Here is a 276,999-nt window from a genome sequence, read left to right as displayed (position 1 = left end):
CAGAGAGGAAGGGAGAGTTAGAAACATCAATGAGGTTAGCTGCCTCCTGCACACTCCCTACTGGGGATGTGCCCGCAATCAAGGTACATGCCCTTGACCAGAATTGAACCTGGGACTCTTTAGTCTGCAGGCCAACGCTCTATCCACTGAGCCAAACCCGTTAGGGCTGCACCCACTTTCTCTGGCTCTACAAGACTGTGTGTGTGTGGTTTGTAAAGTGGTCCTGCCTCAGGGCCTTTGCACCTGCTGTGGCCACTCCCAGGATGCCTCTCCTTCAGCTCTGTCAAAGCCCTCCCAGCCTGGCCTACCCCAAGCACATCCCTGATTCTCCCCCAGTTTAAATAAGTCCTCCCACCTGAGACCCCCGAGTCCTGATGCACAACCACTACTCACCCCCTGCCTCGGACACATCTGGAAGCTTCCATAGGAACCGCTTCTCCTCCAAGTTCCTGGCGTCAAGAGAAGCTCGGTCAGGTCAGCCCCAGGGTCCCAGCTCAGCTTCTCAGCGATGTGATGGGAGCGAGCCAGGTCCCCGCCCCTGCCTCCACTTCCCCATCTGTGAGGCAGGGGTGGGGTGTGGAGCAGCTGGTCCCGAGGTCCCCACAGCCTTGCAGCATTTTTAGAGGATGCATTTGGTCCCGTAAGTCTGGCTTCTTCGTGACGGGTTCTATACTTTATACAACACCAAGGCAGCATGGGAGCTGGATTCAAATCCTGGTGTGATCTTAGATAAGCAACATAGCCTCCCTTTGCCTCAGGTTCCCCATCCATAAATAGGGATGACGGCAGGCTACACCCAGAGGGATTGCTAAGAGCCTTAAGCCAACTGGTGCATGCTGCGGCCACGGAACACGCCTGACATGGAGGAAGCTCTCCTGTCAGGTATCATCCCTGTTTGATAACAGCACCCCCGCTGTAGGCGATTCGAGCTCACAACTCTGGAACTCACATGGAACTCACAACCCTGTGTCTCTCTGCCTGGGGTGTCCACCCCCATCTTGCAAACTCCTACTCATACCTCAAAGCCCTATTTAGAATACCTCCTCCTTAGGAAGTCTTTCTGACACCCCCCCCCCCTTCTAGTCTGTGTTCCTCTCCTCCTCATTCCTTCCACCAGCCCAGCTCTGAGTTTCCCCACCCATAAATAGGGATGATGAAGCAACTAAAGGGTCCACCCTGGACCTGATTGGTCAGCGTACTGACTGGTCAGCGTACAGTCAGATCCAGTCTGGGTCCTTTAGTTGCTTCCTCAAGGGGAAAGTTGGGGGGTTTAGGGGCACTGCTGAGCCTCCCTCGGCCTTCCACACGCCCTCACCACGTGGCCGCTGGCTGCAGGCAGACATTGGTCACGGGCTCCCCCACAGGCAGCAGGATCTGGACGTTGGTGAGCGGCGTGGGCACAGCCGTGGCGCCGGGCCGGTAGCTGTACTCCACCGAGACCTGAGTGAGGGTCGCCTCACACCGCCAGTGGGCGCTCAGCTGCAGAGGCACCGACTGGGGGCCCGGGCGGGAGAACTAGGAAGAGAGAGAGGACCGAGCGTGGGCCATCCTGTCCCATCAACCTGGGCACTACCACCAGCTTCGGTCCGGATTGCACACACCACCCGGAGAGAGACCCTTTGCTGGAGACTTCGCAGATAGGAGTCTGCATTACACCACACGTCCAGCAGAGGGCGGGAGAGGGCCTCATTCTAATGAAGTCTGGAGCAGGGGCCTGGGGAGGGCACTTCTAATTCGCAGAATGATACCGAATGCGCTGTGGGGGCTGGCTCCCTACAGTGCCCATCTGGCCACCATGTACCCTCTGCCCTCCCTATGCTCCCACCATCCCCCCTCCTGCTCCCTCGGCCCTCCCAACCCCCTCCGGATCCCCGTCCCCGCCCTCCCCCCTGCCCGCCCCGCCCTGTCCACCCAGCCCACCTGGTACCGCAGCAGCACCAGGTTGTAGTAGGAGGCGGCTGGGTTCTGCTCCGCCTGGCGCTGCAGGGCCTCGGTCAGGGCCGCCATGTTGAGCCAGAAGTCTTTGGTCTCAGGGTCGCTCTGGGAGGGGTCACTGCAGAGACCGGGGACAATCACGCCCACCCTCGGAGGAAGCCTTCTCAGGGTTCCCAGCTCCCCATCACCCCAGGGGCTTCCTAAGGGTGCTGATTTCCCAGGTCACCTTGGCCCAGCAAAGTGGGGTGTGGGGGTGGAGGTGAGGGGGTGGGGGTGAGAGGGTGGGAGTGGGGTGGGGAGGAGGCAGGAAAATGAGGTCCAGAGAGAGGGGGGGACTTGCCCAGGGACACACAGCAGATCCTGGGGGCAGAGGAGGGGTTTGCGGCTGGGGCGCTCCTGGCCCCTGGCCTCCGGGGCCCCTGTTCCTGCCCCCCCTCCCAGCCGCACCTGAAGAGCAGGTCGGCGTTGGGCTGGAAGTGCTCGATGGGGGCTGTGTGCACGAGGCGGAAGCTGAGGACGGGCGGGGGCGGGGTCCCGCTGAACACCCGCACAATGCCAGCCGGGAAGGTCATGGTCAGCTCCCCAGTCACTCGCGCCAGGCAGCTGGGTGAGAGGTGAAGGGACGGGGCGTTGGCTCCAGCTCTGCCGGCCCCTCCGCCTCCCCTCTCTCCGGGGCTGGCTCCCTGGGTCTGCAGAGGCAGCCAGGCCCCGAGCACACCCAGCATCCTTACCCCCGACCTCCTCCCGTGTGTCCCTGTCTGCACAGCAACAACCCAGGCTCCAGGAAGCAGGCACATGGGTTTGAGGAGGCGGGAACACCTCTCCCTCATTCCCTTTTCCCCCAGGCCACCAGGAAGCTCACAGCAGAAACCCCGTTTTATAATTGTCTGCATGTGGGTTTTGGGTCTAATGCTGTCTTCCTCTCTGGTTCTTTTCTTCTGGGCACCTCCCCACCCCCGCTTTCCGACGATCCCTGGTCCCTCAATCCACCCTGTACCCACCTCCTCCCCAGGCCTGGCCTCGGGGGATCCTCCCTCAGGCTGGGTCCCACAGCAGCTCAGAGGAGGTCCCCTGCACAGCGGCAGCAATACTGCCTCGCCCTGATCCAACCCCCTCCGCCGCTCCCACTGCCCTTAAGGAGGGGCCTGGCGGCTCACCACCGTGGGTAAGGCCCCTCCGTGGTAAAGCGGATCCCGAAACACACCTGGCGCTCTATCCACTGAGCCACACGGGCTAGAACCCAGACACACAGCCCCCGGGAGCCCTGTCTGCCCCTCACTGTCCACACGCTCCCCGGCACGGCATACCTGGGGCTGTGGCCGCGGAAGTAGGCATGGACATACTCGGTGAAGACGGTGGCCACGGGCAGGGCATCCTGGGAGCCCAGGACCACAGGGCTGGGGCCCCGGGAGATTCCTGGGGGTTGCGGGGAGAATGAAGGGCAGACAGAGAGCGTGAGGACAGACAGGCTCAGGCTCCAGAACCTGCCCTCTGCCAACAGGGTCTCTGCGGGATCGCAGCCCCCGCCCCCCTCCAGGCCGAGCAGGGGAAGCCCACGGTACCTACCGTGTCCCGTCTGGGTCTGGGCGGAGACGCTGGAGCGCTCTGGGGCGGCGCCGGGGACGGAGCAGCCCAGCGGGGAGGAGCTCAGAGGATGGGACTGGAAGGAAGGAGACAGGCTGGGCTGTGGGCGCGCCTGGAGCGTGTCCCGATGCTGACCCGGGCGGCGCCCCCGCCCGGCGCTGGCCACGCCCCCTCGGCCTACCAGGTCCCCGTTGCTGCTCACGAGGGGGCAGGACACCTTCCGGGAGCGGGGCCGCCGGGGCGGGGCCGCCAGGCCCTCCGTGGCCGGGAGGTCCGCAGGTCCGGGCACCGGGTCTGGGAGCGAGCGTGAGAGGGGCGTGGCTGAGAGGCTGCCCCGGGCCTCCCGGGCCGCCCCAGGGGAGGGGCTCGGTCAAACCCGGGGAGCCAGACTGATGGTGGGGAGCCCCCTGGATGGCCGGAAGCCCTGGGGGTGCCGGATAGGCCTGCAGACGCCGTGCACAGCCCTGACCCCCAATGGTGGCCTAATGAGAGAGGCGCTCCCTGCCACGGGGCCGGGCGCTCCGGAGGCAGGTCCGCTCCCGGGGGGGTTTGGAAGAGGGTTTTCCTTTAACTTCCAGCAACTCCATGGCTGTCACCCTCTGAGAGGACAGCAGGGGCCTCCTCCCCTAGCCCGCGTCTGAGCCTCACCTTCTAAGGGAATTAGTCATGGTGTCCCACCCAGGGTCCCCTTGCTCTCCTGCCTCCCAGCAGCCCCTGCTCGGCTCCAGCTGCAAACGCTTGGCCACCCCCCCCCCCCCCCGCCCAGCCCCCGCCCCGGCCTGTGCCTCTCCCTCCAGGCTCCTCAGCAGCTCGCGGACACCACGGGAGGTGTCTGAGGTCGGGCATCCTCTGTGCTGCAGGTGCTGGACAGCACCCCTGTCCCCCGTCCCCCAGCGGCGACAGTCACCAGCGGTGGTGACGGTGCTGAGTGCCCTGGGCCGCACAGCTGGCCGGGAACCCCCTTCCACAGTGCGGCTCTGACAACTCAGCCCGTCTGCACTCACTCCCCAGGCCCTCCCTTGGCGCGGCTGCCATCAGGGTCTTTCTTTGACCGTGGCCTCTGCCTGGCACCCCGTTACCACTGCTGGGGACCTCACCTGGTCACAGCCGTTTCTCTAAACGCCAAGGGGACCCCACTCTCCGCGTGTGACCTGCCAGCACCCACTCCAGCCTGCTCTCCTCCTCCCGCCCCCAGCCCCGCCTCCGCTCAGCCTCCGCCCCCGGCCCCGCCTCCGCTCAGCCTCGGACCCTCCCGTTCCTCTCCTGCCCGGGCGCCTCCCCGTGCCTGGGCCCATCTCCTTGCTGACATCTTCCCTCTCCCCGCCTCCCTGCCATCACTCTGTTCTGGCCACACCAGCCTCCCCACTGGGCCTCAAGGGGCCTAGCCCGCTCCCACCCCTATAACCCTCTGCTGGGAACCCCTTCCCCTCATCCCTATGGCTACACCTCGCCTCCATCATGTCACAGCTCAGCTGTCCCTCCTCAGAGAGGCCCCTGCCCCTGGGAGCCCTCACCGGCCACCTCCTGCCTCGTTAACCCATCTCGTTGCTGCCCTTGCCAGGGTGAGGTCTCCGCCACCTCCCCCTCAGCTCTGCCCCAGCACAGATGGCAGGTGCTCCCTCCTCCCACAGCTGCCATCACGGCTCCCGCTGCGGGACTCACCGCCTCCAGCCACGGCCTCCAGCCCCCAGGGGCCCGGGGACGCCGCCAGGGGCAGCGGCGAGTCGGAGGGCAGCAGGGTCAGTGCTCCCCGGGACTCGGGCGGCTGCGGCCGGCAGGCGGGCGGGCTCTGCGGGGTGCCCGGGCGGAGGACCCAGGAATCGGGGAAGGGGCCGGGTGCTGCGTGGGACGGCGAGTCCAGGCCGGAGTCTTCCACGTTCTCCGGAGACGAGGAGGAGAACGGCGAGGGGCTGGAGGTGAAGCCGAGACTGCTGGAGCCTGGGGAGACACGGGGCGACCAGCTCCAGGCCCTGCCCACGCCCAGGTGCCCCCACCCCACCCAGGCCATGCCGAGGGTCACTTCCCTCTCCACTGACGCCTCACCCCCCTCCCACAGGCACCCACCTCCCCCAAGAGGCTTCCCTTCTCTCTGCTCTCCCTGCCATGCTGTGGGCCCGCCCCCTCACACTGGCCCCGCCCCCAGGACTTCCCCTTGGCCCACAAAGGACCCCAGCACCCGCCCTCCTGCCCAGCGAGCCACCACGCTTGCAATGGCTCCAGCCACCCACCCGCTGGCCCATCCACGCTCCCGGGAGGGAGCCCTCACCCCCGTTACCTGTAAAATCTTCGTGGTCAAAGGCTGACTCCAGGGGCGGCCCGAAGAGGTTCTTGGGACCCGGCTCCTCGGAGTGCAGCTTCTCTGTGCAGCTGGGGACCGAGCGGGCAAGAGGGGCTGCTCTGCTGTTCCCGCACCTCCGCTCACCCCAGGGCCTTTGCACGTGCTGCTCAGTGTGGCCTCCATCCTCCCGGGCCTCCCCGGGGCCACTCCCGCTTCTCCTCAGGGCTCCGCTCAAGGCGGTCCTCCCTGCAGCCCCAGAGGCCCTCCCCTGCCAGCCCGGCTGAAGCCGCTGGCTTTGGTTTCGTCAGAACACGCGGAAGCGGTGGCTGCGCTCTAACTTGTTCATTATTCCTGAAACCGGGGCCGCCAGGGTGTGACGCTGAGAAGGAGGGCCTGTCTCGCTCCGATATCCTCAGAACCCAGACTGGGCATGAGTACACAGTAGGCGCTCAACACATGTTTACCCACTGAGTCACCGAGTGGTCTCTCAAAAAACAGCACAGCCTCAACGCCCTGCCCGAGTGAGAGAAGGGGCCACAGAGACACAGGGAGGAAGCCGGGGGGAGGGGGGGATGGAGAGACACGATGGGGTGGCCCCACCCGCCCACTGTGCCGATGTGATGCCCCACCCCGTGGGACGCACCTGCTGGCCCTCGGGGCCGATCGGGGCCTCTGCGGCTTCCCAGCAGCATCCCCTGCAAGAGAGGGGCCTCTCCCTCTGAGCCTGCCTGCCCCCTGCCTGCAGCGCCCTCCTCCGCAGCCGGGGCACCAAAGCTCAGAGGGGCGTGGACCTGAGCCATGCCGTCTCAGGTTCTGGCTCCTTTCCCAGAAACCCCTTTTGGGTCTCAGCTAATCCTCACAATGACCCCATCTGGCAGGAGGGGAGACTGAGTGCCAGAGCGGGTAAGCAGCCTGCCCGAGTGACCGGGCAGAGCGCGATGCGAACCCACCCAACACTTCAGGCCTAGTCTGCGCTCCGGGCTCTCCCTGTCTCCCCGCCCCCCCCAAACCAAAGGCCCCTGAACACCGGCCGGCGTGGCTCAGAGGTCTTTGGTCTGATTCCTGGTCAGGGCACATGCCCGGCTTACAGGCTCCATCCCCCGTACGGGGCATGCAGGAGGCAGCCGATCAATGATTCCCTGTCATCGCTGATGCTTCTCTCTCTCCCCCCCTCTAAACAATCAATGAAAAAAACAAACTTAAAGAAGAACAGAAACCGGTTTGGCTCAGTGGACAGAGCGTCGGTCTGCAGACTGAAAGGTCCCGGGTTTGATTCCGGTCAGGGGCATGTACCTTGGTTGCGGGCACATCCCCTGTATGAGGTGTGCAGGAGGCAGCTGGTCGATGTTTCTCTCTCATTGATGTTTCTAGCTCTCTATCCCTCTCTCCTCCTCTCTGTAATAAATCAATACAATATATTTTTAAAAAGAGAGAGCGGGCGACTCACGTGAGGAATGGCGTTTCATGGTGCCCTGTGGACAGAGGGGTGGTGTCAGGCCGGGAGCCCCTGCCGGCCCCCAGGCCCCGCCCCGAGCACCGCTCCCACCAGGAGCACCTCCCCCACCTGGAGCACCGCTCCCGCCCGGAGCACCTCCCCCACCGGAGCACCGCTCCCGCCCGGAGCACCTCTCCCACCCGGAGCACCTCCCCCACCGGAGCACCGCTCCCGCCAGGAGCACCTCCCCCGCCAGGAGCACTGCTCCCGCCCGGAGCACCTCTCCCAGGAGCACCTCTCCTGGGAGCACCTCCCCCGCCCGGAGCACCGCTCCCCCGCCCGGAGCACCTCTCCCACCCGGAGCACCTCCCCCGCCAGGAGCACCTTCCCCGCCCGGAGCACCTCCCCCGCCCGGAGCGCCTCTCCCGGGCCTCACCCCCGGGCCGGGCGGGAGGATGAGGCTGCCGGCCGTGGCCCTGAGCTGCGCGGCGGCGGCCTCGGTGCTGCAGGCGGGGGCCCGGGCCGCGGCGGGCTTGATGTGCACATAGAACTTGCGGGGCTCCTCGTCGTCGAAGTCCGAGTCGCTGGAGGAGAAGCGGGCGGGCTCCGCTGTGCGTGGCCTCGGTCAAGGAGCCAAGCAGATCCAGGGCAGGGCGTCCACCCGGTCAGCCCTCAACTGACCACAGCCCTTCCCACTCACGCCCTGCAGCACCCCCTCACCCTCCACCCTGGCCCTGACACCACACTCCACCTCCTGCCCTGACCCCGTCCCAGCCTTGGCACAGCGTGACCTGCCCTAACTAGTGAAATCCTAGTCTATTCAACTGTTAAGCCCAACACCGGTACCCCCTCTTCCAGGAAGCCCTCTCGGATTCTCCTCTATTGTCACCCAGCCCCTCCTGTCTCCCTCTTGACCACCCCCGAGCCCACAGGGCAGGTGTCTTTGCTGGGTCCTCCCTAGAGGATCCCCCACAGGGCATGCACCAAGAAGGCTGCTCAGGGCAGCGAAGTCACTGTGGGCGGAGCTTTCCCATTGCTATGCCCACAGCTGCCCCCAGAGGGCGCCAGGAGGATATTGTTCTGGGTCACATCAGGCCGGACAGTGAAACCTTCTTCATCCACTTCTGCACATGCCTGGAAGACAGGCGGCGAGTCAGACACTTCCCTTCTAAACTCTCGACTTTCTCCCTGCCTCCCTTCGCGCCCCCCGCCCCGCCCTAAAAACACCAATGACTCACCCGTGGGTCAGGCTCCAGAGAATCTCTGCGGGTAAGAAAAGAGACATTGGTATCAGCCCCCGCCTCCCCCATCTGCCCTGCCCTTGGCCCCCAGCACTGGAAAAGGCAGCCGAGGGGGGTGGGCCCAGATTGCTATAACACCCTGAGCTGGTCCTGCAGGTGTGGGAATCGCCTGGGGGTGGCAAAGCGAGGGGTGTCCTCCGACAGCTGGAAGGGGAGGAACCCTGGAGCTAGGGCTTGCTGGACACATGGAGCGCGGGGGCTGGTCTTGGAAAAGAAAGGATCCTGGCCGGCCGGGCAGGGCAGACCAGGGCTCGTCAGGGGAGCCACGGCCCAGAGAAGGGAGGAGTGGGTGCCCGTGTGGGCAGGCGACTCCCAGCTCACCTTGGCAGAGGAGGAACGGCTGGGAGAGGCCAGGTGAGGAAACAGCAGGACTAACCTAGACGGAGGGGGGAATCCTGGGCCTCCGAGCAGGGCTCATCCTGGGAGTGTCTGGGCAGGCAGCCCTGGTCCAGCCTTGGCAGAAGGAAGCCTTCTGGACCGGGCAGACCAGGTGACACTGAGCCAGCCTGGCCAGAGGTACTCGGTGCCTGGCCTGGGGTCGGAACGCTCCTGGGCTGCCCCAAGCAGGGGCTTCTGGGACAGCCTGGCGGGAGGAGGTGTCTGGGCCGGGGGTGGGGGTGGGGGTGGGAGTGGGGGTGGGGGTGCTTCCTCACACAGCTGCAGGCGGCTCCCGCTCCCGCCGGCTCAGTCCCGGGAGGCGAAAGGCCTTGGCTCCCCGCAGGCGTTTCATGGCTGAGGACGGAGAGGGGTGCCGCTGAGCCCCGGGGTGCCCCCTTCCCGTCCAGCTCTGCCCCCCTTTTCCCTGCGGTCCAGCCTGGGCGTCCAGGCCCAGACGTACTTGCCTTCCTGCAGGGCGGCTGCGCTGTACGCCTCGAAGTCCAGAGGCCCTGAGACAGAAGGGAGGGAGGCCCTCAGCAGGGAGGGAGCCCGGGCCTGGGGAGGGGAGCCGGACACCCCCGGCCGCATGCGAACCGGCCCCGGAGCCGGTCCCGGTGGGACGGCCGAGGGCTCTGCTCCCCCCGTGGGACGGGCTGGCGGGGGGCGGGGGGTGACGCCTGAGTCGTTTCTGCTCTCAGCTTTTCTGGGTGGGACGTGGGAGGGTCAGGGATGGAACGCAAGTCCATGCCATGGGCTGGGCGGCCAGTGCCAGGCAGAGGAGCTGGGATGCCCCTAAGGGAGATGGGGAGCCAGGGAGGGTGTGTGAGCAGGAGCAGGCCAGTGAAGGGCCAGAGTGAGGGCCTCCACCAGGAGGGGTGGGCTGAGCTGGGGAGCTCGAGGGAGAAAGGACGGTCCTTAGTGCTCGACTAGACTCAGGGACAGACTGTGCACCAGCCTGATTGAATTCTCCCGTGTGCCTGGCTTATCCTTCACCTGCCACACTGAGCATTCACACACCATCGGCTGGGGGTCAGTATCACCCTCACTTTACAGATGAGGAAACTGAGGCTTAGAGACTCCAAGGCCCATATCCAGGTTCTCACAGCCAGCAGGAAAGAAAAGACTCGAACCCAGGCCCGACCCCACACTCGTGCTCTCCATTCCCCCGGCCCTGCCTCCGGGCGGCTTCAGATTGGACTTTTGCTCACAAAGGCTCTGTTGGGGTCAAGTTTGAACATGGGGGGTCTGGCCTTCATGGCCCCTCGGGTACCTGGCTGTGTTAGATCGACACATGAGATCAGGCCCCAAGCCTCGCCGTCTGTGGGCTGCGGAGTGAGACCTGTCACCAGCCCGTTTTTCTGACGAGGAAACGGAGAGCCAGGGACGCCTCCCGCCACCTGAACCCCGTTCTTTCCCTGCAGCGGCCCCCCGGCCCCGCTCACCGGGCTTCTCCCGGCCTGTGCCCTTGCTCTCCGCGAACTTCCTCAGCAGCATCTCCACGCTGATGTTCTCGATGTTTTGCTTAAACTCCTCGTGCACCTGGGTGGAGTGGGCGGGGTGTGTGACGGGGCAAGGCCAGGGACCTCTCGTTGGGCACCTCCCCCTCCTCCCTGCCCCCGGGGCCCCGCTCACCTGCCCGATCTGCACGTGCGTGTCCTCCACCGAGTGGGCGTAGGCGCCCAGCAGGGCCTTCATGTGCCGCAGGTGGGTCTCCTCCAGGGTTTGGAAGTGCTGAGGGCAGGGCGGGGACGGGGCGGGGGGGGGGGGGCACCAGGATTGCCGTGAGGCTCAGCCTGGTCAGCCAGGTGTTTCAACCCCCCGGGCTCAGGGACTGGTTTGGGGCAGAGCCAGGGAGCGCCTGCCCTAGGTCTTTGGCTGGAACTACAGGAAAAGGGCATTTTCACATCCTGAGTCAACAAATTGGTGCGATGCACGTGGAAGCTGCTGGGGGCACCTTTGCTGGACACACACACACACACACACACACACACCACACTTACAGTACACACACAACACACACACCAACACACACATATCCACATACAACACACACATACACACACACACACACCAACACACACATCCACCCACAACACACACACACACACACACGCACACCACACTTACAGTACACACACAACACACACACCAACACACACATATCCACATACAACACACACATACACACACACACACACCAACACACACATCCACCCACAACACACACACACACACACACACACGCACACCACACTTACAGTACACACACAACACACACACCAACACACACATATCCACACACAACACACACACATACACACACATACACACCAACACACACATCCACCCACAACACACACACACACACACCACACTTACAGTACACACACAACACACACACACATCCACCCACAACACACACACACACAACACACACATATACACATACATCTACACACCACACACATACACACACATACACACACATATCACACACACCAACACACACAACACACATATACACATACATCTACACACCACACACATACACACACATACACACACATATCACACACACCAACACACACAACACACATATACACATACATCTACACACCACACACATACACACACACACACATCACACACACACACCAACACACACACAACACACACATATACACATACATCTGCACACCACACACATACACACACATACACATCACACACACAACACACACACACACACACACAACACACACACACACACACACACACGGGCGTGTTTGCTTGAGAATGAAGCCCCAGAGAGAAAAACAGGCTTGAAAAGGGCAGAGGCACGACTTCCTGCCAGCACCCTTGGAGCACTGGGTCCAGCCGAGCCTGGAGCCCTCCCTCCAGCTTTCCCTCCTGTGAGCCGACAAACTTCCTTTGTCAGATCGAATGCAGGTCTCTATCCTTTGTAATTCTCTGTCACTTGCAAAATCGAGGGGGGGGCGGGAATCTGATTCCTAATCCTGAGATTCCAATCTGCTTCTCATGCATTTGGGTGGACAGAGACCCAGAGAGGTGCAGTAGCTTGTAAACAGTGATGTATCTGGTGAGAAATGGAGGCTGGACTAGAACCGGGGCCTTTCAGACACTATGAAATGTCAGGAGACTTTTAGAGTCTAAATCACATGTGTCAAACACAAGGCCCGCGGGCCAAATCCGTCCCGCCAGGCCTTGCAATGTGGCCCGCACCGCGCTGTCATCACTGCACTCCGCTGCGTTTCCATCACAATGACAGTTTATGACTGTTCAGTAAACCATTCGGCCCGCGATTTAGGCTGGATTTTAGATTTTGGCCCCTTCTCTGATTGAGTTCGACACCCCTAGTCTAAATCCTGCCCTATCTTGTTTAAAAACAACAACAACAACAACAACACACACATACACACACACACACACACTTATCCTATATAATAAAAGGGTAATATGCAAATTGACCCTAACTGAGGAATGACCGGGTGCTATGCAGCGCGCTGACCACCAGAGGGCAGACCCTCAATGAGGAGCGGCTCCTGGTGGTCAGTGAGCTCCCACCGGGGAGCTCTGCTCAGCCACAGGCCAGGCTGGCGCGAGGGCAGCGGCGGTGGAGGGAGCCGCCCCGCCCCCTCGGCAGCGCTAAGGATGTCCCACTGCAGCTTAGGCCCGCCGTTCACGCCCCTCTGCCGGCTGCACGCACTCTATCCCTGAGATTACCATTTGCCTCCCATCTGTGAGGACAATGGACCAGCCGGACATCTGGCCCACCTCCCTTCGTGTGAGGGTTATAAACATGGCCTCCAGGCAGGTGGCACCTGGCTAGTGAGCCGGCAGGGACAGGTCGCATCATGACCACCCAGGTGGTGGGGACGCAGGGCCAGGCCTAAGCCGTCGGGTGGACATCGCCCGGGGCGTCCTGGACTGCCAGAGGGCACAGGCCAGGTTGAGGGAGCCCTCCAGGGTGTGAATTTTCATGCACCGGGCCTCTAGTCAACAATAATATAAACAAAGATGACACCTCATCGAGTGGTTTCTATGCACCTGGTACTGCTCTGGAAACTGCACATATAGCGACTCATTTAATCTTCACAACAGCTCTATGAGGCCGGTACTATTCCTGTTCCTGTTTTACAGGCAGGGAAACCAAGGCACAAAAATGATTTGGGCCCAAGCCGGTTTGGCTCAGCGGATAGACCATCAGCCCTTGCACGGAAGGGTCCTGGGTTCTTGTCAAGGGCACCTCCTTCGGTTGCAGACTCGATCCCCGGCCCTTGTCGGGGCACACATAGGGGCAACCATCGACGTGTAGCTTTCATATCTATGTCTCTCTCTCTCTCTCTGCCCCTCCCCTCCGCTCTCCCTAAAAATCGATGAAAAACATCCTCGGGTGAGGATTCACAAATAGAATAAAAAGTGTTTGACTTTTGAAATGATACTAACGTCAGCAACGATAATAACAGCTAACTGGCTGCAGAATTTGATGGCCTCTCCCTGTACCCGGGCTCCTGGGAGATGAGGGTGCGGGAGGTTCTGGTCCGAGGCCCAGGGCGGGGGTGGGTCTCTGAGGTACAGACCTCCGGTTCTTACCAGAGCCGAGTCCAGCATCTTCTGCTCGAAGTCCGCGCGGGCCGAGTTGTACTTCTCCACGGAGCGACGCAGGCTCTCGGCCGCCTTCTTGGTCTTGGTCTCCGCCTGGGAGGCCCAGAGCAGGGACGGGGCTGGGTGAGGTCCCTCAGGGAGCCTGCCCACCGCTCCCCCTGCAGGTAGACTTCTCGGGGTGCCCGGGGTCTGGTGAGCACCCCCAGGTTCAGTAACTACAGCTCTGTGACGTGTTCTCGCTCCCCCCCCCCCCCCCCCCCGGCCTGGGCAGACGCCTGGCCCCGCGGACGGGCGTGGGCCGGTGTGGCTCACCTTGTCCATCTCCTTCTGGCTGGTGCTCTCCCGCCGCAGCCGCTCCTGGTCCATGCACCGGCTCAGGTAGTGCTCCCGGGCCTTGGGCAGGAGCTGGCTGACGCCTGCGAGGACCTGCACAGCGTCCAGCGTGCCCCCTGCTTCCTCTTTCAGCTGCGAGGGAGGGGAAGGGGGAGCATGGGTGCCACCCGACACCCGTGGGTGCAGGACCCGAGCAGACCTCAGCTGTAGCCCGTGAAGCTCCCAGCTTCCCAAACATGGTGGGGTTCTCTGAGTATTATTTTAATATAAAAAATTTTAACGTTTAGAATAGGTAATATTTACACATCATTCAAAAAGTTTTTAAGGGGTGAGCTCCCTAAAATCTCCTATACCCTGCCCTGGCTGAATAGCTCAGTTGGTGATACAGCAAGGTTGTGGGTTTGACCACACAATATATAAATCAGTGGAAAACAAAACGATCTTGATCTCTCTCTTTCTCTCCTCCTCCTCCTCCTCCTCCTCCTCCTCCTCCTCCTCCTCCTCCTCTTCCTCCTCCTCTTCCTCCTCCTTCTTCTTCTTCTTCTTCTTCTTCTTCTTCTTCTTCTTCTTCTTCTTCTTCTTCTTCTTCTTCTCCCTCTCTCCTTTCTACTCTGTCACTAAAAAAATCAATAATATCCTGACTCGTGTGGCTCAGTGGTTGAGCATTGACCTATGAACCAGGAGGTCAGGGTTCAATTCCGGGTCAGGGACACACCCGGGTTACAGGCTCCATCCCCAATGTGGGGCCTCCAGGAGGCAGCGGGAGAGATCTATAATTCTCTCTCATCACTGATGCTCCTGTCTCAAACTCCCTCTTCCTTCCTCTCTGAAATCAATCAAATAAAATATATATTTTAAAAAAATAAAAATCAACAATAAAACAAAAGACCTTCCATTTCCTGATGGCCAGCCTCCCAGGCCTCTGCCAGGGGTTCCCCATTATTGAGACCATAGATCTCTAGAATTCATCAGCACGTGGACAGGTAAGTATGCTTGTTTCCACCCATTTTTAAAAAAAAATATATATATATATTATTGATTTTTTACAGAGTGAAAGGAAGAGGGGTAGAGAGCTAGAAACATCAATGAGAGAGTCATTGATCAGCTGCCTCCTGTACAACCTCCACTGGGGATGAGCCCGCAACCAATGTACATGCCCTTGACCAGAATCGAACCCAGGATTTTTCAGTCCACAGACCGACGCTCTATCCACTGAGCCAAACTGGTTTCGGCTCCACCCATTTTTTAATGACAGATTGCAGCAGTCTGTGTGCTGTGTATCCCACTGATGGTTCCACATCATAGTCCATTCCCAAATGTCCCACACCAGCCCATAGGGAACTTCCTTGTCCCCATTTGTAAGAAATTGTGGTAAAATACACATAACGTAAAATTTACTGTATTAACCATTTATAAGTACACAGCATTGAGTACCACTGCCACCTCCCCTTTTAACAGAGTTAAAGACGCAGATGTGGGCCAGTCAATGCCAAGCACCTAGGGATTATCAGATGCTACTATTTTGGGATCCTGAGAGTCTAAGGCTTGACGCTTCCAAGATTCTAGGTTTGAAAGCGTCTAGACACGTCGGATAATAACCTCTGTGGGTTCTGGCCGCCTGGATGAGAGGTTAGCAATCTCTCTGAGTGAAGGGACAGGCAGTTCAGGGGTTTGTCTGTCATGGACTCTCAGCTCAGAAAAAGTCACAGACTGTTGTACACACGCGGGCCTGGGTGTGTTCTGGCACTGACACTCAGTGTCATTTCATGTTCAAGTTTCAAAGTATTCTTCCTCTCCGGCTCCCACCACCACCTTTTAAAGATGTGATAACCGTTCTGAGCTGGTGGGCGGGACAGAACCAGGGGCGGCTGGACCGGGCCCCCAGGCTGCAGAGCGCAGACTCTGCTCGAGGATTTTGAGTCTGAAATGTCTGACCGTTCCCTGGCCTGCAGGGTTCTGGGTTCGAAATTTCAGAATTACCAGAATCCTCCGAGGCACACTTGGAGGCTGGAGGCTTGTAGACCTCAGAAGGCCTGGGCTCCTTTCAGCCGTGCCCCTCCCTGCCCAGCCCAATCCCCCGGGCAGTGCCCCCGGGCACACACCTTCTTGTGCATCTTGAGCTGCTCCTCGCTGTAGCGGAGCACGTCCTTGATGAGGTCCTGCAGCTTCCGGGTCAGCTCCAGGTGGCAGAGCGCCAGCTTGTCCGAGGAGACGCGGAACACTTCCCAGAGAGGGGCAAAGGTCCTGGGACGGCAGGACCGGTCACACCAGGGCCCGGCAAGCCCTGCACCCCTGGGCCCCTCAGACCTCCTGTGTGCCAGGCCCTGCTAAGCATCAACACATACTGACTCATTTAATCCCCACTGCAACCCTATAAGGCAGGCTCGTGACAGATGGGGAAACTGAGGCATGGGAGGCTCAGCGAATGACCATCAGAGCTGGAATTGAAATTCAGGTCCGGAGGCCCAGAGTCCTCACTCGAGGCCCCGCCCGATATCCAAAGGCAGCTAAGACCCAACCGGCCCCAACCAAGTTCACGGGGCCTCCCTACCTCACAGAACCCCGCCGCCTCCCCTCCCCCCCAACCCAGCTCCCCCTGCCTTCCCTCCCTCCGCCGCCATGTCTGCCCCTGGCAGAACTTTTGCCCCACAGCAGCCACAGGGAACTTTGCAAACCACCTCGCATCCTTGTTTAAAAGCCACCTGTGTGTCTAACCCGCCATCTCCTCCCCCGCCCCCCCAGGCCCTGCAGCACACCCGCCTCCTTGCTCCTCCTCAGACAGACAGTGTGGCTGCATCAGCGCCTCCACCCTGGCCGAGTGCCAGCCGGGGTCTCTGTCCCCCCCACCCTCCCAGGGCTGACTCCTCCCCGTGACTAAGGTCTCAGCTCACAGAACCGGAGGCCACCCCGGAGGAGGTGCCCAACCTCTCCCACGATTATGTCACGGCCTCCCCAGCCCTCTCAGCGCCGGGGAAGGACCTGCTCGTGTCTGTAGCTAACGTGTGACTCATCACACATCCTGGATGTGCCTGGCATGAATTTAGCCTGAAGGTAACTGAGGGTTTTATCCATCTCGGTGGCCGAGGGGTGGCTAGAGCCTGGAACAGCGCCTGGCACACAGAAGGTGCACAGCAAGTATGTGTTAAATGAGTGAATGAGATACTGAATGAATGGATGGCACTCCTTCCTCTGTCTATCGGTGGGGGAGGACTCCCTGTCCCACACAGCACACCTGTGAGAAGATGTGCACCCAAGGGGAGGCTCCCCCAGGACCCCACAACCTTGGGGACCCCTCCCCCGCCACGGCCCACTCACCCCACGGGGGTCCCGTTGCTGGCCAGCTTGGAAAGTTTCGCCATGGCTTTTGAGTAAGTCTCCTCGATCGTGGCCCTGGATGGGAGGACAGGAAAAGGCTGGGGGAGGTTCTGGGCACTTCCGGGAGATACCCCGCCCCCCTGAGACTCCGTTTTCCCACCCCAAACATCGGAGCGGTGGCTCTCAGTGAGGACAGAACCAGGAAATTCATGGGAGAGGTTTTTTTCCTTAAATAATACATTTTACAACAATAGTAGTAGTAGCAGTAGCAACAGTAGGTCAAAAATCTTTGAGCACTTACTGCAAATGCTTTATAATATAAATGAGAAAAACCATTAAAGTTTAGATTGTTTTTCTCATTTAACTGCAGCAGGCAAACTCAAATCTCTTCCTTTCCTTTGGACAGACACCTCATCTCCACGCTCATTTTCATCTGGACGAATAGAGCCTTCACTTTGTTTGGGGCAGCAACGAGCCCAGTTAAAACCAATTGCCTGCTGAATCCGGTTTTGCTCAGTGGATAGAGCGTCAGCCTGCGGACTGAAAGGTCCCAGGTTCGATTCCGGTCAAGGACATGTTGCGGGCACATCCCCAGTGTGGTGTGCAGGAGGCAGCTGATCGATGATTCTCTCTCATCGATGTTTCTAACTCTCTATTCCTCTCTCTTCCTCTCTGTAAAAAAATGAATAAAATATATATTTAAAAAAACAAAACAAAACAAAGAACAATTGCCCACGGGGGCATCTTCTTGGAGAGGCACCCTCGGAGCACCACACGGGGGAAGACCCACAAAAGAAGGAGTAGCCTCTGAACTGCATGGCAAGTGCCACTTGCCAGCCATAAAGAGAAATACTCAGTTCTCATCCTTTGAACTCTCTCCCGGACGTCACAGGCCCTCACTACTGAGGGACCAGGGAGCTGCTTTGCAATCTGATTTTACTGTGTTTTCTGGGATAGGAACAGCTGAACACTTACATGCTGAAGTGTGGACTATTTTATCACACGCGTTTTCTTTTATCATGCTTAGGGCACAAGATTGGGTTTTCAAATTCCCCTTGAGGTAGGTCAGTGGTCGGCAAACTCATTAGTCAACAGAGCCAAATATCAACAGTACAACCATTGAAATTTCTTTTGAGAGCCGAAAACCGACGCCTGGGAAGTTTCAATCGCGCTGAACGTGCACGCCTGCACGTGGTATTCTGTGGAAGAGCCACACACAAGGGGCCACCGTGCATGTGGCTCGAGAGCCACAGTTTGCTGACCACTGAGGTAGGTCATATGTCTTCAGGAGGCGTGAGAGACCTGGGGAAGGATGTTTACTGGAGATCGTGGGGCTGAGGGCGTTGAGAAGACTAGTCTCGAGGGTCTTCCAGCACATGTGGACCCTGGAGCCCACGGGGTCTGGACCTGAGGGGGCGGGGAGGGGCGGGGCTGTGAGACCGGATGGTAGGCGAGGCTGGGCTGACGTGGGGCACTGCCGTGTAGCAGGGGGGTGGGCGTGGGAAGCTCACCTCTCCCGGATGAATTCCGCCAGCTCCTTGGTGGAGATGGGCCCCTGCTTCATGCTGTGGTACAGAACCTCGAAGCCGTGGTTCTTCTCGCCCTGCAAGAGAACGGAAGTGGAGACTGAGGAAAGGATGCAGAAAAAAGTCAGTGCTGTCCAGCCACTGGGGCTTCAACAGAGAACCCAACCCGCAGAAGCCCATCCCCTTGGCTCCAGGGATTGGTTCATCCCCCTAACGCGCCCCGCCCCCCCCCCCCCCCCCCCCACGCATTGGTGCATGGGCCTTAAATTGGCCTAAACAGAGAGAAGCTGGGGACTTGTGTCCTATAGTTGAAAAAGATACATTCACTAGTTGTCTCTCTCTATTTCTACTAGAGGCCTGGTGCACAGAATTCGTGCACTGGAGGGGGGCGTCCCTCAGTTTGGCCTGCGCCCTCTTGTGGTCCATGAACCCTCCTGGGATGTCTGCCTGCCAGGGTAGGCCTTCCCCACTCCCAGGGAGCAGGCCTAACCCGGCAGGGCACTGGGGTTTGTTAAATAAGTGAACAAATGAGCAACATGAAAGCAAACCATCCAATGCCCCGAATTAGCAGAACCTAGAGCTATTCCTCAGTCACCGGGTGCTGGTGGGAACAGAGCGCCCCCCCCCCCCCAGGTGCCTGCGTTGAACAAAACCCCTTTCACCCAAGTCCTGGGGTCACCACAACGGGGATGGCCAGGGCTGGGCTGGGCGGCCCGGAAAATCACTGTCCCTCTGCAGGGAACCCGCAGTAAGATGGGGGCAGGGAGTCATCACCTCTCATTGAGGACGATAAACACCAAGACGACAGGGTCCCCAGCACCCAAGAAGCCCCAGGTTTTGCTAATTGGAGGCATTCGTTCATGCTTGATTTAATTTTGCTCATGTTTCTTCTTTAAAAAATATATATATATATATATATATATATATATATATATATATATATATATTTTTTTTTTTTTTATTGATTTTTTACAGAGAGGAAGAGAGATGGATAGAGTTAGAAACATCGATGAGAAAGAATCATCCATCAGCTGCCTCCTGCACAACCCCTACTGGGGATGTGCCTACAACCAAGGTACATGCCCTAGACCGGAATCGAACCTGGTACCTTTCAGTCCGCAGGCTGACGCTCTGTCCACTGAGCCAAACCAGTTCCAGCTTGCTCATGTTTTTTTTTCTTCTTTTTTTTTTTTCCCCCAAACACATTTTTATTTAAAAGGGCAACTTCTACCACTATTCTTAATTTAAAAAAAATAAAATATATTTTTTTGATTTTTTTTTTACAGAGAAGAAGAGAGGGGGATAGAGAGCTAGAAACATCGATGAGAGAGAAAAACATCTACCATCTGCCTCTTGCACACCCCCTACCGGGGATGTGCCCGCATCCAAGGTACATGCCCTTGAGCGGAATCGAACCCGGGACCTTTCAGTCCGCAGGCCGACGCTCTATCCACTGAGCCAAATCGGTTTCAGCATTTTACCACTATTTTAAGTGGACAACCAGGACCCCATGCCATCAGGAAGGGAACGGGGGAGAGAATAAGGCAGCAGCTATGTTTTTATGCACATGTAGGTGCATCGTGTCTGAACATGGAGCCGTTCGTAAACATGGGAGGTCAGCGGGGTCCAAGGGAACTGGAGACACGTTAGCACCAAATGGGCCTTTTTATCCCGATGGAGAGAGGAGACTCCTGGAGGGACCCGCTGCCAACGCCGATCCCCAAGCAACCCCTTTGGTGGCATTTGCCCCTCCCTCCTCCTCCAGTTTGTGGGGTTCACCTTCCTCGTTACCTGGACCCCTGAAGGCCAGAAGCCACCATCCGAGGATCCCTCTTGGGCACAAATGGAGACACTAAAGCCAAGCCTGGGGCAGAACCAGGACAGGCTCGAGCCCAAATCTCAGTCGCTGCTCATTCTAGACTCAGTGGGGGCCCCCTGTGACCCCCTAGCTGCTGTGTCCAAAGCCCGTGGCCTGGACCTGCCTTTCCAGACTCACCTCTCAGCTCGCTCTCAGCCTCGCCCTCAGCTCCACCGCCCGCGACCAGCCTACATATCTTCCTTCCCACCCAATACTTCCCCCTCTCCAGGGTCCCTGCCAGACCTCCCACCTTCCAGAACCTTCTCAGACCCCCCTCAAACTCTCGCTTCCCTGGGGTTCATGGTGGATCCCTCCAGCTCCCCAGGAATCCGTTTCTTCTCCTTCCACATCTATGGTTATCCTTTCAAGGTTCAAGAGTCCAATCCTCCTTTTAGGCACTGACCCACGTTGGGCCAGTGACTTCCCCTCCCTGGGCCTCAGTTTCCTCATCTGACAAATGGGGACAATGACAGCACCTACCCGCGAGAGCTTCGGTGACCTGAGGCTGGTCTGGAGCTGACACAGGGCTCCCTGCACGGGAGGGGTGCTCAGCAAACAGCCCAGACAGCCCCCCCAGCACTGGCCAGGGGATCCTCGGGTGAGGCTGCACCAGGCACCGCTGGCCAGGCCAGCATCTGGGGCTGACGCGGAGCCAACTGCTGGCCCCTTTCCCAGGCCTGGCAAAGCCCCCAGCAGTGTCCGCCTCCCTCGGGCTGGGCTGGCAGCCGAGGGTCCGAGGAGGGGCTGTCTCAGAGGGTATTCCTAACACAGCTTACTCGTGTCCCTCTCCTGCTCACACTCCCTCCATGGCTCCCGAGTGCTCTCTAGGCCTCCAGTCCTGCTCTGGCCCAGTAGGGCTAGAGCAGCCCTGTCTGGATCCATCTCCCCCTGGACTGGCACCTCCTTCAGGCCAGCCAGGGCCCCAGTGTCATCCAGCAAAGAGCCCCCAACACAAACAATTAAATTAAACAAAACAGACATCTCAGAAGCATGTCCTGCGCCCCAGGGAAGGGGGGGATTTTATCCCCCTTCCTAAGTTTGGGAAACTGAAGCTTCGAGAGGCCAAGTCACCTCTCCAAGAACTCCCAGCCGCGCCCAGTTCCAATCTCAGACCCGAAGTCTCATTCCCTGTGCACTGGACTGTCTTCTGGTGTCTGGGGAGGGGACGGAGGTGGCTTCTATTTTCTCTTTGCTGATCTGGATGCTCTCCAGTGAGCCTGTGTGCCTCGTGCAATTAAAAATAAATTTTAAATAAATGTAGGTGCCGTTGTCAGGATTCCAAAGCGTGGGCAGCATGACTGATCCTCAACCGGGCAATACCCTGACACAGAGTCTCAGAGAGAGAGGCAGCCTCTGGGGGGGTCACACAGCTATTCTATTCAGAGGCAAATCTGGAGCCTGACCTTTGGGAAGGGGCATAGGTCAGGTCCCCACAGGTGGCCAGGGGGTGTGGCCCCTTTAAGAAAGCAAGGCCAGTAAGAAGAGCCCCAACCCAGGAGGGAGAAAGGAAGGGAGCAGGGCCAGTTGCTAGGGGCAACCAGTTGCCTAGCAACAGACTTCCTCTCTGCTGGCTCAGGGCTAGCAACTGGGGAAGGGGCTTTGGGCCCTGGTCCTTCCTAGACTCTCCTGTTCATGCATCCTCTGTGGCTCCCCACTAGCCTGGCCCTGCAGGAGGAGCCCCGTGCCCTCTCCTCACCAGCCAGTGTCACACCTCTGGGCTCCTGTCCAGGCTGTTCCCGTGCCTGGAGTGCCTGGACAATCTCAGCCTTCACACAGCAACCATGGCTCTGTGTCCTGGCTCCTCCTCTGGCTGCCTCCGAGGTACGCTAGGGCTGGGAGAGTCAGGCTCACTCCCTACCCTCCAGGCTGGGGGCTCCTTGGGGTCAGAGCTGGGGTGGAGTCTCTTGGGGGAAGCATTGCCCCGAATTGGCTGGGTGTGCAGTGTTGGTGGCTGGGATGGAGAGTGTGAACGAATGAATAAATGAAAACAAGCCCATCTCAGGTGGCCCCCTTGGGGCACAGTCCCTGGCTTGGAGGGCAAACGAGTGAGGCGGCCCCTAGGGGTCAAGCCATGAACTGCCCTCCCCCCAACTCCCAGTTCTCCAGGATGGGAAAGAGGGAAATCCTCTCGCTGGAATAATGCTGGATCCTGGGAGTTCTGCTGGCCCTGGGTTTGAGCCCTGACCCTGCACTTTCTCACTGGGCACCCTCAGGTGAAAGAGCCCTACTCTGAGCCCCAGTTTGTTGTTCACGCTGCGCTGGTCCAAGGTCACAAGGCCCATCTGGGCTGGGGTGTAGACGGAAGCCCAGCCTGCCTGTCCCTTTAACTTCCATTCCTTACAGACCCTCCACTTGCCCACATTCTGCCCACAAGCTGCCAGGTCCCCCCCACCCCCATAAAAGCCCTTTTTGGAGCACCCACCAAACCAAGAGTGGGTCTTACTTACCCAGAAATGCTCCCCAAAATACGACATCCTGGTGCCTTCTGTGGAGACCCCTGCAGACTCCTGCCTAGTGCCTGTCTGAGGAGAGAGGCAAGTGTGAGGTGCAACGTCATGGCTGTCTTGGGCCCAAGGAGGGGACTGTTTGCCCTCTCTGCGGACGAGAGAGAGAGAGAGAGAGAGAGAGAGAGAGAGAGAGAGAGAGAGAGAGAGAAGACAGCGGAGGCACCCAAAGCTGGGAGCGTGCAGGGCTCCTGAGATGACTCAGTCCTGGGCCAAGGAGCCCCAGTCTGGAGGACAAAGTGGATGCAGATGCCCCACGTTCTGTGGGGTTAGACAGAGGGCTAGGGGCTAGGAGAGCCTAGACTAAAGGAAGGGGCAAGGTAACTGGGGTTCTTGAGCACAAATAGGAGTTCACTGCTGAGAAGGTTATTGGATGAGCCCTAGACTGGGGAGAAAAGTTCTTGGCCATTTTACTTATTTTTTATTTTTATTTATGTATTATTTTTTAAAGTATATTTTATTGATCTTTTTTTTTTTTTTTTTTTTTTTTTTTTTTTTTTTTTTTTTTTTTTTTTACAGAGAGGAAGGGAGAGTGATATAGAGCTAGAAACATCGATGAGAGAGAACCATCGACCAGCTGCCTCCTGCACACCCTCCACCGGGGATGTGCCTGCAACCAAGGTACATGGCCTTGCCCGGAATCGAACCTGGGAACTTTCAGACCGCAGACCAATGCTCTCTCCACTGAGCCAAACCGGTTTCGGCTTATTTTTTATTTTTAAATAGATTTTAGAGAGAAAGAGAAATCTCGATCAGAGGAACACCATTGATCAGCTGCCTCCTGCATGCACCCCTACCGGAGATGGAGTCCACAACCTGGACCTGTGGCCTGACTTGGAATTGAACCAGTGAACTCTTGGTTCCTGGGTCTATGCTCAACCACTGGGCCACACTGGCTGGGCTTTTGGTCACTGTATAGATGGGAAAGCGGGGCCCCATCCCTGAGGGGAAACCACTTGCCCAGGTCGCACACTCAGGAACGGACGGCAGGTTTGCACTCTGAGCCAGCTGAGTCCGGGCCCGAGTACTCCAATCCACCCCCGGCAGCTCCTGGCGGAAAAGGGTTTGGTGAGAAAGGGACACGGGGGCTGCGACTAGCCACATGGGTGTGTGGGCCCCTTGGGGGCCTCCTGTACCCCCTCCACAACAGTCCCCCCGTCATGCACGCTCCTGGATCGGGGAGCTCGCCCCTCACCCAGGTGCTACTGGTGCCTCCATGGGTCCTCACCCTGCCCCCGGGGGCTGGTGTTCACCTGGTATCTGAGTCACTGTCCGGCTCTGTGCCTCAGTTTCCCCATCTGCAGAACAAGAGAGAATGCCTAGATGGAGTCCTGCTGGGGTGGGGGCAGGACTCCCCGAAGAGGGAGTGGTGGGTCAGGCCACCTGGCGACGGAGGGACACTGGGTGTCCTTGGCATGTTCTCGAGGCCGGGCTTGTCACTGGAGCCGCGGGCCCCATTCATCATTCATGACTCCGAAGGCAGCTCGGCGGCAGCTGGAGGCCGGGACGCACCGTGGCAGCGGGCAGGGCTGGCGGCCGCGCTCAGACCCCCAGGCCTCACCAGGAAGGGACCGAGTGAGGACCTCAGGCAGGGCTGCCCATGGCTGACCCCCCGCTTACCTAATCTGGGAAGTGAGTCTAACTAGATCCATTCTAATCCAGCCCCAGTCCCTGCCTTCACCCAGCGCCCACCGTGTGCCCACAGGGCCAGGACGACACCAGGATCGGGGAGGTGATTCAGCCCTGGGCCGGCACCCTGAGGAGCCCCCGGGGCTAGGGGACCAGACCTGGATACAGACACCCTGGTCCTGCAGGGCCCGGGCTGGGCCAAAGGGAGGAACCAGAACTGGGAAAGCCTGCACTGAACGAGGGAGGCATGGCTGTCGGGTTTTCTAAAACATATGTATTTTTATTTATTTCAGAGAGGAAGGGAGAGGGAGAGAGAGAGAGAAACGATGATGAGCGAGCATCGTTCGTTGACTGCCTCCTGCGCCCCTTCCTGGGGACCAAGCCGGCCACCAGGGCAGAGGCCCTTGACCAGAATCCAACTATGACCTCCTGATTTATAGGTCAATGCGCAACCACTGAGTCACATCAGCCGGGCACGTGCTGGGTTTTAAAGCATGAATAGGAGTCTGGGCACACCCACCCACACACACACACCCACACCCACACACACACGTTGATTCAACAAATATTCCCAGCATTCACCCTGGTGGTGCTGGGGCTCGTGAGAAACTTCCGCGGCCAGTGCAGCCCCTGAGGAGCCCAGCCTGCCACACGAGCCTGACATCCCCAAAAGGAAACGCCTTGTCTCATTTCTTCGTTTCCGGCCATGAGCCAGACTCTGAGCATCTCTGAATCCCTTAGAGCTAGGCTGACCGGCATAGGAACCACTAGCTCGCGCGGCAGCTTTTTATTTTTTGTTTTTAATCCTTACCAGAGGGTGTGTTTTTCATTGATTCTAGAGAGAGAGAGGAATGGAGAGGGGAGAGAGCGAAACACCGATGTGAGAGAGAAACATCGACCCGTTGCCTCCCGTGCATTATGTGCCCTGACCGGGAATCAAACTTACGACCCTTTGGTCTAACCCCGTGGTCGGCAGACTGCGGCTCGAGAGCCCCAGGTGGCCCTTTGGCCCCTTGAGTGTGGCTCTTCCACAAAAGACCACAGCCTGGGCGAGTCTATTTTGAAGAAGTGGCATTAGAAGAAGTTTAAGTTTTAAAAATTTGGCTCTCAAAAGAAATCGTTGTGCTGTTGGTATTTGGCTCTGTTGACTAGAGTTTGCCGACCACTGCCTTAAGCAACTGAGCCATACCTGCCAGGGCTGTAGCCACTTACTTTTACTTTCGTTGTTGTTGTTGTTGTTGTTGTTAATCCTTACCCGAGGAATTGGTTGCCTCTAGCAGGTGCCCCAATGGGGGCTGGGACAGAACCTACAACCCAGGTCTATGCTCTTGACCAGGATCAAACCCAAGGCCCTTGGGTGTGCAGGCCTCCGCTCTAACCACTGAGCACACTGGCCAGGGCTGGTCACTTAACTTTACACTAAGTAACATTTAGATGAATCCCCTCATCTGTGCCAGCCTTGCTTCCCGGGCTCAGCTGGCAGCTGCCATGCAGGACGGCACGGACAGAGACTCCGGTGAGTGCCGTGTCAGAGGATCCCGGGAGCCACCAGGCCCACGTTCCACCGAAACCAAACATCGCGATCCTGTCTCCACAGCCCGGACCAGATTCCTCCCCCGCCGCCCCTGGGCAACGATGCCCGTGTGCGTGGGCGCGGTGCTCAGCTCCTCACAGGGTCCCGGTCACTGAACCGTCACAGCCACACCAGGGAGCAGCCCCAACGGGACAGCCGAGGACACGGACGCCCAGAGCGGTCACTGTCCCCGGCCCGCGGCCTGGCTGCCGACGGACTCCGCTCAGAGCCGTCCTGGTGGCTCCGGGCCTCCACGGCCGCTCCACGGCCTGGCGACCCGCCACACGGCTCAGCACGGCCATAGGAGGCAGCCCGCGGGCTTGGCCAGGCCCAGGAAGTGACACCTGCTGTTTCTGGAACCCAGGGGCAGGGGGTGCGCTTCCTGCTCCCGAGGGGGGCAGAGCGGGGCCATGGGGCCCCCCCAGCAGGGCCCCAACTCACCAAACGGCGCAGTAAGCGGGGCTGGGCTCCGTCCGGCGGGGCAGGCACAGACACACGCAGCCCCTGCCACTTCCGCCAGCCGAGGCCGCGGTGTGGGCGACAGGAAGCACACCCGCCCCGCCACCGCCCAACGGCCGCCTCACCCTCCCCTCCCGGCGCGGCACCCTGGGACCTCTGCGCTGGAGCAGGCCACAGCCGGGTACACTGAGGCCCCGGGACCCGCAGCCCTACCACCCACCAAATCGTCGTCTCGACAACCGTGAAATAATGGAACCCACAAACCGAGTGCCAACCCTGGGCTCAGCACGCCGAAGCTCGCCATCCCGAGGGGGCCAAGGATGCCCGCTCGTAGGCGGAGAAACTGAGGCTCAGAGCGGGGGGGCCATGTCCAAACAAACGTGCACAGCTAATGGATGGCTGTGCTGAGTGAGACTCCGCCCAGGGTCTCATCAGGACGTTCACTGGCTTGAGGCTATTTTGCCTTCCAGGGCCCCATGCTCCATTCAGAAAACAACTTAGCCCAGTCAGCGTGGCTCCGTGGGTGAGCATCCACCTAGGAACCAGGCGATCATGGTTCGATTCCCGGTCAGGGCACACACAGGAGGCGGCCGATCAATGATGATCACTCATCATTGATGTTTCTATCTCTCTCTCCCTTTCCCTTCCTCTCTGAAATTAAAAAAAAAAAAAAAAAAAAAAAAAAAAAAATTTAAGCAAGAAAATAATGTATACTATAGTTTACAGCTACACTGGCATAAAGACAAATATATTAATATCATGTATTTCAACGTTTTCTTTGATTCCACAACTCATCTTTCCCCCTTCTGAGTTTTAAAAAATATATATATTTTATTGTTTTTTTACAGAGAGGAAGGGAGACAGATAGAGAGCCAGAAAGATCGATGAAGGAGAATGATCGACCAGCTGCCTCCTGCACCCTCCCCACCAGGGATGGGCACCCACCAATGTATATGCCCTTGACCGGAATCGAACCCGGGACCCTTCAGTCTGCAGCCCGATGCTCTATCCACTGAGCAAAACCGGTCTTGGCTCCCTTCTGATTTTAAGAGAAGTTAAAACATCTTCAGGGATCCCTAAAAGAATTACACCAGAGACACGGTGGTCACTGCACCGGATGGCGTAGCCGGACCTGCTGCGACCCCGGTCTCCCGGCCTCTGTAAGGCCCGTGCGGAGCCCAGAGACAGACAGGGACTCACCCAAGGTCAAACAGCGGGCTGTCAGCTGACCAGGATGCCCCCCATCACCTGGCTGCCAGAAGCCGGGAGCAGAGTCCTCCCTGGGGACGTCTGACAGGAGCCCTGGCACCTCCTGGAGCTGAACCTGCCTCCCCAGCACCAGCTCCCCCAAACCCGAGGCTCTGCGCCTGCCAGGGTGAGCCCAGCCCCGGCCAGGAGCCCGGTCAGCAAAGAAGGTCAGACGCCGGCTCCTGGCCTCCGGCGGGGCGACCTTGGGACGCCCCTGACCGCGCTGGGTTCCCCGGGCTTTGTGACACAGGATGTGGCATTTCGCTCCTCCTCCATTCGTCTGCGCACAGGAGGGCGGGCCAGGCGAGGGGCTTTCTCTCCTTTTCGGTGTCCAGCCTCTCGGCCACGCTATGTCGGTGGCCAGCTGTCCCGGGCTCCCCCCCTGCAGGCTCAGCACCAGAGTGGCCATGAACACGCTCCGGCTTGATGCCCACAATCGCACTCAGAGACAGTGTCTCACCTGGGCCATCACCCAGCGTGGGGAAACTGAGGCACGGGCCCCACATTAACAGCGATTGGGCCATTGAGCACCTGAGCACACAGAGGACTTTTTCAGTCCTCCCCATGGATGCCCTACCCCCCATCAATCACCTTTTGGGGCAAACACTACTGAGCACCCAGCTCTACGGGAGCCCAGGCTGGAGACATAGCAGGCGACACCCTTCTCTTCTCCCCACGCCCGGTCCTCTGTGACCCATTTATGAGCAGCGATATTGCAATTAGCATTATAATGACCGTGTCTATATTTACAGCACTCCCATCCTCCCACAGGCTCCTTTGATCTCCCGAGAGGGATTCGGCCCATTTCACAGAAACACACACCAAGGTGCAGGGGGCCAACGCCATGTTCGGAAGAACTGGATGTGAACCTGGGGCCATCAGACTCCCGGCCCAGTGCTCACCCCTACGTCCGCTCCCGAGACAGAGCTTCCAGGGAAAGGGGACGGGCAGGCCCGGCACTGCCTCCTGCCCAGGATCCTGCCCGGGCACTGCCTTGCCCCTGGTGTGGGTGACGGTATGTGGGTCAGGGTGTGCCCTGGGCGGTCCTGCCGGTGAAATCTGGGTGTTGGAGCTCCGGTGCCAGTGATTGGGGCCTGGTGATACAATGGACTGTGTGGCAGAGAGGCCCTTCCAGCAATGCCACAGTGTGGCCATCAACCCATTTTGCAGTGCGGTAAACTGAGGCTCAGAGGCCAGCAAGGCATGCCAGGGGCGGGGCTATGTGTGTCTTCAAACCCATTGCTCTCTCACTCCCAAATCACAGCTTAAGGGAAAGGGTGGGATCAAGATCTGGCAAGAGATGGGGGGCGGGGTGCTTCAGAATTTGCAGAATACAGGCTCCGAAGCCCCCAGTCCCTCCCCAAAGGAGAAAACTGGGGCTCAGGGAAGGGCTGCCACTTGGCCAAGGTCACCAGAGACAGGTCCGTCCACAGCCGCCTCCTGGTCCCCACTGCGTGCGACTCGGGCAGACGACTCCTGAGATCCGAGGCAGATGGAGGGGCCACCCACCCCTCCTCCACACCCCACTCACAGCCAGCCTCTAGCAAGATCCCAATTTACCTCGATTTATTTTAACACCAGGAACAGATGCTCGCTGCCCAGCCCCCACCGAGGCAGGGACCACTCCCACGTCTACTCCCCGCCCTTCCCGGCCTGGCCTGCCCGCCCAGGCCAGGCCCCCACACTAACCCCCGCCCCAGAATTCCAACCTTGGGGTCCATGGGGAGGATGCCGATGAAAGGTCCCCACCCCGCCCTTGGGATAGGGGGCTGCTCCAGCACAGGCCACACGAGGGGCCGGGAGGACCCCCAGTTCCACTAGGACTGGATCGAGAATTCCCAGAGGAGAAAAAGGGAAGGAGGTTTCTTATCTCGGTCCCCAGAGGGTCTGCAGGTCCCAGCTGGGGAGAGGGAAATTGGGGGTGGCTTCCACTTCATCTACCCTGGGTCCCAGGCTGGAGGGGGAGCGGGGGGGCGGTGCCCCCATCTTTGCAGCCCCAGGACCTAGACCCAGACGCAGGCTTAGAATAAAGGGATTGAGGAGGGGTCTCGCATCATAGGTGCTCCCCTGTGCGCCCCGCTTCTCAGCCAGGAGACAGGGCATTAGGATAGGGGTCTATGCCTCCCTCCGCGGACCCCTGATTAACCCCTGGGGGAGGCAGGGGCGCCCCCCGCTGCAGCCCCCACCCCCCCATCCCTGTTCGCCATCCCTCCACGTCCCGCTGCACCTTTGCCCCCACCCGGTTCCCGCGTGGCCCCCAGCACTGCGGGGCGCGATGCGAGCACTCCGGGGCCGCACGGGCCGGGGCATCGGTGGGAATCCACTCACCTCCCCTCCGAGCTCGGGCTGAGCCTCGCGCCCGCCGCCACCTGCGGCTCCGTCTCTGACACCCGAGCCGCCCCGCCCCTCCCTCCGCGCCGCAGCAGCCGGGTCGCGGGTGGCTCCGCCCCCGGGGCGTGGCCAGGAGAGCACCCCGAGGCCGCGGCAGCGCCCGGAGGCAGAGCGGGCTCTCATTGGGCCATGTGGGCACCCAACCCGGCCAGCCAGCGCGCTGATTGGATGAGTCCGGCTCCTCTTACTCCCTCCCACCTCCCTCCACCTGCAGGTCATCTGCATAATTTAAAGCCACAGGCGTCGTCGTCGCTGCATCCGAGACCCGGTGGGAGGGGGAAGGGACGACCCATTTGCTTGAGCGCCCACTGTGTGCCAGGCACTGAGCAGGGCTCATGTGACGCCCCCCACCAGCCTGTGAGGGGGGCATTGTTGATCCTCATGAGGAGGGATGGCCCTGGATGGGCCCCAGGGGTGGGGAAAACTATCCCCAAGAATGCTGTCATCATGTCACAGATCTGAAAGGCTCCTGCCCTCCGAAAATGAGACTGAGTGCCTCCTGTGCCCCACTCAGCCCTCCACTCCAATACCCTACTGGTCTGGGTAGGATGCTCATGGATGGGCATCCGCCCCACCCCGCCGCCTCACCACAACCTGGTACCAATCCAGCCTGGTCCTCCACCAGCCCCAGGGGCCTGGGAGTCCCTGAGAGTCTTCTCCCTTCGTCATCCATATTGGTCCCGCCGGCCTGTGTCTCTGAAACACTGGATTTGCCCCTTTTCCTGTACCCCGAAGTGGTCCTGGTCCAGGCCCAGTATTCTCCAGGCTGGATGCTGCCTCTGTTTCTTTCTTTCTTTCTTTCTTTCTTTCTTTCTTTCTTTCTTTCTTTCTTTCTTTCTTTCTTTCTTTCTTTCTTTCTTTTTTAAAATATATTTTATTGATATTTTACAGAGGAAGGGAGAAGGAGAGAGAGTTAGAAACATCGATGAGAGAGAAACATCCATCAGCTGCCTCCTGCACACTCCCTACTGGGGATGTGCCCCCAACCAAGGTACATGCCCTTGACCGGAATCGAACCTGGGACCTTTCAGTCCATAGACCATCTCTATCCACTGAGCCAAACCGGTTAGGGTGACCGTTTCTACGTGGGCCTCTTGTTGCCTCCACCCCTGCCTCAGACAACCTCTGTTCCCCATAGCAACTATCTTTTTTTTTTTTTTAATTACATGTTTAGTTTTGAGCAGTTTTCAATTTACGGTATTATTGTGAAGATGGTATAGAAAGTTCCTGTGTATCCCACACCTGGTCCCTCTACCATTAGCATCTGACATTAATTTAGTACCTTTGCTACGCTCACTGAGCCAATGCTGAGATGTTAACTGAAGCCAATGGCTCATCCCGATCCCCTGTTCTCACTGATGTCCTTCTGCGTCCCAGGATCCTACGTGACGTTTAGTTGCCACGTCTCCTGAGGCTCCTCTGGGCTGAGACAGTGTCTCAGACTTTCTTGGCTTTGATGATCTTTACAGTTTTGAGAACTGGCCAGGAGTTTTGATTTTAAAACATATATAGTGGGTCCTGGCTGGTGTTCTCCGTGGTTAGCGCATAGGTCCAAAAATTGAAGGGTCACAGGCTTGATTCCTGGCCAAGGGCATGTGTCTGGGTTTCATGTTTAGTACCTGGACTGCAAGTTTAATCCCAGGAAACATAAGAGGGCGTGTGCGGGAGGCAACCAAATTAATGTCTCTCACATTGAAGTTTCTCTCTCTCTCTCTCTCTCTCTCTCTCTCTCTCTCTCTCTCTCTCTCCATCTCCCTTCCTCCTTCCCACTCTCTAAAAATTAATGGGGGGAAAGAAAAAATATATAAAATATATATATTTATATATATTTTTTATTTTATTTTTTATTAAATATATATAAAAATATATATTTCATGCATATATATATGCATGAAATTTGTGCATTGGGGGGGGGTCCCTCAGCCTGGCCTGCACCCTCTCACATCCTGGGACCCCTTGGGGAAGTCTGACTGCTGGCTTAGGCCCGACCCCCCTCTCACAGTCAGGGACCCCTCGCTCCTTACCACTCACCTGCTTGCTGCTCCTTAGCGCTGCTGCTGAGGTGGGTGAGGCTCCCACCACCACCACTGCACTCGCCAGCTGTGAGCCCGGCTTCTGGCTGAGCGACTCTCCTCCTGTGGGAGTGCACTGACCACCAGGGGACAGCTCCTGCACTGAGTGTTTGCCCCCTGGAGGTCAGTGTGCATCATATTGGCTGGTCATTCTGCTGTTTGGTCGATTTGCATATCAGGATTTTATTATATAGGATTGGCCCTGGCTGGTGTGGTTCAGTTGGTTGAGCATCATCCCATGTACCAACTGCTGGTTCAATTCCCAGTTAGGGCACATGTCCAGGCTGTGGGTTTGACCTCTGGTCAGGGTGCATACAAGAGGTAATTGTTCTCTTACATTGGTAAGAAGGATGTTGCTCTTACATTGATGTTTCTCTCTCCCCCCCTCCTTTCCTCCCTCTCTAAAATCAATAAAAACATATTAAAATATATATTGATATATACTTGACATATAATAGTGTGCAAATTTAAGGTGTACATGTTGATTTGATATTTATATGTATTACTATATGATTGCCACCATTGGGATTTGTGGTTTTTCATGGCTGGACTGGGGTGATGGGTTTGAAGAGAGGAAGTGCTTGTCTCATCACATGGAGACCAGGGCACATGCCATCAACGTGACTTCACTGTGATGCTGACCCTAACCACCTCGTGGAGGCGGGGCCTGGGAGGTGTCTCCTCTGCAAAGCTTCTCTCTCCTGCCTGGTAGGCGCTGCATGCTCTGGGAGGAAGTAATTATTCCAGCCCACACCTAAGGGTGCGGAGGCCTGCTGCCCCTGGAGGGCAGGGCATCCGCATACATCGTTTGGGGTTCCTCTGCTTGGGAAACATCTCGCCTCCCCCTTTAGTATCTCTTCAATTATTCAAGCAGTGTATCCATGGACTCGCGGGTATTTATCTTACACTCTGGGTTATAACCTAATGCAACTTTACTGATTTTCTGGCTCAAACCGTCCCAGCTTTGGCCACGGGAGCTTGTTCGGCTGGCGCTCACCTCCCTGTCGCATGTATCCTTGGTATTTTTCTCTCTGCCCTTCCTCACCCTGTCACTACAGGATGCGCCAAGCTCATCTGTTTCCCGCCCCAGGCGGAGAGTCAGCCTTTTCTCCGGGAGCAGCCTTGGTGACTCCCTGGAGATTGCTGTTAGAGCCAAGCCTGGGCAGCACCGTCTCACTGCTCCTGAGATCTCACTGCTTCTAGGCCCTCTCAGCTGACAGAGCAAGGACATATATGTGTGTATACTGACCCGTGTATGTACACATATCTGTAAATATTTCCATATGTAACTGCCGGTATCTATATAAACGTGAGTTCGTGTAGATGTCTCCAGTGAAAAACCCGCCTCCCGCATCCACCCTCCATTTGCTCCATCGTTCTCTTCCAGGGGCAGAGTGTGACTTCAGGAGGTTAACCCCAACACACGGGGTCTTGTTTCAAATATATTTTTATGGATTTCAGAGAGGAAGGGAGAGGGAGAGATAGAAACATCAATGATGAGAATCACTGGTTGCCTTCTGCACACACACACATACACACACACACCCCTCCCCCTGGAATCAAGCCTGCAACCCAGGCGTGCGCCCTTGACCAGAAATGAACCTGGAACCTTGCAGACTTGACGCTCTATCCACTGAGCCAAACCAGCTAGGACTTGTTTTTTAATAGAAACTCTTTACCTGCTTCTCCAGCCCCCAAAACTCCCCTGACTGCCCAGGACCCTCAATCAATCCAGCCCCGCCCCATAGCCCTGCCTGCCCATGCAGTCCAGCTCTGCCCCCTCTGTGCAGTCTGAACAAAAGCAGCCCCACCCCAGGACCTTTGCTCCTGCTGTTCCCTCTGTCTTCCTCCAGCTCCACATCTGGCTGGTACCTTAGCTCTCAAATCCTATCTGGGAGTGACAGCCCCTCCCACTCCAGGACCGACTGGGGTGTTGTGTCCGCCTCAGCCCTCTCCCCTCCGTCCATGGTGGGGCGCTCCTTGGGGGCCCTGGCACCACCCACACCAGTCAGGTGGGGTCTGAACCGCATTCTACTCCCCACACTCGCCTCCCTCAAGCCTGGGCCAGGGGCAAGGTAGGGAAGAGGAGGAGAGCTCTTGTTTTACAGGCAAGACCTTGTGGGCAAGAGGATACCCTCTGAAGTCACAGCGTGAAGACACGTCAGAAGCTTGACTCGGTCCAGGTGCACTAGAGGCAAAGCTCTTGCCCACCCTGATCCTGGATTCCAGAAGATTCTGGGGCGATGAGAAGGACAGGATGCAGAACAGGTCCAGTCAACACCCACACAGCCCAAGACCACCTCTGCCGGAGGCTCACAGGCCCATGTTTTTATTTCTGAGCTGGGGGCGGGGTGCCCAGAGAGGTTAAGTAACGTACACAAGGTCACCCAGCCGTGCTGCCAGGCTGGAAATAACCAGCACTTCCTGAGCACCTACGTGCCAGGCAGGTAAAGCTACATACTGTGTGTAGGCAGGCGCCTGTCCCAGCAGCAATCCAGGCTACCGACTAGAAGGAAACACAGAGGGTGGACAGGGTGGTGTTTAAAAAGGAGTAGGCGAGGTGGAGCCAGAGGAGTGCCTGGGCTGGGGGTGGAGGTGGAGGTGGGATGAGTGTGCAGAGAGGGCTTCCTGGAAGAAGGGCCCTAGCAGGTGGGGATTGGAAGATGAGAGGTTATTGTGCTGCTTTTCCCTGGAGAATCCTCTCCTCCCTTCTCCCTCACAGCCTCCCAAGAGCCCACATCTTCCCAGAAAAGTGCTTCAATCCCACCCCACCAGGGACCTGGGACCCCAGCCCCACGCCCTCGCCTCCTCAGAGCCTCCAAATCTGTGAGCCCCAGACCCGGTCTTCTCACTGCTCCCAGCGTGGCCCGCCCGCAGCCCAAGGGGAACTTGCACCTGCTCAGTGAGGCGTGCAGGCAGCTGCAGCCCACAGCAGCGGCCCCCGGTTCTGGGCCTTCAGCCTTACGTCTCCTCTCAGTTCCTCTGCCTCTGCGGGTCCCTCCCAGGCGTGCTTGTTTCCCCTAATGTGGCTTGATCCTTTGCATCCGTATCCGGGGGTGTCATGGGGCCCCCTCTGGGCACAGCATGCCACCCCTCCACCCAGCCCTGTGGGTTGTGGTCTCATGCCTGGCTCCCCCTCTCAGTACTGTTTGGCCTGTGAGGGCAGCATCTGCTGAAGAGGACTGGCGCATGGTGGCATTCCAAGCAGAGGACACGGGAAGTGCACAGAAGTGCACAGGCCTGGAGGCGGGTCTGGATGTTGAAGCAACATGAGAAATCCCCAGGAGGTGGTTTCGGCTCAGGCGGCTCAGGGGTAGGGTGTCAGGGAGGGGTTGCCGGTTCGCAGGCGGCGCAGTGGGTGCCCGGGGCCAAGAGCACACATCTGTTCCCGCGCAGGCCCAGCACCCTCAGGTGCTTCCGTGCTGCAGAGATATTTTTAGTGGCTCCTCCTCAGAGGCTGAGCCAGACAGCTGTCAGGAGACTGGGAGACAGGAGACAGAAGGGTGCAAGCTGTTCTAGCATGTAGACGGGAAAGGGTCAGTTATGCCCTGCACCTCTCAGCCTCAGCCTGGTGTAAATAAAGTTTTATTGGAATGCAGCCATTTCCATCTGTTCAGTTACATCAGCAGAGTTGGGTGGTGTGGACAGACTGTATGGCCCATGATGCCAAAAAATCTACCTGGCTTTTTTTTTTACAGAAAGTTAGCCAGGGCAAAACTCTCTTTGAGGGGGGCAGGGGCGACGTGGTAGTGGTTACTAAATGATTTTCACCACGATTTCTGATTCTCTTCCTTCCAGGTACAAGGGAGGAGCTAAGTGTCCCCCAGCTCCAGAATTAGGCAGTCATGTGACTTAGTCAATGAAATGGTCCTGGGCAAGCCTTTAGGAGATGGTCCCAACTCAACACCATGTGACCCTTCCGGTCTCGCCACCTGAAGTTGTCAAGTTGGGATGCCGAGTGAGGGTGATGAGAAACACAGCAACGTCAGAAATGTGGAAGGAGGGAAAGCCCCACCAAGTATCCAGGGCCAAAGCCTAAATGCCTCCTGCCCTGCAGCTTATTAAAATAAAAATAGAATCCAAGTAGATATTCAACACCTGCCATTCGCCCTGTGACTGATCCCTAATTGCTATACACTGAGTGGCCAGATTATGATGATCTCTGAATGCATAAATCTGGCCCCTCAGTGTATATCCTATATCAGTGGTCAGCAAACCGCGGCTAACGGGCCACATGCAGCTCTTTGGCCCCTTGAGTGTGGCTCTTCCACAAAATACCACCTGTGGCGCACATGTATAGTGCGGTTGAAACTTTGTGGCCCATGTATAGAAGTCGGTTTTCTGCCTGGGCAAGTCTATTTTGAAGAAGTGGTGTTCGAACACTCAAGGGACCAAAGAGCTGCATGTGGCTCACAAGCCACAGTTTGCCGACCACTGTCCTATATAATAAAAGGCTAATATGCAAATTGTCCCCTCGACCTGGCCAACTGCCCATGTCCCCTCCCCCTGGCCAGGCTGGCCAAACCCCGCCCGGTGCATGGATGGGACGGGAGTGGGGCTGTCCCTCAGCCCAGCCTGCACCCTCTCCAATCTGGGATCCCTCGAGGGACATCCCTCTCACAATCAAGTACTGCTGGCTCCCAACAGCTCACCTGCCTACCTACCTGACTGGCCCTAATCACTTCTGCCTGCCAGCCTGATCACCCCCTAACCACCCCCGTCAGCCTGATCAACACCTAACTGCCCTCTCCTGCTGGCCTGGTCAACCCTAACTGTCCTCCCCTGCTAGCCTGGTTGCCCCCACTGTCCTCCCCTGCAGACCTGGTCCCCCCAACTGCCCTCCACTGCAGGCCTGGTTGCCCCAACTGCCTTTCCCTGCCAGCCTTCTCACCCCAAACTGTCCTCCTCTGCTGGTCTGGTCCTCCCCAACTGCCCTCCCCTGCGGGCCTGGTCTCCCCCGCAATTGTCCTCCCCTGAAGGCCTGGTCGCTCCCAACTGCCCTCCTCTGCAAGGCCTGGTTGCTCCTAACTGCCCTCCTCTGCCAAATCAATCACCCAATTGGCCCTAATTGCCCTCACTTGCAGCCTGGTCACCCCCAACTGCCCTCCCCTGCTGGCCATCTTGTGTCCACATGGGGGTGGCTATCTTGTGTTGGAATGACAGTCAATTTGCATATCACCTCTTTATTATATAGGATACATTGAGTGGCCAGATTATTATGCATTCAGAGATCATAATAATATAGCCACTCAGTGTAGACTGATGTGCACCCTAAATTCCTATGGTGTCCCCCTAAATTCCTATCTTGAAGCCCAAATCCCCAATGACATGGTTGGGAGGGAGGGCCGTTGAGAGGGCACTATGGTCCGAGGAGGCCAGGAGGGTGGGGCCCTTGTGACAGGATTAGTGCCTCTATAAGGGACCCAGGAGCACGTGCTCTCTCCCCCACCACGTGAGGACACAGCAAGGCAGCTGTCTGCAAGCCAGGACCCCATTATGCTGGCACCTGATCTGACTTCCAGCCTCCGGATCATGAGAATTATGTGTCTGTTGTTTAAACTGCCCAATCCATGGTCTCTTATAGGAGCCTGAGCAAACTGAGACAGAGACAGCCCAAAGGAAGAAGCTGTACATGAGACACAACCACACACAGCGATTCAGGCAGAAGAGTGTGGGCTGCTGTGACAAACCATCACCAATGGGGCCTAAAGCAGATGTGGGAGGGTGGTTTCTTCAGGAGGTTCTAGGGGAGGAGTCTTTCTCCCTCTCCCAGCGTCTGGGGGCTGCCTCACTTCAGTCTCGGCTTCCATCTGCACTGTTTTCTCCTGTTTCTGGGTCTCCCCTCTGTCCTTTGTAAGGACACTTGTCATTGGCTGTAGAACTACCCTAATCTAGGATGACCTCATCTCAAGACCCTTAATTACATCTGCAAAGTCTGTTTTCCAAATCCAGTCACATTCACAAATATTAGGAGCCAGGATTCTGATGTGTGTTTTTTTGTCACCACTCAACCCATTATAAATGATGTCTCATCTAAAACTAGAGGCCAGTGCATAAATTCATGCACAGGTTGGGTCCAGCCGGCCCTGCCCTGATGGGGTGGTGGTGGGAGCAATCGGAGGCAGAAGGAGGATCTGTGGGCGGTTGGCCGGCTGGCCCTGCCCCCTGGTCAAACTCCTGGTCGAGGAGACAATTTGCTTATAAGCCTTTTATTATATAGAATTTTATTAGGAGCTTTTGCACATGCAGTGACAAGGACAGGGACTCAAGAAGCTGCTATTTGCACCTTTGGATTCAGATTATCCTTCAAGCACCGATTTTCTTCAGGAACAGAGGGCAGCTTTCTCATAGCTTTGGGGCCAAGACTGGGACACAAACCTCACCTCAGCCACTGATCGGTGTACATGGCAGGGCTCCAGCAGCTGCCTCCCTTGTCCGTAAAACGGGAACCTCACCAGGGCCAGCGTGGGCTGGAGGCTGCAGTTAACAGCGAGTCCACTGCCAGCAATCATTACTGGACAGGCGGGCCCTCTTCTGTGCCTGACCTGGGGACCCACATGGTAGTGATGACCGTCCCAGGTGCCTCCGAGTCTCCTGTCGGCAGAAGGAACCGAGGCCGCAGTGGAGTGGGGCACTTGGTTTATTTCTGATGCAGTGATTCTCAGGACGCTGGCAGACTTGGGCTGAGGGGTAGCTAGGTGTGGGGGCGAGGCTGGACTAGAACTCCACCTTGCAAGCAGGGAAGGCCTCGTCCTGCATGGACACTGTGCTGTTGCTGCCCAGCACCGTGATGCCCAGCGCCTGGTGCTGGGCATGCGTCTCCTCATACCACTCATGCATGGCCATGGAGTCGAAGGTGGGAATCAGGGTCACCTGTGGGCAGTAAAAACGGATGAGCAGTGAAGGCGAGAAGCTCTGCTCTGTGACCCAGCCCCGGGGCAGCTGAGGCCCCCTTCTCTGGCCACATGTGCCCCCTCCCCAGTGGCCAGCCTGTCCCTGAAGTCCCTCTGATCCCACAGCACCCAAAGGACCCTCTGACAACCCAGGAGACCGGGCCACGGCTCTGCGAACCCCTCTCTGTGTCTCCAATCGAGGCGCACCCGGGCCTCCCTGCAGCTCCTTGCACACGACAGGCTCACTCCCACCTCCAGGCCTTTGCCCATGTTGTGCCCTCCACCCAGACCCTCCCTCCTGGCTGCTTTGTGAGCTGTGTGCAGGGTCCGGGGTCTCACTCTCACATACGGAGTGGGCAGCCAGGTATCTAAGCTCTCCCTTCTCCCCAAACTTGCCCCACCCCTCAATGCTGTTTCCAGGCTTCCTTCAGGGATGGCCCCCGTCCGCTATCAGCTGTGTAGCTGCCACACCCCACTGCGCCTCCTGGCCGACTCTCCTGACAGGGGGGTGGCTAAGAAATGGGGGTCAGGAGAGGGGACCAAACCAGCCCTGCCCTGCGCCCCCAATCAGCTGGCTGCAGAGGAATGAGAAAATGGATGTGACAGGAACCGCAACTTGAGAGAGGGGAGGGCTCCTCCCTCCTTTCCTGGGGATCTCGGGGATGCAGTTGAATTTCCGAGCCCAGCCCCACCTCTGTGTGGGTTCAACAGGAGCATACTGGGAGCCACTGACGCCCGCCCCCCCCCAAGACTGCCCAAGGCTGCAGGGTGGTCACTCACCTGGAGGTCACGGTCCCACTGCTGCTTGCTGGCCAGCAGCGCGTCCAGGACGGCCCGCATGCCCTCCTCCTTGTGCTGGTCCTGGCCGCTGATGACATAGCAGAGCGCGCGCACCCGCCGGAAGAACTCCTCGTTGAGCAGGCACACGCTGCCCCCGCTGGGCAGGTAGGCCAGGTCAAGGTAGACAGGGGAGCCAGGGGACGCCTCCAGTCCGCCTGGCCGGCTGCTGGCTGAGCCTGCGGGCAGCAAGGATGGGGTCAGCCCTGAGCTTTGGGCCTGGGAAGGGGCTGAGTCTCAGGGCGTGGGACAAGGCTTCCAGCTCTGAGTGCACCTCTCTGAGCGCTTCTCCTCAATCGGCTGATCTCACTGTGTTAAGGTTTGTGGACGAGCCCTCCTGGCATGGACGGTTACTCCACGAACTCTGTAAACATCCCTGCCGCCTCCTCCCTTGCCAGTCCCCAGACACAGACATCCTTCAGGCCAGAAGGAGGGGGCAACTATAGAGGGCTTCCTGGAAGAGGGGGTTTTTGGGACGTGAGCCCTAAAAGCAGTTGATGCCTGGAAGGTTCGCTGCTACCGCAGCATCCATCTGTTCAGTTACTCAAGGGACATTTATCAAGCCCTCCTGGGCACCAGGTCCCGAAGACATGGTAGTGAGCAAGACAGATAAAAAACCTGCCCACAGGGGCATCAGAGAGCAAGAGCTGGTGGGGGAGGGATCGAGTTGCAAGAAGGAGACCCAGGTCAGGGAGGCCTGGATGGAACTGGGGCAGCTGTGCTTGGAGCCTCGTCCACGGACCTGAACCCAGAGCCTGTGGAGGGGGACAGGCTGCCACTTGGGGTGAGTGAATTCTAACACTTGGCTGAGGTCCTGGGCACAGGCAGCCCACCAGATGCTCGATGTCCTAGGAACATAAAGGTTGCACTGCTCAGGGTGCGGGCCCAAAGGGCTGCAGGGCAGTTGCAAATAAATGAAACTCCTGGCTCTGGGCAAATGGCATCTGTCTCTCGGAACTGGGGTTGTGGTGGTGAGGATGCTGCATGGAGCCTTAGGAAGAGGAAGCTACTGTGGCTATGGCAGGAGCAGGGCGAGAGGAGCAGGAGAAATGGAGGGCAAAGAGGAGAAGAGGGGCATCACAGGCAGGAGGATGGGGGTAGAGGAGGGACACATGACCTAAAGGCTAACTATGGCAACCGTCTGCTTTCATAAAGATGGTTTCACTGGGATATCTGTCCAGGTACTTACTGAAATGCTCTGCGTTTGAGACAGAGATGGTCTGGTCTGCAAAGCTGAAGTTTACCCTCTGGCTCTTTAAGACACATTTGCTGATATGGCATGCAGGGGCAGAACCCTGAGTGGCCAAGTCTGTGGCCTCAAATGCCCCGGCAGACAGAGCCTCAGATGACCCCTAGCCTCCAGGCGCCCACCAGGGGGCCATCCTCTCCCTGTGCTGGGAACCCCTGACCTGCCAAGGTCACAGGGGCCATCAGGTGCCTCCCGTGGACTCTGCCCAAAGACAAGAGATGATAGCTCAGGTGGGTGCTGAGGCTTGAAGAGACTCAAGAGAGCAGGGTGCCCAGCAGCCAAGGGCAGGCCCTGAGGGCCACCCCTCAGCTCCTGGAGGAAAGGACGGCCCCAGGTTCCTGAAATGGGGCCCAGCCCAGCAAGTGCTCGGTAAACACAAGCTACAGTTATCGCTGTTGTATCACTCTTTCCCGCCAGCCCCGCCCCGTGCTAGCCAGTGCAGTGGATACCGAGTACTGCAAAGCGGGGGGCGTGAGCCACACGAGTGCCAAATGTGAGCCAGGCTCCCAAAACTTAAGAGTAGAGCAGAGAAGAGAACTACCAAATGATCTATTTTGTTGCTTACATGTGGAAGCACCATCTTTACACAGTACTATGCAGGAAAGAGTTTTAACACAGTTGGAGGATTGGGGGGGAGGGGGAAGAAGAGGGTGGAATTCCTCTTTCCACCCAGAGGTCAACCGAATTGTAGCCTCAAGTTGAAGCGACTTCCATGGGATTTAAAGGACTGACTGCACATCCCCTCCACCCCCAGCTCTGGGAGCAGATCTTTAAGCGACTGCATACACAGGAGAACCCAGAAAGCCACCACACAAGCCCAGGGCAAGGCAGAGGCTGAGGAAATCCTGACAACACTCCATTGACACCTCAGACTGGTCCCCGTCGCAGAGAGCCCACAATAATGAAACACACAAAAAGCCACAGCAAACCCCAGGGAGGGAGAAAATGGGGACTTCTAGAGTTATCACATTATTACGTTTAAATGTCCAGTTTAAAAAAAAAAAAATCAAAGGGCACACAAAGAAAGAGGAAAGTATGAACCATTCAAAGGAAAAACAATAAAAAATAAAAAAAACCCAAAAAAACTACACTGACAAAGACCTTAAAACAACTGTGTGAAAGATCCTCAAAGAACTAAAGACAGAGAGAAAATCAAGAATGTCATGTATGAATAAAATAGAAAACAAAAAATAAACCAAAAAGAAATTCTGCAGCTGAACAAATAGTGTAATACCTTAAATGAAAATTTTAATAGAGGGATTCTGTTCAAGATTTGAACAGGCAAAAACAGCAACAACAAAAACAAAAAAACCAAAAAAACCCACATCAAAACAAAACAAAAACAAAAAAAACCCCAGTGATCTTGATGATAGAATAATGGAAATTACCAAATCTGAGGAACAGGAAGAAAAAAGATTCAAGAAAGTGAATAGAGTGTAAGAAACCTCTGGAATACCATCAAGAGGACCAACGTAGTCTGGCCGGCATGGTTCAGTGGTTGAGCATCGACCTATGAACCAGGAAGTCATGGTTTGATTCCCAGTGTGGGCAAATGCAAGGTTTTGGGCTCGATTCCCAGTGTGGGGTAGGCAGGAGGCAGCCAATCAATGATTCTCTCTCATCATTGATGTTTCTATCTCTCTTTCTCCCTCTTCCTTCCTCTCTAAAAATAAAAACAAACATTAAAAAAATAATTGTAAAGCCGAATCCGGTTTGGCTCAGTGGATAGAGCGTCAGTCTTCGGACTGAAAGGTCCCAGGTTCGATTCCGGTCAAGGGCATGTACCCGGGTTGTGGGCACATGCCTGGTCGAGGGCATGCAGGAGGCAGCTGATCAATGTTTCTCTCTCACCGATGTTTCTAGCTCTCTATCCCTCTCCCTTCCTCTCTGTGAAAAATTAATAAAATATATATTTAAAAAAAAATAATAGTAAAAAGAGGAACAACATATATATGATGGAATTCCCAGAAAGAGAAAGAAGAGAGAGCAGAAAGAATATATGGGGGAGGAGGGGAAAAACCCCTAAATTTCCCGTATTTGATGAAAGATACAAACAAAACATCCAAGAAGCTTAATGAACTCCAAGTACAATGAACTCAGAGATCCACACTGAGAAACATAAACTCCTGAAGACAAAGAGAGACAAAGAGAGAATCTGAGAGAAAATGGTGCTAAAAAGGAATTTTATAGCTATAATCTTACATTTCAAAAGTTTATACTGAAAAATAATATCTCGAAGCTTCCAAAATGGCAACAGAGTAAGTGGAAGCTATACTGACATGCTCCCAGGAGCAAAATGGAATAACAACTAGAACACAGAAAACCATCCTGAATAATGAACTGAAGACTCGCTGGAGAACCCTAATAACCACGGATGGAAAGTGGTGACCACACAGAGACTGGTAGGAAGTGCAGAAGTGCAAAGGGCTGGCTGAGCTACCACAGACAGCACCTGAAGTCCCAGAGTTATATCTCAGCTGTGGGTGATTCCCATTGAGAACTCTGGGATCCAAACACCAAGCTGGGCCCACTAGTCCAGAGGACAAGAACTGAGAAAGGTGCCTACACAACATCTGGCTGTGAAAAGCAGGATGGTTGTCTGCCTAGGAGAGATGGCTGGAAATGCAGGTACGTTCTTAAAGGGCCAACACAAAATTTTGTGCACAGCCACTCCCACTGGGCTCTGACAGAGAGAGGGCAGAGTGGACAGGAGCTGTGTGAGCAGAATCCAGGGTTGTGGGCTCTGGGATTTGAGCTCAGAAGGCAGCTGCCCCAGTTTCCTGTGCTGAGTCATTCCCTCACACTGCAACCTTTTCTCCAGCAGACCTTTATCATCCAGGTAGCTTTGCCCCTGTGGGGAGGGAGCAACTGCCCCATAATGTTGAAAAACCTCTCACCCTACCCTGTGGTTGATAGCCTGGGGCTAATCAAGATTGATAATAATCAGAATGCAGGCAGAGGTAGGTTTCTGGCAGCTTTGAGTCTTTGCCTAATCTAATTCTGGACCTGGGGCTAGGAAAAGCAGACCTTGGTGCATTATCTTAGTCCTTTCTAAAGGCACCCACCTCCAGCAGAGGGAGCCACAGACTGCGGGTACTTGGGGCCAGTCACAAAGAGCATCTGACATTGTCCTGCACTAGAGATTGGGAGTTGTCACAGATCTACCTAATACACAGACACAAACACAAACAGGCAGCCAAAATGGGAAGACAAAAAAAAACACACAAAAAAACAACCAAGTGAAAGAACAAGAGAATTCTCCAGAATAGGAACTAAATGAAATGGAGATAATAAATTTATCAGGCCGAAACCGGTTTGGCTCAATGGATAGAGCGTCGGTCTGCGGACTGAAAGGTCCCAGGTTCAATTCTGGTCAAGGGCATGTACATTGGTTGCGGGCACATCCCCAGAAGGGGGTGTGCAAGAGGCAGCTGGTCGATGATTCTCTCTCATCGATGTTTCTAGCTCTCTATCCCTCTCCCTTCCTCTCTGTAAAAAATCAATAAAATATGTTTTAAAAATAAATATTTATCAGATAGAGTTCAGAATAATGATGGCAGGGATACTTAACAGCATGAGAAAAGACATAGTAACTGAAAAAGAACCAGTTGGAAATTAAGTATGACATAGCATTAATAAATAACACCTTGGAAGTAATACACAGCAGATTAGGAGAAGCTAAGGATCAGATCAGTGAATAAGAAAACAGGGTAGAAAAAAAAAAATCAGAGAACCAAAAAGAAAAAAAAAATTAAAAAACAGGAGGACCACTTAAGGGAGCTGTGGGACAATATGAAATGTAACTATATTCACATCACAGGAGTACCAGAAGGTGAAGTGAGCAAGGGATAGAAACATATTTGAAGAAATAATGGCAAAAAACTTGCCTAACCTGATGAAGGAAAAAGTCACACAAGTCCCGGAGACACAGAGAGTCCCAAGCAAGAAGAACCCAAACAGCTCCACACCCAGACACATCATAATAAAAATATCAAATTAAAAACAAAAAAATAATCTTAGAGGCAGCAAGAGAAAAGCAATGTTACCTACAAAGGAACTCCTATAAGGCTATCAGCTGATTTTTTTCATCAGAAACTCTACAAGCCACAAGAAATGGCATGAAATATTCAAGGTAATAATAAGCAAGGGACTGAAACCAAGATTATGGGCCAGCACTCTAACCACTGAGCTCACCAGCCAGGACCAAAATTGACAAACCTTTAGATGGACTTAGAACAAAAGAAAGAAGTCTTAAGTGAGTAAGATAAGAAATAATCAATGGAGCCCTGGCCAGTGTGGCTCCGTTGGTTGGGTGTTGTCCCATGCACCAAAAAGTCACTGGTTTGAACATACCCAGGTTGTGGGTTCAATTCCCAGTTGGGGGTGCAAACAGAAAGCAACCAATTGACGTTTCTCTCTCATACTGTTTCATTCTCACTCTTCCCCTCCTCACTCACTCCCTCTTTTTCTCAAATCAATAAAAACAATATATATATATATATATATATATATTTTAAATCAGTGAACTAGAATAAAGAACCTAAAATGAACCCTCATGTGTATGGCCAAATGATTCTTTAAATATATATATACTTTTATTGATTTCAGAAAGGAAGGGAGAGGGAGATAGAAACATCAATGATGAGAGAGAATCATTAACCTGCTGCCCTCTGCATGACCCCTACTAGGGATCAAGCCTGCAACTGGGCATGTGCCCTGACTGGGAACCAAATAGCGACCTCTTGGTTCACAGGTTGACATTCAACTATTGAGTCACACCGGATGGGCATGATCAAATGATTTTTGATAAGGGTGCCAAGACTATTCAGTGGCGAACAGAATAGGCTTTTCAACAAATGGTGTTGGAAAACATGGATATCCACATGCAAAAGAATGAAGCTGAACCCATTTACAACATCCTATATAATAAAAGGCCAATATGCAAATCAACTGAACAGCTGAACAACCTATCACTATAACACATACTGCATGAGCTACTGCTGGCTGGCAGGCTCCAATCGCCAGATGGGGAATGGGGAACTGGGGGTGGGTCGCAGATGTGGCTGCAACCAGGCCAATGCCCCTGCCCCATCAGTCGCCCCACACACAGAAGGTGACCGGTGGGGGGGGGGGGGGGGGGGGAGAGGGAGGGCCAGTGAACAGGCAGGAACAACCAACCTCTGGGTCCCACCTCCCAGCCAGCAGGTTCCAATTGCCTGAAGGCAAACGAAACTGGGGGTGGGTGGGGTCAGCTGCCAGCAGCCAGGGAAGATGGCCCTGATTGCAGGCCAAGCCTATGGACTGTATCTGTGCACAAATTTCATGCTCCAGGCCTCTAGTTTTTAAAAATTAACTCAGTCCTAGCCAGGTAGCTCAGTGGTTTTATAATACAGCTGAACTACTGATGATGGATAAGACAAAGGGACCTTACCTCCTGGTGGGTAATTGTCCAGTCAGGCACATACAAGAATAAGAAATCGTGGTGAAAATCATCTAGTAACCACTACCAAGTCTCCCTTCAACAAGAAAAAATGTTGAAGATTAACCAAAAAAAGGAAAGGAAATTCTGACACATACAACAACATGGATGAGCCAAGAGGGCATTGTGCTAAGTGAAATAAGCCAGTCACCAAAAGGGTAAACACTGTGATTCCACTTCTGAGACCCCTAATGGAGTCAGATCCAGAGACAGAAAGGATGGTGGATGTCAGGGGCAGGGGAGGGGAGTGGGGAGTTTGTGTCTAATGGGGACAGTCTCAGTTTTGCAAGATGAAGTTCTAGAAAGGTATGGCGGGGCTGGCTGCACAGCAATGTGAAAGTACTTACTGCCACTGAACTGAACACTTCTAAATGGTTACGATGGTAAATTTCATGATCTGTATCTCATCACAATGGAAGAAAAGGGAAAAGGTTAGCACAGCAGGCTCGAGGCTACTATCCTTGGGAAGGCCTGGGCTGGCACCTGGGGACAGATTTCCGAGGAGCTCCAACATTCCGTAAACGAACACCGTTCAGATAGCAACGTGGCTTACGATGAGCACTGGCTTGGCCCTTGCTGAGGAGTCTGGACTATGGTACAAGCCAGACAAAGATACTGACGTGATGAGCCCCCAACTGACCCCTCACCAGGGAAGGTCCCTGAGGCCACCAAGGAAGACGTAGCAGCAAGGCCGGGCTGCGTCTCTACTGGGCCTTCCAGTGGCAGCCACATCTCCTGTCATCACAGCCTGCTTCTCAGGAGTTAAGCATACGGTACAGGACCCGACTGGGAGAGGACTCTAGAAAGCCTGTAGACAGTCACGGATGGAGCGGGGAGCGGGGAGTAGTCCCCAAACCATCCTTTCCCTCTGCAGCTCCTGCTGTGTGCTGTGCACTCTCATATATTGTAGCCTCCTAGCCCATCATCAACTTGGGCCTGGTCTTAAGAACCTCAACACAAATGGTTATGTAAAATACACGATTACCTTCACCCGTTTCTTTTCCCTCACTGTGTGTGGCGCTGTGGCTACTAGCAAATCCATGGCAGATGTGCTCACTGTATGTTCCCATTGAGCAACTGGGATCACCAGTGCGCCCCATTTTATAGAGGAAACAGGCTCAGAGAGGGTGGCCAGTATGACTAAGGCCACACAGCATTAGGAACAGAACTTGGGCTGGCAACCCAATGCAGGTTTCCAGCTCCTAGGTACTTACCAGATGGGCCCCGAAGGGTCATCTTGGGGACTGAGGGCTTTTTGGACAGGGGTGCCCGACCTCCCTTGTCACTGGGCTCGCTCCGGGCGCTGAGTGGCCGACTGGCCCGGTCCCTACTAGCCAGTCCCTTGGTCTTGGCAGAGATCGCTGGTGTGGATTTGGAGGTGGCAGTGCTGGAGGGGCGAGCCAGGGACTTCCGGGCGCGGCTGAGGCTCTCGGCCGGCCGGGCCTGTTCGGGGGGCAGCAGCTCTGGGTCCACCATGCAAATGTTGGGTGGGGTTGGCAGCGGTGGGGGAACCTTCAGGGGGTTGGGCAGCTGGTTCCGATGAGGGACCCCGAAGCCCTCCATGTCCTCATCTGAGTCCGCGGCGCCAGGGGCAGCAGGCAGGGGGTCTGAGTCGGACAGCGTGGGGAGGGACTCGCTGACAGACGTGGGCGGCGTTTCCTCAGCCCCCGGAGCACCTGCCCGCTCCTGGGACCGGGCGCTGCTGTCGTTGGAGCTGCCAGGGGATGTGGGCGCCACGGGCACCATCTTGCGATGCTCAAACTCGCAGGGCGACACTAAGCACAGGTCCACGTCATGTGGGGAGGCCGAGCGCCGCGCCTGGGGGCCTCGGAGCGGCAGGCTCAGCCCTGCCTCACCGCCGGGAACGGGGGGCGGCGGCAGCACCTGCTCGAAGGACACGGACAGGGACTCGTCCACCTCTGTGGAGTGCGGGGAGCCCACCTCGGCCGGCAGGGAAGGCGTGGTCACCGTGGGGGAGCCATCTGGCCCAGCCTCCCCACCCCGCAGTGGGCTCAGTGACAGCTGCCTGCTACCCTCAGCTGGGCCTTGGGGAGCTCCAACTGGTGAGGGGGTGCAGGGTGGGGGGGTGCAACTGGCTGCCAGCTGCTCCTGAGTCTTCAGGCTGCTACTGTCCTCCCCTGTGGGGCTCAGGCCCAGCTCCAGGCTGCTCCCTTGGCTGGGGGTGGCCACCAGCTGGGGGACAGGAGAGCTGCAGGCCGCTACGGAGGGACTGGCCTCTCCACACCGGAAACTGGGGGGGCTGGGGGGCCCATTCCCCGCCGATGGGACACCCGGGCGGTGATTGTTGGGTGCTCTTCGGGGCTTGGGGGCCGCCTGGGCACCTGCCTTCTTGCCACTGACCACGGTAGAGGATGCCCGGGACAACTCCCTGGGCTGGGTGCGAGGGGCACTTGGTTTGGGGTCCTTCTTCACCTCCCCGGGGTGTCTAGCTTCCTTCTCAGCCCTGCGAGAGGCCTCAGGGCGCGGTGGCTCCTTCCGGGCCACCCCAGAGCGCTCCTGGGCGGGCCTGGCGGGCCCCGGAGTCCGGCCCTCTCTCCTCGCGCTGTCCCGGGAGCCCACGCTCTCCTTGCTCTCGGCGCGCCTGGGCCCCGCCAGGTCTTGGGGGGTCACCACGGGCTCCCGCAGAAAGCCCAGGTGCTGCAGGCGGACCAGGCCGTCCAGGAGGCGGGCAGGTGGGGTGCAGCCCGGGAACAGCACGCGCACCACCTTCTCAGTGGGGCCCGAGGGGTGCCACACCAGCAGGGCGCACACGGAGGCCAGCGAGCGCTCCGCCCCGGCCGAGGGCGGGTGCAGCACGTACATGTCCAGGCGGCCCACGCCCATCTTCTGGAAGAGCACGGTGGGCTCGGTGGGCGCCGGCCCCCGGCTCAGGGGCAGGGGCTGTATGCCCAGCCGAGCCAGGAGGCTCCGGGCCAGCTCCGCCTCGTCCTCGCCGCGCACCAGGCGCGAGGCGGCCCCGCGGGCGTTGAGGAACACGACGCCCAGGCTGGGGGAGACGAGCCTGCGCAGCCTGTCGTCCCCAGAGCCCCCGCCGGCGGCCGCCTCCTCCTGCTCCGCCAGCTTGCGCCGCAGCAGGCTGTTGAGGCCCGGGAGGCTGTCGGCGCCCGCGTGCGTCACCAGCACGGCGTCCACCCGGTCCAGGTGCCGCACCAGCTTCCAGAAGCTCGACTTGGGGTTCGAGCCGCCGTTGACCAACATGGTGAAGCCATTGACGGCGAAGAAGGCAGCGTCCCCGAGGCCACCGGGGAAGATGTAGCAGCAAGGCCGGGCGAGCCTGAGGAAGCCCACGGAGGCCGGCGGCTCCAGCAGCTCGAAGGGGGACGGCAGCTCCAGCGACTCGGCCACATACTCCAGGAACTCGCGCAGGCCCTCGGAGGCCGGCCGCTGCACCGGGGGGTTCAGCCGCAGCCGCAGCCCGCCCTGGAGGCCGGGCACCTCCGGGGCCAGCTGGGCCCAGTCGCCAAAGGTCGGGCAGGTGATGGTGAGCTTGGGCGGGTCTGCAGATGGGGGTGCAGAAGCCAGGAGATCTCGGATCTGCAGAGGGGGAAATGGTTAAGGGCCGCCTGGAGCCAGGCAACGCCAGTCCCTTGGGAAAACTGAGCAAGGACAGTGGTGTCTATCCTGTCCCCCGGGGCTGCGAGGGTCACCTGTCACCCTCAAGACAAAGTCCAGGCCTCCCCCCATCCTTCTCACCCCTGGCCCCCTCCTTCCCTCCCGCCTCTCTCACTCTCCTTGCCTCAGGGCCTTTGCACTTGCTGTTCCCTCCAGGGAGGCCTTCCCTGCCCTCTCACTGGTTCTTCTCTTACCAGGGTTACATCACTCACTATAAATGTGAACATACAGTTTTCAGAGGTTTTTTTTCTCTTTTTTTTCTTTTTTCTTTTTTTTCTCATATGCCCCGCCCAGACTAAGGATTCCAGAAGGGAATCTGGGTGCCACGTGAGGCCTCCAGGGTGCCCATTCACTGTAGTGGGTGACACCCTGACAACAGGAGGGACACCTGTCACCATCATTCTTCCAGAGGAGGGGATGGGGCTCCAGACAGCAAGTCACGGGGGCCACACAGCCCAGCGCGAACAAGCCAGGATGCAGCGCTGGGGGAGGTACGATGGGGAGGAGACAGCTTACCTCTTTGTCCCTCAGAACCTGGAGGAAGTGGCGGGGTGAGAAGCCCCCAGTCTGAAGCAGCAGCTCCCCTGACTCCTCCAGGCAGGGCCCGGCCAGCACCAGGAGCTTGTGAGGGGCAGTGTCTAGGAGAAGGTTCCGGAGCTGAGGGAGGGGGAGACAGTTAAGGCCCTATTCTGCACAGTGACATAACCAGCACTCCCCTTGGGTGACCTCCAACCCTAAATCTATGTCCTCCTCACCCCTAGACCCCTGCTCATCCTACAAAGCCTGGCTCCGCCGCCACCTCCTCCTGAAAGCCCGCTATACCCTGTCAGGCTCCCTCAAGCCCACCTCTCCCTATGGGGAGCCCAGGGAGCATCCTGATGAGAGGAATCAACCTGTGCAGGGAGGGTGTCTACAGGAGTGCCCTGGGCTCTATTTCATAGACACTGGGGAGAAGAATACAGACATCCACGAGCTAGAAGTATTAAGAAATCAATTCAGCCGAAACCGGTTTGGCTCAATGGGTAGAGCGTCGGCTTGGGGACTGAAGGGACCCAGGTTCGATTCCGGCCAAGGGCATGTACCTTGGTTGCGGGCACATCCCCAGTAGGGGTGTGTGCAAGAGGCAGCTAATCGATGATTCTCTCTCATCGATGTTTCTAACTCTCTATCCTCTCTCTTCCTCTCTGTAAAAAAAATCAATAAAATATATATAAAAAAAGAAAAAAGAAAAAGAGAAATCAATTCAGACAACTACTAGGGCCCAGCCAGAGGGAACACAAAATGCAAACATCCATCAGGCCCTGCCTTCCCACTCCCCACCTCCAGACCTTCCCTATCCCATTCTGTCCTCCCTAACTCTAGACTTTGGGATCCCACCTGCTCCCATCATCCCCCAGGCGGAGAGAAAAATTATAGTGGGGCCATGGGGGTGGGGAAGGCTTCCGAGGGGCAAGGGCCCTGCCGCTGGCGCTGAGGAGAGGGTTTCAGGCAGCACGAAGGCAAGGACACGGGATCAGGATGAGCGATGGTGCCAGCCCCACAGCCCATGCCCCCAGGAGCTGGCTGGTCCTACCTCATCACACAGGGACTTGTCTGATGGGTTCAGGAGGACCAGGATATCCAGGGCGTCTCCTCGGAGGTGCAGGCTGCGCTGGCCTGTGTGGGAATTGGACCCTGTGAGTTGGGAGCTGGGCCACGTATGCAGAGTCAGGCTGTCCTGGGTCAAACCCTGCCTCCCTGCGTGACCCCAGGCGGCCAAAGTCCCTCCAGGATGTTTCTGGAATCCCAGCCCATGGTAGTGCCAGAGGTCAGGATGAGGCAAGAACAGGAAGCTACTCAGCAGGCCTCCCACTGGAAACAGCAGGGACAACAAGGCCACCGCTGCTTCTGAGGCCCAATTCACAGCTGTCAGCTCTGTGGGGGATGCCATCTTCACCCCCATTTTACAGACACAGAGCCGAGCCCCGGAGGGCCATGAGGGAACAACACGGACTATAGGAGGACTGGGAAGTGGCATGTGGGGCTGGAGGAGGGGCAGCAGGAGGGAGCTGAGGACAGGGAAGCCTCATGGGCCAAGAGAGAGGAGTGGGGTTGATTCTGGGATTCCAACCCTACCCTATCCCACGGAGTCCGGATGTGCTTCCAATATGGAGCATCAGGCCCGGAGGAGAGAGAGACAAGGACCCTCCAGGGTCACACACTTGGATACTGCCTCATTCAGGTGGGGAAACCAAGGCAGAGAGAGGGGAAGAGGCCCCCGAGGTCACACAGGGCCAACAGGATTTCCAGTACCCCCATCCCATGAGGGGTCAGGAAGCCACCACAACTGCCAGGACAATGAGACTACGAGTCACTTCCTTCCCCTCCCACAGCAGCCTGGGGTGACTCAAGGGGCTGGCTGCAGGGCAGGCTGAGCTGGAGAAGCTAAGGCAACACCAGGCCCGACCAGCAGCTGCTCCGATAACCTGGAATCAGCACCGGATGTCCAAGGAGCCTCCGGCTCTGTGGGGCTTGCTCAGGCATCTCAACTCCCTCCCAGGCCCTGCTCCGTTATCAGCTCTGCATCTACTGAGTACCTACTATGTCCCCGACCCTGTGCAGGGGTCACAGGCATGAACCAGACACGTTCTCTGCACGAAGCCCACAAACCATCCTGCAGGCCTGCCCAGCAGCCCCTCTCTCTCCAACTGTCAGGCCCTTCCCTCCCCCTGGCACAGCAGCCCCAGGTGCTTCCCCACGAAAGCCCCTTTGCCTGAGGCCTCCCTGCCCCCCACTCCTCAGCTGCTTCATCTGTCAACTGGGGACGAAAGCACGAGGACGGGCCTCATGGGCTGTTGATGATGAAGGTATAGAAACCTCTGGCTCAGGGCCCACCCCTGCTCCTCGCTCAGCAGAAGTCAGGAGCATTGTAACTGCGGTTGAGGTGTTCAGAGCACATTGGCCCAATGAACACAAAAGGGGAGCAGCGGGGCACACGGGGTCCCCAGCCTCACCTTTCACGATGCTGGAGAAGGTGGCCGAGTGCCGGGACACAAAGATCTTGAGCTGCTCATCCAGGCTGCAGATGCCAGGGTCAATGTCCCAAGACTGGAGGCCTGGGGGTGGGGGGGTGGGGGTGGATGGAGGTGAGAAGTCAGCTCCCTCCCCTCAGCTGCCCCTGCTTCTTGCTCAACTCAGTCATCTCCTCCCCTCCAGCATTTGCCCCACCCCCACCACCTGTCTCATGGCTCCTTCCCACTGCGGGCACATTTTCACCCCTGGGCCTTGGCACCAGCTGTTCCCATTGTCTGGTCACCACCCTCTTTCAGGTCCCCTGTGCTCACTGCATCCTTCTGCACCGTCCTGACTCCATGCAAGCTTAACACTGGTTCCACCTCCTCACTCACGTTGGGTCCATGCCCCCCTGCCCCCCAACACACACCCCGTTAACCCTGTTACAGCAGAGCCGAGCCTCCAGTGTCCCCCACCTTGTGCCTAAAGGGGAACATTCTCCAAGCGCGAGAGCCGCGCGTGCTGCCGCCCCATTTTACAGGCGCTGGAGCCCAGGGCCCTGAGGACTGGAGAGAGGAACGCCCTCCGTCTACAGGTGGGGTGCACCACGCCAGCCAGGGTGCCAAGCAGCTGCAGGTGAACTGAACCTTGCAGGTGCACCTATGACTCACCTCCCCCGGTGCCAAATCCCATTGGCAGCCGCAGCCACCCACACCCCAATTAGCTCCCCCTGGAGCTACGGAAAGCGGGCCCCGGCCCCGGCTCCCGGCTCCCCGGCCTCATCCAGGTCGCTCAGACCCGGGTTTCGAGGCGACACCGCCCTCCCCTCGGCAGGCCCGGCGGGCGGGAAGCGGAGCCGCCAGGGGGTTGCCCAATCGCGGTTACCACAGCCAGGCCACGTCCCCTCCACAGGCTGCACCGGGTCTGGGCGGAGCAGCCGCGCCGCCCGCCGAACCCCGAGGGGATCGGAGCCCCGGGCCCCTGGACCTCCCCGCACAGGCCGCCGGCCGCCCACCCACCGGGCCCCTGGGTCCCGCCGCCGCCCAGCCCGGGCTCCCGGCCCCGAATCGCTGGATGCAGCCCTTCTCCGCCCCAGCCGCCCCACCCCGAGGCCTCCCCCCGGCTGGCGCTCCCGCCCGCCACGCCGCCCGCCCACCTCGCTCCAGCTCCCCCAGCACGTAGCTGAGCAGCCCCGGGCAGCTGCACTCGCCGCCCACCACGAGCAGCAGCGAGCTCGGCGCCTCCGCCGCCCGGGGCTCGGCCTCCGCCGCCGCCGCCGCCGCCGCCGCCTCCGCCATCTTCGCACCGCCCTGGCGCTGAAAGCCCGCCCACCGCCCCGCCCCTTAAAGGGGCTTTCCCGGAAGTGCTGCCCACCCTCCCGGAAGTCCCCCCTCCGGGCCGCGGTCTGCCCCCTGCTGGCCCTTGGAAGTCATGGGAGGTGGTGCCGACTTGCGGGTCTGCATGGATCCATCAGTGTGTCCACCCGTGCCTCCTACCACGTGTCAACCAGAATCCCTGCCCTCCGGGAGGCCCATCACAGCAGGACCAATCGGAACCACGCCCAGATGTTCCCTCCCAGCCCCCCAGGTCAGGGTTTGGACAGAGAAAAGAAAGGTAATTTGAAAAAAGGGGGATATCTGTAATAGTGTTAACAATTGTTAAAATATATATTTTACTGATTTTATTCTATTTATTGATTTTTAAAATATATTTTTATTGACTTTTTACAGAGAGGAAGGGAGAGAGAGATAGAAACATCGATTGATCAGCTGCCTCTTGCACGCCCCTACTGGGGATGTGCCCGCAACCAAGGTACATGCCCTTGTCCGGATTTGAACCTGGGACCTTTCAGTCTGCAGGCCAATGCTCTATCCACTGAGCCAAAAACGGTTCCGGCTATATTTTACTGATTTTAGAGAGGAAGGGAGAGGGAGAGAGAGAGAGAAACATCAATAATGAGAGAGAATCATTGATTGGCTGCCTCTTGCACACCCCCTACTGGGGATCAAGCCTGCAACCCAGGCTTGTGCCCTTGGCTGGAATTGAACCTGGGACCTTTCAGTCCACAGACTGATGCTCTATCTATTGAGCCAAATCAGCAGGTTGTTAACAAGTTTTTAAAAAAGAAAGAAAGAAAGGTATCTTGTAGCTAGGGTTTTGAGGGATGTATCAGAGTTTGTCAGGTGTCGGTGGTGGGGCAAGAGCACATGCAGAAGTGAGAACGTGCAACGTTTTGGAGTTAGCAAAGCACAGTGTGTTTGGGATACATCCCCGAGCATTCTGGGCCTGAAGCAGAACAAAAAACACTTCTGCACCTACTGTGTGTCCTGCATTTTGTCCCATTAGCTCATTGAATACACATGCATGAATGCATGTGGTGGATGCTGTTATTAGGGTCATTTCAGAGAAAAAAGAAAACTGAGACTTGGAGAAATGAAGTCATCAGGCCAATAAGTGGCAGAGACTCGAACTCAGGTGGGTCTGATTCCAGATACAGCCTGTGGCAGGGACTGACTGCCCAGATCACAAGGGCATTCCCCTTACCCCCACCCCAAACAATCTCAATTCAGCCCTTTTGCCTATGGCAGTCACTACTTGAAAAGCCACATTGCATTAAACACTTGGCAGTGGTCCATGCCCATGCTATGTGCCTTGGGAGTGAGCTCCCATCTCCGGAGGTATACAAAAGAAATCAAGACAAGTGAGAAGGTCTGGGAAGCAGGATCAGCCAGCCTTTACTCTTCATTGTCTGAGTTTTCAGCCCAACTTCCTCCCTGATAACAGTCACTGGCCACATACCGTCTAACGGCCTGGCACTACTTCCTCTCTCTCCTTCTTTTTGGCCCTGGCATACTTCCTCTATTCTGATACCTCCCTCATGATTTCTTCTTCTTCTTCTTCTTCTTCTTATTCTTCTTCTTCTTCTTCTTATTACTCTGAGCAATCATGAGGAAAGTGGGGTTTTCTGTGTCAGGATCTGTCTTCGTCACCGGGATGAGAGCTTGCTGGAGGCCAGACTAGGCAGGGGCCTCTGTGGGGCCCTGGTCTTTTGCAGGACAGGGCTGGGCACCGAGGAAGTGTCTGAGAAAGGCTGTGGAATGGGGATGAAAAGCCCATTGGCCCACCTCTCATTCATTTATTCCTTCACGTGTAATTATGATTGGGTCAGGACACAAATGCAGAACTTTCTAACTGAAATCTCTATTCTTCCTTTTGCTCCAGGCTGTGAGTTAGACATGCTAGTTGGCCTTAAAGAACCCTGAGTTGTCAAGAAGTGTCTCCATCAGAGACTCTGATTGGGAGGGAAGAGTGCCCCCACAGACCTCTGATATTCTTCTTACTTTTAAGATATTTAATTTAATTTTTTGGTGTGTGTGTGTGTGTGAGAGAGAGAGAGAGAGAGAGAGGAAGAGAGAGAGAGAGAGGGGTCGAGCCCAAAATCCAAGCATGTGACATGACTGGGAATTGAATGGGAAACCTTTAGGTACCTGGGCTGATGCCCAACCAACTAAGCCACACCAGTCAGGGTGACCTCTGAAATCCTAAGAACCAGATGCAGGTCACTTCCCGCCTATCTTTGTCCATGCCCACCCAGCTCCTTGCCTGTTCCAAAGTCACTGGGGGTCAGGTGATGGCATTTGTGAAGAAATGGAACCCTGAGTCCTCATGACTGCTGACACTCTCATTCCTCCCCCCTCCCCCCGGTAATTTAAAAACAAACAAACATGGGCTTAGTCAAGGTCACCAGTGTCAGGAGTGGGGCTTGATGAGGGATGGCAGTTGCTTGGGCCCTGCAGTGGATTCTCTCCTTCCTCCAGGTGACCGCTGCCATGACCCCTGTCACTACAGGTGAGTTTTACCTGGTTTTGAACTTCACAGAAATGGGGTCACGCTCACTCCTCCTGTCGTGGTGAGGAACAGACGTTTGAACCTTTTCATGGTGATGTGATTGACAGGTGGGAAGGGCACGTAGTAAGAATAAGACCACAGTTGTTCAGTAATGACTCACCTCCCGAACTAAAGATGAGATGTTCTTACAGACCCTGGGAAACTGGAGATAAGGCGGCCCAAAGCCCGGGTCAAGGACAGAAGCCATCTGGAGGAGACAGTGTTCCAGGCTAATCTTTGCAGCTCTCTGGGGCTGGACTTTGCAACGACCATGACAGAGGCAGACCCTGGGAGCTCACTAACTTTAGATTTTCTGTGTAAAAGTTTGTTTAAAATGAAATGTCAGAGCAGAACTGCCAAGGTGACTGAGAATGCTCTCCACATACTGCTGGCCTTATTGGGATAAATGCTCAGACGTGATGTAACCCTGTCTCTGCTTCGTTTGACTCAAGTAGTGACAGGCAGCCTCACCGCTGTTGTGTCAAGTATCAAAATGGTCCCGGGGACTATTTTTTTATTTTTATGTTGTGGTAAACTACGTATAGCGTATAACATCATTTTAGCCATTGAAAGTGTGGAATTCAGTTACATGTAGCACCTTCACAATGTTGTGTGAATATCTATCATAACACTTATCTCCCCTTAAAAGGAGACTCGTCCTGGTTGGTGGTGGCTCCGTTGCTTGGAGCATCATCCTGTGCCCCGAAGGGCCATGGGTTTGATTCCTGGTCAGAGAACATACCCTGGTTTCGGGTTTGAACCCCGACTGAGAGGCAACCAATCGATGTTTCTCTCTCACATCAATGTTTTTCTCTCTCTCTTTCTCTCCTCCCTCTCTTTCTAAAATCAGGTTTTTAAAAAGCATACCCTTGGGTGAGGATTAAAAAAAGAAAAAGAAAAAAGGAGACCTCATCCCCATCAGCTGTCTCTCCCCTTCCCCTTCCTGCCAGTGCAACCCCTAATCTACTTTCTGTCCCTATGGATTTTCTTGTCTTGGACATTTCACGCAATGTATGGCCATTTCTATCTGGCTTTCTTCACTCAGCATAGTATTTTCTTTTTTAAAACTTAAATTCTTTTACATATGTCTCCTTCCCTCCGCCTCCCCACTAACCTCTCCCTGGCCGCTCCCACCCCCCAGCACATGCCCTCACCCTACACCCCACCCTCCCCTGCCTCTCCTCTGAGGTTTGATTTGATGGTCTGTTCAATGCTTCTGTGTCTCTGGATCTATTTTTGTTCATCAGTTTATGTTGTTCATTATATTCCACAAATGAGTGAGATCATGTGATATTTATCTTTCTCTGACTGGCTTATTTCGCTTAGCATGATGCTCTTCAGGTAGCATAATATTTTCCAGGTTCATCCATGTTGTAGCATACTTCGTTCCTCTGTATGGATGGTTATCCACACATTATGTTTATCCGTTCATCCAATAGTGAATATTTGGGTTGTTTCACCATTTTGCTATTTTGAATAGAGAGCTTCTCTGAACAAGTTTTTGTTCCACCTAGCAGTGGAATTGGTAATTACGTGTTTAGCTTTAAAAAAATGTTTTCAAAAAATAGAAATCAATGAAAAAATGTTTTCATTGATTTTTCTTTTTTTAGAGAAAAACATACGTGTGAGCGAGAAACATCAATCAACTGCCTCCTGCACATCCCCCTATGGCAGTGGCCGCCAAACACATTAGTCAGCAGAGCGGCAAACAGTGGATTGAGAGCTGCATGTGGCTCTTGAGCTGCAGTTTGCCGACCACTGCCCTATGGGGATGTAGCCCGGAACCTGGGCTTGTGCCCAGACTGGGAATCAAACCTGCAGTGTTTTGGTGCATGGGACAGGATGATGCTCAACAAACGGAGTCACACCTGTCAGGGCTCATGTTTAGCTTTTTGAAGAACTGCTAGACTGCCTCCACAGCAGCTGTACATCTTTTCGTTTCCATCAGCAGTGTATGAGGGTTCCAATCTCTCCACATCCTTGCAAATACTTGGGTATGTTTTTTCTTATTGTAACAACTGGGTACCAATTATTCGCTGTTGTCCATTTCACCTGTTGGTGGACATTTGGTTTATTTCCAGTTTGGTTTTTTTTACTATTATAGATAAAGCTTGTTTGAGTCTTTTTGCCCATGTTTTTGTTGTTGTTGTTGTTTTTAATATATTTTATTGATTTTTTTACAGAGAGGAAGAGAGAGGGACAGAGAATTAGAAACATCGATGAGAGAGAATCATCTATCAGCTGCCTCCCACACATCCCCTAGGGCGCCCTTGACCAGAATTGAACCTGGGACCCTTCAGTCCGCAGGCCGACGCTCTGTCCACTGAGCCAAACCAGTTTCGGCCTGCCCATGTTTTTTTTAATGAGTATATCCTTTTCTACCCAGTAAATGCTCATGGGTGGAATGGCTGGGTTATGAGGTGAGAAGTGACCAGGCTATTTCTCTAAGTGGCCTATCACCAGTACTTGGGTTTCATTCAGCCTTTTATTATTATTACTAGATGCCTGGTGCACGAATTCGTGCACAGTGGGGTCCCTCAGGGGCCTGGGGGGATCAAGCCCCAGTTTGCGCCTCCAGGTTTGCAGCCCTACCTGGCACCCCACCCTGGCCTGGTGCCACCCCCTCACCTGTTCTACCATCCCACCTATGGGGCGATTGATCTGGGCCAGGCCCCCCTCTCATGGCTCCCTCAGCACCTGGGTGCTGGGAGGTGGCCCCACCCCCTGCCGCCACTACTGTGGGGTGATTGGTGGGGCGATCAGACCCCCACTCGCACCCACCTTGGCTTGGCACTGCCCACTTATCTGCTGTAGTCCGGCTGTCACTGGAGCCCATTGGAGCCAGCAGCACCTTCACTGCTGCCCGCAGCCAGTGCTGTGTCACCTACGTCCGCCAAGGTCCGTGCCGCCCCCTAGTGGTCAGTGCTCATCATAGCAAGCAGTCAAACTCGGTCAAACAACCACCCAAGGGGACAATTTGCATATTAGGCTTTTATTATATATAATTTTTATTGATTTCAGAGAGGAAGGGAGAGGTAGAGATAGAAACATCAATGATGAGAAAGAATTCTATTTGGGATGAGCCAGTAACCCTGGCACCTATCCTAACCAGGAATCGAACAGTGACCTCTTTGTTCATAGGTCAATGCTTGACCACTGAGCCACACCAGCCGGGCAGGTTTCAGCCTTTTAACTATTCACCTGTCTTTCCTCCTTCCCTCACCTCTCTCACAAACCCTGTTGGTCAACATTCATGGAGCATTCATGGAGCTGCTGACAACACTGTAGTTCTGGGTGCCGGAGAGGGGAACATAGCCGCTGGTCCTGGGTTGAACCACTCTGGGTGTGGGACAGGAGGAAGTCTGAGGTCCCTAAAACCGTATGCTTTATGTGTTAACTCATTTCATCCTTGCTACGACTTGGGGCCCAGGCCCTGAGTAAACACATTTAATAAATGGGAAAGTGAGGTTCAGAGAGGTTAGAAGACAGATTCCGTGTCTAGCACCTTGGCTAGGATGTGAATTCAAGACATATGACTTCAGGTATTCCATTCACTCAACACTTCCTGTACACCCAAGAGGTCTCAGTCTGGTCTCCAAAAAACCCCAGCTTTCAGGAAGAAGAGCTGGTCACAGGCGCTCCCAGCCTGTGTACTCAGGGTCGGAGCTGGAGGAATGGGGAGTAGGGGAGTGGTGGTCCCTCTGGAGAGAGAAGGAAGGTATCCTAAAAAGGGGGTGTTGGGGTTCGGGCTTTTGAAGGGTACGCAGTAGTTCAGTAGGCAAATAATGCATTCGTTAATTTGAAGAACATCTCCCAACCAAATCCTCTGTGCCAACCTCACTCCAACCTGGTCCCTAGGAGAACCAGACACAGACTCTCCAAGGGGTCATGGATGGGATGGGAGGAAAGGTGGGCGCTGGAGATCTCCTGGGTGGAGGAACGGGGGCGGGGAGCTTCAGGGAGCCAGAAGGAGTCTCCTGGGAGGAGCAGGTGGCTTCAGTGTGCTATTCCAGAGCAGAAAGAGCTGATGTGGAAGGTTTTTGCTTTGAAACACATTGCTTGGGTCAAATGAGCCCACGATGTCCTTGTCTGTCATTGGCCTGTTCCAAACCTCCTCCCAGCGGGATCTCAGTTTCCGCAGGTGAGACATATGGGAGGGAAAGCTGGATGGTGTGGTGATAGAGAGCTTCACGTTGTTGCCTGTGGATGGAGGTCCTTGCGATTGAAATACTAAACAGGGACTCGAGAATGTAACAGGGGCACCCGAACCAGATCTGCAGGGCTCTAGGAGGACTTTCCAGGGAGAGCAGCACCTGGGTCAGGCCTGAGGGAGGAGGAGGAATTGCGTTCAGTGCAAGGACGGGCGTCTGGAAAAGGAAGAGCTCCACCTGCGAAGGGAACAGCATGTACGATGGCCCTGAAGCCAGAGCAGGCTGGGTGCGGTTGAAGACCGCTGAGTGGCTAGCTGGTGTGACAGGAAAATGCAGGGAGGTTGGAGCTGGGCCATGCAGGGCCACCTGAGTCCCAGGAGAGGGTGTGGATTTTGCTCCGAGGGCCATGAGGAGCCATGGGGGGAGTGGGAGCAGAGAGGGCATGAACAGTGAACTGTAAAAACCACGATGAGCTGGTGTCAAGCATTTTACAAGATTAGCGCATGTAAGTCCCCGTCCTATTGCACAGGTGGGCACACCGGGGACTACAGAGGGTAAGCCATGCGCCCGGGATCACACGGACAGCACAAGGCAGACTCTGGATTTGAATCCAAATGCTCTCAGTGTTAGGGGTTGGGCTCTTAGCCATCACGCTAAGGGTGGCGGGAGAGGCCTGGCCTGGTGGGCACCTGCTGGCAATCAGTTCATTCTGTAAAATGGTCAGGTTGTGGTGCGAGGGGTGAGTGGAGCGGGGCTATATTTGTTTATTTAAAGTGCAACCCTTGCCGAAACCGGTTTGGTTGAGTGGACAGAGCGTCAGCCTGCGGACTGAAGGGTCTCAGGTTCGATTCCAGTCAAGGGCATATGCCTTGGTTGCGGGCACATCCCCAGTAGCAGGGGGTGTTGCAGGAGGCGGCTGATCGATGTTTCTCTCTCATCGATGTTTCTAACTATCCCTCTCTCTTCCTCTCTGTAAAAAATCAATAAGATATATTTTAAAAATAAATAAAATGTAGTCCTCTTCGGAAGCCCTCAAGCTCTCCCATGTTCCCCCAAATAGCGCAGATACATCCACAGAAACGGTGGTTCCCTCCCCTCTTCCCCAGCTGGCTCAGTCCCATCAAGCTCCTCCCACTGGAGAGGATCGGGACCGAGCACTGTGGACACCCAATAGTGGCTCTGGACACAAGCCCCGCCCCTTTTCTTCAGGCTACGCCCACCCCCGCCCATGGGCAGCGAGCCGGGAGGGAGGAGGCAGGCTGGACCGCTTCTGTCCTTGGGGGCTGCATAGGACCGTTAAGTGGTACCCGAGCCTCCATTGAGCATCCCATTCTCAGAAATGATGCGCGTCCCTTCCCTCCTCCCTTCTCCATACGTGGACGGAGCAGCTGTTGTGAGGCAGGCCCTGTGCTGGGCCTGATGCAGGCGAGTCTGTCCTCAATCCTGTCCAGAGGGCTGAGGGTTCCCTCCCTAATCTTTGACGCTAGATTAATTCATTAATTATTCCACTCGACACCTACTTCTTGAGCACCTACTATGTGCCAGGGATAGGGGAGGCCATGTTTTCTGAGACCCCATCATGGCTTCTGAGGAGCTTGCTGCCTGATTGGGAGACAGACAAGAAAACGGGAATGAAAAGGACACAGGATGCCTCTCCCTCCCGACTCGCTGCCCATAGAACAAGCCCGTGCCTTTCCCTCCCGCCTCTTCTTCCCGCAGGCGTGTGTCCTCTCCCTTCCTCTCTCCGAAACTCCAACGGCCTCCTTTCTCTTCTGTAACTTGCTTCCTGAGCCCATTTCTTTTCTCGTTTTATCAGAAAATTTACCCATTAGTCCATTTCTTCTATAGCATACCTCTGTCTCTGTGACTTCCTAAATAAATTTTCTCTTTGAAGGAGGAGGAGGAAGAGGAGGAGGAAGAGGAAGATGAGGAGGAGGAGGAAGCGGAGGAGGAGAAGAAAGAGGAGGATGAGAAGGAAGAGGAGGAGGAGGAGGAAGAGGAGGATGAGGAGGAAGAGGAGGAGGAGGAGGAGGAGGATATGGGGTGCTGAGGCCCAGAGGGTGGTCTCCACCCAGCCTGGGAGGTCAGGCAAGGTTTGCAGGAGAAGGGATCATTTAAAAAAAAATTTTTTTTTTAGTAAGTCGTGAGCAATAAAAATCCTAGAAGAAACCATAGGCAGCAAAATCTCAGACATCTCTCATAGCAACATGTTTAAAGATACATCTCCTAGAGCACATGTATCAAACACAAGGCCCGCGGGCCAAATCCGTCCCGCCAGGCCTTGCAATGTGGCCCGCACCGCGCTGTCATCACTGCACTCCGCTGCATTTCCATCACAATGACAGTTTATGACTGTTCAGTAAACCATTCGGCCCGCGATTTAGGCTGGATTTTAGATTTTGGCCCCTTCTCTGATTGAGTTCAACACCCCTATACCTAGAGCAAAGGAAACTAAGGGGAAAATAAACAAATGAGACTGCATCCAAATGAAAAGCTCCTGCAGAGCAAAAGAAACCATCAACAAGATGAAAAGGGAGCCACTGTGTAGGGAAACATATTTGGCAATGATACATCCGATAAAGGGTTCATATCCAAAAATAGGGGGTCTAGTAATAATTAATGTCGTTTTTAAACATTCGTTTAAAATCTTGCTTGGCGTTGACTTGTATTGACATAACCTTCAAACATGTGGTATCTACAGAACGTGTGAAGTGCAATTAACAAGTTTTGCTTGAAAAAGTTTGTGTTTGGTTTGGTTTTTGTTGCAAAACTAGGGCTAAGAAGATGGCGGATGAAGAGCATATTCGGCACTGCATGCTTTACGAGTTCCAATTAGGAAGAAAAGCAAGTGAGGCTGCAAAAAACATCTGTAGTGCTCTTGGTCAAGGTGCAGTTAGTGCCAGAAAATGCCAGCGTTGGTTTGAAAAATTTCGCTAGGGAAATTTTTTGTTAGATGACAAGAGTGGTCGAGGCCGTGTGTCCAATTTTGATCAAGAAGCTCTTCAAGCTCTTTTGGTGCAAAATCCTCAAATTACCCAACAAGAGCTTGCGACAACTTTAAATTGTTCAGAAAAAACAATTTCCAATCAATTGCGTGCACTTGGCAAAGTCCAAAAGTTTGGAAAATGGGTTCCTCATGAGTTGACCAACAACAACCATAATCAAAGAGTCACAATTTGCAGTTCGCTCCTCTCTCGTCAAAACCGTTTGCCGTTTTTAGAGCAAATTGTTACCGGAGATGAAAAATGGGTGCTGTATGTTAATTTGAAAAGGTGGCCTCAATGGTTGGACAAAAATGAGGCTCTGCAGCCCATGCCAAAACCTGACTTGCATGTGAAAAAAGTGATGTGTGTTTGGTGGAATTTTAAAGGAATTCTTCATTATGAACTTTTACCATCTAACCAAACCATTACAAGTGCAGTGTGTAGTGCCCAATTGGAAAGGTTAGCCCAAGCTTTAAGAGAAAAAGAACCCGCGCTGATTAATCGGAAGGGCGTAATTCTTCACCACGATAACGCACAACCGCATACTACAAGAATCACTGCTGAAAAACTGCGCCAGTTGGAATGGGAAGTTCTCCCTCAACCTGCATATTCTCCTGATATTGCCCCTTCCGATTACCATTTGTTTCGTTCTTTGCAAAACTTTCTTCTTGGAAAAAAATTTAATAATGAAGAATGCCTCAAAAATGCATTGACCGAATTTTTTGCATCAAAATCACAAGAATTTTACAACAGAGGGATTAAAATGCTTCCTGAGCATTGGGCACAAGTAGTAGAAAACAACGGCAACTATATTGTTGATTAAATTTTGTTGTATTGTTTAAATAAATTTGATTTAAAAAAGTATTAGAAAACGACATTAATTATTACTAGACCTAATATAAGGAATCATACAACTTAACAAAAGGAAGACAAATATTCCAATTTAAAAATGGGCAAAGGAGCCGAAACCGGTTTGGCTCAGTGGTAGAGCGTCGGTCTGCGGACTGAAGGGTCTCAGGTTCGATTCCGGTCAGGGGCATGTACATTGGTTGCGGGCATGTGCCCCGACCGGCGGGGCACGACAACGTGGGGAGAGGGAGGACCTGTGGAGGATGAAAAGAAGGGACAGGGGCACAGAGAAATGGAGGCAAGACAAAGTTCTGAAAAAGCCTCAAACTTTATTTTTGGAATGGCAGTATATATACAGCAGGAACAAAGGGGGACAGGGGTTCCTCATGAGTTGACCGACAACAACCGACAACAACCCCTACGCAGAGGGGTCTTTGACAGTGTATAATTGTGAGTGACAAGGTGGTAAGGTACCTGGCAACACAGGATTGGCTAACTGCCAGGGCGGTGTAACATTCCAAGGTGTAACATTCCAAGGCTGGGCTATCTATGGGGGAGGATCAGGAAGGGGACATTGCAGAGATCCTCAGGAGCAAGATGTGCTAAGCGGCAGGTTAATCTTTAGCTTCTGGCCAAACCCGCAGGGCACCGCATAACTTCTGCTAGAAGGAACTTAATTCTAAGATGGAGTTGTATTTTCTTAAGACAAAGTTGCTTGTCTCAACTCTGATGACTCCCAACAGGCATGTACATCCTAGGTAGGGGGTGTGCAAGAGGCGGCTGGTCGATGTTTCTCACTCATCGACGTTTCTGGTTCTCTATCTCTCTTCCTTCCTCTCTGTAAAAAATCAATAAAATATATATATATATATATTTTTTTCTTTTTAAAAAAAATATATTTTATTGATTTTGTACAGAGAGGAAGGGAGAGAGATAGAGAGCTAGAAACATCAACTCGAGAGAGCGATCGATCAGCTGCCTCTTGCACACCCCCCACTGGGGATATGCCCGCAACCAAGGCACATGCCCTTGACCGGAATCGAACCCGGGACCTTTCAGTTCCCAAGCCGATGCTCTATCCATTGAGCCAAACCGGTCTCGGCAATAAAATATATTTTTAAAAAATAAATAAAAATGGGCAAAGGACCAAAATAGGTACTTCTCCAAAGGTGGCCAAGAGACATATAAAAAAATTCTCAAAGTCACTGATCATCAGAGAGATGTAAATTAAAATGACCTCACACCTGTCAGAATGGATACCATCAACACGTGACAAGTGCTGATGAGGATGTGGAGAAATGTTGGAGACAGGGTGTAAGCTGACAAGGTCCTTGCATTGGAGGGGGCTAGTAAGGCTGGCCCTCTACCCACACAGTTTTCCCTGACTCTTTTGGATGGCGACTATCAGTAGAATGAGAGCAACCTTCCATGGTTTGCCAAGAAGTCTGGAACTATTTACTGAGATTTGCTGTACCAAGAAGTTGTCCTTCTGCTCTGTCCCTTAGAGATTAAGAGGAACAAAGAATACATTCCTCTGGACAGACCTCCTATTCAGTGTTTTGTGTAAAAAAATCATTGCGCAGTTAATAAACCTGCTACAGTAGGTCAATGGCTACCTGGAGTCCTCCCGACCCCGCTTCCCTGTCTTTATTTCTTTTCTCAATTCCCACCTCCCTACCTCAGCCTGGTTCAACCATCAGGCTGGCCCTGGCAGAGAAAAGGGAACCCTAGTACACTGCTGGTGGGAATGCAGACTGGTGTAGCCATTATGGAAAACAGTATGGAGTTTCCTCAAAAAATTAAATATGGAACTGCCATTTAACCTAGTGATCCCACTTCTAGGAATATATATACTAAGAAACTCAAAACACCAATCAGAAAGAATGTGTACACCCCTATGTTCATAGCAACACAAGTTACTATAGCTAAGATCTGGAAACAGCCCAAGTGCCCATCAGTAGGTGAGTGGATAAAAGAAGCTGTGGTACATTTATACCATGGAATACTACACAGCTTTAAAAAAGGACCTCTGAGGGTGTGTGTGTCAAGCCCATTTCACCGAGTCCCTTTTGGCCAGACCCACAAGCAAGCTAACTTACAGTCTCTTCTACCAGGGCTACCTCGGCAGTGTTTTTGACCTTTTCAGGACTGGTGGATGATCCCTTCCTTAGAGAAGGAACACCACATAACCAGACATCCTGAGAAGAGAGGCCATGGGGAGACAAAAACATAGTCCGCACATGAAAGAAAAGCAGGCATCACCAGAAAAGGAAGTAAACGAGCCCGAGGTAAGCAGCCTACCAGAGCAAGAATTCAGAATAATGATCATAGGATGGCTAAAAAGAATGGAAGAGAAATTTGACAATAACCAAGAAGAAATGAGGAAGAACCATGAGGAACTGAAGAAGAACCATGAGGAATTGAAGAAGAACCAAGAAGAAATGAAAAATGACATCGCTACCATGAAGAACTCAATAGAAAGCATCAAGAGTAGACTAGAGGAAGCAGAGGACCGCATCAGTGAGCTAGAAGATAAGATGGAAAAAAATACCCAAGTAGAGCAGCTTCTAGAAAAAAAGATTAAAAAGCAGGAGGAGAGCCTACGGGAGCTTTGGGACATTACAAAACAAAATAATATTCGAATAATAGGGGTTCCAGAAGGAAAGGAAACTGAGGTAGACATGGAAAAAGTATTTCAAGAAATAATGACAGAAAACTTTCCTGAAATAGAGAAGAAAAAACCCACACAAATCCAAGATGCTCGCAGAGTCCCAAGCAAAATGAATCCCAGAAGACAGACTCCAAGGCACATTATAATCAAATTGGCAAACAACAATGACAAAGTAAGAATCTTAAAAGCAGCCAGAGAGAGACAGAAAGTTACATACAAAGGAACCCCCATCAGACTAGCAACTGATTTCTCAACAGAAACTTACCAGGCCAGAAGGGAATGGGATAAAATATACAAAGTCATGCAAAGGAAGGGTCTGAATCCAAGAATACTGTACCCAGCAAGGCTATCAATCAAGATTGAAGGGGAAATCAGGAGCTTCACAGACAAAAAAAGACTGAAGGAATTTATCTCCACCAAACCAGCAATGCAAGAAATGCTAAAGGGTCTACTGTAAAAATAAAGAAATAGGAAGTGAAGAAGGAACACGGGTATATAATAAAAATGGCGTCAAATGTGTACCTATCAATAATAACCTTAAATGTAAATGGATTAAATGCTCCAATCAAAAGACATAGGGTAACAGATTGGATAAGAAAACAAGACCCATACATCTGTTGTCTACAAGAAACCCACCTCAGAAAAAAAGATGCACACAGACTGAGGGTGAAGGGATGGAAAAAAGTTTTCCAGGCAAATGGAAATGAAAAAAAAGCTGGGGTAGCAATACTTATATCTGACAAATTAGATCTCAGAGTGAAGGACATAATAAGAGATAATGAAGGCCACTTCATAATACTAAAGGGAACAATCCAACAAGAAGAAATAACCCTGGTAAATATATATGCACCCAATACAGGAGCAACCAAATACATAAAAAAACTGCTGGAGGACATTAAGAGAGAGATTAATAGCAATACAATCATAGTAGGAGATTTTAATACCCCACTGTCACCCTTCGACAAATCATCTAAACAAAAAAACAGCAAAGAAATATCAATCCTAAGGGACTCACTAGACCAGATGGAATTAATTGACATCTTCAGAACACTCCACCCCAAAGCCACAGAATATACATTCTTCTCAAGTGCACATGGGACATTCTCAAAGATAGACCACATTTTGGGTCATAGGCAAAGTCTCTTCAAATTCAAGAAGATAGAAATCATATCAAGTATCTTCTCAGACCATAATGGCATAAAACTGGAAATTAACTACAATAAAAATAATCCAAAGAAATCAAACACATGGAGACTAAACAGCATGCTATTAAACAAGGACTGGGTTACCAGAGAAATCAAGGAAGAAATTAAAAACATCCTGGAAACAAATGACAATGAAAACACAACAATCCAAAATCTATGGGACACAGCAAAAGCAGTCTTGAGAGGGAAGTTCATATCCTTACAAGCCTATTGCAAAAAACTAGAAAAAAGGGTAACAGATGATCTAACTCTACAACTCAAAGAGTTAGAAAAGGAGCAACAAGAAAAGCCCAGTGTAAGCAGAAGGAAGGAAATAACAAAAATCAGAGCACAGATAAACGACATAGAGACCAAAAAAACAATACATAAGATCAACAAAACCAAGAGCTGGTTCTTTGAAAGAATAAACAAGATAGATGAACCTCTAGCCAGGCTAACTAAGAAACAAAGAGAGAGGACCCAAATAAACAAAATCAGAAATGAAAGAGGTGAAATAACAACAGACCCCAACGAAATACAACGGATTGTTACAAAATACTACGAACAACTCTATTCCAACAAACTGAACAACCTGGAGGATATGGACATATTCCTAGAAAAATACAAACTTCCAAAACTCGATCAGGAAGAATCTAAAAATCTCAATAGACCAGTGACTTGGGAAGAAATTGAAACAGTCATCAGAAAGCTTCCAGCAAACAAAAGCCCAGGGCCAGATGGCTTCACAGGAGAGTTTTACCAAACATTCAAGGAAGAACTAAAACCTATCTTCCTCAGACTTTTCCAAAAAATTCAAGAGGAAGGAACACTTCCAAACTCCTTCTATGAAGCCAGCATCACCCTAATACCAAAACCAGATAAAGACAACTCAATGAAAGAGAATTACAGGCCAATATCCCTCATGAACATAGATGCCAAAATCCTCAACAAAATCCTAGCAAATCGGCTCCAGCAGAGCATCACAAAGATCATACACCATGACCAAGTAGGATTTATTCCAGGAATGCAAGGATGGTACAATATCCGCAAATCAATAAACGTGATACATCACATAAACAAATTGAAAGATAAAAATCATATAGTCATATCAATTGATGCAGAAAAAGCATTCGATAAAATCCAACACCCTTTCCTGATAAAAACTCTTAACAAGGTGGGAGTACAAGGATCATACCTCAACATAATAAAAGCTATATATGATAAACCCACAGCCAACATTATACTCAATGGGCAAAAACTAAAACCATTCCCTCTAAGAACAGGAACAAGACAGGGATGCCCACTTTCGCCACTCCTGTTTGACATAGTACTGGAAGTACTAGCCATTGCAATTAGACAAGAGGAGGAAATAAAAGGCATCCAAATTGGAAAAGAAGAAGTAAAGTTATCCTTATTTGCAGATGACATGATATTGTACATAAAGAACCCAAAAGACTCCATTAAGAAACTAATTGACTTAATAAATGAATTTGGCAATGTAGCAGGATACAAAATTAACGCCAAGAAATCCATGGCATTTCTATACACCAACAGTGAAACTACAGAAACAGAGACTAAAAAAGCAATTCCATTTACCATCGCACCAAAAAAATTAAGATACCTAGGAATAAATTTAACTAAGGAAGTAAAGGATCTATATGCAGAAAATTACACGACATTGAAAAAAGAGATAGAGGATGATGTAAGGAGATGGAAGAACATACCATGTTCATGGATTGGTAGAATCAACATCATCAAAATGTCCATACTTCCTAAAGCAATCTATAGGTTCAATGCACTCCCCATTAAAATACCAACGGCATATTTCACTGACCTAGAAAGAACTCTCCAAAAGTTCATTTGGAACAATAAAAGACCCCGAATAGCCACAGCAATCCTGAGAAAGAAGGGTAAAGTAGGAGGGATCTCAATACCGGACTTCAAACTGTATTACAAAGCCACTGTTCTCAAAACAGCCTGGTACTGGCACAAGAACAGACATATAGATCAATGGAATAGAATCGAGAACCCAGATATCAACCCAAATCAATATGCTCAATTAATATTTGACAAAGGAGGCACGAATATACAATGGAGTCAAGACAGTTTCTTCAATAAATGGTGTTGGGAAAATTGGGTAGACACATGCAAAAGAATGAAACTAGATCACCAACTTACACCATACACAAAAATAAACTCAAAATGGATACAGGACTTAAACATCAGACGGGAAACCATAAAAATACTAGAAGCATCCTCAGGCAGCAAAATCTCAGACGTATGCCAAAAGAACTTCTTCACTGATACTGCCCCTAGGGCAATGGAAGCTAAAGAGAAAATAAACAAATGGGACTACATCAAAATAAAAAGCTTTTTTACAGCAAAAGAAACCATCAACAAAACAACAAGAAAGCCCACTGTGTGGGAGAACATATTTGCAAATAACACCACTGATAAAGGTTTAATTTCTAACATCTACAGACAGCTGATACAACTAAATAAAAGGAAGATGAATGATCCAATTAAGAAATGGGCAAGGGACCTAAATAGAATATTTTCAAAAGAAGACAGAAGGAAGGCCAAAAGGCACATGAAAACATGCTCAAAGTCACTAATTATACGAGAGATGCAAATCAAAACAACAATGCGGTACCATCTCACACCTGTCAGAATGGCCAACATCAACAAATCGACAAACGACAAGTGTTGGCGAGGTTGCGGAGAAAAAGGAACCCTCGTGCACTGCTGGTAGGAATGCAGACTGGTGCAACCACTGTGGAGAACAGTGTGGAGTTTCCTCAAAAAACTGAAAATGGAACTCCCAGTTGACCCAGTAATCCCACTCCTAGGAATATATCCCAAGAAACTAGAAACACCAATCAGAAAGGATATATGCACCCCTATGTTCATAGCAGCACAATCTACAATAGCCAGAATTTGGAAACAGCCTAGGTGCCCGTCAGCAGATGATTGGATCCAAAAACTATGGTACATCTACACAATGGAATACTATGCTGCCATAAAGAAGAAGGAATTCTCATCATTTGCAGCAACCTGGATGGAATTGGAGAACATCATGCTGAGTGAAATAAGCCAATCAATGAAAGAGAAACACCACATGACCTCACTCATTTGTGGATAATAAAGAGCATTATAAACTGATGAACCAAAAGATAGATATAGAGACAGTAAAGCAACAAGCAGATTGTCAAATTACAGCGGGGAGGGGAGGAGGATCTGGGGGAGATAACAGATCAACAGAAGGACTTGTATACATGCATATAAGTACAACCAATGGACATAAAACTATGGGGAGGGAGGGGATATGGAGGAGGGAGGGAGGGGGGCAAAAAAAATCATTAAAATATGTAAAAATAAATAAATTAATTAATAAAAAAAAATAAATAAAATAAAAAAATAAAATAAAAAAGGACCTCTTACTCTTTGAGACAGCATGGAGGGACCTGGAGAGTATTATGCTAAGCAAAATAAGCCAGTCAGAGAAAGACAAACACCCCATGATCTCACTCATATGTGGAATCTAATGAACAAAATGATCTGATGAACAAAAATAGATCCAGAGACACAGAATAGACTGCACAATCTCAGAGGGAGAGTGGGTGGGTGGGAAGTGGTCAACCAAAGAACCTGTATACAAATATGCATAACCCACGGACACATACAATAAGGTAGTGAAGGCTAGAAAGGGTCAATAGGAGGGAGGGGACATATGTAATACTTTCAACAATAAAGATGCAATTAAAAAAATTTTTTTTTGAGAGAGGGAGGAAGAAATATTGATTTGTTGTTCCAATCATTTATGCATTCATTGTTGGTTCTTGTACTAGTATGTCCCCGACAGGATATGAACCCGCAGCCTCGGCATATTGGGACCACGCTCTAACCAACTGACCACCGGGCCAGGGCAGAGGGGGGTCAGTTCCGCTAAAAGCAGGAGAGAAAGCAACTTTATCCGGAAGAGAGAGGAAGGAGTGCTTCTGGCAGTGGGCATAGCGCCTGCAAAGGCCCTGCTGGAGTGGAGGTTCAGGGCAGTTAAAGACAGGGAGGCCTAGTCCGGAGAGGGATGCCAGAAAGGTGGGGAGCGGAGGGGGAAGGCTCAATCACAGCCGCCCTCTCATTGGCCGCCAGCTGGCCCAATCAGAGGCGGGCACGGGGGCGTGGTCAGAGGCGGAGTTGCATCCCTCCCTGAGCTTCCAGGTCCTGAGCTTCCTATGATGGAGATTGGAGGAGACAGAGAAGGACCCCAACGCGGCTTCTCACCCTTTTCCCTTATACCCTTAGGGAGTGCCATTTCTCAACATCCAAACCGGAAAAGCAAGCCTGAAGTCACCACTGTACCCGCACATCCCATAGCACTGATGTCCTGGCCCTAAAACACAAGGTTAAGGACTATACAGGGGTCAAGAACGCAGACCCCAAGCGTGGTGGGGTTCAAACCCCAGCTGGGGTCTCTCTTCAGCTGTGCGATCTCCCAGGGCCTCAGTTTCCCAATCGCTTGAACAGCCTCCACTTAGGGTTGCTGTGGGGTTTGCCCGAATTAAAAGCACGCTGAGCATGAACCAGTCCCTGTACGAGCTAAGGAAACCAGACAAGCCCTGGGTCCCGGCTGCCTGCCACAATTTGAGCCAATTAAGCAGAGACTGGTTGACTCATATTTGAGCGTTTATTCCAATAGAGCCAGCCGTATGAGAGACCAGCAGGTCATCCACAAAAATCTGCTCAACTCCTCCCCATAAACCAGCTGCTTGTATTGGATAGAAGGACAGCGAATTACATGGGAAGGCAGGACTTACAGGCATGGGGAAGTAGGCAAGGTGTAACGAACGGTTATAGGTTACAGGCAATGGGAGCTTGGGGGAGGGGAGGGTGTTGCAAAGAGTGGGCACCTCTGGGACCAGATTGTACAGTCAGTTCTCGGAAAAGGAGGATGGACTGCATTCCGGTGTTAGCTCCCATGTCCTGGGGCGTACAACTCTCAGGCAGGTTAGAATGTGCTTCCTCTAATCAGAACAGAGATCACGGTTCACAGAGCATGATTAATATCTCTCTATATATAAAAGCCAAGCGACCTGAATGACCGGTTGCTATGATGCAATTGGTGGGTTGACACGCCCAACTGTCCTCGGTCCTTCCCCCACTCCTCATCGGGGGCAGAGCTGGCTGACTAACCTACCATGTCCCCATTTCCCCCCATACACACACACACACACACACACACACACACACACACACTGGCACGCCCTGATAGGCCCCCATTAGGTTGGCCTGCTAGACCCCACCCATGCACGAATTCATGCACTGGGCTTCCAGTTCTTATAATTATAGCTAGTCCCCACAATTCCATTTCTGCCCCTCACACTAATTGCTCACCCATTAGGTATTCTTGTAATTTATAACTTTGTTTTAGAAATACACTGGCCACTGGGGACTCTCTTGAGTAGGTGGCTGGCTTCGGTCTGGCTGGAAGAGCATATCCACCTCCAGGCCTGTTTCTAGATGCAAGGATGTTCATCCCACCGAAGCTGACATCCTGTTCCTGAATGTGATCAAACATGGATTCACCTGGATCCTTTTGCATTCTGGAGCCAAAGTGTGTATGTATCTTGGGATCTCAAATGTGTGTGTGTGTGTGTGTGTGTGTGTGTGTGTTTAAATACGTTTTATTGATTTTAGAAAGAGAGGAAGGGTGGGGAGAGAGAGAAACTCGACTGGGATTGAACCCGAAAGTTGGGTATGTGTCCTGACCAGGAATTGAACCAGTGCCCTTTCAGAGCACAGGATGATGCTCAACCAACTGAACCACACCAATCAGGACTCCAACTTTTTTTTTTTTTATAAGACCCTGGGGTGCTTGGGATCTCCAAACACCAAAGGACTCACACAGCTGTGCTTGTCAGTGACTTAATGGTACTCCTGGAGGCATGAGAGGCTAGGTTCAAGTGCAGCCGTGCCTCTTACTGCCTGCTCAGTCTGGGTAAATGCCTTGGCTTCTCTGATCTGACGATTTCCCTCCCGTCAACGATAACATCATCGAGGGCCTTGTGTGAAGGTTCCCAGCCCTCTCATCAGGCTGGCTGTGAGTCCACGGTATCTCCAGTCCATCTAGGGTGATATAGAAGAACTCAGAGGGGTGGCATGAATGAAGGTGCAGCCCTGAGTTGGGGCACATTGAGGAGCTTGGCTAGGGGCAGTGGAGGTCGGAGAGAGTAGCGGCTTGGGGTTCCCACTGGCCCCTTTCCTGAGTTAAACTCGGGCTTAATGGTAGATGAGTCTCACATGCTCCTGGGATTTTCACGTTGGATATAGCACCACCTTGGCTCCCAGTGTCACTTCTTTGTGCCTTAGTTTCTTGTAAAATGGAAATGATTGTTCATGCCTGGAGAGATGGCACACAAAAGGTACATAGAAAGATCTCAATAATTGAGCCCTAGCCAGTTTGGCTCAGTGGGTAGAAGGGTCCCTGGTTCAATTTCGGTCAAGGGCACATGCCTGGGTTGTGGGCTCAATCCCCAGTGTGGGGTGTGCAGGAGGCAACCAATTAGTGATTTCTCTCATCACTGATGTTTCTACCTCTCTTTCCTTCTCCCTTCCTCTCTGAAATCAATAAAAAAAAAAATTTTTTTTTTAAAACTCAATAATTGCTTTTTTGTTTTCTTAAAACTATCATTTTAGAAGATTTGGGAGAATGAGAACCAGTAGAATGTAGATGTTAAGGGGCCAAGCTAGGCTGCCTGGGTTTGAATCTCAACTCTGACATTTGCCTACTGTGGGACCTAGGGTGCCTGACTTAATGTTTCTATTCTCAATTTCCCTTTCTACAGGGTGGGTGAAAAAGGAGATTTATAGTTGTACCCACTTTTAATACAACAATTAACAAATAAAAATACAGGAATAAGCCCACCCTACATAAAATTGATATGTAAGTATTTGTAGAGCTCTGCCCAAGGTCTGGCACATGACAGACATTTTAAAAAATATATTTTATTGATTTTGTACAGAGAGGAAGGGAGAGAGACAGAGAGTTAGAAACATCAATGAGAGAGAGTCATCGATCAGCTGCCTCTTGCACACCCCCAACTGGGGATATGCCTGCAACCAAGGTACATGCCCTTGACCGGAATCGAACCCGGGACCCTTCAGTTCCCAAGCCGACGCTCTATCCATTGAGCCAAACCGGTCTTGGCATGAAACATTTTTAAAACGAGTTAATTTGCTTCCAGAGGATCCCTGCCTCCAGGCCATCCCCAGCCATGGGGTCACCCACTGGCCCAGTGCTGTCCCTGCTGGTCACTCTGGGGACTTTGGGCTGAGACTCCACCTTCGAGTCTGGAGCTCCTATCCCAATCATTTTGGACCTGTTTCATCTCTCCCCTGCCCCCCTCCCCCAATATCTCGCCCCATCTCATCCTCCTGGCCAACCCAACTGCTTTACTTTCTCCAGCCCTGCACGTCAGGTCCCAAAATTTACACGGGGTCAGCACTGCCCTCGTATCATTAGTTCTCCAGGAAACAATTATTTTTTTTGGTATCCCCATTTTATAGGTGACAAACCAAGGTCGTCTTCATTAATTTCTCTTTGTCACTGTGGGCCTGAAGGCAACAACTAGGTAGATCAGGACGTCCAGCATGGCATTTGCCCTTGCCATGCCTTCTGCCAGGAATGCCCTTCCTCCAAGCCCTGCCATGCTCACCAAACCTCCTCACCCTCCAGCTTCCTTCTTCCTCCTCGAATCCTTTCCCAACATCCCAAACAGAGCCTCCTCCACCACCTCCCAGTCCCTCTCCTTTTCTTTGTCCCAGCCCTGACCTTAGAGATTGAGTTTAAAGGAGATAGCAGATGTCAGTCACGCCACACATTGCCAAGCACATTGGGATAGTAGGCCTATCCCAATCCCCTCTCCAGTCAAGAGATCCTCATGTCCTAGTTCCTCTCAGTACTCCCCCGCCCCCACCCCACCCAGCAGCCAGGGCAAGGCCATGGACAATAGAACTTCCAGAAGAGGAGGAGAGCATCTGGCACTCCCAGGGGCTCTGAATTCCATGTTCCCTGTACTCACCATCACTTGCTGCTGGGTAACAGCCACTGGAGTTGGGGGGTGAACAAGCATGTGGAGGGCAGACTCCTGGGGTTGATGTCTTAGTTTGGGTCCTGGAAGCCAGGTGGCCCTTTACCCTCTGTCTACACTCTGACCCCAACAAACGTTTGCTGAACAAATTGATTGACATCTGACTCGTATCTGTCCCTTCTGTGGAGCTTTGCACAGTGCCAGAGACATCAAACATACTCAGGAAATATTAGGAACTTATTTGAAAACCAAGCAGGACTGCCCTGGGTTGAGGCTTCTAGAATAAGCTCTGCTCCTTCTCCATTACAAAGCTGAGCTCAGCAGACAAGGAACCTTCTTGTCTGAAGCCCAGATGTCTCCATAGCTGCTCTCCCACAAGGGATGGGCAAATTTTGATAAGAGCACGGTCCCTGGGGATGACCAGGAGCTCAGACATTGGAGAGGAGAGTTTGTGCATCTGATGGTGGGGGGTGGGGGTGGTATTTCTATATCTCTGTATGTGTGTTGTACTTTTCATCAGCTGTGCACCATTTCCCATCACTTATCTTTCAATGGTGTTTTCTCTGTGGATTTTATAAGATGGTGGCAAGAGACCAAGACATCAGAAGCCAAGAGAGAAAAGAGATGGAAAGTCAGAGAGCCTGAGAGAGTTTGCTAAAGATGTGAATGTAGATGCATAGTGAGGAGAGTAAGGGAAAGAGAGATCCACGGAGAAAGGCCTGGAAGGGAAAGATCGAGACAGCATGGCATAATCAAGTGGAGAGATGAGATAGCTCAAATAAATAGTTTTGAAATAAGGTGAGCTGGTGATGGAAGTAAAATGGGCACTGGCACTTTAAAATTAATTGGATCCGAGTGATCAGTTTATCAAGGGCTTTGGCAGGAGGGAGAAGAGGTGTGGATAAGAGAGACAGAGAATAACAGAGACCAATGTGCATTAAGCATAGCGAGAGATGTAATTCATCTTAACAGATTAAAGGTGAAATGTTATTTAGGTGTCCCAATGATGCAGAAAATGCATTTGCTAAAATTCACCACTTATGTTTGATAAAAGGGGGAAAAAATCTTAGCAAACTGGAAATAGAAGTGAACCTCCTTAACTTGATTTTCTATTAAAACCTACACCAGACCGAAGCCGGTTTGGCTCAGTGGTAGAGCGTCGGTCTGCGGACTGAAGGGTCCCAGGTTAGATTCCAGTCAAGGGCATATACATTGGTTGTGGGCACATCCCCGGTGGGGGGTGTGCAAGAGTCAGCTGGTCGATGTTTCCCTCTCATCAACGTTTCTATCTATCTCTCTCCTTTCCTCTCTGTAAAAAATCAATAAAATATATTAAAAAAACAAACAAACCTATACCAGATATCATATGTAATGGTGAATATTGTAATGTCCTTTTTAAGATGGGGAACAAAGCCAGGATGCCTGTTGTCATGGTGTCTGAGATTGTATTGATGGCCCTGGCTGGTGCAAGAAGACAGGAAAAAAATGCATGGTTCAAAGACAGGGAGAAGGAAAAAAAAAAAAAGAGTTTTTATTTACAGATGCTATCTGTAAATACAATGCAAACCCCAAAGGATCTGCAAATATTGATATAATTATGTACTAGATTTACAAAAATTGAGAAAGCTTTTTTTAGATGCTGAAGCCAATTGCATTCTATGCTTCTGCAACTTACCAATTTAAAAAAAAATGCAATCTTGCCCTAGCTGGTTTGGCTCAGTGGGTAGAGCATTGGACCGTGGACTTAACAGTTGGTCTGTTCATTATTAAGTATGCATGTATAAAAACGTCTTTGTGACAGTTTCCTTTAAAGGTATTGGGATGGTGGGTTGTCCACGTGGAAAAAATATGCAATTTGACTTTATTACACTTCACACTCCCCAATCTATCCCCAAAGAGGCTAAGATTTGACTGTAAATAACAAAACTCTAAAGATGCTATGAGAATATCTTTATGAAATTGGGGCAAATAAGAATTCCTTACACAAGACACAGTGTGAGTACTGCAAAGGAAAAGATTTATCATAAATCCAGAGACAGAAAGCAGAGTAGCAGTGTCCAGGGACTGGGGGAGAAGGGATGAGGAGTGGCTATTCACGGGGACAGGTTTTCCTTCCGGGGTGATGGAAATGTTTTGGTACTACATACAAGTGGTGGTTGCACAATATTGTAAATGGACAAAATGCCACTGAATTGTATACTTTAAAATGCTTAAAATGGCCCTGGTCAGTGTGGCTCAGTGGTTGAGCATCAGCCTGAGCACTGAAAGGTCTCCGGTTCTATTCCTGGGCATGTACGTGGGTTGCAGGTTTGTTCCCAGGTCCAGCTGGAGCAAGTGTGAAATACAACTATGTTTCTCTCTCTTCGTCTTCCTCCTCCTCTTCTTGCTCCTCCTCCTCCTCCTCCTCCTCCTCCTCCTCCTCCTCCTTCTCCTCTTCCTCCTATTTCTACTCCTCCTCCTCCCCTCTCCCTTCTGCTCTCTCTAAAAATCAATGGGGAAAAAAAAGTCCTCAGAGGTGAGGATTTAAAAAGCAATAAAATCATTAAAATGGTCAATTTTGTTGTGTGCATTTTATAGCAATAAAAAATTAAATTAAGAGCTTTGTAGAAACTCTCACTCTAGGAGGTGGAGCACAATTCCTTCTCCTTGAGTTTAGCAATTTGCTAACAAGGAACAGGGTAAGGCAAGGGGAAAAATAGTAACATATCCTTGGGTGAGGATTTGAAAAAATGAAGAGCTTCTGTTCAGAAAATGACCCCATTAATAGAATGGGGGCAGAGGGGAAGCCTCAGAGTTGAAGATATTTTACAACACATGAAACCAACAAATGATTTGTATCTAATATGTATAAAGAATTACAAAAAAAATAGAAAAGGGGTCAACATTTAAAAATGCATAAAATATTTGAATAGACATTTCACCCTAAGAAGAAACCAATTATTACATATAGAGTTCCACCTCATGAACAATCAGAGAGCAAACCAAAGCCAAAAAAGAAGTACCACTTCACCCCTTCCACTTTGGCACAATTAAAAATCCTGGGTGCCGAAACCGGTTTGGCTCAGTGGATAGGGCGTCAGCCTGCGGACTGAAGGGTCCCGGGTTTGATTCCAGTCAAGGGCATGTACCTTGGTTGCAGGCATATCCCCAGTGTGGGGGTGTGCAGGAGGCAGCTGATCAATGTTTCTCTCTCATCAATGTTTCTAACTCTCTATCCATCTCTCTTTCTCTCTGTAAAAAATCAATAAAATATATTAAAAATAAAAAATAAAAATAAAAACCTGGGCAATTAAAAGTGTTAGCAAAAACGTGCAGCAACCGAATGCTTACATGATGGTGGTCCAATGTAAACCGCTGAAGCAACACGGAAAAGCAATTTGATGTTATCTTGTGACGCTGAGCATGTGGGTGTTCTGTAATCAGCCAGCCTTACCCGTGTTTACCAGCCTATATTTCTAAGAATGGTCCTGAAATCTTTGGTTGTAATAAACCCAAAGTGGAATGTTAATGTCCACCAACGGAAGAATAGGCGAATAACCAATGGTGTACTTATTTGAATGAGTACTGTGTGGCAGTGAAAAATGCATGTGACACCCACGACCTGTGGCGCTGTTCTAGGCACTAGAAATATACAGTAAACAGGTTTTCGGGGGGCACCGACCTACATGGAACTGACCAGCTCGATGTGCAGGGAGGGGTAGTGATGGGACAGGGCCCAACCAGAAGAAACGGGGGGCTGGGGTCATCCCGCAAGCAAAGGCTCAGTGTGGGCGAATCAGGGAAGGCTTCCTGGAGGAGGGTGTGTTTGAACTCACCACAGACGGATGAATAGGAGTTTTCCAGTTTTACAAGGGAGTGAAGATGGGGTCCAGTGCGAGCGTATGCGCAGATCCAGGGGCTGAGTGGCTTAAAGAGAGTGAAACAGACACGCAGAGAGGGACTTGGGCCATGGCAGAGACACAGAGACTGGACAGAAAGGCTCAGAGGGAGACACACGATGGAGAAAGACATGGAGACAAAGATTCAGAGGAACAGGGAGACCAAGAAATAGAAAAACAAAGGCAGAGGCAGAGACGGAGTCGGAGAAATAGAGATTCTCAGGGAGAACAGAGACAGCAAACCCACAGAACGACTCGGAAAGACACGAGAACCAGAAAGGAACCCGCCCTCCATCACTCCGTTTGGGGAGCCCCTGCCCGGTGCGGGCCCTTTAAGGGCCCCTCCCCGCTCCTCCGCCCCCGCCGCGGGGATCAGGCGTCCCCGGCCCCGCCCACCGCCTTGCGTCAGCAGCACGTCAGGCGCTGTCCGCGCCCCCGGTGCTGAAGCAAGATGGCCGGCGGCGGAGGCCGGGCCCCGGCGTGAGCCGAGCGCGGGCGGCGGCCCCGCCATGCACCAGCCCCGCGGCTGCTGAGCCCGGCCCGACGGAGCCGGCCCGCCCGCCGGCGGCCCCGCAGACATGTCGCTACTTTGCGTCGGAGGTAGGAGTCCAGGCTGCGGGGTGGTGGCCGGTGGGGACCCCATGGGCTTCGGGGTCCGTGTGGATGCGGCTGGGCGCCGGCTGGGAGGGGCGCTGAGCGGGACTCACGCGGCTGGTCAAGTCCGCAGAGGCTGTAGCCCCCGTGGCGCGTCGGGGCGCCCGATCAGTGCAGGCGCAGCTGCTGGGGGTCGGGGGGTCGCGGCTGCACGCGGGGGGCGGTGTGCACGCCAGCGGGGATCTGGGGCTCTCTCTGGAACCGTCCAGACCGGGGCATCTGTGCAGAACGGGTCATGTGGGGGCCCCCGGGGAAGGGGCTGGCCTGGGTAGTTGGAATGAACCCTGCGGGGTCCTAGGAAGGAGTCCTATGCTGTGGGCGGCGGGTCCAGACCCACGCGGACTGAGTTCCGAACTGGAAGGGGAGTGAGTGCAGGAGGAGGGTCTCCACCCCAGGGCGTGTAAGATTTGGGTAAGAGGGTTCAGTCCCTAGGACACCCGCGAGCTCTGGTACACCCCCCAGCTCTGGCTGTGGAGAGGACTGGGAAGGTGCTGGGGAGACCTCTCCCCACGCCCTGAGAGGTCTGTGATTGGGATCTTGGGGCGCTTTTTCAGTTAACTCTGGCTTCCCGAACTGGGGTCTGGGGGGAGTAGCTGAGGGCCTCCCGGCTCTCCGACCCCTCTGGCACTTCAACACGCGTGTAGGGCCTTCTCTGCAGGGAGCCGACCTCTTGGAGGTACATTGCCCCCCCCCCAACCCCTCCCAGCCCATCCTCCTCACCTCACCCATTTTGTGCATAAGAGAGGGAAGAAGAGGTGGGGTGAAGCTATTTTGGGGCCAGAACGCCATCTGTATACCAAGGCCCACGCCCAGGCTATGCTCTGCTATGCTCTGCATTGGGTTGGAGGAGGGAGAGAGACGCGGGAGGGGCCAGGCGGTCCCCACCTCAGAAGGCTGGGGTGGGGGAGAAGCCAGCCCTCCAGGACCCAGGCGTCCCGGGCACTCCTGCTGAGAGAGAACTCTGGCTTTGGGAGGCCTTGAGCGGCAGGGTGGTGGCCAACGGGGGCACCAGGCTTCTAGAGGTCTCACCATGGGGGTATTAGGGACAGGGGTCCGCCTCCCCAACCCCTACTCCCTTCCAGAAGACTGGGGTGGGGGAAGAGGTGTGTCAGCCAAGTCTGAGACCCCAGGCTTTCGGAGACCCTAGGCAGCGGTGTGTGTGTGTGTGTGTGTGTGTGTGTGTGTGTGTGTCGCGGCCTCAGCCTAGATCCCAGTGGGCAGGCCCGGGAGCCCGGAATGGTCCCCGCCGCCCCTCCCCCTCCTACACCTCCCCCTCGGCCTTTCCATTCACAAACCCAGCCCCGCCCTCCTGCTCCCCGCCGCGGTGCTTTCCGTGTGCAGATCGCGCGGGGCTGGGCTGGCGTGGACGCTGGTGTTCTTAAAGGGACATGGGCCTCCTTTCCCCGGGCTCGTTCCCGAAGGCGGGGCTGGTGGCAGAAGGGCCCACAAGATCAAAAGTCTACTCAGCCAGCTCTTGGCTTACGGAGTTAGGGGAGTGGAGAGGTGGAGGGGACCCCCATTTTCCTCTATGCAACTTCCACAGACGAGGCCTAAGAGGCCCCTACCGGCCCCTCCCTTTTCTAAGTTGCCTTGCACTTAGGGGAGGTGAGGGGTTGGGTGGGTTGGCACTGGAGGAGGAAGCCTATGTGGTTATTCCTGGTTGATTTTCTGCTCTTCCCACCTCTGCCTCACATTCTCTGAGTTGGGTTCTTCTGGAAGGTTTGCCTAGTTAGCGAGGGGGAGAATCTCATCCTTAACTCTGACGCTAACAGGAGGCTGGGATGCGGGGGTGGTGTGAGGGGGGCAGTGAGCAGTAAGAAGGGTGAGGCTTCCTGAAATGGATGTCTGGGGGAAGAGTTGTGTTGGATGGTACTATAGAACTTACTGGGAGGGAGTCACAGCAGAGTGGAGGGGAGTCGCTGGGGTGGAGGGGGCAAGGCTGGGTACAATCCTGAGGTGTCAGGGGAGCAGTATGATGCTGGGAGGAGCTGGGGGAGAAACCAGGAGAAGTGGGAAGTGACGGACATGCTAGGAGCACTGGGGATGACAGTGGAAGGGGAGAATGGGAGGAGAGAGGTCACAGTACAGCAGGGGGGCTGGGCTGGGAGGGCTTTCCGTGGGTTTGAGCTCATCCTTGGAGTTGAGGATATACCTGACCACCCACCCAGGGGCACACCCACATGCACCCATACCTGTACACACATGAGCTGGCACCCTCATACTCAGACTTGCCCTGTGTGGAGAGAAAGGCTCAGGATCCAGCAAGGTTCTATGAAAACCACATGCCTGTGACTGCACACATGGACAAATGTGCACATTCACATGCCCATGTTAACACATGCACAGGCATGTATACAGGACACAGACTGACTTCACAGACATGGTCCCTGCAATATGAGTCTGTGTCTGTATATGTATATACACACACATATCCACATGTGTTTGATGTGTGTTCACAATATCCCTGTTTCATAAAAATCTGCCCATGCCCTAAAAATACAGGTATGTACTCATACATTCATGCTAGGATCCCAAATCTCTAAGAAACACATATGTATACAGATAAGCACATGCCAAGTTATGTGTGTACAAACGTGACTTACAGATAAGCACTTGCCTGGACACTCTAAGCAGCCCCTTTGAACAGGTTAATGATGATGCATACAGAAACATGCTTATGTAAATAGCTTCACAGGAGTGTGTCCATGAATGCAAGTAAACAACTACACATGCCATAAAACTACACCACACAACTGTAATACTGCCAACAATAAATTTAAAAGTAGCAATTTAAAAACCCAGACTTCTCATCATACTAAAATGCTTCTTTGTATTAACATTTGAACCCAGAAATTGAAACAGATTTTCCCTCTTTTTATTTTTATTGAATTTATTGGGGTGACATTGGTTCACAAAAACATACAGGTTTCAAGTATACAACTCAATAAAACATCATCTGCAGGCCGAAACTGGTTTGGCTCAGGGGATAGAGCATCAACCTGTGGACTGAAAGGTCCCAGGTTCGATTCCGGTCGGGGGCATGTACTTTGGTTGTGGGCACATCCCCAGTGAGGGGTGTGCAAGAGGCAGCTGATCGATTTCTCTCTCTCATCGATGTTTCTGACTCTCTATCCCTCTCTCTTCCTCTCTGTAAAAAATCAATAAAATAAAAAAATTAAAAACAAAACATCATCTGCACACTGAAAAAAAACTGCATCACACATACACACCTACATGTGTTTCTACCTGACACCTCACCTACAAGGTCACATGTACCCAAGGTCACACATATTGGCATGTTCCACATACAGTCACATCCTACTTTCCAGCACATACATGCAGACTCTCACCTGCATTCAGATACTTCCCATGAGCATGTGTCCCCTCATACATGCACACACAACTGCCTGCCCTGGTTATACACGCAAGCTTACATAACCGCAAGCTTACCTCACACCAACCCATGGGAGACCATCCTGTGTAGGCCTTGCCTCTGCTTCCTCTCATTTCCTTCTTTATGTGGAGTCCCATTGTTCCTGCCACTTGCAATTCACTTGCTAGGTCGTAGCAGAGCCCTGAGGCTGCAAGTCCCAAGGGCCATCTGGTTCCTTCCTGCAGTCATTCATATACTTACTCAGGAAGCATTCATTGAAGACCTACTATATGTGATACACACTGTTTCTGGCTCCAAAGACCCAGCCCTACTTCTGGCCTCATATTGGTGGGGTCAGAGTGGGAAGGCATGGAAGGGCTGAGGGAGCCTGGGAGGGGCCACCCAGTGTGCTTTTCTCTGGGAATCTTTCCCTGGTATGCCCACTACCAACTGTTTGGTCTCAGAAGACAAGGAGAAGCTAAGAAGAAGGAAGGTGTTGCTCTATGTGGAGGGAACAACACATGCAAAAGCACGGTAGTGTAGACTGGGTTCTAGATTTTCCCGTGTGCCTCATGGCGTTTTGCCAGGCCACTCAGTGTTTTAAAGGCTCCATAAATATTGGATGAATGAATTTTGTGTACAAATTAGCAAACTCATATAAAGATGAGTTTGCCTCACAACTAATAATATTAACAGGAAGCACCATTTATCCAGCATTCTACAAACAATGTGGAGGACTTTTATGCTCATTGGCCTCTTTAATCCTCATAGCAAGTCATTCTACAGATGGTGAAAACTGAGGCTTGTACAACTTGCCTAGAGGTATAGCTATCTAACTCCACAGCCTACTGGAAATGGGAGGAGGTTAAAAGGTCAGCATCTTCTCAGCCTCCAGGTCCTAGAGACACCCAAGTACCTTCCATGGGGTGAGAATCTGTGCTTGGATTGCCTTCCTTCATTCACTCAGTAAACAGAGATGTCACAATCTCCTCACTCAACATGGCTGTTCCCCTGCCCCTCTCCAAAGAAGCATTCCCAAATCCCTCTGCTCCTGGCTGCCCTGTTTCTGACACCACCCACCCAGGAGATGTATGCATCTGGGTCTTTGCTGTCACCGTTTTCAAAGGATGCCCTTCAAGGTTGGCTCTGATTCATCTTCAGGGCTTCTGTCTTAGCTGCTTCCATACCTGGACCTCACTCTCTACCCACACAGAATGGGATTGCTCTGTAAGGTGCCAACCACGACATCCTGAGTCCAGCAGGTCTGGGTCTTAATCCCTAGCAAGTCCCATACCCTCTTCATTCCTCAATGTGGCCATCTGTAGAATGGGCACACTAATAGTGCCCACTGCCTAGGTTTGCTGGAACTCTCCAATGAGATGAGGCGCGCAGAGCCACTGACACATGCTTATCCTGTGGAAAGTTTTAATAAGTGTGAGCCAAAGGCAGAAGGAAAAAAAAAAATCAATGATGGGGTTTTTATTAATGGGACTTAAAATCTTTCTTGAAAGGGGATCCGTAGGTGTAGGACATTTCCTGAGCGCTCACTGCGTTCTCAGGCCTGAAGAGGGCTCAGGAGTACACAGGTGGCAAAAAAGGTGCTGAGTTCTTTGAAAGTAACAGAGGCCTGGACTATGAGTTCAGCACCGTGGACAGTGCGTGGTGGGAGAATTCAACGCTGTGAACTGCGCGAGTTGTGGGGTGGGGAGAGCCGGCACAGGGGTTGAGGGGCAGTAGAGACAATGGTTCAGCACCTTGGACAGCACAGTGGCTTAGCGGGGCCTCTCGAGTGTAGAGTTTCAAACCTGCTCAGGACAGCACCTGCGCTAGTGAATGAAGGTGGGCCAGGTCTGGCAGCAGAGCTAGGGGAAGAGGAAATGAGTTATTTATTCATTTAATGATCCCCTGCTATATGCCAGGCCTCGTTCTAAGTGGTGGTTGGTAAACAAAACAAGTAAGAAATCCCTGTCAAGGTTCGTGGTGTGTTTTCTACACTGGAGGCTCTGGCTTATTTCTGTCGTCGATAAGTGAAGAGCCCTCTCTCCCAGGTGCAAAGCCATCAGGGCCAGCATCTTTATCACAAATGCATGCCTACCATCAATGTCACATATGAAACCACCAAGCATTCCAAAATATTTTTCTGAATTCTCTAGGCTTCACCCCCACCTTGTAGTATCTTCTGACACCTGGTAAGCATGTCCCATGGAGGCAGGGATGGCATTCATACATTTCTCCTGAGGACTGGAATCCTCTACTCCCCAACCACACCCGCAGGCCCAGCACAGACCGGAGTCCTCCTCGATTAGAATCCAGGACTGTCCAGGCCAGGGCCACATAAAAAACCCAATCCAATAGCAATGATACTATTGCCAATAATAGTAGCCCTGGCATGTGTGGCTCTTGGTTGGAGCATCGTTCTGTCCACCAAAAGGTGGCAGGTTCGATTCCAGATCCCCAGTGTGGGAAATGATGTTTCTCTCGCACATCGATGTTTCCTTCTTTCTTTTTTTGAAAATAAATAAATAATAAATAAATGGATTTTTAAAATATATTTTATTGATTTTTTTTACAGAGAGGGAGAGAGATAGAGAGCTAGAAACATCCATGAGAGAGACACATCAACCAGCTGCCTCTTGCACACCCCCTGCCAGGGATGTGCCCGCAACCAATGTACATGCCCTTGACTGGAATTGAACCCGGGACCTTTCAGTCCGCAGACCGACGCTCTACCACTGAGCCAAACCGGTTTCGGCAAATAAATGAATTTTTAAATTTTATTTTAAAGAGGAAGGGAAAGGGAGAGGGAGATAACAGCATCAATGAGAGAGAATCATTGGTCGGCTGCCTCCTGCACACCCCACACTGGGGATGGAGCCCGCACCTGGCCATGTGCCCTGACCCAAATCGAACCGTGACCTCTGGTTCATAGCTTGACACTCAACCACTGAGCCACACGTGCCCGGCTCCCTCTCCCTTTAAAAAATCCGTTTTAAAAAATAGTAGTAGTAATGATAGTATAATAATGCTGATCCTATTAATGATGAAGAGGGAGGAAGAGATGGGGAGAGGAGAGGAGGAAGAAGGGAGACCAGCTAGCTCTACCTCGCCCGGCAGCGCCTATGGGAGTCCGGAGCCCCTGCTCCCGATTCCATCGATTCCGCCCTAGCCAGTGTCCTCCAGTGCACCCACACTCATCAGTCAGTATGGATGGGGTCCCCAGGGTCCGCGGGGTCCGCGGGGCAGGCGGTGACCGGGGCTGATGAGGTGTCGGGCGGTGTCTCTGGCTGGCGGGCCAGAGAGGCCAGCAGTGGGCACCGCCCCCACCCGCCACGCCCAGCGGTCGCGCCGCCCACGCCCTCTGCGCCCAGGTTATAAATAGCCTCATGCTTGTGACCAGGAGCTTGCGGGGGGAGGGGCGGCGCTTCAGCCCCAATGACCCCCAGCGCCCGGCGAGGGCGGGGAAGGGACGGGCACCGATGTGATGATGACGGTGGTTAATGCTGGCGGTGAAAGCAACGGCACTTGGATTCGTTTACTGATGAGAAGGCGGCGGCGGGTTGGGGAGGGAGGAATAGAAAGAGACTGGGTTCTTTCTCCTTCCTCCACGCCCTCTTCTCCCCTAGCTGCTTTCCAGATGCTACCCACTCTTCCGTGCCCCTCCCACCTCCGGAGTTCCCTCCTCCCTCTATCCCACACCTTGCCATGAGCTCCCTACCCTGTGAGTCCTCCCCCCACTCTAAGCCCTCTCCCCTGGCCCTCCATTCCTTTCTGAGCCCCCTCCTCCACCCTGAGCCCCCTCCTCCACCCTGAGCCCCCTCCTTCCTCCGAGTCCCCATGAGGAACATGTACACTCTTTATCCTAGACTCCCAGGGGTCCTGAGCCTGGCCTCTGCCCCCAGAGCTGGACACCCCACCCCTCACCCCCCCAGTCTTCCACTGCTGGTGGACCCCAACAGAGCCCGTGGCCTTCTCTGCCCTCCGAGGCTCAGGCAGTAGGAAAGCGGTTAGAGGAAAGGAGGGGGGACAAGAGAGACAGAGACAGAGGGAGAAGGGGAGGAGACGGAAAGGCAATGACAGGGATGGAAAGAAACAGATTGGGGGCGGAAGGCCGGGAAAGAAACCGCACCTCCCCCCAACTCCCCACCAGGACAGGATGGAAGGCATTGTGCCATTGGCCTCCTCTGAGCCCTGTCCCAGATCTGTAAAAGGGGGTACAGTGGGAGCTGCGGGGTGGAGCCCAGGCCAGCTCAGGCTAGACCCCAGTCAGCCCCTGGATCTTCCCAGGGTCTGGCACCTACCCCCCTCAGTTTCCTCTGTCCAACTCTTCTTTCCCAACTTTGCCAGTTCCCTCCCCTGCCTGCCCTGCCTTGTGGAAATCAACGCATCTCCCTTCCTGTCTCTTTGTGTCTGACTTTCATGACTTGTTATCTCCGCTCCCTTCTTCCTCCTTTTCCTTTCCCTCCCCGTGTTGGTCCCTCCATGTGTGCGTTTTTCTCAGCCCCTCCCTGTCTGTGTCTCTTCCACCCTCTCCCTCTCCGCTCTGTCCCTGCACCCCCTCCCTTCGCAGAGACATCAGGTTGGCAAGCAGGAGCTCCCCCAAGGAGCGAGGCCTGGAGCTCCTGGTGCACACAGACCCTGAGCTCTCAGCCCCAGGGTTGAGGGGCTGGGTGTGTTAGCTCCTTGTGAGCTGGATATAAGAAGGGGCTAGTGGGATGGGGGCTGAGCAGGCATCCAAGAGAGGGGCCTTTGCACGAGTCACGAGTGGAAAAGTGAGGAAGATAGGAAGTGGTGACTGATTTTGGGAGTGGGGGGAGGAGACAGAGACAGAAAATACAGGGGGATACAGAAGGGGACACACACGCATGCACGCACACACATACGCACACACACACGGAGCCAGATCTAGAGAACCAGAGAGAGAATAAGTCAGAGTGAGACAGAGGGGGGTTCACTTCCTGAGGGTCACACAACAGGTAAACGGGACCTGACTCCACATTGAACTGGCGCTCACCTCTCCCAGTCCCCAGCCAAGGGCTCCATGGTCACTCTGCCTCCCAAACCCAAACCCAAGCGGGGGTGGGGGTATGATGCCCCACCATTTACATTTAAATTCTGGGTCTTTTGGAGGCATAGGAAGGCACTCATTTCTTCTCTTGCTCTACAGCTCTGAGGAGCTCACTCAGTACTTCTGTGAGTCCATCCCACCTCCACACTCCCACCCCATGACAGGAGCAAACAGTACCCAATATAATAAAATCCTAATATGCTAAGTGTCTGGTCAACCAGTTTGCCATTCAACCAATCAAAACATACAATGCTAATGATATGCTAAGACCACTCAACCGCTCACTATGATGTGCATTGACCACCAAGGGGCAGACGCTCTGACCAGTAGGTTAGCTTGCTGCTGGAGTCTGGCCAGTCGAAACTGAGTGGGATGGGCCAGACATGCCCTGGAGACCTCCCACTGTCCCTCCCCAGCTGGCCAACCTCCCGTGTCTCTCCCCGGCCCAGGTTGTGCACCAGTGGGGTCCCTCAGCCTGGCCTGAGCCCTCTTGCAATCTGGGATCCCTTGGTGGATGTCAAAGAACTGGTTTCAGCCCAATCCTGCAGGCCAGGCAAAGTGACCCTACTGTGTATGAATTCGTGCACCCAGCCTCTAGTTTATTGATAAATGTTTAGAACCACTCCACTTATTTTCCCCACTGATTCCATTCAGCTGCTTTTACATGCTAGACATTCAAGTGATGGGGATAGAGACATGAACAAAATGGGAGGCTGTGCATTTGCCCAGGAAAAGGCCAAACTTGACTTTCAAAAAAGAAGAAAGAGCCCTAGCTGGTTTGGCTCCGTGGATAGAATGTCGACCTGCACACTGAAGTGTCCCGAGTTCGATTCTGGTCAGGGGCACATGCCCAGGTTGCAGGCTTGATCCCCAGTTGGGGGTGTGCAGGAGGCAGCCAATCAATAATTCTCTCTCATCATTGATGTTTCTGCCTCTCTCTTCTTCTCCCTTCCTCTCTGAAATCAATAAAAATTATTAAAAAAAAAAAGAAGAGTAGAACCACAGATTTAGCCTCCAACTTGCTTGCACAAACTCTTCAAAACATACAAAGGTTCTATGGAGGGGATGGAGGCTACCATTTGTGTAGGAAATAAAGTGATGCTCTGATTGCTGACGCCAGACTGTCTCCAGTGCCTGCTCATGGTGATGGCACCTGGGAGGGAGAGTCGGGGCTGGGGTAGGTAGAAACTTCTTATTGTGTAATTTTTTGACCAGTCTGATTTTGTAACCAACTTGTATTGCCTACTCAAACAGAAACATTCATTTGAAAAGAAAAGAAGGGAGGAGAAATGCGGAAAAGAGGAGGGCTCACTTTGGTAACAAGTTTTGGTGGAGGTGGAGCATGAGTGATGGAGAAAGATGTTGGGGCAGCTGCAGGGTGCGAGAGAAGCTGAAATTGCAAGTTTACTATCCTGTGAGAAAAGGCAGTGAAGAGTGAAATTGCTTTGAATCCCTGAGGGCTGTGGGTTATGTGAAATCTGAAGAGACTGGACAACATGAGACCCTGACATGTATTCAGTTGCACCTTTCACAGATGAATGGGACTGCACAAGCTCTCACAACCTCTTGGCCAGGACTGGGATATCCTGTTCCACCTCCTCCAGTCTCCTTTCAATATTGAACCCCAAACCTTGAGCGTGTTTGATGAGACAGACTGAGCTAGACAATTGGGGAAGAAGTCTTGCTAGCTTGACAGTGGGATGGGGGTTATTGGAAATCGTCTCTTCTCCCTCCCCCGTGACTCTGCCCCACCTCCTCCCTAAGTGTTTCTCCCTCTGTGGCAATCCTGGAGAGCTTTCTGTGGGAGGGCTTTCCTGCCACCAGTCCAGCTCCTTCTTTAGAATTTTGTTCAATGGAAGATAAAACCAAAGCTGGAGGGGAGAAGCTGCAGGGGAGTTTAATGGGGAGGGAGGAGGGGCAGGGATTGCACCCAGGGCTTAGATTCCTTCCGCCCCTAGGTCTGCCTCTGCTCATCTATCTGATGGCTTCTCTCTCTCCCTCTCATCCCTGCCTCCCTCCTCTCCTTAATTTTCCTCCTCTCCTTGTCTCTGTCTTTATCTTGTGTTTTTTTTTTTTTTTTTTTTTTTTTTTTTTGTGTGTGTGTGGGTTTTTTTTCCTGTTTGGTTTCTGCATCTGTCCCTTTTGCTTTCTATCCTTGCCTCTGTCTTCTCTCTGTTTCTTTCTGTGTCTCTCTCATTATGTCTCTATTTTGGTGTCTTTCTCTGTGCCTCTGTCTCTCTCCTCCCTGCCTCTCTCCCCATCTCCCTTCCCGATCTGTCTCTCTCCACAGTCAAAAAAGCCAAGTTTGATGGTGCCCAAGGTGAGTGGCCTCTATACCTGTCCTGTCCTATGTTGTCTGTCTATTTGTCTATCCATCTCTTGGAGAGATGGGGGGAAGGGGGTCTGAGCCATGGGTGGGGGACTCGGGCTGTGTCTGCTAAGCATCATAGAAAGTGTCAGACATGGCTTGTGGTCCCAGCCATCTCCTCAGCCATCCCCTGCAAACCCCAGGGTGGGTGGGGCTCACCCTGAGCCAATGGCCCTTTCCAGGAACCCAAGAGATTGTGTGGGACTCTTAGATCAGGCTCCAGATGGGGAGAGTGAGGCTCAGAGAGATGAAGGTGTAGTCACTTTTGTTCCCATCTGGGGCCCCAGTCTTTTCAGCTAAAAACCTAGGCTGTTGGATGTAGTTATTTTTAAGCAGCAGGATTAGGCATTCCCAAATCCCACGTCTCCCTGCACTAAGGTCCGTCCCTTGTGCTCTGAGGGACTGAGAATGGGGGAAACATGGGGGGCTGGCCCGGAGGCGGGAGGAATGCACAGGAGCAGAGTGGTATGTTGAACCTGAGGTGGCCCCGAGCACACAGCACCTAGGGCACATGTGTCAAACACAAGGCCCGCAGGCCAAATCCGTCCCGCCAGGCCTTGCAATGTGGCCCGCACCGTGCTGTCATCACTGCACTCCGCTGCGTTTCCATCACAATGACAGTTTATGACTGTTCAGTAAACCATTCGGCCCGCGATTTAGGCTGGATTTTAGATTTTGGCCCCTTCTCTGATTGAGTTCGACACCCCTAACCTAGGGGATCACGGCTGGTTGTCTAGAGTTTAGAAGGGGCACCGGGTGTGTCTGAACCCCTACGCTAACGCCTGCTTTCACCGCCACAGAGAAATTCAACACATACGTGACCCTGAAGGTGCAGAATGTCAAGAGCACGACCATCGCTGTGCGGGGGAGCCAGCCCAGCTGGGAGCAGGATTTCATGTTGTGAGTGGTTGGTCCTGCCCAGCCTCACCCCCTGGCACCTTGCTGGTCCCACCAATACGTCCCTTGGTGTCATCTGGGGCTCACCCCCCTCCTCCCTCTGCCCCATGTCCACCCATCAGCTTTGTCTCCAAAGCTCTTCCCAAATCCAGCTCCTTCCTTCTCTCTGGTGCCACCAGCCTCCGCTCCGGCCTCCCGCTGCAATCTGCCTTCTGCAATCTGTTCTTCTCCAGGCAGCCACCGGGATATTTTTAAAACGGCAAATCACATCCTGTCACTCTCCAGACTTGCCTGTGGCTCATCCACCTCAGAACAAAACCCACACGGCTCCCCTCAGCCCTGGAGGAGGCCTGGCCCCTGTGACCCCTCCCCACCAGTATCTGTCTCCATCTTCCTGCCTCACCTGTCCCAGCCACAGCCCCTCTGCAAGGTTCCTCCAACGCAGCCAGCCTGTTCCCACCCCAGGATCTTTGCACTTGCTCTCCTCTCCTCCCTGCCCCTCCCAGCTGGCTCCTTCTTATAGTACTTCCTGTCTCCGCTGTGTGAGCTCCTTAGAGAAGCCCTCCCTGACCATTACCCCAAGCTGCACTTGAAGAGTAATTTCTAGCCTGCTACCAGCTGTTATTCCAGTCATTTGTGCGAATTTTGGACATATTTATGGCCCCTGACCCTAACCTGTGAGCTCTATGAGGGTATGGTCTTATCTGTCCCTGTCACTGCTTTGACTCCCAGGCCATGCACAGGGCCTGGCACTCAATAAATATTTGCCTAATCACTGAATGAATTCATGACCCGGTCCCTCCCCTTGACCTAGAGCCATCCAGGGCCTGCCTCCTCTGATGATGGGAGCGTGTGCCATGCTCTCGGCTAAGGCTTTGATAAAATAAATTGGCCCACAACGCTGGGAGAGAAGGTGCCGCTGTCATCCTCCTTTTGTAGATGAGGAAACAGAGGACCAGAGAGGCTCAGCCACTTGCTCAGGGTCACACAGCCTGTCCGTGGCAGAGCTGGGATTTGGACCTAGGCAGCCCTCCACCCCTAGCTTGGGCCTGACAGTGGTGGAGGCCACGGGAGAACCCAGTTAGGATCCTGGAGCAGAGGAGCAGCTGGGGAAGGGAGGGAGGAACTGGCCCTACGATTCTTGGGCCAGTGAATGGGGAGGGACAGGATGGTCCTCCCCATTTGAAAAAGCGAGTTGCTGAATGACCAGGTCACAGACCACAGATATATTCAAGGAGAACATTCCTTAAGATAAATCCTTGGCGAACGGGTCAGTTCAGTGAATTGGACATTCACCAAGGTTTCTCCCCCCCGCCAAATCTGCCTATGGCTAGACTGGGGCTGCAGGGAAAGTACTCACGGGAGGGCCATTGATATGCTCAGGTTGTCCCCAGGCCATTGGACAGAGGTGACACTGGGAGTGTGGGGTAATAGGGAGCCATACAGGGTATTTGGGCACCGTCCTCACTTAGCTAGCATTCTTGCGGCCTGAGAATTGAGGTAGGACCAGGCAAGTTGGGGTGCAGAAGGTGTGTGATATCTGCCCCAACCCTTGCATCCCCGCTTGGAACCCCGGTTCTGCTGTGAGGCCCTGAGCATGTACGTTAGCCCTCTGACCTCAGTTTCCATCTGTGAACAAGAGTCACTGTGTTATCTTCCTGGCTAAGACTCACTCAGGCCTGGGTTTAAATTCCAGCGGGCCATATGTCCTGAGCTGAGTGCGCTGACTTTTCTGAGTCTCTTTTCTGTGTCTCTCTCATTATGTCTCTATTTTGGTGTCTCCCTACCCTCACTCCTGCCCCATCCTGCCCCCTCCTCTCTCTCTGCAGCGAGATCAACCGCCTCGACTTAGGGCTCACGGTGGAGGTGTGGAACAAGGGCCTCATCTGGGACACGATGGTGGGCACCGTGTGGATCCCCCTGCAGAGCATCCGCCAGTCCAACGAAGTGAGTTTGGGGCTGAGGGTTAGGGGGGGGTGCCTGGGAGGAGCCAGAGGCCAGTGGCCTAAACTCGGTGGACATTTACCTCCTTCCCTGGATAATTCAGCGGCAGCTCCAGAGTGACGAGGGTCTCAACTCCTTCCATCTTGTTTGCTCTGTCTTTCCGAACGCCTTCACCTCACGGCCCAGGAGAGCTGCTGGAGAATCACCAATACATTTGCGTAACCATCATGGGAAGGAAAGGTGGCCAGAGGGGGTTTGCCCTCCAAATTAAGGACCAAACCTGGAGGTTGCTCTTGGCACTTCATTCGCTTCCCATTGGCCAGAAATTAGTCAGGGACTCCCACCTAGCTGCAAGGGAGGTCTGGGAAATGTAGTCTTACGCTGCATAGCCCTGGGCCCACCTAAAAATGTACTCTTATGGAAGAGAGGGGAAAGGATGATGTGGGTAATTAGCACTTTGTGCAGGAGGAAGGCTACACCTGATGGTACCAGACAATAACATTGGTCTCTTGGTTATAAGTTTCCCCCTTTCCCCTTCCCCTCCCCCCACGCTGAGCCCAGCAGCATCTTTTTACCCCAGAACTCTTTATATATATATATATATATATATATATATATATATATATATATATATATATATTATTGATACTTTACAGAGAGGAGAAAGGGGGAGAGAGAGAGCTAGAAACGTCAATGAGAGAGAAACATCGACCAGCTGCCTCTTGCACACCCCCTATTGGGGATGTGCCCGCAACCAATGTACATGCCCTTGACTGGAATCAAACCTGGGACCTTTCAGTCCACAGACTGACGCTCTACCACTGAGCCAAACCAGTTTCGGCTACCCCAGGACTCTTTCCTGCCCTCCCTCCCCATCTCCCTCTGAAGGCCTTCTGGATGGCACCTGCACACATCGCCAACTTCATCTTCCTCCACACCCCAACTTCCACCCCTTACAGAGTTCCAAAGAAGGCTGTCACCTGGACTTCCAATGTCTCTTCCATTATCCCCTAAGCTTAGCTCCCATGTCCTCCCTCAGCAACCCCTTCTTAACTCCTCCCTGAACCCCTCAGCCCCCCTCCCTCCCTCTGACCTTATCCTGACCTCACAGGGCAGGCGGTGTCTCTATCACATTCTGTTTCCTGTGACTGTGGACTTCTCGGGGATCCTGAACTTGCCCAGCGTGGGATAGGCATAGAGGAGGCACCAGGAAGGGTTTATATATTTATTTTTTAAATATATCTTATTGATTTTTCTACAGAGAGGGATAGGGATAGAGAGTTAGAAACATCGATGAGAGAGAAACATCGATCAGCTGCCTCCTGCACACCTCCCACTGGGGATGTGCCCGCAACCAAGGCACATGCTCCTGACCGGAACCAAACCTGGGACCTGTCAGTCCGCAGGCCGACGCTCTATCCACTGAGCCAAACCGGTTTCGGCAGGGTTTATTTTTTAATAAATGAATGGAAAGGGAGAAAATGGGCACAATAGTCGAGGCAAGTGAGTCCAAAAGGAAGCCTTGAGGGTGACCCTACATTTTCTCAGCGACCGCTCCTCCCCCTGCCCCTCCCCCCAAGTGTGAGGAAGGCCCTGTCTCCTGTGTCAGTGATGGCCGGCGCAGAGGATCCTGGAGCACTCCTCCCACCCCTGCCAGCCTCCCCCTGGGGCTGCAGAAAGCAAACCCCAAATCCCACACAGCATCATTCTCACTTGAGATGAGGAAACTGAGGTTCAGAGGAGAACCCGCCTGCTGAAGGATTTGTGTTTCTGAACCCAGGGGGGCTGGCTCAATCACCAGGGGAGGGGTTTCCTTTCTGGATTGTGGGAGCATCGGGGCTTTCCTATGGGGCCAGGGCTGCGTAACTCCCGTGAGGGATGGGGCGTGGCTGTGTAACTCTAGTAGGACTGCTCCTGCTGACCCCAATGGGCCCTCTCTCTGGGTCCCTGACTCTGCATTCCCTGGACCTGCAATGTTGCCTTGCACTGAGTCTGTTTCCTCATCTGTAAAGGAGGGGTGGTGGTGTGGGTGGCCCTTGCTCTTGGGGCAGGGGTGGGATGGAGTGAGGGAGACATCTCATGTGAGCAGATGCCTGATCCACCTCGCCTCACCCAGGGTCCTGACCCCTGTCGTCCCCTCCCCCTATATCCAGGACGGCCCTGGAGAGTGGCTGACCCTGGACTCCCAGGTCATCATGGCAGACAGTGAGATCTGTGGCACCAAGGACCCCACCTTCCACCGCATCCTCCTTGACACCCGCTTCGAGCTGCCCTTAGGTGAGTGTGGGGGAGGCACAGGACCCTGGCCCAGTCCCAGGAGCATGGCCAGGCCGGCTGTGCCCATACAACCCGCATTCTGAGGACAAGGTTTCCTCTCCCCAGAGGAGAGAGTTTCCTGGGTTTCAGCCAGTCAGCTGAGCTGTGCACCTGCTGCGCACACAGTGGGGTCCAGCTCCTCCAGGTCACCAATGGGCAGTCAATGCTCTGGACCGTGGGACTCAGGCTCCAGCTTTCCTGGCAGGTCCTGGAGAAGACATTCTGCTGCAGGGGTGAGCTGGGCTTAGAAGACAGACAGAGGCAAGGAGACAGAAAGACAGAGGCAGAGAGGCATAGTCCGCCTTTCCTGGAGGCAGCTGGGTTCTCCCACGTCATCCTTCCGAGAACTTATGACTCCCCCTGTTGTAATGCTAGGGTTCATCTTCTCCCCCACTCCCCGCCCACCTCCAAGGCAGCTGGGGCAGTGCCGGGGCAGGGGCCCACCCTGGCCCTCCGCCCGCTGGAGACCCGCCCAGGGAGCCTCAGGATGCGTTGGGTGGATGATGAGTGGCGGGCAGGGGCTTCCGTGCTCACAGCCAGGGCTCCCCTTGCAGATATTCCTGAGGAGGAGGCTCGCTACTGGGCCAAGAAGCTGGAGCAGCTGAACGCCATGCGGGACCAGGATGAGGTGAGTATCGATGGGGGGGGGGGGGGCCCTCTCTTCTTCTTGAGTCTGTCTCTTTGTCTCCTCATGTCCTCCATTGCCTGTCTCTGTTTCTCTCTCCTTGTCTTTCCCTGTGTCTGTGTCTCTAACTCTTCATAACCCAAATAAATCAGTGACTCATGGGGTCCAATCTCCAAGTAGGATGTCTGCCAGGAACACACAGTCTAACAATATAAGGATGATTCCAATGGACTCAAGTTTTTCATTTTTCAAATACCCTCAAGGGCACACAGGGGCTCCGGAGCCGTTCTCACACTCCCTCTCTGCCCCGCACGCCCCAATTCCTCAAGTCACACTTTCAGACTTTCCTAAACTCTCTTCTCTCCCACCGGCCTTAGCCCCTGTACCTCGGATCTTCCATGCCACCCCTTCTTCTTCTTGGCTCTGCACCCTCACAGTGCAAAGACCCAATATGGCCCAGACGACAATCTTTAGAAGGCGAGGGCAGGGGAGAAACAGCAGGCAAGACTGCAACACTCTTTAGGGAGTGGTGGAGAGTAAGGGGGCAATATTCACATGTGAGTAATTTTTGTCCAACCTCATTTCTCTGTCCCCTCCCCCTCCTCCTCCTCCTCCCCCCCCCTCCTCCTCCTCCTCCTCCTCCTCCTTCTTCTTCTTCTTCTTCTTCTTCTTCTTCTTCTTCTTCTTCTTCTTCTTCTTCTTCTTCTTCTTCTTCTTCTTCTTCTCTCTTTCTCTCTCTCATCTCATCCTAATCTGTCTCTTTATTTTTTCTATATCTGTTTCTCGCTGTTCTTCTGTGTGTACTTGTCTCCCTCTGTGAACATTGTATCCCTTTTCTCCAGAGGGAGAGGGTTGGCAGACACGGGGGAGTCAGGATGGAACACAGCAGAGCACCATCCTGGTCCCCTGGCTTCTGGCCCCGCTGAGATGAGCCCTCTTTCCTTCCCTCCCCTCAGTATTCATTCCAAGATGAGCCAGACAAGCCTCTCCCCGTCCCCAGCAACCAGTGTTGTAAGTACCTGTCGATTCCTTTCTTGGCATCCCTTCCCCACCACATGACTGCTGTGTGTAGCAGACAGTCGGCTCCCTTCCAGATGTGGGTCCTCAGCGAGGGCAGCATCTGCTCACAGTGTGGTGGGAAGACGAAGAGATCTGGGGCTTGGGTTTGAGTTCTGCCTTGACACTGCACAGGCATGCCAGTGGCCCTCTCTGATCCCTGGAGTCACTCACTCTGAAATGGGGCATCTGACGGCCCTTTATTCTGAAGGGTCCTAGGACATCTGGAGGCTTCAAAAACATTTTTCAGACTCTTGAACCCCATCGCTCAAATCCTAGATGAGGACCTCTTCCATGGAGCCAGCACAGGCCCCCACGCAGCCCACAGACAGTCACTGCCAGTCCTGCCAACACATGTACAATAGGTGCACGTACAGTGTTCCATTCACCCATTTTCTTAGATGGAGAAATTGAGGCCCATGAGAAGAAGCAACTTGCCCAAGGTCACGCACCTGGCAGGAGGCAAAGCTAGGATTTGAACCTAGGTCTGAGGGACTCTTTCCACTGCACTGCATCTATTAATGCTGATAGCAAGCACGTTCCTCTGCCTACTGCCCCTCCGACGAGGCTGGAGTTTTCGAGATTGCTTATGTTCCTTGGCCCTGAGGATGCTCAGGGGTACTCAGACCAGGTATCCATGAGCCAAGGAGATGCCTCTCTCCTAGAAGTTCCTCCTGAGTCCTCTCGAGGGGAGAAGTGACAATCATAGTCTCAGGGCAGAACCCGAACCCACAACACCTTGTCCCCACCCCACACCTCAACCTCTTCCTCCCGTTCCATCTGCTTCCTTACCCCCATTTCCTCCTCTCTCACAGTCTCCCCCCCCATTCCCCTTCCCCCCCATATGCCCAGGATGGTGATGATGGAGCCTCGAGGGGGCATGTGCTAGGGGGCTGCCATTGGGGACCTCTGTTCTGCCCTGATGTGTGTATGTTACCAAGAGGGAAGTTTACCAAGAAGGCCCCTGGACTTCCCTGCCTGGGGTGGAGCCATCACTTCCCAGAAGGATTGATACCTCCCTCCCCCCATGAATGGATCACTGAGGATTGTGCAGGAGCCGAGAACAAAGAATACCTGGGCAGATGGGCTAAAGGGAAGGGTGGATTCCATTTGGGAATGGAGACCCACCTCCCAGCATTTGCCTCTGAGCTCCAAGGCCTTTTGGGAATGTTTCAAAGGAGTTGGGATTCTGGTGCAAGACATTTTCCCACAATGCCAGGGAGTGATGGAGATGATGCAGTTCTCTTCCTGGCCCTAAAGCTCAGAGGCTGTGTGACTTCAGGCTGCTCATCCCACCTCTCTGGACCCTATTTCTCCCCCTGTACAATGAGCAGAATGATGGGAGGGGAGGGGGAGAAGTCACCCAACAGGCGTGTTTTGAAATTTAGGATTTCCAGTTCAACATTGCTTCCCTTGTGCACGCAATAGGGGAGGGGAGGAGGAGAGAGTGCTGGCCTCAGACGGCAGAGTTGAAGAACCCTTATCCCAAATGCCCTCTTCATTACCTCCTGGCTGAGCTCGTGGCCGCCTCCAAAGAGAGAGACACCCGGCCTTCCTGCCAAAGGAGTGGGTGAAGGCGGGATGCACGTGGCCGTGGTGAACGTGGCCCTCGGGGAAGACCCTCCGTTTGAGAGGCGATGTGGGTCCTGGGTGGGAGAAGGAGATGGGGAGAAGGAGGCGGATGGGGGAGCCTCCCTCCGGTGCCCCTCTGCCTGCTCCCTTTTATTATCTCTGCCCCTTCTCTTTGTAGGCAACTGGAATTATTTTGGCTGGGGTGAGCAGCAGAGTAAGTACTCAGCCTGATGTCCCGGGAGGCCACAGGGAGGTGGGCGCCTTGGCCACTCTGAGGCCCCCGCCCCACCATGCAGGGAAGCGAGGAGCCAGTGGCTGGCACGTTGGGGCCAGAGCGCTGGCAAGACCCCTTCTGTGCCCTCTTGCCCCTGACCATGGGCATCTGTCTCGGGGGGTCCTGCTCTGTCTGGTGGGAAGTGGGCGCTGTCATTGGGTGGAAGGTCTCAGCCGGGAGGGAGGGGCATTGGAACAGGAGGCCTGCCTGTCTCCAGCGGGGCACTGTGACCTCCACCCCCCCCCATGTAGATCCTCCTCTCCTCTCCTGTGACTCCTCCCTCTTTCTGTCTCCCCATCTCCCTTCTCCACCTCAGGGGTGTGGGTGGGAAGGAGAGAGGGTCTCAGGCAGAGCCGCAGGACAGGGGTCCCCAGGCAGATACCATGCCAGAGACCCCAGCCCCAAAGCTCCCTCACATGCATGTCCTCCGATCTGCCCCCAGGGCAAGGAGACAACCCCCTCCCCCCCAATTGGAGGCCCATTTTTCTCCCTAAGGAAGAGCGTCCTTATCCCCTTGTCCTGCTTCTCCCAGAGAAATCCAGTTCTTTGGTCTGAGTATGAATCTTCATCCTTCATTCCCCTCCACCAGCTGGGGGCTCCTCCCCCATCTGTCCCCTAGAGGACACGCCCCACCCCCCCTCTCCCTCCAGGACCAGGGGAACTGTTTACACTTACTTTGATCCCAAACACTTTGTCAGGAACAAGTCTGTCAGCAATTAATTTGGGTAGAATAGGCATTAGGCAGACAAGATTTGGCAACAGCCAGTTTGGCACAAAAAAACAACAACAAAAAACACCCACAAACCAATATCAAAAACAAAGGTGTTTTTGCCTTGGCCAGTGTGCTCAGTGGTTAGAGGGCTGGCCTGCGAATGGAAGGGTCACGGCTTCGATTCCCAGGCAAGGGCACGTTCCTAGGTTGCAGGTTCATCCTTACCCTACCCCTCAAGGGCCTGTGTGGGAGGCAACCAAGTGATGTGTTTCTCACATCGATGTTGCCCACCCCCACCCCCCTGCTATTACTTCCAAAAGTCAATGGAAAAATATCCTCAGGAGTGGGGATTAGAAAGAAAGAAAGAAAGAAAGAAAGAAAGAAAGAAAGAAATCAAAAGAAGAAAAACAAAGATGCTTTTAGTTAAACCAGTTTGGCTAAAGCCGATAAAGCTGAGTGAAGAGCAAAAGACCTTGGGGCCAAAAGCAGCCCCTTTTGGTGAGACAGGTGTCTGAAAGCTGGAAGCAGCGATTTACTAAAAAACAAACAAACAAACAACCCCCCCCACACACACACAATTATTTGATAAAAAACAGGGTCTGGGTAAAAACAAAATGAATAAAATTAAAAGCAATTTGCCCCTCAAAAATAGACAGTCTGTCAGAAAAAAAGGGGGTGGTGGTAAACACACATACACACACTCACTCAGCCTCCCTCATGTGATTTGGTTGAAAGCATCAAGGACAGTTTGGTAAGAAGGACGCCAAATTTGGCCAAAGACCCAGATAATTGAATAAACAAATTGTCAAGAGTTTTAAGGGGGTCATCCACTTCAGGCTTTTACAGGATCACAGTGTCACTCTGAAATACAGGGTTTTCACCTTCCTATTCCAAAGCCTGTACCTTTACTTACATGACCCAATATCCTTCATTCACTCTGGTAATGATTACTCTTCTTGGTTAGCAACCACTGAAGATCCCCTAAGTCTGAGGTACTGCTTTGGCCCCCATTTTCTCTTTCTCTTTCTCTCTCCCCCTCTCTCCCCCTCCCTTCCCTCCTCACTCTCTCCCCTTCCCTCCTCTCTGTTCCAGATGATGACCCTGACAGTGCGGTGGACGATCGTGACAGTGACTATCGCAGCGAGACCAGCAGCAGCATCCCGCCCCCTTATTACACCACATCCCAGCCCAATGCTTCGGTCCACCAGTATTCTGTTCGCCCGCCGCCCCTGGGCTCCCGGGAATCCTACAGTGACTCCATGCACAGTTATGAGGAGCTCTCTGAGCCTCGGGCCCTCAGGTAGCCACCGTGGGACCGAGGTCGTGTGTGTGTGTGTGTGTGTGTGTGTGTGTGTGTGTGTGTGTTGTGTCCAGCCCTGTCTCCTGGGGTGAAGGGAAGAGTGGAGGGCTGGAGGGAGCTGGGGTGTAGGTGAGTGGGTCTAGAATTCACGCCTCTTGTAGGCATGGAGCCCCTGCTTTACCTGAAAATTCCACAAGATTGAGAAAAGTGGATCTGCTTTGGCTGAAGAAAGACAATCCAGAGGCCCCTGAGGTTCCCCCCTGAAATATGGGGGCTCCTTGCCCTTCTTTATTTTTTATAATCAGCATTTAAAATGTGTTTTTATTTATTTTAGAGAGAGAGCAGAGGAGAGAGAGAGAAACATTGATTGGCTGCCTCCTGCACATTTCCTACTGGGACTGAGCCAGCAACCTGGGCATGAGCCCGGCTGGGGAACCGAACCAGCGACCTCTTGATGCATGAGACAGTGCTAACCAACTGAGCCACACCAGCCAGGGCTTCTTGCACTCCTTTAAAAGCCACAGGTCTTCATGTACTCTCTGAACGGGTTGGAGTGGGGTAGTGGAGGAAGAGATGATATGGGGGGGGGGGGGGGTGTGTGTGTGTGTGAAGCATAGTGGTGTTGAAAAAATCTCAGCAAGCAGCTAGCTGGTGGTCCCTGCTTTCCTGGTGCCCCCTGGCCCTGTGCTCCTGGCCAGCAGCTTGGGCGCAGTGACTTGGGAGCTGCCCCTATCCTCTCCAGCCACCATCACCCCCGCTTTAAACGTAGGCGGTCCCGAGACCGGCCCAATAGGGCCATGCCACTGCCTGGGCAGGATGCTGGTCCTTGAGCCTGGGAGGCTGGAACTTGAGCTTGCTGCCCCGCCTCGTTGACCTGATTGCCCCAGTCTTGGCTTCCAAACAGAATGATAACAAGCAACAAGCATGATAAGAAACAGGTTGAGTATTTGTGAAGCACTTAGACAGAAGACACATCCATCCTGGCCAGAAGTTCTATTGGGCAATGTGAATTGCAGAGATTTGGGGTAAAATATAATTTAAAGGAAAATTTCATACACTTCCTACTCAAACTTTAGCACTGACCAATATAATTTTTTGCACGTATTTGAACAACTTTTATTTTAAAATTTTCTAATACACACACACACACACACACACACACACACACCGTAGAAAGCTTAGATCATCTGTAGATGGAATATTTTAGAAGGAACTTTTTAAAACACTCAACATCTACACTAGACTCTATCCTCTAATTTTTAGCTCCAGGGAAACAGAAGAACATATTCAAGGTAGAACATTTAGGGCAGAGGGCACAGCGCGTGCAGAGCCTGGAAGTGGCCTCAGTGTAGGGTGTGGGCGGGACCGCAGGAAGGCCAGTGTGACTGGAGCAGGGGGCGAAGGTGGGGACAGCGAGGGAGACGAGGGTGAGGGGTGAGGGGTTCGGGCCACATGGGGGATGCGCGGCATAGAGTGGCTTTATTCCAAGGACACTAAGGAGCCCGGTGGGGTTGGAACAGGGAGGCATGTGATTTGGTTTATGGTTCAAAAAGCCTCCCTGTGGCTTCGGTGGGAAGCACGGGCTGTTGGGGTGAGAGTGGATGTCAGGGCAGATGGCAGAGCCTGGACCCGCGCGGGCCCCGGGAGCAGAGGTGGGTGCATTTTACAGATGCTTGGGGATGGAGCCCAGGGCCTGTGGCAGGGTCGGCTGTGAGCCGGGCCGAGGCTCTGGGTGGAGACAGACAGGCGCTGGCCCTGGTGAGGGAAGGCTCAGTGGTGGGAGGCCCAGGCTGAGGTGGGAGGTGTGGAGAGCCAGGTACGGCCCTGTTCGCGTTTCAGGGGCCCTAGGTCTCCCGGGGGCCGTGGTGAGGACACTGATTCTGGTCCCCGGCATGGCTGTCCTGCAGCCTCCACAGGCACGGGTGGGAATGGTGTGTAGAACGTGATCACTGATCACTGACATCATCGATCTGGTTTGTTGCCTGTCCACCCCGACCATAAAGGCCACAAGAGTGGGAGTTTTGTCTCTTTGGTTCACGGCTGTGCTTCTCTGGCACCTACAGCAGAGCCTGGTGCACAGTAGGTGTACAGCCATGTTGAGTGAATGACTGACTGGGTGTTGGACCTGTGAGAGGGGGGCTGGTGGGGCAGTGGCTCTGTGCCCGGTCCCTGAGCCCCACCCGTCCCCTCAGCCCCACAGGCAGCAGCCGCTACGCCTCCTCGGGGGAGCTGAGCCAGGGCAGCTCACAGCTGAGCGAGGACTTCGACCCGGATGAGCAGAGCCTGCAGGGGTCCGAGATCGAAGATGAGCGGGACCGGGACTCCTACCACTCCTGCCACAGCTCAGTCAGCTACCACAAGGACTCGCCGCGCTGGGACCAGGACGAGGATGAGCTGGACGAGGAGCTGGACGAGGAGCTGGACGAGGACCTGGAGGACTTCCTGGAGGAAGAGGAGGAGGAGGAAGAGGAGGAGGAGGAGGAGCTGCCTGAGGATGAGGAGGAGCTGGAAGAGGAAGAAGAGGTGCCTGATGACATCCGCGGTTACACTGAGCGCCAGGAGGCCGCAGTGGCGGAGCCCAAGGACTTCAAGCGCGTCAGTGTCCCGCCGGCCGCCCCCGAGAAGGAGGACAAGGCTCCCGCTGAGGCCCCCGCCGTGGCCAAGGTGGCCCCTGAGCCAGCCGTGCCTGAGGAGGTGCCCGCAGCTGAGCGGGAGCCCGAGGACAAGGCCCCCAAAGCTGAGGAGAGGTAATGGGAGGGGGCTACGGGCTGTCACAAGGTCACTGTGGCCAGGGGTCTGTGGTGTCACGATGGAATGAATGTGAGCCTGCGGAATGGTTTATTGAAGAAATCGAGATGGGTCCAGAGGGGGTTCAATGGGGGCCGAGGGGGTCAAGCTGGGTCAGGAAGTAGTTTTAGGGGTTAGGAGGGGCTAGATGGCTCGCTGGGGTTGGAGAAGCCACAAGCACATTGGGAGGACCGTGGGCAGCTAGGACCCTGCCAGAGGGCCAGAGGTATGGAAAAGGGAGCTGGGGGACCCAAGGCTGTAAGAGACGATGGGCATGTAGGAGGGGAGGGGCACTGAGACAGGTCAGAGGGGGCTCAGGGCCACGGTGGTATGGGCAGAGCCATGGAAGGACCAGGAGGTACAGAGGCATGGTCCCTAAGACTACTCCATGACCCGGCTTGACCCCCTCCGACCCCACCGAACCCCCTCTGACCACCTGGACCCATCTCGATTTCTTCAATAAACACATAGCCCTGTGACCACTCCCCCTCCCTGTCCCCCAGGGTCATGTACATTCCATCATGACACCACAGTGTCTCTGAAGGGCCAGGCCTCCCTCGGAGGGTGAGGTGGAGGGTGGAGGGTGGAGGGTGAGGTGGAGGGTGGAGGGTGAGGTGGAGGGTGGAGGGTGGAGGGTGGAGGGTGAGGTGGAGGGTGGAGGGTGATGTGGAGGGTGGAGGGTGAGGTGGAGGGTGGAGGGTGGAGGGTGGAGGGTGGAGGGTGAGGTGGAGGGTGGAGGGTAGAGGGTGGAGGGTGGAGGGAGAGCCGGCCCTGGTGCCTCAGGACGCCCCTTGCCTCAGTTTCAGGCCCAAAGAAGATGAGGAAGGCCAGGAAGGTCAGGATTCCATGTCCAGGGCCAAGGCCAACTGGCTGCGAGCCTTCAACAAAGTGCGGCTGCAGCTGCAGGAGGTGAGTGAGAGCCCTGGCCAGCCACACTCCCAGAGCCCAGTGACCCACCGCGCCCGCGCCCAGACTGGCCATGCTCCCTTCCCCGCTCCTCAGTGCCCCACCACCCTAGTCCTTTCTGGGCACCACTCACACCAGACCATGCCATGCCCCATGGGCAGCACGGCCATGTCCACTTCCCCACTCCACGCCTTTGCCTCTGTACATCCTGGTCCTTCCGTGGCTCTGCCCTTTTCTGCCCTTGCCTTGGCACCACCATTCCTGGCCTCACCCACACCTGCCTGGTGTTTCTAAGCAGGGAAGGGGGAGTGGTGAGCTGTAACCATGGAGCTAGGTCAGGGCTACAGTCCTGTCAGGGGTCAAGTTCATGGTTAGGGATAGAGAGAGCTTAGGGGTAGAGATCAGAATTAAGGCAGCAGTCAGAGGTCAGGGTTAGGATCGGTATTAGGGGAAGAGCTCAGTGCTCGGGTCATACTGGGTGTCGTGGTCGGAATTGGGGGAAGGTCTGAGGTTGGGTCAGCATCAGACAAGGAATTCAGTGAACGATACAATTAGTGCCGGGGTCAGAGTGATTTGTTGATTGTTCAGATGGGGAGCAGGATGGAGACCATTACTTATTCCTTATTCCGTTACTTATTCCTTCCATCATTCAGCTCACTCTGGGCTAGACACAGAAATATAGGGTTACTATCCAGGGGGCCTTCGAAATTTGGGTGGAACTGAGGAGAGGAGATCTTAATCACATCGCCAAAGTCTTCAGCCATCCATTATCAGAGCCACAGAAACTTCAAATTCCATATCAGTTCAAACAAAGAATTTTCTTTTTTGACCAAATAATATATTCACACGGTTCCAAATTCAAAAGATAGAAAAGAATATACAGTGAAGTCTACTGAATAACTTTCATTACATCAACAATTAATTAAAAACAAAACAAAAACCCAGCAGTTTCTACCTTTGTAATGGAACTAGTGATATGACAAGAAAAATAAACGTGGGCAGGCTCTCTGGGTTTTATAGGTGGGGCATAAAACAAACCCAGACAATCAGAAAAATTCCCTGGAGGAGGTGACACTTAACGTATTCAAGATGCTTTAACGATATTTCAGAAGAGTGTTTCCCAGCCCTGCCCCAACCACGTCCCCTTTAGTGGCATGGGAAACGGGTATAGACCCTGGGTCACACTGAAACCTGAGTGATAGTCGGGTTCAGAAGGTGGGAAGGCATACAAACAGATGGCACAGCCTGGGCAAAGGCCCTGGGGCACTAAAGCAGACAAGCAGATGAGGCTGCAGGGAGTTTAAGGGATGACAGATTCTCATGAGTGTCAGAACCAGCCCCTGAGAATCCCAGGAGCCTCTAGAAGTACTAGAGGCCCAGTACATGATATCCGTGCACTCAGGTGGGAGGTCCCTCAGCCTGGCCTGTACCCTCTCGCAGTCCGGGAGCCCTTGGGGGATGTGGGAAAGGCTCCCACCACCACCACCACTGCTGAGCTCACCACCCGTGAGCTGGCTTCTGGCTAAGCAGTGCTCCCCGCTGTGGAAGCGCACTGACCACCAGGGGGGCAGCTCCTGCATCGAATATCTGCCCCCTAGTGGTCAATGCATATCATAGCAACTGGTCATTCCGCAATTCCGTCGATTTGCATATTAGCCTTTTATTATATAGGATAAGCTCTTGTTGGAATGATGCTAACACATCCCCAGGTTTGACAGACGAGGAGACTAACATTGGTGGCAGAGAGGAGCTCCTTTCTCTCTCCCCATTTTACAGATGGAAAAGCCGAGGCCTCGAGAAACCCAGTGAGGTCCCTAAGGACACACAGTGAGGACCGGGACCCAGGTTTCCTGACTCCCAGCCCAAAGGGGAGACAGAAGTGGGTGTGGAGCCTGTTTTGCCTTGGGAGGGACAGCACACTGACCACATTTGTCTGTCGGTCCCATAGGCCCGGGGAGAAGGAGAGATGTCCAAATCCCTGTGGTTCAAAGGCGGGTGAGTAATGGAGCTTTTGGGGGTGGAAGGAAGTTTTTAACCCACAGCTTAAGGCCGGTTTGCACCATAGCCTGAGGTCAGCAAAGGCTGGGAGAGGTTCCATTCAGATGGGGCAGGGACTGGGCAGGGGTGGAATAATGGAACCACTGTCATAGGCACTCAGGAGCCAAAGAGAGTAACATGTTGAACCCTTACAACAAACCCATGGTAGGGGCCACTACTCTGCTTTGCAATGGGGAAACTGAGTCCAGGGAGAAGCATGCCTTGCCCAAGCCACTCATAATTCAGAAGTGCTTCCCCCCAATGTGAGCTAAAGGGGAAATCCATTTTCCCCCACCGCCCATCTGTCACCCTGGAGTGAATTTTTTGCTTTGGTTCTGCATTTAGTAATCTCAGATTATTGCTGCTGCTGCCACCGCCGGCATTTTTCATTAACATAATCATTTGGGTCCTGGCGGTGTGTCTCAATGGTTAGATTATTAGCCTGTGGTCCGAAGGGTTGTGGGTTCAATTCCATCGGGACATGTGCAGGAGGAAGGTAACCAATTGATGTGTTTCTTCAATGTTTCTCTTTCTCTCTCTCCCTCTCCCTCCCTCCCTCTCTCCCTTCCACTCTCAAAAAAAAAAAAAAAAAAAAAAAATCAGTGGGAGGAAAGATTAATCCTTTGTTCTTAAATGGAGCAATTTGTCAGATCCAACTTCTTAAGTTACTACTTTTTAGGGATGTGTTTTTCAGCCTTTGGATGGTGAGGTTGGAGGATGCAAAAGATATTTTTAAATTGCACTCACGTTTAAAAATAGCAGGACCTGCTTCCCTCATAGGCCTTTTGCAAACAGAGTTCTGATTCCCAGATGAGCAGGGAGCCCCGGAAGCAGGGACTGAGATGGGGGTTCCTGGGTGTGTGATTGACAGGGGAAGCTCTCTCAGGACACCCATGTGACAGGCAGGATCAGGCCTGGGAGGCAGCTTGGGCAGACATGTAGTTCGGGAGCCGCCAGGCCCTGCCTGATTTTGCAGGGGGCACTGGAGCATGAATTACACCCCAGAGCTTGTCCAAGCGTCATTGGCTGCCAGACATCTCCCTCATCGGCCAGTCATTGGCCCGGGAGAACCTTCTGGAAAGGAGCCACCGCTGAACCTTCTCAGGAATGAGCACACCTCTCCGTAAAGAGAATGCAGACAGGCCACGATGGCATCTGCCACATGCTCATTCAGTCCTCCAGCTACTGCAAAACTGCCGAGAGACAAGAACACAAACACCATTTCCAGCTCCCTCATTCCTGTGGGAGTTAAAATCACTCCTTCCAGGACAGATTTTCAATAAACACACACACACACACACACACACACACACTCACACATTGGTACACCCACCCATGCACCAAGAAGTCCGGTTCAATTCCCAGTCAGGGCACATGCCCAGGTTGCTGGCTCCATCCCCAGTACAGGGTGCACTGGAGGCAGCTGATCAATGTTTCTCATCGATATTTCAATCTCTCTTTCCCTCCTCTCCCTCCCTTCCTCTCTCTAAAAAATAAGTGGGGGGAAAAAACATATTTTTATTAAAAAGGAAATATTTCCTTGATATTTTTATATATTATTTGGGATTGCCTTAATTCAAATGTTTACTAACTATAGGCGCCTGCATCCTCTCCCCACCTCCCGGACGAGGAAGGTGAGCCCAGGCTTCATTTCCTGGGTCTGCTGTGACAAAGGACCACATAGTGGGGGAGAGGGGTGTTAAAACAACAGGAATTTATTTCCTCGCCGTTCGGAGGCCAGAAGTCCAAGATCAAGGCATGGGCAGGACCACACTCCCTGGACAGCTGTAGGGGAGAGTTTCTTCCTGGCCTCTCCAGCTTCCCGCAGCTGTCAGCAATCCGTAGTATTCCTTGGTTTGTAAACATGTTACTCCAGTGCCTGCCTCCATTGCCACGCCACTGCCTTCTGCTTGTGTGCCTCTCTTCTTAGGAAGACACCTGCCATGTTGTTTTGGGGCCCACTGTACCCTGGTATGACATCATCTTGACAAATTACCTCTGCAGTAACCCTATTTCCAAAGAGGTCCTATGTTGAAGTCCTGTGGATTAGATTTGAATGTATCTTTTTTTTGGGGGGGGGGGGGAGACACACAATTAAATTCTTAACGCTTGTGAGATGGCACGTCCTGCCCCAGCCTCGGGCGATGTCTGTTGGAGGAGGGGAGACTTCCCGGGCCCTAGACATCCTTGTGTGTGTCTTACAGCCCCGGAGGGGGTCTCATCATCATCGACAGCATGCCTGACATCCGCAAGAGGAAGCCCATCCCCCTCGTGAGTGACCTGGTAAGTGTCCTCGCCCTCCTGGCCCCTGGTGCCAACCTGTGCAGCTGCCCCTGGCAGACCGGGCCCGAGGGGCTGGCCAGGCGTTCTCCGGGACTAACATAATCTGATTTCTGCCCCATGTGCTGCTTGGATTCTTCAGGCCATGGTGAGTGAGTGATGGTGACCTGGGCCCCTGCGTCTCCTCCCCAGACCCCTCCACTGCCATCTTCCAACTGGCCCCGTCCACGGGTTCTGGGGAGGGAACCTTGCCAGGTCCTAAGTTCATGGGTGGGGAAGACAGCAGGCGACTCGCCACCTTGGATCATGGTGGTTGGTGCCTTTGCCCTGTGGCTGGTGAGCATGGCCCAGTCTGGCCCGTGGTGGGAAGGTATGGGTGAGCCAGGGGTGTGGGGCTGCTCACCTTCCAGGGTCCCTTCTGTCATTTCCCAATTCTTTGCTGGTTCTGCTCCTGCTGCTGTGACCCGTGTCCTGTTCCTCGGGACTGGTGGCCCCAACCGTGACTGACTGTGGATTCTGCTCCCCACAACAATCCATGGGTCTCCATCAACCCCATGGCTCCCTCGGTGGCCTCCCACACCAGTCCCTGGTCCAGTCCAGAAAAGCGGGCATCACCTCAGCCTTGGCCTCCAGCACTTTGAACAACGAGGAGCTGGTGCGTGGGGTTGTGAGGTGGGCTTACCTGGGGGCTTCTGGAGGAAGAGGAAGAGGGCGTGGCAGGGATGGGCATTCCTCACTCTCCTGGGTTCGGTAGCTCAGCATGGGGGTAGCACTCTCTGTACACGGGAACTGCTGAATTCCGACCCCGTGGGGGCCACGGAGGGGCAGAGACTAGACCAGACTCTGCACAGGGTGAGGGCCTGGCAGACAGGGCCCCCAGGGGAGGACTCTGCGCCCCACGCCGCCCCTCCTTCCCTCCCCGCAGAAAAACCACGTTTACAAGAAGACCCTGCAAGCCTTAATCTACCCCATTTCGTGCACTACGCCGCACAACTTCGAGGTGTGGACGGCCACCACGCCCACCTACTGCTACGAGTGCGAAGGGCTGCTGTGGGGCATCGCGCGGCAGGGCATGCGCTGCACCGAGTGCGGCGTCAAGTGCCACGAGAAGTGCCAGGACCTGCTCAACGCCGACTGCCTGCAGCGTGAGCGCGGGGCTGCGTGGTGGGCGGGACCGAGTGGTGGGCGGGGCTGATTGGGGGCGGAGCGGAGTGGGGGCGGGGCGGAGTGGGGACGGGGCTCTGCGGAGGCGGGTTGAGGGCCGGCAGCACTGGGAGACGGGCTTGGAGAGAGGGGCGGGGCGGTGAGCGGTGGGGGCCTCGGGCAGGGACTGGGGGCGAGGGTTAGGGCGGGACTCCTTTTGCGGGGAGGATGGGGGCGAGAGGAGGGGAAAGGAGGTGTCGCAGAAGGCTGGCTTAATGTCTGGGATGGGGTTGGTTAATGAAAGACACCCATTCATTCCCCTTAGGAAAACGGGTTAGGGTTAGCTCAGCAGGGGAGAGAGTGCAGAGAAGGGTGGGGTCATGGAGGGGGCAGGGGAGGCAGAGGGGCAGGCTCTGACGGGCAGAAAGCCTGGCGGGAGGAGGTGTTCAGAGAACAGGTAGGAAGCTCTAGCTTGGGGGTTATTCACACGAACCCCCACGGCTTAAGGTGTCCGCGGCCGGGCAGCCGCTGAGGGAGCTCCGGAGTTGGGGTGCTGGCTCCCTGAGGGCTCCCCGACAGCGCCGGCTGCCCGCTGCTTCCGCAGGGGCGGCGGAGAAGAGCTCCAAGCACGGCGCCGAGGACCGGACGCAGAACATCATCATGGTGCTCAAGGACCGCATGAAGATCCGGGAGCGCAACAAGCCCGAGATCTTCGAGCTCATCCAGGAGATCTTCGCTGTGACCAAGGCCGCACACACGCAGCAGATGAAGGCGGTCAAGCAGAGCGTGCTGGACGGCACGTCCAAGTGGTCGGCCAAGATCAGCATCACTGGTGAGGCCACCAGTGCAGCCACCGGTCCTTTCTCCCAGCCCGCTAGCTCCCTCCCAGGCCCCTTCCTTCCCTTTGCTGCGATGCTTGAGCCTATCTGTGGCTCTCCCAGGTCCACGTGTGTGCGCCTCTGTGCCCACGGGTGGACACGTATGTCTCCAAACGTATGTGCATGACACGCTATCTGGGTGCATCTTGATTAGTGCCCCCAGAATCAGATCCCGGGAACAGGAGTCGAGGGCACATGGTTTGTCTGGGAGGCCATCCCCGGAAGCCCTGTGGGAGCTGGAAGTGAAGCTGGGCCAGAAGAAGCTCTTCACAGGGTGCCAAGAGGCAATGCTGTGGACACCTGGGGCTTATTCCCACTGAGGGCCACTAGGAGACAGTACTGAGCTCCCACTGTCGTGTGGGCTTAGGGGCTTAATCACACGGAACAAGATCAGCCTGAAATTATTGGAATCCAGAGTCTAGGTCAGTGGTCTGCAAACTCATTAGTCAACAGAGTGGCAACCGCAGCTCTCAAGCCGCATGTGGCTTGTGAGCCGCAGTTTGCTGACCACTGCCCTAGGGTGTTTATCCACGCCCAACCTCATTGGGATTTCCCAGGAGACAGACCCCACGATGATTCAGAGCAGATGGGTGTCCAGGAGGTGGTCCCAGGACGCCCTGGTGGTGGGTGGAGACATAAGTCTGGGAACAGAGAGGAAAGTTGCCCTGCAGGGGCCACCAATGAGTAGGTGGTTTTTGTGGTCAATGGGGATTCAGTCCTACAGGGGAACTTCAAGGGCGCAGTGTAGAGCACACACCTAAGAATGTCCCTTTCTCAGGGTGGCCCTGGGGCTCCTTCCCATCCTTCACTGACTGAGTGTCTCTGGATATTAATTCTTCGGCAAGGTCATTGTGCCCAGTAAGCAGTCCCAGCCCTTGGGCCACATCACAGGGGTCCCCAGCAAACAGCCTGGAGCCCCTGGAAATGCCTGTTTTCAACATGCCTTCTTCCCTGAGCCCACCTTTATATGTCCCGTGTGTCTTCCAGTGGTCTGTGCCCAGGGCTTGCAGGCAAAGGACAAGACGGGATCTAGTGACCCCTATGTCACCGTCCAGGTCGGGAAGACCAAGAAACGGACGAAGACCATCTACGGGAACCTGAACCCTGTGTGGGAGGAGAACTTCCATTTGTAAGTGCCTGCCTGGGCCCCCTGTGTCCCAGGCAGAGCTCCCTCCTGGGGCAGCCCAAGGGGGCGCCGATACCAGCCCAAGCCAGCTGCTTGACCCTCGTTCCCGCCTCCCCCTGCAGTGAATGTCACAACTCCTCAGATAGAATCAAGGTACGTGTCTGGGACGAAGATGATGACATCAAATCCCGCGTGAAACAGCGGTTCAAGAGAGAGTCTGATGACTTCCTGGGGCAGACAATCATCGAGGTGCGGACGCTCAGTGGCGAGATGGACGTGTGGTACAACCTGGGTGAGCAAGGGGAGGGGCCTGCAGGAGGCAGGGAGGGGGCTCCGGGAGCCAACCAAAGTGGGGAATCCCATTGGAGGGGAGAGACACTATGTCAGAAGGAGTCAGTCCAGGAGCCCAATCTGATGGAGGAGGCAGGGTCTGTGGGCCCCAATCTGGTGAAGAAGGCACACTCTGTGAGCATGATCTCATGGCGACAGGAAGCATCTCAGGTTGACAGAGTGAACAGAAGAACCTAGGACAGTGGTCGGCAAACTCATTAGTCAACAGAGCCAAATGTCAACAGTACAACGATTGAAATTTCTTTTGAGAGCCAAATTTTTTTTTTAAATCAATCTTTATTGTTCATATTGTTACAAAGGTTCCTCATTTCTTCCCCCCTCCACCAGGTTCCCACCCCACCCTCCGCCCCCTCCCCATCCCCCATTGTCCTCATCCATAGGTGCACAGTTTATGTTCAGTCTCTTCCTCCCTCCCTTTCCCTGATAGTAAATCCCTTTTCAGATAGTAAATCAGTTACTTAGCATTTTCTCATATCAATAATACCACCACATGCCCAATGATACATTTCACACAAAAGACATTTTCAAATAGGTCAACCAGCCTCATCCAGGCCCCACCCAAGGCACTCACAGATCAACACCCCAGCCCTATACTAACTCAACACATCCAGATCTAAGCCTTCATCACTTGATTCAGCAGACCCTCAAGTTCCCACAAAAGTTTCCAGCCATGTCTGAGAGGCAGCCTTGGGGCAGGGGCAGGTGAGGAGCGAGCTGTTCTGGGCCTGGCTGCTTCGGGCCTGGCCTTTGTTGCTCTGGTTCGTTCCACAACCAGCTGCTCCAGGTCTGGTCACCGCCACTCCCGACCTATTAATAGTTGCTCTGGACCTGGCTGCTGCTGCTCCGGGCCTGGCCACACCCGACCCGGCTGCTCCGGGCCCGGCTGCTCCGGGCGTGGCCGCTCCCAGCCTGGCAGCTGCTGCTCTGGGCCTGGCCGCACCAGACCCGGCTGCTCCGGGCCTGGCCGCACCAGACCCGGCTGCTCCGGGCCTGGCCGCTCCCAGCCTGGCAGCCACTGCTCCAAGCCTGGCCGCTCCCAGCCTGGCAGCTGCTGCTCCGGGCCTGGCCGCACCAGACCCGGCTACTCCAGACCTGGCCGCTCCCAGCCTGGCAGCCGCTGCTCCTGGCCTGGCTGGACCAGACCCGGCTGCTCCGGGCCTGGCTGCTCCCAGCCTGGCAGCCGCTGAGAGCCAAATTTTTTAAAAATATATTTTTTATTGAATTTTTACAGAAAGGAAGAGAGAGGGATAGAGAGTTAGAAACATCAATGAGAGAGAATCATCGATCAGCTGCCTCCTGCACACCCCCTACTGGGAATGTGCCCGCAACCAACGTACATGCCCTTGACCAGAATCAAACCAGGGACCTTTCCGTCCACAGGCCAATGCTCTATCCACTGAGCCAAACCGGTTTCGGCGAGAGCCAAATTTTTTAAACTTAAACTTCTTCTAACACCTAAACTTCTTCAAAATAGATTCGCCCAGGCCGTGGTATTTTGTGAAAGAGCCACATTCAAGGGGCCAAAGAGCAGCATGTGGCTCGAGAGCCGCAGTTTGCCGACCATGAACCTAGGAAGTTTTTAGTTTGTTTTGAGGGAGTGTCGGGGGGACAGAATCTCTGTATTCCAGTCTCAGGGGGGACACAGAAAATAAGGCCTGGGATCCTGGACTGAGGAGAGAGGCACAGACCCAAGACTCCAACCTGAGAAGGAAGATGGAACTTTAAGAATCCGATGTAAGAGAAGAGGTATAGTTTGGGCATCCTAATCCGAGAAGTGAGCTACAGACCCAAAAATCCCGACTAAGAAGATGAGTAGAATCTGTGAGCCCAGCCTGGTGGCGGATGCAGGGTCTGTGAGCTCAGCCTGTGAGTGTAGGAAGAACCCACTCTGAGAGGAGTGAGCAGAGCTGAGGAACTTAGTTTGGTTGGAAGAAATCTAGATACCCTATTCTGATGTCAGGAAGCAAGACTTGGGGATCCTAGTTTGAGGAGGGAGAGAGGCACAGACCCAGGAACCCTGTATAACAAGATAACTAGACTTTGGGAAGCTTGATTTGATTGGGAACACAGACCCTGGGAGGTCAATCTGGGGGAGAAGCTGTGCTTAAGGCTCCTAGTTTAAAGAGGGAGATACAGACCAGGAATTTAATCGGAGTGAAGAAGCAATGTCTGGGGTCCTAGTTTGAAGAGAGAGACAGAGCCTACAGAATTCTAGTCTAACGTGAGAGACATGAGCCTAAAGAGGCAATCTGAGGAGTCATGCATACATTAAAATAGCCCAGGGATAGCCCTGGCCAGATTTGGCTCAGTGGATAGAGTGTCAGCCTGCGGACTGAAGAACCATGGGTTCAGTTCTGGTCAAGGGCATGTACCTCAGTTGCAGGCTCAATCCCCAGACTGGGGCTCATTCAGGAAGCAACCAATCGATGTGTCTTTCTCACATCGATGTTTCTCTCTCTCTTTGTCTCTCTTCCACTCTCTCAGAAAATCAATGGAAAAATATCTTCGGGTGAGGATTAACTGACTAACTAACTAACTAACTAATTAACTAAATACTTTCTCTAGATTGAGAGGTTCTGACACTACCATCCCTTTCTGCCCTGCAGACAAGAGGACTGACAAATCTGCTGTGTCAGGTGCCATCCGGCTACACATCAGTGTGGAGATCAAAGGGGAGGAGAAGGTGGCCCCCTACCATGTTCAGTATACTTGTCTGCATGAGGTGAGGCCCGCTGCTCCACCCTGCCCTAAAAGCTCACTGTGATCTCCCACATTACCTCCACTTGCCACTTCGCCCGGTCCAGCTCCTCCCTCCTTCCTCCTTCCACACTCCCCTGGGCTTCTGAGACTGTCCCCCATGCCATTCTCTCCACCTGGAAAACTCTTTCCCATCCATCAAGGTCTGCTTCAGGGTCCCCTTGTCTAGGAAGCCCTTTCTGACCTCCCGGCAGACTCTCACTGCCTAGCTCCAGGTCTTCCATCTGTCCCATCCTTGAACCTCAAAGTTAGGCTGTTTGGATCTGCATCTGTCTCTTCCAGATGCCTGGGTATAATTTAATTTGTTGTATGAATAAATGATTAAATAGATGAATGAGTGATGAATGGATAAAAATGGAGGGATGAGTGGATGTGTGTGATTGAACTATTGGAAGTATAGATTAATGGATGGGTGAATTTAGGGGTAGTTGGACAGATGAAAGGATAACTAGATGGATGGACAGATAGATGATGGATGCATGTGTAAATTGATGGGGGTCAGATGATTGAATGGGTAGATGGATGAATTATTGGATGGACAGATTAAGTTGTATGTAGAAGATGGGATAGATTGTTGGATGAACTGATTAAGTTGTGAGTAAATGTGGATGGGATGGATGGATGTGTGGTTGAATTACTAGAAGAGTGAATTAGTGGATGGGGAATTTGGGGATAGTTAAGTGGATAGGTGGGTGGATGAGTGGGTAGATGAACAGGTAAACAGATGGAAGAGTGAATATATAGGTGGATAGATAGATTATTGGAAGAATGGAGGAGGGATAGGTGAAATTTTTGGTAGCTGAATGGGTGAAAGAGTAGATGAATGAGTTAATGAATAAACAAATGGATAGATAATGTACGATGCCCTACACTTGCCCCCTTGTGCCTCCTTGCATTCTGACTTCTTCTCTTGTGTTGGCAGAACCTGTTCCACTTTGTAACTGACATGCAGAACAACGGGGTGGTGAAGATCCCGGATGCCAAGGGTGACGATGCCTGGAAGGTTTACTATGATGAGACAGCTCAGGAGATTGTGGATGAATTTGCCATGCGCTATGGCGTCGAGTCCATCTACCAAGCCATGACGTGAGGCTGTAGGCTGGGGTGGGCATCAGGGTGAGGTGCAGAAAACTGAGGCAGGGGGTCACCAAGTGGATACTGGCAGATCTGGGATAGAAGGGGTTCATAGGAAAAGGAGTGGAGAGGAAGTGGGTATGGTAGGTGTAATGTAATCCCCCTGGAGGTTAGAAAAGGGCCAGTGCTGGGGACTGCAGTGACAGGGATGAGAGATGGAGCTAGAGGCTGACAGAGAGGAGACAGAAAGGACAGAATCAGGCAGAGGGAAAGGGAATGGTTGGGAGCGGGGAGGCTGGGAGGAGTCACTCAAGATGCTGTCTTGGAGGCATTCTAGGTGGAGCCCAGCCTGTCCTGGCTGAACACCAGGCCCAGTGCTTCCTATTCCCTTCCACCAGCCACTTTGCCTGCCTCTCCTCCAAGTACATGTGTCCCGGGGTGCCTGCTGTCATGAGCACCCTGCTCGCCAACATCAATGCCTACTATGCGCATACCACCGCCTCCACCAACGTGTCTGCCTCTGACCGCTTCGCAGCCTCCAACTTCGGGGTCAGTCCCAGGGCCTGGGGGATGAGGGAGAACCCACACCTGTGCTGGTGAAACCCTATCCAACTCCCCGATTTCCAATTTGGACTTTGTACATCTATCTGAGCCTCGGTTTACCCTTCTGTAGAATGGAAAACAGATGTTACAAGGGTTCAGTTCAATGGTGGATGGGATGCCCTTCCTGTAAGCCCTCAGCCAATATGGCAGCCACCTTTCACTGCCACACTTGATGCCCAGGTCCCGGCTTCCGTCTAGTCTCCTCCTCTTCTGCTTCCCCAGAAAGAGCGCTTTGTGAAGCTCCTGGACCAACTGCATAATTCCCTGCGAATTGACCTCTCCATGTACCGGGTGAGAAGCGCATGCATGATGACTTGCTTATGCCCATACACATGTGTGCCCAGGAGGGACTGCTTCTAGCAGGCGTGCACAGGGGAGGACCCCTCTCAACATGCAGAATGTGTTCCTCTAACAAGTGTACACCTATGTGAGCAGCACCTTCCCAACCTACTTGGTGCATCCAACAAGACCTCCAAGCTATGTCAAAGTGTTCTCATTGACCCCCAACTCACTTCCTGAAACTTTGGGGCTCTTGTATCTCCCCTAGAACACTCTCCTCTCCTCTCCTAACTTTCTCCCATAACCTCTCCTCTCTTCTTCCTTCCAACAGAATAACTTCCCAGCCAGCAGCCCAGAGAGACTTCAGGACCTCAAATCCACTGTGGACCTTCTCACCAGCATCACTTTCTTTCGGATGAAGGTAGGAAAGGGAACCCAGTCCCGTTAGCTCTCCAGGAAGGATTCTCTAGGACTCTCAGGTCCTAAACAAGTAGCATTTCTCTCTCTCCCTTCCTCTCTCTCAGTGACGCTCTTTTTTCATATGGCTACAATGTTTCCTTAAACCCAGGATCACTTGTAGCCACTTCCTGGGCAACTCTCATCCCAGTTTTACCCATCCATGCCCTCTCCATCCCTCTAGGTGCAAGAACTCCAGAGCCCGCCCCGAGCCAGCCAGGTTGTGAAGGACTGTGTGAAAGCCTGCCTCAACTCCACTTATGAGTACATCTTCAATAACTGTCATGAACTCTACAGCCGGGAGTACCAGACAGACCCTGTAAGGACTCCAAATGAGGCAGAAAGGAATGGTAGACACCCACCAGACCCTGGCCTAAGTCCCAGATCTGCTCCTTCCCAAGTGATTTAACTGTTCTGAGCCTCAATATTTCCCTCAGTAAAATTAGGTCATTAACCAGCATCTCAGGATTGAGGCTGAGATACAAGCTTTAGATAAAATTTAGTTACATGCTTAGTACCGGTACACAGTAAGTGTTCAATAAATTTGGTTTTAGTTAAACTTTTAAAAAATATATATTTTATTTTTACAGAGAGGAAGGGAGAAGGATAGAGAGTTAGAAACATCAATGAGAGAGAAACATCGATCAGCTGCCTCCTGCATGCCCCCCCACTGGGGATGTGCCCGAAACCAACATATGTGCCCTTGACTGGAATCAAACCTGGGACTCTTTAGTGTGCAGGCCGACGCTCTGTCCACTGAGCCAAACTGGTTAGGGTGGTTTTAGTTAAACTTACTTGAGTTTGACATAATACAGTATGCCTGGAATTGAATTGCTACTCAATAAATGTTGAGTTGGTTACATTTTTTAAATGATTTTTAATTGTTTGGGTTTTGTTTTGTTTTGTTTTGTTTTAGAGAGAGAGAGGAAGAGAAAGTGAGAGAATGAGAGAAATATCAATATGAGAGTGGAACATCGATTGGGTGCCTCCTGCATGACCCCTACTGGGGATTGAGCTTGCAACCAGGCACATGTCCTACCCAGGAATTGAACCATCAACCTTTCAGTGCATAAGATGACAACCAACTGAATCATGCTAGCCAGGGTGGGTTGAATTGATTTTTTTTCAGTAGAGTTCAGTTTTGGTCATTTCAACTTAATTTATTTGAGATCTTTCAACATGTGCTTATCTATACATATAATGTCCCAGGCTATCAGCAGGAAAAGATTTATAGATTATAAATTTAAAACCCAGGGTGATTAGCCCCAGGTGGCCCCTCCCTCAGCTTGTGTTTCTGACAGGAAGTAACCACATAAGCCGAATTCAGTTCAATTTTATTTCCATCTGCTCATTTACATTCATTTTACTCGAGTTAAAATCAAATTGCTCTCAATTGAATTGAGTTGAGGTAAAGTGGATTAAATTGAGTTTAGTTCCATCATAATCAGTTTAGTTCCATTTATTTCTATTTGGTTGACTTAAGTTAAAATTGCTCTTGGCTAATTAGTGAGCAGCACTGAATTGGATTGAGTTTAATTTCATTGAAGAAAAGTTTATTCATTTCCATTCAGTTGAACTGAGTTGAAGTTGTTCTGGACTGGGTTGAGTTGGAAACCGAATGAGCTGGTTGTTGGATTAGGTACAGTTGAGTTCAATTGAATTGGGTTCAGTTGGGCTCATTTCAGTTGAGTTACATTCATTTACATTGATGGACTCAAGTTAGATTGAGATAGCCTGAGCATGTTAGGTTGAGTTGGATTGGGTTGACTTGGGTTGGGTTGGGTTGGGTTGGATTCAGATCAATTTATGTCCATTATTTTTATGTAGGCTGGTGTTGATCTTGGAGAAATTGATTAGGCTAATTCAATTCACTTTATTGGAGTTAAATTCCATCCAGTTAAGTTTAATGTTACTCTATAAAGTGTAATTGGCCCAAGTTCAGTTCTACTGAATTAACTCTGAGAACTGCCATCTGTTAAGCTAAGTGGGTATGATTTATAGTCACTTCAGTTCCATTTGGTTTAGTGGACTTGAGTTTGTTCAACTAAATTCAGGTCCATTATGTTTTATGAGCTGAGTCTAATTAAACTTCATTAAGATGAATAGATAGAAGCTCTGCTTGAGCCAGTTTACGAGTTCAGTCCCTTCCCATGCCGATCTCCCACCTGAACCACACACATGTTAATGGGGCCCATGCATCAGCAACCTTCTGCACCTCAATAATGAACTGACTGAAGCCCCATCCCTGCACCCCCTGGAGCCAATATCTCCACTGCCCCATCCAGGCCAAGAAAGGGGAAGTTCCCCCAGAGGAACAGGGCCCCAGCATCAAGAACCTCGACTTCTGGTCCAAGCTGATCACTCTCATAGTGTCCATCATCGAAGAAGACAAGAATTCCTACACTCCCTGCCTCAACCAGTGAGTTGTGTGTCTATGTAGTTAATTATCTGGAGGTTATTGTGTATGTGTGTGCACAATTTTGTATCTAGTGCACAATCTTGTCTAATTATACATAAAATGTTGCATATGTGGGGAAAATAATAGGTGGGGTTATATCTAGATGAAATATAGCATAATTTGAAGACATAAGCATAAAATTGTGTATATGTACACAATTATTGATATAATCAGACATGTATTTTACATGTACTGATTTGTGTGAATAGCTGTGTACATATGTATATAATTTTGTATGTGTGTGTAGATTCATAAATAACAATAGATAATGTTCTAGTATTTACTGTGTGCAAAATACTCTTCTGAATTTTTTACACTTAAATTGCATTATCTCTTACATGTGTGGATGAACTTTGTGTGTAGTTGTGGTCTGTGGGTGTATGTGTGAATTGACTTCAATATACAATATTGTGTATTGTGTGTGACCGTGCAGTTTTGGTTTGTGGATTTATATATCTGTAGAATTTTCATCTCTTGTAATTTAAAGAGCTATTGTGTTTTATTTCTCCCTGAGGTGGATGCTAGAGGGAACCCAACTCTGAGGTGCCATGATCTCTTGGTTACTTAGATATGGAGTTAAGATCAGGGACATTGGATGGATGGATGAATGGATAGATGGGTGGGTGGGTGGGTGGGTGGATGGATGAGTAGGTGGATGGATGTATAGATGGATGGATGGATGGATGGATGGATGGATGGATGGATGGATATATTGGTGGAATAATGGATTGGTGGATAAAGAAATGGATATGTGAATGGATGAATAGAGAGATGGATGGATGGATGGATGGATGGATGGATGAAAAGATAGATTTAGATTGGTGGAAGGATGGGTAAGTGGATAAGGAATTGATGTATGTGTAGATGGATGGATAGATGGATGATTGGATGGAGGGATGGAAGGAGGGATGGAGGGATGGATAGATGGATGGATGGATGGATGGATGAATAGATAGGTTGATGGAAGAATGAGTGGGTGGATAAAAGGGATGGATGGATAGTGGATGGATGGATGGATGGAGAATGAAGGAAGAAATTGATGGATGGATGAATAGAGAGATGATGGGTAAATGGATGGGTATAGGGATGGATAAAGAGGTAAATTAATGATGGGGGGATATGTGGGTAGAGGCTCAGAAGAAGAAGGGCCTCAATGCAGAGTCACTCACCAAGTTGGTGACTGTGAGGGAACTTGAACACAGATCCCTCTGGCTGTACTGGACAATTCTTTGACGAGGAAGGCCTAAGAAGCCTATGCCATCTGGCTCCTACCTGTCAAGTTTTCGTACTTCTGTGACTTTTATCAGGTTTCCCCAGGAGCTGAATGTGGGTAAAATCAGTGCTGAAGTGATGTGGAACCTGTTTGCCCAGGACATGAAGTATGCCATGGAGGGTGAGTCCCCCAGGCCATGTCTCCCAACCTGGCTTGAGCAGACAGCTGTGTCTTCTCCAAGACTGTGAGTGCCCTGTACCTTCATGCCTGAGCTCAAATGCTAATGATGGCCAGTGTGGGCACTGCCAAGACAGATTGGCAGATCCTCCTGGCTGAGCCACCCCCTTATTCCCTGCTCCAGAGCATGACAAGCATCGCTTGTGCAAGAGCGCCGACTACATGAACCTCCACTTCAAGGTCAAGTGGCTCTACAATGAGTATGTGACAGAGCTTCCTGCTTTTAAGGACCGAGTGCCAGAGTACCCCGCGTAAGCCCCCGACCCAGAACCCAAATCAGAACTATAGTGCTGGCACTAGACTGAGGCCCAAAGAGGAAGGCTCAGCTATTCAAGGGTTCCTGGGCATCAAGGGCACGAGTGGGGCTCAAATCCAGGGTTCTCCATTCTTAGCCATTGGCCTATGGACTCCTGTAGCCAAACAATTAATAATCATAAGTATCAGGAACTGTGCTGAGCAGTCCCTCATGTCTTTTCTCATTTAATCCTTTCAACAATTCTATGAGATGGGAACATCATCGTTTTTATATTGTGGATGAAGAAATAGAGAGTTAAATGCTGGAGGATTTGCCCAAGGTGACATCTAGTAAGTGATGGAGTCCAGATTTGAACCTGGAATGTCTGGCTCACCAGCTGTGTTGGAGAGTGGGCTGGTAGCCACCATTTACCAACATATACTATGTTGGGATCTCAGGGAGTAAATCTACTTACCCCTGGGCAGTTTATCAATCAGGATTCACGGAAATCTGGCCTTGCACTAACAGTGGTCACTTGGTTCATTTCATGGGTGAAATAGCCAAGGCCAGGTAGAGGAGGGGAGCAGAGAGTGACCACCCAAGACCAAGGGTGAGTTCAAGCAGAGGGTTATGGAGACAAGCGATGGAAGGCCCCATCCCTACTCTCCATTCCAGGTGGTTTGAGCCCTTCGTCATCCAGTGGCTGGATGAGAATGAGGAGGTGTCCCGAGATTTCCTACATGGAGCCCTGGAGCGAGATAAGAAGGATGGGGTGAGAAGGCTAACCCACCACCAAGTTCTCAATCTCCCCACCGTGGATTTGCTCCCTCCGAGGTCCATAAATACAATCTGGGGACAAAAACTACCCTTGGAATGAGGCCAGTCTCTGAAGGGTACCCGCAACCTTTGTCCTATTTATGGTGTTTAAAGTATTTTGTTCACTCAACAGATGAATGTGAGTTTACCAAGCCTGACCCCACCCACCCACGCAGTGGCCTTGTGTCTGGCTCTAAGTCAACTTCACATACTATCCATCTCACCTAAGGCAGTTGGTCTCTGGCTCTCCTTGTGGAGAGTAGGAGGGTTGGGCTATGGAGACTGTCTGACTCTGACCACTCTCCTCTTTCCTGGCCTCCTTATCCTGCAGTTCCAGCAGACCTCAGAGCATGCCCTGTTCTCCTGCTCCGTGGTGGATGTCTTCTCCCAGCTTAACCAGAGCTTTGAGATCATCAAAAAGCTCGAGTGCCCTGACCCCCAGATCGTGGGGCACTACATGAGGCGCTTTGCCAAGGTGCAAGAGAGTGTGGGTGGGGTTGGGGTCCAGATGGGGGACAGGGTCAAGATTGGGGTGAAGTTGAGGTTGGGAATGGAGTCAGGATCAGGGTTGGGGCTGAGGTCAGGATTGAGGTCAAAGTTGGGGTTGGTGATATCCTCAACACTCCCAAATACTGTCTTCCATTCTCAGATGACCTTGTGGGACCCTATGTTTCTCCAGACCTAGACACTGAAACCATCCAGGATCCCTGGTGGTGGGGAGGGAAACTCTGGGGAGGGGTCCTGAGCCCTGACTCCCTGCTTTGTTCCCATCCGGATTGAAGTTGGGGTTGAGGTCTATGGAAAAACCAACTGCAACCACTGTGTTGGAGTAGGTCATGCCCTAGAGGTTGGAGTTGTGGTTGGGGACAGGGTTTGGGTTGAGGTTAGAGTTTGTGATGTTATTGAGATTGGAGTTGTTAGAATTTGAGGTTAGGGTTTGAGTTGAGATTGGGTTGATGATGTTATTGAGATTGGAGTTGAGGTTGGGATTAAGACTTAGGTTGAGGTTGAGGTTGATATCAGGATTGAAGTTGGGATTGAGTTGCAGGTAAAAGTTGGTATTGGTTATATCACTGGGATTGAGGTTAAGGTTGAGGCCAATATTGGGGTTAGTTCTTCCATAAAAGTTAGAGTTGTGTTGGGGACAGCATTTAAGTTGAGGTTAGGGTTGAGGGCAGGGTTGTAGTTAAAGTTGGAGTTGAATTTGGAGCTGGGATTAAGGTTGGGGATGGGGTTGAGGTTGGGGTTAGGTTTAAAATTAAGGTTAGGATTGGATTTGCTTTGGTATTATTAGAGTGTTGGGGTTTATAGAGAATTTGAGTGGAACCTGGGATGAGTTTGGAGGTTGACAACATTGGTCTGGGATTAGGTTCAATTGGATTTTCTTTAAGCTGGGTTGAAGTTGGGGTATGCAGGTAGGAACTAAGATTTGGTTTAGGATCAAGTTCATGCTTTTGGATGGGGCTGGGTATGTTAACAATCATATTAGATGGTTATTGCTCTGAAAAAGAGCTGAGTCTACATAAAATAATCACCTTCTCATGGTGGTGTCCCTCTTTATTGTGATGGTTATCCTGGGTGGAGAATTCACCCAGCCCAGTGGTCCATCTTAGGTGCTAAAGTGGGTTTGAGTTTATCCCTCATCTCATGGGTAGCTCTTGATGGGCCCACCCAACCCCAACCCCTCTTCTCAGCCACTCTCTCTGTCCTATCCAGACCATCAGTAATGTGCTCCTCCAGTATGCGGACATCATCATCAAGGACTTCGCCTCCTACTGCTCCAAGGAGAAGGAGAAAGTGGTGACCTGCGGGGACCCTTGTCCTCCTTCCTAACCCAATTCTGCACCCCAGAGTCCCATCCTTCCCTGGGTTCTGAGACCTGTGTCTGCTTATGTGTCAAGTTGTGTGTATCTGACTGTGTGTGTGTGTGTATGGGGGGATCTGGAGGTCCCCCCATACACACACACACACACACAGTCAGATACTTAGTGTGTCATTGTCTGGTTGTTGCAAATGAAGCCTTCAGGGCGTATGTATGTGAGCATGCAAAGCTTTGGTCCCATGTAGGAGAACATGAGTATGTGACAAGAACACCCCTTCCTGCTACTCTCAGAGGCCATCCCACTTACTTAGGTCCTCTTTCCCTCTGCCAATCCTCAGAGACCACCCTCCTCAACACTCCCAAATACTGTCTTCCATTCTCAGATGACCTTGTGGGACCCTATGTTTCTCCAGACCTAGACACTGAAACCATCCAGGATCCCTGGTGGTGGGGAGGGAAACTCTGGGGAGGGGTCCTGAGCCCTGACTCCCTGCTTTGTTCCCATCCGCAGCCCTGCATCCTCATGAACAACACTCAGCAGCTGCGAGTTCAGCTAGAGAAGATGTTTGAAGCCATGGGAGGCAAAGAGGTGAGGTGGGACCAAGTGGGGTGATGCCCCGTACCCCCATGGGCCCCAGAGCTCATATCTGATGAATTCCAGCTCAGCCAGGCCCTCAGGCCCAAGCAAGTGGCTTCACTGCCTGTGCCTCAGTTTCCTCCTGAGACCCTTAAGATCCCTTTCCCTGTGTTGGGTGGGGAAATGCCCCAGATTCGTGGCTGCTCTGTAAACTTGACCTGATGGGTGTCCCTTCCCCTTCCTCAGCTGGACGCGGAGGCCAGCGACATCTTGAAAGAGCTCCAGGTGAAACTCAACAACGTCTTGGATGAGCTCAGCCGGGTGTTTGCTACCAGGTGGGGGTACCTCCAAGGCTGGGAGCAGGGAGCGGGGCAGCCCCAGACCTAAGCCTGGGGCATAGAGAGACTCGGCAGGTGTAGTGGGGGAGACCTCAGGCTTGGAGTTAGATGAAGTTGAGTTCAATCATGGCTTCACTGCTCACTAGCTGGGTGGCCTTGGGTGAGTCACTTAACTTCTCTGAGCCGGAGTTTATTCATCTGCAAAGTGGGGATGATGATAACAATAGCACATGAGTAGGACTGTGTGATAAAATAAACAACACAGGTAAATGTCATAGCCTGATGCCCGATTCTGCTATTCTTAATGTTGTCCCCCCCTCAGTTATATACCATGGCTCCCTGATGCTGATGATAAAAGGTCACGGTCCACAGATCATCATTGATGGCCTCATCCAGTCCTTCCTCCACAGGCCAGGAGTCTGGTCTGAGCTTCTCCCTTTTATACCCCCAGCTTCCAGCCTCACATTGAGGAGTGTGTCAAACAGATGGGCGACATCCTTAGCCAGGTGAAGGGCACGGGCAACGTGCCAGCCAGTGCCTGCAGCAGCGTGGCCCAAGATGCTGACAACGTGCTGCAGCCCATCATGGACCTGTTGGACAGCAAGTGAGCCATGTCCGGTGGCCTCTGAGACCAGAGGCTGGCCTGGAGAGAACAAGTGGGCAGCTTGCTGGGTGGTGTTGGAATGGTTAGGAGGTATGTGGGTGGAGGCAATGAAGGGATGGAAAGATGAGTGGATACATGATTGGAAGATATGGTGAGTAAATATTTGTATAGATAAATGAATAGTGTTTGGATGGAAAGACATAAGGGTTAGGCAGGTGGGTAGATGAAAAGATAAATGCTAAAAGTCTAGATGGATGAAAGAATGGATGGATAGGCAAATGGGTAAATGAATGAAGAATGGATGGATAGTTGGGTATTTGGATGGATGAATAATTAGATGGACTGATGAGAATAAAGTTAAATGGAGGAAGTATACATGGGAAGATGGATGTAAGGAAGGAGGAAGGGAGGGAAGAAGGAAGAATAGCTGATGGATAGTTGTATGTATGAAAGGAAGGAACAGGGAGGAAAGAAGGAAGGAAGGAAGGAAGGAAGGAAAGAAGGAAGGAAGGAAGGAAAGAAGGAAGGAAGGAAGGAAGGAAGGAAGGAAGGAAGGAAGGAAGGAAGGAAGGAAGGAAGGAAAAAGAGATGGAGTAGCACTAAAAAAAGTTGGGGTAGGGATGGTTTGGTGGATGGGGGTCAGTTGCTGGATGAATAATGGTAAATTGCCCTCTCCTTCAGCCCTCAAATGTCCAATCATAAATTCTTTGTTGTTTTCCCTCCTAAGTCTATCCTCTTCCTGCCATTCCATTCTCCTTCCTATCAAGCATGGCCCCAGCCTCCTCACAGTCCTTGTTCTCCATACAGCCTTCTAATCCAGTTTATTGCCACTCTGTTCTTTCAAACAATAATGTCTCTCTCTCTCTTAAATATCCCATGGCTCCCATTGCCTTCATGCTAAGGCCCAGGCCTTTCTCCCAGACTTTGAGCCCCCTTCCTGCCTGGCCCTGCTGAGCTGTCCAGCCACCTTTGCCCTCCACACGTATCACATACTGTAGCTCCACCAGACACCCAAGGTCCTTTATAGGCTCCGTGCAAGGGATGCCTTCCCACCTTGCTCATATGTTGAAGGGAAGGGCCTGGTTCTCCAGGTCAGGGCCAGCTGGGCCCTCTCTCAGATCTACTCCTCACCCCCAGCCTGACTCTTTTTGCCAAAATCTGCGAGAAGACGGTGCTGAAGAGGGTACTGAAGGAGCTGTGGAAGCTGGTGATGAACACCATGGAGAAGACCATTGTCCTGCCACCCCTCACTGACCAGACGGTGAGGCCCACAAGGGTCAGAAGGGATGCCTGGGCCACCTTCTCTCTTGGGAGCCCAGAGAGCTTGGTGCCAAAAGATTGAGGTTCAGAGGTTGTCCAGGGACAAATGTCATCCAAGGGTTGTAGAAGCCACCAGAGGTAAATGAGGCCAAAGATCAGAGAGGTTACACAGGGGCCAAAGGTCATAAAAGGGTCAAAGAGGTCAAGTAGAGTCAAATGACATCTAAGGGACTTAGAGGTCACATGGATCAAGAGGTCGTTCAGAAGTCAGAGATCACCCAGAAAACAGGTCACCTTGGGGCTCAAGGCCACCCATGGGACACAAAGGTCATAGGGGTCAGTGAGCTTATCAGAGGCCTTTGGGGGGTTCAATCAAGAGACAAGGAAGGGAGACACCATGGAGTTCAAAAATCAGAGAGGACCAGAACAGAGGCTCTCCCAGAGGTTAGATAGAGGTCACCAAGAGCATTGAGGTCAGAGATGTCAAGCAGAGGACTGTGCCTCTGGGCCTGTTTGGGGACCAGCTCAGAGACAGGGATCAGGCTGTCGGGTGGGAGTGGGAGAATCATGATGTCTGTGGAGGGTGTGGCTGGGCATGGGTCCTTCTGGGGAGGCATTGAGGGCCTGGATAGTCTTAATACATGTATCGATGGCTCAACACAGAGTGGGAGGGCACTCCTGGGTGAACGTGGACAGCTTAGGGAGGGTGGAGGGGCCCCTCAAGAGGCAACGATGGTGTCGGCGGCTCAGACCTACCTCAGCCAGCCCCGCCTCCTTCAGGCTGGGCTGGGGCATGGGTGCCCTCTCTGCCCTCTCCCTGGGCTTCAGGGAGACTCATGGTGACTTATTCCCCCCTCCCTACCACCTGGCCCCCATCATGGCTGACAGATGATCGTAAGTAGAGGCCCTTCTGTCCGTCTGTCTGTCCGTCCGCTCTGTGTCTGGACTCGGCCCACTGCGTGGCTGCAGCCCCCCCTCTCCCCCCCAGTGCTCCCTCCTCCCCCACTGCCTGTCCCCCACTGTCCCACCTCTTGCCTAGTTGTGCCTGTGTCTGTCTGGGTCCGGGTATGGGGAGGAGGCGGGGCCTGGAGGGAGGGAGGCCACGCCCACCACCTTGCCCCATTATAAATATGGAGGCAGTGCCTTCAAGTTTCCCAAACCCCAAACCTTCATGTCTACCCTAGTCCTTTAGTTGTGACACCCCCCCCCCCCAATTCCATGATCAGATGCCAGTAAGGTATCTGAGTATCTCCTAGACACTAGGAGGTTCAAAGTCAACACAGCCCCTCCAACCTCCCCTTTGGGCTCACCACTCAGGACCCTACTCAGCTACTCAGGGAGGCCCTCCACCACTCCTTCCCAGCCCCTCCTGCACACACAGACACACACCATCCCAGACACACACCCAAGCACCTTGGTGTCAGACAGACTTAGTGTCAAATCCCAGCCCAGCTCCTCTCCTCTCTCTCTCTCTCTCTCTCTCTCTCTCTCTCTCTGACCTTGGAAAGTCACTTCACCTCCCAACCTCCATTTCTGTAACTGAAAAATCAGTTAATTGTAGCAACTGTCGGAGTGTTTTTGTCAGAACCAAATGGGATGATGCGGTAAAGTGATCATCTCGCCTGGCAGGTGTTGCTCGGTGGTTGAGCATCTGTCCATGAACCAGGAGGTCACGGTTTGATTCCTGGTCAGGGCACCTGTCCAGGTTGGGGGCTCCATTTCCAGTGGGGGACATACAGGAGGCAGCCCATCAATGATTCTCTTTCATCATGGATGTTTCTATCTTCTCTCCGTCTTCCTCTCTTTGAAATCACTAAACACATATTTAAAAAAATAAATAAAGTGCTCATCTCCATGTCTAGTGGGGGCAGTGCTCACTGAATTAGACCTTATATTGTTTTTATGGAGAGGGTAGTATTGGACACATACCAGGGCAAAAATCAGTAAAACCACTTCAGATTCCCCCCCTTGGTGAGAAAGACCAGGCTGTTACAGTATTTAATCTCATCAGAAGTTCACCAAGAGCTTGTCTTATTTCTTTTTTAAAAAATACATATTTTAGCTTCCTCCCCTCTCCCCTCTCTCTTCTCCCTTCTCCCTTCTCCCCTCTACTCTCCTTCCTCCTCCCTTCTCCCTCCCCCCCTCTCTCCCCCTCCACTCTCTCTCTCTCTCCCCTTTCCTTCCCCCTTTGCTTCCTTTCTTCTAAATTAAATAAAAATAAAAAACAAAACAAAAAATATGTATATATTTCATTTATTTTTTACAGAGAATAAGGGAGAGGGATAGCGAGTTAGAAACATCCATCAGCTGCCTCCTGCACACCTCCTACTGGGGATGTGCCTGCAACCAAGGTACATGCCCTTGACCGGAATCGAACCTGGGACCCTCCAGTCTGAAGGCTGACACTCTATCCACTGAGCCAAACTGGTTAGAGCTCATCTTATTTCTTGCCAGCTTCAGCATGTGTCTTTGGCTGTAACCACAGATCATGCCCTTGTGGGGAGGGAGCAAAGGGAATTCCCGTATGCCAGACCTCAGCTCACCTTCACGACAACCTTTTGAGCAAGGTGGATGCTATGATTCCCATTCTGCAGATGAGAAAAGCTGAGACTTAGGAGGAGTCACTTACTCAAGGCTGCAGAGTAAACAGATGCCAGAGTCAGGATTGAAGTTCAGGTCTGTCTGAATAGGAAGCCCTTTTGCTTTCCTGTTAACCCAGGAACCAAAGCCTCATCTATACAGTACATGTAAATGGATTGTATTCCGGCAGCAGCTTCTCTCCTTTCTCTCTGGCTCTGTGTTTCTATTTCTCCCTCTCTCTTTCCTGTCTTTCTTGCTCTCTCACACATTTGAAGAATTGGTCATTAAGACACACACACACACACACACACACACACTTGCAATCCAGTCAGCAGCCCCCAGGGCAGTGCATATGGCCCGCCCCCCTCCCCCACCCCCATAGCTACCTGTGTGATCGTCCTGGGCTCCCGCCCCCTACAGCTTGCCAGGTTGATCACCCTGTGGCATTGTCTCTGCAGGGCACCCTCTTGAGAAAACATGGCAAGGGATTAGAAAAGGTAATGAGGGCCTCGCTCGTGCTGAGGTCCTGAGCCGTGGTGTCTGGGCATGTGTGTGTGCATGTCTGTGTCTCTGTGCCTGGGCAGGACGGTCCCCTGGGGGTCACGAGTTGAGGAGATGAGGGTCCCAGCCACGTCCCACAAAACCAGAATTCAGAAAGGAGGCATTTCACCTCCCGGGACATGGCTTGCAGTGTGTGGGTACGTGTGAGCTAAGGTGTACACGTGCAGTTCCCACCCGAAGGGTTTCTCCCAGCCCCAGGCTCAGCTGAAATTCTGAGGTTTCAAGCAGAGCCCAGGCACTGACCCACTGCCATGGACTGAGACGTTTCTGTTTTTTTCGTGTAGATGTTTTTGTTCTAGTTGTTGTTTATTGTAAAGAGATGGGAGCTGTAGCAAGACATGAACCGTTGCCCTTGCTGTGCACCTGTCACCTGTGTGCACACAACGGGGTCTCCACTTTATGGACATGGATGGGAGGGCTTCCCCACTCACTCATGCAGCCCTTTAGAGGACACATTCAATGTGCCAGGCAATGTACACTCTCGGGGGGCGTGGGTTTGTGAGTGTGATTGTGTGCACACGGGCAAGTGTTTAGGCGTGGACTTGTATATCTTAGCCTGTGAGTTCTGCATGTGTATGTCTTTGTATGTCAGTCTGGAGGTGTGTGTACATAAGCTCTCTACACGCCCATGGCTGTGCCTGGATGTGTGTCTGTGTGTTGCGTGAACTTGTGATACCTGTCAGCACTTTCCCTGTAGAGTCAGGCCTGCCCAGGTAAGGTCTTGGAAGTTGGGGAACAATAGACCTGGAGCTCTGTCTCTTTTCTTCCCCTTCCCAAGGCGCCCCACCTGGGCAGGCTGACGTGGGATGGGGCACCTGTCCCAGGTGATGGGCTGGTTCCAGGCTCCTGGCTTGGCAGTCTGGGAGCCTGGCCCCAAGCCCGCACTGGGGGCAGGGAAAGCACCTAGCTGGGGAGGGGGCTCAGCATCAGACCCAGGACCCGGGGGGGGGGGAATGTGTGGGCTGGAGGGCGGACTGTGCTTTGAGAGGGCAGGGAAGTCCCACTGACTATCCTCCCAGCCGACACCTGAACTCTGACCTCCGCCTGATTCTCTTCACAGGGCAGGGTGAAACTGCCAAGCCACTCAGATGTAAGACCGACCTCTCACTGTCTGTCTGGCTCCCTCTCCCCCACCCTCCCCGTGCCATCCAGTGGCATTCTGTGAACCTGTCTGTCGGTCTCTTCTTCCTCTGTCTGTCTGGCTTGCTTGTGAGGGGTGGGGGTGGGGGTGAGGGCGGGCAGCAGGCAGGGCGGAGGGGGTATCCAGGGAAGCTGAGGCCCAAGCAGCTGGGCTCGGGGAGTCACAGCCCAGGCACAGGAAGAGTAGGGACAGCCAGGATGATGACAACACTGGTAGTGCCAGGATAGCCGGCTTCCATGGGTCAGCTGGTGGATTGTCCATGTAATGCCAAATGTCCCAGCGATAAATGGCTGCTTCCCTGCCCAACCCCATCTGTGGCCCCCCGACCACCCCAGGACTCCCTATTTCATTGATACTCAGCCCCACACTGTCACCCAAGAGGGTGCCCCTATTAGCCAGTGGAGGAAACTGAGGCCCAGAAAGCATCTGGGACACAACTCAAGTCACCCGGCACGGTGACAGAGGCGCCAGGACCTGGACTTCCAGGCCTGGACCCTGTCTTCCCCAGCACTGCCCCTGACCTTGAAACCGAGTGCTAGTGACAGTAAAACCTGGACAAAGACGCTCAGTTCCAGCTAAACCTTGAAGTGGATATGATTTCCTTCGTCCAGATGGCAAAACTGAGACTCAGAGAGGTTAAGTGACTTGCCCAGAGCCACACAGCCGAGCTGGGATTTGAATCCAGGCCCGCTCAGCTTGTTGGAGCTATAACCAGGACACCATCTTGCTTGAGAGGGGAGAAGTGGGGAGGTTATATTGAGATGTGTGTTGGGAGGATTCTTTCTTTAAAAGGTCAGACTAAAGTCTCCCCCGCAGGTTACTGGGGAACTCCTCCCCCCGAGGGAATGGTCCTGCAGGGAGTGAGGGTTCGATAGAGCCCATCCCACGGTTTCCTCCAGACCCTCTGACTTTGGGCTGGCAAGGCCCACCCAGACCCACAAACATCATCCAGGTCCCCACCCCCACCCCTCCACCCACTGCCCCTTGCAGCCCACTCTCTCATCCTTTCCCTTCTCTGACCCACAAACCCAGGGTCATGATGGAGGTGGAGGTGGGGGGTGGTGATAACATCCCCACAAGACTGGGATTTCTGGGGACAATCACAACCACCCCTTAGCACTTCATGGCGGGGCGGTGATGCGGGGAGGTCCAGACCTCTGTCTCTGCGACACAACCATTGCCCTGCCCAGGGCCTTTGGACAAGAACTAAGAAGACTCCAGGGCTAGGGTGTCATCAGGGGCTTGGGGACTGGGCTGGGGGACTCCCACGCTGACGTGGCCGTGTCTCTTGTCATCTGCAGGGAACCCAGATGATCTTCAATGCGGCCAAGGAGCTGGGTCAACTGTCTAAACTCAAGGTGCGGCCAGGAGTGAGGGGAGGTCAGGGTCGGGGGATTGCTTGGGAGGAGTCCCGGAATAGTGACCGCTTTTTAGGTTCAAGGGACAGGAGGATCCCTGCTCGGACGGGCTTACGCACAAATTTTTTGCTCCGGTGTATTGGAAAGGTACAGCTTGGTCAAGAGTATAAACCGTTTACTCAACACATACTTACGGCGCGCCTGCTGTGGGTGCGGGCATATGCTGGCACCGGGCACACAAGGATGAAGAGCAGACCCGCTATCCGACTCCTCACTGATTTACAGGGATGAGTACCTTAGCCAGGCAGATCCCTAACGAGGGCCTGCTCTGCCCACCTGGCCCCTCTCTCTCTCCATCCAGGACCACATGGTACGAGAGGAAGCCAAGAGCTTGACCCCAAAACAGTGTGCAGTTGTTGAGCTGGCCCTGGACACCATCAAGGTGAGAGGCCCCACCCCTGCCCACCGGGGAGGCAGGCAGAGGGTGTGGGGGTGTGGACAGGAACCTTCATTCATCCCATTTCTGAACACTCCCTGCTGACCCTCTGGCAAGGCCCTGAGAGGCCCCAGCCAGGGGGCTGGGGGGCAGACCGTTGGATACAGACATCTTTAGGCCTGTGGTCAGGGTGCTGTAGAGGGAAGAATGGAAGCTGGGGTAGCCTAGGGCAGTGGTCAGCAAACTCATTAGTCAACAGAGCGGCAAACCACTGCTCGAAAGCTGCAAGCCACAGTTTGCCGACCACTGGCGTAGGGAGAGAGCAGCAAGGACTTTCTAGAAGAAAACATGTGGGAGGTGGGTTTTGAGAGATGCGTAGGAGTTCACAAGGCAAAGCAAACAGCGTTCCAGGCAGGGGCCCAGCCCATGCAAGAGCATGGAGTCACGAAAGAGGCTGTGGTCTGCATGGAATGAAAACTACTCTGAAAAACATGTTTTGCTAAAATGGAGCTGGCAGCATATTAAAGAGGAAACCTTAATCAAAGAAAGACAAGGAGCCAGATAAGATCAGGGCCAGAGGACCTCACCCCCAGTGATCATAGGAAGTGCAAAGGCCCTGAGGCAGGCATGGTCTAGGGAAGACAATGGAGAAAAGTCAAGGAGGTTGTAGGGTTGAAGCCCATGGGCCTGGGAAGGGCGCGGAGGCATGAGTGCTATTCTGAGGGTGCTGGGAGCCCACTGGCAGGGTGGGGGCAGGAGTGGAGGTGGGGGAGCAGCGGCACCAGACTTGAGTGGAGGCCCTGGGCTCATCCAGTGCATTGTTGCAGAGGGCAGAGGGATGGCGGAGGACAGGGCGGGAGGGCCCGCTAGGAGGAGCCCGTAGGGCTGCCTCTGCCCTCACTTCCCCACCCTGTGCCCACAGCAATACTTCCACGCCGGCGGCGTGGGCCTCAAGAAGACCTTCCTGGAGAAGAGCCCGGACCTGCAGTCCCTGCGCTATGCCCTGTCCCTCTACACGCAGGCCACCGACCTGCTCATTAAGACCTTCGTGCAGACGCAGGCCGCCCAGGGTAAGGGGCGGCAGCGTGGCCCCAGGCCAACACTCACCACGAGCATTGGCTCGTCTGTGGCACCAGGAGCGCGTTAACAGATCCCTGGCGCTTGTGAACCGCTTGGTCCTGGGCCAATGAGTAATTCACCGTTTGTGGGGAAATCCATGGGCCTCCTAGAGCCAGAAGTGATTGAAAGCTCTGGGGCGGGGCCTCTTTGACAGCTGCTAGGACCAAGGTGATGGACAGATGCTAGGGGCGCGCGACCTGAGGCGTGGTGGGCCGCTGTGGCGGGCCGGCCTCTGGGACTGGGGGACGGGGAGGGAAGGGGAGGAACTAAGGAGTGATTGACAGCTTTGGCATGGGCGGGACTTGTGCCCTCCTGTGGCCAATGAGCGGTTGGCAGCTCCAGGGGAATGACATCTGGAGGAAAGGTTGAAGGCTCTTAGGCTAAGGAATGATTGACAATCCCAGGGATGGGAGGAACCCCAACCTAGAGGGGGTGTGGGGAGAGGAAGTTCCCATTTCTCAGATTCTTTCCAACCCCGCTCAGTCTCCTGTCCCTCTCTGAGCTCACACACCCCAGCTCAGGTTGGGGGACAGGACTCCGGGGTCCTAGTCCCCTCACCAGGGACCCTCCCCTTTTCAAAATTGTCTCTGAGAGTACAAACAAGGGTGAGATGTTCGGTCACTGACCTGGCAGTGGGGAGCGGGTGTTGGGGGGCGGGGGGAGGCTGGGGCGGGGGAGCAGGCCCTGCGCCCACCGAGAGGGGCCCCTTTCCCCACCGCAGGGCGCTCCCTGGGCGTCAGGACTCTGCCCTCCTCTTCGTGCCCGGTCCACCTGCTGCTTCTAGTGTCCCCGGTGTCCCCCGGAGCGGGAGGCTGTCTGTCTGTCCACCTGCAGCTGACGTTTCTCTCTCTCTTGTCTCTCCTCCCCGCCACTCGCCGCCCCTCCGCGCCTCCCCTGCTCCCCCCACGCACACTCGCCCTCCATCCTCGCCCCCGGATTGCTCGTCTCTGTCCCCGCTTCCCTCCCTTCTCCCCCTCCCCCGCGATTAGTCCATGGTGGAAAAGGGACTAGGTTTACCCTTAGTGAAGACATTTATCCTGAGAAGGGTACGTGCCTCCGCCGCCCGCCCGCCCCTCCCCGCGCCCGGTGCCCGGTGCCTGGTGCCTGCGCCCCCCCAGCCGCGGCTAGTAAAAGGCCGTCCTTCCGCCTCAGCCCCGGGCTGGGCCGGCCGCCCGCGGGGCCCCGCGGACAAGGAGGAAGGATGGCTTGCTGGTTCCACGTGGGGAAGGGGAGGGAATTCCAGTCGGCATCCTAAGTGCAGCTCTTAAGCCGGATCCCAGCTCTGCCAGCCCTGGCTGGGCACCCGGGGCACAGCTCGGGCCCCTGAGCTCCGTTTTCTCATCGCTAAGCTGGAGGAAGTCAAGGACCTTCATTCATGGGATGCGATGGATTAAATCTAGAGCAGGTTCTGGCCTTGAATAGCACCTAGCAATTTTTAGTTACTGCTGCTGCTGCTGCTGTTGTTACTGTTATGTTTGATATCACTTTTCCGAATGTAGAAAACTACCCTTTTTTCAAACTCTAACTGTGAGTCAGCCCTTGCACTAAGAACTTCTCAAGGACTCTTACAAAGATTCCTTCTGAACGCCACACAAAGGGGGTTTATCATTCCATAAATGGGGAAACCGTGCCTCAAAAGAGAAGCCACTTGCCCAGGGATCCTTACCCTGCAGGGGAGCTGGGCCTTGGAGGGGGGGGGGGGGGGGAGAGAAGCACAGACAGGCCCTCCCAGGAAAGACCCTTCCTCTTGGAGCCAGCAAACCACGGGATGGGGGCTTCCAACACTGCCCCCCTCCCCCTTCTTACTAGCTTTGGCCTTGGTCTGACCCCTCACCTGTCCCAACCACTGTCCGGTTCCCTCCTGGCACCCTCAGTCTGGCCCTGATTGAGCTTGCAATGAAGCATCAGCCTGGGGTGGGGGTGGGGGAGGTGAGGCTGAGCATGTGATTGGGGGAGGGGGTGGGGGCAAGAGCCTGAGATGATAAGGAAAGCGGCCTGGGGTAGCAGCAAAGATGGGGGTGCACTCCCCAATACTGGGGTGCTGGGGGGTGGGCAGGTTTTCATGCCCTTGAGCCTCTAACTTCCTGCCCCTCGCAAGTGACCCGGATCAACCTTGGACTGACCCATTCCCCTTCCCACCCCCACCCCCACATTCCTCCTGTTCCTCCCCCGTGCATGGGGTGCACCACGCCTGGAGAGCTTCCTGGGGGGCTTGGGAGGGGCCTGGCCGATGAGCTGGCAGCCACAGGCCCCCAGGCCCCACAGGGGGCAGAAGCTTTTCCCAGTAGCTAACCTCCAAGGATCCTCAGCACAACCAGTCAGGATGCGTGTGCTGGCCGGAAACAGAAGTGCACCTCACCCTGACTCAGTAGACAAGCGAGCTGGTTGGCTCTGGAACTGAAAAACTAGAGGTTGGGTTGGCATCAGGAATGGCTGGATCCAGAGTCTTCAGCAACGCCACTGGTCACCGATCGCTGCAGACACCGCTTCGGGGTGGCCTCTCCCCGCATTAGGCAGAGACAGCCTTGCTAGTTTAGCACCAGAGAGACAGACTCTTTCCTAATAGTGACAGCCAGAGTCCCAGGGCCAACGCCTACTGGCCCAGCTTGAGTCACATGACCATCCCTCTGCCTATGGTTGCAGCCAGGGGCAGGGGACGCTCTCACTGGACAGCCATGGTTCCTTTGGCCGCCCCTGAAGTGGGGGATGGAGCCACAAGGTCTTAGGGGAGGGTGGAGGCATTTCCAAATAGAAACGTGAGATTGTCTATTAGAAGAGGAAAGGTGAGGAGGCAGGGAAAATGAAAGAGGAAGTCCACGTGGCTGGAGCAGAGTTAGCAAAGGTGAGAGTGGAGGGAGGTGAGGCAGCAGAAGTAACAGTGAGGCATATCTGGAGGGACCCTGCAGGTCACAAAAGGACTCCATTACTTCAGAGTGAGATGGGAGGGTTTTGAGCGGAGGAGGGATGTGATCTGACTTAATAGGGTTTCTCCGGCTGGTGTACTGAGAGAAGCTCAGAGGAGGATGCAAGGAGACAGGGAGGAGTCTGCTGTAGCAGCCCAGGAGTGGGACGATGGGGGCTGGGCCAGGATGGAGGTCAGGGAGGTGGGGGAGATCCTGGATGTACAATATTTTGAAGGTAGAGCTGGTAGGCTCTTCGAATGTACAAATGCTTAGGGAGGAAGTAAAGGGGATCGAGGAGTGAGGTATTGGGTGCCCCAACAGCTTGAGGATTGACAGAAAAGGAGGAAGTGACAAAAAAAGGTGAGAGTGACTAGTGTGTAGGATGAGAAATTGGAGAGTGTGGTATTATTGTAGCCAAGAGGAGAAACTGAGGCACCGAAGCCAGATTCTGCCAAGATGGTGTGTAAGATGAAGACTGAGTTTTGACCTTATGATAGTAAAAAAAAAAGGGGGGTGGGGTGGGGTGCAGAAACATTAGGCTGAGAGAAGTTATGAGATCTACTTGAGATCACAGAGCAAGGCAGTGAAAGGCCAGAGGCCCGGGTTCCCGGCCTCCCCAAGATTCCCTACCACTCCAGCCAACCCTCCGTGCCCCCCTGTCAGGGCTGTTGACCTGGTGCTGCCAGCACATCGTGGGCAGGGGGCAGTCCGGGTCCCTCCTGGTGGGTGGGAAGGAATGGAGCTGACGCCAGCCTTCTGCCCTGCCCCCCCCCCCCAGGCTCCAACGTGGAAGACCCTGTGGGCGAGGTCTCCGTCCACGTGGAGCTCTTCACTCACCCGGGAACCGGCGAACACAAGGTCACAGTGAAAGGTGAGCAGCCTGGGGTGGGAAGGGGAGTGCCCCAGCCAGGATGCACTAGGTTCTAACACAGAAACCACACTGTTGGCTTCAGCAAAAAACTTTCTCAATAAGAAGACGTTTCATTCCAGCCCTGGCCAGTGGGCATCATCCCACGCACTGAAAGGATGTTGATTCAATTCCTGGCCCGGGCACATGACTGGGTTGCAATCTTGATCCCCGGTAGGAGGCATGCAGCAGGCAGCTGATTGACGTTTTGCTCTCACATAGATGTTTCTCACTTTCTCTCCCTCTCCCTTTCTCTTTCTCTAAAAATCAATTAAAAATCTTTAAAAACAAAAACGAAAAATTCCAGAAGTATACCACCTTCAGGCATGGTTGAATCCAGGGGTGTAAACAGTATTAACAGGACTGAGTTTCACTTTCTCCATCTCTCAGCTCCTCTATCCTTTTGTTTGCTTTTATTTTGTTAATTAAAATACACGTCTATGTTAGCCCTGGCCTAGAATGACAGTGGCTTGAACAAGATAGAATACACTTTTCTCTGAGTTGACTCCAAGAACAATGAGAGCTGACTCTGAGGCATCACAGTGTTGGGGATGCAGGCCCCTGACATCTTTTGTTGTACTTCTATCCCTGATATGTTTTCCTCCTCTATGGAGTCCCAGATAACTCAGCCCTCACCACTATCCAAGCCTTCAGCTAGAGCAGTGGTCGGCAAACTCATTAGTCAACAGAGCCGCAGTTTGCCGACCACTGAGCTAGAGGAAAGAGAAGTTTAGGGCATTTTCCCTTTTAAGCCATAACCTTGGCTACACTTAGCTACAGTAGCATGCTGGGAAATGTAGTCTTTCAGACAGGCTTTGAAAACCATGGCCCCAAATTGAGGAAACCTGACCAATCTTCTCCTCTACTTCCTCCAATAGTGGTGGCTGCCAATGACCTCAAGTGGCAGACTTCTGGCATTTTCCGGCCGTTCATTGAAGTCAACATCATTGGGCCCCATCTCAGCGACAAGAAACGCAAGTTTGCAACCAAATCCAAGAACAACAGCTGGGCCCCCAAGTACAATGAGAGCTTCCAGTTGTGAGTCTGGGGTGCTCTGGGGAGGGGGTATTTGCCGGTTACCCTCAGCCCACTAGGCAGGAGGGGTGTCCGATGGGCACAGGGGTGTGAGAGGTCACGTCCTAGGTACAGTTAGTGGGAACGGAGGCACTTTTGTGCAGAACTGACATCGGTGTGGGAACACTGAGATGGAGTTGACCACCTTGGGGGGCAGGCAGGTGTGTGTTTGGAGTGATATAACACCATGATGAAAGCTTGTAAAGTGGAGGGGAAATCTGAGCAGAGGGGTGTGCTGGTTAGGGCCAAAGTCTGGAGACTCTGGTGGTTGTATAGTGTAGGTGGCCATGGTGGGGGGGTTGGGGACTCATGGAGTCAGCTGTGAGCCTTGTCGGGGCCGTTGGGGCAGGTTATCTGGAGGAGTCTGCTGTGGGGACGGGAGTGGATTGTGGTTTGGTTTAGGAAATGGGGATGTGTATCATGTGAGGTGGGGGGGGTGTCACTCTGGATAGGGTTTCCTGGTGGGCAGCTGTGAGCTTGGTCAAGGCATCAGGTGTCTAGACAGGACCGACCCTGGGGAACGCACATAACTCTGACCAGGGTGCACAGGGGGGTTACCTGGGTGGGTGAAGTCACTGGGTGGATTTCTGGATGAGGTGTGAACCTCACTGGAGCAGGGTAACTCTGGGGGCTGTTCTTGAGGGACAGAAGTACAGAGGGCATCAGAGCTGGGAGAGTTGAGGGGCCCTGAGGGACAACAGCGGCCAGTTATGTTAGAGAGCGAGGGGCCGGAGGACGTGGGAGTAATTGGTCACCTGACACAACGCTTGGGAGCAAGAACACGGCCTCGTGGGGGTAGATGCCTCCTGGGGTGGGCTAGGAGTGCGGCCTGAGAGCAACATGGAGTGGGGGGAGGCTCATCATCTGCTAGCATCAAGGCCAGTCACCTGAGGGGCAGAAGCCCGGCTTCACTAGAGATGCAGCCTGGGGGCATGGAGAGTCACGCTGAGACTTCAGGGCTGGGTCTCATGGGAGGGCATCTTGAGGATCTAGGTACCATGGGGGAGAGGCCTGCATCCAGGTGAGGACTGGAGTTCTGGTGGGAGCCTGGTAATGGGGCTTCTGGGTGCAATATCTGAAGCAGCAGGATGGTGAGGTCAACTGCTCAGCCGATTAAGGGTTTGGACGCTGGGTACCACAGAGTGGTAGGAACATGGCCAAGCCAGGGAGGGTCTGGGGGAAGATCACTGGAGTAGGGACATGATTTGACCAGGCTGATGGGATGTCGTTGCGTGGGGAGCAGAATGGAGGGAAGAGAGACATGGCACAGACATTTCTTAGTGGATATGGTGGGGGAAAGGAGGTCAGCAGGTGTGGACATGGCCTAGCGAAAGGCTGAAGATCACTGGGGCAGGGACTGATGGCCTGAAGGGGGAAGTCATGAAAATGGGAGGATTGCGCGTGGCGTGTGTGGTCTAGCGCGGGGGGCGGAGCCGCCTGGGTGGCCGAGGGGGAGGGGTCTGGCGTGGGGCGTGGCCATCGGTGGGGTGGAGCTGGCCGGTGGGCGGGGCCCGGCCTGACGCCCCGCCCTCCGCAGCACGCTGAGCGCGGAAGCGGGCCCGGAGTGCTACGAGCTGCAGGTGTGCGTCAAAGACTACTGCTTTGCGCGCGAGGACCGCACCGTGGGGCTGGCCGTGCTGCAGCTGCGTGAGCTGGCCCAGCGCGGGAGCGCCGCCTGCTGGCTGCCCCTCGGCCGCCGCATCCACATGGACGACACGGGCCTCACGGTGCTGCGCATCCTGTCGCAACGCAGCAACGACGAGGTAGCCAAGGAGTTCGTCAAGCTCAAGTCGGACACGCGCTCCGCCGAGGAGGGCGGTGCCACGCCCGCATCCTAGGCGGGACGCGCGGGCGCGCGGCGTTGCGCGGGCGCAAAGGGGCGGGGCGGCGCCTGCGCGCTGGGACCTCCCTGAGGGCGTGTCTGCGGGCTTGGCTCCGAGGACCGTGTGCGCTTGCGCCCTCGACTTAGCTTCCCACCGAGGAATTCGGAATGGACGGTGCCCCGCCCCCTCGGGAGGCCACGCCCCAGGGCGCGGGTAGGGCGGGGGGGAGAGGAGGAAAAAGCCACATTCCCTCCCTGCGGCCACGCCTGCAGCGCCTCCGGGGCCTTCGGAGCTGGGATGGGAGACCCCCGTCCCTAACTGAGGAGGCCTGGTCCCCGGGCTCTGGTCCCCTGTCTCCTGTCCCAAGGAAAAGCCATAAGACGGGTCCCCAACCCCTGGGCCCAAGACCAATTGCCAAGTATGGAACTTTCGGTCCCTCGAGGGGCGGGCCCGAGGCAAGGGGCAGGGCTTCCCGGAGCACCCCCTGGTGGTCTGGGGGCTGGAGGGACTAGGATGGTAGTTGGAGGGCCTTGGTGGACCCCAGTCCCTTTTTATGTTTGTGCAAAATAAGAGGAGGATGAAATTTCAAAAGCACATGCGCCCTCCGGCGCCCAAACCCTGGGGGCCCAGGGAAGGGCTCTGGGGCACCCGCATTGCCCTATGGGCTTTTTCTCCTCTTTACCCCCCACATGCCCATAGAGTTCAACTCACTCGTTTGACAGATGGCAAAAAGCCGCAAAGAGTTGCTGAGGGACCCAGTGCCAGCCTTGTCCGCACTCCCCTTGGCCTGTGTGCCCCATCCAAGGGTGGACTGAGATGACCCCACCGAGCTCCCCATTGCTGCTAACCCCCCTCAGGGGACCTCCCCCAACCCTTACAAGGAATGGGGGTCTGGGCCAAGCCTACTACTGCCCCCTCCCACCTCTGGTTGCCAAGAAAAACTCCCCGCCCCCAGCCCTTTCCGCTAGGACCCCTGGGAGATGCCCGAGAACTCTTGACCTCCTGCCAACAAAAAAGTGAGGATTTGGGATTTTCTGGACCCAGCCCCCTGCTCGCTCCTTCTCCCAGAATTCTCCAGACAGGAAAGAATGGAAAGAGACTAGAACTCAGCACAAACATCTCATCTAGGAAATCATCACTGTTCCCCCTCAGGACGCCCCCACCCTTGGCCCTGGAAGCAGTGGGACTGGGGGTGCTTGTGGGGGACTCTGTTCTCTCCAGACTGGGGTCTGAGGCCTCTCAAGGCCCACACAGGCTGTGGGGCACGGGGTGACAACGAGGCATGCCTAGTGGAATTATGTCCCGGGGAACCTCAGTGTGTGCCCACGCATCCACATGTGTGTCTGCCCACGGCCATCCCCATTACCAACCTCCCCCTCCAGCACAGGTCTGGGCACACAGGGTATTTGAGCCAGACTGCGGCTTGATCACAGACAGAATGACGAGGGGACATGGGAGGGACGGGAGAGGAATCCAGGGAGTGGGGAGGGTTTGAAATCAGGAGCAACAGGGCTCAGAGAGGAGCAGGACTTGCCCCAGGGCCACCCAGCACGTGTATGTAGTGCCCAAGCGTGGGTGATGTCTAGGCTTTTGCCGCCTCATCTGGGGTGATCCGGGTTCTTAACCCTGATGGGATCTCAGGGTCACATGGACCTTGCTTCATGCCAAGACATGGCCCAAGTTTTCGGGGCGCAGGCAGGATCAGGAAAAAGATGAAGTGGGGTGGGCCTCTGATGAGGCAGAGAGGGGGACAGTGAGGGGCATCTTGGACAGCCAATCCCGTCCCCAAGAGGGACAGGCGCAGAGTAAGGATACAGGCCCAGAGAAGGAGGGAGAGAGGAGGTAAATCAGGAAAGTGAGATCACATCGCAGTGGGGACAGAGAGAGACCTTGAATGGAGAGAGACTGAGAGATGGGGAGCTACAGAGACAGAGAGGGGAAAAGACAAAACTGGTGACCTAGAAGGAGAAGAGACCTGTCTCACCTAGAAGGGTTTCCCTAAAAGGAGGAGTTACCTGGCTGTGTCCCCCAAACTCTGACTCGGGCACCAGAGCCTGACACCTCACCATACCCCCATCAGAGATGCAAAAAATAACTTCACACCCAACTAGGAATCCTTGGGACCTCTGCTGGGACCTCAGAGACCTTTTCGTCCCCAACGTCCAGCCCCCGCACTGTCCATCTCGCAGATGGGGACACTGAGGGGCGGGACAGCAGGACTATCCTAGAGTCACCCCGCACCCTGCTGTCTGGGTGCAGAGCAAGGGGAGCCCTCGGGGGACTTGGTTTGTATCACGACCCTGAACGTCCCCTGAACACGCTTTCCTAAAAACTGTCAAGGACCAAAGTCGTCTTCGCTGACACGTGTTGCTTTTCTCTTTGCCTTTTATTTTTTTAAAAGAGAGAAATCCAGTTGATGATGTTGAGTGAGACCTCCTCCCCCACCCCCTGCACCCCCCCCCCATCCCCTCACCCCTGCCCAGCCACCGGTGTAGGATTCCCCGAGCGTCCGGGTTGGTCGCACAGGCGGGTGGAGGGGGTTCGACCCACCCCGGCCCCGCCCCTCGGACCCTGAAACCTGCCCAGGGGTTCTCCCTCTACACGTCTCCTCTTAGCATGTGACTGCAAATGTGAAAGCAAAACACTTTTAACTCCACCCTGTCGGTCTAGCATCGTCCCCGATGCCCCCACTTCTCTGTAAATACGTGACTTGGAACAAACGTTTAAAACCCATGAAAAGTGGTCATGAATGCATGATGTGGAGATGTTTTGCACTACTCTGGTTTTTTGGTCTCTGTAAAAATATTTTATTAACAGCAGATATTAAAAAAAAGAAAAGGCTCCCAGACTCCGGCACATGCTGACGGCGCTGCTTCCCCACAGACACAGAAACGCTCACATCCGTGTTCCATGCGCAGATGCTGTGGGACCTGCTTCCTGTCCGGGAGGCAAGGCCCACGCCTGGCCCCGCCCGCCTCACGGAGCGGGGAAACGGGTGGAGTCAGGATGCGAATCCAGGACACTGGCAGCTGTTGCTCTGAGCGCAAGCAAGTTAGAACACAAAAGCCAGGGATCCCCCTCCCCCAACCCAGTTCAACACAGAGCCCCATGTTTGGGATTTTTTTAAAAATATCTATTTTATTGGTTTGTTGTTTTTTTACAGAGAGGAAGGGAGAGGGACACAGAGTCAGAAACTCCGATCAGCTGCCTTCTGCACTCCCCGCCCCCCCCTGGGGATGTGCCCACAACCAAGGTACATGCCCTTGACCGGAATCACCAGCACCCTTCAGTCCACAGGCCGAAACTCTATCCACTGAGCCAAACAGGTTTCAGCTGTGATTTTGTTTTGTTTTGCTGTAGCAGGTGATAATCTCATTTTATTTAATCACTCTTATTTAATCTCAAAGAACGGAAACTTCCTTTTGCTACAATTAAACTTAATTTCTTCTCTGAGTCTTCATCTCATCAGGGAGCAGAAACTGAGTCTCATTCAGCTCAGATTCCCTTGGTAAATTCAGGGGCTCCCCTCCCAAGATCTGGGCTGCTTCTGTATTTGAGTGGCCAGAGCCAGGCCATGGGATTCACCGTCAGGAATGGGCTTCATGAATGCTTTTAGTTGCAAATAAAATAAAGGGCTTGCCCTAGCTGGTTTGGCTCAGTGGATAGAGCGTTTGCCTGTGGGAGTAAAGAGTCCCGGGTACAATTCCGGTCAAGGGCATGTACCTCATTTGCAATCCCCCCCCCCCCCAGGCCCTGGTGGGGGTGCATGCAGGAGGCAACCCATCGATGTGTTTCTCTCACATCAATATTTCTCCCTGTCTTTCCCTCTCTCTTGCACTCTCTAAAAATCAATGGGAAAATATCCTCAGCTGAAGATTAAAAAAAAAAAAAAAGTGGGGGGGGGGAGGCTAAAAGTGGAATAAAGAGTGGCTACACACAGGGCTTACCCATAATCCAGCTGTTCCACCCTCAAGGCGTGCACGTGGGCAAAAAGTCGAAAAGCAGCCTCAGCATGGTCTTTTCACACGGGAAAACATACAACCATAAACGTAGATTAGCCACAGCTGTCTGCCTGATGCCGAAAGGGGCAGCCCACCAGGGGCCCCGCGTGTCCCACACATTCTTGGTGACGCTGCCAGACAGAAGACCTTATCGCTTCCCCGAGACCCGGCAGTATCCATAGCAACCCAGGTGGGCCGTGCAGCCGTAGGTGACTGCTCCCGCCCTGATGGGGGAGGGCACAGTTAGCAAGGATGAGCAGAAATTGGAACCCTGCTGCTTGCTACAAACCACTCTCAGCCTCTGGCCCTGTGTCCCCCAAGGAGGTGGGGTCCATCATGTCACCCACGGGGTTGAAGACAGAGGAACGTGCTGCGTGCTGTGCTGTGAGAAACGTTTATTTGCAACTACAAGCATCTTGCTCTGAGTCTCAGAGTTAACGCCCATGGACCAGGAACAGGTGTACTTCTGCCATTTCCCACGAATAAGGTTTTCCTCTGGACAGATGAGTCTTAGAAATGTGATGTTGAGGGGGAAAGTAGGTCCCAGTGGGCATCAGGAAACAAACATGACACCACCCTTGTAAAGCTCAAAGACTAGCTCTACATGTTTCTACCCACAAGATACACCCACAGATATAACCTAATGATGCATAAATGTGATCAATAAAAAATAATAAGCATGGAACTAAGGATTAAAAAATTGAGGATTCCACTTCAGACCCATCAGAATAGGGACTATATTTTAAAAAGCGTTAACAAGGCCCAAACATTTGGCTCAATGGTTGAGCATCGACTTAAGAACCAGGAGGTCATGGTTGGATCCCCAGTAGGGGGCGTGCAGGAGACAGCCAATGGATGATTCTTATCATTGATGTTTATATCTCTCCCTCTGCCTTCCTTGCTCTGAAATCAATAAAAACATATTAAAAAAAAATAAGTTAGCAAGGATGTGAAAAAATGGAACCCTTGTGACTGTAAAATGGTGCAGCTGCTGTGGAAAACAGTAAACAGTATGGAGGTTCCTCAAAAAATTAAAAAAAGAATTACCATGTGACCCAGCAATTCTACTTCTGGATATAGGTATCTGAAAAAACAACAACAACAAAAAAAACGAAAGCAGAGTCTCAAAAACATGCTTGCACACCCATGCGCATAGCAGCATCAGTCACAACAGCCAAAGATGGAAGCAACCCGAGTGTCCACTGGTGAACGGATAAACAAAACACAGTCCATTCATACAATGAGATATGAATCCGCCTTAAAAGGAAGGACGTCCTGACATGCTACTGTGTGGTGAGCACTGAGGACACAAAGGGTCAGGTACTGTGCGATCCCACTTACCTAAGGCCCCAGAGGAGTCAAGTTCATAGGGATAGAGAGTGGAAGGGGTGGGTGTCGGGGCCGGGGGGAGGGGGACGGGAAGTTAGTGGTGAACGGGGACAGAGCTTCGGTTTGGGAAGGTGAACAGCTCTGGAAACAGACAGTGCCAATGGTGGGACAACAAGGTAAATGTACTAAATGCCATGAGGTCGTACCCTTGCATGCGGCTCATTTTATCTGAATTTCACTTCAATTTAAAAAACAACAGCAAACATAGGTGGCTGGCCAGATTTGGTTCGTGGACGGTAGTTTGCCAACTCCTTGACCGAATCAATTCTTCTTCAACTTCTCCTCCTCGCTTTCCCCAGCCTTAGGCTACCTCTGGACCACCCTCATGCTCACTCCACCCTCCACTCACACCGGACCCTCAGCCTCGGGTGCAGCCTCAGCGCAGCCTATCCTCGCCCTCATCCCCTCCGTCTCCCCTGTTCCCTCCCCCGTCTGCGCCTTGCCTTTTCATCACCTCGCCTGCCCGCATAGCAGCGTCATGCAGGCAATGCCCACAAGACGTACATTCCGTTTCCTGGAGGGTTCAACACAATTATGTGGTTCATGATCTCTGTAAAATTACACTTCATTCCATAATTTATCTCATCGCATATAATTACTCTGCTCCTAATCCTGCGCTTACCTGTAAGAGTTTCTATGGCTGTGCATCCTGCAATTACACAATCATTCTCACCATCCCCACGCGTGCGGTAATTAACGAGGAGGAAGTTGTGGGTACACAGCGGCACCCGCCCCACCCAACCCCGTTCCTGCAGCGGCTGCACAGCTGCCTCCATGCCCTCAGGTCCCCCATGTGGCTGAGCACCTGTTTGGGTCCAGCAGGTGAAGGCACCCGTGGGATTTAATTTCATTTTAAATATTGATATATATGTTTTATTGCTGAAACCGGTTTGGCTCAGTGGATAGAGCGTCGGCCTGTGAATTGAAAGGTCCTGGGTTCGATTCTGGTCAAGGGCATGTACCTTGGTTGTGGGCACATCCCCAATGGGGGATGTGCAAGAGGCAGAGGGAGAGAGTTTGAAACATTGATGACAGAGAAACATCGATCAGCTGCCTCCTGCACACTCGTACATGCCCTCGACCAGAATCAAACCTGGGACCCTTCAGCCCACAGGCCGAAGCTCTATCCACTGAGCCAAACCAGTCAGGGCTATCAGTGGGACTTAAGATGAAAGACGGAACTGCTATCCTGGTTTTTCCTTCTCTTCACTCGGTCCGCAGCCAATGTTGGTCGGCACTGAAAAGCAGGTGTGCTGGCCAGTGTGGCTCAATGCCTGAACATCAGCCTATGAACCAGGTCACAGGTGGATTTCCTGGTCAAGGCATATGCCCGTTACGGGCTCAGTACCCAGGAGGGGGCGTTTGGGAGGCAGCCAATCAATGAGATAATCGAACTGGCAACCCTTCGGTACACTGGGCCAGTGCAGCTGGGCAATGTGTATTAAGTCACTAAATCTGTGGACATTTGTTATTGCGACCACAGCAAGCTAAGACAACGAGCTGATGGACCAATGGGAGGTGTTTTCCATAAACATGAATCACTTTTCAATTAAAAGTTACATTAAGCCGAAACCGGTTTGGCTCAGTGGTAGAGAGTCGGTCTGCGGACTGAAAGGTCCCGGGTTCGATTCCAGTCAAGGGCATGTACCTTGGTTGTGGGCATATCCCCGGTAGCGGGTGTGCAGGAGGCAGCTGGTTGATATTTCTCTCTCATTGACGTTTCAAGCTCTCTATCCCTCTCTCTTCCTCTCTGTAAAAAATCAATAAAAATATATTTTTTTAAAAAGTTACATTAAAACACTACACACACACACACACAAACATACACACACACACACACACACACACACACACACACACACACACTACATCCTGGCCGATGTGGCTTTGTTGGTTGGGCATCATCCGGTGCACCGAAAGGTTACTGGTTCGACTCCTAGTCAGGCATATGCTCGTGTTGTGAGCTCATTGACGCTTCTCTCCTCTCCCTCTCCTTCTCTCTAAAAAGCAATAAAAACATTTAAAGCACTATCAATAGGAAACATTACCCTGGAGGGTAAGAGCAAAGGAAAGCTCTAAGTTAGATAATTGGATGTGAGGGTGGGGCATTCAAAATGAAATTCAGGTTCCCAGGCACTGCCAACAAGCTTCTAACCCCTTCAATCTGGAGGCAGAGCCTGAGAATCTGTTTTAATTGGAGAGATTTTGCAGCAAAACAAACAAACAAACAAAAACACTGCGAGCCACCAAGACCCTCTAGGCTCATGCCCCCGAGATCAAATGTACACGGGGCTGTGGGAGCCCCCTCATTCTTTGTTCTGGGGCTGCTTTGTGCTCTCTAGGATGCTTATTTTAAATATTTTTAAAAATCTATTTTATTGATTTTTTACAGAGAGGAAGAGAGAGATATATAGAGTTAGAAACATCAATGAGAGAGAATCATCAATCAGCTGCCTCCTGCACACTCCCCACCGGGGATGTGCCCACAACCAAGGTACACGCCCTTGCCCGGAATCGAACCCGGGACCTTTCAGTCCGCAGGCCGACGCTCTATCCACTGAGCCAAACCGGTCCCGGCTATTTTAAATATTTTTTATTGATTTTTTACAGAGAGGGATAGAGAGAAACATAGATCAACTGCCTCCTGCATACACCCCACCAGGGATGTGCCTGCAATCAAGGTACATGCCCTTGACCAGAATCGAACCCAAGACCCTTCAGTTCACTGAGCCAAACCGGTTTCGGCTCTCTAGGATGTTTAGCTGCCTCTCTAGCTCCTGCCCACTCGATACCAATCGCATGGTCACCAGGAATGCCTCCAACACCAGCCCACGCCCCCGAGGGACCATATCCCGATTGAGATCCACTGGATTAAAATTCGATTTGAAAACATGTAACTGCCACAGCTGAGCAGTGTCTCCAGTGTCCCCTAAGAGGGGGCTGGTTCCTCACCTCAGGTCAGCCACCTGGATGAAGGGTGCAGCGTTAACAAGGAGAGCACTACGCTGGCCTCTGCGGAAACCCCAAGCGCAGCGTTAACCCAGGGGCTCGGCTGTTACCAGCTTACCCAGCCGAGTGCAGACTCCAGCAGCAAAGGTGGATCCCATGATCCTGCTCACTGCGAGCTGTGATGTTCTCCAGCCAGAACGGCCCAAGCCGGGCGGCCCGCCCACCACAGAACCGTGGGCGTGATAACCCAGAGAGAACCGGCAGAACCACCGCAAAGATTAGGTCCACAAGAGGTTGTGAAACTTTGGAAGGATATTGATCCCATGTTTAGGAAGTAAATATGTGTTGGATGAAGGGGGGGAGGGGGAGAAAGCAGGTTGCAGTAGTTTATGTAACATGATCCTCTTTCTTAAAATGTGTTTATTGATTTCAGAGAGAGAGAAAGGGAAAGGGAGAGACGGAAACATCAATGATGAGAGAACCATGGATAGATCGGTGGCCCTCCATACGCCCCACACGGGATTGAGTGTGGAACCCGAGGCATGTGCCCTGACCAGCAGTCAAACCGACACCTCCTGGTTCATGGGTTGATGCTCAACCACTGAGCCACACCAGCCCAGCACAAGACTCTCTTTTTAAAAATATGTATGGATATGCTCCAGGCAAGTGGATAAGGCTAGGTGTTTTTTTATTTTTTTACCAAAATGTTCTCCGAGGACGACTTAATTTTGCTCTTTTTCGTTTGATTAGTTGCACCCTAAGGACTTAAGGATCTTGAGAACCCTTAACTATTTGACACAGAAAATCCAAATCCCTGAGGTGGGACCTCTGAGGCCTCTGCTGGAGGCCATGTCCCCGAGATGCCCAGGTACCCAACTGCCTGCAGGTGCCTCCCCAGCTCCTCCTCCTCCTCTGTCCCTCCATCGGGGCTTCCCGCGGTGACCCGAGTCTGTTTTCCGGGGACTCCCCACCACGGAAGACCCCCTCCACATTCTGTCACCCGAAACAAGCCTGCAGCTGGCCCCACAGGGCAGAGTGAGCTGGACCACCTGTCCCTGGACTATTTTAGGGACATTTTATGGGACAGGCTGGGCCATAGGCTCTCACTGCCCCTCACCCGCACTGACTGACTCCCCCTCAGCCTCTCCAGCACTGGCTCCATCCCACACCTTGGCCAGCAACGATCTGTTCTTTCTCTCCCTCCCTTCCTCTCTTTCGCAAAATCACTACATGTGTCCTCAGGTGAGGATTGAAAAAGAGAGAGATCACAGACTCCCGTGAAAACCATCCAGGGCCATTTAATAAAAAAATAAGCAAGTTTTCCAGGATCCGGGCCCAACGGGCAGTGTCCATCCGAAGAGGGAAGGCACGGCGGGCCGGCTCCGACATTCACTTCTGTCCTCCAGCCCGGGCAGGGGGATGCCCTGCCCCCACTGCAGACAGCACCCCAGGGCAGCGGAGCCCCCGAAGGCTTAGGCAGAGAAACCCCACTGAGCAGGCGGACACCACACCTGAGACGCAGGCCAGGGAGGCGGAGCACGCAGGACGGGGCGCAGGCAGGGGGGACCCAGCCCTACCTCACCCCTCCCCCTCCAGGGGGGCTGGGCACAGGAGCCTGCGAGCAGCCACGTAGTCAGTGGGGCCAGCAGAGGCCCCCGGCGAGAGAAGAGTCACTCTCCTTCCGGGGTGGCGGTCTGCAGAGCTCAGGTGACTGGGAGGCGAATAAGGACAACCTCAACCATTCGCTGATCCCACTGGGAGTCCCCAAGGTCCGTACACAGCAGGCACTCAATAAATGCCTAATGCACGAAACAAAAGGATTCTTCTTGTTCCTGTGGCCCAGCACGCATGTGGGAAATCAAATGTAGGGACTGAACAACTGTTCTGTTGTTTCCTATCACTCACGTCTAGCGCACACAGTAGGCGCTCTTCAGGGGAGGGGGGAAGAAGCCAATTGAAGAGTAAAAAGCACCTTGTTTACCTCCATGCTTAGCACCCAGCTCGGCTTCTGGCACCCAGCAGGCATTCAATAAAAGCACGGAATTTATAAGAATTTCTGTTTCTCAAGTCCCAGGCACACACAGAGTAGGTGCCTGATGTGTGTTTGAATAAATGAAAGCGTCTCCTTTACCTCAATATTCCCAGATCCTGAAATGGTGCCCACTGTTCAGCAGGCAACTCAATAAATACTTAAGTTAGTTTTTAAACGATGAATGTGGATCGTTAGTGCCTGATTCTTGGGGAGAGGTGCGTGTGTGTCAATACATGCGTGATGGCTGAATCGTCACCAAGGAGATGGTTACGCCTCATTCCCCGCCATCACCCACGAGCCTGGCGCACAGCCGACGCTTACAAAACGCCAGGCACGCGGCGATGAAGGATGGCTTGTTCCCACCCGACCTCCCCGTGCAAAACACCGCGCCTGGCATACAGCAGGCACTCCATTAATGCTGCCTGTGAGTACACGACTGCTGAGCAGGAGCCTGCCGGCCGCAGCCCCGCACGCAGAGCCCTCCGCCTGCCGGGGCCGCGCCGCCCCACCCTCGGCGAGCACGGGAGGCTGCTCCGCCGCCCTCAGAGCTCGTCGCGGGCGGCGCTGTCCAGCGGGGACTGCAGCACGTCCGAGTTCTTGGCCTCGCGGCTCAGCGCCTGCTGCTCCCGCATCTTCTGGGACTTGGCGCGGTCCCAGTCCGTCTTCACGCGCTCGTCGTCCCACACCACCGAGGTCTCCGTGTCGCTCACGTAGCCGTCGTCCCCCGTGTAGTGCGTGGGGAACACCAGCAGGGGCTCCACGGAGAAGGCCCGCAGGTTGCGGGGGGAGAAGTGGGCCTTGTACTTGGACCTGGGGGGGCGGCAGGGAAGAAGGGGCGGCCGTGGGTGGAGGGGAAGGGATCGATGGAGGGAGAAGTGAAAAGGGACAGACTGAGCCCAAACCGGTTTGGTTCAGTGGATAGAGCATCAGCCTGCGGATCGAAGGGTCCCGGGTTCGATTCTGGTCAAGGGCATGCACTTGGCCGAAACCGGTTTGGCTCAGTGGATAGAGCATCGGCCTGCAGACTGAAAGGACCCAGGTTCGATTCCGGTCAAGGGCATGCACCTGGGTTGCCGGCACATCCCCAGTGGGGGGTGTGCAAGAGGCAGCTAATCGATGATTCTCTCTCATCGACGTTTCTAACTCTCTATCCCTCTCCTTTCCTCTCTGTAAAAAATCATACAGTATATTTTTTAAAAAAGGGACAGACTGAGACAGAAGGGGATTGGGGGGGGGAGGGGTTCCAAACGGAGCCAGACACGGAGGGGACACCCAGAGGAAGTGGGCAGCGAAGACGGCACTTCCTGGGGGCCCGAGCTCCTCCCGCCCACCCCTCCAGGGCTGCCCCCCGAGACCCCACCGGGCGCCCGAGCAGCTGCTGCTCACACTGGGTGCTTGTCGAACATGACGGGCAGGAACTCATCCACGGGCAGCATCTTGGAGAGGGGCTGGGCGGCCAGCAGCTTGCGGGCGCCTTGCAGGGAGATGACGTAGGCCAGCGTCCAATAGGAGTAGTCGGCCTCCACCAGGTTCCTCACGCGGGGCACGGCCTTCTCGGGGTGCTCCACCTGCATCCGCTTCCGGCCCACGTAGCTGGGGGGTGGAATGGAGACGTCACCTCCTCCCGGCACGGCAGGGACCTCCTGAGCCCCGGCCAGGCCCCGGGAGGGAGCAGGTTGGTGTGTCTGGGGCATAACAAGGAGGCCAACGTGGCAGCACTGGCAGAACCACAAGGGTCTGTGGCCCTCAGGGAGGAGGGTGGGGTTTTCCCTAGGGCACTGGGGAGCCATGGAGGGATCTGGAGCCGGGAGATGGGATTTCTGGGACATGCTCTGCGGCTGAGCTACGGGGAGGAAGAGGGGCTGAGAAGGAAGCTGCCCCGGGTTCGGGGGTGGTGCGGCAGTGGAGGAGGAGGGTGCAAGAATCTGTGAGCAGTCAGGAATGAGGGGGTGCCGTTACTGTCAGGGCCCTGCACACTGCAGGAGGAGAGGGAGGAAGGGAGAGAGGAGGAACCAATCCCCCCACCCCCCATATGAGATCCCAAAGAGCCGTCCCTGACCTAGTGCTGGCCAAGACCCAGGCCCCCTGGCTACTTCCCACCCTGGGCCAGCTCTGAGCTCCCAGCTGGCCACCAAGGCCTGACCACACCCGCCCAGGCCGCACCCAGCCCCTTAGCCCGCACACAGACTCCCTGGGCAAACCTTCGCCACCCTCACCCACCCCAGGACACCTCACGTCTCCAAGCCCCGAGGAGCCCTCCTGACACAGGCAGGGCCCTAGACTCCCAGGTCATCCTCCACCTTCTGCCCTAACTACTCTCAGGTCCGCCCTCACGCAGGCCACACACACACAGGGCACTCCTTCCGCCACACACTCTAGGAGTGGCCCAGCTGGTGCCCTGCGATACCTTCAGGCCCGGAAGCTCTTCTGAGCTCCGGCCCCACCTCTAGGCTCCAGTTCCACCCACTCCAGACCACGCCCCTGAGCCCAGACCCCAACCTCAGCCCCAACCCACTCCACACCAGGCCCCAGAGCCCTCTCCCCGGACGACACCTCTGAACTCTGGCCCTGCCCCAGGCCCCCAATCCACCCCACCCCACACGTCACCCCTAGGCTCTGGCCAGGCGCCAGTTCTGCCTCTGCCCCAGGCCGCACCTCCCGGCAGGGCCCCACCCCCGGGCCCCACACTCACATGAGGTCCCAGTCCAGATCCTCCCTCTCCACGTCCCGCATGAGGTTCATCAGGCGCCTCTTGAAGAAGATCTCGAAGCGCAGGTCATCCTCGAAGACCAGCGATTTCTTCAGTCCCTTGTCCACGACCTGAGCGAGAACAGGGCCAGGCCTAACGCTGAAGCCAGTTCAGCGTACAGGCTCCGGGGCAGCAGGAGAGAAGAGAACGCAGCCCTCCTGTCTGGATTGACTTCTAAAGACGACCACTTCCTAGGACACGCAACAGATGCCCGGGCCTGTCTCACACAGCCCTCTCCCTCATGCAACAGCAGGCAGACTACCTCTCGCCCTGCAGGCTTCAGCTCCAGTGTTGCCCACCTAGGAGGTCCCTCCTGACCACCATCCAAAGCTGCAAGCTGAGGACAATTCATACCCCTAGGACCCTTCTCCAGATGTCTCTCACTTACTTCACTAGACTTTGTTTCTTTGTGGTTTACCAGCACCCACCTACTTCCCCCAGGGCTGTGAGCCCCTGGCAGGGGGCTGGGCCTGTCCCGCTGGCTATCATGTCCCCGGCACCAGGCCAGGCGCACAGGAGGTGCTTGGCAAATGTTCTCCGAATCTTCATGACTGCCCTGAGGCCAGGACTGTCACACGGGGAAACGGAAGCACAGGCTGCAGAGCCTTCTTGCTCACAGAACTCACCCCTCCAGGAGGCAGGGCTGGACCTAAACCCAGAAGTGTCCTGGCTTCGGGGCAGTGTGGGCACCACAGCCTCTGCCCCATGCCATCCACAATGAATCTCAGAAAAAGAGGGCAACCTAAGCAAGCACTCATGGACTCCAAAGCCTGCACACCCCCTCCGGAGCACCCTCCCCCTGCATCTGGATGCCATGTCCGGCTTCCTGCCTGGTAGTGCCGGTTCGAATCCCAGCCCGGCCTCCTCACCTCCCACAGCCTCTCTCCGCGTGCGGCCGATGAGCCCCGGGCTAATGCGCTAGCCTCTGTGCCAGTTAATGCCAGCACAGCTGCCACCTCTATTAGGAAACGGCAAGACCAGAGTCCAGGCTCCAGACATCTGGAAGCAGCGAGGGGTGAGGGGCCAAACTGGGCTCGCCCCTCCCCCTTGCCCAGTCTCAGTCTCCACATCTACACGGTGGAAGGACACCCCCCAACGAGGGGCTGGTCCTGCGGCAGCCGCGGGGTCCGCCCCGGGGAAGCACTGCCCCCCGGAGCTTCGCGAAGACTGAGGAGGACCCTGCCCACTCTCCTCGCCAGACACTCTGCCGGCCGGACTCACCTCCTTCCAGATGTTGTAGTGGCTGAGGAAGCAGCCCAGCTCTCCCTTGGTGAGGGGCCGCCCGTGGTAGGGGTCCTGGTAGCCGGGCAGCATCTGGATGCCCAGGGCCTCCACCTGGCTGGTGTTCATGGCTCTGGAAGGGGGGACAGGAAGGGGTCAGTGGAAAACCCATGCGGCCTGCTAGTCCACCGTCAGTTAGTGCCGCCTCCTGCCGAGCAGCTGCTCCCCGCCCCTCCTGGACCCGTGGCCAGGTCTGCAGGGGGTGGGCCACCCCAGTGTGGCTCTGCCAACCCTCTCCTAGGGTCAGACTCACTTCCCCTCCACCACGGACCCAGCAGCGTCCTATACGGTCCACACCCCGCACGGCCCCCGTCCCGCACGGCCCACGGCGCGCAGGGTTCCCATCCCGCATCAGGGCAGGGCTCCTTGCACCCGTGGCCCCGCCCCCTGCATGGCCTACACCCCTGCGCTCAGAGTTGACTCACTTGCCGTCCACAGCCTCCACCAGCCGGAACGTGATCTCCTGCGCCCTCAGTGCCCAGAGCATGCGCTCCCGCCGGTCCTGCCGCCGCTTCAGGTTGATCATGAAGACCTGTGCACAGAGCCTCTGCTGACTCTCAGCCCTCAGCTCCCCACCTTCCCCCTCCCCACCCGGAAGGCCCGGCCCACCTCGTCAAAGCCCATCTTGTCAGGCGTCTTGGCCGGCACCGAGACGAACCTGGAGGGCTCTGCTGGGGGGTGCTTCACTGCGGGGCAGAGAGAAGCCAGGGGGTGCCTGGGTCACGGGGTGCGGGAGCATTCCAACCTCTTTCCATTGCTCCCTCCGCATCCCCTCCACGGCCCCATATCGCCCTGAGCTCCCCAGGCTGAGGTTGGAGACCTGCCTGGCCTGTCCCCAACCATATTACTGGTGCTAGTCTCTCCCTCTCCTCCTACTCACTCTGGCCGTTAGCACCAAACGCATCCATTCCTACCTCAGGACCTTTGCACATGCTGGGTCTCGGCCTGGAACACCCTTCCTTCCTCCTCCCCCTACCCCAGTTCTCAGCTAAGATGCCATGCCTTCAGGTGGAATCAGGTACCTCCTCCCGCTCCCCTCAGCACCGGGGCTCCATCACCAAACCTCCACCCGGCCATCCGAACGCACCGTCTGTCTACTGTGAGCCCCGTGGAATGAACACCCAGTCTGTCCACCCACACTGGGTCTCCCGTGCTCAACATAGGGCTCGGCACACAGAAGGCACCAATCACTGCTCAGAGAATGAACCAAGGATTAATGACCTTGACCTACCTGGGCCTCAGACTCCTCATCTACAAAATGGGCTGATAACACCTCAGAGGTGATGCATGAAATGACGCCATGAAAGTACACCTGCGTGGGGTGAACGGCATCCTCCCACAAAGAGTTAAGCTGGTGCGCGAACCCCCGGGACCCCAGGATGTGCTCTGGTTTGGAAACAGGGTCTTCACAGAGGTGTGTTCAAGGCAGAATGGGTCCTACTCACTATGATTGGGATCCGGATGAAAATGGAAAATCTGACTGGCCGGATGGCTCAGTAGGTGGAGCATCGTCCCAACCACCAAAAGGTTGTAGGTTTGATTCCCAGTCAGGGCACATATAGGAGGCAACTGATTGATATTTTGATGCTTCTCCTATCGATGTTTTTCTCTCTCCCCCCTCCTCTCTAAACATTCATAAAAACATCCTCAGGTGAGGATTTAAAAAAATATATTTTATTAATATTTTACAGAGAGAGAGAGAGAGAGAGAGAGAGATGGATGGAGAGTTAGAAACATTGATGAGAGAGAAACATCCATCAGCTGCCTCCTTCACACTCCCTACTGGGGATGTACCTGTAACCAAGATACATGCCCTTGACCCGAAATGAACCAGGGACCCTTGAGTCTGCAGACTGATGCTCTATCCACCGAGCCAAACCAGCTAGGGCTGGATTTTTATTTTATTTTATTTTTTAATGGAAAATTTGGACACTGAGACACACAGAGGGAAGACAGGGGAAGAAGACAGCCATCTGACTGAGTGACGCATCTCCAGGCCAAGGCGTGCCCAGAGTTTCAGAGCAGCCGCGACTGCCCCCTTCAGCTGCTATGGGCAATGCTCAGACCACACCCCACAGCGATCTGGGCACACGCCCGTGGTTCCCCGGAGCAGGTCAGACTGCCAGGTGCGCATGCGCCTGCAGAGGCCCCTGCCCGCCCCCAGGCCGCCCCGAAAAGCCCAGCGTGATCCCAAGTGTGGTGTCTGCTTCTCCGAGAACCAAGGCCCCCTGTGAGCTCCAGGGACACACACACAGGCCTCTCTGTCTGGACGAGGCCTGGCCGAGGCCCAGAACTAACCCAGAACCGTCCCCCCCACAGCCTGGGCCTCCTCCAAGGCCAACAGGTCCCAGGCTTCCTCCCACCCGGAGTCCTTCAGCTCCCGGCTGCCCCACGCTCCGTGGGGAGGCCGAGACCAAGGCAAGACTTTGGGATCCCTGGACACAGGCTCCAATCCCAGGTGCCCCTTCCCTTCTCTTCCTGAACCTCCGCTCAACCCCCCTATGGGGGCGGGAGGAGGGGGGAGAGAACCGGCCAGCGGGGAGGCGGGATCTTGTCACCTGGAGCCTTCCTGCAAGTCCGAACCTTCACTGTGAGAGACCTCTGAACGCGTGAGAAACCGTGCGCACAGCCCGGGTCCCGGTGCCCACACGCGGACGGAGAGAAAGGATTTACACACTAATCTGAACCCCCCGGGCCCTCCTTCCGTCTGTTCTGTGTGCTCAGCTCGGGCCCTCCAGAAAGAAACAGGGAGGCATTCATGCCACTGTCACGGTGGAGTTTACAGTAGCAGTGTTAGTGGTTTCTTGACCAGAAATAGTAACAGAAAGAGAGGTGGAATTTTTGAATTAGGAAAACTACGGCAGCCACGCTTCCAGGGCCCGTCGCAGGTGGGAGCTGGCGACAAGCAGAGGCCTGTCATCCCACCTTCAGCCACCAGGGAGACCACACACACACACACACACACACACACACACACACTGAAAACCTTCTGGAAGCAGGTAAGAGTTGGGTAACGGAGACCAACAGTGGGAGCCTGGATCCCCCCATCTGTACAGTGGGAGTTGGAGGGGCTGCTGTGGAGGCCTTCTCTGAGATTTGTGACCAGGGAAGGCAAAGCCCCCACGGAAGCCGGCACTGTCCCTCTGTCCCCCTGCTCTGGAGTCACCCCCGTCCACCAGGAGGCCGCGCCTCAGCAACCGGACGGCAGCTCGGCCCTGGGGGCTCAACCCGTCTCGGGGGAGCCCCCCAGGGGCAGGGCTGCTGGTGTAATAATTTATAGATTTATTTATCTGTTAGTTAGACATGCGCTTGCAACTATGGTAAAAGTATGTAATTCCCTTTTCAAAATAAACGTATGCAAGTAAAACAAAAGTATACACATAAGGTATTTATGAAACAAGCAATGGGTCTGAGGTTTGGAAACGGCCCAAAAGGCTGTGGCCCAGATACTGCCTCGCACATAAAGGTTCACCAGTGAGAACCTCTGTCCTCCCTGCTCCTGACCGCCCCTGAGGAAAGCCAGTGCCTACGGCCACTGCCCTGGCCCGCCCGCTCCGCCCGCTCATCAGCCCTTCTGCCCGCCGGCCTTGCCTGCTCCCTGAGCGTGTGTCCCCTCTAGCCTCCCAGTCTCTGCAGAATGCTCCCTCTGGCTGCAGTCCCCTTCCAGGTGACTACTACTCACCCTGCCTCATAATGCCGCCTCCTCCTGGAAGCCCACCCTGACTGCCATGCATAGCTGCTGCAAGCCAGGGCTCCCAGAGAGCAGGGACAACTGTCCCCCTTGTTCATGCCAGGTTCCCAGGGCCCGGCACAGGCACCAGCACCCAGCAGGTGCCCAGTCAGTGTTCAGGGTATGGGTGTGTGAGGACCGGGAAAGGGCCGTGTGGGCGGACTCACCCATCACCTCCAGCTGCACGTGCAGGAAGCTCTCGGCCTCGTCCTGGAGGGTGCTGTGCGAGCGCAGAGGCACCGGCAGGAAGCCGTACATCTCCTTGTTGCACACGTACATCTGGACCTCTGGGCCAAGACAACAATCCAAACTGAAAACTGAGCAACAAGGCGGCAGGGGCCTCTTCTGACCACAGCATCAGCCTCACGGCCCAGGGTGGGGCTGGAAAGAAAAGGAGTCCCGCCCACTTTTCCCAGAAACCCCTCAGGTCTCCATCCGGGACTCAGACTCGGAGTCAGAACAGGGGTTCCTGCTGGAAGCGAGGCACTGACAACCAGAACTGTTAAAAAGCACCTTATGCCCGGCAGGTGTGGGCAGTGGCTGAGTGTCGACCTAAGAACAAGGAGGTTATGGTTCCATTCCCGGTCAGGGCACACACCCATGTATCAGGTTTGCAGGTACAGAAGGCAACTTGGTCAATGTTTCTTGCTCGTGTCTCTGTCTGTCTCTGTCTCTGTCTCTGTCTCTCTCTCTCCATGTCCTCTGATGAGGATTAAAAATAAAAAAGATGCACATTTCTTTTTTTTCTTTTTAAATTCTCACCCAAGGATACTTTTCCATTGATTTTTAGAGAGAAGGAAAGACAGAGAGAAATATCAACGTGAGAGAAACACATCGATTGGTTGCCTCCTGCACACTCCCTGACCCGGGAGGATCCGGCAACTGAGGTATGTGCCCTTGATTAGAATCGAACCCAGGACCCTTCGGTCTACAGGCCAACGCTCCATCCACTGAGCCAAACTGGCTGATGCACATTTCTGCCCACAAATGGGACGCGGTTGGATAAAATGTTGGCAAGGTGACCTCCATCCGCGTGTGTCCTTTTCTGGATGGTGAAAATTTTTATATCGAGTGTGAACTTTAAAAACTTGGTAAGCCAATGAAAATAATTTTCATTTTAACTGGCTAACTTTTTATACAAAGAGCTAGATGGTCTAAATCTTTTAGGCTGCTGGCCTGACAGTTTCTGTCTTAACAACTCAATCCCACCCTTGGAAAGAAGCAATCAAAGACAACACTTAAATACGTGGGTGAGGCAGCGAGCCAATGCCACTTTCTCTATAGGCACTGCAACTTGAACTTCATGCAATTTCAGATGTCACAAAATATTACTATTCTTTTCATGTGTTTTTTTTCCCCCCAACCGTTTGAAAATATAAAAACCATACTTAGCTTGCACCCATACAGAAACAGACGGTGGGTCAGATCTGGCCTGCTGGCCAGTTTGCTAACCCTTGATTTAAAGTAAACGGCAGGTCAGCATATGGCTGTGTTCTCGGGCTTTTTTACTAATTAAACAATTAGGGGGCAATTATGTTCAACTACAGGAAACTGGGAGCATGTGAGAAAATATTAAGCTGGAAATAACTTTCACTAAGTACCCTGTTTCCCCGAAAATAAGACAGTGTCTTATATTAATTTTTTCTCCCAAAGTTGCGCTAGGTCTTATTTTCGGAGGATGTCTTATCTTTCCATGCGCTAGGTCTTATTTTCGGAGGATGTCTTATTTTCGGGGGAACACGGTAGGTCCTCTTCAGACCTGGGAGGCGAAGACCCTCCGCAAAGCCAGGGCTGGAGAAAGATAGGGTGTGTGGCCCGCGTCTGATTGAACGCCTGCACACAGCCCCGCCTGAGCCGCCCTGGGCCCTGTGTGCGTTCTGGTTCTGTGGACCCTCTGTGGCCGCTGCCGGGACACGCTCAGCTCAGATTCCAGAGAACCAACCGGCTGCATCCCTGTGCCAGCAACCCCCGCAGCTCACCTGCCTGCTTGCAGGAGAAAGCGAACACGATGATGTCATCGAAGGACCAGGTGTAGTCGCTGTGCGGCGGGTAGAAGGCCAGGCTCCTGGACGCCGCCTTCCGCAGGTCGATCAGGAAGGTGGAGTGCACCATGGGCACCGCGAAGCAGCCCCGGCGGTCCCGCTTCCGGATGGGGATGTAGGCGGGGGTGCGCTTGTAGTAGCCCTGCAGGGAGGGGCGGGGTTCTCACGGGGGTCCCCTGAGGGGGGCTGGAGACCCAGGACCACGAGAGGCATGGAACCTCCAGAGAGCACGGCCCCGCTGCCAGCTCCTGGCCAGGATGGGCATTCCCTGAGCGCAGTGCTCGGGGCGTGGCCAGTGACAGGCTCCACCCCCCACACCGGGGCAGATAAAAGAAAAACGGCTGGCCTCTTGCAGACCGGGCCCCACAGTGCAGATCAGAAAGGCGGCACGTGAAGGAGAACATCTAAAAGCGGAAAAGGGCCGAAACCAGTTTGGCTCAATGGATAGAGCATCGGCTTGCGGACTGAAGGGTCCCGGGTTCGATTCCTGTCAAGGGCATGTACCTTAGTTGCGGGCATATACCCAGTAGGGGGTGTGCAAGAGGCAGCTGATCGATGACTCTCTCTCATAGATGTTTCTGACTCTATCTCTCTCCCTTCCTCTCTGTATAAAATCAATAAAATATTTTAAAAATAAATAAATAAAATAAAAAAATAAAAGCGGAAAAGGGGTTTTACAATAAACTGGACTGCAACTGAAAACAAAAATAAACAGGTAACATCCGATGTTGGTAGAATGCTAATTGCTTCATTCTTTGAGAATATTGCAAAAATTGTTAAAATTTAACTACTATGACTTGTGCCCCAGGAAAAACCACTTTGAGATTTATCCCATAGAAATAAAATGTGCACTACGTTCGGCTTTAGTGGCATAAACCTAGTTCAATGCCTATCAATGGAACTATGAAACGTTATGTGACTATTAATATTTAAAAAATGTGTTTGCCCTAACCGGTTTGGCTCAGTGGATAGAGCGTCAGCCTGAGGACTGAGAGTCCCAGGTTCGAGTCCGGTGAAGGGCATGTACCTTGGTTGCGGGCACATTCCCAGTAGGGGGTGCGCAGGAGACAGCTGATCGATGTTTCTCTCTCATTGATGTTTCTAACTCTCTATCCCCCTCCCTTCCTCTCCGTAAAAATCAAAATCTATTAAAAAAATAAATAAAAACAGCCGAGACCGGTTTGACTCAGTGGATAGAGCGTTGGCTTGGGGACTGAAGGGTCCCAGGTTCGATTCCAGTCGAGGGCATGTACGTTGGTTGCGGGCACATTCCCAGTAGGGGGTGTGCAAGAGGCAGCTGATCGATGATTCTCTCTCATCGATGTTTCTAACTCTCTATCCCTCTCTCTTCCTCTCTGTATAAAATCAATAAAAAATATTAAATAAATAAATAAAAACAAAAAATGTGTTTGAGCTGTCTGCTATTCTGGTGGAATGCACAGTTGCATTGTTCAATGGAAAAATCAAATTATAAATTAAAGCATATAACTCAGTTTTTACATGCAGTAAATCCTACATGTGTTCATGTTTCTAGGGACATGAATAAAGGTGTGGGAAGACGAATTTCTTAAAAAGCTGAAAAAGGGACTGGACATTTGACATCCTTTGATTTACATATAAATTGAACGTCAGCTTAATTTGGAAGTTTTAAAAGCTTCTGGAACAACCCCGAATTGCCCTCTCTTTTCCTTGGGCCCTTTCCACATCAGAATTACTGGCACAGAGCATTAGATTCCTCCTTCTTGTCCGCTTTTCTCCTCCATCGCCCCGTTCCTCCCCGCTCCGCCCGCCCCATAACATTTCCATTTCTGACACACTTCAAGACGGAAACCACTGAATTAGTCGCTTTAAAATGGTTTGATGCTTTCTGAACTGCGTGTCAGATAAAAACAAAAAGGAGGAGGCAGGATAGGTCAGCTTCTGGCTCCATCCTCACAGACCACCCTCCCCCCCCACCCCGACCCTCACCCCCGGTCCCTCTGTCACTCCCCCTGGCTTGGCCTCAACCCTGGGAGGGATGGCACAGGCCTGGCCAGCCAGAGCCTGGCATGTTCTTGGCTTTGGTAACTGGTCCAGGGGTGAGAGACGGACGAGGCCAGTCTGAGGGGACTTCAGCTGAATGCTGTGGGGGCCATCCCCCAGGGTCTGAGAACTAAGCCAACCCCCCAAGCGAGGGAGGAAGACAGGAATGCTGTCTGAACGTCTGAATCGAGCTGTGCCCGCTGTCCCGTCCTGGCACCTCTACTTCCTAGCCGGGCGCTTAGCAGTCACTTCCCCTCTCAATACAGGGAAGAGATGGGGAAAGGACCCGGTCCCGGACCCTGCCATGGGGACCGCCTAAGGACGATCAGGAAGGGGTGAAACGCTCACCATGAGCTGGCGTGATACTCAGTCAGGCCCCCACGTGGCTGGCCCAGCCTCCCAGCCCCCTGCGCCACCCAGGCTGCCGCCTGACCTGCGAGGTCATCCCGCACCAGAAGTTGGAGTACGCGGCCCGGGAGTCCAGCATGGGCGCCACCACCGTCTTGTTCTCGGCCATGAGCAGCGTCAGCGTGTCGGGGTTCAGGATCAGGTTGTCTGCGTCCACAAACTGCAAAACACCCAGCAGGACGTCACTGGGCCGCCCGGGCTGGGCCACGGCTCGGGATGAGGGGGCAGAGGCGGAGTCCCGGGGCCTGGAGAGCCCAGGGCAGCGCGGACGCCATCCAGTTCCCAGCCCAGCTCCACCTTAGCAACCAGGCGAGTGACAGCCACACAGGAAACAGGCCACTGGGGAAGGGGCAGGCAGGCCCACAGGGCACACAGAAACACGAGTGGGCCCCAGACACGGCGCTGTCGAGGCACCAGACATGACAGGGGTGTGCCATGTGGCGCCATAACGGGAACTTTACCACAGGCAGCGCTGGTCAGTGAGGAGGGTGGGAGGGCCAGAGGTCACCTCGAAGAGAAACACACTATTTACTTTTTTTTTTTTTTTTAATATATTTTATTGATTTTTTTACAGAGAGGAGGAGAGGGATAGAGAGCTAGAAACATCGATGAGAGAGAAACATCGGCCAGCTGCCTCTTGCACACCCCCTACCGGGGATGTGCCAGCAACCAAGGCACATGCCCTAGACCGGAATCGAACCTGGGACCTTTCAGTCCGCAGACCGATGCTCTACCACTGAGCCAAATCGGTTTCGGGTTTTTTTTTGTGTGTGTGTGGTTTTTTTTTTTAAAGAGATGATGAGTCTGCAAAAATTTTTCTTTTTCTTTTTCTTAATATATTTTATTGATTTTTTTTTTTTTTTTTTTTTTTTACAGAGAGGAAGAGGGATAGAGAATTAGAAACATCGATGAGAGAGAATCATCAATCAGCTGCCTCTTGCACACCCCTTACTGGGGATGCACCCACAACCAATCCAGTACATGCCCTTGACTGGATTCGAACCTGGGACCTTTCAGTCCGCAGACCGACGCTCTATCCACTGAGCCAAACCGGTTTCGGCAAGAACACACTTTTTTCTCCAGGAGTTAGATGCCAATAAGAAGTTCATCAAAATAGATACTTTGTTTTTTTTTTAACACCTCGAATGTGAGGGTAAAAAAAAAATGGTAACTTGTTCGTTACAAAGAAAAAAAGTTTGGAACAATCAGGTAAGGATGTTTCTGTCCTGCAGGTGCCGTACATAACTATTAGGAGGTGATGTTTTTAAAAAAATGCATCTGGCCCTAGCTGGTTTGGCTCAGTGGATAGAGCGTCGGCCTGTGGACTGAAGGGTCCCGGGTTCGATTCCAGTCAAAGGCACACGCCTGGGTTGTGGGCTCGATCCCCAATGTGGGGAGTGCAGGAGGCAGCTGATGAATGATTCTCAGTCATCATTGATGTTTCTATCTCTCTCTTTCTCTCTTCCTTCTTCTTTGAAATCAATTTTAAAAACAAAACAAAACATGCATCTGGCCAGGCCAGTGTGACTCAGTGGTTTAGCATCAATCTATGAACCAGGAGGTCACTGTTCGATTTCCAATCATGGCAATACCTGGGTTGCAGGCTTGATCCCCAGTAGGGGACATGCAGGAGGCAGCCAATTGATTATTTTTTTCTCACCATTGTTCTTCCTATCTCTTTCTCCCTTCCTCTCTGAAATCAGTAAAAATATATATATTTTAAAAATGCATCTGGTCCACAGATATGCTTCCCATCACTCACAAGGGCTTTTTAGAGTGTCTGAATCATCTGAGGTAAACAACAGCAAGAGGAGGCATTCCAGGCTCCTCTGGCACCATGGCCGGCATGCCGCCTGGGCCCTCAGTGGGAGACAGGAGGCCGGCTGTGCAGGTGTGAATGTTCCCCACCCAGCCCCTCTAGGACATTTAAATTTCTGACCTCAGAATATATGTACAGCCAAAACCGGTTTGGCTCAGTGGATAGAGCATCGGCCTGTGGACTGAAGGGTCCCGGGTTCAATTCCGGTCAAGGGCGTGTGTCTTGGTTGCGGGCACATCCCCAGTAGGGGGTGTGCAGGAGGCAGCTGATCGATGTTTCTAGCTCTCTATCCCTCTCCCTCTCTGTAAAAAATTAATAAAATACGTATTTTTTTAAAAAGAGTGATGGGGGGATAGTTAAAAAAAAAAAAAATATATATATATATATATATATATATATATACACGCGCAGTAAAAACAGCTAGAACAGTTCAGAAGGTCCTCAGAAGTTAAGAACATAGTTATCATGTGACCCAGCAATTCTATCCCTGAGGACAGATCAAGAGTTCTGAAAACAGGGATTCCAACAGATACGTGAGCACCTGTGTTCACACCAGCACGATTCACAGTGGCCAAAGGGGGAAACAAGGTGAGTGGCCGACCACAGACGAACGGATAAACAAGCGGGGTCCAGCCCTCAGTGGAATATCACAGCCATAAAGAGGAGGAAAGCACTTCCGCCATGACACGAATGAACCCCGAAAACCTCCTGCCGAGTGCGAGAAGCCAGACCCTAAAGGCCGGGTGTTGTGTGACTCCATGGGCACAAAATGCCCTGAACTGGCAAGTGCAGAGGCAGAAAGCAGATCAGTGGCTGCCAGGATGGGAGGGAGGGGGGCGGGGGTGACTGTTTTGGGATGACGGATTGTTCTGGAACTAAACAGAGATGATGGGTGTACAACACTGTGAATGAGCCAGAAACCACTCAATTCCATACTTTAAAAGGCTAATTTTATGTTATGTAAATTGCACCTCAATTTTAAAAAGCCAGAAGGCAGGTCTCTCTGAAAGATAAGATTACAAGGTTTGTTTCTTTCTTTCCTAAACTCCTTATTTTCCCTTCTAGATTTTCTTACAAACAACACTGGCAGTGTTTGTAAAAACTGGGGGGGGGGGAGGCCCTTTTTACAATAATTTTAAAACACTGGACAAGCGATTCCACATTCCAATATGGACTTGCAAAGTTCCCAATGTCAAACATAACATGGTGTGTCAAAAGCTGCTTTGCGTTTTGAACCCACACCTGGAGTTCTACCCAGGTTTGCTGAGGGGAAGATCAACCTCAAACCATGAAAACGAAACAGGGCCAGCCCCACCTCTGTGCCAGCCCAGCCAGCGGAGACCTCCCTCCCCAAGCCTCTACTTTCCCATCTGTAAAATGGACTCGGGGAGTATCTTCCCAGGAGACAGCTCCCTCCTCCCCAAAGGGCTCAGGCACCCTCACATCTAGTCCCCACGCAGCGCCTGAACCCGCCTGCCTTTCTCCACAGCCCCGTCCCTCAGGCCTCCACCCCGCCTCCTGCTGTCCCCACTCCTGCCCCAAACGATGGGGATCCCACAGCAGCCACAGGGGCCCTGAGAATCTTACATTGGAACACAGCCCTCCCCTGCTCATAGCATCAGAGTGAAAACCAAGTCTTTCCCTCAACCGGCACAGGCCAGCCCCCACTCACCACCTCGGTATCAGGCTCCGTCATCATGCCGTTCCAGCCACACGCGCCTCCTCTCAGTCCTTGAACACCCAAAGCTTGCTGCCTGCTGTTCCCTCTGCCTCAGATACTGTCCTCTGGCCTCCCCTAAGGCTGGCTTCTCTGCTCCTTCAGGTCTTCCCCCCCTGACCCCCGCCTCAACCCTGCTCACTCGTCGCCCACCCTGGCTACGCCATCCGTTGTAGGGTGAATGTTGGAAGTCTAACCCCTGGTATCTGTGGCTCTGGCCTTATTTGGAAATACGGCTTTTGCAGATGTAAGTCGGGGTCTTGCTGGATGAGGGGGGCCCTAAATGCAATGACCCGTGTCCTCAGAAGAAGAGAAGAGACACACAGGAGAGCCGACCATGTGACCACAAAGGCAGAGACTGGAGTGATGCCACCACAAGCCAAGGACACCCGGGCCTCCTGACGCTGGAAGAGGCAGAAAGGATTCCCCCCTGGGAGCTTTTTGGGGGAGCACAGCCCTGCTGACACCTGGGCTTCGACTTCCAGCCTCCAGAAGCAAGATATTACACTTCCCGGAGCACAGTCCCCCCAGCGTGTGTGACAGAGTTCCGGGACACGGGGTCACCACCAAATGCCCGTCTACGACTTCCCAGCTCGGGCTGCCTCCGATGGTGCCTCTCTCACTTTGGTTTTCCTGGCCACATCCACCTTTCCCGGGACACCAGCAAGGGGGGGGCTCAGCCTGTGTCCCCAGGCTGGGCAGGAGGGCACTGGCAGGGGCTCACGAGTGTGCTGATTGGTAAATAAAAAAGGCACAGACTTCGACTCCGGGTTGGGCACATACACAAAACCAGCCCCACGGACATCCCTGCATTCGACCTCCCTGGTGGCCCTGCCATCAACTCCCCCCCCATCTGCCCAGGGGAGGGGGTCCCGCCAGGTCAGGTGGAGGAGACGGGAAGGCCCGGGACCTGTGGGCACTTACCCAACAATATTTCGTTTTGCCCCCTCCTTCCCAGAGGCAAAACGGGCCCAGGAGGAGGAGGAAGTGAAAATCTGGCCTCAGCAGCTCCGGGTCACCAAGTTCCCCCGTCCCCAGCCCCCCTTCCTGCTTCTCGAAGGGACCCAGGCAGGGTCACTGCGGGTGTGTAGGATCTGGTGTCACTCGTGATGGCGATAAACATGGAGACCAACCGAGTGTCCAACCACAGAGGACCGCTGGCGATCCATCTGGCGGGTGGGAGTCCGGGGTCCCCAGGTTGAACCCCAACTCCTCCACCTAACCGGCCGGATGGCCTCTGACAGCTCACACCCCCGCTGTGCCTCCGTTTCCCCCTCTGTAAAACGGAGATAAGGAGGGCGTCCGCCCGCACTGCTCTGCCTTCCCTTCGGACGCCCGGACGCCACCGGTGACCCCGGGCAGGGAACTCACCAAGATGTAGTCGGCCCACATGTCCCGGGCGGACTTCAGGGCCGCCTGGCGCAGCTTCATGACGTGCTCGTAGCGGGCGTCGGACCAGTGCTTGGGGCCCTCCTCGTCTTGGTAGGACCTGAGGAGAGGCAGCTGTGATGGGGGGGGCGAAGGGGGGCAGGCGGCAGAGCGGTCAGAGGGGGGTTCCTGGCGGAGGGATGGCTAAGCTGGATCTGCAGGCTGGGAAGAAGCAAGCAAGGGGAGACCAGGAGGAGGGAGGTGTGTCTGCAGCAGGGGGCCGGGCAACGTCCAAGGCCCGGAGAGGAGGAAGTCCAGGCAATGGCAGAGAAGGAAGAAAGCTCAGCAGGAGGGGGAGCCGCTGGGAGAGAGCCCAGAGCAAAAGAAAAGTGGAGCCCTGACCCGTTCGGCTCAGTGGATAGAACGTCGGCCTGCGGACTGAGGGGTCCCGGGTTCAATTCCAGTCAGGGGCATGTGCAGGAGGCAGCTGATGGATATTTCTCTCTTATCAATGTTTCTAACTCTCCGTCCCTCTCCCTTCCTCTCTGTAAAAAATCAATAAAATAGATATAAAAAAGAAAATAAAAGTGGAACCTGTCCACGCAGACTCAGAACCTGGAAGGCTGGAAGGCTGAGGGCAGGTGGGAGGAGTCAGAGGAGCCAGGGCTGGAGGGCCAGGGGTGCAGGGGTGAGGGTGTGTGGGCAGGGGTGCAGCTGAGTCCGGCCGGGAGGCCTCACTCCGGGCAGGGCCTGGCACTCACCGGGGCTCCTCCGCCGGCCGCCACTCCACCGAGTGGTACAAGTTCTTCACGGCCACCAGCCATTCCCGCAGCACTGCCGTCGTGTTGTCTGCGTTGTGGTCTGTGGCCACCCTGCGGGCGGAGGGGGACCATCAGGAAGGTTGGGGAGCCCAAACCAGGGCAGCTCCGCACCCTGGCTCAGCCTGTGGGGCCAGGCGATCCCCACTCCATGCCTCAGTCTCCTCTTAGCACTTCCCTGGCTGCAGAGAAGATTAAACAAGCTACTTTTAGAAAACCACAGGAGACGCTGCTAGTACTGTGGAGCCTCTAGGATCCTATCAGAAGCTTGGGTACTAAGTATGTGAGACTTAATAAACATACAACTACATCAGACAGCCCCATCCACCTTCCTCCCGCCTCTCCTACGACCACCACCCCCGCCACAGCCGTCTCTGAGACATCAGCAGCGCTCGGGCCATCCAGGCCAGGGAGTCTGGAGTAGAGGAGAAGAGAGACATCTGGGAATCCAGTTTGGGCCTGGAGCCCAGAGCTATCTTCCCAAATGAAGCGTTACTAAGTTGACAACAAGGACAGCAGTGATAAGAGTCACAATCAGGGCAGTTCCTGGCGGTATCCCATTGCCCTTCCAGGAAGGGCCATGCCCCGCCCACGCGCTCCGGTTAGAAGGCCCGATTCAGGCAGGAGTGGAAAGACATACAGCGGGTGACGTGCACTGTGGGCCACCGCCGCGCCCTGGCTGGGGTCCCGGGCTCCGTTTCCCCGGAGCCTGCGCGTGTTCCTAGCGGTTCGGAGGGTTGGGCAGGGCGGCCTGCCTGGGTGTGGTCCCCGATCTGCCCTAAGGGGGGAGCAGCAGGCAGAACGAGGGTCTTGCCCATCCTTATGCGGGACAGGGAGGGCGCGGGGAGGCGGGGCCGCAGGACAAGGCACGCGTGGGTCTGGCCCCCAGATGTGGGGGGGGGGGCAAGAAGCAGAGAGCGCGCGTGGGTCTGGCCCGCCACGCCCGGGGCCGGGACAGCGCGCGGGGCGCGGCGCGGACCGGCCGTCGGGGCAGCGGGCCGGCCTCCCTGCGGCGCCGCACTCACCACAGCGCCGTGCGCTCGCGCGGGTGGCGCAGCCGCTCCAGCGCGCCCAGCGTGGCCGGCAGCGCGTGGGCCGCGTTGCGCGCCAGCAGCGCGATGAGCACGCGCGGCGCCTGCAGCGGCGACTCGGGGCTCCAGCGCTCCTCCGGGAAGTAGGCGGCGGCGCCCGGCGGGCCCCCCGGGGGCGGCAGCGCCAGCAGCAGCAGCAGCAGCAGCTCCGGGAGCGGCCGCCCGCCCCGCCGGCACGCGCGTGGGGCCGCCGCCATCGCGCCACGCGTCTCCTTTAAGCCTCTTTTCTGCCGGCGGACGAGGGCCGCGCCTTAAAGGGGCCTTCGGAGTCCCGCCGCGGCCGCGCCTTAAAGGGGAGGAGAGCGCCCGCCTTAGTCTGGCCTCCGGGCCCGCCTTCCAGGCCCCGCCTCCCGACACCTTAAAGGCACAGAGTTCAGGTCTGTCTGACGTGCGAGCCACTGCCCCGTCCAACACGATTTTATTAAATCCTCATCGAGGATGCTTTTGCCAATGATTTCTAGAGAAAGAGAGGGAGGAGGGGGGGAGAGAAACATCCACGTGAGAGAGGCACCCCCCCTACCGGGGCTGCGGAGCCTGCAACGGAACTGCAGGCCTTGACCAGGAATCGAACTGGTGACCACCCTTCAGTCCGCAGGCTGGGGCTCTAACCACTGAGCAAACTTGTCAGGGCCCATCCAACTTTTATTTGTACAATCCCTGGGTTGTACCAGGCAGACCTGGATAATTAGGCCTGAAAGATCTGAGCATCAGTTTTCATGGCAGCAACGCGGGTTTTATCATCCTGGGTCCCCACCTCGCTGGGGTGCCCTGGAGGCTTATTGGGTATTAAGCGCGTGGACCCTGGTGTCCCCAGACACCCCGCATGGGCTGCTGTGTGAGCCTTCACGTGTCCGTGAAACAGGGTTATACTGACCCCGCAGGGCTGGCATGCAGAGGAGCCACGTGACGCTTTAACGTGCTGAGCACGTGCCCTGGAGGCAGGATGGGCTATTCCATGGGAATGTTACCAGGAGACTGTTTTCCAATACTGGGCTGTATTTCCTTTCTTTCTTTCTTCTTCCTTCCTTTCTTCTTCCTTCCTTTCTTTCTTTCTTTCTTTCTTCCTTCCTTTCTTTCTTTCTTTCTTTCTTTCTTTCTTTCTTTCTTTCTTTCTTTTTTTTTAACATTGTATTGATTTTTTACAGAGAGGAAGAGAGAGGGATAGAAAGTTAGAAACATCCATCAGCTGCCTCCTGCACACCCCCCACTGGGGATGTGCCCAAAATCAAGGTACATGCCCTTGACCGGAGTCAACTCAGGACCCTTCAGTCCACAGGCCGTAGCTCTATCCACTGAGCCAAACCGTTTCCGCTGGGTTGTATTTTCTAATTGGCCGTGTTGGGGTCATTCCTAAAAATTAAATTTCAAGAAAGATGCTCAGATGTATATTTATTAATGTGCATGGCAGCGGGTTAAGGTTGCTAGGTACAACTCAGAAATGGGCTTGTACGTCCTGGTGGGCACACAAGATGGGGCAGTGAGCTTGGGGGGGGGGGGAGCCCCAAATCTCCCAGCAGATCTATGGAGTCACGTGATACTCGCCCCTCCTGCTCTTCAGGCTCTTCCCCTTGCCCAAGCCCTTCCTCTGATTACTTTTCTCTACTTGGGGGAGAACACACACACACACACACACACACACACACACACACACACACACGCATTTAGGAAACTTGTGCTTGAGTTCATGGCGAGAACCATCGCAGATGCGGCAGAGGAATCTCGGCGTTAACTCCGGGAAATGTCACTTTATCTTGCAGCGCCAGTTCTTCCCGCCGCTGCGCCCGTGGTTTGGCCTTCTGCACCGGAGAGGGCGAGATTACTAAATCCCTCAAAACCGTTTTCTTGGCCCATCGTCCTGGTTCTCTTTTTTTTTTTTTTTTCTTTTTTTTTTTTACTTTAGAATATTTTCTCTGATTCTATTATATTCAACAGTTAATATTGTTCATCAGATTTTTTTTTAATTTCCTTGGTTTTTAGATTCACTTGTTGATATTTATGTATTTGTTGTTCATAGTTTTTATCTTTATTTACTTTCTCTTCTGAAAGAACCCCCTTCAGCAATTCATATAATTCTGGTTTGGCGGTGATGAACTCCTTTAGCTTTTTTTTATTAGTGAAGCTCTGTATCTGGCCTTCGACTCTGAGTGATAGCTTTGCTGGGTAGATTATCTTTGGCTGTAGGTTCTTACTATTCATCACCTTGAATATTTCTTGCCATTCCTGTCTGGCCTGCATGGTTTCTGTTGAGAAATCAGCTGACAATCGTATAGGTGCTCCTTTATAGGTAACTACCTGCTTTGCTCTTGCTGCTTTTAATATTCTCTTTTTGTCTTTTGCTCTTGGAATTTTAATTATGATGTGTCTTGGTGTGGTCCTCTTTGGATTCCTTTTGTTTGGAGTTCTGTGCGCTTCCTGGACTTGTAAGTCTAATTCTTTCACCAGGTGGGGGAAGTTTTCTGTCACTATTTCTTTCAGTATGTTTTTGATATCTTGCTGTCTCTCATCTTCTGGGACCCCCATAATTCTGATGTTGGTTCACTTGAAGTTTTCCCAGAGGTTTCTTACATTATCTTCAATTTTCTGGATTCTCTTGTCTTCTTGCTTCTGTGGAGGAGTGTCTTCTGGCTCTTTATATTCCAAATCTTTGACTTGATTCTTGTGGTCTTCCATTCTGTTTTTAGGACTCTGTATAATATTTTTTATTTCAGACAATGTATTCTTTATTTCTTGTTGATCCTTTATCATTTCTCGTTGATTCCTTATTAATTCTAGTTGATCCCTATTCATATCCTCATGTCTTATCGACCTTTTCTAGGAAATTCTTGGAAAACCTTATAAGCGTAGATTTGAACTCTATATCCAGTCGCTTTTTGTCCTCCATTTCTTTCGTTTGTGATCTATTTAGTTGTTGCATTTTCACAGCTTCCCTGATGGGGCGGGGTTTCAGGGTGGAACCTACAGCCTTGGCTTCCTATGCGGCTCCTGAGACTCAGGGTCCTCAGTACTCGCTGCAAGCGCCTCTGAGAGAAAGGTGCCCTCTATTTTCGCCTGCTACCAAACAGTCTAGGCTCTTCCCCATGAGCCCGGTATTGGGGTTCAGTTCAGTTGGAAGTGGAGTTGGAGGTGGCGTTCACAGCAGTCTGGAGCCCCAGTCTCCTTCCCGTCAGGGCAATCCCAAGGCACAGCCGACCGTCCCTTCTCTGCACGCAATGTGCTCGCCTCCGGGACCTCCTTTCGCCGCTCCCCCAGGGTTCTGCCTTACAGCCCAGCTCCCTATGGATGAGCCTGGGTCCCCGGGGTCTGGCCTAGAACTGGGGTTCAGAGCAGTCGGGGGCCCAGCACAGTCGGAGCTTTTATCTCCTTCCCACTAGGGAACGCCCGTCAGGCACTCAGTCTCCCTCCTCTCCGGCTCCATCCTCTCGGTGCGCGCCGCATGTCTCTGTACCTTAGGCTTCTACAGCTCCTCTGGGCTTCCTTCTGGTTTTCTCTTTCCTTCTCATTGTAGAATTTCCAGTCAGTCACCTTTCCTGTAGTTCTGGGTAATGTCCATTTTATATTTTAGTTGTATTTTATTGAAATTGTTGTGCGGCTAGGTATTTACCTGTGCAGCCATCTTGGATTCTCCTCTGTTATCCTCTGTTTCCCGATATTTTTTCAATTGTCTGCACAGGTTAAGTTTGGGGCTGAATATTTTATTTTTTTATTTTTATCTTTTAAACTGTTTTATTGATTTCAGAGAGGAAGGGAGAGGGAGAGAGAGATAGAAATGATGAGAATCATTGCTCAGCTGCCTCCTGTATGTCCCCTACTGGAGATCGAGCCCACAATCTGGGCATGTGCCCCTGACCGGAATTGAACCTTGGACCCTTCAGTCTGCAGGCCAACACTTTATCCACCAAGCCAAACCAGCCAGGGCTGGGGCTGAATGTTTTAGAAATGCAGCCCAGGCTTTTCTGGTTCCGTGATTTGACTCAGAGCGGAGGAAAGGAGGCCTGGCGACAAAAGATCTTGCATATTAAGCAAGAAAAACAGGGTGACAAGTGTCTCTGGTTCTGACACTCTGAGAAAAGAGAAAAGACCGGAAGGAGTTAGACCCCAGGGCAAGCAGTGGTTTTCTCAGAGTGGGCAGGATGACAGATTCTTGTTGCTGCAATTGCCCCAGAATAACTGTGGACATCCTGTGTAAAGAGAAGCCAGCTGGACAGGGCTGTGGAGCACAAACGTATCTCAGAAGATGGTGGTGGAGGGAGGCAATCCGGAAGCGCGAGGGAAACCTTATTCTCTCCGGGAAGGCTCAAATCTCCAGGACAGGATGGGAGGAAACCATCTCTGGGGGGTGTCGGTCCCCGCTGAGAGCTGAAAGGAGAAGAACATTGGGGAAGTCCCGCAGGAACCTGCTCCGGAAGCAGCTGGAAGGCTTGTGACCTGGGGAAGCTGCCAACTCGAGTCCACAGATGACTTTTCTGGCAAGCAGAGCGCAGTCCCCATACGTTCTCTCCTCTCCGCTGAGAAACTTGTTACCGAGTTAAATTTGGGAGCTGTGTAAGCAAACCCAAAAGGCCCACAGCAAGCTGAGAAAAAAAATCTGTAATCTGGATACAAAGTGTTAATACCATTACTATATACAGAGTTACCAGGGATCAATACCAGGAAATCCATGAACAGACAATTCAATGATAACCCACAAACATATAAATGGCCAATAAACATTTTTATTTTTTCTTAAATATATATTTTTATTGATTTTAGAGAGGAAGGGAGAGGGATAGAGAGATAGAAACATCAAAGATGAGAGAGAATCATTGATCAGCTGCCTCCTGCATGCCCCCTACTGGGGATTGAGCCTGCAACACAGGTCTGTGTCCTTGACTGCAATTGAACCCTGAACCCTTCCATCCGCAGGCTGATGCTCTATCCACTGAGCCAAACTGGCTAGGGTCAATAAACATTTTTAGATTCATTTTAGTCAGCAAACAAATTCAAAATTTAAAAAATGAAGTGTGTGTGCCCATCAAGTTGACTTTTTTTTTCTTTTATGAAAGTTCCTAATATTTGGAAAGGATGTGGAGAATATGCACAAATTCTCCTAGTAGAAATGTGAGAAGGCACAGCCCTTCAGGAAAGGAGTGAGGTGGAGGTGAGTTGGTTGTGAAAGCCTTGAAATGGCTCATCTGACTCAGAAATTCCATCAGTAGACACTCATCTGCTGGTCATGGAGATGGCTGCAGGCAGATTCAGCTCCGGAACGTCCTTGGAGGCAGCAGCGGGCAGAGCGGCTGGACCTCAGTGCAGGAGCCTGGCTGCTTGGCACAAGTCCCTCTCTGAGCCTCAGTTTCCTCATCTGTAAAATGGAACGTGTCACAAGGATGCCACAAAAAAATTGGACACATCAAATGCCTGGCACATAATAAATGCTCGTAGTAAATGGGATATTAGCAATAAAAATTTAATTTGTAAGCACCTCGAACCTAAGTGAGCCTAGGAGAGGAACAGAGCTCCACAGGAGAGCTACAAACTGTTCTAAAATGCATGAAAAGATGTTTATTTTCATCTCTAAGAAGATGTGTCCATTCAAATGAAAAGCCAAGGCACCATTTTCCACCCAGAAGGTCTGAGAAATCTCACGTCAGCTGACAGCCTGTGGAGTGTGGGGCCACCTGCACACAGGTGAGGGGCAGCGACCAGATGGGACCACCCTGGCGGACAGAGCATGGAAGACCACTACTGGAATGACAAGCACACATGCTCTGAACCACGAGGTGCCACATCGAGGGATTTTCCTACCAACACCTGCACTCGCCTGAAAAGTACACAGGAGGCCATCCCCTGTGATGTTATCTGTGTGAGGGAAAGACTTAGAAGCAAAACCCATCATCACTTTCAGGCGTCTTCAAACTACGGCCCGCGGGCCACATGCGGCCCGCAGAGGAGTCTGATCCGGCCCGCCAGGTTTTTTGGGCAGTGAGCGCAGCTGAGGTGTTACAGTAGGAATTAGTAGTTCATATAGTCCGGCCCTCCAGCTCTCTGAGGGACCGTGATCTGGCCCCCACTTTAAAAAGTTTGAGGACCCCTGATTAGATCCTGGTTAAACAGGTTAAGGAGCTTCCCTACAAACTCTCATTGCCAATTGCAGATCGCAAAATAGTCTGAAGTCTTGGTAAGAAGTCTTTGTTTAATCTTCTGTGCATCCCAATGTGTGTGGCTATCCATCAGTTTATCTGCAGCGACCGGCTAAGGCAGTGGCCGGCAAACTCATTCGTCAACAGAGCCAAATATCAACAGCACACGATTGAAATTTCTTTGGAGAGCCAAAAAATGTAAACTTAAACTTCTTCTAACACCACTTCTTCAAAATAGACTCGCCCGGGCCGTGGTATTTTGTGGAAGAGCCACACTCAAGGAACCAAAGGGCCTCGTGTGGCTCGAGAGCCGCAGTTTGCCCACCACAGGGCTAAGGGATACTGCCCTAGACCCGTGTTAGTTAGCAATAGCTGCATAACAAATGGTCCCTAAAATTCGCAGCTGAAAACAACACACATCTATGATCTCAGAGTTCCCATGGGTGAAGAACATGGATGCAGGTAGCTGGGTCCAGAGCTCTCACAACAGCAGTTCCCAAGGAGCTGTGAGCCACTCTCAAATCCCTGCTCCCCCTCACAGGGCCCTTGCTCAGGGTGAACCCAGCTCCCACTGCCACAACCTCTCCTTTCAGTGCTAGGAACTCGTAGCTGCTGGGGAGTCTCCACCGAGTTTTGGCCAGATGAGATGGGACAGGGATTCACGGCAGAGCCTGGGCTAAGAGGGTCCCTCTGTGACTCCAACACACTCCGTGTCTCTCCCCTGCTCTTGTTCACCATGAGCTTGGCCAGACCAGCCACACCAGGAGACAGGTGGACGCTATTCCATCAGGGACCTACACTGTCCATGATCCCATACACCCTGTAAAGACCCCCCCTACCCCCCATCAATTCACTGGCGTGGCCCAAGAACCAGAGAGGGCCTCACCTGCTCCCGCCTGGCCCCATGCGGCCTCCGAGCAGCCATCCCGAGTGCAGGACACGTCGCTGGCACCGAGGGCCTTTTTCAGTTCTGAAACAACAGATAACTCCCTGGACCCACCTGGGGAAGCCCGGGCATCGGAGAGCCTCCATCATTCTCCCAAAGGAGCCACCAAAGGGCAAAGGATGGAGGAGAGGGCTCGACCGAGAACTTCCAACAAGTGGCTTATTTGAGCCTCCTCTCTCCATGCCTGTGCCCAAGACAGACATTGCTAGCCGATCCCCGACATCTTCACTGAGCCAGATGCTTCCAGATCCACTTCAAAACACTGCACTCCAAGCAAATGTCAAAAATCCCTTTAGGATGAAACCCCTCAAGGACATGGAGAACCTCTGGGAATGGAGGTGTTACCTGTTTTGAGATTTTTTCCCCCAATCATAGAATAGCCTTTTTTTTTTTTTTTTTTTTTTTTTTTTTTCATTTAAAGTAGGGGTGTCGAACTCAATCAGAGAAGGGGCCAAAATCTAAAATCCAGCCTAAATTGCGGGCCGAATGGTTTACTGAACAGTCATAAACTGTCATTGTGATGGAAACGCAGCGGAGTGCAGTGATGACAGCGCGGTGCGGGCCACATTGCAAGGCCTGGCGGGACGGATTTGGCCCGCGGGCCTTGTGTTTGACACATGTGATTTAAAGTGTCCCCTAGTCAACTACCCACAGATGGAGCCCACATCCTCACCCTTCCTTCCTGGCTCCCAAAACACTGCTGTCCCCTATCCAACGGCCCTGTCCCTGCTTCCTCTTTCTGTCCTTCAAACACAGGCTCTCCTGGATGCCTCCCCGTTCCCTACGCTCCATTCGCAGGAGGCGGGCTCTCCTGTGTCCTCGGTGACCCCCGGGCCGGCAATGCTGGCATCTCTGCCCCCGCCTCAGCCCCATCACTGGACTCCGTCCTCTGGGCAGCTGCCCCTGCTCCGGCCCATCATTTGTTCCCAGGCCACGCCCTGGGCCTCCTCCCTCATTTGCCATCTGGCCACTGTCATCCTCTGCTCACACACCCTCTGCTCACACACCCTCTGCTCACACACCCTCCATGACTCCCGCTGCCTGTCATTCAAGCCCCTGCATGTCTGCCTCGGCAGCCTCCAGCCTCCCCCCCTGAGGGCCACGTGGATGCCGTGACATGCCCAGAGTCACAATTACATGCTGCTCAGCCCTGAGTTACTGCACCCGTCTCAGCGGTCACAGACATTGGGTCCTGAGTGAACAGACAGGGCAGGAGGGAGAAGAGACAGTTCCGGAGCCTTTTCCCAGGCAGGAGACCCTGGGAGGCCTAGCCCAAGTCCAAGCACTCTTGAGGCCTCACTGCCGGCCAGCGATAAACACAGGCGGTGACTGCTGATGACTAAATGTGAATGTCCAGCTGCGGGCTTTTAATTTTGCCTCCTTCCCCTCATTCTGAGAAGTCCTACAGACCCCCGAGAGCCTTGTTCCAGGGTCCTCACTCAGGGCGCTGCTGTCCTGCCCCTCCCTGCTTGTCCACCTCTGTCCTGGGCCGGACCCGCAGTCAGAAGGCTGGTGTTCACCGGAAGTGAGGCCACAGGGCTCAGCATCCACGGCCAGGGGTCCCCAAGCTCCCCCGAGCCACAGGGGGAGGCTCACCTCCATCGATCCTCTGAAGCAGGGCCCCCCGTATGACATCCTCGTAGACGCCCTCGATGGTCAGGGCAGGGCTGCCCACAGCAAGAACATCCCCTTCGAACTCGCGCAGCTCCTGGAATGGAGGGGGGTGAGGGCCTGGGCTGGAGGGGTGGGCCCTTGGCAGGTGCCAGCTCCCGCTGTGACCCAGGTCTAGGTACCTGGGTGGCCCTGACCCTCATTTTCCTCGCCTTTAACATGGGTCTCCATGACCTGCACGCCCTCGGGTTGCCCTGCAGGTGGATGCAAGAGCATATCTCACCTCAACAGGAATAGCACCGATGTCTCTTCTAGAACCCCCCTGCGCCCCCCCTCCCCGCCCCCGCCTCAGCCACCTCCTCTAGAGGAGCCGGTTGGCACCTGAGACCAACCATGGCCTGGTGCCTGCAAGCCCTGTGTGGCCAGGCCCCTGGGACCTCTCCCCTCATCTCTTTCCCTCCACCTCACTGTTCCCTCAGCACGCCAGCCCCGGCCTGCCCCAGGCCAGCCCATGCTGTGCCCTCTACCTGGAATGCCCTTCCCTGGACACAGCTCACTCCGTCAGCTCCCTGCCTCTCCGTGTCACCTTCTCAGGGAGACCCTCCATGACCACAGCACCCCCCTCCCCAACACACACTCCTCCTCTGCTCCCCCTCCTCTGAAACCGCGTCACCTGTGCCCTCACCCCAGCCCTCAAGTGCCAGACATCAAGTACCGTCATGGGAGGAGCAGGGGGCATTGTGGGCGCCCAGAGCTAGGGAACAGGAGTCTCTGACTGTCACAGGCTCTGTGCGGGAGCGAGCACTGTGCGGGAGCGAGCACTGCGCGGAGAGGCCCCCCTGCGCTCACCGCTCTGCAGCGCGGCTCCAGCTGGCTCCTCACGAAGGGCAGGAAGACGCAGAGCTGCCACCCGCGGACGAACCTCCTCAGGGCGGAGCCGCTGTCGGACCAGAACTTCTGCAAGGCACACCCCGCGGCCGGTCCAGCGGCCATTGGGGCCCAGGCCCACGTCCGTGCCCTCCCCGCGGGCCTCACCTTCAGCACGCGCCCCCGGACTTTCTCCAGCTGCTGGGCGGCCTGGTGGCAGTCCAGGGCGCTGGTCAGACACTGGTCGGCCAGCTGCAGGAAGGTGGCCACGGCGTCGGCCATGAGCTGTGGAGGGAGGGGCTGGGATGACTCTCGGGTAACCCACTCTCTGGCCTCATCAGCCTCGTTCCTGCCCAACGACACCTTCTCAGCATCCAGTCCATCCCTGCCACCCTACCAGCCACTTCCCTCAGCCTCCTCCTTGTCTCAAGAAACAACACCTCTTGCCTGGCCAGTGTGGCTCAGTGGTTGAGCGTCGACCTATGAACCAGGAGGTCACGGTTCAACTCCCAGTCAGGGCACATGCCTGGGCTCCATCCGCAATAGGGGACATGCAGGAGGCATCGGTCAATGATTCTCTCATCACTGATTTTTCTATCTCTCTCTCTCTCTCTCCTGTCTTCTCTCTAAAGTCAATAAAAACAATTTTTTAAAAAATATATTTTATTGATTTTTTTACAGAGAGGAAGGGAGAGAGATAGAGAGTTAGAAACATCGATGAGAGAGAGACATCGATCAGCTGCCTCTTGCACGCCCCCTTCCTGGGATGTGCCCGCAACCAAGGTACATGCCCTTGACCGGAATCGAACCCGGGACCCTTCAGTCAGCAGGCTGACGCTCTATCCACTGAGCCAAACCGGTTTTGGCAAAAAACAATTTTTTTTTTAAAGTGGCACCTCCTCTCAGGAGCCAGGGAGCCAGGGACCACCCAATCAGTGGGGTCCTATGTCCAAACTGGTAGGAAGCAGCCTCCCCACTGGAGAGTGGTCCCGGGGTGCCCAGCCTGGGGAGCAGAGAGCCGGCTGGAGTTTGGCCTCCGGGGCCGAGTGCTCCTGGGAAGTATGCAACTTGAACAACTGTGCGGGGCACCACGCTGTCTCCTTCCCTTCCCGTGTCCATGGGCAGGTCCCATGCCCTGGCCTTCAAAACACCCCTGCTTCTCTCACCCATAGCACTCAACTAGGGGAGGCCTCTGCCATGCCTGCCCTCCCCCACACACACACGCAGCCCGTGCTTCCCAAGGCAGCCGTGGCTTCTTCACTTTATATGTGCTCAAACCTTCCCTGCCGTGGATCCCCATTGCCCTTGGGCCAGAGCCCAGCCTCTGGGCCCCATACAGAGGGCCCTGACCCGTCTGACCACCCACCTCCCTGGCACGTCTCCCACCCTTCTGCCCTCCCTTTGAAACCTACAACCCAGTGTCTCCAAATTGTTTAATTTCCCCAAAGGCAGACAAGCTTTCTCACTTCCCAGCACTTACTGATCCCTATGCCCAGGACATGCCCCACCTCCATTTCTCCCACTGCTGCCCCAGCTTGGAAGTCCCCCCCCTGGAAGTCCTCCCAACCCCGAGACTGATCAAGCACGTCCTTGAGGCTCACATAGCACCGTGTGCATCCACACCACAGCCCTGCCCATCACATGCTCACTGCCTGGTCATGGCTCATGTCTACATGACCCTGGGAGCCCAGAGGGCGAGCCCAGGTCTGTCTCGGTCATCCCGCTCTCCCCAACACACGACGGAGTGAAGGCAGTTGCCTTTGCCTCACCTGTTGTGCGAGATCCTGGGCCCCAAACACCAGACTGCGTGCTCCCAGGAAGCCAAACGGTACCGCCAGCTGCTCCAGGCGGCCCTGGCTCCGCTCGGCCTCGCGGAAGCAAGTCTGCATCAGCTCTGGATCCCACGGCATCTCGCCAAACGAGTGAACCTGCGCTCCAACGGCAGTCAGTGAGAAACACCATCAGCCGATGGAAGGGCAGGACCAACAGACTCAGAGCCGGTGCAGCGAAGGAAAAGCACAAGTGGGAACGTATCTTACCTTAGCTATCACCACAAAAATGCACAAGAAAAGTAACAGTGAAGCCCTAGCTGGTGTGGCTCAGTGGATAAAGCGTCGGCCTGGGGACTGAAGGGTCTCCCAGGTTCGATTCCAGTCAAGGGCACATGCCTGGGTTGTGGGCTCGGTCCCCAGTAGGGAGTGTACAAGAGGCAGCCGATCCATGATTCTCTCTCATCATTGATGTTTCCCTCTCTCTCTCTCTCCCACTTCCTCTCTGAAATCAATAAAAAAAAAAAGTATATATTTTTAAAAAGTAACAGTGAGGTATAGACAGACATAAAATGGTAAAGCCTGGAGAAATGGCGATACGCGGTGCTGGCAGGACTGAGGGAAATGGGCACACCCGGTCCTAGTGGGACCTTTGCCCACCATCTGATGGTCTCTTGGGGCTGAGCCTCAGGCCCACATGAGTGGAGTAACCCAACACCTCAGGGAGCTCAAGGAAAGTCCGGGGAGATAGACTGGAGACAATCAACCACAATGGTGTGTAAATGCCCTCATGATGAGGGGAGCTCAGGCAGCTGCAGATGCAGAGAGGGGCCAGGGACAGTTCCTCATGGAGGTGATTAGGCAGCGGATGTGTAATGAGTTAAAGGTGCATAATAGGTGCTCATTTAACACCAAAAGAACTGAGCTGACCTGCGTGGAGCAGAATTCTCTGGGGACAGGATGGGCTCTGGCTAAACAGAGGCATGGCAGGAGGGAGAGTTTGTGGGGAAGGTGACTCCAAACTGATATTATTAAGTGCTACTCTCAACATCTTACTCCTTTTCCCTACATTTTAAACAGTGTCCTGATAACCATAGCATCGTTGTCCATTATAAGTAAAAGAAACAAACAGCCTAGAAAAAAAGGTGTTTCGAGGTTTTTAACAAGAAAAGGTGTCAAACAAGAAAGATGCAAGGTCCTGCAGCTCACCTCTCTCCGCAGCCGCGCGCCGGAGGGATTGGCACGCAGGTGGCGGCACAGGCGGTCCATTCCCTGGGCTAGGAGGGTCTGCACCGCGGCCAGCGCCGCTTCCACGATGCTGAGCAGGGTCTGCGAGACCCGGGGCAGCTGCGCGTCCACCTTCCCGCGCAGGCAGGACTCCAGCGGGCCCTGGACTGCGGCTGAGGGTGGAAAGCACGGCCTGGGTCTCCTTCGCCAGGGGCTCCGCTAGTGGGGTCGTGGGAGACCCTAGGCTCCGCAGGGTGGGGTGGGCGGGACGCAGACGCTGAGCACCCGCTCCGCCCATTTTTCTGGGGTTTCGGAGGCTTCGAATGCGGCGGGGCGGCTCAGAAGCGCACGCCGGGAAGGCAGAGTCCGGATGCCATCCCGGTCCGCTTTCTAACGGAGCCGAGTGGGGGCGCCCTCCGCCGTCTGACTGAACAACCGGTCAGACGCGCCTCCCGTCCTCTCCAGAGCCGCCTCTCCCGCTCCATCGCTGGCCAGACCCCTTTCCACGTCCCCGCCCCCTCCTAGGTCCTGCCCCGCCCAGTCACAGCCCGGGGCCACGCCCACTCTCCCGCCTGTCACGCCACGCCACGCCCTTTTGTTCTCCAGCCCCGACCCTGCCGCGTCTGCAGTTCCCGGACTTTCGGCCCCGCCCCTTACGCCCACCTCGGTCCCCTTCTTTCTCTCAGGTTCCCGCCCCGCCCCGCCCCGCCAGGCCCCACCCCTTCCCCAGGCCCCACCCCGTCCCCAGGCTCCCGCCCCCTCTTCCAGGCCCCGCCCCTCCTGGCCCCAGCCTCACTCCGCAGCTTCCCCGCCACGCGCCCCCGCAGCCTCATCATCTGGTCCACGTCAGGGCGGATGGTCCTCTCCAGGGCCGAGAGCAGCTCGTCTTTCTCGGGCTGAAAGGCGCGGAGCCCGGCAGAGGCCCCGGCCAGGACAGCGGCGTGAACCGCATCCAGGAGCTGCGGGGATCAGCCCGGGGAATCCCACGGGCCGGAGCGCAGGATGGAGAGGCGGACAGAGGCGGATGGAGAGAGAGGGAGCGTGTAGGCGACAGTCAGAGGAGGCGAGGCTGGGTGCCCGGCTCCCACTCCCTCCGCCGGCTCCCTCCACCCCGTGTCCCGCGGCACCTCCGCGCCCCCGCGCGCACCTCGGTCCAGGCCCAGGCCCTGGCTCGGCCGGCCCCGCGCAGGCCCGGCTGGGTCTGGGCCCGCAACTCCGGCAGCAGGTCCCGCATCAGCACCGCGGTCAGCACCTGCGGGAGAGGAGGGGCCGTGGGCTCCGCTGAGCGCCGAGAGGCTCCAGGGTCCGGATGGGGCACTGACCTCCGCGTCCGAGCCTAGCGTCAGGTCGTCGTGGCCGAAGTGGCCTCGGTGCTGCCGGTAGAGCCGCACGGCCTCCAGGAAGGCGTGGGCGGCGGGGGCCTGGCTTCGCTGTAGGACTGGGAGTGGGGAGGCTCCTCAGTGTCCGCGCACCCCTCCTCTGCTCCCCAAGAGGAAGGAAGCCCTCGAACTCCCTGCCCGGTCCCGACATCCAGGTCTCACCCACCTCCGCAGGTGAAAACGCTCCCCAAGACCTCGCCAGCCCCCCAGGAGCCCCTACACAGTGTAGGACAGGCCCCCCCTGCGGGCAGCCAGGGCCAGGCTGCCCTGGGGCCGGTCTCCCTGCCTCCCCGTTTAGGTGCGTTCGTTCAGCCAGCAGCCTGCCCCTGTGTGTGTTGGTCCTGTTCCCTTTATCTCACCTTTTTTTTGGGGCCCCAGCTTCCACATCCCCTCCTCTTAGAAGCCCTCCCTGACCCCCCAGGGCAAGCTCCCACAAGGCAGTGTCCCCGTCACAGCCCTCCCGTCTGTCTCCCCCACAACCCATTGAATAAATAAGGAAACTGAGGCTGGGAGCGGGTCCCACAGCCAGCAGGGGCAGAATTGCCCACCCCCAGACCCGGGGCCCCATCCCTGCCTGACCCCCCCGGGGGCCCACCTGTGCCGCGGAGCCGGATGCCACCCTGCAGGGCCAGCCTCCACGCGCGCTGTGCCTCCGCTGTGGCCGCGGAGAGGCAGAGGTGCCTTCGGAAGGGGTGCTGCAGGAACAGGGGGAAGCTCACGGGCATTTCCAGGAGGGGGTCGGGCTCCTCCTGCGTGTGATCTCCTGAAAGCAGACAGAGGCGGCCACAGCTGCATCCATTCCTTTGCTCTACGATCGCTCCTTCACCAGGAGAGGGACCATGAAATACTTAGGGACCCTCGCATGGGCAGTTGCTCAGTATGCGTAACCCATGCAGCATCCGTATTTCTCCAGGCAGGATGTGCCCAGGCCTGAGCAATGCATCCCAGCACTGTCTCCCAGCCCCTGCACCCTGCTCAGCGCAGTGGCTTGGGCAGCCGCCAACTATCCTGGTTGGCATGTGAGCTGAGCCCTGCTTGCAGGGGGGTTCTGGAGCCAGCCATGCCCAGATTCAAACTTGACCAAACCATTTTCCCTGCATAGGGCACAGTTTTTCATCTCTGTGATCCTGTAAAATGGGTTCGAACCTGTTATCAATGACCTAGAATGGTTGGGAGGACACAATGGGTGGATTTCATTCTGCTTAATCTATTTGAGGCCTTCTAAATTCCTCAGTGTTTTGTGTGTGTTTTTTTAAATATATTTTATTGATTTTTTACAGAGAGGAAGGGAGAGGGATAGAGTCAGAAACATCGATGAGAGAGAAACACCCATCAACTGCCTCCTGCTCACCTCCTACTGGGGATGTGCCCACAACCAAGGCACATGTCCTCGACTGGAATTGAACCTGGGACCCTTCAGTCTGCAGGCTGACGCTCTATCCACTGAGCCAGACCCCTTAGGGTGAAAATCCTCAGTGTTTTGTTCTGATCTCAAGAACAGGATACACAGACTGGAGTAAAATACACTCATTTTGCTGGGAGAGAGGTTGGTCACTGGGCAGAAGCAAAGTAGCAAAGGGTGAACCAAAGGGACATGTGGGTGGATCCCAATGTTTGCAACATCCCCAACATTTCTGTAGACTGTCCTTGTTGCTGCATTTGCATTGTTTGGTGGCAAGATAGCTCCTCAGTGAAGTCAATGATGCAATTCTAGCTCTGAGCCTTACTAATCGTACGACAGGCCTTGGCCTTAGTGCATGCATCCGTGGAATGAGGTAACTAGCGGTGGGGCTGCCTGCTGGGCAGGTTCAATGAGATAACGCAAGCACTAACCGGTTTGGCTCATGGATAGAGCATAGGCCTGTGGACTGAATGGTCCCAGGTTTGATTCTGGTCAAGGGCATGTACCTTGGTTACAGGCACATCTCCAGAAGAAGGTGTACAGGAGGCAGCTGATCGATGTTTCTAAGTCTCTATCCCTCTCTCTAAAAAATCAATAAAATATATATATTTTAAAAAGAGATAACACAAGCCAAGCCCTCATCAGATGCATCCAGCCCAGCTATGCTGTGCCTCCCCCTGTTCCTGCAGAGTGTGTCCTGGGAGGAAGGCAGAGAGGAAGGTAAGGAGGGAGAGGGTGAGAAAGAGAGGACAGTGGAGGGAGCAGAGGAGCAGCGGCAATGGGAGGAGAAAGGGAGGGAGGGGAAGAGGGAGGAAATTAGAGAAAAAGAGAGAGAGAAAGGTGGGGAGGAAGAGGAGAGAGAATGGAAGAAGGGGTGAGGAAGGGAGAAGCCCCTGGAAATACTAGATTGAACAATACACTCAGCACCCAGATTGTGGAGGACCCCCCCGCCACCAGTGCCCATCTCCCCACAGATGTTCGTTTTGGCTGCTTTGGTTCCGGTCCGGGGCCCGGCCTCTCTCACTGATGAGAAGGGGTGTTTCTCTCTGTGGAGCTGGGCTGCTTCTCCAGCAACGAGGCTGCCCCCGGGACACGTGGTGAAGAGTAGACACGTTTTGTTGTTGCACTTGGGGTGGGGCTGCTGCTGGCATCTAGTGGGTTCGACACTCTGCATTGCTCAGGGCAGCCCCACTGACGGGACAAAAGCACTGAAGAAGAGACACCTGCTTTTGGGGTCCCCAGGAGCCTTACCTGAAGCGTCTGGGCAGAGAGTGTCCAACAGGCGGAGATATTCCCGCTGGCAAGTCAGGACTGTGTACCCTGTCAGCGCTGTGGAGCCCAGAGGACGGCCCCCATTTTCAAATTCCTACGAAAAGCGTCCAAAGAACCGCTCTGGGACAGGTCTAAACGGGGGCCCCCACGTCTCCATGTAGGATCCGGGGAAGGTTTGGGGTTAGCTGGGGAAATCCTCCTCCTCCTCCCTCTCTGCCTCCACCTCGTTCCCCCTCCTCCACAGAAGATCTGCTGCCCCCACTGTGCGCGGGGCCAGGGCGGGGTTGTCTCATTGAGTCCGACATCATCACCCATCTCACGAGGTGGAAACGGCATCCCAGGGCATCGGGGGACCCGGAGTTGTTCCCTGGCCGGGAAGCAGGCCTGACATGGCTTCAACCTTGACTTTGCTGGCGACTGTGAGTGAGCCCCCAGCCCTGTCCCGGGCCTTGGTCCAGCCACCTGCACAACAGGAGATGGTGGCCCAGCCCAGGCCAGCGACTCAGGGGCCCTCGATTAGGGCCAGATGACGGAAGAAAGGAGAGGGGCTAAGCTGGTAGCCCACAGGTGTCAAACACAAGGCCCGCGGGCCAAATCCGTCCCGCCAGGCCTTGCAATGTGGCCCGCACCGCACTGTCATCACTGCACTCCGCTGCGTTTCCATCACAATGACAGTTTATGACTGTTCAGTAAACCATTCGGCCCGCAATTTAGGCTGGATTTTAGATTTTGGCCCCTTCTCTGATTGAGTTCGACACCCCTGTGGTAGCCGGCCCCTACACCTGCTCTGCGGAGGGCAGGATGGAAAACCCGGAGGCCGAAGGGACACGAGCCCCTCACTCACCTCCCTGCGGCTGAACCACTCCAGGTGGCCATTCCCGCGCAGGACACAGAAGGTCGGCTGCCACTGGGGAGGGTGGCCCCGCAGCTGGGTCAGGGGCCCTCGGTGCTCACGGACTCGGGGAAGCTTCTGTGGAGGAGGGGCTCTCAGAGGCCAGGGGCACTGGCCAGGGTTCCGGTGTCCAGACCGTCGGGACAGCTCCCACAGGTGCCACGAAGCACAGGGCCGCTCCTGTTCCTGACCAGGCACTCAGAGCAAGCACTTACTTGTGGCCCTTCCAAATAAGAACTGTATACAGGGAGTGGCCAGATTATCATGACCTCTGAACGCATAATAATCTGGCCAATCAGTGTACATCTTATTTAATAAAAGGCTCATATGCAAATTTCCCCCCTAGACCAGGAGTTCAACCAGCAGGCAGGCTGGCCAACAGCCCACGTCCCCTCCCCCTGGCCAGGCTGGCCGGACCCCACCCATGCACGAATCCATGCACCGGGCCTTTAATAAGCATTTATACTTAGTGGCCAGATTATTATGCGTTCAGAGATCACAATAATCTGGCCACTCAGTGTATCTTCCACCGCCCTTACCATTCTTACCATCGCCACTTCATCTGGGGGAGGACCCTCCCTCACGTGAGCCTCAGAGGAGACCCCAGCCCTGGCCAATACCTCGCTCTAAGTCTGTGAGGGACCCTGAAAGGAAGGGCTCAGAGAAGCTGCCTCTAGAGTCCCAGCTCACAGCCACGGTGAGATAAGTGTGTGTCGCTTTAAGCTACTGGTTGGCAGTATATCGTCACACAGCCTTAACCATGGGGCAGGGGTGGTGTAACTATGAGAAATGGCTGGACCTCTGCCCTCAGGGGGACACTTTCTCCATCCTCTGTTTCACTTCCTTTGTCACTCTCCCTAGACCTGACACCTGCATTGTGTGTTTTGTGTCGTCCCTGTGTCCCAGGGCAGTGTCTGGTGTGTGGTTCGTGCTCAATAAATACTCGATGAATCAATGAACTGCAAGTGTGATGTTCTGATTCTTTGCTGGGGTGGTGGGATCTCTGTGTGCTTTTAATGATTCTCCAAACTTTTTCCCAGGCCTAAAAATTTCCATAAAATATTGTTAAAATGCTATTATAGAAATCCTGTATAATAAAAGGCTAATATAGAAATCAACTGAACAATGGAACGATTGGTCGCTATGATGCCCACTGACCACCAGGGGGCAGATGCTCAACCAGGAGCTGCTTCCTGGTTATCAGTGCACTCCCACAGGGGCGGCGCAGCCAGAAGCCGGGCTCATGGCTGGCAGAGGAGCCGGCAGTCGGACATCCCCCTGAGGGCTCCCAGATTGCAAGAGGGTGCAGGCCAGGCTAATGGACCCCTCCGCCCCCATGCGCAAGAGGCAACCAATTAATGTGTTTCTCTCACATTGATGTTTCTCTCTGTCTTTCCCTCTCTCTTCCACTCTCTAAAAATCAATGGAGCCGAAACCGGTTTGGCTCAGTGGATAAAGTGTTGGCCTGCAGACTGAGAGGTCCCAGGTTCCATTCTGGTCAAGGGCATGTACTGGAGTTGTGGGCACATCCCCAGTAAGGGGTGTGCAGGAGGCAGCTGATCGATGTTCCTCTCTCATCGATGTTTCTAGCTCTCTATCCTTCTCCCTTCTTCTCTGTAAAAAATCAATAAAATATATTAAAAAAAATAAAAATCAATGGAAAATATCATTGGGTGAGGATTAAAATAATAAGTAAATAAATAAATATATAAAATGTTCAAACTGAAGCCAGGGGAAGTCCCTCCACACTGCTCGAAAACTAATGTCAGCTGTGCTCTGGCCGCGTGACTGAAACCAGCAGGTGGTGTGGGGTGCAGGTGGGAGTGACACTCAGGCCCCATGAGGCCCCAAGAGGCACAGGGAGAGGGCTGGTTGGGAGGGTGCTCTGTGTCCACAGCATCAGGGAGCCCCCACCCCCGGGCAGGCACCACTGGGGGAAGAGGCACCTGAGTGAGGTGGGCAAACTCAGTGCCCTCTGGGGGCAGGGGACCCAATGCCAGGAAGGGATACGAGCTCCGAGTTCAAACGATGCCTCTGCCAATTGCCGGTGGAATGACCTCAGGCAGATCGCTTTGCCTTTCTGTGCCTTGGTTTCCTTGCTGGTCAGAGACCCACCTCTGGGGCCAGTAAGGTTGAGCATGTTGTGTCAGGCACACGGGAGTCCTGGGTGCCATTGCCAGTTCTGCAGGCGTGTGGAGCTGGGACCAGACAGCTCCAGGCTCCTTTGCTCCATCCACATATTATTCCTGTGCCCCTACTAAATGCAGGCACCATGTGGGTGTGAGGGGTGGGTGTGAGGGAAAGAGGAGACGAGGCCAGGCTTCTCTCTTGCAGAGCAGACCCATGGAGGTGACTGATGTGTGACCTGGGGCTTTGCTGGGATGGGGGTCTCAGGGGAGGCGCCTGACTGAGGTGGGGGCAATGACAATCCAGGAAGGCTTCCTGGAAGAGGTGGCAACTGAAGTACAAGGAGGAATGGAAAGTGCATGAGACAGAGGCCACCTCACATGCAAAGACTTGGGCATCCAGTGGTTGTGCTGCGTCCTTGCGTGTGGCACTCAGGGCAAGCCTTTTCCAACTTCAGGGCTTTTGCCCTACCTGTGCCTTCTGCCTACAATGCCCCTCCCATTCTGGGCTCCAGATCTGGCTTCTCATCCTTTATATCTCAGCTCAAAGGGTCCCCCTGCACCTCGACTCCCCACCCCTAACTGTGCCCTTCCGCTTGATTTCCTAGCACCTATCTGAAGTTGCCCTGCATCATGATATGTTAATTTCCCCCAATCAGACTGTGAGCTCCAGAGAACAGAACGGGGTATGTCTCGGTCTCTGCTGTGTCCCCAGCGTCTAGCCCAGGACATGCTAGTGAATATGCTAGTGAATGTTTATAGCCACCCTGGGTTGTGACACCAGCAAGGACAAAGATGCGAGAAGCCCCCCCCACCCCGCTGTGCTGAGCCAATGGCCTCCTGTTTGCTCAGCAGCCCTCCACCCTCACGTGTGGCACCCACTTTGCTGGGCAGCAGTTGGCTTCCGGCCAGCTCCTGGGGCACCAGCTCCCGGGAAATCTGCTGCAGGACCGAGGCCGCCAGCTGCAGGCGGTACTGAGGCAGGAAGCTCCTTAGCAGCACCTCCACCTGGTCTGCAGGGACAAGGGAACAGGGAGGCGGCTGAATCCGGCCACCGACGGGGGGGAAGAAGGCAAGACAGGATGGAAGAGGCTGGTGGGCTTCTACTGTCACCCCAAACCCCGAAGTTCCCCCACGAGACATACTCCAAGTTCCTTTCACCCTTAACCATCACTGTCCGTTTCCATCCTTGGGGGACGGGAGGGAGTAAGGCACTCCAGCTTAATTTCTTTTTCATATTTAAAAATATGCATTGTACAATATGCAAACATTTGTTGTATGTTTATTAGTCACTGCCGGTAATGGAGTATTTTTAACATTTTTTTTTTCACTAAACTATTGTACAATCAGACATTAATTGTTCTTTTTTTTGGCCTTTTTTTTTCTTTATTGATTAAGATATTACATATGTGTTCTTGTTCCCCCATTACTCCCCACCTCCCATTCATGCTCCACCCACCTATTGCCTGTGTTCATAGATTAGGCTTCTATGCATGCATACAAGTCCTTTGGTTGATCTCTCCCCCTTACCCCTACTGTCTGACTCCAGCCTAATTTATAACGGATGCACAACGACCTTGAACAAAGCATAGAATTTAATGGTCTTTCCCACATGTCCATACCCAGACACCACGATCAGGATAATGAACAGTTCCCTTGCACCTGAAAGTTTTCTCACGCCCCTTACCTAGAGAATTTTTTCCAAATCTTTCCAGAGCCTCCCCCCCAGAACAGAGGAACTTGCTGGAGTGGTGGAAGTGTTCCGTATCGTGATCTAAGAGGTGGCCACCCAGGTGTTAATGCTCTTCAAGCTGTTTCCCTAAGATGCACTCACTTGACTGTATGGAAAACACCCCGTCCATCTTTGCTGCCTGGAATGTGGACCCAATGGCTGGAGCTTCGGCAGTCTTTGTGTGCCGTGAGGTGGCCTCAGACACGGAAGCCGTGCATGGTAGAACCATGAGATGGAAGAAGCTGGGTTGTCTAACTTTCACCTGCCTGCCTGTCACAGTACCCCTCTGTAGGAGAGAGTAATGAGTCTTTGCCTTAAGCCGCTATAGAAAATGCCTGACATTGTAGAATAGCTTATGGGATCCATATATAACGGCGAGTTGGCCTTTCCTGCTCTAGATCATGAATCCATCGCATCCCCAGTGCCCTGCACACAGTAAGCACTCAACCATGTGTGTGGGGGATGAAGGGCACTGACCCTTCTTTGTCTCAAATCGGAACTGTGACTCAGCCCCCGGGGCCACACAGAGGGATCTGTTGATCCCTGCCCACCTGGAAGATGATCCCCCAAGATCCAGCGGGGCCCAGGGCAGCTCCCACCTGGCCGGTGCCCCACACCCCAAACCCATGCCCTGAGTCAGGTTGCCAGATTTACCCCCAAAATGTACATGACACCAGTTAAATTTGAATTTCAGGTAAATAAGGAATTATTATTATTTTTTTTAGCATAACTATGCCCTTATGCAAAATTTGGGGCATACTTATACTAAAAAAAAAGTTTATTTATTGCTTATCTGGGATTCACATTAATAGGCATCCTATTATACATATCTGATCCTTCCTCTCCATCCCCAACCCTCTCCAGCCTCACTCACCCCTCAGGTGCTGCTGCTGCCGCTTGTCCAGGGGGCTTGAAGGCCGCCCGCCCATCCTGCCGCTCTGTCCCGGATCCCCTAGAGAGGGAAGCAGACACCCCTCTCCCCCGCCCGGCTCCCCAGGTTCCTCTGGGAGCAGGCAGCCTGTGAGGATCCTGGGTGCTATGGCGACCAGTGTCTGGGGTCAAAAGCCAGAGCTCGGCCCTCCCGTTGTGTGTGTTGGGGGTGAGGCTGCCTGCCCCCTGCCCCGCCCCATCCTGCACCTGCGTCCTCCCAACTCCCCTGGGGCCAGGGCCCCCGGACCTGCTGGTTTCTGTAGGGGCTGCCCCAGCAGCCCAAGAGTGGGCACAGGGGTGGGAGACAAAATTCTGCCGGCTTCGGGGGAGGGATGTAGGGCAGCTATGTGGCAGGATCAGGCAGCCAGCTGTTGGTGTGAGAGGGAAGGAAGGGAGGGTGAGCAGGGATGGGGTGTCTATCCCCATCTGATGCCCACCCTCTGGTCCTCACCCCTCCCTGTGCTTGCCCCATGCTGGGCAATGCTGAGAGGATTCAACCCTGGCCCAGGCCCTAGAATCCCGAGGCTGGGGAGAGAGCTGGCCCACACCCCCAGTCCCTGGAGTCAGTGAGGGAGCAAGCGGTGGGGTCCCAGGTGAGGGGGGATGGGAGGTGTGGAGACTTAAGGGGGTTACTGCTTACTTCCTGATCTCCGGCACGATCCCCAGCCCCACCAAGCAATCACCTCATCTCCATCTAATTCTTCTTTTTCTTTTTTTTTTTTTTTTAATATATTTTATTGATTTTTTACAGAGAGGAAGGGAGAGGGATAGAGAGCTAGAAACATCAATGAGAGAGAATCATCGATCAGCTGCCTCTTGCACACCCCCTACTGGGGATGTGCCCGCAACCAAGGTACATGCCCTTGACTGGAAAGGAACCTGGGAGGTCCTTTGAGTCCGCAGGCCGACTCTCTATCCACTGAGCCAAACCGGTTTAGGCTCCATTGAATTCTTTGACTATAAACGTACCCTCACCCTCAGGCCCTGGCCCCCATCTCAGCACACTCCAAATTCCATGCCCTCAGGTACCCCCCACCAGGCCTTGCAGAGCCCCAGTTTCCTCTCTCAGCGGCCCCCTCCAGCCCACGCAGTGCCCTGCAGCTGCCTCAGCTGTCCCCATGGACGTCACAGGCACGCTGACAACACGGCCAGAGAACGAATGGTGAGAGGAAGGAAGGAGCACGGGGCCGGGCCGCAGGGAGAGGACGCGCAGGGGCAGGGAGGAGAGGTCGCACCAGGCCCCGAAGGAAGAGTGAACGCTGGGGGACAGAATCGGCAGGGGCACGGCAGGGGCACAGCGCGGGCAAAGGGCCTGAGGTGGACAGGAAAGGGAGGGTGAGGGGCAGATGTTATCAGAGGAGGTTGGGGGTTGCAGGGACCACGCGGGGGCTTATGGGCCAATAGGGAGGGCTTCACTCCAGGTGGAAGGGAGCCACAGGCAGGCCGGGTGCAGGGGCAGCTGCTGTCATGGGGAGGGGCACAGGAGAGGTGCTATGCCTCAGGAAGGCCCCCCCACCGCCCGCAGTGGGGTCCCCATGTCTTTCTCAGCATTTCCCTCTGCTCTAGCGCCCCCTGCCCCGCCCTCTGCTCCAGGGCCCACGGCCACCTGAGCTTGCTCAGGCCCACAGCTGGGCAACCTTCCTTGCGGCTGCCTCCTCTGCTTTCTCAACCCGTTTCCTTCCGATCAGGCCCCGGCCCACTTCCTCACTCTCACATCTGAGAGACTGGCCCCCGGACGTTGAAGGAAACTTCTCTTTCTGTGGTTTCGGCTTGGAGGTTTCAATTCCCATGTCCCCTTCAGGTGCGTCTGCGGGACGCCCCCAGGCACCGTGCCTCCCGCTCTGCCGAAGTCCCAGGAGCCAGGGAAGCTGGCGGGCCGAGCAGAGGGAAACGCTGCGGTCCTGGCAGTGGAGATGAGACACTTGGACACATTCAGGCTCTGAGAGGCCTGCAGCGGGTCTGGGAGGAGGTTAAGGCCGGCCTGGCCCTGGCTGAAGTGGCTCAGTTGGCGGAGCGTTGTCCCATGCACCAAAAGGTCTTCGGTTAGGGCACGTGTGGGAAGCAGCCGATTGCTGTTCCTCTCGCATTGATGTTTCTCTCCCCTTTTCTCTCTCTCTCCCTCTTCCTCTCTCTAAAATCAATAAAATCATATAAATAAGTAAAAACACTTGCTGTGTGTGTGCAGTGGGCACTCTGCCAGAGTGTGTAGAGGGTTGAATTTTGTACTCCTGGACAGAAATACCCACAGGTCACTATAAAGAAAACAAAAAATAACCAATGGTGATGATGTGAAGAAACTGGAACCCTCGTGCACTGTTAGTGGGAATGCAAAATGCTGTGAAAATAGTATGGAGGCTTCTCCACAAATTAAAAACAGCCCCTAGCCAGTTTGGCCTACGGACGGAAGGGTCCCAGGTTTGATTCCTGGACAAAGACACATGCCCAGGTTGCAGGCTCAAACCCCAGTAGGGGGCATGCAGGAGGCAGCCAATCAATGATTCTCTCTCATCATTGATGTTTCTCTCTCTTTCTCTCCCTTCCTCTCTGGAATCACTGGAAAAAAATATTAAAAAAAAAAAAGAGAAACAGAATTACCATCTGACCTAGCATTTCTTTTTTTTTCTTTTTCTTTTTTTTAAATCAATCTTTATTGTTCATATTATTACAAAGGTTTCTCACCTCTTCCCCCCTCCACCAGGTTCCCACCCCACCCTCCGCCCCCTCCCCACTCCCCATTGTCCTCATCCATAGGTGCACAGTTTATGTTCAGTCTCTCCCTCCCTCCCTTTCCCCGAGAACACTGACCTAGCATTTCTACTTTTGGGTATATCCCCAAAAGAATTGAAAGTCGGGTCTCAGAAAGTTTTCATCAAGGTTTATAGCAATATTATTCACAAGAGCAAAACCAAGCATCTATAGAGATGGAGAAGCAAAATGTGGCCATCCACATAGTAGAATATTATTCAGCCATAAAAAGGAAGGAAATTGTAACACTTGTGACAACATAGCTTAATCTGAGGACATTATGTTGAGCAAAAGAAGCAGACATAAAGGACACTCTATGATCCCATTTACACTATTTACAATAGTCAAATTCAGAGACAGGAGTAGAGTGGTGGGCTAGTGGAGGGGAGAAGGAGTTACTGATTAATAGGGACAGAGCTTCAATTTGGGAAGATGGCAAGTTTTGGAGATAGGTGGTGGGGATGGTTGTACAACAGTGTGAACGTACCATTTCTGGATACCTAGAAATGGTTAAGATGGTGAACTTTACATTATGTGTATTTTAACACACACATACACATAGGCACACATTCATACACAGGCACACATATATACACACAGACACACACATACAGGCACATATACACACATATATTCACACAGACACACATATACACACAGGCACACATATACACACAGACACACATATACACACACAGGCACATATACACATATATATTCACACATATACACACAGGCACACATATGTATACACAGAGATATACACACATACACACGGGCACACATACATATACATGGCATGTCCATGTATAACCCCAGGAATCTCAGGATGTGACCTCATTTGGAATAGGGTCTTTGCAGATATAATTAGCTAAGGATCTTGAGAGGAGTTCATCTTGGATTTAGGGTTGTCCTATATCTCATGTCAGTGTCCCGAATAGGACACAGACACTCACATAAGCCACGTGAGGCCAGAGGCAGGCTGGAGTGACGCTGTCACAAGCCAAGGCTGCTGGCAGCCCCAGAAGCCAGAGGAAGAGCCTGGCAACTTTCCCTCAGAGCCTCCGGAAGGAACCACCCGTCACCCCGACTCCACACCACACGACTGAGAGTCAGTAACTTCTCTGGTGCTTTGCTCCGAGGCCCCCGGAAACCGAGCGAGGTTACCCATCCCTGCCCTCCACCTGCTGGGATCCGGGCTTCTCGTCAGCCTGGGAGCCCCTGTCCCACTGCCCACCAAGGACCACGAGACAGTGGAGACTCAGAGCAAATTCTCCTTTTATTATAATTTCTAAACGTTTTTATTGATTTCAGAGAGAAGAAGGGAGAGAGATAGAAACATCAATCCGAGAGAAACATCGATCAGCTGCCTCCTGCACACCCCCTACTGGGAATCAAGCCCGCAACCCAGGCATATGCCCCAACCAGGAATCGAACCGGCGACCTCCTGGTGCATATGGCGACGCTCAACGGGCTCAACCACTGAGCTACACCGGCTAAGCCAAAGCTCCTTGTAAGATCTGGGCAGAGCCAGTGGCCAGGCCCTGTCAGCACCATGTGGCTTTTCGAAGTGAAGCCTAGAACACCGCAGTGGAGGGGCCCAGCCCCAGGAAGATCCCGGCTCCCCCAAGCCGCAAGTGGTCCGGACGGCGGTGTCCCCGGGGACCAGCTACAACGTGGAATGCTTCTCGAAGGGCACGGTCAGGAGTCGGGCTGCGGCCTCGTCCAGGAACCAGCACAGCTTCCCGGTGTGGGGCTGCACGAGGGCGGCAGGGAGCGGGCTGTCCTCCTTGTCCTCCAAAATGCGCTGTGAAGAGGATATGCTTGTGAGGCCCGGCTATATGCCCCTCAGCGCTCTCAGGCCCCGCGGACTACCCTCTCCTGCTCTCAGGATGTGATGGCAGCCTCCCGGCTGTCCAGCTCCAACAGCCAGCAGGGACAGGCCTTCCCTTCCAGCGCCCGTGACTGTCTAGCATAGCGCTGGCACCTCTCCTGCAAAGACCGAGTCGCTATTCCGGCTCACGTTGACATAGGGGCATCTGTGTTCCCACAAACCGTTACTGGTGAACATGACACCTGAATTCTGTTGAATTTTCACATGTCTGGGAATATTCTTCTTTTGATCCACCCGCGACCCCTCCCCCCCCATCCGCCACCCCCCACCCCCAGCTCCCAACTTAAAAAGGTAAAAGGTAAAAACCCTTCATGGCTGGTGGGACCTGGCACATGGGCTGTAGTGTGTCAACCTGCTAATGGGACCGCATGGTGAACGGACATTATAAACACTGCTTTTTGCCAGCTGGGCCTGCCCTGAGAACTCCGTGCTTATAAATCACCGGCTTCTGACCACGACCCTGTGAAATCACCCCTGTTCCCCCCCATTTTACAGCCTGGGAGCTAAGGCTCCAGGAGGCCTCTCTCAGGGGTCCATGGGGAGGGGCCCCCTGTGCCCCACCTTACGGATGGGAAAGTTGAGGCTGTGGGGGAGGACCACCTGAAGCCACGGGGCACTGGCCGGGACATGGGTCTGCCGCACTCGTTAGAATCTGCACCCCAAACTGCAACATCAGCACCCCTGAGCCCAACGGCTTTGGGGAATTATTTTTTATTTATATTTCAGAATATTTCCAGTCTCTCCTACAGTTTTGGCATTCTTTTTTTCTTTTTTAAACAATTCTTGCCCTAGCTAGTTTGGCTTTGTGGATAGAGCGTCGGCCTGCAGAATGAAGGGTCCCAGGTTCAATTCCAGTCAAAGACACATGCCCAGGTTGCAGGCTGGATCCCCAGTAGGGGGTGTGCAGGGAGCAGCCGATCAATGATTCTCTCTCATCATTAATGTCTCTATTTCTCTTCCTCTCTCCCTTCCTCTCTGAAATCAATTAAAAATATATATATATATATATGTCTTTATTGTTGAAAGTATTACATATGTCACCTTCCCCCCACCCATAGTTGTTGGTTTTTTCAATGATGGCAGTTAAAATATTTTAAAATTTATTTTATTTTTTAAAATATATGTTTATTGATTTCAGAGAAGAAAGGAGGGGAAGAGAGAGAGAGAAATATCAATGATAAGAAAGAATCATTGATGAGCTGCCTTCTGCATGCCCCCCACTGGAATCAAGCAACCTGAACATGTGCTCTGACCAGAAATCAAACCGTGACCTCCTGATTCATAGGTCGACACTAACTGCTGAGCCACACCAAGCCAGCTTAGTTTATTTTAATATCTTAGTTTATATTTTCCTAACTATACCTTCTTTCTTATTCCTACTTTTTTTAAACTTATTCCTATATATGATTTTTTTTCCTTCTTGGTTAGCTTTGCCAGTGATTTGTCTCTCTTTTGGACCTTTATCATTAAATTTTAAAAAATAATGCCCTGCCAGTGTGGCTTAGTGGTTGAGCATCAACCTAAAATCAGGAAGTCACGGTTTGATTCCTGGTCAGGGCACATGCCCGGGTTTCGGGCTTGATCCCCATTGGGGAGCATTCAAGAGGTAGCTGATCAATGATTCTCTCTCATCATTGATTTTTCTATCTCTCTTTCTCCCTTCCTCTCTGAAATCAATAAAAATATATTTTTAAAAAATTAACCAATTCATTAGAGGCCATGCAGGAGGCAGCTCATGATTTTAATTTCATATATCCCTTCTGCTGACTTTAGATTTACATGTTTCTAATTCAAGAGTAAAGTGCTTGATTTGTTTATCCAATAGTTTTCTATTTAACGAGAGGCCCAATGCACAAAAATTCGAGCAACAGTAGGCCTTCCTTCCCCGGCTTCCCTCAGGCACCCGGGACCCAAGTTTCCTGCCTCTGGCTGCCTGCAGGCATGGGCACCTGGGCTGCTTCTCTTCTCCAGCCGCCCACAGGTAGCCTGGACCCGGGCTGGCTTCCCTCAGGCCCGGCTTCATCAGGAAGGACACCAGAATGACGTCCGGAATGACGTCTGGTCTAATTAGCATATTACCCTTTTTTTATTATTATAGATATTTTTTAAATGTATCTTAATATTATGAATTTACCTCTCTGTGTAGCTTTTGTCTCATCTCACCAATCTCGTTTTGTAATTACTCACTCCTAACTGGCCTGTAATGGCAGTTCCCGTCCCCCTTCACCCCAGGAAGGACTGAAGTCACTGGGATCTGGTGCTTCCAGCACAACAGCACCCGGGCTCTCTCCTGTCCCCAGCCTCACAGGCCATAGGCTTCCTGGGAACGGGCCCGGCTTTACCTTCAGAACAGCTGCCTTGCCTTCCCCAGTCGCCACAAAGATGACAGTTCGGGCTGCGTTCAGGACAGGAAGTGTGAGGGTCACACGCTGTGGAGGTGGCTTTGGGGAGTCACTGATGGGAGCCACAATCTTCTCCCGCTCCTGGGGTGGAGGGGTGTGTGTGGGGGGGCAGGTAGAGAAGAGAACAATGTCACTTCAGCTTCTCAAGCACTCACCCACATCAAGCACAATTCATCCACCACTCCACCCACCCTACCAATCCCGTGGTACTGGATGTAAGGCCCCATTATAAGATGGGTAAACCGAGGCTCAGGAGGATTAAGCCCAGTGGGCATGCCTATTGGCAGAAGCTGACTCAAACCCTGCTGTAGGCGACTCCTGGCCCCCTGTGGAAGCGCCAGACAGCAGAGGCCAGAGCTCAGGGGTGCGTGGGGCCTGTGTGGGTGCACTCACCTGCAGAAGGGGGTGGTCTGGGAAGAGCGAGCAGGTATGGCCATCGGGGCCCACCCCCAGGATCAGCAGGTCAAAAACTGGGATAGAGTCCCCTTGAAAGGCCTGGCCAGGGGAAGGAGACAGTCCACAGAGGTTGTGAGGAAAAGGGAAGAATACAGAGACAATGGTCAGAAAAAAATCACAGTGGTGCCTGGCCAGTGTGGCCCAGCAGCTGAGCATCAACCCAGGAACCAAGAGGTCGCTGGTTGGATTCCCAGTCAGAGCACAGGCCCGGGATGCAGGCTCCACCCTCAGGAGAGGCCGAGCAGAAGGCAGCTCATCAACGATGTTCCTCTCTTATCAATATTTCTATCTCCCTCTCCCTCTCCCTTCCTCTCTCTCTAAAAATCAATAAACCATATTTAGAAATTTTTTTTATAAGAATCACAAGTAGCTTAATATAGGAGTGATGTTCAGCCTCACCTGCATAAAAGGGACTCTCATCTATGAGGTTCAACATACACCTGCCCAACTGGCTAAGAAGCTGGGACACAACCACAGGCTGGCTACTAGGTGTCAGAGGTGAGGGCACCCCTGGGGACTTCAAGGCAGGGACGTGCCCTATGACAGAGGGAATTCTCAAAGGGTCTCCCAGCGCAGGGCTGACGGGCCAGGGGAGTTTCTGCCAATGACAATCAGAGTGCTGCCTGCTGCCCTGGGGTTGCCATGGAGTGGACCAGGTCGCCCTGTGGCCACTGGGAGGGCTCACCTGTCTCAGCTTCCTGGCGTAGTCTTCTGCAGCGTCCTCCACAGGAAGCTGGGGGTTAATGGTGATCACCTGGCTATCGGGAATGGGCAACTTGGAGAGCAGGTGGGTCTGTGACATATGGAGGGACAGTGTCACCAACAGTAATGAATGGCTCTCAGCATCATGGGTTTGCATTGTGCCCACATGGGTCACCGGGCCTGTGTCAGTCAGGATCCTAGTGGGTCCCAGCGTCAATGCACCAGGGGTCTTTCAAGACTGGGGGTTGGCACTAGCCGGTTTGGCTCAGTGGATAGAGGGACGACCTGTGGACTGAAGGGTCCCAGGTTTGATTCTGGTCAAGGAAACATGCATAGGTTTCCGGCTCCATCCCCTGTAGAGGGAGTACAGGAAGCAGCCGATCAATGATTCTCTCTCAACACTGATGTTTCCCTCTCTCTCTCTCCTTCTCCCTTCCTCTCTGAAATCAAAATAATAATAATAATAATAATAATAATAATAATAATGGACTGGGGGTTGCCTTAGCCGGTTTGGCTCAGTGGATAGAGTGATGGCCTGTGGACTGAAGGGTCCAAGTTTCGATTCTGGTCAAGGACACATGCTCGGGTTGTGCGCTTGATCCCCAGTGGGGGACATGCAGGAGACAGCCAATCAATGATTCTCCATCATCATTGATGTTTCTCTCTCTTTCCTTCTCCCTTCCTCTCTGAAATCAATAAAATATTTTTTAATGACAAAACAACAGGGTCTCACCCTGGCCAGTGCTCCCAGTGGTTAGAGCACCGACCTGTGCACCTAAGGGTTGCAGTTTTGATTCCCTGTCAAGGGCACTGCTTGGGTTTCAGATCACAGGTTTGGTCACCAGTTAGGGCACATGCAGGAGGCAACCAATTAGTGTCTCTCTCTCTCATCAATGTTTCTCTCTCTCCTCACCCCCTCCCTCCCTTCCACTCTCTTAGAAATCAATGGGAAAAAATATCCTCGGATGAGGATTCACTAAAAACACAAAAAATCATCAGCTCAAGCTTCTATACAGAAAGAATACAACACCCAGGGCCTCAGTGACCCGAGGCTACTCTTCTGGTCACGCCCACCGGCCACGCCTCCCTGGAGAGTTTCCTCCTTGAGCAGGAGTGGACAAGACCAGCGGAGGAACGCAGGCAACCAGGGCTCCTCCCAGCCTTAGTCTCCCTGCTTGTAAAACACCGTCTCCCTCCCCCCACACCCCCCACCCCGGGGCTCAAAGACAACGGCCTCGGAGGTCACTAACGCAACATGGAGACCTCGTCCAGGTTGTAGGTAATGAAACTGGTGCCCAGGCTCCACGCCAGGACGCCCTGCCTGGCTCCTCCCGTCACTCTGCACCTGAACTTCCCTAGGTCCCTGCAGGGGCCACCGTGCGTCCCTGCGGGCTTTGCCCAGGCCGCGCCCCGCCCGGCTGCCTGTGAGCACGCGGAGGGGCCTCGGAGCCCCACCGGCCCTGGGGTGGCGGCGCGGCGCAGCCTCGGGGTGACCGCGGGGCACCGGGCCCGCCGCTCCCAGCGCCCACCCGGAGGGGCAGCCTGGGCGCGGCTGGCCCTCGGCGGCCCCCGTAGCCTCACCCGGTAAAGGCCGTACGTGCTCTCGGCGTGCTCGAAGGGCACCAGGCGCTCGTCGCAGAAGCCCAGCGTCCAGTGCGCGAGGCCGGCGGGCCCCGCGGGGGCGATGGCGGCGGGCAGCTCGCGGGCCAGCATGGAGACGAGGCTGCCGCCGGACAGGCCGAGCGCGAAGCGGGCCCGGGCGCCCGCCACGCAGCTCGCGGCCCGCTGGGCCACCAACTGCGCCAGCGACGCGCCGAGCTCCTGCGCGCTCGAGAAGACCGAGATGGAGCCGGGGGCCGGCGCGGCCATCGCGGCGGCGGGAGGCGGAAGCGCTCCGGGCGGCGGCCAGTGCGCCTGCGCGCCGGGCGGCCGGACGCCCCGGGATTAGAACCTCGGGCGGCGGGCTGCCTCTGGCACATGCGCAGCCCCGCAAGTGAAGCCCTGGCGGGGCAGGGCGGTTGGATGCTCCTTTATTTTTTGCAAGTTGGCGTGGACTCAAGTTCTGTCCTGGGTTGGGGCTGGCAGAACCGGCTCCAACCTCATAGTGTCAGGCAGGGCGAGGCCAGAAAGGGGAGCACAGAGCTGGTGAACGCCAACAGGAGGACGTGGGGTGGGCTGGAGGAAGGGATATGAGATTTCCTGGAGGACGCATTTTGGTGGACTTTGGAACCTTCTTTTTTCTTGTTGCTAGTATTGTTTATAATAAAAGCGTAACGCTAATTGGAGAAGCTGGTGCCGGAAAGCCTACTCTTGCACGAATTTCGTGCATCGGGTCTCTAAAATATAAGCTCTATGTATGCCTAGCACAAAGTGGGAACTGAAAACCTGTATGTTCACTTCCTTCTGCACGTTCTCTCGGGGAACCTCTGTCTTTCGGAGAACTCAGACGCCTCCATCCTGTTCTTCCCCGGAGGAGCCCCCAGACCAGCTCAAATAGGATACAGCTTCTCATTTGGCACAACATACAGAGCTGCCAAGCCTCGGAGGAATCTTAAATGCATCTTGCCAAGTGAAAAAAGCCAGTCTGAAAAGGCAAAACTATGGAGACAGAAAAAAAAATAAAAAATCAGTGGTTGGTTGGAGTGGGTGGAAGGAATGAAGAAATGGAGCACAGAATGTTTAGAGGGAAGAAACTCTTTATGATGCTGTAATTGTGGGTGCATGTCATTATGTGCTAGTTGAAATAGAACTTACAACAGTGAACCCTAAACTGCAGGCTTGAGTAAGTGATGAATCAATATGGGCTCATCAATGTAACAAATGTAGCACTAATGCAAAATGTTAACAGTGAGAGGATAGGTAGGAATTTTGTGCTTTCCGCTCATTTTTCTGTAAACTGAGAACTGCTCTCATGAAGTCTCTGACTTAAACACACACAACATAGAGCCTGATCCTGTCATCAGGATTTTTTTTTTTTTTTTTTTTTTTTTTTTATCATCACCTGGGAAGGAATGTTTTTGCAGCTGGACTCACAGGCTTTGGGAACTCTCCAAGGTCCCCGCAGGACCACTTTCCCGAAGGAGACGGTGGCAATGACCTCATTCCCCTCTCCATGCTCGTTTCCTTCTCTGTACAGGGGGACCAGGATGACACATGGAGTGGGGTGGCCATGACCTCCAGAGGGATGTTATCCAGAATACCCTTGCATATAAGTATGCCAAGAGGGCTCCATGCTCACTGGCAGCAGACCCTTCTCCTACCCTTACTGGCATCTCAGCTTTATCTTGCCTCCCTCTCCCTGCAGACTGGGCATCCGAAGACCCACCCCGCACATGGATGGTTCATCTAGCCTTGACCCAGCCAAGGCCCTCTCCATCCCCCGATACACCCCGGGTTCTCCACTCAGTACCCGCTCCCAGCCAATGTTCTATTGTCATAAACATTTCGTCCTCTGTCCTCTGAAGTGGAGACAAGGTGAGACAGACGCCAATACTGGAGGGGGAAACAGCAGAAGGTAGAAGTTGAGACTCTGGAGCTCAGTGTCCTGGGTTAATATTCCAGCTCAGTCACCCAAAGCTACAAGCTGAGCAGTTCTCACTCAGAGCTACAGCCACACCTGCTGGCCCCACACACAGGGGAGCACCCCCAAGCCGTGCCAAGACACACACTCTGGGCCATTTTGTGCAGCTGCTGAAACCAACTGGCAGGTTGGCCGACTCTCCCCTAGGACCACTGAGTTCAGAGCAGGGTTTTGAGAGGCTCAGAGGTTAAGGGAAGCGGTGAGAATGCTAACCTGAGTCTCCCTCTTCCCAGAGGCCGTGCTGGTGTAACAACAGGCAACAGAGGGCAACAAGCAAAGGCCCCATTTGCCTGGCTTGTCTCTGGTGGAGCATGTTCCCCAGGGAGGACCTGTCTTCTGAGACTCAGAAAGGGTTCTGTGCCACATGAGACAGTGAACAACTGGGCTCACATCGGGCGTCGGATATTCCACAGCTTTATTTCTTAAACTCAACTCTAAAACAAAACCTTGGTGCTTGGAAAGGCCCATGAAAAACAATGCGGGTCACTCGCTACTGGCCCTACTGCTTTGTTCTAGGTGCTGGCCGGTGCTGTTGGAGGGACTGACAGACAGACAGTCAGAATGGCCAGCCCCAACAGGAGTACGGGATGAGATGAGCCACCAAGGCAGGCTGATTATCTAGAATGCCACCACCAGGGTCCAGGCGGTCATTAGCAAGGCTAGGAGGGACATTCAGTCACTGGAACCTGAGGCCATTTCGGATGCCACCAATGGCAGACCTCCCCCATCCCATAGCTGCCACTCCCATGGGCCCCTCAGCAGCTACACTGGATGGGGACACCCAAGAAGCCTCTTCCAGGGTGAGCACCTGAGTGGTGGGCCAAGCAGCCACCCAGCACAGTCTTCAGGGTCCCTCCAGCAGGCGCTCTGTGCAGATGCCTGAACAGGGACATCCAGGTAGAGGCACCATCCAAATGGTCACAGTCAATTCTGGCAGCGTCCAGGGCATCAGGAGAGGCAGGGGAGACCCACCAGGGACGGGAAGTGCAAAAGGCAACTGGTGTGGCCTCGGAGTGATTTCCAGCTGAGCCGGAGGTCCCTGCTGATGGCCCTGCACGGGGTGGGGAAAGCAGGCCAGTGCGGCTCCTCCACTGGGCAGGGCGGGCAGAGGGCCTGCCAGGATTTCACACGGGGCTGCACATCCTGGAACCGAGCAGCTGCAGGAAGACTGGCCTGGGTGGGGCTCCTTAAGGCACAGCTGAGGGGAAGTGGGAAGGCCCACTCTGGGTCTAAGGCTCAGCAGGGATGACAGATGGAGGCCCCGAGCAAGCGCCGGGTCCTAGGAAATGCTGCTCTGCTCTTCACAGGAGAACAGAGGGGAGAGGGGAGATGGAGGAAAAGAGGGGAAAGGTGAGGACGGATGGGGACAGCAGGGAGGTCATGGCCAGGAAGCAGAGAGGAGAAAGAGACGCACGGACACAGCAGAAGACAGGCAGAGAGGGGCAAGGAGACAGCTCAGAGGACCAGGCAGGGGAGAATGAGGCCAGGGGAGACTCGGGCTCCTCCTGGGGTCCAGTTTCTCCGCCCCAGGACAGGGCAGGCTGTCGGGTTCCAGCCCGCCTGGCTTGAGGGGGCCGACCGGGAGTCTGGCCAGCAAAGGAGGAGCTTCAAAGGGAGAAGGAACCCGAGCAGATTTGGGTGTAGACAGCCTGGTCCAGGGGCAGGTAGTGTCCCTGCTTCAGGTCCAGGAAGAAGAGCGGGTCTGAGGTCTGGGATGGGTCAAAGCTCTCGTGCTGCAGCCGTGTCTTCTGGATCTTGAAGGTGCCTGTGGGGGGCGGGTGGAGATGGGGGCGAGGCAGGTGGCTCTCAGGAGCCCCCCACTCACCATCCCATCCCATGACTCCAGGCTTTTGCGTATGCCCTCCCCTCGGCCAGGAACATTCTTCCCCATTTTGCCTGCCCAATTTCTCCTTGTCCTTCTGACCCGAGCTTCATGTTCCCTCCTGCAAAGGGAGGCCTCTCTGACTGACCTCATCACAGCCTGAGACTGTATGCTCCCTGCTGGTTACCTGTCCCTTCCCCCCTTTCCCATCATGAGACCCAGGGAGACAGGGGTCTGTCACACAATAGGTCAGGGGTCAGCAACTTAAAGCCCAAGGACCAAATTCAATTACACACTGTCTAGGCTGCTTTTGTCCTACAAGGCAGACCAGAGTTGTTGGGGCAGAGAGTGTGTGGCCCAAAAGACTGAAAATATTTACTATCCAGGGTCTAAGAAAAAGTTTGCACTCCTGCAGTGGATGATTAAAGAAGGTTTTGTAAAAGATAAGGATTGGGGTTAGTATTAAAAGCAAGGGAGAATACCTACGTGCTCTAGAGTTGGGAAGGTATGTCTGTTGTCTTTTAAATATATATATATTTTTTATTTCAGAGAGGAAGGGAGAGGGAGAAAAAGACAGAAACATCAGTGATAAGAGAGAATCATCAATCAGCTGTCCCCTGCACGCTCCACACTGAGGATCAAGCCAGTAACCAGGGCCTGTGCCCTGACCGGGAATTGAACCATGACCTCCTGGTTCATAGGCCAAAGCTCAACCACCAACCTGCACAGGCCAGGCAAGTCTGTGTGTGTTTTTAAAAAACAAATATTCAAAATCACAAACCATAAGTTTTTTAAAGGGTTAAGTATGGCCCCAGCTCAGAGGTGAGCGCGTCGGCCTGTGCACTGAAGGGTTGTGGATTTGATTCCCGGTCAAGGGCACACGTACCTGGGTTACAAGTTCAATCCCAGGCCCCAGTCAGGGCCTGTGCAGGAGACAACCCATCAATGTGTCTCTCTCACATTGATGTTTCTCTCCCCCTCCCTCCCTCCATTCCTCTCTCTCTAAAAAATCAATGGAAAAAAATATCCCGGGTGAGGAGTAACAAAATAAAACAAAACCAGCCCTAACCGGTTTGGCTCAGTGGGTAGAGCGTCGGCCTGCGGACTGAAGGGTCCCAGGTTCGATTCCGGTCAAGGGCATGTACCTTGGTTGCGGGCACATCCCCAGTAGGGGGTGTGCAAGAGGCAGCTGATCGATGACTCTCTCATCGATGTTTCTAACTTGCTATCTCTCTCCCTTCCTCTCTGTACAAAATCAATAAAATATATATTTTTAAAAAGAAAATAAAACAAAACAAAAAAGTTGTAAGTACATGAAAAACTAAGTTTCTTTTCAACAAAGGCTATAGTGGACTAAGTTCACAGACTCCCAAATAGAAGAGGCTTACAATGTCTGAAATTGTTAAGGAGTTAATATCCAGACCATTTTGAAGAATTCCCACAAATCAAAAAGAAAGAGAGTGAGGCAATACAAAGACGGTGAAATATCCTAGAAAGATCAGAGGCTTTGATCTGCTCAAACTTCCATAGAAAATTGCAGAAAATGAAGAGATGCTGAAAATGGAAGGATGTCTAGTGGGTTGGGAAAGAGGAATGGGAGCAAATATGTGAGTAAAACAGAGAAGGGTCCTGCACACGCCCATAGTGCCAGGAGGCTGAGAACCATTACGGCAGACTCCTGCCTGAACCAGGACCGATACGGGGTGGGGGAGGGGTGCGGCGAACCTGTGGTGTCCATCTGAGGCAGGAGGCGCAGGAAGATGGGCCGGGCATAGGGTGCCAGCACCTTCTGCAGCTCCTGGTACAGTTCGTTGGGGCTCAGCTGGCCGTGGGGGTCTGCAATGGCCGCCATGCCTGCTTTGCCTTCTACTCCTAAAACAGAGGCTCAGTTGAGCACCATCCCCCGCCCACCATGGGTCCAGACACTGTCCCATAGCAGCCCCTGGCCTCTGATCTCCGGTCCCTTCCACCTGGGCAAACACTGGCCAAAGCAGGACATTTTATTGAGCTCCTGCTACCTTCCTGCAACCCTGAGCCAGAGTCGCTTTCATGATCCCATTTTCTGGTTGAGGAAACTGAGGCTCAAATCACATAAGAAGGGTGACTCCCGTTCCAATGGCACCCGCCCAGGCTGCTGCGTGCAGCTGTCCAGGAGGTGTACTGCCCAAGGGCACATGTACCTTCAGGCTCCTCCTGGCTGGGCTCCCATGGACCACCCCCACAGCCCCGGCTTGCCTGGCACGGCCACCCCATACACGGCCACATCCGTCTGGCCCAGCAGGCGGCTCAGCACGCCCTCCACCTCGGTGGTGGAGACGTTCTCCCCGCGCCAGCGGAAGGTGTCCCCGCTTCGGTCCCGGAAGTACATGTAGCCCAGCTCATCCATCACCAGCACGTCGCCTGGCGGAGGGGAGGGGAAGGTGAGATGGCAGCCGCCGCCCCGCCCCGCAGCCAGCCCCGGGGGTGCACACCTGAGAGGTAGGCGCTGTCGCCCTTGCGGAAGACGCTGTGGGCGATCTTCTTGCTGGTGGCGCTCTCGCTGATGTAGCCGTCGAAGCGACGCAGTGGGTCCCGCTGGTTGATCTGGCCCACGAGGAGCCCGGGTTCCCCTGGGGAGGAGGCCACGCTCAGATGGCACCAGGGGGGCGGAGGGCGGAGGGCGGAGGGCGGAGGGCGGGGGCCCAGCTCCGGGAGGACTGCGGGTGGGCCGCGCACCTGTCCGGCAGGGGATGCAGAGGCCCTGGGCGTCCCGCAGGAGTTCCATGGTGTCCTCGTTGACCTTCACCAGCCGGATGGGGTACACGTAGGGCAGGATGCGGCTGTTGAAGCCACAGGAGCCCACCTGGAATGGGGAGAATGGAGTCGGAAGGAGCCCCAGGGTGGCAGTGTCCTCCCCATAACACGTTCCCTTTCCTGCCCCAGGGCCTGGAGTAGCACCCTGTCACCCAGCTCTGTGACCCCGGGTGACCTGAAAAAGAGGAGATTAAATAGAGATTACCCTGGGACTCCTCCTCCCACCTTCTCCGTCTCCCTTACGGTTGCAGACCTGCTGGCTTGCTGCCACTTCCTGGTTCACAAAACCCTCTACATGGCTGGCGTGACCCTGGAGCCATGGGTGTGTGTGTGGGAAGGGGAGGGCTGGCAGAGCTGCTGCTCGCTGCCCACAGCACACCAGCCGCCCGGCTCAGTCTGTGAGGTGGAAACGGAGGCGCCTGCCTGGCGCACACAGCCACTCTGTGGACTTGGAACTCAGGAGTGACAGTTACGGCCCCATGTTGGGGGGCAGCCCAGAAGCCCCCTTAACCCGCCATCGTGCTCCGGGCCAGTGACCCCCAAACCGGGACTGGTGCCGGGCACCGCCCGCGCACCTTCCCGTCCATGTTGGCGATGCTGCAGTTGCACTCGGTGGCCCCGTAGAACTCGCCGATCTGGCGCACCCCGAACCGTTCGGTGAACTCCTCCCAGATGGCGGGCCGCAGCCCGTTGCCCACGGCCAGGCGCACCCGGTGTTGCCGCTCCGCCTCCCGCACTGGCTGCTTCAGCAGGTACCGGCAGATCTCCCCGATGTACTGGACCACCTGGCAGAGAGGAGCACGCGTGGAGCCTGACACCCAGGACAAGGCCCCCTTCCTGGGCGAGGACAAAACGGCCCTAAGGTTAGTGACTGGGAAACAGCCCCGCCCTCCACAGGGGTCACCACCGGCCTTCTGCGTAAAGGGTGCATTTGGTTCCCCCGCCCTCCGCCGTCTCTACCCCTAAGCTGCTTCCTGGGGCACCTTACGTGCTGCACGCAGGCCACGAAGGTGAGCCTCAGCATCAACACCCCACAACCCAACTCAGTCCAGAGCCCATGTGCTCTACTCTGTCCCCCAGACCCTGGCCAGCCGGACCCAGGCTGCCCACAGCACCGCCCCTGGGGCGGCACCATTGTCAGGCATGTACTCTGTGCTGCCTCTGAATCACAGCAGCCCGGCCCCACCCAGCTGCCCTCCAAGTCACCTGCTCCCCACCGCCCTCTGCAGGGAGCACCCGGACAGGAGCTGGGAGCTGATCATCAACCTGGGACCCCCAGCTGGGACACCGCTGCATCAAGATAATTTCGTACAACCAACTAAGCTACACCTGCTTAACCACTTCATTTATTTACTTTTTTGTTAATTCTCACCCGAGGATATTTTTTCCATTGAGGAAGGGAGGGAGGGAGGGAGGAAGAAAGGAAAGGAAAGGAAACAGGGAAGGAGGGAAGCAGCATTATGAAAGAGACACATCAACTGGTTGTCTTCCCCATGGTCTCTGACCGGGTCCAGGGATGAAACCTGCAACCCAGGTATATGCCCTTGACCGGGAATCAAACCCGGTTGTTCTATAATAACCACTGCAAGAACACCGGCCAGGGCAGGGCCTAACCATTTTTTTAAAAATATATTTTATTGATTTTGTACAGAGAGGAAGGGAGAGAGATAGAGAGTTAAAAACATCGATGAGTCATCGATCAGTTGCCTCTTGCACACCCCTTACTGGGATATGCCCGCAACCAAGGTATATGCCCTTGACCGGAATCGAACCCGGGTCCCTTCAGTCCCCAAGCCGACGCTCTATCCATTGAACTAAACCGGTTTTGGCACCATTTTTAAATATATATATTTTTATTGATTTCAGAGAGGAAGGGAGAGGGAGAGAGAGATAGAAACATCAATGATGAGAATCATTGATTGGCTGCCTTCTGCTTGCCCCATATTGGCAAATCAAGCCCACAACCAGAGCATGTGCCCTTGACCAGAATCAAACCTGGGACCACAGGCCCACATCTATGCACTTACGTTATAGCCAAACCGGTTAGGACAGTGGTGGGCAAACTCATAGTCACCAGAGCCAAATATCAACAGGACAACGATTGAAACTTCTTTTGAGAGCCACATTTTTTAAACTTAAACTTTTTCTAACACCACTTCTTCAAAATAGACTCGCTCAGGCTGTGGGTATTTTGTGGAAGAGCCACACTCAAGGGGCCAAACAGCCACATGTGGCTCGGGAGCCGCAGTTTGCTGACCATGGGGTTAGGGCATGGGCTTAACCATTTTCAAGTGAACAGTTCAGTGGCACAAAGCACATTCACACTGTTCAACAACCATCTCACCATCCATCTCCAGAACTTTCTCATCTTCCCAAACTGAAAAACCCATCTCCATTAAACATTAACTCCTCACCCCCATCCCCCACCGCTGGCACCCACTATCGTAACTGTATCTGTGAATCTGACTATTCTTCAGACTTCATCAAGTGGAATCACACGGTATTTGCCCCTCTGTGCCTGGCTTAGTCACTTAGCACAATCTGTACCCATGAGCATCAACGCCCCCCCAAGGTTCACGCACGCTGTAGCTCGTGTCAGAATTCCCGCCCCTTTATGGCTGAATAATATTCTACTGTGTGGGTGGACCACAGCTGCTTCTCCATTCATCTGTCCACGAACACTTGGGTTGCTTCCATGTTTCAGCTCTTGTGAATAATGCTGCTATGAACATGAGTACACAGGCATCTCTTTGACACTCTGCTTTTAAATCCTTTGTTTTAACATCAGTTTTTCGGACACCATCAGCCACACAGTGTATCATTCCATTTACAGGGAATTTCCAGAACAGGCAAATCCACAGAAACAGAAAGCAGATTAGTGGTTGCCAGGGCTGGGGGGGGGGGGGGGGGGGAGGTGATGCTCATGGGTACAGATTTTCCTTTCGGGGTGATGAAAATGTTCTGGAATGAGAGAGCGGTGATGGTTGCACAACACTGTGAAGGAACTAGACAATGAATTGTTCACTTTAAAGGCTAGTTTTATGTTATGTGAATTTCATCTCTCAGAGGTTTTACTGAAACATCTATGCAGAAAGCATGCTGCTGTCGGGCGGCTTCACATGCTGCAGGAGGGACTAGGGACTCGGGTCTGGGGTCTGGAGTCTGGGGCCTGGGGATGGGGTCTGGGGACTAGGGATGGGGTCTGGGGTCTGGGGACTAGGGATGGGGTCTGGGGTCTGGGGTCTGGGGACTAGGGATGGGGTCTGGGATCTGGGGATGGGGTCTGGGGACTGGGGATGGGGTCTGGGGTCTGGGGATGGGGTCTGGGGTCTGGGGACTGGGGATGGGGTCTGGGGTCTGGGGATGGGGTCTGGGGTCTGGGGTCTGGGGATGGGGTCTGGGGTCTGGGGACTGGGAATGGGGTCTGGGGTCTGGGGTCTGGGTGGGGAGGAGGAGGCAGTGACAGGTGCTCAGGAATCCCTCTACTTTCCTGTCCACATGTATATGCATCTGCAACTCTCAGTAAGTAAGGTTCAGATCCAGACTGTCTGTATTTCCAGATTCAGATGAGCAATGTCCCCCAAGACCTTAGCCCAAGCAGAGACGAGTACAGGCATTGTCCCTGCAGGAGCCCCTGCCCAGCTCTGTGCAGGGAGAGCGGCTGAACTCGCCGGGCCCTCCTGTCCACTGTGGGAGAGCACCTGCCAACTCGCCAGCCCCGTTCTCTCCCCGCTCCCCCTCCCTCTTCTGGGAGGAAGGGGTTAGCATCTGTATTTCCACCCCATCACTCCCGTGTGAGACCCCTCCTGGAGAGCGCGGGAGGGAGGGATGTGTCTTAGCCGCCTGCTGTCAGGAACAGAAAATGCCCTCCATGTCTGCCTCACGCGCACCCCACCTGGAAGTCCCAACGCCTGTGGCCTTAAATATTCAGTAGCCCAGGGTGGAGACTGAGCCCGCTGGCCTCATTTCCACTCAGCCGCCTGCAGGGAAGACCGGAGGGCTGAGGGCCCAGGGCACAGGGAAGAAGGGCCTCAGGGAGTTCACACAACTTGGGCCCGATTGCAGTTACACTGCCTTAGTTTCCCCGTATGCAGTCCTCATATGCAAAGTCCTCATATGTCTCTGCCCACTCCCCACGTGGGCAAAGGGTTAGCCCTGGCCTCCCTCTGCCCCACCAGGAGCCCGGGCGGGGGGGGGGGGGGGGGGGGGGGGCGCGGTGTCATGACGGAGGACCAGGGAGGGGCGGGCTGACCGTGCAGTTGTGCTTGACGCAGTCGTCCCAGAAGCGGCTGGCGGAGAACTTCTTGCGGAGGACGACCGTCATCCCGTAGATGAGACACTGGCCCACGCCCATGATGTTCCCTGCAGAGGGCAAGCTTGGTGAGGGGTCCCCAGCCCCCGCCCTGCCCCCACCAGCACCCCCATGTACCTGCGGAGTGATACAGGGGCAGGCAGTCGTAGAGCACGTCGGAGGGGCCCATGCTGTAGGCGTGGTGGCCAAAGGCGGCGATGCGGTAGTACCTGTGAGGCGGGGGGCAGGGCTGGGACCTACGTCCTCCAGGCCTGGGAGTGAGGGTGCTGGGAACCGCGGACACAGCGGCACGCCGGGCTGAGCCAGCCCAGTCCCCAGGCTTGCAGGCTGGCGGAGGCACAGGCAGCGGACAGACAGCTGTCCGTGGCGCTGTGTGCCCTGAAGGACGTAGGGGCTGAGGGACAGAGGGGCTGACGGTGGTACAGCCAGGGAGGGTGGGGAAGTGGCACATTAGCTAAGGCCTGGCGAGGAGCTGAGGGGGCGAGCGGGGAGGGGCAAGCAGGCAGCGGGCTTAGCACCTGTAAGGCCCGGAGCCCAGAGGACCTGGCCGGACTGAGGAAATGTGAGTGGCTGAGAAGACATTGAGCGAGGGAAGGAAAGCATCAGAGAGGCGGCAGGCCCCCACAACATGAGTGGGGTTTTATTCTGAATCCACGGCAGGTACAGGCGGCCTGGCACAGGGGAGGTCTGAGTTAAGACTTTAGGCCTTCCTGCGGCCACCGAGGGGAGCAGAACCATCGGGGGCAGGAGCGGGGCAGAGGATGCTAACCAGGGGCTGGGGCAGGTCCGGGCAGAGTGGGGGTGCGTGGAGGACGTGGACAGACTGAGGGGCGGGCCCGCTGACGGGCTGGATGTGGGGAAGAGGTGGAGCAGCTGGGAGCTCTGAGCACAGGAACAGGCAGTGGGTTTTGTGCGGCTGGGGAATCGGGCTGCAGAGACGACCTGGCGTCACCCTTCGACGGGCGCCCCGGGCCCCTCACCTGCTGTGCACGACGATGGCGGCCTTGGGTAGCCCCGTGGTCCCCGACGTGTAGATGTAGAAGAGTCGATCTGCGGGAGGTGAGGGTGTTGGCGACCAGGTGCCGGGAAGGTGGGGTGAGGACAGAGTGGGCACTGGTGGGAAGAGGGGCCCCACCTGGGACTCACCATCCATGCCCTTCCCGGGGGACTGTGCCAGGGGGGCCGTGGATGCCTCCTTCAGCAGCGGGTCCAGCAGCTGGGTGTCCGGCCAGCTGCCCTCAGGGCCCAAGTCTCCGGAGCAGAACTTGAGCAGACTCTTCCCCAGCTGCCCGCTTACCTCAGCCACCTCTGCAGCCCAACACAGACGTGTCACGGTCAAGGGCGGGCAGGCCCCTCCCCAGGGCCGGGGTGCACCGTCTCCTGGCCCCGAGCCCAGCCTCACCTGCAGCCAGCTCCCCTCCGAAGATGAGGGCCTTGGCGCCCGAGGTGCCCAGGCAGAAGGCCAGGGGCTCGCGCCGCAGGTTGACATTGAGCAGTGCGGCCTCCACCCCAGCCTTGGCCAGGCCCAGCCACAGGCCCACAAACTCCGGCCGGCCCTCCAGGAAGATGGCCACCACGTCCCCCGGCCCGAGGCCCCGCTGCTGGAAGACGTTGGCCACGGCATTGGAGTAGGCGTCCAGCTGCGCGAAGGTCCAGCTCGCGCCGCTGCCCGCGTCCACCAGGGCCAGCCGGTCGGGCTGCTGCCGCGCCACCGCCTCGAAGATGCCCGGGATGGTGTGGTGGGCCCGCTGGTGCCGCCGCAGCTCCAGGCGCACCCTGATCAGCACGGAGAGGCCGCTGGGGGGGGGGGGGGACGGAGGGAACCGTTACTGGTACCTGCCAGGCCCCCGGGAGAGCCCCCAAGCCCTCGTGCCACATCTGAGAGAGTGGAAGGAAAGGTCCCTGTACCCCCGAGATCAGGGGGGTTCAAGGAGGACCCTTTGGTTGGTGGGCTTTTCAGAGCTAAGATCCACCTGCCGACCAGCCCAGAAAGCAGCGGGTTCCCATGGGTGGCAGGCCCAGCAGTGCAGATCAATCTTCCTCCACCCGGCTCTCTGTGACCTGAGGGAGCCGAGGGCTCGTCCCGCCTTTGTTTCTCTCCTTTGGGACATCCCAAGCACACCTCGCTGGATTCCTCGGGCTCCATCTGCCCCATCCAGACCCTGGGGCCCAGCCATGCGCTGGACAGCTACTCCACCCCCACGTCACTCAGTGTCAACAGGCCGGGGAGGGTGGCTTCTCCCAGGCGGGCCTGTTGTCAAGGGGGGGGGGTACAACTCAATGAGCACTTGGAGCAGGTTCGTCTCACTAAGCATCCTTGCCACCTCCCCCAGGAAGCCTTCTGGGGGTCAACCCTTGCACTGTGCCTGCTGCTCCCCATCACAACATACAGTCCACAAACGGGGCCAAACGTGGTCAGATTCACATAAGAGGGGAGAGTCATTCTGGGCAAAGAAGGGAAAATGCAGACAGTGGGGCAGGCTGCTGCCACTTGAGGTAGTAGGCTTAGTCTTTCACCCCAAAGCTTGTATGAATTAAATAAAAGTAAAAATCACAAATGAAAGTAGAAAGGTGAGAGAGCACCAGGTGAGGAGAAGGATGGAGAATTTGCGCATCTGTGGGCATGAAGAACAGACGAGGTCGGCACAGACTCCCAGAACCATATCTTGGGAAAGAGATATTGAGGAGGGAACTGCAGGGCTGGGGCAGCAGAGAGGGCAACTTTCACTGCACACCCCTCTAGAACATTCATGTGTTGTGTATTAACTATTATCAAAAACAAGAATGCAAAACATTAAAAGTTAGCTGTTTATACATCCATCTTCCTGGTCAGATCCCCAGCGCTCATCCATTCCACTAGCAAACAGAATAGCTACCAAAACCAGTTTGGCTCAGTGGACAGTGTGTCGGCCTGTGGACTGAAAGGTTTCCGGTTTGATTCCAGTCAAGGGCATGTACCTTGGTTGCAGGCACATCTCCAGTAGGGGGTGTGCAAGAGGCAGCTGATTGATGATTCTCTCTCACTGATGTTTCTAACTCTCTTTTCCTCTCTTCCTCTCTGTAAAAAATCAATAAAATATATATTTTAAAAAATAGAGTAGCTAAGATGAGCAGCCTTTGCTTTGACTGAGGAACTACTGTGATGAGCACTCTGCCAACTGTAAGGTCACCTTCCAAAGTTGGGTCCCAAGATCCCGCTTTGTCAGATGAATGAGCTGAGCGTGCAGAGAGGTAAATTAACACGCCCGAGACCACAAGGTCACAGTCAGGGACAGAATGACCCCTGGCACGGTCCCTAGGCTCCTCCTCGGGCCGGCCCAGCGGCAGGCCACGTGCCCACGGTACACACAACAGTTGCTCAATTCACGCTTCTTGAAAGACTGTTCCTACAGATGAAGGAACTGGGACGCAAAGAGCCACGACCCAAGGGCCAGCAGGGCGCAGAGCCAACGTCCTGTGCTGACTCTGGCCACCGAGCTGGTAAACATCGGCTTACAGAGCCACCCGGGCACCCACGCCGCTGAGGGCTGTCGGCAGCCGCACATCTGAACGCCTCCTCTGACAGCCTCCCTGACAGAGCATCCGGAGAACTCCGTGAGGTGATCCTTGTGCAACAGCCGTGGGGAGGGGGCACCACAGAAAGCGGCCCCTGCCTGGGGCTGCCCGTCCACAGACAATACAGCCAGAAACAGGAACTGAGGCTGTGGCTGGCCACACTCAGGGCAGGGCCCACCCCCTCAGCTGTCACCGCCCGTCCTGCGCTGGCCCCAGGCCCTCTGAAGCACACCCACAGGCAGGCAGTGGGCGCCAGCGCTCAGCTCCGGCCACATGCCTGGGCAGGAGCCCAAGCAACCCACCCTGGGGACAAAGAGGCCACTCTCCGCCTCTGAGTGCTTCCCAAGGCCTCTTCTCACCCCTCTGCTCCTGTGCCGCCTTCTGTCTCTCCCCGGGCGAGAAGAGACCAATAAGGTGACGTGTGGTCAGATCTCACGCCACAATTACAAGAAGCACTGGGACAGGGTGCTTAAGTATTTCCTGAACCCCATGTCTAAACACAGCTCCCACCACCGTGGGCACAGCACAGCAGCTGAACACACGGGCGCCGAAGCCCTGCCCTTCCCGGGCTGTGTGTTCCTGGGCAAACGTATTCACCTCTCTGTGACCAACCTGTAAAATAGGTTTCATAAGCACTTCTTATAGGGCTAAGAGAGGGCATTAGGACAAAGCCTGATGCAGGGAGTGGGCGATTCAAGCTGCATTAGTTACTGCAGCATAACAAATTCCTCCCAAAACGAACGCGGGAAGCAACAAACATCTATTATCTCCAGTCAGGAATCCGGGAGTGGTTTCGCAGGGGAGTGGTCTGGCTTGGGGTCTCTGGTGAGGCTACCATCAAGGTGTCAGCTGGGGCTGAGCTCATCTCGAGGTTTTACTGGAAGAGAATCCGCTCCCAAGTTCACTTACGTGGGTCTCTCCACGGGCTGCCTCGAAAGTGGCAGCCAGCTTCTCCCACGGGGGGCAACCCAAGCGAGAGCACTCTGCATGGAAGCCACAGTCTTTTTCGTTATCTAAGTGCAGGGGTGCTATGCTGGCACTTCTGCTGTGTGCCATTCATTAGCAGTGAGTCACTAGGCCCAGCCCCTGGCACCGTCCCCAAGGAAGGGGATCTGATAAGAGCATGAAATCCAGGAGGTGGGGCCACACGCAAGGCTGCCTCCTGCAGAAAAGTGTGTCAAGTCCAGTGTCAGGGACTCAGAGTCAGGGGCCAGGGCCAGGCATGGATACACCCAGTTCCATGGGGCAGAGCTAGGGCCGTGGCAAGCCCAAGGAGGTAGGGAGGGCCTGCCGGCCATGCTCCTGGGTGTGTGACCCTCCGTGGAGGCCAGGCCCACAGGCCCCGCCTGGGCTCCCCAGTCCCCAAGGGGCGAGGACACCTGTGAAGGCACCGAGTCCACAGACCCATAGCAGGCGCTCAACCCTCTCCCAATATGGGGGCTGCTGAGATTGGCTCTGATGGAACCTCCAGCAATACCTGTTACACACGAAGACTCCAACAGCCTCTGAGCAAGACCCTCAGAGACCCAGACACCCGCACACAACACCAGCATCCTCTCCCCAGAGACCCCAGCCTCCGGAGACCACCAAACAGGCCGCAGAACACACAGCAGCCACTCTCAGACCCTGAGCGACCCCCAAGTCCCGCACAGACCCCAGACTCTCCGAGAGCACCTGTACATGGTCACAGAGGAACCCATAACTGGCTCAGAGGAGGCACACACCCTGCAAAGACCTTAAATGTCCTTTGTAGATGCCTCAAGAAGCCCTTTCCATCCTTCTCCAAAAACCCTACATGGACCCAAAGTGTCCAGTCAGTCTGGACAGCCTCCAGAAACTACTGAGCCGCCCCTGTGAGCCCCTGGGAACCTACCAGAGTCCCCCAAGGGCCCTCAGAGGCCTCCCAGTCACCAAGGCCCCGCCCCCCAAACACCCACAGCCTCACAACCAGCCCCAGTTCTCCTACCAGCTGCCCACAGACCGTCCCCCGAGTTCCCCACGAGCTCCCTGGGGTCTCCCACGTGACCTCAAGAACCCTGAAACCTACTCATGTCCCTTCAGAGACCCTCAAGCGGCCACCTGCAAGTCCCCTCATTTCCCGACCCGTCCCTCCGTCAGGCCCGGCCCACCCCGCCCCGCCCCGCCCGTAACCCCTCCCCATGGGCCCTGGGGACCCCCGCGCCGCCCCAGCAGCCCTCTCCGTCTGCCTCCACCCGGGAGCAGGGCCGGGGCTGGGGCCGGGGCCGGGGCCGGGGCCGGGGCCGGGGCCGGGGCCGGGGCGGGGTTGCACTCACAACAGGTCCCGCCTCGCGGTCTTGCAGACGATGCGCAGGAAACGCCAGCCGCCGCCGCCCACGTACACGCCGAGCGCCGCCGCCACGCTCCAGGTCCACGGCAGCCCGAGCAGCCACAGCAGCCCCAGCGACGCCACGGAGGCCGTGCCCGCGCCGGGAGCCCGCATCCTGCGGAGCGGAGAGCGCTGAGGCTGCGGCCGCGCAGGCCCCGCCCCCGGCCGCGCAGGCCCCGCCCCGGCTGCCCCGGCCCCTTCCCGACCGCCCAGGCCCCGCCCCCGCCCCCCGGCCACGAAGGCCCCGCCCCCAGACCCTGGGACCGCCCCCTCCTCCGGCCCCCAAGGCTGATCCAAGGGCCCGCAGGGCACAGAGACAAGGTCCTGTGCACAGAGCCGAGGCCAGTCCCGGACTTGGGGCGAGGTCTGGCTCGGAGCAGCCTCCCCCCAGCCCCCACCCCACCCCGGGCCAGGGCCCCAGCAGGCCCCCCGTGGGCACAGGCCTCCCGCTCCCTGCCCGGCCCACACCGCTCCGCCAGTTAGCTCACGCACAGGCCATGCCCCGCGCTCAGCTCTCCCACCTTCCTTCACTGCCAACCGCACCCCGTGCGGGGACCTCGCTGTGGAGCCCCAGACCCCAGCTCCGCGCTCAGGACGGAGCCCCAAAGCTTGGCTGCACCCTGCCCTTCCCCGTCCCTCGACCAGGCCGCGACCCCCCGCCATGACCTAGGACTCGTCCCTACTTCGCGTCCCGAACCGAACCAGTCCGGCCCCAAGTCCCGGGTCTTCCCGAACGCCCCGCCTCCGCCACCCGCCACTCACTGGACTCCGCCCCACGCCGGGCCTCTAGCCCGACCCCCCGCCCAAGTCCCCGCCCACCCGGGACCGGACCCGCCCCCGGATCCGGCCCCGGCCCGCATTCCAGCTACAGGTTCCATCCCTGGCCCCCGGCCCCGGGCCCCCGGCCCCGGGCCCCCCGCTGCGGCCGTTCCCCCTCCAGGACCCTCTCCGCCCCACCGGCGCCCAGCCTCACCCAGAGCCCCTCTTCCTACCGGTCTGGCTGGGAGCTCCGGGGCCGCGGAGCCCGGGCCCGCCCCCTTCCGGAGGCCTCGACCATAAAGAGGGCCCCCGGGCCAGTGGAGCGGCGGCTAACGAGACCCTGGGGCTAGAACAGCCGGCGAAGCCGCCGCCGTCTCCTTGACAACCAAACTCCATCCGCCCCCGCACTGCCCGCCGGGCCAGCACGTGCGTCCCGCGGCCGGGGGCGTGGCCTACGGGCGTCCGAACCCCTCCCACCCCTACCCCGCCCCCGCCCCTACCCACCCCCGCCCCCCGTCATCCTGGATTCCTGCACCCGGGAGCTGGGAAGTCCCAGTTCAGGATCCGGGCCTGCCTGCACTGGACTCCTGCCGCAGCTTGTTCTAAATACAAGCCCCAGAGCCTCTTGGCTTTCAAACACACATTCCAGTGACCTTGGGAGTCCTCCACGCACAGCCCGGGGCCTTAGAAGTTTCACCTTAGCCTGAAAGATATGTTACAAGGACCCAGCTAATCCCAAATCTGTACCCCAAAATCTTGTCAGATGGTCCCGTGTAACACCCCAGGAGCTCAGGGAGAACAAAATCCACACGCCAGGTCCCCACCCTCCCACAGGACTCCTTATTGGCACCCAAAGATCCTAATGCTCACCCAGAGGCCCCCAAACACCCTCCTGATCAGATGGGGGCGGAGGGGGGGCAGCGCCGGCCTGGCTGTCCAATACCCTGTTTGCTGGCTGACCTGGAGCTGTTCACTGAGCCTCAGTCCCGGCTGCTCCCTCGTGGGCTCCAGAAGCTCAGGCAGGAGGCAGGCAGCAACAACCGGTCCAAGACAGAAAACCCAAAGCTGGTCCCAGCTAGCGGACCTTCCGGAGGGCCTCTGTTTTTTACAGACTCCTGGGTCCTGCTTCCCTGCACACTGTGCCCACGAGGGCCTCTGCCCTATCCCTCTCTCCAAGCTCCCCCTCCTCTGCCCGCCTGCCCACCCCACCCAGCTTGTTTTCTTCCCTGCTTGGCAGACCTTTTCAGTGCGATCCTTGGAAGAAGGCCTGGGCCTGTTTCCAGAGCCATTTGGAGGACAAGGCTTGGCAGGCGCTCACAGGCTTTCTCTCCCCCCCCCCCCCCAACCAACCCCCCACGCTGTCATTGGTTCCTGCTGGCCTTCCAGGGTGGGTGGAATGGATTTGAGGAGACAAATCCCCAGGACAGGCCCAGAACAAGGACCAGTAACTCTAGCTGCACTCTTATCCTGCCAGGTAGCCCTGGTGATCACCCACATTTTACAGGTAAAAAAACCGAGCACTGGAACTGTCACGCCAGCTCTGAGTCGAGATTCATTCATTCACAAATGTGGGCAGAGAGCTCGTCCTCCTTCCTCCTTCACTTTCCTTCTCAACACTTCTCTGTCCCTTGCTGCGACTTGCCCAGATTTCCCTCTTCTCCCCTGCCTCCCTCCCTCCCTCCTCCTTCGGCCTCCTCCCCTTCTTCCTGTTTCTTTCTCCCTTTCCCCTTTCCCCCAGTTCCTTTTGTGCTCTCCTTCACCTATTTCCCTCTCTTCCTCCACCCACTCCTCCTTCCCCTTCTCCCTCCTTCTATCCCTCCTCCTCTTTCTCCTCTCCTCCTCCCATTATCTCACCAAGCTCCGGGAGCCAGAACTGAATAGTGCGTGTGACAGTCTCTCCCAACTCTCACCACAGCTCCTGGAGATTCTCTTACGAGTCTTCGTCCTGAAACCAGGAAATCCCAAAGACTCTGGAAGCTCGGCTTCTCCATAAGGTGGTGTCAGAACTCCAGCGGCGGCCTGGGCTGTTTCCAGTGATCAGTTATCCATTTTTATCCCTCTTCATCCCGTCTTCTCCCCTTCACAGGATACCCCACAACCCAGCAATGTCCTGCAACGCTTGGCAGCTCTCACCCTCAGTTACCTTCCTAAGACCAAAAATTCCCAATTCCAAAATACACAGTGACCTTAAAAACAAAACAGCTATTTTTACCAGCAAAAATAAATAAATAAATAAATAAATAAATAAATAAATAAATAAGGAACAGCAAAGAATTTCAATTTGGGACAAGTTTTAGCAAAAGCCATAGGGAAGTCCTACATATAAAGGAGAGGAATGCTGTTTTATGGAGGAAAAAGGAGGAAGTTATTGGGAAGGGTTGCTTTAAGAGGAAGTCCATCAGAGAAAAGTGAGAGTTAAGAGAGATTATAGTTTTTCATTGGGTGGGTAACCAGGATAGTGGGAATGTGCAGAGCCTTTCTGTTGAGGGTCTATCATCCACACTATAACGCCTGTACGTGACGTGGAGTGGTACTGTGTGAGAGCGCCCCCTGCTGGCCTCCCCACTCCATTTTAGTGAGGTTTCCCCCTTATTTTGTTTTTTTAATTTTATGTTATTGTTTGAAGTGTTACAAATAGTAGTACATATGTCTCCTTTTTCCCTCCATTGACCTTCCCTTGACCTCCCCTCCCCTCCCCTCCCCTCAACACATCCCTCACCCCACATGCCCAGTGTCTTGTGTCCATTGGTTATGCTTATATGCATGTGTACAAGTCTTTGGGTTGATCTCTTATCTCCCCTACCTCTCCCTAACCTTCCCACTGTAATTGACAGTCTGTTCAGTGCTTTATTGCCTCTGTATCTTTTTGTTCATCAGGTTATACTATTCTTTATTATCCATAAATGAGTGAGATCCTGTGGTATTTTTCTTTCACTGCCTGGCTTCACTTAGTATAATGCTCTCCAGTTCCAACCAGGCTGCTGCTAATGGTAAGAATTCCTCCTTTTTTATAGCTCCCCTTATTTTCATACAACCTTACCCATGCCAGGGATTCCAGATGAACAATTAAGAAACTGTCCAGGTAGCTCACTGGGCTGGAACTAATCCAGTACACCAAATGATTGTGAGTTTGATTCCTGGTCAGGGCACATACCTCCGTTTTGAGTTGGATCACCACCAGTCCGGGCATGTAAGGGAGGCAACCAATCCATGTCTCTCTCTCCCCCCACCTTCCCTTTTCTCAAAAAAAAAAAAAAAAAAAATCCATAAAAGCATATCCTTGGGTGAGGATTTTTTTTTTTTTAAAGAAATGAAAGAAACAGCTCTATTCCCATTTCACAGACGTGGAAACTGAGGCTTAGACAGGGGGACAGAACTCAGGGTCAAACCAGGCTCTCACCTTCTCCAGCAGGGTGTCCGTGGGTGAGTTACCTCTCCCCTCTACCTTGCTTGCCCCATGGGTAATAACACCCGCCTCCTGAGGCTCTGTAAATCAAATATTTATTGGTCACTCACTGTAAAACGTCTGACAGACAAGGAACTTCTGATCTGGAGAATGAATGGGCGACCACAGTAATTGTGGGGCGTAACCTGATGGACATCTCCCCCCCTGAAGGGACCCAAGTGCCTGCTGGCCACAGCTAAAGTTCTCCAAACTTTCTGGAAGGAGAGAAATGAAACATACCTTTAAAAAATATATTTTATTGATTTTTACAGAGAGGAAGGGAGAGGGTAGAGAATTGGAAACGTTGATGAGAAAGAAACATCGATCAGCTGCCTCGTGCACCCCTTCTTTCCCTCCCCCCCCCCACACCCCGACTGGGGGATGTGCCCGCAACCAAGCTACATGCCCTTGAACGGAATCAAACCTGGGACCCTTCAGTCTGCAGGCTGATGCTCTATCCACTGAGCCAAATCAGGAGGACAAAACATACTTTGAAATAAGGTACTGAGAGAGCAGAGCAAGGTGTTTCACTGTAAGTGGAACATGAGCACTGTGGGGGAGTGAGCAGTTTCTCTGCCGTGGTCAAGTCACCACAGTGAAGGTGTGAGTCTCCTGGAACTGCCAAAACCAAGTAAACACTCCATGTTGCAGACCTTCACTTAGTGGACTTCAGATTTAATGGACAAAATTTCCCGGCCGTATGTCACAGGTGAAAATTAACGCCCTGTTAATTTTACAATGTTTTTAACTCAGATTAGCTTATAATGAAATTAACAGAGGTTTTTCTTATTAATTCACTGGTTTTGGTGTGTGTGTGTTTTGTTAATCCTTACCCAAGGATATTTTCTCAATTGATTTGAGAGAAAGAGAGAGAGAGAGAGAGAGAGAGAGAGAGAGAGAGAGAGAGAGAGAGAAATTGGTCGCCTCCTGCACACGCCCTGACAAGGGCCAAGATCAAACCTGCAACCCAGGTAAGTGCCCTTGACCTGGATCAAACCCAAGACCCTTTGGTGCCCAGGTTGACACTCTAACCACTGAGCATCACTGGCCAGGGCTATGCTGTTTTGTGAGTTGTTGTTTTCTTTAATTTAAGCCCAGTTAGCCACCAGGAGCCCTTCTTAGTAGGTGTTTTATTTTCTTTTAACAATTTTTTTTAATTTTATTGATTTTACACAGAGGAATTGAGAGGGATAAAGTGCTAGAAACATCGATGAGAGAGAAACATCGACCAGCTGCCTCTTGCACAACTCCCACTGGGGATGTACCCCCAACCAAGGTACATGCCCTTGACTGAAATCGAACCCGGGATCTTTCAGTCCACAGGCCGACACTCTATCCATTGAGCCAAACTGGTTTCAGCAGGTGTTTTATTTTCCTTAGGGCTCACAGTCACATCTAGAGATCCTTAACTTGGTTACATCTTTAAATGTTGTTATTCCTCCAAATAAGGTCACAGTCACAGGTCCTTCGGGTTGGAACTGTTTGGGGGCCATCATTCCAACCACTACAGCTGGATAAAGGATTAGCACAGTGGTTCTCACCTGGCCCCTGGGGACACGTGGCAACATTTGGAGACATTTTAATTGTCACAACTAGGAAAGGGGGAGTGCACTAGGAAAGTGGGCAGAGGCCGGGGGGCTGCTAACATCCTGTCATGTACAGGACAACCCCACACCACAAAGAATGACCTGGCCCCAAGTGGCCAGGGTGCTGCCTTTTGAGAATTCTGGTGGAGCTGATGGCTTCAGTCACGCTGGAATTGGCTCTGCAGCCTGACACCGTCCTTCATGGGGTGATTAGTCAGCGGGTCAGCTCCTGCCAGGCTCCGTGCTTCCCCGTAAAACGGGACAACACTGCATGGGCCTTGCAGACTGTGCTGAGGACACGGGCCTGGCACCTCATCAGCATGGCAGAAGGGTTCACTGCAGAGACGGTTCTGCTCTCAGTGCCCTCTCGAATTCCCAGCAGGCCTGGATTTCCCAGGGTTCTGGCAAAGGCGACGGGAAAGACATCTGACTAGGAAAGTGTTTCCACATGGAGAGAGGCAGGCACATCTGGAAGGGATCCATGCATGGAGCCTTGACAGTGTGAAGTAAACTCTTGGCAATGAGGATTTTGTGGTTTTCCTTTTTTTATTTTTATTTTTAATATATTTTATTGATTTTTCACAGAGAGGAAGGGAGAGGGATAGAGAGTTAGAAACATTGATGAGAAACATCGATCAGCTGCCTCTTGCACACCCGCTCCTGGGGATGTGCCCGCAACCAAGGTACATGCCCTTGACAGGAATCGAACCCGGGACCTTTCAGTCCGCAGGCCGACGCTTTAGCCACCGAGCCAAACCAGTTTCAGCTGTGGTTTTCCTTTTATTGTGTAAATCCAATAATACCAAGTTTCCTTCAGGGTCTCCCACGTTTCCCCTGGCCCCAAAAAATCCTCTAGAGCAGGCGTTTTCGTAAGCTACTGCTGCGTAACAAATTACCCCAAACCCGGTGGCTTCATACTGTCACCAGAAAGGGGCCGGGACTGAGGAAGGTCTGCCCTGGGGCAGTCTGGAATATCTGGGTTCTTGACTCTGTGCAGGAGTTCACGATTTGAGTCCAGGTGATTTGGAGAGCACATTTGCGAAAGCCGGGGTCAGTGAAACAAAGGAAGGACTTAAGAAAGAAGAGGCAATAAGAGTGAGCTTAGGCGGAGCTGCCTGGACTCAGGAAAGGAAGTCACAGTGACAGAAATGAATGCACTGGGCCGTGTGGACTCAGGAAACACGTTACAGAGGCAAAAGGGGGGCCCTTGGAGGTAAATTCAGGGAGTTAGCCTGAAACAAGTTGCTGCTGCCTGCTGCTCCGCTGGTTGCAAGTCTTGTAGAACCCCTGGGAGATTAGGGGTGAAAAAGCAAAAGACACACGCCTCAGGAAAGGGGAGGAGGGCATGGGTGAGCTCACGGGAGAGCCAGCACTGGCATCCTTTCTTTAAAATATATTTTATTGATTTTTTACAGAGAGGAAGGGAGAGGGATAGAAACATCGATGAGGGAGAAACATTGATCAGCTGCCTCCTGCACACCCCTTACTGGGGATATGTCCACAACCAAGGTCTATGCCCTTGATTGGAATCTAACCTGGGACCCTTCAGTCCGTAGGCTGACGCTCTATCCACTGAGCCAAACCCATCAGGGCAGAACTGGCATCCTTTATCTCAAGGGGTTTTTGTATTCTTTAAATATATCACACACTGCCGAAACCGGTTTGGCTCAGTGGTAGAGTGACGGTCCGATTCCGGTCAAGGGCACATCCCCGGTGTGCAAGAGGCACCTGGTCGATGTTTCTCTCTCATCGACGTTTCTAGCTCTCTATCCCTCTCCCTTCCTCTCTGTAAAAAATCAATAAAATATATTTTAAATAAATAAATATATATATATATATATATATATATATATATATATATATATATATCTCACACACACAATTATTATTATTATTGATTTCTGAAAGAGAAGGGAGGAGAGAGAGAAACATCAATGATGAGTGGACACCCCCTTACTGGAGACTGAGCCTGCAACCTGGGCACGTTCCCTGACCAGGAATTGAACCTCCATCTCTTGGTTCATAGGTGGACCTACGCTAACCACTGAGAACACCAGCTGGACAAGGCTTAGCCATTGTTTATATACACTATTTGCTTAATCACACATTGATTTCTCCTTTGCAATCGGCTACAGTTTATCTGGTTGGGTTCCTGTCAAGCTCACCCTGTTTCCAGCTGTCTGCAAAAACTCTGTGTGTGCTGCATGTTAACATTCAGTAGTAACGTTTAGAGCTGCCCCGACCTTGACATCCTTGTCCTCTCTAATTCTGGGAGCATCTGGAGGAAGCACTCCAAGAGAGGGACCGCGGGAGGGGAGAGCCATCCTGCACACTCACACCTTCTGCCACATTCTATTGATGGAAACAAGCCACAAGCCAGCCTGGAGTCAAGGAGAGGGGAACGGGTTTCCATCTCCTGGAGGAAGGGGCTGCAAAATACGATGGCCATGATTTCCAACCTTGCACATCAGGGGACCGTAAGGTGGATCCCGTCCTGACAGAATTCAGGGGGCGGGGAGTCATCTTTATTTTCATTCACTTCTCACTGGAATCTAGCAAGCCTCTCAAGCCTGGCAAAGCAGGTGTGAGCTGGTCCTGTGACCTTTTCACCCGTGGAAACCCAAGGTAACTTCACTTCACATCCTGGTCATGGCAGACACCTCAAAATACCACTTACCCTCACCTCCACTGGAGATTGCAGTGACTAGCAGAGCCCCGGGGAATCAGGGTTGCTTAGTGTGTTCATGAAGAAGCTTGTGTGTTTACATCGCATAGGAAAAAGTTTCATGCCATACGTCAGTCTGATGGGTTTCCTTTGCAGTCCTGTGCATTTTTAATATATTTTAATTGATTTTTTTACAGAGGGGAAGGGAAGAGAACTAGAGAGTTAGAAACATCAATGAGAGAGAAACATTCATCAGCTGCCTTCTGCACGCCCCCCATTGGGGATGTGCCCGCAACCAAGGTAGATGCCCTTGACCTGAATCGAACCTGGGACCCTTCAGTCCACAAGCTGATGCTCTATACTAGGGGTGTCAAACTCAATCAGAGAAGGGGCCAAAATCTAAAATCCAGCCTAAATCGCGGGCTGAATGGTTTACTGAACAATCATAAACTGTCATTGTGATGGAAACGCAGCGGAGTGCAGTGATGACAGCGCGGTGCAGGCCACATTGCAAGGCCTGGCGGGACGGATTTGGCCCGCGGGCCTTGTGTTTGACACATGTGCTCTATACACTGAGCCAAACTGGTTTGAGCTAGTCCTGTGCATTTTTATTTTATTTTATTTTAAAATATATTTTATTGATTTTTTACAGAGAGGAAGGGAGAGGGATAGAGAGCTAGAAACATCGATGAGAGAGAAACATTGAGCAGCTGCCTCCTGCACACCCCCTACTGGGGATATGCCCACAACCAAGGTACATGCCCTTGACCTGAATCGAACCTGGGACCTTTCAATCCGCAAGCTGACGCTCTATCCAGTGAGCCAAACTGGTTTAGACTAGTCCTGGGCATTTTTTAAATGCACCTGCAGTTATCCCTTGAGACAGGGCCCTGGCAGCTGCCCTCTGCCCTGGGAGGCTCTGCAGAATCAGGTCAGAATCAGGTCATGGCTCAGGCAGATTAGCAAGGCCCCGAACTGACCTCCTAAGGATCCCTAATCCCGGGACAGCAGCCAGCCAGCAGGCGCAGGGCCGCTTGGTCCTGCACCCGCTCCCAGGCCCTCGCCGGGGCTGCCATGGCCGCCCTGTTCTCTGGCCGGGTTCTGATCCGAAACAACGGCGACCAGGACGAGCTGGACACAGAGGCGGAGCTCAGCCGCAGGCTGGACAACCGGCTGGTGCTGCTGTTCTTCGGCGCCGGGTCCTGCCCGCGCTGCCAGGCCTTCGCGCCCGTCCTCAGGGACTTCTTCACTCGGCTCACGGATGAGTTCTACGTGCTGCGGGCGGCCCAGCTGGCCCTGGTGTACGTGTCCCAGGACACCACCGAGGAGCAGCAGGACCTGTTCCTCAAGGACATGCCCAGGAAGTGGCTCTTCCTGCCCTTTGAGGACGACCTGAGGAGGTGAGGGGGGAGGGAGGTCAGGGAGGGCTTCCTGGAGGAGGGGGTGTTTCTGCTGTGAAGTGTTTTTTTGTTTGTTTTATTGACGACAGTATTACAGATGTCCCCCACTTTTCCCCCTCCACCTAGTCCCCACCCCAATCCAGGCCTTCACCGAACTATTGTCTCTGTCCATAAGCTATGCATATAAGTTCTTTGGTTAATCTCTCCCTGCTCCCCTCCTCCTCTCCCCTCTGAGATCTATCAGTCTGTTCCAGGCATCCATGCCTCTGGACCTATCCTGTTTATTGATTTTTTTTTTTTCTTTTCAGAGAGGAAGGGAGAGGGATAGAGAGCTAGAAACATCAATGAGAGAGAAACATCAACCAACTGCTTCCTGCACAGCCCCTACTGGGGATGTGCCCTCAACCAAGGTACATGCCCTTGACCGGAATCGAACCCCAGACCTTTCAGTCCCAGGCCGACGCTCTACCACTGACCCAAACCGGTTCTGGCTGTTTATTGTTCTTTAGGTTCCACATATAAATGAGATCATGGGAAATTTATCTTTTTCTGGCTGGCTTATTTCGTTTAGCATTAATAGTCTTCAAGTCCATCCATGCTGTTGCAAAGGGCAAGAGGTCCTTCCTTTTTACAGCTGCAGTGTTCCATTGTGTAAATGTACCACAGCTTTTTTATCCACTCATCTACTGATGGGCACTTGGGCTGTTTCCAGATCATAGCGATTGTAAATAACTGCTACGAGCAAAAGATTGCATATATTCTTTCTGATTGGTATTTCGGAATTCTTAGGATATATTCCCAGAAGTGGGATCGCTGGGTTAATTTTTAATTTTTTTTTAATTTTTTGAGGAAACTCCATACTGTTTTCCATAGTGGCTGTGCCAGTCTGCATCCTTGCCAGCACTTCCTGTTTGTTGATTTATTGATGGTAGCCATTCTGGCAGGTGTGAGGTGATACCTCGTGGTTTTATTTTGCATCTCTCTGATGATTAGTGATGTTGAACATTTTTTCATGACTATGGGCCATCTATATGTCCTCTTTGGAGAAGTGTCTACTCAGGTCCTTTGCCTATTTTAATATTTTATTGCTTTCAGAGAAAAAGGGAGAGGGAGAGAGAGATAGAAACATCAATGATGAGAGAGAATCATTGATCGACTTCCTCCTGCATAGCCCACACTAGGGATGGAGCCCACAACCCAGGCACGTGCCCTTGACTGAAATCGAACCTGGGACCCTTCAGCCCACTGAGCCAAACCAGCTAGGGCTATGGCTATTTTAGAACTTTCCCCTTTTCTGCAGTAAGCCTTTCACTCTTTTTTAAACCCCAACTTTTTATTATGAAAATTTTCAAAAAAGTTGTAAGAAGCACACAAGGAAACGCTAGGTCATTGTTAACATGTTGCCATAGTTGCTGTATCTACTGGTACATATGCACGAAGTTCGTGCTGAAACATTTGAAAGTGAGCTGCAGACTTCGGGACATTTTCTGATTTCATTCATTTTGTAACAAAGTTTCTGGTCATGAAGAACTTCATTCTCCACCCAAGATTAGTTTGGACATTGGCTCACTCCCACTGCCCTCTGCAGCTGATGGGGGAGACGGGGGTCGGGGTCCTGTCCCCAGAAGTGGCAACATTGCCCTCCCCGAGGCAGAAATGCCAGCTGCCAGGGCATCGTGGAAAAGGCTGACCTTGTTTGAGACACTCCTTTCAACAAAACAGGCACCCAGCTGGTAACTGAAGTGAGCCTATTCCAACCCTCCACCCCAACCCACCCACCCGCCCACCCCACCTGCAGGATTGCCAGATAGAGATGCCCAGTAAAACACAGATTTCACTATGAATAATTTCTTAGTATAAGCTTGTCCTACGTATTACAAGGGAGGCCCGGTGCACGAAGATTCGTGCAAGAATGGGCCTTCCACCGGGACCGGTTTGGCTCAGTGGATAGAGCGTCGGCCTGCGGACTGAAAGGTCCCGGGTTCGATTCCAGGCAAGGGCATGTACCTTGGTTGCGGGCACATCCCCTGTGGGGGGTGTGCAAGAGGCAGCTGGTTGATGTTTCTCTCTCATCGACGTTTCTAACTCTCTGTCCCTCTTATTTTTTTTTTAAATCAATCTTTATTGTTCATATTATTACAAAGGTTCCTCATTTCTTCCTCCCTCCACCAGGTTCCCACCCCACCTTCCTCCCCCTCCCCATCCCCCATTGTCCTCATCCATAGGTGCACAGTTTATGTTCAGTCTCTTCCTCCCTCCCTTTCCCCAATAGTAAATCCCTTTTCAGATAGTAAATCTGTTACTTAGCATTTTCTCATATCAATAATACCTCCACATGCCCAATGATACACTTCACACAAAAAACATTTCCAAATAGGTCAACCAGCCTCATCCAGGCCCCACCCAAGGCACTCACAGATCAACACCCCAGCCCTATACTAACTCAACACATCCAGATCTAAGCCTTCATCACTTGATTCAGCAGACCCTCAAGTTCCCACAAAAGTTTCCAGCCATGTCTGAGAGGCAGCCGTGGGGCAGGGGCAGGTGAGAAGCGAGCTGTTTCAGGCCTGGCTGCTTCAGGCCTGGCCTCTGTTGCTCTGGTTTGTTTCACAACCAGCTGCTCCGGGTCTGGCCACTGCCGCTCTCGACCTAGTTGCTCTGGACTTGGATGTTGCTGCTCCAGGCCTGGCCGCACCCAACCCGGCTGCTCTGGCCCTCTTAATTCCTCTCTGTGTAAAATCAATAAAATATATTAAAAAAAAAAAATGGGCCTTCCATCCCCTGGCTGCCAGCACTGCCTTTGCTTTGGCCCGGAGCCGCCTTTCTGCCCTCCCACGCTGCCCAGAGGCCCGGAGTGGCTGGGGCGGTGTGGAATGCCTGCATCATCGCCATGGTGACGGTGCAAGTGCCCTGCCCTGCCCCCAGCCACTTGGCGCCTGTGTATGCAAATTAACCCACCATCTTTGTTGGGTTGATTTGCATGCTGGCTCCTGATTGGCTGGTGGGCATCACAAAGGTATGGTCAATTTGCATCTTACTCTTTTATTAGTGTAGATTATTTGTTTATATGAGATCCATACTTCACTGGGTGTCCTGTATTTTCACTTGCTGTCAGGCCACCTGCCCCTGTGGGGTTTTGCAGGTATCCTGTGTTCTCAGCGTGGAGGCTGGAAAAGGGCCATCGGCGAACCGAGGGGGCGGGAATTAAGGACCGAGGGTGAGGCTTTCCCTCGCCTCTTCCCCACGGGAGTTAGCCTTGCCTTTCTCTCTCCTAAGCCGAAGGGCCCTTCTTCTGCCTCTAACTTGTTTCCTGAGCCTACGCAGTCCAGCTGGCTTGCTTCTGCTACTTCTGTAACTTTCTATTATAATTTGGAGAAAAAAGAAAGAACCGTGGGTGATGGGCCCAGTCTGGCTCCCTTTACTCCACGCAGACGGTGAGGGATTCTGGCCTAGACGGGTCCTGGATCTCCTGCGGCTGCGGATGGTTCTCACCAGCTTCCCCCTCAGACTGAAAAGGAAACGTTGTGGCCCTCTCCTCCCACCTCAGGGCCTTTGCCTGGGACCCCTACACCTTCTGCCTGGGACCCTTCCCCCAGCTTCCCCGGCCTGTCCCCTTCCTCCTGCAGATCTCAGCTCAAAGGTCACCTCCTGGGAGAGGCCCTCCCTCACCACCAGCCCCTTACTCACACTTCTTTATGGCATTTATCAATATTCATTCGTCCCTCCCCCACATTTCCTGAGTACCTACTTTGCGTCCCACACTGTTTCAGGCACTGGAGACACCAGTGAGTAAGAACAGAACCCCATGCCCTGGCGAAGCTGGTTGTACTGAGGGAGGAAGGGAGAGATCACCAGTGCAATGTGCTGGGTGCTGAGAGGCCCGGAACAGCAGGGGGAACGGAGGTGCTGCGGGGTGAGGTTGGGCCTCCATGGGGAGAGGTCCGGGAAGGTGCTCAGGCAGAGCAGACAGGAGGCGGCCGTGTGAAGTCCCTGAGATGCTGCCGCTATGGCCTGGCCTGGTCCGGGCAGTGCCCGGGGGCGTCCAGGGGGGTGGCTCCAGGCTGGGGGTCACCGGCCTGCCGCCCTGCAGGGACCTCGGGCGCCGGTTCTCGGTGGAGCGGCTGCCCGCCGTCGTGGTGCTCAAGCCGAGCGGGGAGGTGCTCACGCGCGACGCGACCGAGGAGATCCGGCGCCTGGGCCCCGCCTGCTTCGCCAACTGGCAGGAGGCGGCGGAGCTGCTGGACCGCGGCTTCCTGCCGCCCGAGGACCTGGACGACCCCGCGCCCCGCAGCCTCACCGACCCGCTGCGCCGCCGCAAGTACCGCGTGGACCGGGCGGGGCGGGGTGCGCAGGGCCGGGCCGCGGGGGGCTCCCCCGGGTCCGAGGGCGGCGCCGGGGAGCTGTTCTGACCTGGGGCTGGGGGGGGGGGGCGGCAAAGGGGGGGCTATGATGACACCTCCGAGGAGGCGGGGGTGGGATGGGGGTGTTCTGACCCCCTGGCGGGGCGGGTCTATGGGGCGCCCTCACCCCTCACCCCTTAACCCTTCCCCGGCGGTGCGTGGGGCCGGGGCTACTCTCAGCTCCCCAAGGTGGAACCAGAGGCGAGGACGGCGGAATCAGACGGGCACACAGGGTGCGCGGGGAGGGACCATCCTGAGTTCTGTCCTGAGGTGGGGCCCCAGCAGGAGGCCCTAACAGGGAGGGGGAGTGTAGGGGGGAGGGGTTTAGGGGGAAAGAAAAAGTCCAGAGTTCTCCAGATGGCGGGAAAGGCCCGTGGGGAGTGGGAAGGGTCTTTTGTTGTTGTTACTCTTCACCCTGGGACATTCTTTCAATTGATTTTTTAAAAAAAGTATTTTATTGATTTTTTACAGAGAGGAAGAGAGAGGGATAGAGAGTTAGAAACATCAATGAGAGAGAATCATCAATCAGCTGCCTCTTGCACAGATGTGCCCGCAACCAAGGTACATGCCCTTGACTGGAATCGAACCTGGGACCTTTCAGTCCGCAGGCTGACGCTCTATCCACTAAGCCAAACCGGTTTTGGCTCCATTGAGTTTTTAAAGATATAGTGAAAGGGAGGGAGGGGGGGCCGGGGCCGGGGGGGGGGGGGGGGGGGGGGGGAAGAGGGGGAATGGATGTGAGGCACATTGATTGGTTGCCTCCCACACGCCCCTGCATCCCAGTTACTTGCCCTTGACCAGGAATCAAACACAAGATCCTTCATGAGCAGATGCTCTACCCACTGACCCAGGCCGGTCAGGGCGGAGGAGGGTGTTTCTGAGGCCCAGGGTGGGAACTGGAGGAGTCTGTTCTGATTGGGCACCCCCCCCCACCCGCCCCCGCCCCCAGGTGAAGGGTGGGACCTGCGGCTGGACAGAGGTCTGGCTGTGAGATTCCCTCTCCCAAAAGGGGGCGGACCCAGGCCTGTCCTGTCCTTCGGAGGCGCGTCTGAGCCTTCCGTCCCCGGCTCCGGAAAGATTGTTAAGACCTGGGTGAGGTGGAATGGTTACTGAGTCCACCATGGGAAAATGCAAGTAAAATAGAATAATGGTGCTGAGCACGCTCAGCCCATCTTCCGTGAAATGAGATGTCCGTGTGCAATTGTGCACCTGAAACCTGTATAATTTTGTTAGGCAGTGTCACCCCAATACATTCAATAAAAGGGGGGAAATGAGTGGTCCATATGTCTATTTAAATATGCAACACTACAATCCTTTATCGTTTATATGGGAGATGCATTTCAATAGTTAGTGCCATGGATGCTGGGGTCCCGAATGTTCCCGGAGAGACAACAGGATCCTACATAATAAAGAGCTAATAACGGTAATTAGGTCGAACTGCAGAACGACAGTCCGGACAACCTTCCGGACAAAATCTGGGCTGCAAGAGCCGAGCCCCTTGCACGAATTTCAAACATCAGGCTTTTAGTTCAATGATTCTCTCTCATCGATGTTTCTAACTCTCTATCCCTCTCTCTTCCTTTCTGTAAAAAAAAAAAATCAATAAAACGTATTTTAAAAAAAATCAAAACTCCAGTCTGGAACCGGTAAGACTAGGACAGTCTTGGCTGTAAGACTAGGACAGTCACCTCCCATCTCTAAGCCTCCTTTCTTCCTTCTGAAAAATGACACGAAGGCTGGGTCCTATCTGGCGGGTCCCCCGAGGACTTGAGCTATCTAGGCGCCAGGAACCTCTCGGTTTTGCCTCTGGCGCCACCTGAGGGAGGGATGCGGAGCCAAGTTCTCGGGAGGCGGAGCCAAACCTGTAAATGAGATGGAAACCCCTTCCCTGCGCCTGATCTCCAGAAAAGTCCAGACTGCCACTGCTCTGGGCCTGGGAGGCCCGGGACCGGACTGGTGAGCGCCCTATTTTATCCTCACCCCGAATCCCCGCTCTCCGAGTGAGGACAGGGAGGATCAGCCGGCCATGCCGCCTATCTCAGGCTCCAGCCGGGCTTCCCTCTGCGGACCCCTGTCCGCCACCTGTGCATCGGACCCTGTGGGATAACGGCTCTTAAACCCGGGACAGCCGACAGCAGGGTGCAGACTCACCTGCAGCTTTGGGCAGACAGCGGTTCTGTGGGGTTTTCATTGATGAGAGGGAGAGAGATGGCACATGCCCTGACTAGGCATGGGCCCGACCCGAATTTACCGGGCAACGTCTCCGGGGACCCAGAGGATGATCCGACGAACCGAGGGGGCCGGGGCACAACAACAATGAAACAGGTGCTTGGGCCGGAGGCGGGGTGCTTTAGAGACCTCTAGGGGTCCCTGCAGGGAACTACCACGCCCCTGCCCCTCGTGGGGGGGCACCCCCTCCCCTATTGGCCCCGCCCCCGCCGGCCCCTCCCCGCTGGCACCGGGGCGGGAGGGGAAGAAAGATTGTCTCAAGTTTTCGCAGAGCTTCCTCGTCCCCAGTGCGACCCGAACCCAGAAGCTCCTGAAGTCACCCCCACTTTCCAACGCCCCTGCGCCCCCGTCCCCTTCAGGACCCCCGTCCTCTCCCGCCCCCCAACTCCCCTGCCCCCTGGACATCTCCGGCCCCTCGACGGCCCCGCCCGCCCCCATGGTCCGCTCCTACAGCGACAGGGCGCTGGCCGCGCTGGTCCTGCTGGGGGTGCCGGCGGCCGTGCTGGCGGCGCTGGGCGCGCAGCTGCTGTTCCAGCTGCAGGCCGGCCGCGCCGAGCTGCGGGGGGCGCGCGCCGACGGGCTGGGCGCGGAGCTGGGCGCGGGGCCGGGGCTGCCCGAGGACGCGGCCGGGGCGCTGCTGCCGCTGGCCGCCGCGCTGGCCGCGCTGGTCCTGGTGCTGAGCCTCGCCTGCCTGCTGCTCGCCGCGCTCTGCGGCCACCTGGGCGCCGAGCTGGCCCGCGGGCCCGGCTCCGGCAGGTAGGAGGACTGGCGAGCCCAGGAGAGCCACTACCACTCTCTGGGCCTCAGGTTGGGGGGTGGGGGGATGGCTTTCCTTCCTTCCCCATCCCTCCATCCATGTACCCTTCCCCCCTCCCTCCTTTCTTCCATCCCTGCCTCCCTCTCTCTGTTCTGTTATTGAAAATGTACAGCAGGTGGAACTACTGCTGCGACCCTCCTCCTCCCCGCCCCACGCCCCGCCCGCTTTACATATGTGCCCACGGAGGCTCAGAGAGGGCCAGGGGGCGGCTAGCTCTCTGGCGGAAGCTCTTGTCCTTCAGGGGGGATTGGGCTCTGAGTGCAAAGAGACCCTGGGTCAGGCTTAGGGTTGATAGTGATGGGTCCATGAGTGGGTGGATGGGTGCATGGATGGGTGGATTAGTGGCCGGATGAGTTTATAGGGCGTGGTTAAATGGATGGGTAGCTATATGGCTGAATAATCGACAGGAATGGATGGATGGTGAATGGTGGCAAACATTCACCTGGAACAATGGGTGAGTGTCCAGAATGGATCCTCACACAGATCTTGTTTCCCCCAAAGCTGGGCCGCTCCCTCCCTCTCTCCCCAGCCTCCCCCAGCCAGCTCCACCCCAGAGCCCTCTCTTCCTGCCCCTCCCCCAGCCAGCTCCACCCCAGAGTCCCTCTTCTTGCCCCTCCCCCAGGTCTGACTGGTTCTTCTACGACTGCCGCCTCCTCAGGCACGTGGCCGTGGGCCTCTTCTGCTGCGGGGTCTCCGTCTACCTGGCAGGTGCGTGCTGGGGCAGGACGTGGGTGCAGGGGCCCTGGGTGGGGATGGCCAGGGCTGATGATCCCATTACTGGGTCAACTCTGGAGCCCCCATGCCAGTGTTTTTCTCACTGGGGGGCGGGGGAGTCGTCTTGGGAAAATTCCTTCTGTGCCTCAGTTTCCTCATCAGTACAATGGGATGGTAACAGTTTGTTGCTTCATAGAATTGCAGAGAGGATTTTGAGTTAATCCCCCTAAAAGCCCACAGATGGCATCTGGCTCCAGAGGGGTGGGGGTGGAGGTGGGGGGGGGGGTGGGGATTCATAAGTAGTACCTGTCTTCAGAACACTCCTGATTCTTCAGTTTTCTACTTTTGGTTTTGAACAAAACTTTCTATGTCCTTGGTAGTTTCAGGAGATAGTTTCAGAGGTTGGTCTTAGCAAAAAACTCTTTTGGTTACAAATATATACCAGAACTTTCAGCTCAAGAATGGCTTAAGGAGCTGGTGGGGGTTGGGAGGGCGGGGGGAGATACTCTGTATAAACCAGAAATGCAATGTAAAACCCCCAAGCATGAAGGAGAGTAAAAACAATTAGCTGGCTGCCAGAGGACACATCACCCTCTTTTCCTCCCTGACTTTTATTATTTATTTATTTATTTATTTATTTATTAAATATATTTTATTGATTTTTTACAGAGAGAAAGGGAGAGATATAGAGAGCTAGAAACGTCGATGAGAGAGAAACATTGACCAGCTGCCTCTTGCACTCCCCCCACTGGGGATGCGCCCGCAACTCAGGTACATGCCCTTAACCAGAATCTAACCCGGGACCCTGCAGTCCGCAGACCAATGCTCTACCACTGAGCCAAACCGGTTTCTGCCCTCCCTGACTTTTAATACCTTAGATCAGTGTTCTCACCCACACCTGCTGGTAAAGGCATCAAATCATCAAGTTTCTTTAAAGAGACTCCGGACGTGTTATATTTTGTTATAATCTTGACAAATCTTCAGGAGACACAATTAAAATACATACTTATGAGATGTGAGCGTAGGGCTCACTCTGGGAATTTGTATGTGAAGTGCAGGGAACTCTGCTTAACTTTTGTTGTTTGGCTTAAGAAAATGCTCCAGACATGGAATGTGTGTTGTTTTTTTAAAGGAGAGTAGAGCCCTAGCCGGTTTTCCCAGTGGTTAGAGCATCAGCTCTGTGACTGAAGGGTCCCAGGTTCAATTATGGCCATGGACACATACCTCAGTGACAGGCCTGACCCCTGGCCTTGGGTCGGGGTGCATGTAGGAGGCAACCAAGGGATAGGAGATGTTTCTCTCTCTGTCTCTTCCCCTTCCTTCCACTCTCTCTAAAAATCAATGGAAAAAGTACCCTTGAGTGAGGATTAACAACAACAAAGAGAGTGGATGGGGTGACTATCTGAAGAGACCAGGGGATTGTTGGCCCCAGATGGGATTGAATCCAGCTGCTCAAACCAGGCCATCAGAAATGCCTCCAGCTTCCCCTTAGAAAGATGCTTGCATCCGTGCTTTTGACAAAATGCCTACAACCTCCCGTCTTTTCATGAGCCAGCAAACATGTTGGAGACTTATAGAATAAAGTATCCTCATTTTAATATATTTTAATTGATTTTTTACAGAGAGAAAGGGAGAGAAATAGAGAGCTAGAAATGTCAATGAGAGAGAATCACCGACCAGCTGCCTCTTGCACACCCCCTACCGGGGATGTGCCCACAACCAATGTACATGCCCTTGACCGGAATCGAACCTGGGACCTTTCAGTCCGCAGACCGACGCTCTACCACTGAGCCAAACCAGTTTTGGCAAAGTATCCTCATTTTAAAATATGAGAAAACTCACAAAGCGGGGGAGGTAACTATGTCAGTCTCATCAAGCATTAGAGTAAGAATTCATTCAGCTCCCATTTAGAGTCTGTCTGAGGTTAGGAGACCTCACTTGGCAAGAATCCCCCCATCTGGCCAGTCAACCCTCCATTCACTGCTAACCAGAGCCAAAAGAATAATTATAAAGACCTTTTCAAAACTGTTCAGAGCCCTGACCGGTTTGGCTCAGTGGATAGAGCGTCGGCCTGCATACTCAAGGGTCCCAGGTTTGATTCCGGTCAGGGGCATGTACCTTGGTTGCGAGCACATCCCCAGTAGGCGGTGTGGAGGAGGCAGCTGATAGATGTTACTCTCTCATCAGTGTTTCTAACTCTGTCACTCTCCCTTCCTCTCTGTAAAAAATCAATAAAATGGAATGTTCAGAGCCGCACGCTCTTTCTCCCTTGAGCACACCTCCGCCTGCCCCCCTCTCCTTCCCAGGCTCTGTGGATAGAGTGTGTCCTCTCTTTCTTTGTCCTAGGCTCCAGGGGCCCTTCTTTTGCCTCTGTAACTCGTTTCCTATGCCCACATAGCCCAGTTGGCTCACGTCTTCCACCACTGTAACCTTCTAAGTATACTGTCTCTTATAATTTGAAAAAGCAATTGTTTAGAGTGAAAACGTCCTTGGCCTTACTTTAATATCAGATACAATGTGTCATCTTCAAAAGCAAGAGGACAGAGCCAAAGAAGGCATAAAAACACCCCCATAAGGTGCCAGGAAATCCTCTGTCAGCCCTCGGCTTCTCTCACAAGTTCCCCAGGGGTTGCACTAAGAAAATGTCTGGGTTCTCACATCCCAAACAAAAGTCTTAGCGCTGAACTCTAATTGGCTGAGCTTGGGTCATGTGAAAGCCCTGCACCAATCACTACAAGACAGGAAGCAATGGTCTGATTGGCCACGCCTAGCACTCTACAGGTCACTGATGCCACAGGGGTGGGGTGGGTCCGAGCTTCTAGACCAGCCTCCAGGGTGGGGACGGGGACTGAACTGGCAGTTCTCAATGGGGGCTGACTCTATGCCCCAGGGAATATTTGGCAATATCTGGAGACGTTTCTGGTTGTCACACAGGTGGGAGAAAGGTACTATTGGTATCTAGGATATAGACACTGATAAATGTTTCCACAGTAATGAATGGCGCCAGCTGAATGCTGGACAGAGGGACAAAGAACCAGCGAGGTCCTCAAGGCCAGGCCACCAACCATCTCAGTCAGATTAGCAAACCAAGGCCGGAGAGGTTGGTTTTGCTCAAGGCCAATGACAGGGATTCAGAAAACCTGAGATCTGGGTTGTTTTCATTGTGGTAAAGTGCACATAACAAAATTCACCCTTTTATGGTAAAATTGACTTCATGATTATCTATTTGTGGGTTGTGAGAAGATTGATGACTTCCACATGTCTACCGAGTTGGACAGTTTTGTTTTGTTTTTTAATATATTTTATTGACTTTTTACAGAGAGGAAGGGAGAGGGATAGAGAGCTAGAAACATTGATTCAGCTGCCTCCTGCACACTCCCTAGTGGGGATGTGCCCACAACCAAGGTACATGACCTTGACCGGAATAGAACCTGGGACCTTTCATTCCACAGACTGACACTCTATCCTCTGAGCCAAACCGGTTTCAGCGAGTTGGACAGTTTTGAATGGTCCCTAAGCCTGACCCTGGGCAGGGACCCAGCTGATCCCAGACCTGGGGGTCCCACCAGCCTTGGCCATCTGCCCCCTGGGTCCTTGGGCAGCTGCAGACTCCCTCTGCACCGGGGAGTGGGGGCAGGAGACAGTGAGCATGAGCATGCCCAGTGAGCGTGGTGGCTCTTGGCGAGCACGATGAATATCCACGAAGAGGATAAAGTGAGAATAAACGTTATGGGCCAGGTGCCCCCTCTTTGGGAAGCTCTCCCGGGACTTGGGGAGCGAATGTTTGTAGACTGAGTAAACGGGAAACACTTCCTTCCTCAGGCCTAGCCATCTATGCTCTGCTGCTCTTCGAGATCGAGGCGGGAGCAGCCGCCGCCGCCATCCTCGGCTTGGGCGCCCTGGCCCTGGTGGCCGTGCTGACCCACACGCTGCTCCGGGCGGCCCAAGCCAGCCGCCGTGGCCTCCGGGAGCTGCCCCTGCCGCGCTTCGAAGACGACCCCGCCCACTCCGCCGAAGTCTCCAAGGCCGGCCCCAGGGCGCCGCCCCAGCAGGGTACCCACCGCCAAATCCCCTACTCATTCTGCCCGGAACCCGGGGATGCCCTCAGACCCTCCGGCACTGCCTCCGTGCCTGCACCGGCGGGGGGTGCCCGGGAGAGCGGCCTGCCTGCAGCCTGCATGCACCGGACACTGCTGGTCGGCGGGGGGCCCTGGGACGGGGTCACCCATGAGATGCGCAGCATGCTGGGACACAGGCCAGGGGGCTTGGGGAAAGATTCCACGCTGGTGTGAGCTCAGGGGTCAGCGTGGAGAGCTGGTGGTGGGCAGCAGAAAGAGGGCTCTGCGGGGATCAGTCACAGTATCTGCACAGCTTGGTTTCTCTCTCAGTTCATAGCGTCCCTGGCTTTGGCCCTCCACGCTGCCTCATGGCACAGAATGGCTGCCAGGGCTCCCGCCTTCACATCCTCATTCAGAGAGGAAGGCAGAGGCCAGGGCTGGCTCCGCATCTTTCCAAAGTCTTCCCTGGGGGCCTTGGGACCTTTCTGCTTATTTCTCACTGATCAGGACGTGCTGCAGGGGAGACTGGGAAATGCAATACGCAGACAGACACTGCGGTTCTGGGATAGGCAGGAGGGGAGGGTGGGGCTTAGGCAGTGGTTCTCTAAATGTCTCCGTCCATTTTACAGATGAGGAAACCGAGGCCAGAGAGGGGCTGTGACTCACCACGGGTCCCCCGGCCAGTACTGAGCACCAGAGCCAGGTCCTGTAACCCCCATGCTGCTGCCAGTGCAAGTCTCTGCGACTCCTTCCGGCTGTGAGCATTTGAAACCTTGGTGTGCAGAGCTCAGAGGAGCCCGGGGCCACAGCCGCCCTCAGGGGCTGCACCCAGACTCCTGGCTGTGGGTCCGTGGTGAGGGCTTCACCGCTCCGCGTCTCAGTTTCCTGGTCTATAACACGGGGACAGCACCGATCCCTCTGCCTAGGCTCCCATGAGACTCCGTTGTAAGCCATTCCGGGGGCCTGTGCACAGTAGGTTGTCAGTGTGTGGCAGCCTGTGCTGCTGTCAGTCGGGGCACCTGGTAGCTGGGAAAGATGGTCAGGCTCTGGGGCTCACGGACCAGCAGGCTTAGTGGGTAACTCAGAGCCCTGGGAGTCTCCAGGGCCCTGGCCCCACGCCCATCCTGCAAATAAACTCTAGCCTTACTGTCTCCCTGTCACTTAGCCACACCTGAATGGGCTCTGTGGCCAAGCCCAAGCTTGTGTAGGAGTGGGGGGGGGGGGGCAGGAGTGAGGGGGGAAGATAGGAGTGAGGGGAGAGGGCAGGAGGGAGGGGGGGAGGGCAGGAAGGGGAGACCGGGGGTTTGCCCTGGGAACTGTCTCCCACAACTCTTCATGCATATACACTTCACCAGGGGTGGGCATAGTCTGACCCCTCCTCCACACACACACATCCGCCCAAATGTGCAGATGTCCCAGGAATTCTCCAGCCTGCCCCTTCCTGAGCCACGAGGGCTCCAGGGCCCAAGGAGCAGGCTTGGCCTTCCAAGAGTCCTAAGGAAACCCCCTTAGGACTCTTCCCAATGGGCAGGGAAGGGGCAGCACCCAGCAGGACCTGGCCTTGGGCAGGGACCCAGCTGATCCCAGACCAGCCTTGGCCATCTGCCCCCTGGATCCAGGGAAGCTGCAGACTCCCTCCGCCCCGGGGAGTGGGGGCAGGAGGCTGTGCATGAGCATGCCCAGTGAGCGTGGGCTCCTGGTGAGCACGATGAATATCAGCAAAGAGGATAAAATAAGAATAAATGTTATGGGCCAGGTGCTTTCCTGTCCTCGGTTCATCTTCAGGGCAGCCCCTCTCACAGGTGGGGAAACTGAGGCCAGCCAGCAGCAATGGCTGGAACCCCATCACGGAGGATCCAGGACAGAGCAGGTTCCAGAGGATACGGGGGACTCCAGTTTCTAACACTCCCTGGAAGGGGCAGGCCTTGGGGACACAGGGTGGAAGAGAGAGGAGAGAGGAGGAAGGACCAGCTGGCTGCCAGTGCAGAGGCCTCACTCCTGGACTGGTCAGGGGAACTAGAAGCTGGCTCCTTGCCTCACAGCCAGGACTAGGGTGTCAGTACATTGAAGGAGCCCGAGAGGGTTGCAAACAGGTGCTCACACCAACCCTCGTGCACGCACGCTCACAGCTGTTCTAGGACAATCACCAAAAAGCCCGCAAGCTGGTGAATGGATGAGCAAAGTGTGGTCCAGCCACACAAAGGAATGAAGCACTGGCACATGCTACAACCTTCACACTGAGTGAAAGAGCCAGACAGAGGGCCCCATATTGTACGATTCCATCTGTATGAAGTGCCCAAATCATGCAAATCCAGAGATGGAAAGCAGATTGGTGGCTGCCAGGAGCTGGGGCTGACTGCTGGTGGGCCTCCTTTTGGGGTGATGAATGTTCCGGAAGTGTAGAGGTTACGTCACTGCTCAGGGTCACCCGCTAGCTAGCTAGCTTTCTGGGACTGTGTCTCCAGAAAGGTCCCTTGTCCCGCTTGGGAGCGGGGTTCCCACAATGCCTGGCTCTCAGCGCCCAGAAGCGAGCAAAACGCCGGAGAGGTCAGGCTTCATTCCCTCTGCAGCCCAAGATTTTTTTAAAAAAAATATATATATATTATTGATTTTTTACAGAGAGGAAATGAGAGGGATAGAGAGCTAGAAACATCGATGAGAGAGAATCATTGATCAGCTACCTCTTGCACTCTCCCTACTGGGGATGTGCCTGCAACCCAAGTACATGCTCTTGATAGGAATCGAACCCGGGACCTTTCAGTGCGCAGGCTGACACTCTATCCACTGAGCCAAACCAGTTTCAGCTGTAGCCCAAGATGATGTCAACTCAGCCTGAGGCTGTTGGATTTTTTTCCCCCCACAAGTATATTTTTATTGATTTCAGAGAGGAAGGGAGAGGGAGAGACAGAAACATTAATGGCCAGTTGCCTCCTGCACACCCCCTACTGGGAACTGAGCCCGCAACCTGGGCATGTGCCCTTGACCAGAATCAAATCCAGGACCCTTCAGTCCGCAGGCCAAGGCTCCAACCACTGAGCCAAACCAGCGAGGGCGCCTGGGGCTGTTTGGATTGATGGCCCTGATCCCTCTGGGACGCTGTGAGGGCCAGGCCCAGCAGGGCACAGAGGGTGGGGATTTTGCAGGGTCATGTGACAGCTGGTCCAGTTAGACCATGGCCAGCACAGGTCACCCGAGGGCCGCGATCACACAGGCTGCCCTGGAAAGTGATCCAGGGATGGTTTCGGGGTAGCCGAGAAGGCAACCAGGGAAAACAAACAGCCTCTGCTTTCCAGCCAGATTGAATTCCGGGCCGGCGCCAGAGCAGCCGGGCGGGCCTGGCAGGGCAGAGCCCGCAGGGGAGATGTGAGATAGCTCAGCACCGGAGGCCTAGTTTTCTCAGGGCAGCGGAGCGCGTGGGGGAGGGCCCACCTGTGCCTGGCTTCCCCCGCCCCTCCCAGACAGCTGTCTGCCCTATTCCACCCCAGAGGGGCTGGCCCCCAGACTCCAGAGAGGGGCTGCCCCCCCCCCCAGACCCCAGAGAGGGGCTGCCCCCCCCAGACCCCAGAGAGGGGCTGGCCCTCCCCCCAGACCCCAGAGAGGGGCTGCCCCCCCCCCGACCCCAGAGAGGGGCTGCCTTCCCCCCCCCCGACCCCAGAGAGGGGCTGCCCCCCCCCGACCCCAGAGAGGGGCTGCCCCCCCCCCCCGACCCCAGAGAGGGGCTGCCCCCCCCGACCCCAGAGAGGGGCTGCCCCCCCCGACCCCAGAGAGGGGCTGCCCCCCCCAGACCCCAGAGAGGGGCTGCCCCCCCCAGACCCCAGAGAGGGGCTGCCTTCCCCCCCCCAGACCCCAGAGAGGGGCTGCCTTCCCCCCCCAGACCCCAGAGAGGGGCTGCCTTCCCCCCCCCCAGACCCCAAAGAGGGGCTGCCCCCCCAGACCCCAGAGAGGGGCTGCCCCCCCAGACCCCAGAGAGGGGCTGCCCCCCCCCAGACCCCAGAGAGGGGCTGCCCCCCCCAGACCCCAGAGAGGGGCTGCCCCCCCCCAGACCCCAGAGAGGGGCTGCCCCCCCCAGACCCCAGAGAGGGGCTGCCTTCCCCCCCCCCCGACCCCAGAGAAGGGCCGCCCCCCCCCCGACCCCAGAGAGGGGCCGCCCCCCCCCGACCCCAGAGAGGGGCTGGCCCCCCCAGACCCCAGAGAGGGGCTGCCCCCCCGCCCCAGACCCCAGAGAGGGACTGCCTTCCCCCCCCAGACCCCAGAGAGGGGCTGCCTTCCCCCCCCAGACCCCAGAGAGGGGCTGCCCCCCCCCAGACCCCAGAGAGGGGCTGCCCCCCCAGACCCCAGAGAGGGACTGCCCCCCCCCAGACCCCAGAGAGGGGCTCCTCCCCCCCCCCCCTCTCCCCGAGCAGAAACCCTCTTCCCTCAGACCGCTGTGCAGGGCGGTCTCCCCACTCAGACTCCTGGGGTAGTGTTGTTAGACATCAGGGCCTGGTTGGGTGGTTTGTCCCTTTAAGTCCCAGGGGACCGATTCTGGCCAGTGAGCTGTGACCTGAACTTGAACAAGGTACCTCCTAGCCAGGCCATTTAACCGATAGTGCCGGGCTTTTCTGAGCCCGCCCGCCCAGGACAGATGGTGGCTGCCCCTCCAGGTGATTTCCACACAACGACCGACCCGCAGAGCCCATGGTGTGGATGAGATTTCCTGAGCCAGAGACACCCGGGCTTCCCTGAGGCTGCGGGGACGTAGGGAGAGCAGAGGAGGCGCACACACGTGGCAGGGGGGCCTGGGGCAGGTGACGTCACAATTCCCGCCCACCCTCATTATTCGCGATCCCGTGTTCGCACGCTGTTCTCTTATGGCTGAAACGTATCTGTAAACCCCAAACCCAAACACTCCTGTGCTTCCGCGGTCCCCGGAGGACATGGGCAGCGGGGGCGGGACAAGGTGGCAGCCCGCCGCTGCTCCAGCTCGGCCTGTACACAGTCCCCTTTGTGGCCTGCTCTCCCCGTTTCTGTGCTTCCTCGGCATTTCGCCCTTTAGAAAGGCCCCCACGCGTGGTGCCCCCGGGCCCCGGAGGCGGCCTCCTCCGCTCAGGGAAGGCCCGTGTGAGGGGAGCTCCGTTCAGGGAGTCACTGCTGTTGGCAGCGAGTTCACTGTGGACGATGCGGCAGTGAACCCGGCTCTGCGGGTCGGTCGTTGTGTGGAAATCACCTGGAGGGCAGCCACCATCTCCTGTCCGCGGCTGGCGGACTCAGAGAAGTCCGGCACTATCAGTTGAATGGCCTGGGTGTCAATCACTCGACAAAAATGTGACCCAGCTGCTCACAGAACCCCACCCATTTCCCTGAGGAACCCAATATCTACTAACTCGGTTTTCTCTGCAGTTTTATAAACGGGAACTTCTGCGAATAACGAGGGCCGGCCAGTGTACCCACAGCCCAGGTGTGACCGAGGCTGCCCGCTGCCTCGGGGCCACCGTCTGTGAGACGGGGACACGGCGGGCTTCCCACGGGCTGTGGGAGGATTGGTGAGACAGCCGTCTCAGGCGCTGCGAGGTGGTCCCCGGGACACTCGAAGCCGTTACCGTTACGTTACTACACTCAAGGGCGGGAAGCAGGACGGGGTCTTCCTGTGACCTGGACTCCGGGCCTCAGTTTCCACTCGGCAGGACGGGAGGAGCGGCAGGGCCACCTCCGCTGGGATCTCACACGCCTCTCGGGTGCACGGCTGTCCGGCTCGCACGAGGTGAAGGCCACGGCCACACGCAGGACCAGGGTCGGACTCCGGACGCAGAGTGCATAGTGTTTATTGCCCAGAGGACAGCCCGCGGCCTCCGGGCACAGAGAGTCTTGACACAAATGACGTGAAGGCACCGTTTCCATCTGGCCCCACCTCTGCCCTTTGGGGCCCGGGCCAGGAGACCCCCTCAGGCCAGGCAGGTCCACCCCCGCCGGGCTAGCAGCTCCCCATGTGGCTGAGGTTCCAGAATGCCCAGTGCGGCCAAGGCCCCCAGCACGAGCTCGGGTGGGGCAGCTGCCAGTCCTGGGGGTGTGGGTGGGGCCTCTTCCCTAGAACAGGAAGGGCTAGGACACACTGGGGGGCAGGCGTGCGGCTGCTGTCTTCTCCACCACGAAGCCGTAGTTGTACTGAGGGGGAGGAAGAGCACAGAGTGAGGGAGGGGCGTGGAGGCTGCTGTGAGGAATGGGGGGTGGGAGGGAGCCATTTGGGGACTAAGTGATCTCCAGCCCTGGAGAGGTGGGGTGCAGCTGGGGGAGACAGGTGGCCTGTGTGGGGGAGGGTCCCAGCACCCCCTACCCTTCCTCCCCGCCCCAGCACCTACCTCCTCCTCAATGTCCGCCAGCGACTTGATGGTCAGATCAGCGAAGGCAGAGAAGGCCTGGTGGGCAGGGGCAGGTCAGATTGGACCCAGACCCCTATCTGGAACCCCATTCCCTCATGGTCGAGCCTCTCTCAATATCTGCCTGGACGACCCCTCCCCCTTCTGGCCACAGCCACTAGCCAGCAGCAGACTCCCCATGCCCTCCAGCCCCAGCACTTGGTCTCCAGCCTCCCCCACCCCAGAAACTCGGCTCTGCTGGGCTGGGGCCTGGATGATGGTCCCTGTGCTCCTGTCTAGGAAGGTGATGGGCAGGGCAGCCCCACGCTCCCCCGGGGCGCAGACTCACCAGCGGGCCGCAGCTCTTGCCCTCGAATCGGGGGTGCAGCGTGAAGGGGACCCCGTCCATGGCTGAGGAAAGCACGGGATGGGGAGTAAGAAACTGAGGGGCAGGGCTGCTGCCACCCCAGAGGCCCCCCCCCCCCCCCCCCGGCCAGTTTTACTTTAAATCCTCACGAGAGGATCTGTTTACTGATTTAGAGAGAGACGAAGGGAGGGAAAGAACATTGAGGGAGAAACAGCCACCAGTTGCCTTCTGTGCACACCCAACTGGGGACGGAAGCCACAACCAGGGTGTGCCCGACTGGGAACTGAACCCAAACCTTTTGTTGTGAGAGAGGACACGCCAACCAGCTGAACCACACGGGCCAGGGCAGTGCGGAATGGGGTGGGGCCAGGCCTGGTTCCGACCGTGGCCACGCCCCTTCTGGGCTGTATAAACCTTTGGCCAGTCGCACCCAACCTCAACCCCAACCGGCTCTGCACTCACCTGAGATGCCATAGAGGTTGGAGGCCTCGTAGATAGAGTCACTCCTCCGCAGGGTGGAGGCCCTGGAGCCCAGTCTCGACAAGGTCCCCTCTGGGTGGCCGCCCTTGCTGGTGGTGACGGGACAGCCCAGGTCAGACCTGACCACGCCCCCAGCACCGCCCCCATCCCTGAGCCCGAGCACTCACCCGGGCTGGCTGGGTTGGTCCAAGGAGAGGCCCTGCATGTCCCGGCTGAGAGTTCGGGGCTTGGGCACTGGCCGAGGGGCCTTTGCCTTCTTGCACCAGATGGCAAAACCGCCCATGTCCCTAGATGGGGAGGGAGGGGGAGGGGTGTTCTGGCCCAGGCAGAGCCAGGGCTGAGAACAGCGGCCAGAAGAAGAGAAGAGAGGAGGAACTCGGCCCTCGGGGTGACCCCCGCCTTTTGCAGGATTTTCCTTCCAGCATCTCAGCCCACATCTTAAGCAATTGCTGGATCCCATCACTGTACTCTGAACTTCAGACACACCAACTCATTTATCCCTTATGATGACCCTACAAGACCAGCACAACTGTCCCTTTAAAAGTGTGGAAACTGAGGCCCAGAGAGGTGGTAGAAGGGAAGGGATGGAGGCCTCAGGGGAGTCTCTGAGGATCAGAGTGTACACATGGGAGTTGGGGAGCAAGGAAGGAGGCCAAAAGCTGGGGGGAAGTCCGAACCTTCCCCTCACCTTCCTCTTTCCCCAGGTGTGTGACCTCTGCTTTTCTCTCTCCTAAGTTCCAAGGGCGCTTCTACCACCTCTGTAACTTTCTAAATAAACTCTCTCTTAGAGAGTGAAGGGGGGCGGGGCGGGGAATGCCCTACCCCAGTGGTCGGCAAACTCATTAGTCAACAGAGTGGCAAACCGAGACTCGAGAGCCACAGTTTGCCGACCAAGGCCCTACCCTATCCGAAGGTATCCAGGCACCGTCTTGGTCTTCCCGCTCAGCCGGATGTCAAACACAGCTGTGTCCGCAGCTCCCAGGGGCACCAACTTCATACACAGGCGTTTCTTCTTAGACATGGAGGCCTCTGAGGGGGCGGGGGGCGTGAGAAGAGGGAAAAGCGGGGAAGGGACCCAAAAATGGCAGTCGCCACGGCACTGTTTAAGGCAGTCACCGGGTGGTGTTTCTCTCTCTGGTTAAGCCGTGAATGATGGAGCCCTAGGCGAGAACCCCATGCAGCCCCCAGGAGCCTTTGGGGCAGGCTAATCTCTGGCGACAGGAAGGGGCATTCACAGGGTGACGGTGTGCACCACCGTGAGGATGGGTAGCTATGGAGTCAGACAGAACTGAGTGCCCGTGAGGCAAATCCCACCCACCACACGTTTCCCTAAAAATGGTTTTTCCATTTTTAAAGAGGGCGGGGAGCGTGAGAGAATATGCCACAGACACCACCTGGCTTGCAAAGCCTAAAATATTTATTAGGTGGCCCTTTACAGAAAAAAGCTTGCTAACTCCAGTGTCAATGGGTATACGTGAGGCAGGGAAAGCCAGATGGTTAGAAAGCAGGGCCGTCAGGGCTAGAACGGCACTCCAGGGCTGCGGAGGGCGAAATGTCAGCTAGCCCCGAGAGAAGTCGCAGTGTGAAAAAGCCTGGGAACGGAAAAAGCGAACTGCGCTTGGCTGGTGTGGCTCAGTGGTGGAGCATGGATCCCTGGACCAGGACATCCCAGTGGGATCTCCAGTCAGGGCACAAGCTTCTGTTGGGAACTCGATCCCCAGTAGGGGGCGTGCAGGAGGCAACCCATCAGTGATTCTCATCATGGATGTTTCCATCCCTCTTCTCTGAAATCCGTTTTTTAAAAAAAACATTTAAAAGAGAACTGCGCGTGGTTGAACTTGGCTGCGGTGTAAGGAGATGGAGTAGTAACTACTACTAAACAGGTCTCTGTTGTTACTCTCGGAGAGAGACTGTGCTAATGGCACATTTTTACGCAGGGTAGGGCCGGTCACCCCGCCCTGGAACGGAGCTCCGAGTCCTCAGCCAACCCAGTGAGTCAGGGGGTGGCCGAGGCTCAGAGATCGCGCCTGTCACCCTCCATCCCTCTCCGTGGTCCTCCCTGCAGGGACGCGGGCGCACCCCCTCCCCCAAACCCACCCCCCCAGCCTCCGACGCGAGCCTCACTGGAGTCCAGGGGGTCGCAGACCGGGGAGAAGCCCGGCGGGAGGGGGCTCTTGTCCAGCAGGACTTGGATATCGGCCACCACGTTCTCCTGCGGATTCTGGGGGGTCGGGCGGGGGAGAACACAGCGAGTCACCGAGCAGCGGGGCCGGCGCGCCTGGCGCAGGGCCCCGCGACTGGACCGGGGCAGTGGGCGGACCGCGGGATTCCGGGGTGCGGGCGCCCCTTACCTCCAGGCCGCCCAAGGGGCTGAGGCACAGGAAGTAGCCGGATTTCTGCGCGAAGCTCTTGCCGAAGCTGGCGGGCGCCCCCTCCACGGTGCAGGAGATCTACGGCGGGACGGGGGTCAGCGCCCGGCGCCCGTCCAGCCGCAGCCTCCAGTGCCCCCCGTCTAACCCCTGCCCCCCGACGCCGCTCACCGCGCTGAATCCCCGAGGCGGGGGCGCCGAGGCCGACGACCAGACCAGGCCGGCCAGGGGCATCGCGTCAGGCCCCGGATCCATCCTTCAAGCCAAGCGCCGAAGGTGGTGGACCGCCTCGGGTTTCGGAGTCGCCGCCGGGCCACGGAGTTCGGGAAGGGGTCAGAACTTCAACTCCCAGAAGGCCCTGCGATGGCGGGGCCGTAAAGCGCCGTTTTGCGTATGCTCTGAAAGCCGCAGGCCAATCGCGAGGGGACGCGGAGCCACGCCCCCTTGCGTCGCCCAGGTGCGCCCGTAAACAAAGACGTTTGCGGAAAGCCGTCTTCCTTCCTTCCTTCTCATGCCCAGCAACTTCCGCTGGAAATGTCCCGGCTCAGCGCCAGCCACCAATGAGGTCAGAAGTGAACAGCCCATGTGTTCCCATTGAAGAACCCCATTAGTCCTGTCAGTGTAAGAAACATTCAGACCTATGAAGAATTTTTGTGAGTTCATTTGAGCCAAGCTGTCAACAAATGTTGGGAAGCAAAATCTCAAAGGATTGAGATGATGCTCTGGGGAAATGGCAATTTTGCACCTTGTTTTATACATTACAGTCAAAAGAGAAGATGTAAGAAACAGTACTGACCTGCTGGCAAAGTGGCAAACAAGTCCCAGCTTGGAGGGCACAGCCCTCTAAGGATAATTAAGCTTGATCTGGTGACTGCTCCCTAGATCTTTCCTGGGTAGCTCATGGGCTGTGGGAGGTGCAGCAAGTGCTGCCAAAACAAGTGAAATTTACTAGATTACCTTGTTTTCCTCTGACTATGAAATAAATAATCAGGTTGCCGTCTGGATCTGTTCCGTGGCTTTAGCCAAGCACAGAAGATCCACCTAGACCCAGCTTATTATCTTTGTCTGTCTTTTCTTCATCCTTCACCAGCCCTCCCTCAGGCTCCCCGAACCCTTGGCTGTGTTGGCACAGCACAAGAAGACATAAGTGTGTTACATGAAATCCATTGGTGATAGATTAGGGAAGCAGGAGGAAGCAAAGCAGGGGAAACCTCAGATATTAGATAAAAAGTAAAATGATAGACACACTTGTTTTACTTAAGTGAGTGCAGGATAGTTTGTTATATTGTAAATCAAAAGACACCTTAATCCATAAACCAAATTTATTTGGAGTCCTGTTCATTCCGCTAGCACTGGCAGGCCCAGAGGAAATCTTGCTTCTTAAATTCTGGGGCCCGATATGGTGGAAGTCTCCCTTATTTATATGTTTTCCAGCTCTTTGTTGTCCAAATTTGGAATGAGATCTCCGGACCTTCTGAGAAAAAGTCCTGTGTGCTGGGACAGGCCATGAGACCATATCTCAAGGCCTCGCCTGGTGCCAGCACTGACAACTCTGTCTGGAGCATAGTTTATGGCTTCTCTGGAATGGGAGTAGTCTTATTTTTCCCTATTATTTAAGCAAGCAAATGTTTACAGAAGCCAGAAGAGCAGGGTTAAAATTTTAAACAGCAGTTTTTACCCAAGATGGAGGTTACTATGCTTCTAGTTAACTACCAACAATAACAATGAGGGGATCTGCTTTCTGCAGAGTAACCAGGGCTGCCACCTCCATAACCACCATCATTACCAAATCCATGATAGCCATCCCCAATGCCACCATGTCCACCACTGCCCTGGCTGCCACCAGAGCCACCTGGACCCCTGAGGCTTCCTCCACGACCAAAGTTCCCACCAAAACCACCTCCACAACCACCACCGAGGTTTCCAGAACCACATCGGCCTCTTTGGGTGGATGAAGCACGAGCCATCTCTTGTTTAGATGGAGCTTTCCTCCTTCCCAGTTGTGGCCGTTCACAGGAGGGTATTTCTGAATGACGATCTTGCCTACAGAGTCACGGTCATCAAAGGGTACAGAAGCAAAGCCCCTCTGCCACTGCCATGGTCAGCCATGATTTCAATAACTTCCATTTTCCCGTACTGTTCAAACTAACCTCTTAGGTGATGTTCTTCAGTGTCTTCTTTACTTTTTGCTTTTTAAGTATATTTTATTGATTTTTTTACAGAGAGGAAGGAAGAAGGATAGAAAGTTAGAAACATCGGTGAGAGAGAAACATCAATCAGCTGCCTCCTGCACACCCTGTCCTGGGAATGAGCCTGCAACCAAGGTACATGCTCCTGACCGGAATCGAACCCGGGACCCCTCAGTCTGAGGGCCGATGCTCCATCCACTGAGCCAAACCAGCCAGGACCTTTTAAAAATATATGTATATATATTTTTTTATTTTAGAGAGGAAGGGAGAGGGAGACATAGAAACATCAACAATGAAAATCAGTGTTCACCTACCTCATGCACACCCCCTACTGGGAATCCAACTCTCATGTGCCCTTGACCAGAATCAAACCCAGGACCCTTCAGTCCACAGGCTGATGCTCTATCCACTAAGCCAAACCAGCTAGGGCCTCAGTGTCTTCTTTTAATACCACCGACAAAAACCTTTTTCACAGTTAAGTGGGCACCAGGTCTTTGAGAATCTTCTCTTGAGACAGCCCTCTTTGGGGCCTCAGCTCCTCCGTCCACCTTGCATTCATGGCTGCACCCACCACCTCCACAGTGGCATCACGACCAACCTAAAGCTTCTGATGTACCTGGTGTTTGGATCTCTCATTCACCACACAGCCTGTAAGCATCCCCATTGCTCGAAATGGCTCCTCAGACTCTCATGGTTTGTTTCAAAGCTCAAACCTCTGATAAAGAGCTTCTGCAGATGCTCTGGCTTCTTGGAAGACTCAGACTTAGACCTGACTACTGGAGGGGAAATGCCAACCATGCTTATTCCGCATTCATTGGCAGAAAGGAGTGATCTAAGGAATGTTTTGTTTTGTTTTTAATACTCACCTGAGGATATGAGAGAGAGAGAGAGAGAGAGAGAGAGAGAGAGAGAGAGAGAGAGAGAGAGGCTCCCACATGCACCCAGTTGAACCTGCAGCCTGGTATATGGTCTGACTGGGAATCGAACTCGCCACCTTTCGGTGCACAGGGCTATGCTCCAACCAACTAAGCCACACTGGCCAGGGCTGTCCTGAGGTTTTTATCTGTTTTCTCTAGGTGGGAATTTTAGGGGAAATCCCAGTGAAGGTCTCAGCAGAATATTCATTAGCTTTCCATGATGCAGAAGACCAAAAGAAGAAACCCAAGTGACGCTTAGAGACATGGAGTTACACAGCTTTATTATGCCTGTGGTCTCAGTGGAGTCACCTCCAAACTCTGAGCAAACCAATATGGTGGAAGCCCCTCTTTTATCACCTTTTGGTGTCTTTGTCCTCCAAATACAGACTATACTTCCGGACCTTTTACAGTCTTTGCAAAAAGCCACAGGTATTGGGTGTCTTGAGACCATACCTAAGGGCCTGGCCTGCTCCCAGCACTGATAACCCCCTCTGGGGGCTGTTTCATGGTTTATGGCCTCGATAAAATGAGAGCATTTAGGTAACAGGTCTTGCAAGACCAGATTGTGGAGAAAGGGGCAGTGACTTAATTATAGATTATCAAGAATGTACACTGAGCTTTCTGGCACAGATTCAGATTGCTACCCTCCCCATCCCCCTAAATACCAGAGTTACATTGGAATTACCTTTTTAGCTTTCTCATTCAGGTGAATCCTTTAGTATGCTGAAGCATCAAAATGAACTTGGTCAGTTTCACCTCTATCTTGGGTTAGTCCAGCTGTAATTGGTTTTCTGGCTCTAATTGTTTTCTTTCTTTCTTTGTTTGTTTCTTAAATCCTCATCCAACGATATTTTTTCCATTGTTTTTTGGAAAAAATAAGAGGGGGTTGCTGGGAGGCGGGTTGGGGGAGAGAGAGAGAAACATCAAACATAAGTGACACATTGACTGGTTGCCTTCCACTTGCATTCTCTGACAGGGGCCAAGGATAAAACCCACAACCCAGGTATGTGCCCTTGACCAGGAATCAAACCCATGACACTTCCTTGCATAGGCCATGCTCAAACCACTGAGCCCAATGGCCAGGCCTCAAATTGGTTTTGATTTGTTTGTTTGTTATCTGTTCCCCTGAGTAGGGTGAATTAAAGCATTTGCGTGCTCTCTCTCTCTCTCTCTCTCTCTTTTTCTTTCTTTCTTTCTTTTTTTTTTTTACATTAAAAAAAAGGCAACTTTTATTTACTCATCTCCTCTGTACAGACAACAGGTCAACCCAATCACACTAGTCCACTGCCAGAGACTAAGTCCAGGCCGGGACATCTGGTCAGCCCAAGAAGGCATTTGCTCTTAGATATTGTTGGTTGGAGAGGAGAGACTCAAATCATCTGCTCCAGGGTGTCTGTTAGGAAGGATAGGGTCTTGTGATTTATTAGCTGGCAGCTAATAGCTCAGCCATTTGTTCAGCTATTTGTCTCAATTTCCTCATTTCACATGTCAAGGAATTTTCCTAGTTTCTAACTAACCTGCCTCAGTACCAGTGAGAAACAGAAGTGCCCGACTGACCTTGAGGAGAAGGAGACTGGCAACTTTTACTACCATGGGGCAGACTCTCCCTCGTATCCAGGAAAAATCACATTCTCAACCCACCCCTTGATTATAGGAAGGGGAGTTCTTTTTTTTTTCTTTCCTTTTTTTCTTTTTAAATCAATCTTTATTGTTCATATTGTTACAAAGGTTCCTCATTTCTTCCCCCCTCCACCAGGTTCCCACCCCACCCTCAGCCCCCTCCCCATCCCCCATTGTCCTCATCCATAGGTGCAGTTTATGTTCAGTCTCTTCCTCCCTCCCTTTCCCCGATAGTAAATCCCTTTTCAGATAGTAAATCAGTTACTTAGCATTTTCTCATATCAATAATACCACCACATGCCCAATGATACATTTCACACAAAAGACATTTCCAAATAGGTCAACCAGCCTCATCCAGGCCCCACCCATGGCACTCACAGATCAACACCCCAGCCCTATACTAACTCAACACATCCAGATCTAAGCCTTCATCACTTGATTCAGCAGACCCTCAAGTTCCCACAAAAGTTTCCAGCCATGTCTGAGAGGCAGCCATGGGGCAGGGGCAGGCAAGGAGCGAGCTGTTCCAGGCTTGGCTGCTCCGGGCCTGGCCTCTGTTGCTCTGGTTTGTTCCACAACCAGTTGCTCCGGGTCTGGTCACCGCCGCTCCCAACCTAGTTGCTCTGGACCTGGCTGTTGCTGCTCCGGGCCTGGCCGCACCCGACCCGGCTGCTCCGGGCCTGGCCGCACCAGACCCGGCTGCTCCGGGCCTGGCTGCTCCCAGCCTGGCAGCTGCTGCTCCGGGCCTGGCCGCTCCCAGCCTGGCAGCTGCTGCTCTGGGCCTGGCCGCACCAGACGGCTGCTCTGGGCCTGGCCGCTCCCAGCCTGGCAGCCGCTGCTCCGGGCCTGGCCACTCCCAGCCTGGCAACCGCTGCTTTGGGCCTGGCCGCACAAGACCCGGCTGCTCCGGGCCTGGCCGCTCCCAGCCTGGCAGCCGCTGCTCCGGGCCTGGCCGCTCCCAGCCTGGCAACCGCTGCTCTGGGCCTAGCCGCACCAGACCCTGCTGCTCCGGGCCTGGCCGCTCCCAGCCTGGCAGCCGCTGCTCCTGGCATGGCTGCACCAGACCCGGCTGCTCTGGGCCCGGCTGCCCCGGGCCCGGCCGCTCCGAGTCTGGCCGCTCCCAGCCTGGATGCTCCGGGCTTGACTACTGCTGTTCTGGACCTGGCTGCTCCCAACCCGGCTGCTCTGGGCCCGGCTTCTCCGGGCCCGGCCACTCCTGGTCTGGGTGTTCCTGGACTGGCCACCCTGGGCTTGGCTGCCTCCGCCTCAGGCCTGGCTGCCACTGCCCCAGGTCTGGCTGCTCCAGTGCTGGCTGTTGTTGCTCTGGTTCTGGCTGCTGCTGCTCTGGGGCCTGGCCGTTGCTGCTTTGTGCCTGGGCACTCTAGGCCTGGCCGCCGCTGTTCCAACATTCTGTCCTTTTTTTTTTTTTAAACGCATTTATGTTGCAATGTTGGCTGGTGAGTTGAGTTCTGACTTAGTCTTTGATTTTTCAAGATCTTCTTTGTATTCTTTCTTAAGTAATATTACTATCTTTTGCTCTCACTTGATTTCTTCACATTGAGAACTTTGGTTTCTTCCTCCTTGTCCTGGGAGCTCAGCAGGTTGGCCTGTGGCACCCCTTTGTTCTCCGCGGGCTCCCGCGCTGCTCCAGCCTGTTGCCGGGGTCGGCGCCGCCCAGGAAGCAGCCCCCGGCCTTGGCTCCGTTGCCCGCACTCCAAGGTCGATGGCTCAGGGGCACCCCCCCCGCCCCTGGGGGCCCTGTTGCCCGGCTCCCTGCCAGCGCCCGGCTGGCTGGTGTCCGGCAGGGGCTCCTGCTCCCTGTCGCATTCCTCCAGTCTGGAGCTTTTTTTTTCTCCTTCCCGCTAGGGGAGTCTAGGATCAGAGTCAACAGACTGTCCTCTGTGCGCAGTGTGCATGACTCTGGGGGCTCTGCTTTTCACCTCTCCCCTGGGATTCCACCTCACAGCCCCGTCTCCCCCTACCCGAGCCTGGGTCCCCAGGGTCTGGTCCAGGACTGGGGTTCAGAGCAGTCCGGACTGAGGCTCAGCGCCGCCGGAGGCTTTGTTTCTTCCGGCTTGGGTAATCCAGCATCAGAGTCAACATTCAGTCCTCTGCACGCAATGTGCGCGCGACTCCGGGGGCCCTGCTTTTCGCTGCTCGCTTGGGATTCTGCCTCACAGCCCCGTCTCCCCCTGCCAGAGCCTGGGTCCCCAGAGTCTGGCCCATAACTGGGGGTCAGCGCTGCCGGTTCCGGGGTTTAGCCCAGGCTGGGGGTTTTATTTCCTTCCTGCTAGGGAACGCCAGGCAGCACCCAGCCCTCTCCTCCTCTCCGGCTGTGACCTTTCCGTGCGCGTGTGCGTGTGAGCGTGCAGCATGTCTCCGTACCTTAGGCTTTTTTTTTCAGCTCCTCTGATTTTCCTTCTGGTTTTCTCTTTCCTTCTTGTTGTAGAATTTTCAGTCAGTCGACTACCTGTAGCTCTGGGCGATGTCCACTCTACATTTTAGTTGTATTCCATTGAAATTGTTGTCTGCTGCTGCGGTTAGGTGTCTACCCGAGCAGCCATCTTGGATCCTCCCGGAAGGGGAGTTATTACAATACTAGAGGCCCTGTGCATGAAGTTCATTTACAGGCAGGGTCCCTAGGCCTGGCCAGTGATCAGGGCCCATCTGAGCCTTTTGGGGGCCTTCCTTTGTTCTGTGCTGCCCCCCTGGTGATCAGCACACGTCATAGCAAGTGGTCAACTTGGACTCCCAAGGGGACAGTTGAACTAACTCCCAAGGGGACAGTTTGCATATTAGTCTTTTATTATATAGGATGCTGTTCCTTCGTGAGAGGCTCCCCCTGCAGGAGTCTGTGTGCACTGCTAGGAGCTTTGCTCTGTGAGGTGCATCTGGTTTCTGCCCCTTTCCGAGTTGGTACCAACATACTAGGGGAATTCTCTTCTTCTGTTGTCTCTGCCACAGCATCCAATCCATGTCTCTGGAGCCACAGACACATCTAACTCAAATGATAGCCCTGCTGGGGGAATGCCCAGAGTTTCAACCTGCTTCACTAGTATTTTTCTCCTTCTCACAGGGAGCTTGCTGCTCTGATCCCTAGTCCCACATATACCCTTTCTTTACCAGGCAGTGCAAGGGACAGGGGCACTGTGCCAGGTAGACAATAAAAGTCCTCCAAACTTTATGCCTGGCCAGTGTTCTCAGTGGTTAGAGCATCAGCCCAATCATGGAAGGGTTGAGGGATCAGTTCTCAATCAAGGGCATGTACCTGGATTACAGGTTGGATCCCTGGGCCCAGTTGAAAGACATGCAGGAGGCAACCATTTGATCTCTCTCTCTTTCTCTCTCCCTCTTTCTCTCTCCCTCCTTCCCATCCCTCCTTCCACTCTCTCAAAAAATCAATACGAAAAAAATATCCTTTGGTGAGGATTAAAAAACAAAACAAAAAAAGTCCTCCAAAATTTCAAAATTCCTACAAAAAAAAATTGTACCTTTCACATCTTCTAAGAGGTTAGATGTCACCTTGTCAATCACAGCCTCTGGGACAACAAGCATTGCACCCAACCATCAGCTCCCAGAAACTTCATGGTGGTGACTGGGGCTTAAACCGTCAGTGGGTTAACTGCCCGCCTTCTCACAGATATTCCAGCAAAATGTGCAGCGTGTCCGGCAGCAAAGGAAGTCCCCACAGGTCCCATGATCTCATCAGTGCAAGGGGCCCCTTTACTGATGTGGTGAAGCACAGGCACAGGTGTCTGCCCACCACCTCACGACACTGTGGGCCAGGCGTGTAGCCCTGGGGAAGCAAACAGAAACACAGGACATGCGGGCCTGTGTGGGATCAACATGTTTTCTTGACTGAGGATCTGGCCAGGCTCCCAAGCTCTGACACTCTGCTTATTAATGGCCTTCACTCTCTACCTGCAAGGTGTGTGTGTGTGTGGGGAGGGGGGTGTAAGGCGGAGCATGGGAGTGGTCCATGCTCCCATTTACCATACACAAGCCACACCGGGCTATTAAAACATTAGGGCAGGGCATAAGCTTCCCACTCAAACGAACAGTTCTCAGATAGTTCCTCCTATTTGCTTATGCCCTCTACTGGGGCAAGCCAGTTCCAGCATGTGCTAATTGCAAGAGTTTCATCCACAGGTTGATGGAACTTGGGGACTCAACAAAGGCTGAGTCACGTATGGTATCACCCGTTGGGAATGGCTGAAGGCATTTCCCCCAAACCGGAATAGGATGACCATTGGCTGCCGAACAGCTCAGGGCATCTTCATCTACGTGTTATGGCCTCCTACTGGGTCTTGAACTTTCTGTGGATTAACTGCCCATCCTCTCTCTTGCCAGAGGGCAGGGTGTGTGGTAACCTTGCTCATTTCTCTGCCTCCGGAAGCTCAGAGAAAAGCCGTTGCCCCAGATCTCATAGCTGTACGGACCACACCTGCCTACTTTCCCTGGCCTTCTACGGGAAGCTGGCTGCTATATCAGGAAGCCAGGCTGTAGCCTTAGCTGGTTTGTCGCTGTGGGTAGAGCATTGGTCTGCGCACTGAAGGGTCCCAGGTTTGATTCCGGTCAAGGGCACATGTCCCTGTTGAGGGCTTGACCCCCAGTAGTGGGTGTGCAGGAGGCAGCCAATCAATGATTCTCATTCATCATTGATGTTTCTCTCTCTCTTTCCCTCTCCCTTCCTCTCTGAAATCAATAACAATATATTTAAAAATATAATCTAGGTGTAAGTATATTCTCTTATCACAAACATTCTCTGAATCTGGAGAAACCCTGTTGGCCGGGGTTGTTGTTCCTATTGAGGGGAGCACAGTCTACGACCCCGAACACGCCTTTGGAGATCCTGCCTGTTTTAAGCTGTTGCTTTCAAGAAACAGCGGCCTCAGGGAGAACCCTGCCCCTCTCCCTATCGGCCTGAAAGGGATTCAGAGGAGGACCTGCTCCAGGGGGAGCCATCACAGGCCTCTGCGGTTTAACGTGAACGAGGAGGGGAGGACGGAGAGGACACGAGCGAGGCCCTTTGGACCCAAGTCCCGGTTGCAGGTGGCCCAGCAGACCTCCCTTCCCCAGGGCAGGCACATGGGCCCCCTCTCTGTACCTCCAATGGCACCAGGCCCCCAATGCCCCGCTGCCCTGGGGGCTCCCATGGCACAATACAGACATGTAATGAAGCTGTCATGTGTGATAACAGTCCCTGCAAGCAAGCTGGCTGTTGGTGCCTGTTCCCCTGTCTGTGTTACATGGATTAGGAGTCTAGCCAGAACCACTAGAAAGTGGAAGGAAAGTGTGTTTTCCACCCCTACACTCTGCTTTGCTTTTCCTGGTATGAAGGGGTCCCATGGCATGGGAGCATCATCAACTTCCTCATCAGAGATCACAACGCCCACCTCTTCGCTCTCCTCACTTCCCTGAGATTCCCCGCCCTCGCTGCCAATCAGACTTGGTCACAAGTGCTTGGACCTTAACCTGAGCGAACAGAAGAATGGTGGCGTCACCGGTTTATAGGGAAAACCCACAGCTTTCTGTTTGCAGGGCCAGGACTAGTGCGAGGGGAGGGAGGCACTGGCCTTGGTTGGGGGAAAGAAGTGTTGGGTCCATCGGACTCAGGTCAAGAAAGCTGAGGAGACTGCTGAAAGGTGGACAGCAAGGCGCACCGAGAACCCCCTCAACGTCACACTAACGCGGGACCCCACATAAGCACCCTTCTTTTATGCCTCCTCACCTGTGCAGAGAATACCTGAGCCACACTCGTCCTCATGCACTCAGGTCACAGAACTGCCTCGAGAGTATGATGAGTCCCTGAAAGGTATTCTGTAGCACCGGAGGGGACTTGGTGGGCGTGCAGCAATGGGACAGTACCTAGTGCCTTCCCCCTTCTTTGCTTTCACCAACAGGTCCTGGCATATGTATCCTTCCTCATATCCTACTGCAAGTGTACTGTCACTCTGGGGACGGAGGTAGGGAACACTTCAGATTAGAACCTAGAAGGGAAGAGGGTGCCCTGTCCTGGTCCCCCTTTTAGCAGGACTAGGCCTGGTGGGACTGCTGCTCTAATAACAGAAATACATCAGAATTACAAAGAGCCAGGACAACAGGTCAACCAGGAAACATCGGTAGGACAGCTAGAAGACTCCTTAAGCTCCCTAGGCGAGGGAGTTAGTCCTGCAGAACTGGAGGGGATTAGATTTATTGTTCCTAAAACAAGGAGGCTTGTCTTTACACAAACCATTCATCAGGGAGAGGCTGAGTCAGCTCAGGAAATGCTAAGACTTAGCCTGACTCAGGAAATGCTAAGACTTAGCCTTAGGAAGGAGAAGGGCCGCAGGACGTTGGTGTGAAAACCTGTTCACGTGGTCACCACGGCTGACTACCCTCTTGTAGGCCACAGCTTGACCCCTGGTCCTCCCGCTCCTCATTTCACTGTTTGGCCCGTGCTTTGCCATACGCTTACTGAACTTCATCCGAAGTAGAATTCAGGCTGCAAAGCGCATGGTCCTCCACACCCATCACCTGCCCATCCCCGGGGAAGGAGGGAAGGAGTCTGAATAATCTATTTGATTCCCCGTGAAGACCAGCAGGGAACGTTCTGGGCTGCAAACACTGCACAGCTCCTCAGCCTCCTGGAGGCAGGAGCCTTGGGACCGAGGGAGGTGGAGCAGGTCACCGAACAATGAATGGGTCGGTGGGAGTTTGGAGGGAGGTAGCGGTTCACGCTCAGGCCCAGCGTGCCAGGCGTTGCACCTGTGCCCTGAGTTCCTTGGAAACGGCTGAAATCACTGTTGTCACCTTTGGGTTGTCGTAGTAACTGTCCCAACTCCCTCTTGTGGATTCCGAGTATGAATTTGCTGTAACACCTGAGGTCGGCACGGCAGTTCGGTCTTTACCGCCGTGAAGTGCTGCAACTGTGGTCGCTGGCCGGCTTGATAAAGGCTCATACATTTTGATCTCTGACTCCGGTGGTGGTCTCTTGTGGGTCACCCCATAACAATCCCCATCCTGATCCTGTGGCTGCTGAGTGACTTTAAGCGGTCCAGGCAGAAGCATATTCCTCCTCCGACAGCCTCCGTGGCCCCCAGGGTCCCCTGAGACAGCAGCAGGGATGCTCAGGGAGCTCCTGCTGGGTCACTACGGAGAGTGACACCAAAGAAAGACCCACTCACCTCTCAGCCTCAGTTTCCCCAGCTGGGGATTGGACCAATGATGACTCTGTCTCTTCAGGTCACAGTCCACAGGCACTCAAGGCTGGCATGCCCTAGGCTTCCGGTCACTGCCTCTGTCCCCTCCAGGGACACAGGAGAAGGGCAGGGCCTTGTGATGGGGTGTCCTCTCCCACAGGAGCTCACGGGCCAGCAGCCAGCCCACAAGGACCACACCCATAATTTAGCAGCAACAATGCACCTCATTTCTGGGAAATGAAAGTAAAAGCTAACCTGTTCTCTTCCTACAAATGCTGGGTTTTGGAAGTTTTCATTGGTCAGCATAGATCCTATGGTAATAAGGAGGCAGCTCCAGCAAGTATAAAAGTTCTAGGTTTCTTTCCAAACTCCCTCCCCGGCTCCCACGAATCCCTCTGGATGGCACCCACTTCTTGCCACTACTCCCGCTTGCCCATGGATGAGAACCCCAAGAAGCTTGGGGACTGCAAGCTGCCTGTGTGGGTGGGGATTGTGGGAATCCTGCTGGGCCTACTGGTGGTGGTTCTGTCTGTGGTGGTCGGCATTCTCGCTGCCAAGGCCAATAGCCCAGCTTGCAAGGATGGCCTCCGAGCTGAGCAGGAGTGTCGAAACATCACCCACTTCCTGGAGCAGGAGCTGACCCAGGCCCAGGATGCCTTGCGGGGCACTGAGGCCCAAGCAGCCACTTGTAACCAGACTGTGGTAAGTGACTGCCCCTCCTAGAGAGGCCCTGTGCTTGGGAGGATCCCAGGGTCCAGGTGCTGGGGGACCCCGGGTCCAGCTGGAGATGGAGATAGACCTTGAACCTGCCCCTAGGCCCCTCCATGGGGAGCCTGGATTTCCCCACCAGGGTTTGGGGAGCACAAGTCCCTCTGGGGTGCCAGTGTGGGACCCCAGAGAACCCATAAGGGGCCTCAGTATCCCCAGTTACATGTGGATGAATCTGCAAACTCCAGGACACTGGTCTAGGGTGGCTGGGGACTCCCCCCGGGCACAGTCACAGGGAAGCAGAAATCCCCTCTGGGGTGCGGATGGGGACCCCACCCGACTCCGAAGAAGGCAGGGGGCTTTTTCTTTCTTTCTTTTTTATTTTTATTTTTATTGATTGATTTTAAAGAGAGGAAGAAAGAGAGTGAGAGAAACATTGATTTGTTGTTCCACTTATTGATGCACTCATTGGTTCATTCTCGGTACGTGCACTGACCAGAACTTGAGCCCACAACCTTGACATATAGGGATGACGATCTTACCCAGGGCAAGACAGGGGCCCTTGATACTTCCCCTGCATCCCTAAGAGGCAGAATTTATGTATTTTATTGATTTTTTACAGAGAGGAAGGGAGAGAGATAGAGAGCTAGAAACGTCAATGAGAGAGAAACATCGACCAGCTGCCTCTTGCACACCCCCTACCGAGGATGTGCCTGCAACCAATGTACATGCTCCTGACCGGAATCGAATCTGGGACCTTTTAGTCCACAGACCGACGCTCTACCACTGAGCCAAACTGGTTTCAGCAGAGGCAGCATTTTAATTGGGGTCTTGATATGGGGTCCTTGAAACTCCCTCTGGACATAGAACGTGGGTTCAGAAATCCCATGTGTTCTGGGCTTGAGGGGACTCTAACTCTTCTTGGACAATTGCACAGAAGATCTGGAAATCCCTCCTAGGCTTTGTGCCAAGAGAGCCTCCAATTTCTCCGGGGGGGGGGGGGGGGACGGTTGCTTGAAACTCCCATTTTGAGGAACACTCCCTGAGAGGGTGGGAGGCTGTGGCCATTCTGCAGGGTAGAGACAGGTTCAGAGAGGGTTGGAAGGAATCCTGAAAGGGGTTTGGGCCTGGGGAGGGGGCAGGGCCCAGGGACAGCAGCCAACCCCACCAGGTATAAGCCCCAGTTTCCAACACCCTCACTCCTCCATGGCATCCCAGGAGACCCTGAAGATTTCCCTGGAAGAGGAGAAGGCTGGGGGCCGCAAGCAACAGGAGCTGGTGCAGAAGCTTCAAGGTGAGAAAAACAGGCCTGACTCCAGTAGGGAGTTTGCAGGAGCAGGTCAGGTGTGAAGAGGAGGGAAGGGGAGGGCGTCGGGATTGGGGTCCTGTGAGAGGGACAGGACCCAGTCCAGTGGGAGTAGGAAGGGGCAGGCATGCCTGACTTCCAAGGTGCACTCCCCAAATGAAGGCGGGCTAGAGGCGGGTCCTGTCCAGAGGTGGGGCCAGGAGAGGGTGCTGACACACTCTTTCTCTCCTAAGAGGAGATCAAGTTATTGAATCACTTGCTGCAGAACAAATCCTCAGAGCTGCAGGACAAGTCCCAGGAGCTGGAGCAACTAAGGTCAGGACACCCACCACCCCAGGCCATGCCCCTTCCAGCTTCCAACCCCAAGACCTAGGGTCCCCTCGGCTCTGAAAAGTCCCCTTGCCCTGGGGACAAAGTTGGAGTCCCAGCCTTGGCCCTCCAGCCACCCAACTCTGGAGCCACCGGCCCCTCTCCTGCCCAGTGATTGCTGAGGAAGGAGAGCAGATGTGGAGGGCCTTCGAGCCCCAGTACCTGGCAGCCTGCTGATTGTTCCATCTCCCCCTCAGACAAGAGAATGAGGCCTTGGTCTCTGCCAAGTGCCCCCCCAACTCCGGGATCAGCCTCCATCTCTCCATGGTCCCTGTGCTCCTGACCCTGAGCCTCCTGGCCCTGCTGGCCTGAGGTCCCAGGAAGCCTGCAGGTGAGGAGGGGGCTGGACAGGGATGGGAGGAGCTAGGACAGTCAGGGCCTGGGTGGTGGCCTGCCTGGGGGAGGAGGCTGGGCGCTGAGGAGAGGCCTTTGGGAGGGAGGGGGAGGAGTCTCAGTGAGGAGCTGTTGGGGCAGAAATAGAGCAGTGGGGACCCGCTATGCCATCCTGTTATTCCTATCTGCAAAACCGCCATGTTCTCTTCTGATCAGGCAAAGCCATTCTAACCTGGCTTTTCGATGTTCGCCCAGGGCCATGAGGATGAACTGCAGAATGCAGTCTGGCCATAACAAATTTGGCGAAGCGGAAGAGCGTCAGCCTACGGACTGAAGGTCCCCAGGTTCAATTCCGGTCCAAGGCGTGTACAGTGGTTGTGGGCACATAGCCAATGGGAGGTGTGCAGGAGGCAGCTAATCGATGTTTCTCTCTCATCGATGTTTCTAACTCTCTATCCCTTTCAATTCCTCTCTCTGTAAAACATCAATAAACTATGTTTAAAAAAATAAATAAAAGGAAAGAAAAAAAACAGTCTCCTTTTCTGAGAGTCTCTCTCTCATTTTGGAAAGATAACAACCTGGTCCCAGAGGCGCTCTCTCCCATTCGGCCTGCACTATCCTAATAAATCTTCATAGCATTCAACCCATCTCTGCCTGATAATTGACTCAAAGAGTGACAGGCACCCAGACCCACCTGTTGTGGGTGTTAAAGGGAGGGGGTCCAGGCAGGAGTGGGGTGAGGCTCAGGGAGGGGTTGGGGAGAGTTCTGTCGCCTCAATCCCGCCCTGACTCAGCCTTCTTGTCTCTTAGGCCACCACCTGGACCCTCCTGTTTGCCTTTGGGTTCCCTGACCTGGCCAGGCCTGAGGGCCAACACTGCTGTGGGGAGGGGACGGATGGGGGAGGCCGGGGCCAGGTGGCAGGGGGTGGGTCATGTGCAGCCTTAGAGGTGGGGAAGCATCAAAGTTGGCCCAAAGCTGCCCCCCAACCCCCAAGACAGCAGGTCAGAAGTGGGAGGGGACATCTGTCCTTTGCTGTCATGGTTTCTGGAAGGGAACTCTTTCTGGGGTCTTTGGGTTCCACAAAATTAGCATCCCCTTTTTGGGGAACGAACTTACTCTGTAGTTCTTGGAGGATCACTGTGTCAGTCCCAAGCATCTGGGACCCTTTGATGTCTACATCCAGGCTACCTTGCTCCTGAATGTCCCCAGAAACCCACAGGGTTTGGTCAGCTACCACCCACTCACTGCCTCCCCAGCCCTCTTCTCCGATGGATTCATCCTAAAGGACTGTCCACCCTTCCCCCAGCCCCATCAGTGCCTCCTCAGTGCTCAGCATTCTAGTCTTCTCTCCTCACTGTCTCCTGAGGCTCCTGCTCCCCATCCCTTTCCATGGAAACTGAGGCTGTGAGGAGAAGGACACCTTGTCTGGTTCCCCATCCCCTCCCCTGGAAAGTGCAGGGCTGGCCCCGCTGGGTGTGGCTCAGGTGGTTGTGCATCTTCCCAAGCACCAGAAGGTTGCCAGTTCAATTCCTGGGCAAGTCTCATGCCTGGGTTGCAGGCTCCTTCCCGGCTAGGGGGCATGCAAGATCCTGCCAATCAATGTTTTGGTCTCACATAGATGCTTCTCTCTCTTTCCCTGTCCCTTCCCCTCTTCTTCCTCTGTCTCTAAAACTCAGCTAAGCCCTGGCTGGGTAGCTCAGTTGGTTGCCGTGTCCTCCCAGTATGCCAAGGTCACAATTCAATCCTCAGTAAGGGCACAGACAAGAATCAATCAATGAGTGCATAAATAAGTGAGACAGCAAAACGACATTTCTCTCCCTCACTCCCTCTCTCTCTAAAATCAATCAATCAATTAAAAATAAAAATCAATTTAAAAAATAAAGCCAGCTGAAACCAGTTTGGCTCAGTAGATAGAGCGTTGGTCTGTGGACTGAAAGGTCCCAGGTTCGATTCTGGTCAAGGGCATGTACCTTGGTTGTGGGCACATCCCGGTAGGGGGTGTCCAGGAGGCAGCCAATCAATGATTCTCATTCATCATTGATGTTTCTATCTCTCTTTCCCTCTCCTTTCCTCTCTGAAATAGATAACAATATATTAAAAAATAGAAGCTATGTGGGAGTACATTCTCACAAACTTGAGAGTCTCATCAGAGATCACAACGCCCACCTCTTCCCTCTCCTCACTTCCCTGAGATTCCCCGCCCTCGCTGCCAATCAGACTTGGTCACAAGTGCTTGGACCTTAACCTGAGCAAACAGAAGAATGGTGGCGTCACCGGTTTATAGGGAAAACCCACAGCTTTCTGTTTGCAGGGCCAGGACTAGTGCGAGGGGAGGAAGGCACTGGCCTCGGTGGCAACATTAGAAGAGCAGGAAAATGTTACTGTTATCATCACCCCCATTTCACAGTGGAAACTGAGGCAGAGGGGGCATTGCTTGCCCAGAGTCCCACAGGGAGGCAGGGTGCTCACTCACAGCCTTGGCCTCCGACCAGCAGGGCTGGTCCCGCGTTGGCCCTGTGGTGTGGAGGCCAGCACAGCGCAGCTCACACAGCTCCGCTTCCCCCAGGGCTGTGTCCTTGCCCCTGGGGTCCTGGGCTGGGAGAGAGGCGCCTGCTCAGAGGCTGCACAAGCTCCTTGGGGACTCCTCAGCAAGGGCATCCCCATCCTGGTCCTGTGGCTGCTGAGTGGCTTTAAGCGGTCCAGGCAGAAGGATATTCCTCCTCCGACAGCCTCCGTGGCTCCCACGGTCCCCTGAGGCAGCAGCAGGGATGCTCAGGGAGCTCCTGCTGAGTCACTGCGGAGAGTGACACCAACGCCAGCCTCTTGGGCGAGTCCCCGGCCCTGCCCACTCCCAGCCCACCACTCACCTCTCAGCCTCAGTTTCCCCAGCTGGGGACTAGACTAATGATGGCTCTGCCTCTTCAGGTCACAGTCCACAGCACACAAGGCTGGCATGCCCTAGGCTTCCGGTCACTGCCTCTGTCCCCTTCAGGGACACAGGAGAAGGGCAGGGCCTTGCGATGGGGTGTCCTCTCCCACAGGAGCTCACGGGACAGCAGCCAGCCCACACGGTCTAAGTAAATACAGTAATGTAGCAGCAACAACGCACCTCATTTCTGGGAAATGAAAGTGAAAGGTAAACTGTCCTCTTCCTGCACATGCCTGGTTTTGGAAGTTTTCATTGGTCAGCATAGATTCTTTGCTAATAAGGGGGCAGCTTCAGCAAGTAGGAAGTTCCAGCTTTCTTTCCGAACTCCCTCCCAGGCTCCCCCAAATCCCTGTGGATGGCACCCTGCTTTTACTGCCGCCCTCCTGTGCCCACGCATGAGTACCCCAAGAAGCTGGAGGACCGCAAGCTGCCTGTGTGGGTGGGGATCCTGATGGGCCTATTTGTGGTAAGTCTGTCTGTGGCAGCAGTCCTTTTGGCTGCCAAGGCCAATAGTCCAGCTGGCAAGGATGGCCTCCGAGCAGAGCAGGAGTGTGGAAAGTTTGCAGACTTTCTGGAGAGCAAGCTGTTGGTGGGAAGTTTGGGTGACAGGGAGGGCGGCAGACATAGCAGCCAACCCCATCAGTTTCCAATGCCCTTACTCTTCTAAGACATCCCAGGTGACCCTGATGATTGCCCTGCTAATGGAGATGGCTAGGGGCAACCAGCAACAGGAGGTGGTGCAGAAGCTTCAAGGTGAGAAAAACACAGGCCTGGCTGCAGTAAGGGAGTTGGCAGGGGCAGGTCAGGTGTGAAGAGGAGGGAGGAGGAGGGCCTCAGGATTGGGGTCCGGGGAGAGCAGTGGTTCTCAACCTGTAGGACGTGACCCCTTTGGAGGTCGAACGACCCTTCCACAGGAGTAGCCTAAGACCATCAGAAAACACAGATATTTACATAATGATTCATAGCAGTAGCAAAATGACAGTTATGAAGTAGCAAGGAAAATGATTTTATGGTTGGGGGGCACCACAACATGAGGAGCTGTATTAAAGGGTTGTAGCATTAGGAAGGTTGAGAACACTGGGTGAGAGGAACAAGAAGTGTAGTGGAAGAAGGAAGGGGCGGGCATTAAAGACTTCCAAGGTGCACTGGCTCCAATGCAGGCGGGCTGGAGGCGGGGTCCTGTCCCCAGGTGGGGCCAGTTGAGGGTGCTGACACAAGCTCTGTCCCTCCTTAGAGGAGATCAAAACATTGAATCAGGAGCTGCAGGAGAAATCCTGTGAGCTGGAGAAACAATCCTCGGAGCTGCAGGACAAATGCATGGAGCTGCAGAAGAAATATGAGGAGGTGAAACAACTAAGGTCAGGACACCCACCACCCCAGGCCACGCCCCTTCCTCCATTCAACACCAAGACCTAGGGTCCCCTGGACTCTGAAAAGTCCCCTTGCCCTGGGGACAAAGTTGGAGTCCGTGCCTTGGCCCTCCAGCCACCCAACTCTGGAGCCACCAGCCCCTCTCCTGCCCAGTGATTGTGAGGAAGGAGAGCAGATGTGGAGGGCCCTGGAGCCCAGCACCTGTGGAGCCAGGCCTGGCAGCCTGCTGATTGTCCCATCTCCCCCTCAGACAAGAGAAGGAGGCCTTGGTCTCTGCCAAGTGCCCCCCCAACTCCGGGATCAGCCTCCGTCTCTCCATGACCCCTGCTGGCCTGACAGTCCTTGTGCTCCTGACCCTGAGCCTCCAGGCCCTGCTGGCCTGAGGTCCCAGGAAGCCTGCAGGTGAGGAGGGGGCTGGACAGGGATGGGAGGAGCTAGGACAGTCAGGGCCTGGGTGATGGCCTGCCTGGGGGAGGAGGCTGGGCACTGAGGAGAAGGCCTTTGGGAGGGAGGAGGAGGAGAGTCAGAGAGGAGCTGTTGGGGCAGAAATAGAACAGTGGGGACCCGCTATGCCATCCTGTTATTCCTGTCTGCTAACCGCCATGTTCTCTTCTGATCAGGCAAAGCCATTCTAACCTGGCTGAGCGATGTTCGCCCAGGGCCATGGGGATGAACCTCAGAATGCAGTCCCTGCTCCTTCTCTGAGTCTCCTCTCATCTTGGAAAGATAACAACCTGGTCCTAGAGGAGCTCTCTCCCATTCGGCCAGCACTATCCTAATAAATCTTCATAATATTCATCCCATCTCTGCCTGATAATTGACTCAAAGAGTGACAGGCACCCAGACCCACCTGCTGTGGATGTCAAAAGGAGGGGTCCAGGCAGGGGTGGGGTGAGGCTCATGGAGGGGTTGGGGCGAGTTCTGTTGCCTCAATCCCGCCCTGACTCGGCCTTCTTGTCTCTTAGGCCACCACCTGGACTCCCCTGTTTACCTCTGGGTCCCCTGACCTGGCCAGGCCTGAGGGCCAACACTGCTGTGGGGAGGGGACGGATGGGGGAGGCCGGGGCCAGGTGGCAGGGGATGGGTCATGGGTAGCCTTAGAGGTGGGGAATCATCAAAGTTGGCCCAAAGCTAACCCACCCTCCCACCCCCTGTCCGTCCAAGCCAGCGGGTCATGAAGTGGGAGGGGGCTTCTGTCCTTTGCTGTCATGGTTTCTGGAAGGGAACTTTTTCTGGGGTCTTTGGGTTCCACAAAGTAAGCATCCCCTTTTGGGGGGACGAACTTACTCTGTAGTTCCTAAAGGATCACTCTGTCAGTCCCAAGCATCTGGGACCCCTTGATGTCTACAAACAGCCTTCCTTGATCCAGAACATCCCCAGAAACCCACAGGGTTTGGTCAGGTACCACCCACCACTGCCTCCCCAGCCCTCTTTTCTGACGGATTCATCCTCAAGGACTGTCCACCCTTTCCCCACCCCCATCGGTACCTTTTCAGAGCTTAGCATTCTATTTTCTCTCTCTCTCTCTCTCTCTCTCTCTCTCTCTCTCTCTCTCTCTCTTTTTTAACATTGTTCATTATAATAGGATATTTACATAATTTTCAAGCAGTCACAAGTTTAGTTTATCTTTTAAGAGTAAACCTCAAAGGGTGATTTTGAGTTGCCTTATACTGTACTTTTCTTCAACAATTTTTTTAAAATTTTATTTTATTTTTCATATTTTATTATGGTATTATATGTGTACGTATGTTATCATTGCAGCCCCTACCTCACTCCCATACATGCCCTCACCCCCCAGAGTTTTGTGTCCATTGGTTATGCTTACATACATGCACACAAGTCTTTCGGTTGATCTCTTATCTCCCCCACCTTTTCCTAACCCTCCCGCTGTCATTGGACATTCTGTTTGATGCTTTATCAGCACTCTAGTCTTCTCTCCTCACTGTCCCCTGAGCCTCCTGTTCCCCATCCCTTTCCAATGAAACACAGGTTGTAAGGAGAAGGACACCTTATCTGGGTTCCCCTTCCCCTCCCGTGGAAAGTGCAGGGCTGGCCCCAGTGGGTGTGGCTCAGGGGGTTGTGCATCTTCCCAAGCACCGAAAGGTTGCGAATTCAATTCCTGGTCAAGGCTCATGCCCGGAAAACACAGATACTTACATTACAATTCATTAGCAGTAGCAAAATTACAGTTATGAAGTAGCAATGAAAATAATTTTATGGTTGGGGGTTACCACAACATGAGGAACTGTATTAAAAGATTGCAGCATTAAAGAGGTTGAGAACCATATAGACACAGAGCCAATACCAAGTGAAGGAGACACAGGGAGAAGACAGCCATCTACAAGCCAAAGATAGAGGCCTTAGAAAAAAATAACCCGGGGGGGGGGGGGGCAGGAGAAACCAAGATGGCGGCAAAGGTAAACAATGAAACTGCCGACTTGTACAACAATTTCAAAACTACAACTAAAAGACAAAACGTCTATCACCCAGAACCTCAGGAAAGCTGGCTGAGTGGATGTTTTACAACTAGAAGGAAAAAAGAACGGAGCACAAATGCTGAGGCACGAGAATCGAGCTGGTGGAGGGAGACTGGGCGAGTGGCTTTTTTTCAACCAGAAGGGAGACAAGCTCCCAATTACTGTGAAATCCAGTTTCTGGGGACATGAGGGGGACCCAGACGCCTATGAGGAGAAGCTGGACTGTTAGCCTTCGGGTCAGAAAGCGAGGGTGACTCTTTTGCAGAGGTGCACCCAGCAAACATTGTTTACTGCACTGGAGCACGGGACACAGGAACTTGGAAATGCAGAAAGGAGAGAAGGCTGATGGCAGCCATCGCTGTTTGCCATGCCCTAGCCTAGTGACACCCTGAGACCACACCCTGCTCATTCTACAAAACCACCCAGGCTCCACACAACGGCTTTTGCATATAAATGGCCTGCCCTGAGGCAGCTTAACCAAATAAACTGCAGCTCCCATCACACTGCTCCAAAACCGCCAAACCCCAAGCAAAGAGGAGAAAACTGTAGTTCTTGCAGTAGCTCCTGCTGGGTGGCCTCAGACAGTAGCTGACCTGCACCCCACTGGAGATCCAGAAACTAGTGTATCTAGTGGTCTGTGTGAGATGGCACCAAATTTCAACAACTCTCATAAGGAACACTTTCAAGAGGCAGAATCAGTGAGCACCAAAGCCTATTGGAACCAGTCCTGCCCCATAAACGTGTCTCCAGCACAGCAATTGTTCTGTTATAGACACAGCGGGTCCTCATAGCCAATTGGTCTGGAGGTCAATTCCTCCCAGTGACACCAACAACAATCAAGACAACTACAGCCGAAACCAGTTTGGCTCAGTGGTAGAGCGTCAGTCTGCAGACTGAAAAGTCCCGGGTTCGATTCCGGTCAAGGGCATGTACCTTGGTTGGGTGCACATCCCCAGTAGGCAGCTGGTTGATGTTTCTCTCTCATCGACGTTTATAGCTCTCTAGCTATCTCCCTTCCTCTCTGCAAAATATCAATAAAATATATTAAAAAAAGACTTAACTATAACAAGGCTGTACAAACAGTCCACAAAAGGGTGCACCAAGTGTGTCCACCTCAGGTAACTGGGAGGCTGACCCATTGAACCACATAGGACACCCAGCACACAAAGCTACCCTACCACTTAAGGAAGCAGTGAAAATAAGGAGACAAGGAAACAGATCACAAATGAAAGAAATGGAGGAGAACAAATGACTGGACATAGAGTTCAAAACCACGGTTATAAAATTACTCAAGAATTTCCTAGAAAAGGCTGATAAATTTAATGAGACCCTGGAGGATATGAAAAAGGACCAACTAGAAATTAAAATACACTGGCTGAAAGAAAATATATTATACAGAGACCCAACAGCAAGACTAGAGGAACGCAAGAATCAAGTCAAAGATTTGGAATACAAAGAGGCAAAGGACACTCCTCTGGAGAAGCAAGAAGAAAAGAGAATCCAGAAAGTTGAAGATAGTGTAAGAAGCCTCTGGGACAACTTCAAGCGTACCAACATCAGAATTATGGGGGTGCCAGAAGAAGAGAGAGAGCAAGATACTAAAACTTATTTGAAGAAATAATGAACAAAAACTTACCCCACTTGGTGAAAGAAATAGATTTAAAGTCCAGGAATTAATTCCATAATCCAGTTTAAATATATTTTATATTCTTTAAGATAATTTAGTTATACAATCTATGAAGCATATATATCGATATAAATATATATGTGTTTAATCTTTCCAAGTTATTTTAAGACTGAGAGTGACTTCTAGACATTTTATGGGCCCTAAAATGTTTTTTAAAAAGTCTATTCTCTCTTAAAAGAAATATCTTTTAATTAAACAGATTGATACTTGAAATCACATGGAAAGCTTTATCAAATAAAAATTAATTAATATATTTTACTTATATACTATATATTAAATATTATAAAAGTTTTCGCCTGTAAGAAAGGCAAAAACAATATATTTCTTAAATATAGCCACATTTTTCAACAGCAGTAGAATTTCAAGAAAGACAAAAGCCATGCTTTTGGATCAGACTAATAAAGTGTCAAACCTATAAGTTGTACTGAATAAGTTTCTTTGCCTTTTTTTTTAATTAAAAATACCTACTTAAGT

The 276,999-nt window shown here is 54.2% G+C and overlaps 11 protein-coding genes, 2 long non-coding RNA genes and 1 pseudogene across 31 annotated transcripts in view; 6 read left to right on the top strand and 8 right to left on the bottom strand.

Moving 5' to 3' along the window:
* FCHO1 (FCH and mu domain containing endocytic adaptor 1) overlaps positions 1-30,370 on the bottom strand; it is a 31,346-nt gene extending 976 nt beyond the window's left edge. The window contains exons 1-27 of the mRNA XM_045585806.1: positions 30,311-30,370; positions 24,327-24,371; positions 24,034-24,123; positions 23,017-23,091; positions 18,697-18,788; positions 17,186-17,260; positions 15,973-16,114; positions 13,850-14,002; positions 13,526-13,630; positions 10,544-10,642; positions 10,354-10,450; positions 9,376-9,420; positions 9,187-9,265; positions 8,471-8,495; positions 8,309-8,366; positions 7,669-7,847; positions 7,245-7,269; positions 6,441-6,492; positions 5,795-5,886; positions 5,182-5,457; positions 3,701-3,813; positions 3,502-3,595; positions 3,243-3,351; positions 2,383-2,538; positions 1,921-2,053; positions 1,316-1,515; positions 394-449 (exon numbers count right to left, since the gene is read on the bottom strand). Of these exons, the coding sequence (XP_045441762.1) occupies positions 394-449; positions 1,316-1,515; positions 1,921-2,053; positions 2,383-2,538; positions 3,243-3,351; positions 3,502-3,595; positions 3,701-3,813; positions 5,182-5,457; positions 5,795-5,886; positions 6,441-6,492; positions 7,245-7,269; positions 7,669-7,847; positions 8,309-8,366; positions 8,471-8,495; positions 9,187-9,265; positions 9,376-9,420; positions 10,354-10,450; positions 10,544-10,642; positions 13,526-13,630; positions 13,850-14,002; positions 15,973-16,114; positions 17,186-17,260; positions 18,697-18,788; positions 23,017-23,043 (2,482 nt within the window). The 5' untranslated portion in view covers positions 23,044-23,091; positions 24,034-24,123; positions 24,327-24,371; positions 30,311-30,370. The remainder of the gene's footprint in view (positions 1-393; positions 450-1,315; positions 1,516-1,920; positions 2,054-2,382; positions 2,539-3,242; positions 3,352-3,501; positions 3,596-3,700; positions 3,814-5,181; positions 5,458-5,794; positions 5,887-6,440; positions 6,493-7,244; positions 7,270-7,668; positions 7,848-8,308; positions 8,367-8,470; positions 8,496-9,186; positions 9,266-9,375; positions 9,421-10,353; positions 10,451-10,543; positions 10,643-13,525; positions 13,631-13,849; positions 14,003-15,972; positions 16,115-17,185; positions 17,261-18,696; positions 18,789-23,016; positions 23,092-24,033; positions 24,124-24,326; positions 24,372-30,310) is intronic.
* An 8,697-nt stretch (positions 30,371-39,067) lies between these two features.
* Positions 39,068-54,861, bottom strand: MAP1S (microtubule associated protein 1S). The gene is made up of 7 exons (XM_036450035.2): positions 54,684-54,861; positions 53,530-53,631; positions 52,110-52,192; positions 51,053-51,193; positions 48,118-50,458; positions 40,119-40,354; positions 39,068-39,318 (listed from the first exon to the last, which is right to left on the bottom strand). Exons 1-7 carry the CDS (start codon positions 54,823-54,825, stop codon positions 39,163-39,165), a joined length of 3,201 nt encoding a protein of 1,066 aa, XP_036305928.1. The 5' UTR covers positions 54,826-54,861; the 3' UTR covers positions 39,068-39,162.
* Positions 54,862-81,652: 26,791 nt separating this feature from the next.
* UNC13A (unc-13 homolog A) lies at positions 81,653-144,081 on the top strand. 9 transcript variants are annotated; one of them, XM_036450157.2, is made up of 45 exons: positions 81,653-81,819; positions 92,602-92,631; positions 93,480-93,579; positions 95,406-95,523; positions 97,674-97,797; positions 98,391-98,464; positions 99,418-99,472; positions 101,268-101,303; positions 103,168-103,375; positions 105,568-106,122; positions 106,969-107,071; positions 109,017-109,063; positions 111,310-111,388; positions 111,528-111,533; positions 111,969-112,040; positions 112,311-112,530; positions 113,133-113,360; positions 114,394-114,535; positions 114,655-114,824; positions 117,490-117,605; positions 118,563-118,726; positions 119,113-119,263; positions 119,540-119,608; positions 119,928-120,017; positions 120,237-120,371; positions 122,338-122,471; positions 123,818-123,903; positions 124,085-124,211; positions 124,871-124,967; positions 125,343-125,486; positions 126,728-126,811; positions 127,345-127,422; positions 127,657-127,745; positions 128,200-128,352; positions 129,490-129,613; positions 130,501-130,506; positions 132,651-132,689; positions 133,814-133,843; positions 135,196-135,252; positions 135,614-135,694; positions 136,611-136,758; positions 137,797-137,853; positions 140,489-140,581; positions 141,496-141,655; positions 143,229-144,081. In XM_036450157.2, the coding sequence occupies exons 1-45, from the start codon at positions 81,798-81,800 to the stop codon at positions 143,527-143,529; spliced, it is 5,202 nt and encodes a 1,733-aa protein (XP_036306050.1). In that variant the 5' UTR covers positions 81,653-81,797; the 3' UTR covers positions 143,530-144,081. The 9 variants fall into 9 exon arrangements, with proteins under 9 accessions (XP_036306050.1, XP_036306049.1, XP_036306048.1 ...); XM_036450156.2 differs by having other exon boundaries at positions 106,963-107,071; positions 126,728-126,808; XM_036450155.2 differs by having other exon boundaries at positions 106,963-107,071.
* Positions 144,082-150,652: 6,571 nt separating this feature from the next.
* LOC123652873 lies at positions 150,653-168,430 on the top strand. The gene is made up of 3 exons (XR_006742412.1): positions 150,653-150,690; positions 152,223-152,229; positions 168,357-168,430. It is a non-coding gene; the product is annotated as an uncharacterized LOC123652873 (long non-coding RNA).
* Positions 153,130-173,234, bottom strand: COLGALT1 (collagen beta(1-O)galactosyltransferase 1). The gene is made up of 12 exons (XM_036450162.2): positions 172,865-173,234; positions 171,783-171,893; positions 171,025-171,142; positions 166,143-166,277; positions 163,625-163,829; positions 161,813-161,932; positions 158,525-158,601; positions 158,341-158,447; positions 157,856-157,988; positions 156,578-156,705; positions 155,272-155,478; positions 153,130-154,695 (listed from the first exon to the last, which is right to left on the bottom strand). Exons 1-12 carry the CDS (start codon positions 173,125-173,127, stop codon positions 154,428-154,430), a joined length of 1,872 nt encoding a protein of 623 aa, XP_036306055.1. The 5' UTR covers positions 173,128-173,234; the 3' UTR covers positions 153,130-154,427.
* A 4,677-nt stretch (positions 173,235-177,911) lies between these two features.
* Positions 177,912-195,899, bottom strand: NIBAN3 (niban apoptosis regulator 3). Its single transcript, XM_036450107.2, has 15 exons — positions 195,147-195,899; positions 193,423-193,553; positions 190,367-190,492; positions 189,502-189,616; positions 187,444-187,611; positions 186,792-186,907; positions 186,617-186,721; positions 186,266-186,428; positions 185,452-185,642; positions 184,243-184,401; positions 182,642-182,758; positions 182,456-182,563; positions 181,592-181,703; positions 179,936-180,019; positions 177,912-178,271 (listed from the first exon to the last, which is right to left on the bottom strand). The coding sequence occupies exons 1-15, from the start codon at positions 195,199-195,201 to the stop codon at positions 178,165-178,167; spliced, it is 1,857 nt and encodes a 618-aa protein (XP_036306000.1). The 5' UTR covers positions 195,202-195,899; the 3' UTR covers positions 177,912-178,164.
* Positions 195,900-196,099: 200 nt separating this feature from the next.
* Positions 196,100-214,030, top strand: LOC118725896. The gene is made up of 3 exons (XR_004990163.2): positions 196,100-196,134; positions 196,645-196,649; positions 213,865-214,030. It is a non-coding gene; the product is annotated as an uncharacterized LOC118725896 (long non-coding RNA).
* Positions 199,448-205,341, bottom strand: PGLS (6-phosphogluconolactonase). 2 transcript variants are annotated; one of them, XM_036450109.2, is made up of 5 exons: positions 204,983-205,331; positions 203,385-203,492; positions 202,637-202,738; positions 202,184-202,324; positions 199,448-199,754 (listed from the first exon to the last, which is right to left on the bottom strand). In XM_036450109.2, exons 1-5 carry the CDS (start codon positions 205,268-205,270, stop codon positions 199,617-199,619), a joined length of 777 nt encoding a protein of 258 aa, XP_036306002.1. In that variant the 5' UTR covers positions 205,271-205,331; the 3' UTR covers positions 199,448-199,616. The 2 variants fall into 2 exon arrangements, with proteins under 2 accessions (XP_036306002.1, XP_036306003.1); XM_036450110.2 differs by lacking the exon at positions 202,637-202,738 and having other exon boundaries at positions 204,983-205,341.
* Positions 207,380-223,745, bottom strand: SLC27A1 (solute carrier family 27 member 1). 5 transcript variants are annotated; one of them, XM_045585801.1, is made up of 14 exons: positions 222,784-222,938; positions 221,758-221,925; positions 217,311-217,705; positions 217,055-217,216; positions 216,889-216,958; positions 216,026-216,117; positions 215,849-215,958; positions 212,172-212,381; positions 211,519-211,645; positions 211,275-211,412; positions 211,039-211,203; positions 210,529-210,675; positions 208,577-208,746; positions 207,380-208,537 (listed from the first exon to the last, which is right to left on the bottom strand). In XM_045585801.1, exons 2-13 carry the CDS (start codon positions 221,922-221,924, stop codon positions 208,589-208,591), a joined length of 1,941 nt encoding a protein of 646 aa, XP_045441757.1. In that variant the 5' UTR covers position 221,925; positions 222,784-222,938; the 3' UTR covers positions 207,380-208,537; positions 208,577-208,588. The 5 variants fall into 5 exon arrangements, with proteins under 5 accessions (XP_045441757.1, XP_036305996.1, XP_036305997.2 ...); XM_036450103.2 differs by lacking the exon at positions 222,784-222,938 and adding an exon at positions 223,530-223,745 and having other exon boundaries at positions 207,380-208,746; XM_036450104.2 differs by having other exon boundaries at positions 207,380-208,746; positions 221,758-221,929; positions 222,807-222,942.
* Positions 223,746-231,110: 7,365 nt separating this feature from the next.
* On the top strand, positions 231,111-236,482 carry NXNL1 (nucleoredoxin like 1). The gene is made up of 2 exons (XM_036450257.2): positions 231,111-231,665; positions 235,759-236,482. The coding sequence occupies exons 1-2, from the start codon at positions 231,340-231,342 to the stop codon at positions 236,075-236,077; spliced, it is 645 nt and encodes a 214-aa protein (XP_036306150.1). The 5' UTR covers positions 231,111-231,339; the 3' UTR covers positions 236,078-236,482.
* Positions 236,483-238,383: 1,901 nt separating this feature from the next.
* TMEM221 (transmembrane protein 221) lies at positions 238,384-245,031 on the top strand. 2 transcript variants are annotated; one of them, XM_036450273.2, is made up of 4 exons: positions 238,384-239,053; positions 239,737-239,822; positions 243,651-243,881; positions 244,516-245,031. In XM_036450273.2, exons 1-4 carry the CDS (start codon positions 238,734-238,736, stop codon positions 244,545-244,547), a joined length of 669 nt encoding a protein of 222 aa, XP_036306166.1. In that variant the 5' UTR covers positions 238,384-238,733; the 3' UTR covers positions 244,548-245,031. The 2 variants fall into 2 exon arrangements, with proteins under 2 accessions (XP_036306166.1, XP_036306165.1); XM_036450272.2 differs by having other exon boundaries at positions 243,651-245,031.
* Positions 245,032-249,670: 4,639 nt separating this feature from the next.
* MVB12A (multivesicular body subunit 12A) lies at positions 249,671-253,791 on the bottom strand. The gene is made up of 9 exons (XM_036450274.2): positions 253,606-253,791; positions 253,417-253,515; positions 253,190-253,286; positions 251,968-252,094; positions 251,233-251,352; positions 251,048-251,154; positions 250,568-250,629; positions 250,222-250,278; positions 249,671-250,027 (listed from the first exon to the last, which is right to left on the bottom strand). The coding sequence occupies exons 1-9, from the start codon at positions 253,687-253,689 to the stop codon at positions 249,965-249,967; spliced, it is 816 nt and encodes a 271-aa protein (XP_036306167.1). The 5' UTR covers positions 253,690-253,791; the 3' UTR covers positions 249,671-249,964.
* A 1,352-nt stretch (positions 253,792-255,143) lies between these two features.
* On the bottom strand, positions 255,144-256,421 carry LOC118726118 (annotated as a pseudogene).
* A 9,196-nt stretch (positions 256,422-265,617) lies between these two features.
* On the top strand, positions 265,618-273,159 carry LOC118725967 (bone marrow stromal antigen 2). 5 transcript variants are annotated; one of them, XM_045585797.1, is made up of 6 exons: positions 265,624-266,046; positions 267,271-267,346; positions 272,225-272,298; positions 272,341-272,348; positions 272,612-272,763; positions 272,982-273,159. In XM_045585797.1, the coding sequence occupies exons 1-5, from the start codon at positions 265,744-265,746 to the stop codon at positions 272,742-272,744; spliced, it is 594 nt and encodes a 197-aa protein (XP_045441753.1). In that variant the 5' UTR covers positions 265,624-265,743; the 3' UTR covers positions 272,745-272,763; positions 272,982-273,159. The 5 variants fall into 5 exon arrangements, with proteins under 5 accessions (XP_036306168.1, XP_036306169.1, XP_045441751.1 ...); XM_036450275.2 differs by lacking the exons at positions 272,225-272,298; positions 272,341-272,348; positions 272,612-272,763 and adding exons at positions 267,592-267,673; positions 267,925-268,058 and having other exon boundaries at positions 265,618-266,046; XM_036450276.2 differs by lacking the exons at positions 272,225-272,298; positions 272,341-272,348; positions 272,612-272,763; positions 272,982-273,159 and adding exons at positions 267,592-267,673; positions 267,925-268,058; positions 268,277-268,455 and having other exon boundaries at positions 265,618-266,046.
* Positions 273,160-276,999: the final 3,840 nt, after the last annotated feature.

Source organism: Pipistrellus kuhlii, unplaced genomic scaffold, assembly GCF_014108245.1.
Source record: "Pipistrellus kuhlii isolate mPipKuh1 unplaced genomic scaffold, mPipKuh1.p scaffold_m20_p_21, whole genome shotgun sequence".
NCBI classification, from domain to species: Eukaryota; Metazoa; Chordata; class Mammalia; order Chiroptera; family Vespertilionidae; genus Pipistrellus; species Pipistrellus kuhlii.
This window is presented reverse-complemented; position numbering and strand designations above follow the sequence as displayed.

What these genes read in the sequence shown, in the direction of transcription:
- MAP1S (XM_036450035.2), bottom strand. Translation starts at nt 54,825, where the DNA reads ATGGCGGAGGCGGCGGCGGCGGCGGCGGCGGCGGAGGCCGAGCCCCGG. An exon ending in GCTGGGGGAGCTGGAGCGAG is followed by an intron (nt 53,632 to 54,683) that starts GTGGGCGGGCGG and finishes CCCCACCCCCAG; the next exon opens with GCCTCCAGTCTTGGGACATT. An exon ending in AGGTTCTGAGGGACAAAGAG is followed by an intron (nt 50,459 to 51,052) that starts GTAAGCTGTCTC and finishes CCCCCTCTGCAG; the next exon opens with ATCCGAGATCTCCTGGCTTC.
- UNC13A (XM_036450155.2), top strand. Translation starts at nt 81,798, where the DNA reads ATGTCGCTACTTTGCGTCGGAG. An exon ending in TGGGAGGAGAACTTCCATTT is followed by an intron (nt 114,536 to 114,654) that starts GTAAGTGCCTGC and finishes CTCCCCCTGCAG; the next exon opens with TGAATGTCACAACTCCTCAG. An exon ending in GCAGACGCAGGCCGCCCAGG is followed by an intron (nt 136,759 to 137,796) that starts GTAAGGGGCGGC and finishes CCCCGCGATTAG; the next exon opens with TCCATGGTGGAAAAGGGACT.
- COLGALT1 (XM_036450162.2), bottom strand. Translation starts at nt 173,127, where the DNA reads ATGGCGGCGGCCCCACGCGCGTGCCGGCGGGGCGGGCGGCCGCTCCCG. An exon ending in CGGCCGGCGGAGGAGCCCCG is followed by an intron (nt 171,143 to 171,782) that starts GTGAGTGCCAGG and finishes GCCTCTCCTCAG; the next exon opens with GTCCTACCAAGACGAGGAGG. An exon ending in TTTCTCCTGCAAGCAGGCAG is followed by an intron (nt 161,933 to 163,624) that starts GTGAGCTGCGGG and finishes GTCTTGGCCCAG; the next exon opens with AGGTCCAGATGTACGTGTGC.
- NIBAN3 (XM_036450107.2), bottom strand. Translation starts at nt 195,201, where the DNA reads ATGGGCGGGCGGCCTTCAAGCCCCCTGGACAAGCGGCAGCAGCAGCAC. An exon ending in TCTCTGCCCAGACGCTTCAG is followed by an intron (nt 187,612 to 189,501) that starts GTAAGGCTCCTG and finishes GTCTGCTTTCAG; the next exon opens with GAGATCACACGCAGGAGGAG. An exon ending in GGGCCTGGGCCTGGACCGAG is followed by an intron (nt 186,429 to 186,616) that starts GTGCGCGCGGGG and finishes TGATCCCCGCAG; the next exon opens with CTCCTGGATGCGGTTCACGC.
- PGLS (XM_036450109.2), bottom strand. Translation starts at nt 205,270, where the DNA reads ATGGCCGCGCCGGCCCCCGGCTCCATCTCGGTCTTCTCGAGCGCGCAG. An exon ending in GCACGTACGGCCTTTACCGG is followed by an intron (nt 203,493 to 204,982) that starts GTGAGGCTACGG and finishes CATATGTCACAG; the next exon opens with ACCCACCTGCTCTCCAAGTT. An exon ending in GCAAGGCAGCTGTTCTGAAG is followed by an intron (nt 199,755 to 202,183) that starts GTAAAGCCGGGC and finishes TCCTCTTCACAG; the next exon opens with CGCATTTTGGAGGACAAGGA.
- SLC27A1 (XM_036450104.2), bottom strand. Translation starts at nt 222,867, where the DNA reads ATGGTCGAGGCCTCCGGAAGGGGGCGGGCCCGGGCTCCGCGGCCCCGG. An exon ending in GCCATCGTCGTGCACAGCAG is followed by an intron (nt 216,118 to 216,888) that starts GTGAGGGGCCCG and finishes CCCGCCTCACAG; the next exon opens with GTACTACCGCATCGCCGCCT. An exon ending in GCCTCAGATGGACACCACAG is followed by an intron (nt 208,747 to 210,528) that starts GTTCGCCGCACC and finishes CGCCCCCCACAG; the next exon opens with GCACCTTCAAGATCCAGAAG.
- NXNL1 (XM_036450257.2), top strand. Translation starts at nt 231,340, where the DNA reads ATGGCCGCCCTGTTCTCTGGCCGGGTTCTGATCCGAAACAACGGCGAC. An exon ending in TTTGAGGACGACCTGAGGAG is followed by an intron (nt 231,666 to 235,758) that starts GTGAGGGGGGAG and finishes GCCGCCCTGCAG; the next exon opens with GGACCTCGGGCGCCGGTTCT.
- TMEM221 (XM_036450272.2), top strand. Translation starts at nt 238,734, where the DNA reads ATGGTCCGCTCCTACAGCGACAGGGCGCTGGCCGCGCTGGTCCTGCTG. An exon ending in CGCGGGCCCGGCTCCGGCAG is followed by an intron (nt 239,054 to 239,736) that starts GTAGGAGGACTG and finishes CCCCTCCCCCAG; the next exon opens with GTCTGACTGGTTCTTCTACG. An exon ending in GGTCTCCGTCTACCTGGCAG is followed by an intron (nt 239,823 to 243,650) that starts GTGCGTGCTGGG and finishes TTCCTTCCTCAG; the next exon opens with GCCTAGCCATCTATGCTCTG.
- MVB12A (XM_036450274.2), bottom strand. Translation starts at nt 253,689, where the DNA reads ATGGATCCGGGGCCTGACGCGATGCCCCTGGCCGGCCTGGTCTGGTCG. An exon ending in CCTGGATACCTTCGGATAGG is followed by an intron (nt 251,353 to 251,967) that starts GTAGGGCCTTGG and finishes CTCCCCATCTAG; the next exon opens with GGACATGGGCGGTTTTGCCA. An exon ending in TGGCGGACATTGAGGAGGAG is followed by an intron (nt 250,028 to 250,221) that starts GTAGGTGCTGGG and finishes CCTCCCCCTCAG; the next exon opens with TACAACTACGGCTTCGTGGT.
- LOC118725967 (XM_045585795.1), top strand. Translation starts at nt 265,744, where the DNA reads ATGGCACCCACTTCTTGCCACTACTCCCGCTTGCCCATGGATGAGAAC. An exon ending in GCTGGTGCAGAAGCTTCAAG is followed by an intron (nt 267,347 to 272,224) that starts GTGAGAAAAACA and finishes GTCCCTCCTTAG; the next exon opens with AGGAGATCAAAACATTGAAT. An exon ending in GAGGAGGTGAAACAACTAAG is followed by an intron (nt 272,349 to 272,611) that starts GTCAGGACACCC and finishes TCTCCCCCTCAG; the next exon opens with ACAAGAGAAGGAGGCCTTGG.